This window comes from Dromiciops gliroides, chromosome 4 (assembly GCF_019393635.1).
Source record: "Dromiciops gliroides isolate mDroGli1 chromosome 4, mDroGli1.pri, whole genome shotgun sequence".
Classification (NCBI taxonomy): domain Eukaryota; kingdom Metazoa; phylum Chordata; class Mammalia; order Microbiotheria; family Microbiotheriidae; genus Dromiciops; species Dromiciops gliroides.
In genome coordinates, this window is record NC_057864.1 from 49,695,911 (window position 1) to 49,984,268 (window position 288,358).

The window sequence follows — 288,358 nt, forward strand, 5'->3', positions numbered from 1 at the left end:
GCAGCCCCTCAGAATGTATCATTTCATTGGAAAATAGAACATTTGTGGGTAATGGCAAGATCATCTCGGTGTGGAGTTAAAGTGGGGTTGAAGAGTAGATAATGGGAAACAAATAAATTGAGGAACTGGGAAATTAGCATTTTGAAGGCTAGTGCCCATCCTCCCATAACTACTTTGTATTAATTTTATATATGGTCTTTCTCTTTCTAGATAGATAAGTAGATGTATAGGTAAGTAGATGAATAGATAGACAGATAGAGATATATAATAATTATATATGTATATGTATGTACATATATACTTATATATGTACACACACACGTGTATACGTGTGTGTGTGTGTGTGTTGAGTGTTATACCACTGTTGGAATGTAACTTCTTAGAAAAAGGAATTTTTTTTTTGTTTCTATCCTTATACATCACATAGTAATGGGCATGTAGTAGCTGCTTCACAAATGCTTTCAAAAATTGTTATTCTTCTAAAAAAAGATGTCAAAAATTTATTTTTTCTATGAGGTTGCTCAAGTACATAGTCTGTAAGGCCCCTTCTAATTCTAAAATTCTCCTTTTCCTGAATTTTCATTACACCAAACTTCTTTTCTTAAACTTTTACTCAAATGGTATCTTGCTTCATGGTAGAAATTCCTTCCAGATCCTCTGTGAAGACAGTACTTAGTCAAAGGCATTATGTCAACTCTGCCAACTCTTTCCCTAGAGCCCCAGGCTGTGAAACAAAGTTTTCTCTGGATAAATACAATTCATATTATAAATAGAAATTGCCACTTAAGCGTTGATGCTTGTAGAAACAAGATATATGTTTGGTCTGACCACAGCCCATGTGGTGTATGAGATAGAGCACTGGACATCAAGTTAGGAAGATCTTACTTCAGATCCCACTTTGGACACATATACTTTGTGACCTTAGGCCATTCACTTCATATCTATGAGGCTAAGTTTCCTAGTCTGTAAGATCGCAGGGTTGTATGCAATTGCCTCTAAAGTTTCTTCTAGTTTTGAAATATATGTTCCTATCAATGTGTAGGTATCATGGGAGAATAATTGATTTGCTTCAAACCTTGGATTGAACAAATATTCATTAAGCCCCTGCTATGGGCATAAAAAACAGTGCTAGATGCTAGGGACACAAAGACATTTGAATCTATATTCAGACCTCGAGCAGGTGATTTTCCATTGGTGTCCTGGTACTCAGTGATATTTCCATTATATAAGGCAAAAGTTCATTTCCAAAGAAACATTTACTGCCCATTCAGACAAATGCTAATGAAATGCAATAAGCCTCTCTTCAGAGGATCATTAACCTCTGGAGCCAAAGGAAATATTTTATTCTTAAATACACTGAGTATATACTTAATTGTAGACATAGTTACTTCAGACCTAAAGCTTCCAGATCTGATTGTAAATCCTCCAATCCATCTGTTTAGACCATTCCTGATAAAAAAAAATAATAGAGCCACAAGTATTTCTTAATAACCTTTTTGTTGTTTTTATTGATGTTCAGTTGTTTCTCTTTGTGACCCCATTTTGGAGGGTTTACTTGACAGAGATATTGGGGTGGTTTTCGATTTCCTTCTCTAGCTCATTTTACAGATGAGAAAACTGAGGCAAAAAGGATTAAGTGACTTTTCCAGGATCATACAGGTAGTGTCTGAGGCTGAATTTGAACTCATGAAGATGAGTCTTCCTGATTCCAAGCACAGTACTCTATCCATTGCACCACCTAGCTCCAATGAATCATTTCCTATTTTTTCAGGAGGACCTGAGTTCAAATCCAGCATCAGACACTTGACACTTACTAGCTGTGTGACCCTGGACAAGTCACTTAACCCTCAGTACCCTCCAAAAGAAAAGAAAAAAAGAATCATTTCCTGTTTCAAACATTTCTGCCATCTTTTTTTCTTTAAATAATATTGTGCCTTCCCATACAATGACCTCTGCAACCTTCTTTATAATAGAAAGCACAATTACACAGGAAAAACTAACACAAAAACTTGTTCTGATAGCATATGTGACATTGCACACCTGAAGTCTTCCACCTTTTGGCCAAAAGGATCTTTATGAGCACCATGATTTACCTTTGAGAACTAAGATCGTAGAATGTATTTAAATGTGATTCTCATGTATTTTAGTAATATTTTCCTTTGCATTGTGGTAGCTGATTGGCCCTGCTTTCATGAAACCTTTGCCACCTCTCCTGCCCTCAAAAAGGATGAAGCGTTCTACCTCTAGTGCTTACTATCTTTTTGACCTTGAGAAATGCTTTTAACATTATTGGGCTTCACACTTGTCATTTCCAAAATAAGGTGGTTAGACCAGATTGCTTCTGAGACCCTTTCCTCTAAAGCTTTGGTCCTAAAATCTGAATGATTTAACCTACTTCTGACTTAATTAGATCCAAACTAAGTTGAGTCTGGTTTTCAAACTGAAATTTGAAAACATAATTTGGTGGAATGTTCCCCCTTCTTTCCTTTGTAAGATATGTTTTGACCAGTATAAATGAAAAGAATAAAAACACAAAAGGAGAAAGAAAGCTAAAATAATTTGCAATGAATTCCCATGAGATTAGGCTTTCAAATTTCTATTGCCTTTCCTCATCCTAAATTTAACAATGCATTGAACCTAAACAACCTGTTTTTTCTTCTCTTTGCTATTGTTCATCCTAGCTAACATACAATTGGTGGGAATCATTACTTCCTAATGTAGCCTTGCAGTATGCTTGTGGCTATGTGGAATCTTTGCTTCCCTTTGAATACTTACCCTAATAGCTTTGTCTTTTTCAAAACATTAAATCACAATGCCAGGTCTATTGTGTCTGTGTGTTTTAAGGAAATGAATACAAGCTATTAGCTTCAGAAAGTGCGGTTATTTTGACATAATGACAAAATAAAGTAATTATTAGTCAACTAATAGGCTGATTTCCATGGTTCATTGTAGGATGAAAGACAGTAAAACGCCCAGCACTGTCTATGAGGGAAACTATGCATTCTGATGAATAGGATGAAAACATAATACGGCTTCTTGTTTTCCTCTCAGTCAGCAACATATTGTAGCATTCCAGTTCTGTAACCAACCTTAGTTTTGGTGAAATTTCTTGGGGAACTTCAGATAGAAAGAAGACATTTGAAGCAGTCTTCTGCTCCTGAAGATGTCTCTTTGGATCCCTTTCCTTTGGGGGGTGTTTTATTTTTATCTTTGTATCCCTGGCATCTAACTTAATCCTTGGCCCACAGTAGGTGCTTGAAGAATGGTTGAAGAATGTTGTTGTTGAAAGATTGGTTGTTTCCATGGTTTAAATGAGAGGAGGATTTCACACAATAAATATTGATTTAGCATCTTCTACTTCCCCTTGGACCCATGATCCCAATGAATGGGTTATATGCTTCATCTGAACAGATACTATCTCATAGAAAGAGTCAATTATCCTCATAAGAACCCTAAGATTTTGGTTTGTTTCTCATGAACCATTAAATCTTGAGGAATTGTTTCATTATTGGGCAATTTACGCTTTTAAGATCTGTTGTAACCTGGAGATACATACTCAACACAGACACACACACACACATACGCATACACCTCTCAAGAGGAAGCAAATTCCATTTTGGAGAGCTTCTTAAACACAGACTGGGTAATCACTTTTCAGGTATGTTGTTGTGAGGATTCTTTTCCAGGTGTCATGGGGTGCAGAGCACCCCAGAATTTCTCTGGGGCACACCGAGGAATCTTCTCCTTGAGAAACTAAACCAGAGGACAGATAACGCCTAGAGGAACCAAATCGGACTGAGCTAGCTTGGGATTCCTACCCTTCATTCTGGTCTCCCTTACCCTGGGGAGATAAGTTTGGGTGTGGCTGCGTCCTTTGTGTCCTGAAGAGGGATCTGTAGCCACCCCTCACCCAATTCCTCTAGTCACTACTAGTGGGGGATGGTCCTCCACTCCTCACCCAATTCCCCCAGCTACCACCAGTGGGGGATGGTCCACCTTCATTAAAGGAACTTTCCACAGGCAGATGGTCCACCCCCATCAGGCCTCTATAAAAGTACCTTCCAGTCTCCTGTTCGAGGAGATTTGGTACCTCTGAGCCATGTGCTTTATGCCAAATCTCCCCATGAAAAGTCCAAGGATATCTTTCATGGTTTCCCTCCCCCCACCCTTCCCTTCCCTTGCTCCTAAATAAACTATCACCTTATTCCAACTAAGTTTTGTGTGCAAGAGGGTGTAATTCTTTAAGAGGAATTCCTAAGAACCCCAACCCGTACCCCATTTTCCCACTATATCATCTGGCGCCCGAACGTTGTAGGGACGTGGAATTTTCCTCTTTCCTCTTAGCACACAAAACTGGGGGGTGGGAACCTCCCTTCTGGGTTTCCTTTCTCCCTCTCCCGCCTGACTCAACCTCCCGTTTGAGTCACAGAGAGGTAGAGAGAGGGTCAGCTTTTGCACGCGACACTGGAGGGCAGCCTGAGTCTCCCTCCCTCGCTGAAAGCTCAAACAGATGTCTGGACCACGCTTGGCACAGAACCTGGAGGTAAGACCCTACCTTCTGGGTTTCTCTTCTCCCTCTCCCACTGGACTCAACCTCCCGTTTGAGTCACAGAGAGGTAGAGACGGTCGGCGTCTGCAGGACAGCAGAGAGCAGCCTGGGACTCCTAGATGTCCGAACCATGCTAGGACCCTCAGACTACACGTTTCTGGGTAAGAACATTTATGCTTATGTGTCTATCCCTTACCAGCTCTCTGCTCTTGGTTCAGACTATTCTCCTTAGACAGTAGTTATGGGACAGAAAGGGAGTGTTCCGAAAAATTCGCCTCTGGGGTGCATTCTAAGAGATTGGACTAGACTGGAACTTAAAAACCTAAGAAAGAGATGTATGATACATTTTTGTAACAATTTATGGCCACATTATCCTCTAGGAAGTGAAGGAAATTGGCCTGTACACGGCACCCTTAATTATAATACCATCTTGCAATTGGACAAGTTTTGCAAGCGTGAAGGGAGATGGACAGAGATTCCATACATATCGGCTTTTATGAGTTTGAGCAAGAAGTCAAAGGGGAAGGATGAGGTCCCCTTGCCGGTGGAGAATCACCAAAAGCCCAAGCAATTCGCTAACCCTTCGGGCACCTACTCTGAGACCTCAGCCTCCCCTCCTCCTCAAACCCATTCCCTACCTGTTTCTCGTTCCACTCCTTCTCCGCCTGCTTCCATACCTATGGGTCAACCACAGTCATATCACTCTATGACTGAGACCTCTCCTTGCCCACCGGCTGATCTCAGAACCAATTCCCTGTGCCACACAGGGAGTGGATATCAGTCTCCTTCTATCCTGCTCTACCCCATTTACAATTGGGGGGAACTCCAATATGTTCCCATTTCTCCTGTTTTTTCCATTCAGCCGACCCCATCTGCTTTACCTAATCTGCAGTCACCTACGGCTATCTCCCTTTCCCCATCTCCACCCATGCTGCAGCCAAAGATTGTTTCCCCTCCCCCACCTACTCCACAGCCAAAGGCTGTCACCCCTCCCCCACTGGGCCCTGTGCCCAATCCTCTGTCTCCACCTGAGCTATCTCCCCAACCCAGGTCCTTACCAGCGTCTCCCACTACTTCCCTGCTTCCATTAAGGGAATTTCCCATTGGGAAGGGCACAACAGTAAGGCATGCCCCTTTTTCTATAAGCAGGTTATCTCAGATTAAAGAGAAATTGGGGAGCTACTCAGAGAACCCCACAAAGTTCATAGATGGCTTTAAGTCTGTGACACTGGAGTTTGACCTTTCCTGGACTGATTTGCAAATTATTCTTGCCAGCTGTTGTACCCCTGACGAGAAAAAACAGATTTGGGACCTGGCGGTACAAGTTGGGGATGAACACTCGCAGGTTGGAAATTGGGTTGGGGTCCCTGGATTTACAGCTGTCCCGGTCATAGAACCGAGATGGAACTATGATAACAGGGAAGACAGAGCTCGTAGAAATCACATGGTCACCTGCCTAGTTGAGGGAATGAGAAGGGGGGTTAAGAAACAAGTCAATTATGGAAAGGTGAGGGAGATAACACAGGGTTCTGATGAAAATCCTGCTGTCTTCATGAGCCGCTTAGCAGACTCTCTGAAGAAATATACTAACCTAGACCCCCAAAGAGAAGTAGGAATTACTGTCCTCAATATTCATTTTATCAGTCAGTCTGCTCCTGACATTAGGAGAGAGCTCCAGAAGTTAGACTGGGGTCCCCAGATCCCATCCTCACAACTCCTTGACATTGCTTTTAAGATTTTTAATAACAGGGACCTTGCAGTAGCCAAAGAGAGAGAAAAGATGGCTCGTGCCCGCTCCATAGACCAAGCTCATATAATAGCAGCAGCCATCACCACATCTGCTACCAGCAGAACTCCGGCTGGCCGAGATTCTGGCAGCTGCAGTAAACCGGGACACAGAAGTGGGGGACGCCCACGAAGGTGAGGTCAGCTCTCCTACCTCTTTGTCCCCAGGGCAGCACCCGAGAGATCGGTTTAGCAAAAATCCAGGGCTCTGCAGCTTGCTCTCCTGACCAGCATCGTGTCAGACCTATGGCCAAGCTGGACATAGGAGGCAAGCCTAGGAATGGTTTTGGGGCGACCTCTGTCTTACTCTCTGGTTCAGGTCCTAGCATGCAATCAAGGCACAAAGTAGGGATGGGATAAAAGGACCCTAAATGTAGACAGACACTGCCTATCACAGAATTAGGCTTGAACTCCCTCCTGTAAAGCAGGCCACACCCTGTCCTGCAAAAAGGTCCCACTTGACTCCTGATCTGATAAAGTCTCTTTTCCTTTTGGCTCTGGTCAGTTTTAATTTTTTGTTTAAGTCTGTTCCATCTAGGCTCAAGGATTCGTGACACTGTGCCTATGTGTTGCCTCTGGACTCTCTGGGCCCCTCACAACTCCCGCGCATTCCAGGCCTTCTCCACTTCTCTCCCCTCCCCCTCCCTTGCGCCGTGATTTCTTCGACCCCCGGTCAGCATGAAGCAGTTTCAGAAGAATCTTCGTCCCCTTTCCTTATATATAGAGAAGTGGGGAATGTCATGGGGTGCAGAGCACCCCAGAATTTCTCTGGGGCACACCGAGGAATCTTCTCCTTGAGAAACTAAACCAGAGGACAGATAACGCCTAGAGGAACCAAATCGGACTGAGCTAGCTTGGGATTCCTACCCTTCATTCTGGTCTCCCTTATCCTGGGGAGATAAATTTGGGTGTGGCTGCGTCCTTTGTGTCCTGAAGAGGGATCCGTAGCCACCCCTCACCCAATTCCTCTAGTCACTACTAGTGGGGGATGGTCCTCCACTCCTCACCCAATTCCCCCAGCTACCACCAGTGGGGGATGGTCCTCTCTCACTAAAGGAACTTTTCACGGGCAGATGGGCCACCCCCATCAGTCCCCTATAAAAGTACCTTCCGGTCTCCTGTTCGAGGGGATTTGGTACCTCTGAGCCATGTGCTTTATGTCAAATCTCCCCATGAAAAGTCTAACGATTCTTTCATGGTTTCCCTCCCCCCCCTTCCCTTCCCTTGCTCCTAAATAAACTATCACCTTGTTCTAACTAAGTTTTGTGTTCAAGAGGGTGTAATTCATTAAAGAGGAATTCCCAAGAACCCCAACCCCAAACCGTACCCCATTTTCCCACTATATCACAGGTATGGGTTAGACTAGAGGAAACCTAGACTCCTTCCTAGTCTGAGGGTATGTAAAGTAGTAAAGTGTTCAATACATACAAGGTCCTATTTCTAGCATAAGTAAAACTCAATGAGACTTCATATTCCTTTCAATGTTTTGAGACTATAGATTTTTATTGAACTAACGCAGTTAAGAATAACTGGAATCACTTTGTTGTTAATGTGACCAACACAGAACCAGAACTAGATATATTCCGGAACTTCTCTACAATAAGAATTATAGATAAGTATAGTGGGACCCAAGGAAACACAAAAGCCCCCCAACACCCAAGGAATTATTTTTGTTTGTTTTTTTATGAGGCAATTGGGGTTAAGTGACTTGACCATAGTCACACAGTTAGTGTTCAGTGTCTGAGGCTGGATTTGAACTCAGGTCCTCCTGACTCCAGGGCTGGTGCTCTATCCACTCTGCCACCTAGCTGCCCCTCCCCCCCCCCAGGAACTTTTAAACTTTCCCAAGGGAAAAACAGCTCTGCCTCCCACCTCAGGAATAAGGCATGGCAGAGCACCACTCTCATATGCTGATAAGCAACACCCAAGTCTGCAGGATGATATGCAATATATGGAAGGGTGCTATTGATCCTACTGATGCCCCATTATTAAAAAATCCCCCCCAGTAGTTTTGATATTTCCAGTTGCTTTGTAATTCCCTTCCCAGTTGTTTTGCTTTCTATCTTTCTATCTTTCTATCTTTCTTTCTTTCTTTCTTTCTTTCTTTCTTTCTTTCTTTCTTTCTTTCTTTCTTTCTTTCTTTCTTCTTATTTATTTTTTCAACATATAAAAAGGCTAGCTCTTCTCTTACTCAGGAAGATAGTCTCCACTCTCTAGTGATTCTGTCTCCTGGCCATATATTCTTTTCTCTACTAAATCTTTTCATTATTTTACAAGATTCATTATAAGCCTTGAATTATTTGGGTAAACTAGCACTCCCATGGCCCATCCAGGTCATAAATCCCTTCAACATAAATAGTACAGTCATTGCCATTGCAACCATCTTCATGGCCTAAGGCACCTGGAACCCTAAGGATGTGACAATTTGATGGAACAACAGCTGAGAAGACAAATATCTAATTCCTAACATGATTCCTTAGCACATCCTCTACAGCAAGACCCCATACACTGACAAGGCAGCCAAAACAGGGCCCATTGGCCCAGAATCAAGTAAGCATTTCCTTTAGAGCTCCTCAAGTGTATGGGAGCTTCTGTCAGTGTCCTACTACTATTGCTTAGGCAATAATCAACAGAATTTAACACCGTCCCCTCCGCCCCTCCCCCCCACACACCACCACTACTTCACTGGTATGATGAAAGGGGAAAGAATCAGCATGGCAGCTCACTTTGATGTAACAGGGCTCAGAGAGACAGACAGAGAGAACTAAGGAATTGAGGGAATTAAATCAGGACCCCAAAATGTGTCAGTTGATAAGGTGGAACAGAGAGAAGAGGAGTCTATAAAGACTGAATGAAAAGGGGGACTGATATGTAGATGGAGCTAATTCTGTTCTCCCTTGAATTCATTTGGGGCCGGGACTGAGACAGAAGAAAAGTAAATTGCACAATATAGGTGGATACTGGATAGCTTCAAGGTGTGGTCCTCAGGGAAATCACCACCAAGGAGTCAGAATATGAGTATTAGAGAATAAAAAGATACAAACAACAACAACGGCCACCACCATCATAAAAACCCTGAAATTACCAGAGATCTCAAGAGGAATAAAACTCAAAGATATGGAGCATAAACAGAGAAAACAAAGGGAAGATATTAATAACAGAAGGGAATATGGCTTCCTGGTCAGCTGAAAGAGTCCAGATATCTATGAATAAATGTTATAAGAAAAATAAAAATGAAAAAACAATGAATCAACACCTGATGAGGCAGAGGTATCTGTGGATTTCCAAGAGGACACAGAATTATAGCAAGTTGTTGCTGATTGGTTTAAAAGAAACAAAAAAGCAGAATTTATAGCTTGCACAAAAGAAATAATTGCCAGAATAGAAAAACAAACAAAACAAAACAAAACAAAAACTTTATAATAAATTTTTTGAAATGCAAATACGTGGAAAAGGCCTCCAATCTGGAAGAAGTAGAAAAAAATGTTAAAAGAAAATACGTTCTCCATACAAGCAAAACATTTTGATCTCAAAAACCATATGCAAAGAGATAATTTAAGGATTATAAGTGTCTCTGAATGGAAATAGTAAAAAACAAATAAACAAAAACCCACAATGTAAGAAATAATTAAAAAAAAAACCTGCCCAGAATTGAACACAGAAAACAAAGTGCTAATTGAAAAAATCCACAGATTGCATTCAGAAATAGAAAGAAAAAAGAAAACATGCTTTAAATTCCAAAATGCTTAGTGGTTACATTTGACAATTCAACTGATAAAAACACAAATTCTGCAAAGGACAAGGAGACCTACCTTTAAATATAAATGAAAAGAAAATTGAATAACAAAAAACTGTTCTGCAGTCACAAGAAGCTATAGGCAGGAATTAAATAATGTGTATGTATTCCTAATAGTAAAGGAGATAAAAATGAAACAGGTAGACCCTGCAAACCTGCCAATTCCGATACATGAAAGGTTAAAAAAAATTCCCTGCTCTCAAGGAACTCATCATCTAATGGGGGAGATAACAGACACGAAGAAACCTATGAACAAATAAGATGCCTACAAGATAAATTTGGAGTAATCTCAGAGGAAAGGCATGAGTATTAATGAGAACTGGGTAAGGTTTGTGCAGAAAGTTGGAAGCGGAGAGATAGAGATGAGGAAGAGAACTCTAGGTATTGACGATAAGTGAAAATTCCCAGAATCCAGAGATGAAGTGCTATGCACAAATAATATTAAGGAGACCAGTTTCACTGCAGACAGATTAAAATGAGGAAATGAAGGTGCAAAAAAATTGTAAATGTAGGAAGGATCCATAAAGGGATTGGAAAGCCAAATAATACATTTTTTTTTAATCCTGGAAGTAATGGGGAGCTAATGATAATTGAATAAATATGGAGGTGATTATGGTCAATATTTTATTTCAGGAAAATCAATTTACAGCTAAATAGAGTATGGCTTAGAATAGGAAGAAACGAGGCAGGGAGACCAACCAGAAGATTATTAGAATAGTATAGCACAAATCACAGAAATAATTACATCATTTCAAATGACCTGGCACATAGTTTCTTGGCCATTAAAAAGTTGTTATTGACTACTGACTGGTTTGTTGTTATGGTTAATTTTGAAATTTCCTAGTAGGTATACCCAGCTCATGATTTAGGATTGTAAAAAGGAAAAAGAAAATGAAAGATATTAGCTTAGAACAAATATCCCATAAGTAAATATTGTCTGGAAATGGATGGTGTTAATACTGTATTTAAATCTAACTTTTTGGGAAAAGATCCAATTTAATCTAGTTTCTTTTCTTCCCCAATTCCTCAGAAATGAGCCTTGATTCTTTCTTTTTATGTAGAGAAAAATTCTTAAAGATTTATGTGTGGGGAGGAGGGGATAGTGCTGCTAATGGAAATGGAAAATAATTAAAGTGTGAATTTATATGGGTAAGATATGAAAGAGATTCCTATTAGCAAAACAAAAATGTCCATTCTCATGTTTTGTGCATGGTTACCACCTTTAAGCCCTTTTACTTATTTATTCTTCTGTATCTCTATTATTTTATGATTAGCTATGATTTGTCCCAGTGAACTCAGTGATTTTAGTTTTTTAATTCATAAGATGTTCATAAATCACTGTCTCAATCCCCTCTTCTCTATCATGCCAGATGTGCAGAAAAATACACTTTAACAAATAGACTGGTTATAGGAATCCCCTAACTAGGCATTATGATCTGCTTTTCAATAAAGCAGGAATTTAGACTTTCCTATTGTGTGTATATTATTACCTAGTAGTAATTTAGAACTATTGAAAGTTGTGTTAAAACTTTCAAATCATTGGGCTTCCTTTTAAGAAGATCCTCTTTTTATGGATGAAAGGCTGAACATTCTCAACATTTCCCAAACCACATTTAAACAATAGCTATTTTTAAAAGATGTTTTAATTATCTTTGAATCGTTGATGTGTCTCCTCTTAATTTAACTTCATAAAATACACTTTATTGAAAGTTTAGTATTATAATCATGGTAGACATCAGAAATTTTATGCCCCTACTCATTTATTAGCAGGGCAATTTTCTCCTGATTATCCATTCCCTTTTCCCTAGATAAATTTGTAAAAGTACATTTTATTCTCTTGAATTCCTTTTGCCCATATTAACCCATTATAAATTTTTAGAAGTCTTCAGAATTTTACCTGCAAACTTTGGCTGCTGATTCTTAATTGCTTTCCTCTATAGATTTTCCTTCTACCAACTGACTTCCTATTACCTGCAAATATCAAGCCGTGCCTTGCAAAGTTATTTGATCTCCCAGTTCTTTTATTCTAAACTAGGAAATTGTAATGTCTTATGCCTTAATTAGCCAGCTGATTGTAGGTTACACCAGTCTTCTGTGCTAATAGAATTTCTTTCTTAACTTACTTCTCATTCTTAGTAACTTGATTTCTTCAAGTTCTTAAGTTAGGTGAAGGAATGTCACTAGTAGTGATGAGTAATTATGCAAGTGTGGTGAGTTATCCAAATAGGGGGTGAAATAAGCACTGTAATTCTATTATTTGCAAGAAGTTTTCCTCTTAAATTTACTGTGCATTAATTTTGCATTAGTTTTGGTAATATTGCTATACATTCATGCTGTCTTTCTGGATTGTTTGTAAGCTCCTTGAGAGCAAAACCTGTTAGTCTTTTTTATCATTAGTGTCTAGTACATTGTCTGAAATATAGTAGGAATTTAATAAATGGTTATAAATTACCTAATTATCAAAATTAAATTTTTCCTTTCCTAATTGTATGTCATTTCTCTAAGAAGTTCTATCTGATTTTTTTCCTGGTTACGTTCTGACTATATCGACTCCTTTTGCAGCCAGAATTTGTATGATTACAAAAACACACTATTATATTAGATATAATATTGGATGTAGTATAACCCATCTGCAACTTCTAATACTTGATATTTTGGCACATAGTCTCTGCTAAAATATTTGATTTGTTGATTGACTTCTATGATTCTCTGCTTCCAATCTGTTCCTCTATTCAGTTTAACTGACTATAGTTCATGGTAGATTTGATGTTGTTGTTTGTCCTTCATTTTCTAAGAGGAAAAACGACATTAAACAGGTGATGTCTTAACTTACAAGTGAATTAGATTTAGGTGAATCAGGGCTGTGCAAAGTTACCAGACTCACTCTCTCCTCCAGAGTGATCTAGATCCAATGTCAAGACATAGATTAGGATAAATGTATATGACCCAGGATGCAGTGGGTGATTTTGGTCTTTCCCAGATCTTAGTTTGTATGAGGTGACACCCATTCAGTAGTTAATGCTAGGTGAGAAAAAGTCAAAAAATTAACTCTTTTACCTACTCAAAAATCAATCTGGGAGAGTATGATCCTTAGGGTTTCTGGCCAGAATAGAAACAATTGCTATTAATACTCACTCTGAGCCAGCAAAACCCAAATGATGGCCAACAGAGTCTTTGGCTAGGACTTATTTTGACCAATCAGTAGCAGCCAGAGTGTTTTGAGTTTAAGGTATAGTCAAATAGCTCCTTTTGAATCAGAAGGTGCTTTATCAAAGCCTGGTTTAATAGAGCTTTATCTCTAGAAATGTATATTCCTTTGAGGAGAGCACCTACATGGAAGTGTTTGATTCCCCATTTGGAGGGAGAGATAGAGAGAAAGAAGGAAGGAAACAGGGATGAAGGAAAGGAGGGAGGAAGTCCAAAAAGGACTGACACAAACACAGGTGATATCTGTGAACTTTATTCCAACTTGAAAGCTACTAGCAGCGACAGTCTTTGTATGTGACTTCCATGTCCACAATAAGAAGCACACACTGGGGAATAGGAATATCCAGTCTCAGCCCAAAGGCCCAAATTTCCAAATGCCCTATTATCTATAGGACAAGTAAAGTGAGGCTAGTTTCTAAATTTCTTAATAAGGCATTGAGAATGAGGATATGTCTTGTGATAGTTCTCTGACATAAGAGAGTTCCTTTTGAGACTTCCTTTTTCACCTTTGTTTTCTAGGACTGGGCTCACAGTGCCCAAGTCCCCACTGGAGGTTCAATAGTCAGAGCGCACAAGGAAGATAGAAAGAACCCATCAATAATCTTCTGAAGGCAATCAGAAAATGGAAAGACCAAGAACTGTCAGAGTCAACATCTAGAGCTTCTCTGTCAAAGAAAAAAAATACTTCAGAAATTTAAAAAAATATATCGAATACCAAAGAACCACAGTCAGGATCAAATAAGACCTGGCAGTTTGTTCTATGAACAAGAAGAAATATTGGAATACAATAATTTCAAATTGCAAAGGTTTACAACCAAGAATAATTCAAAGATGAATATATGCTTACAGGGCGGAAAATCAACTTTTAATGGAATAGGGAATTTTCAATTATTTCTGATGAAAAGATGAAATCTCGAACGATCTTTAAAATACAATCACAAGTCAAGAGAAGCCTGGGAACAAACTTATTAAAGCAATTGGAAGGAACTGCATGCTTATATATTGTTAATATTCTAATTAAGGTAAAATTAATAATTTCTTCATAATTTTAGTGTCATTAAATGTTATAGAGGCAATTAAATAATAAGAAAAGAAGTCCTTGGTGTGAATTGATTCTGTTTTGAAAAGGAGAAAGTGAAAGGAAGATGATGTGGATAGCATGTGATCTTATTTCTGATAAATATGATTTATGAGAATTGGAATATACTAGCATGAAAGAAGAGATGGGAGGGGCAGCTAGGTGGGTCAGTGGATAGAGCACCAGCCCTGGAGCCAGGAGGACCTGAGTTCAAATCCAGACTCAGACACTTGACACTTACTAGCTGCTGTGTGACCCTAGGCAAGTCACTTAACCCAAACTGCCTCACCAAAAAACAAAAACAAAAACAAAAAACAAAACAAAAGAAGAGATGGGAAAAGTACAAATCAAATGAACTTCACTCATTTAAAATGGACAAACAAGAATTGAGATACACACATACATACTCTGGAGATTAAAAAAAAAAGAGGCCAAAGAGCGTTCTTGTCCTCATGAAGCTTACAATTTTATGGGAAAGCCAACATGCAAATTAATATATGCTAAGCATTGGACAGATGGGAAATAATTAACAAAGGAAGGTCACTAGAATTAAGAGGGGCTAGGAGAGATTTCCTGTAGAAGATAGTTTTTAGTTGGGACTTAAATTGAAAAAAAAGGAAGTAAGTAGATAGAGCTAAGGAAGAAGAGCCTTACAGGCATGGGCAATAGGTAGAGAAAATGCCTTTACGTAAAAGATAGAGTGTCTTGTTCATGATACAACCAGGAGGTCAAGTGTCAGTAGGTGCTATGATACATAGTGGGGAGTAAGATGTTAGAAGACTTAGAAGATAAAAAGGAACCATACTATGAAGGGTTTGGAATAGCAATTAGCCTTTGTGATGCTCCTTATTTCTAGTGCCTTCTTCCTGTTCGCCTCAATTTATCCTGTATCTTGTTTGTACATAGTTACATTCATGTTGTCTTTCCCCTTAGACTGTGAACTCCTTTAGAGCAGGGACTAAACAGTGATCAGCACAATGCTTGAGATGTAGTTGGCACTTAATACAATTTTATTGACTGACTAGACATAAGGCTCTTCACTTTCTTTCTTTTTTTTTTTTTTTTAACAGACTAGCCTGTTCTTTAAGTATAGATAGAAATCAACTGTACTTGGGAGAAATGCAAACATAGCACCTTCAATGCAAGGAACAATAATTTTCTCCTGTTCTCCATTCAGTTAATGATATCTCAGTCCTTACCTTTCCAACACTTCATAGGTATTTACATTTAATCAGCATAACATAAACAGAAGTATATCCTTTTATAACTCATTGAAGTCTATCTAACAACCATACTTAACTTCCTTTCATTTCTCTCACTTATCTCTTGTTTTCTGCTCATTTTTTTAAACTTCAGATTTAGCCTTTCTCCTTTGGCTTAAGTTATTCTCCTTTAGCTTTTCTCTACACGTTCTCCCAAATCTCTTCACCTCAAATCCAATATCTATCTTTTTTTTTATAAGCCTAAAGTCTATAAGATCATCTTCACAATATTCTTCCCTTTATTCAGTTCAAGTCATCTTCCTTGGTCTGCTTCTGACACATAGCCTCGTTCTCAGAAGCCAAAATTCAAATGTTTTCCAATATTATTTGTCAGGGGTAATACAAAGGTTCTGTTCCTAGTTGACTGTCATGTTTAAATAAATGAAGGGATATTTGGAGGAAGACTAGTTTTAAAGGGAAATGAGTTCCATTTTGGACATTTTGTATTCATGATTTTCTTGTGGGCCATCCAGGTGTAGATTTCCAAGAGAAAGTTGACAATGGGAGCCAGGAGTTTAGGAGAATGATGGGAGTCATATGTACAGTTGTGGTAGTAATCTATTAGCTATGATAATTATAATGATCATTTATATGGTCCAATTTTTAAATATTTCAAACTATTTCAATTTTCAAGGAGTCTAGGTGATCACCTCCAGTGATAATGTGGCAAAAAAGAGGGTTCCGGAGAGTGTATTATCAGAACCCCATGGGAAAATATCATAGAAAGGAGATTGAGGCGCTCATGTAGATAGAAGGAAAGGCAGGAAAGAGCAGAAACACAAAAGCCAGGATAGTATTCAAGAAAAGTAGGTAATGAATAATAGAAAAAGAGGATATAGCTTTTGAAAATTCAATTTCATTTTAAGCTCTAAATTCTTTTCCTTCCACTCCCCCTACCCTATGCATTAACAAGGCAAGAAAATCAAAACCCATGTATAGTTATGGAAAAGAAATTTCTGCATAAACTATAGTCAAGTAGAATCAAGAAAAAGAAAGAGAAGAAAATTCACTTCCTTCTGTACTCTGTGTCTATTCTTTCTCTAGCTAGAGATTTATTTGCGAGTTCGTATTTTATCATGAATTGTTTGAAAGTGGTTAGTCATTGTGTTGTTCAGTTGCTAAGTCTTTCAAAATTGATTATCTTTACATGTGTTGCTTTATTGTATAAATTATTTTCTGGTTCTACTCACTTTACTTTGCATATTTCATACAAGTATTCAGGTTTTTTTGTTCCCCCTGAAACCATAACCTTAATAATTTATTACAGCAAAGTAGTATTAAATTCATATGTCGCTTGGCTATTCTCCAATTGATGGGCATACCCTTCGTTCCAATTCTTTGCTTCCACAAAAAGAACTGAAATAAATATTTTGTACATAGTGGTTCTTTTCCTCTTTAATCTCTGTGGGATATAGGCCTAGTACTAGTATCTTCGGTTCAAAGGGAATACCTATTGTGGGGACCAATTTTTAATTGGGGAGTGCTAGCTAAGCAGCTCGCCGCAATATTGGGGCAAGGAAGGAGACTGGCAGCCTCCCTCAAAACAGAACAAGATTTATTTTAAGAAGAATGAACTGAAAAAAAAAACAACACAAACAAGATCAGTAGGATCAAGGGAAAAAAAATAAAATGGGGAAAGGGAAATTTTAATACCTGAAAAAATACCACCGCCCAGGAATCAGCTGAAAATATGCAGCAGAATGGCCACCACTTTCCAGCTTCCACCTAGCATGCCCAATTCTTCTCCCCCAAACCTAGAAACACCCCACACAGCCCCAGCCAATGGGATGGCTGCTCTGATAGTCACATGACTGCTCTCACTAGGCTTTCAATCACTATAATTTTGCCAGGCCCATGTATGCGTAGGGGAATGGTGATGATATGAGGTGCCAGAGCCCTGGCAATGGCTACAACCAGTGGGTGGATCACCGTGAGGTTTTCGGAGCCCCAGGCCAGAGCACTCCGAGGCATAAAATCCTCGCATAACAATTAATTCTTTACAATATTTAACAGCTTTTTAAAAGTCATAGTTCTAAATTACTTTCCAGAATTGTTAGATTAGTTCATAAAACCACCAACAGTGAAATGGTGTACCTATTTTCCCATATCTCCCTCAGTATTTATCAATTTTCCTTGTTTCTTTCTTTCTTTTCTTTTTTCTTTTCTTTTCTTTTCTTTTCTTTTCTTTTCTTTTCTTTTCTTTTCTTTTCTTTTCTTTTCTTTTCTTTTCTTTTCTTTTCTTTTCTTTTCTTTTCTTTTCTTTTCTTTTCTTTTCTTTTCTTTTCTTTTCCTTTCTTTCTTTCTTTCTTTCTTTCTTTCTTTCTTTCTTTCTTTCTTTCTTTCTTCTTTCTTTCTTTTCATCTTAACAAATCAGTTAGGTGTGGAGTGGTAACTCATAGTTATTTTTAAATTTTTATTTAATTTAATTTTATTTTTGCAGGGCAATGAGGTTTAAGTGACTTCCCCAGAGTCATGCAGCTAGTAAGTGTCAAATGTCTGAGGCCAAATTTGAACTCAAGTCCTCCTGAATCCAGGGTCAGTGCTTTATCCACTGTGCCACCTAACTGACCCCGAAATGAGGACTTTATCAAATAATATTGATTGTGGTAAATAAAAATAATCTTATAGAGAGTTTTATTCAAGTGGTAGGATAGGAAAACATATTTATTTAAAGATTGAGAAGTGAGGAAAAGGTGAGGAATTAGAGACGAAGATTTGATAGCTCTCTCAATGAAATGTGTAGTAGGATTATTTGAAATGTTTGGAATGTTTTTTTTTTATTTCTTTCTCAGTGACATTATTACTTAAAGGGGCTCTATAAAGTCTTACACATGGATTCCAAAAATCACTTTCAAGAGTTAGCTAGGTGGCACCAAACAGAATGCTGGGACTTGAGTCGGTAATACCTGAGTTCAAATCTAGCCTCTGATGCTGACTAGTTGTGTGACCTTGATCAAGGCAATTAACTTGTTTGCTTTACTTTCCTCAACAGTAAAATGGGAATAATGCTTTATCTGGGCTGTGGTCAGAACCATACTGATAATATTTGCAAAGTGCTTATCACAGTAGCTGTCACACAGTAGGGTCTTAATAAATGTCTGTTTCCCTCCTTTCTCTGCTGTTGTTTTTCTTTGATCCTCCAAGAGCCTTGATACTGTTGATCTCTATGTTGTTTGATTTTAGCTAATGCTTACATTTTAAGATTTGAATTGATAACTCCCTTCAAGTTCACTGGCTACTCCAGTTGTAGGCTGGAGAGTGTGTCTCCTGGTAATGAAGCAAATATGAGCCTCCCACAGTGGATCTAGTAGAGATAGTATAAATAGGGATAATACAGAGGGGTAACAGTCTATGTCAAATGCTTACAAGGGAAATCAAGTCCAGTAGTAGTGTGGATGAAGTAAAGATGCAATGTAAGAGTGTTTTGATCAGAGAAATGAGTTTTTGATGTCAGCTTATCAAACATATAGTAATTCTGAGGAATGCAGACTACTAAAATATGGATGGATGACTGAAGAAGATTAGAAATGATGAACACTGGAACTGAGAAATTCAAAGATCTATTTAGTGAGGGTTTTAGAGGGTCACTGACATTGATTTTGAAGTCTGTAAAGATGATGAGGTTGGGCAGGCTCTAGATGCTGAATGTGAGTCATGAATTCTAAGAAAACATGTTCAATTCTTTCTAAGTTCTTCTCATTTTAACTATGCTGAAGAATTCACAAAATAACTGACTACTAGAATTCAAAAGAACCTTAGAGTGATCTAATTAAGCCTTAGCTGAACAAAAATCCCCACTATAAAAGACCTGATGAGGGACCATTCAGCCCTAGCATGAAGACCTTAAGTAACAGAAAACTACAATGTTCCAAAAACCCAGTCTACTTTGGGATAGTGCTAACTCTTAGGATATGTTTTCATTGTAATAAGCTGCAATTTACCTCTTCACAACTTTCACCCACTGTCATTAGTTCATCTGGTGTCAAGTAGAGCAAATTTACTTCCTTTTCCAATTAACTGGACTTCATATGTTTGAAGAGAGCCTTCATGTCCTACCATAAGTTTTACCTTCTTACCTAAGTATTTCCATCTTCTGGCTAAAATATTGCCAGATAAATAATAGGAAAGATATGTGGTATAGTCTTTAGAGAGCCAAGCCTGAAGTCAAGATGATCTCAGTTCAAATTTGGCCTCAGACACTAATTATTTACGCAGACTCAGGCAAGTCACCTAACCCCTTTTGCCTCAGTTTCTTCATCTGTAAAATGATCCAAAGAGGGAAATGACAAACCATTCCAGTATCTTTGCCAAGAAAATTCCTAATTGTCTCACAAAAACATGATCAAAATGGCTGAGCAACTACAAATATATTTCCAGACAGCTTGGTTATACAATGGAGTGACTGTTGGATTTGTTATTAGAAAGATATTAGTTCAAATCTAGCTTCAAACACTTCCTAGCTGTGTCACCCTTCACATACTTTATACTCTTGACTTAACTGTTATGTATTTTAGTTTTTCTCCTCTGTGAAATAGGGATAATAATAGAATTTGCCTCACAGGGTGGAAAGGATCAAACAAGATATTTAGAAAATACTTTGCAAATACTAAAGCGCGATAAAAATGCAAGTTCATTATTTATTATTATTGTTATTTGTTAATACTGCTACTACTGTTGCTGTTATTGTTATTTTTTGTTTGTTTGTTTGTTGATTTGTTTTTGTTTTTGTTTTTTTAATAATAAAAGCCTAGCCAGTATGGGGCTAAAATTCTAGCTAGTCTATCTAAAATATCTAATGAGTGGTTGCCAATAAATTAGAAGCTTTAGCAAGAGTTTAGACTTTTAAGCATTTATTAAGGAGAATAAGAATTTGGTGAAAAGAGAGAAAAAGAGACCTAGATTCATCTATCTATCAAAGGGAGAGTGCATTTTAGCTCCACTCTCCATGAGAGTCCAGACAAAAAAGCAAGAACCACCCCTTCTTCATCCCACAAGCCTCCTTTGAAACTGGGAACATCCCTTCCACTTGCACACTCAGCTTCAAGCTAATTGGCTGGCAGCTTTGATAGATAGCATCCATGAGCAAACGTCACTTCCTGATGCCAAGGACCTGACCTTATGGCTTGCCCTCAGATGCCTTTTCCTCATGGTGGAGCTTTCCTACAGTAACTCTCCAGCAAGTGGTAACATTCCAATTGTTACAGTCTCAAAATCTATCACCACCTTCATTTCATATTTCTAGATATGCTTCAAACTGTCATTTTCCTTCCTAAATTATGGAACCCAGAACTAGACTTCATATTCCAGATGTTGTCAAACTGGGACATGACTGTAACAACAGGATGATTACTCCCTTATTCTGGATGTTATATTTCTCTTTATTGCAACAAAAGGATGAAACAACGTTTTTGATTTCCAAATGGCATTGTTGACTCATTGAGATTACAGTCCAGAAAAAACAAAACATTATTTTGATAGAAATTTTGACCAATCTATACCTTATATTAAATAACATTATAATTAATATAATGTAACTGATATAATTAATATAACATTGCATTGCATAATATAATGAATTAAATTACAATAAATTATAATAGGAGGATTCTTCAACATTTGCATATCACCTTACCTATGTGATCTCTGCTTTATCATCACAATGCTCTTGTGAGTTAGGTACTATTATTATCCTGAAATTACAGAAGAGGAAACTGAGACATTGAGGTTAAAAGATTTGTCCAAGGTCACACAGCTATTAAATGTCTGAATGAGGATTAAAATTTAAGTGTCCTGACATGAAGTACAGCATTCAATCCGATCAGCCATCCAGTTGCCTCCTGAACATGATTTTTTTAAAAATCCAAGTATAAGAATATACTGATACATTTTGAGGTTTATACAATGTGCCTTTCATTATGGGGAAGGAGAAGAATGAATAACAAAAAAAAAAAAAAAGAAGAGGCCATGGAATTGGAGTTAGAGTATCTTGGTTTCTATTTCCTCTATTGCTTGCTACCTTTATATCCTAGAGCAATTTAATTAAAAAACATCAATTACTTTTTGTTTGAAAAACTACTTTTTTATTTAAAAACAAACCCAAAGAAAAACTGTGAAAGGTCTAGGAAATACAAAGACTCAAGTGGAAATGTCCAAGTTCTACAGAAGCTTGAAATCTTTGAAGCCTTTTTTCCCCCTTCCTGGGTCTCATTACACCTGAGACTCTTTCCAGATCTAAATCAATAATCCTATTTGGGCATTGGTGGAACAGTGGATAGAGAGTAGGCTTGGAGTCAGAAAGACATATTCCTGAGTTCAAATCTGACCTCAGACACTTATTAGTTATGTGACTCTGGTCAAATCACTTAATCCTGTTTGCCTCTGTTTACTCATCTATAAAATGAGCTGGAGAAGGAAAAGGAAAACCACTCCAATATCTTTCCCAAAAAAAATACCAAAGGGGTCATGAAGAGTCGGGCATGACTGAACAAATGACTGTATTAAAATCAACTTAATCATCTAGCTTGTAAAAATTTTTCTTTGGAGTCTGGACTCTCTCATTCCACATTACTGTAATGATCTCTGTTTGCTTCATAGACAAATTTAAATAGTATACAATATATACTTTTATCCAAGCGACTTGTAAACATAATCTGCAACATAAAGCCAAGCACAGGGCCCTGGCATACCACCCTGGTGCTCTCCTTATAAGATGACATAAACCATTTATCTGTCTTGTTTAGTCCAATTACCATTCTTTTTTTTTTCAGATAAATCAGAAACAAAATAAGAGTTGAGTTTTTCAGCTTTATTTCTATAATTTGTTTTTTCAATCACATAAATACCAATAAAAAATATGTGATCATTCTCTTTTTCCCCAATATAGCATTTACAAAATAAGACAAACAAAAGGGTCATTTGCTGTGTTTGCCCTTCCTTGTAAGCCTCATTTCTTGCTGTTTATGCCCTAATGACCTTCTTATTGGACGATGTCTCACTTTGGGATTCATATTAGATCACCTACATTGTTTCTACCTTTTATACATGCATGCATTTCATTTCAATATACATTTTATTTCACCATGATCTCCTGAATTTCTTCTTCTTTTCCTAAAGAACTGATATTTTCACACTTTTATTTTCATTTATAAATTGTTCTGATGGGAAAAAAAGACACTGAGTTTTATTTATACCAGTGATTTACTTGTCAATGAATGTGGTTGCAAAATAAACTGGGTCTTATATTCTTAGTAGATCAAGCACCCTTGGAGCTTGGTTTCTCACAGCTAATATACAATTTGGAAGGAGTCAAAAACAGGAAACAAGATCTTAGGGATTGGGACATTGAGTTTCTCACTGCAGGGGTGGGGGGAGACAACAAGGTAAGAAGGAGAAGGATATTGTGGCATTCTTTCAGTTAGGTGACAGTGATGGGGGGGGGTGGTATTATTCCCATGGAACTGCTTAAAACAGGTGACTTACCTCGAGTTGAAATTTAACTTTACAAAATGATGAATAAAAGCAAAATGGGGTCACTAGTGCTAAATTCTAATGTAAAATTTCCCACTTTGATCCTAGGGTTCTCAACTCCCTGATCACTTATTTAAATGCTTTATCTATTGGGGATTTCTGGACAGAATGATAATCTACCTTAAGCAGCACCAAAGAGTAGAATGAGAGGCACAAAAATAGTACCAAGCAGAGTCATCATTTTATATAACTCTAAGAAGAAAAACCTTGTTAAATAGATTTCATAAGTAAATTAAGTTAGGCTACAGATGAAACTAGTTAGGGATCTCACCATGGACTAATTGGAGAGGGGAGATTTACAAGTCACCAAGGCAACCAAGAAAACTCAGCAAGCAAATTTCAGGAAACAAAAAAAGATAAACTCAGGGCCTAGGTTATCATTATTTACATTTCAATAGCAGTTAACAAAGAGCAAATATAAGGACCTTTCATTTATCCTTCATTTGGAAAGTAAGAATTTTCATATTTTGGAGATAGGTGACTCAAAGCCCTCAGAAAAATGCTGATGCTAGGGCACTTCCAAACTGTATTGCCTATTCACCTTTAAGGCAAGATTAAAATCTTTGAATCTAAGGCCTATTGTTACTAAAGTAGCTCAAAGATATAATTTCAGTGAATGGACATATAATGAAATAGAAGCTCTTTGAGCATTTCTGATTAAAAGACTAGAGCTGAATAGAAAATTTCACATTCAAACACAAGACTCAAGAGAAATATAAAAAAGGTAAATATGAGAGAGAAAACATATGACTCAGTAAGGTTAACTGTTCATATTTCTAGATTGGGAGGACGTTAATATAATTCTTAGTATAGGGAATTAGCAATTAGTATAAGCAATCATTAGATCCTCACAACAAATCCAGAGAGGCAGGTTCTTTTATAATCTTCATTTTATAGTTCAGAAAAGTGAGGTTTAGCCATTGCCCAGAGTAACACAGCAAATATCTGAGATTAGATTTGAACTCACATCCTCCTAACTCCAGGCATCCTGAATTCCAATAACTCTATTTACTATGCCAGCTAACTTCCTCAATATATATTATTCTAGTAACCATTATTTTATCTTAGATCTCTGAAATAGAATTGTAACTAAATTTAAATATAATTTATCAACTTGACAAGAAAAATTATGTGTGCATGTATATGTGTCTGTATACATATAAATTCTCTGCAATATGTAAGCTAACTGCAACCTTAGGGCATCCTTTCCATAGGAGGCTCAACCAATAGTAGAGGAAAAACATAAACAAATGTTTAAAATGATTAAATATGCCTATCAATAAATAAATCAACAAGTAACTTTTAAGTACCTATTGTTTGCCCCATATCATGCTCAGCACTGAGGATATGAGAACCCAAAATGTGTCATTCCATATTTTTAAGGAATGCTAGATAAAACATAAACAACCTCATTTTTTCATGCAGCAGAAAATTATTTCTTTAACTAATGACCTGTTTTAATACTCTCTGGCACCTGGTTTAAAACTTGTTTTTCTAGGATAGTCCAGTCTGGTAAAGGGAACATTCACCTCCCCGTATCTTTAAAGAAAAGGTTATCCATCTTAAAGTGATGTCATCATTGATTGCTTAAATGGTACTCTATGTAATAAACTCCTGTTAGAAACGCAGCTAACCACTCTTCATGTTGCACAGCTCCAATGTTAGCAGCTCTAGAGTTGGCAGCCCTAGTGTTGCTAGCAAGTTGCTGTTCAAAAATCCCAAGCAGGCAGCAGTTGGTGAGTGAAGGCTTTATTCATCTTTGGGAAGATGAGCAGTCTTTTGAATGTGCTGGAGAGTGCACTTAAGTGAGGTCCTTCACCTCTATTTATACCCCTCAACGGGGCCCCTCTGAACAATCACATTAAGGCCTTTTGTTACCCCTCATTTACATTTCAGTTGCTATTTATACAGAATAACAGTAACAGCCTAAGAACCCATCAGGTGATACTAGTTAATCAATAAGATTTTACAAACTATGATAGGAGGCCTTAACCTATTCTTGGTAAGAGTGTTGGATCCCCCTCAGAAAAATACCATGTAATGTGTACTGTGTGCCATGTAATATGTACCATTACTGTGTAATATATACTGTGTATCATGTACTGTGTAATATTATATCTTAGAATGGAGTGAAAAAGATAGTGGGGACAATTTGTGAGAGAAGTCAAGAGGGGATGACATCATTTTCTTTAAAGTTCAAGAATGGACTGGTAATATATTGGCAGAAGCAACCCTTTATGCTTTATAGTAGAAGTAGGGCATAAATCCTTAAATTAATTTAGGTTTTACAACCTAAATCAATTACTTCTTTTTTGTGTGGGGCAATGAGGGTTAAGTGACTTGCCCAGGGTCACACAGCTACTGTCAAGTGTCTGAGTCCGGATTTGAACTCAGGTCCTCCTGAATTCAGGGCCAGTGCTTTATCCACTGTGCCACCTAGCTGCCCCTACTTCTTGCCCCCATTGCTATTCTACCACATTCACCGGACTGTCTCTCTTCCTTTGAAGTCCCCACGATCCAAATTTATCAGTCAATCTGGATTCTGGTGGTTGTTTCAATCCCCAGAATATTCTCCTTTCCTCAAATGAGTTCAGCTCATGGTCTTTCTCTTTTTTCCAGTTTCCTCCTCTTATACTAAGGAACCCCACATACTTTTTGATTTTCCCTCAAATATCCTAATTTCCCAGCTCTTCCGCCTTCTCATTTCACATTATTTATTCATTGACTCAGTCTCACCTAAACAGAGTATTCCACTGCTTTCTTTACAAGTCTTGAGATCTGATCATCATATTCTGACTCCTTGCACCTTTTCAGTTAAGTACTTCTTCTTTTCACCAAAAACTAGAAACTACTCAACAAGAATTCCACCATTATCTTTTTCACTCTATTCTAAGATATATTACACGATACATGCTACATATTACTTGATACATGATAGATGGCACATGTTACATGGCACATGCTACATATATAGCACATATTATACAATACATGATACATGGCACATAGCATACATTACATGGTACACATTACATATTACGTGGTACATAACATATATTATACATTACACGATACATATCACACAGTACATGGCAAATAGCACATGGTACAAATTACATGGTACACAGTACATGATACACATTACATGTTATTTGATATGATCTTATTGTCAAAGCAAACTCTATGTACCTTTGATGTCATCCCCTCTTGACTTCTCTCACAAATTGTCCCCACTATCTTTTTCACTCCATTATAAGATATAATATTACACAGTACATGATACGTAGCACATGATATACAGTACATATTACAAGGTACAAGATACATGGTACATAGTACACAGCACATATTACATGGCACAAGATACACGGTACATAGCATATATTCACACGGTACAAATTACACAGTATATGACACATAGCACATATTACACATCATATGGTACATATTACATGGTCGAAGATATATAGCACATGCTACACATTGCTCGGTACACAGTACATGCTACACATTACACGTTACATGATATAATCTTATTGTCGGTGCAAACTCTTCTCTCACAAATTGTCCCCACTATCTTTTTCACTCTATTCTAAGATATAATATTACATGGTACATGATACAGGGTACACATCACATGGTACATAGCACAAATGACACATTACATGGTACACATTATATGGCACACGATATTTTCTTTTTATCAGAGCTCCCTCACTTCTTTTTGCCCTTATGAGATTATGTGTAAAGTTCTATAAATGGTAGCAGTACCTAATTCTCATTTCCATTTAATTAACAACTATTAAGCCCTTATTATATGCAAGATAATGTGTATTATGTTGAATTTATCAAATAAAAGGAAAAACAGCCCCTGATTTCCAGGAGCTTACTTTCCACTTGGAGGTTACAACACTCCACAGGTGAATAAATATAAAATAACTTTGAAGAAGGAGGAAAAAAATAACAAATCATGGTGGGGGGGGCAAGATGAGGAAAGCCTTCTGTTAGGATACACTACCTCAGCTAGGCCTTGATGATATTAAGCATTTATCCTTTTGCATATGAACAGTTTGGTTGCTGAGAAGGGCAGAAAAAGAACTCTTGCATTAAAAAACAAACAAAAACCACAGAAAAAAAAACAACTGATAAAATTTAAGTGTGAGGAAACATAGTTACTTGAATAAAATGGGAAGGAAATATAGACCACTAGGAGAACTGCTGCTTAGATGAAATGTACTGAGAGGACAAATCCATACTTGAAGGCAGAGAAATGACTGGAGCTTCTATACATTGTTTTTTCAGATCATTTTCATATGACTACATTTAGCTCTAGGAAAATTTTTACTGATGATATTGTAAAATAAACAATTATTTGGCAATTATGGGAAGATTAAATTCTTTTCCTTTTACAACTGACAGTAAATTTTGTGAATTTTACTTCATAAGGGAATTATGAGTCACTATTACAAGGGTCTGATTTGAAACACTGAAAGTAGTGAAAAACCAGCTGTGAAGAAACTGAGTTAAAAGCCATCAGGAACAATGTGAAAAAGCCATCTGGGGTGTCAGCTGACAGGATTTCAGCTGCTATGTTGGAAGCCTGCTGACTGGACAAGATACATCTCTTCATAGTATGGCTAAAGAAAAGTTGCAGTAAAGTTGCAGTAGTTGTAGAGAAGGTTATTGGAAGGGAGTTTCACTCTTGAATTTTGAATTATTGTTCTGTAGTATCATCTATACCTTGAGAGAGGTGAAACCTCTCTGTAGTGTCTTGCTGCTGTCTACTGTCTTCCCTGGTTTGAGAGAAAGAAAAAGAAGTGAAAGTCAAACTTTGAAATTGCTTTTCTTTAAGAAGAAACTTGAAGATGATTGAATAAAACAGAAGCTTGTTGAATCAGTAGATGACCAGGGTTGTATTCATTTGTAGAGTATACCAGAGGAGTTTTGATGTTAAGACACTCAGTATCACAACAGGTTAAACATGAAGTCTGATAAGGCTAGTGGAAATGCCCAGGTTCTTGCCCTTGGAAGAGTGGGTATGTAACATATGAATACATGAACATGATTATGTTCACAGTTAGAAAGAGAAAACTCTTATAATGGTAGGGAAGATTGAAACCTTTGTCCTACATGAGTAATGATTACTCTTTTCTGTGTGACTTCCAGAGTTGTCCTGAGCCCTCAACCATGAACAATGGGATACAGGGAAATGGGATCAACAAATGTGATTATGAGAAATAATATACTTATCAAATGCTTAGAAACAGGATCAGGGTCACCAGTTTCTCCACTTTCCCCATAACATATCAGCACTTAAGCCACCTGAGTAAGCATCTGTTATTTTTAAAAAAGGTCTTATTCCTTACTTCTTGATCTTTTAGCTTTCTTCTCTCTAGTCTCCTTGGAAGAATAGGAGGGTAACTGATGATGTACCACTATTGCTATCAGTCCACGGGGATGGGGGAAAGTGCCAGCTCTCCCTTCCCCCAACTTATCACTTTTCCATGAGATTTTCAAAATTCCCAATGCAGCAGAAGACTCTGTCCTCTATTTCTGAGTCTGTGTTAGCTTTCTCTCTTCCTAAGAGAAGAAAGTTGGGATGAATGCACCAGTCCAGAGATCAAGAGATGGGATTGTACCATACCTAGGCAACAAAGGAAACTAAGGACTCTAAAAGGAGGAGGTAAGGAGGGAGTGAAATCTTGGGTTATAGCTTGTTCAAGGTCATAATGGTGAAATGTTCCCTTGGGGTATTAGCTATAGAGTACGTCAGTCACTAAACATTTATTAAGTGTTGGCTACATACCAGGCATTGTGCTAAGCCCTGGGACTTAGAAATACACAAAGAGGTAAAAGACAGTCCCTGCTCTCAAAGAGCTAACAGTCCAATGGAACCAATTTGTTGGAATGTATTGAGACTGAAAGATAATAAGGGTACTAATATTAAAGAACATTGTATATGTAGTTGGGGAAAAAAAACACTATAGAGTTCTCAAAAGTAAGAAATGTATGCTTTAGCCTAGAAGGGATTAAGAGCAATCAAAGATTTCTGAGCAGGGGAGTGAAGTGATTGGAACTTTAATCTTATAGATATTTGGTAGCTATGTTGAGAATGGATTGGATAGGGAAAGACTGGAAAAGAAACACCTGACTAATAGGTGAATATTGCTGTAGACTATAGGAGAAGTGATAGAGTAGTGGCCATAAGTTCTTAGAGAGGGGCATATATGTGAGAGGACCTGTGGGTATTGCTTTGGAAGGTAGAGTTAGGCACCTGGAATTTGATCTCCCTCTTCCCTCAACTCTTTTCCACTTTCCTCCTTTGGTCTCTCCTTTTGGTTTCTCCTTTTAGTTTCTTCTTTCACCTGTTGAACCTGTCAAATAAGTTCTTTCAATTTCAGTAAATATAGAAAACATGATTTATTTTAAAGATCTGAGCAGCTTTAGATGTTGTCCAGATCAATAACAGTCTCATCAGAGGTGAAAGTTCACATACAAAGATATTGAGCTACAAGTTCAGAATGTCAATACAGTGTGTAATATTTAAAGCATGTTCAGGGAGGGAAGTTTATCTTTCAAAAAAACCCTGATATATTAAATCTTTGCAGACAGTTTTTAAACATGGAATGCTTAATTTTTCTTTAAGGAAATTCCTGAGAACTCAACCTATAAAAACTGAGAAACAGATCAATTAAGAAATAATTCAGGCAGGGGCAGCTAGGTGGCACAGTGAATAAAGCACCAGCTTTGGATTCAGGAGGACCTGAGTTCAAATCCGGACTCAGACACTTGACACTTACTAGCTGTGTGACTGTGGGCAAGTCACTTAACCCTCATTGCCCCACCAAAAAAAGAAAGAAAGAAATGATTCAAGCGTGCTAATTATCACATGTTGTCATTGCATTGGACAATATGCCAAGCACCATTTATTAGTCATCTACTATTTGTTAGGCATTTTGCTAAGCACTTGGACTACAAAGAAAGGCAAATACACTCCCTTTACTTGTTGTTGAGTCATTTCATATCTCACTCTTCATTATCCCATGTGGAATTTTCTTGGCAAAGAGACTGCAATGGTTCGTTTGCCATTTCCTTCTCCTGTTCATTTTACAGATGAGGAAGCTGAGGCGAACAGGGATAAGTGATTTGCCCAGGATCACACAGCTATTAAGTGTGTGAAGTCAGATTTGAACTCATCTTCCATACTCCAGGCCCAGTGCTCTATCCACTGTGCCACCTACAATCTAATGGGGGAGACAATTTACAGTGCAAGTAAATTGGCACAAATAAGTCATTTAGACAATAAATTTGGAAATAATCAACAGAGAGAAGGAACTAGACTTAAGATGGTTAGAGAAAAGCTCACTCTGAAAGTTGGGATTTACCTTGTGCAAGTCTACTCCACCCCATAGAGATGAATGTATGAGAAGACATATGGACTTCCAGGCCATGTAAATAAATCATGCAAAGCTATGGACAAGTCAGCCAGCCTACTCTTCAAACACTCCTTATCCCCTTAATCAACCATAACCCTCCAAGATAATATTTCCTGTTTCTTTCTGTCTCTGCTTTTCATCTGTATTCATTAATTATGGGTTCAGGGAACTCACTTAGCCAATACAGAGCTGCAAACTCCCATGTAAACTTTCTTAGATAGCTGGTTAGATATGGTTAGCTGGGCTGCTTCAGTCTCCCCACAGGAGGATTGTCAAAGAATGAGCTGGAATTTCATCACAAGTCCTTCTGACACCAAGATGGGCTGCCTCTCTCTATAGCCCTATGCTGCTTCTCCATGTTCTCTACCATATAAAATGTTAGAAAGCTGAAAGAGAAGAAGACGGAGAAGCAGGGAATCAGACAGTACCACAAAAACTTCTTGAGTCATTTCAGTCGCGTGCAACTCTTCATGATGCCTTTTACGGCTTTTCTTGGCAGAGATACTGGAGTAGTTTAACATTTCCTTCTCTAGCTCATTTTACAGATGAGGAAACTGAGGCAAACAGGATGAAGTGTCTTGCCCAGGGTCACAAAGCTAGTAAGTGTCTGAGGCTGGATATAAACTCATGAAAATGAGTCTTCCTGTTTCAAGTCTAGCGCTCTATCCACTGAGCCACCTAACTGTCATCTCCAAAATATAAAAGCACTAAAAACTAAGCTATCTCCTATAGGTAACCTGGACCCTGGGTATAGATGTTGCAGAGTAGAGAAATATACTTAGCATTTTAGGAACACTTAATCCTTTAGCAACTTAGATAACTAGCAACATACTGCATCCCATCAGTCTCTGTCCTCTCCTCTCAACACATATTCCAGATAGAGAAATTGTAAATTCTGGCTTCACAAAGAACCCACAATGGTACAGATACATTTCTGTTTATGCTTCAGGAGCATAACTTTTAACACTAGGTACAGACTATACAGGTAGGAGGGACAAATCATCTCACTCCCTTTGCCAAGGGCTGTGCTTTTTTTTTGGGGGGGGGCAATGAGGGTTAAGTGACTTGCCCAGGGTCACACAGCTAGTAAGTGTCAAGTGTCTGAGTTTGGATTTGACCTCAGGTCCTCCTAAATCCAGGGCTAGTGCTTTATACACTGCACCACCTAGCTGCCCCCTGTGCTTATATAGATTGAATAATATGTATTTGCTCATTCAACAAAGGAGCTACAAGTAAAAATAAAGCACAGTCGCTTTCCTCAAGAAGTTTAACATTTAGCAGCCCATATAAGATTAAACAAGAATAAATGTAATGAGGGGCAGCTAGGTGGTACAATGGATAAAAGACCAGCCCTGGATTCAGGAGTATCTGAGTACAAATCCGGCTTCAGACACTTGACACTTACTAGATGTGTGACCCTGGGCAAGTCACTTAATCCTCATTGCCCCACGCAAAACAAATAAATAAATAAATAAACAAACAAATAAATAAATAAATGTAATAAAATTGACATCTAAGAATAGAAGAAGAGGAGAAAATGCTGAAATACTCTATATTTTCTTTTGTTCTGGACTATAACAATAAGAATAATGTTATTGTGAGGAACTTTTGAAGTGGAAACTCCAATTTTCAATTTGTCTGCAGTTTACATTTTCTTCCCTACTGGATAAACTCTGAGACCTGTCTATTGCCATTAGGATAAAATATAAATTTCTCTGTTTGGGTTTCAAAGTCCCTCACACCCTGGCCCCAATCTCCCTCCCTAGTGTGGAAATTTATTTTGATTTGGGGACCCTACCTTTGGGCTGAGATTGGAAAGCCTTAAACCCTCAGGGTCTCTTCTGTGTGGGAGGGGCTGGTACCCTTCCTCTTCTGCTTCAGCTGAGCCAAAAAGCCCCGTGGGCTGTACAAGACTCCAGGTCAGACAGCTGGGGGGAAAAGCCCCCAGCTCCCTCTGACCTGAGCGGAGCTATCTGAAAGATCCAGGATAGCCTGTGCTGAAGCTCGGGATGCTCAAGCACACCCCTCTCCCCCACCAGCCGCTGCCCTGGCTGGCAGATTAGTTTGGTCTGTGGGGGCGCAGGAAGCCCCGAGATTTGAGTGGAAGAAGAAAAGGTATATATAGACCTGGGGGTTAGATTCAGGGGGGATCGGAAGGAGGGGGCTGAGAAGACAGGGGGAGGAGATGAGCAGTAACGCAGGACTAGGAGCAAAGAGGAAAGGCCGGCTGACAAGATTAAGAGAGGCAGACAAGAGTAGAGGGGTGGCAAACGTGGCAAAGGGCAGACTGACAGAGCAGACAGACAGACTGACCAGGAGGCAGCAGAGAGCACAGAATCGGTCAGCACAGGGTAGAGGTTGGAGAAAGTGAAGATTAAGAGGAGTTAAAAGAAAGTAGCTGAGCAGGGAAAGTGTGGCATGCCCTGGGGCGAGAGACGGCTTAGGCCCTTATTGTATTAAAAGGGTTCCAGGCTCAGCAAGTGAAATGAAGCACCTGAAAGCAGTCAGGTTGTACATTTTATTTCCCTGTATTCTTAATTTCAAATAGTATCTCATAAATAAACTCTGCTTTGATTATTTAGTTAATAGGCTTCTTAATATTTTGCTTATCAATTTGGGAGTGGAGCAGTGTGGTGGAACTTTATAAATGGCCCACATTAAATTAACAGCAGTCAGATAGCCAGTTAGTCAAAAGTCCCCAGATTAAGTACCCCAGTCTGCTTTAGCCCCCCAAATTAGGCTGGTTATCAAAAAACATTTCCACACTAGCATTATCATATATTTTTCATCTTCCCACAATCCATGATCCACCAATTAATTCTGGCCTTCTTGCTGTTCCTCAAATAATACCTTATCTTGTTATTTCTGAAACTTTGTATTACCTCTTGCCCATGTCTGTAAGGTATTCTGTCCCCTATGTCCTCCTCTTAGAATCTATTGTTTTGTAAAAAACTGCTAAAACACTACATTTCATGTGAAGCCTTTCCCAGTCTTCTAGTTGCAAATGCCATCTCCTCAAAAGCAAAAAAGTAAAAACAAAACAAAACAAAACAAAAAAACTAATTACCTTGCACAATTAGCACACATTTGACTGTGTGCTCCTTGAAAACAGGGACAATTTCTTTCCTTTCTTTATATCCCCAGCACTTACCGCAATGCCTGAAATAGAGTAGGTACTTAATAAGAGCCCACCTCTCTCTTTCCTTCCACATCTCCATCTTCAATATCAGAGGGCCTCTCATGAGAACATCTTGTCTGCAAATAAACATTTGTCCTTAGAGATGTATTGCTAGATTATTTTACTCTTTATACACATATAAGTAATTAATTAGGTGCAAATGGGAAGAACATCAGTGACAAATATCTGCCATTTCAATTCTGCTACTTGAACCACAGAGTGCTATATTGGCAGACGATGTGTTTCTCAGCTTTCAAATCAAATTATAAAGGATGGATTAATAGATCCCATTCCCCATTAGTTCACCAAGCTTGCCCATCACAAAGGCTTCAAAAGCTATCCTGGAACCCGAATTTGTTGCTTTTCAGTGCATTAGTTAGTGGTCATCATTAACCCTACTTGCAAGTCCAGAGTGTCAGTCAATTAATCCAAATTAGTAGACTTAACATGGGAAAAAAAAAAAAACCGCCAGCCTTCATTCACTATTATAATTAGCCTTTTATTACCACATTTACTTAGAGGAAAGTCCTACTTGAGTAATGGAGAATTAGGACGTTATTGAAATATAAGGATGTAATATGGGACATGGATGATAGACTATTCCAGCAAGACTGCAATGTGATTATCACCACTTGACTTTTTATGCGTCGCATGATTATTGTGATGTAGTGTTTGGCTGGATGATTAATTCAGTGACAGTCTTGGAGAAGGTTGGCGTTTCCCTAATAAAGTCTCCCTGTTGCTCACAGACAGAGATAAACAGCGTGCAATGGAATTTATTTAGCACTGTCATAATTAGGCTGGTTTGGAGAAGGTGATTGGGCACAGCAGCTCATCAGCACTGCAGTACTCTTTACAATGGCAGTCCAAACAGTTGATCTTTCAGCCCAGATAAGGGGAATACCCATTCCAATTCACTATGCCAGCAAACAGCTTTGGATGTACTGTTTGCCAAGTACACCTTGTGTCAGCAAGACGAAGTTTCCCAAAGGATAGAAATCATATGAAATTTGGTGTGTATGTGTTTCACTAAAAGAGAACTGTAGATATTTAATTGTAATGGAATATAATTGCAATCACAATATGTAAGCAGTGCTTGTTTACAGATTATACCCTATGGAATGACTAATAGGAATGCATTGAGGAAATATTTTTAAAAACAAAAAGAAACTCAAGCTTAAATAATTACCTACACAAATTAAAAATTGCCAAAGTCGATGGCATTTTTCTGGGTTAGTTGAAACAAAGAAATAAGATTTTCCTTCTCATAAATACTAAATGTATGGAAAAGCCAGCTCATAGCTAAAAAAACCATTTTATCATGATCAGTCATGGTGCCAGATTTTTTGTTTTGTTTTGTTTTTTGCAGGGCAATGAGGGTTAAGTGACTTGCCCAGAGTCACACAGCTAGTAAGTGTCAAGTGTCCAAGGATGGATTTGAACTCAGGTCCTCCTGACTCCAGGGTCAGTGCTTTATCCATTGCACCACCTAGGTGCCCATGGTGCCAGATTAAAAAATAAATAGATACTGGTGATAGGCTCTTAAGCAGCCTATAATGAGGAGTGTGGGCTATTTTGACTGGGAGATAAAAGTCAGTAGTTGTAAATCTGTGATTTCCAGGCATAATGCAATACTATATCATTAAGCTATACTATACTGTGCAGTGAACAATATAACAGGATAAATCAAGAAATGAATTGGTAAGAGAACCAAAAGTTTTAACAAACATTTTGAGAGTATTTTCCAATCAATTTTCATTAAAACAAATGGGAGTTCTAATGTACCCAAACAAAGGAAGTGAGGCAATACATGAAGAGGCCCCTATAAAATAAAAATTAATTCACAAGGAAATTTTGGATGAGTTTTGATTAAAAACTTTGATGTTACCTAATATACAGAGTAAGGAGGTAAAATGAGGCATGGGGTGACAGTGGTCTGAGTACTGGCCTTGGACTTGTAGAAGTCAGAGTAGCTGGATTGAACCATGCCTCTAACTTTCACCACTAATGACAATATGGGAAGGTGACAACCTCCCTCTTCAATTCAATTTCCTCTTGTATAGAATAAGAAGGTAAGATAAAATAGGTGTCTATGACTAGTTAAAGGGGGGCAAGGTAGGAAAAAGTAGCATTGAAGTGGCAATCAGAAAAGCTTAAAACAACAAAACCCAACACTCCCACCTATACCCACCTATACTCTCATCCTTCATTTTTATTTCCTTCACTTAATCCTCTTTAATATTCCTTCTGATCTCATTGGTCAGCTGACACCAATCTCTCCAAAATCAAGTGCCTTCAATTGACTAATCTAATGACCTTATTTTAGCCTTCATTCTTCTTGTCCTCTTTGTAACATCTGATATTATTGATCACTCTTTCTTCTTGAATACTCTCTCCTCTTTGAGTTTTTGTGACACTGGCTGTTTCTTCTTATATTCTACTCCTGAATCATCATCACCCATATCTTGTGGCCTTAACTGCTTCTCTTTTGAATTTCAGTTTAAAACCCTTCATTAAAAGGCCCCTTGAAAAACAAATTTTTCCTAGTCTTTATGAGATGAACTCCATCTTTTCATAGTAACCCATTATTTTGGTTTTTTTTGCCATGATCCATCTCACATTTATCGGTTCATAAAGTATTATTGCCCCGTGGGGGGAAATGATGAGAAATACTTGAAATCAAAATTTGTGCTTATTTATGTCTTTCTCACATTAAGAAAGGGAAAATTGGACTAAGATGTTTCATTTAGAAAGTCCATACAGACAACAATCACTTTCAACCATCAAATTATATAGCTGTTTAGTCTTTCTTCTAAATTTTCTGACATGGTCTCTATTTAAAATGTTGTCAGAGGTCGGCTGTGTTTTTCCTGATATTTCCTTACAGAAGAAGTTGATTTTCTGTGGGACTGAAAAGCTAGGGCAAAACTTTGCCTTCTTCTTTGGGAATATTTTGGGGGAAATGTTATCCACTTCATCACTCTGCATTTGAAATTTCAATCTCAGAATGAATTTGAATTTGAAGTATCATTTAGAAACTCTCTTGTTAAGGATAATTACATAGGAGGGATTTTGAAGGACAGATTATTATTCAAGAGGTGAAGAAAAATCCACACAGCAATAGAGTGGAGATAGCAAAATGATTCAGAATACCTCCATTTTCAAGACTATTATTAATGGGGGGAAAATGGATTCCTAAGTGATAGCATTGGATAATGGATTGAATTTCCATCTTCCAGTCTAAAATCACAGACCCAGGAGAAAGTATTCTAATGATGAGGGTAAAAGTGAGTCTGTTTTAGAATCCTTTGCTTCTTTTTCCTATTTCAGCCGGTTAAGATGTTCCTACTACCATCTTCCTCATTTTATTTTATACACTGAGCCCTCCTTTTTCCTCATACAAATCTTGGAAAAACTCACCTGATTTGCCTTTTAATGTATCTCTGTATTTAGCAGAGTATTTTACCTATGATATTTTTATGACCAATGAATGAGTCTGATACTTTCTTCATTGCCTTACTTATAATAAAATTCAAAGAGAAAAGAGAATCATGTATGATATTTCTGTATTTGCTAGTCTTTGACACTAGTACATGTAACACTAGCACTGTAACAACCACTTTTCCCATTTTAACCAGGCCTTATGAATAATTTCTATGGTATCTTTTTGGCTTGAGTGACTTCAAAGTAAGAGGTTGTGCATTTGTTTTTTTTTTTTTTCTTAAATTCAAAACTACTTTTGACGACAAGACCTGTAACTTGTATATGATCTAGGCCACATGCAACTTATCAAGGGCTGTCTATGGCCAACATCTTCCAAATGTATTAGTTATTTTCGGAGGGTGTCAGGTTTCTTGAGAAGTTGCATAAATGTCTCCAGGTTGTAAGGTTATCATTTCATACCCTGAAGCAATAATTTCCTATAGCACATACCTTAAAGAATTCAAGAAACTTCCCAAAGGACCTCATTTACTCTTCAAGAGTGACTTATACACTGAGAGAATCAGGCTCAATAATTATGAAAGTGATCAATCAATGAGGAAGTTGAGCATTTGTCCTAATGTTTCTATTCCATGGTTGTAAGAGCTCTCCTAGGAATACTACCTTCTACAAACAGGCAAACCATGTGTAACATGAAACATGTCCCAGGCTTTAACACTAATACCCAGTTTATTTTCTAGAGGAGAAACTTGGAAGGCAGAGAGAAAAATGAACAAGGTCAGAGTTAGAATAGACTAGAGCTTCTGAACTTTTGGCAACTAATCTTGCAAATTTACAAAAGCTAAATATGTACAAGTCAAATGAAATTCAGACATTGAGAGTCAGAAAAGAGTAAAATCTCTCTTTCTCTCTCTGTTATTTTCTTTCTGTCTTTCTTTCTTTGTCCCTCTTATATACTCTCTATCAACATATCTGATATACAATTCTTTTCTATATCCTTCCAAATATTTGCCACAGGGTTTTCATCCAACATGCTGAAGGTCTACCTCACCTCTGCCATTGTAAATATGGCAATGCCTATTCATTGGTTATTGTTCACTCTTACATTATGAACAGATTATTCTTCCATCTTATAGTTTCATCATAAATATACTTTTAAATTTATTGTGGCCTTGTCCTTACCGTAGTATACCTACTTATTTGTTAATAGACAAGTACCGCCTAACTATGATACCAATGTCTGTAAATATTTAGAGACAGTTTTAAAAGGCTATAATTCTGAGCACTTCCTGCTCTTGCTAGAAAATAGAATTTTAACATTCAGTGAAGAAAAGAAAAAGTTGGCTTCCCCTGGAAGGAAAAAAATGCAAAAATTCAAGCATGCTTGAATTTTGCTCATTCAGATTAACTGTGTGATCCATCTTCCTGTACCATCTTTTCAACACTAACATTGGGTATAATGACTTATTGCTTGCTTTAAAGAGAAGTGAATAGTACAGAAAATGTAATTTACTTCTTTCTTCTAGACTGAATTTATTGTTTACTAATTGGAATGTCATATACCATGAATTATGCGGCACCCCCCAAACTTAGTCAAATGAATTATTTGCAGTAGAAACTACATATATAAACAAACAAATAAATAATTTGTTCATTCCCAAATGATATTAATTACTAATTACCCAGTTAAGAATTTGCATTTCCTTGCAAAGCAATTTATTTTTTAAAAGTCATCAATGATAAGAAGAATCATTCTGTTTGAGATGTTTTCTAACTGCCACAATACAAATAAATGGAGATTTCAAAGTAATAGAATCTGAATGGATTCACATATAAAGGATTCTCTTTGGAACAGAATGCAATTTGCTATGTTGTTACATTTTAATTTTTTTTCCTCCTCTATTCTATTTGCCTTTGGAATAGTTGAATGTTTTATGGGTAAGAAAGCACCTTCTTTTCCAAAATAGCTTTATTACTGCACACAGCATGCATCTCTCTGTAATTTAAGAGGCATTGTAGAACCTCATTGGGCCAATAAATTGTTTTCATCATAAATTTCCCCAACAGAGTTTACAAAGCACTCCACTGTCATTCCATGGGTGCTCTAAGAGAGCAGTGTAAATCGAGACAGAGCAGGAAGCACTGAGAAATAGACACCCTATTAGTTTTCACTGAAAACAAGCAAATACTGGTTCTCATCAACACATCTTATATTTTTCAAGCAAAAAAGTGTTATTAATCTCTAGTCCTAAGTGTTGCTTTGCATTACACCAAAAACTAGCTACTATCCTTCTTAATTCTATACTCAGGCCTAAAACCAGATGATAGATACTATAGAAAAGTCAGAAACACTAGGAAAAACTGTTCACCAGCCTAAATTGCTTTCAAAATATATTTGAAACCAGGAAAGGCAAGGAAACCTGAATCTGTGAATTAAAATGTCTTCTTGAAAGTGAGGATCATCTAGTACATTTCTACAGGTTAAAGTCTAACTTTGAGTTCTCAGCTGGCACTTAATGAATCCTGCTGAAGCCTCCATATAGAAAAAATTGGCAAGTATTGAATATATGGGCATGAAATGTGCAATGTGGGTGTGGAGACTGTGGGTAGGTATAGACCCAGATAAATGTTCCAGTGAAATACACAAAAGGTTTCCAAAGCAACACTCTAGGGTCTAATAGAATAATCACTAGTTTTGTAAAGAGAACTATTTTGAGTTATGATTCCTTTAATAGTCATCTGTACTATTTAACACTTCTTATCCTGTTTTTTCATCTGTAAAAAGGGAAAGTAGAATTAGTTAAACTCAAGCCAATTTCCAGCTATCATTCACTGATGATGAGACCTTAAATACAGATGTTAAGTTAGCCAGGGAATTCTTGGTCCAATCCTGGAAATCAGTCATTAAATATTTATTAAGCACCTACTAGGTACCAGGATATGGAAGTTCCACTCCTTATTGACTTCCTTTTTTCCTCTTTCCTCAAAGGACATGTGCAACAAGGCCTCAGGTGAAAGGGAAGGCTGCTCCTCTTTACATTGGAGGCTTTCCACATTGTGGCACATGGGGTAGCAGGAGTTGAATTACCTATCACATAATCAGTATTTACTCAATGTAGTTTGGGCTGTACCTTACATGTAGCATGGGAGGTTTCATTGTGTGGCTCTAAAGGAGGCAAAATAGACATCACCAGCCTAGTCTTCAGCCACCTTTCTCTAAGGGACACTTTCTTGCCAAGAGGAGAAATAGGAGGTTGGGGCCAGAAGTTTGGGTACTCTACTCTTATAAGATAGAGGAGATAATGGGCTAGAATTTTATCTACTCACTGCTTTTAAACTTGTTATTCTAGGGATGTGGTTTTAAGATTTGAGCTAAACTCAGAGAACCCAAGCTTTATATCCAAGGTTTGACTCTCTTCCCACCAAATACCAGTTTCATAATACATATAACAATTAGCCAGGAAACTCATTTATCCAAGTTGACAGCAAAACAGAAACTAGAGGAGGCAGCTAGGTGGTGCAATGCATACAACACCAGCCCTGGATTCAGGAGGACCTGAGTTCAAATGGGACCTCAGATATTTAACACTTACTAGCTGTGTGACCCTGGGCAAGTCACTTAACCCTCATTGCCCTGCAAAAAACAAACAAATAAAGAAAACTAGAAACTGGAGAAAGCATAAATAGAGGCCAGACAATAAAAAATGAAGGAGCTACCCCCTTAGGAGTGAGATAATCAGTATAACAAGAAAGAGAAAGTCCCAAATATCAACCAAGGGGAAATCGGCTGCTCTTGAATGTGGGAAGAAGAGGATCCTTGATATGAGGGAGACTGCTTGCTTCTCTCATGTAATCTTCTTCCCAGTTTATTATTCTCCTTTCATCAATCTGAAGAGAGGTTGACATCATCCCACTTCTCTCTTAAAACTAAAAGCCAGAAGTGACTTTAGAATTGAAGATCCTGAGGAGACTCGAGGGATGTCTTAAAACAATCGACCTTTCCTTTTTATATATCATCTATCTATCTATTTATCTATCTATCTATTCATTCGTCATCTATCAATCTATAAATTTATTTATTTATTTACATTTTTTGGAGCTTTCCTTTCTCCTGCTTTCACTACCTCCACCCTGCCCACAAGCAGGTAAGTCATAGCTCTGCATGGGGGGGGGGGGGTTCATAGGATTTCAGAGTAAGATTATATTAATAATTATAAAATCAGATTTTTATATAGACAGCTTTAGATATCCTCAGGAACAGAATGTTCTGCAAGAATTATTTCTACTAGTTGGAAAGTAAAGGAACAGCTAAGTGGCATAAAGCCTTTTCTTTTTAAATTCTGTGATATCTAAGGGATAAAGATATTGATAGGAACTAGACCTTTGATATCATCTATATAGGGAACTCCAAGGTGAAAAAGCTCCCTCTACCAATGCAGGGCATTAAATTTTCAACTCCTATGTCTCAGGATATGACTGTTTATTCTATTCTTTGTTATCTATCTCTCACAATCAAAGTACATTCCTTATTTGGAAGCTTGCTTTTAAAGGCTTTCTAAGTTTCCTCTCATATTAATATTGACTTGTCATTTTCTGTGTGTTGTGTACTTTCTCTCCTTAGTTATCAATTTGCTACTTTTCCTTGCCTCTTATCCTCTTTCTCCCCTCTGAACATCAGCAGGAATCTTTTTATTCATTACAGAAATTCAATTTTAGGAGTTCCAACAAAATTCTTTCTTCTTTCTTTTCATAAGTATATTTCAAAATTAAGAAGAAAAGTACAGCAAATACTTTTGCCTTTCAGCTAGGAATAGCATGTTTCTAGCCTAGTTTCCTTGAAAATGTGAGAAAATAATGGGTTTGGGGGATCCCAGTGTAACAATTGTAATGACGCCACCTGCTGGAGATTTACTGTAGAAAAGCGCCATGAGGTGAAGGTCTCTGAGGGCAAGACCATGTGTCTTTTCTTTGGCATCAGGAAGTAACATTTGCTTGTGGGAGGAAGAAGGGGGAGCCTGGCACTCTGTTTTTCTCTCTTTCCTGAGGACTCCAGTGGATAAGGTAGCTAGAAATGCTCTCTCCCTTTAATAGATAGATGGATGTAGGCCTTTCTCTCTCTCTTTACCTAATTCTTATTCTCCTTAATAAATGCTTAAAAGTCTAACTCTTGCTAAAGCTTATAATTTATTCGTGACCACTCATTAGATATTTTAGACAATATAGCTAGAATTTTAGCCTTTACACCAGAGACACCCCCCCCCCCACACACACACATACACACATTTGAGGGCCTAACTGCCTGAACTTTTATGACCGGCCCAGAGTCAGTCAAGTTGGACCTTGGACTGTGAATAGAGATAATAGAGATTAAAATCACACCTACCTGAAAGCCTTTCCCCTCTGAGGGTTTGTCCTCTGAGACTCTGACCTCAGCATATACTGCCCATGGATCACCCTCAATTCCAGTAAACCAATAGATTTTAACGGTGCTAGCCTATTAGCTTGGAGGAGTACGTAAGGGCCGCCTCTCCTCCAGTCTGCATGGAGCTTTTGTTCTCTCACTCTCTTGGCATGGGACACTGAAGGAAGCAACCATGACCTACTCTCCTTTTCCTCTATCCCAGGTATATAGATAGGGCTTTTGAACTTTCACAGCCATGTGCTCTCTCTTTACTAGTATTTAATATGCTTTAATAAATGCTTAATGCCCCAAACTGGTGCTATAGCCTCTAATTTCTAAGTAACAATATATCAGAAATCCCAGCTAAATTTCCTAAAACTTTGGACAGAGATAGGCACCCCCACAAATTTCCAAACAACACAAAAACATAGGCACATTACTCATTCTTCATATACATTATGCACAATTGCCTTCTTATCATTCTTCACCTTTGGCTTCTGTCTCTTGTCTGGAATGCACTATTTCCTGAGCTCTTCCTCCTTGACTTTTCCTTGTTTTCTTTAAGGTTAAGCTTAATAGCTATTTTATATGAGAAATCTTTCTAAACTCTTCCATCTCATTCGGACAAAGTGTGTGTTCCTTAAGAACAGTCAATCAATAAATAGGCAGAAGGACTATTATTCTTGTCTTTGTGTCATCGATACCTAAAACAATGCCTAAAATATGAGATATTCAATGAATATTTGTTGATTGTTGTTGTTCATCCTTTCATGAAGAGGACCATGATTTTGGGGTGATGCCATGACTTGCAATGAATTAGATTTAAGTGAGAGAAGGCTGTGCAAAGTCACTGGCCTCACTCTTTCCTCCAGAGTCATCTGGGATCAGTGGCAAGATACACATCAGGGCGATTGGAGTTGGCTCCTGATTTTTGAGAAAATCAGGGTTAAATGACTTGCCCAGGGTTATATAGCTGATAGTGTTGTGCCTGAGATCAGATTTGAACTTGGGTCCTCCGGATTCCAGGACTAGTGCTCTATACACTGGGCCACCTAGTTGCCCCATTTGTTGACTGAGAAACAAAATGAAAGAACAAAACAATTATAGTCTTAATGATAACTGACTGCTTTTCCCAGGGTCAATCTTTCTACTTTGGAGACTAACTTTGGTCTTTGTATAATTTCTGCCATACCATTTTGTCTAATAATAACTGAAGAAAATAAAGATATTAATTTTATGTGGCAGAAGCTAATTCAAATCACTCTCACTTGCTAGCATTAATATGTGAGGAAATAATTTACAAAAAAAAGAAGAGAGATAAGTTTCTACCATAAGCAATCAAGTAAAACATCAGAGAGAGGGGAAAACAGATTACATTCAAGGTTTGAAAAAGTTGGTTGGATTGTTGTAATTTCAAAGAATACCTCATGAAATGATAGATTATATATACATTTTTTTTAATGCAGGAAAGACAGATAAAGAATAAAGAACATGTGAATGTTTTATTCTCAGAAATACAGAAATGAGGGGGATTTATTTGATGTATTGAGGACACAAAGAAAACCCATAAAAGTCAAAATCCCTTCCAGGCTAATTGACAGATTTGTTAATGTTCTCTCACCACATTCTGCACATTCTGGCTCCTTGTAAATAGCCAATTCTCCTCCCTAGTGTAATTTGTGGTCCATTAACTTTTAGTTGGTTAGAAGTAAAAAAATACTATAGGGTCAGGTAGGTTTATGCCAGTTTAAGAGTAACAATTATTAAAACAACAAGAAAAAGAAAGAAGAGTCCTTAAGGATTTACTTTTTATTGTTGGGTATAACTCTACAAATTAACTTTTTGTTGTTTTATTGGTGCCTCTTTTATATCTCAATTATTTTCTAATATACACCTCCCCCAATTCTACCTAAGGAGACTTTCCTTGTATCAAAGAAGAAAAATAGTTAATCAAAATGAAATAACCCACAAGCCACAGTTGACCATTTAGGCAAAACATATAAACCCATAGTTCACTACCCCAAAGAAAGGAGTAAATTCCATTTCCTTATCTATTTTCAGGGCTAAAATTGGTCGTGACAATCAAATAGCATTAAATTTAGTTGATAGCAAATCTTTCGTTTACACTGTAGATGTTATTGTGTATAATTTTCCTAATTCTGATTACCATATTCACCATTAGTATAGACAGTTTTCTATGTTTCCAGGAACCATTCACATGCATTGCTTATTAAAGCAAAAAAAAAATTCCATTACATTCATATAAGCCCAGGGTTCAACTTGGTGCATTTGCTGAAGATTCACTTCATTGGTGGAGAAAATAATTTATTGATATGATGATATCTGCATGAGGGTAGAATTATCTCTAGAGCTTTATGAAGAAGAGATTTTTCTTCCTGCTTTGAGAGAGGATACATTTGATTCCTGATGCTCTTTGGAGAGAAATTGAGAGAAAAAGGGCAGACGTCATGTAGACATGAAGAGACGTCCCTGATTCCCAGGTTGCCTTCCTAGAAAAAGAAAAAAAGGAAAGTTTCTTTTTGGGTAAAACTTGGGACATGCTCAGGTAAACTGAGAATTCTCTGGTAAACTGAGAAAACTCTCCCAGTAGGAGAGCTTCAATCTCGGTATTTCTTTGTATATTTTTATCTATAAAACGGTTTTGCTTTATGTTTGATATCTGTTTGTATAAGTGGACTTACTTGCTAAGCATTAGTTGTGAAAGTATTTCATAGAACTAGTATTTAGTGAGGAGAGTCTATATATATATGTATATATATGTGTATGTATGTATATATGTATATATGTTATATATGAATTGTATTCTTTCCATTTTAAAGGGATAGTGATCAAGAAATCAGCTTGCTCCTATGAATCAAGTCATTTGTTACTCAACTAGGAACATTCGGGGAGGGAGATATAGATAGAACTCTAATTCAGTACTTTTAAGGAAAGCAGAGTGATTAGCCTCATGGTCCCTTCTCTGGCTTCCCTCAGAGAGGAATCAAAGTGTCCTTAAAAAAAGAGTTAGGAGATATTACTGAAATATCTATCCATTTCTCCCCCTAAGTCACATTCTGACAAACCCAGGTGGAAATAGACAGAATAGACACACATACACAAATACACAATGTTGTAATTTCCTTAGCTATTCTCTAGTTAATGAGCACCTTTGCTTCCGGATCTGCTACCACAAAAAGAGATTCTGGCCATATTTTATCCTCGACCTCATTGGATGATATGCCTAGCAGTGGGAACATTGAGGAAACAATTAAACATCTTAGTCATTTTTTAAAAATGTAATTTCAAATCATCAAGAATGGTTGAACCATTTGAGGGCTCTACAGACAGTAAGCTAGAATAATAGCCTTGTATTTTGATAACACTTCCAATTCTGAATTACTGTCTTTTCCCATCTTACCCAAATTTTAATCACATGGTAAAACAGAGTAGCCTTGATTTTTATTTCTCTTATTTCTGATGATTTGGGGCAATATTTCCCATAGTTGTTAATATATTATAATTCTCCCTTTGAGAAATATCTGTTCATGTGTTTTAACGCAATAGCTTCTGGTGTTATACATTTGTGTTATTTCTCAGCAGCTAGTTGTCACAGTGGCTGGAGTGGTACGTCTAGAGTTTAGAGTCAGGAAGAACTGATTTCAAATGCAGACTTTGACATGTACTAGCTGTGTGACCTTGGGCAACTTAACTTATTTGCTTCAAGTTCTTCAACTATAAAATGGGGATAAGCACCTACTTCCCAGGATAGTTGGGAGGATCATATATATGGTAGTATTTGTAAAGAGCATTTGGCACATAGTAGCTGCTATATAAATTCTTATTCCCTTCCTTTCACAATATTCTCATATTGGAGATACATAATGGAAGTATTTATTACCTCCCTATTTGTTGGAAACTTGTCTTTCTCCTGAGTCATGAAGCTGATTTTTTTCACAATCCCTAACCATTTTTAAGGTCAATATAATATACCTGGAAAATATATCTAGGTAATCTTTGTTTTAATGTTTCCCCACCCTGTTTGTTGGCAGTATACATAGGGACTAATGCAGTCACATCCTTTTTTGGTCAGGAATATAGACAGAATTCAGAAGCTTAATGCAAGCATTGCCTCTCCTTTTTTCAGATAAAGGACTCCTACTGTGCCCATTAGCTTCTTTCCCTTCACTGTGGTAGTGATCTCCAGCAGCACACTTGTATTTCTTCTTCCAAGATTAAATCTTTGTTTCATCCTTTTTCATCCTATGCCTTCCCTCAGTTACCAGTACACTCCTCTCTCATAGTCTCCTACATACATTGAAAGAATTAAGAAATTATTAAAAAAATATTAACTTATTTTTGCTTATGTGCAAGCAGGGTGCTAGTGCATTTTCAGCTCTCTCCCCCTCTATTGCTTCCTTTCTTTACTCTTAAGTGACAACTGTATTATTCTCCTTTGTAATGAAATGTTAATTTATAAGTAAGCATGGAAGTCAGCTGATGGAATATTACTTTGTTTCTTCTACCTTTCCTTTCCCTGATTCTTTAAGATTCTTTTAATCTTTAGCTCCCTACATCCTTTATGTTATTTTATGATACCATTTTGTCTTTACTTTTTATCCATTGATAAATTTTACTGTTTCCAAAGAACAATAGCCTAGAAACAGGACAGAACTAATTTCATTGCTTAGTGTTGTTGTTGTTGTTGTTGTTTTCCTTTAACAATTAGACTAATAACCCAACCCCCAACTAAGATGAGTACAGTGGAGAGGGCAGCTCTGCCCTGCATGTGATCTGACAAACCAAATTGTGGATGGGTAGAAAGAGTCCAGAATCGGCCCTCCATGACTATGTTGTGAAGAGCCCAGTTGATGGAATATAGCCTTTAAAAGAGAGATATTCTTCATTCTTGCCTCTAGGGAGGATACGCAAGGTTCCAGATTATTTCAAAGACCAGCTCAAAACATATGGAGAGATAAAGAAAAACTTCCCTGGGTCAACATGTGTTAAGGGATTTTAAGGGGTACCCTGAACTTGTTTTTTTGAGTTGCCATATTTTCTAGAGCATGCAGGAGAATCTGAATGTGTCAAGAACAAAGCTTTTCCCAGAGCTGACATACTTTTTGTTGTAACACAACCTGGATTCCCTGTGGATCCTTGGGAGGCAAGCCAGATGCCATCCCATTTGTGCCAAGCAAGGATAATACTTGTTCAGCTGGGGTCCTTTCTAGATAAGCAGGACTTCCCATCGTCATAGTCTAGCCATCAGTTCCCAAGGGAAAAGACTTTTGCCATCACCTTGCTTCTCCCCATGGAACATGGTCTTGTCCTTTTCCCCACCTTTGTTGCATGGTTCCCCTTCCCACATCATGCCCCTTCCTGGTATCACCTCCTCCCTCTGTCCTGCTATTATAAAACTGTAAACTTCTATAAAATAAGGGAACCCATTGACTTCATGTTCATTGTTCATTTCTCATGTTCAGTGTTCATTTCTCATGTTCAGTGTTCATTTCTTTTGTAATAAATCTGATTTTCCCATAAGTCTCATGACATTGTGATTGCTGGTTGACACATGTTGGATTGGCCAGCAAGTAGCATCTTCCTGATGTTCAGATTATCCCCCAAAGGCTGCAGGCAATTTTCCCCTTGAATGAAATTGAGGACTCTTTTTGGAGTTGACATATTATCTCGTTCCAATATAAAGAATTCATTCACTTTTGTGAATTTCCTAGTATATCCTAACATTTAGACCTATTTCTGATTTCTATCTGCTTGGATGAGACTTGAGTTTACTCAATATTCACTTTTTGTAATGTTCTTTTGTATAACAAGCTTTTGGTGAGGAGTGAAGTCTATGATTCTAAGCTTGTTATAGCCTTTGCCTTTAAGGGATAGTGATCAGAGAAGTTAGTGGCTTTTTTAATTCAAATTTTTAAAAAAAACAACCAACCAACCAAACAAAGACAACTGTGCCCCTACACCAGCAATATTTGGGTGTGGGGAAGGGCACAGATAAATAAAATTCTAGTCCAGTTTCCCTCTAAGAAATCCATGAAGCTTTTTAAATGTGGTTCACTTCCAGGTTTGGCGAAATTTATATTTGGGATCTTTCCCTCCCCTCCCCAAGGGATATTGTGATATAGGTCATGAGGTGAGCAATAAAAGGGGCCAAGAGGCTAACCCCTTTGTGGTTATTTTTTTTTCTTTTTCCCCCTAGCACATATATCTTCCCCAAGAGTCTTCTTCATGTTCTATGATCCAATGATTATGGAATCCTTGCTGTTTCTTGAACAAGACTCATTTCCCAACTCTGGACATTTCCTTAGGCTGTCCCTCATCCCTGGAATTATTTTTTCTCTTCATTTTTGTCTCCTGTCTTCCCTGGCTTTCTTTAAGTCCCAGTAAAACTCCTAAATTCTACAAGAAGCCTTTCCCAATCTCCCCTAATGATAGTACCTTCCCTTTTACGCAATTATCTCCATTTTATTTTGTATTTAGCTTTTTTATACATAGTTGTTTGCATGTTATGAACTGTTTGAAAGCAAAGGCTTCCTTTTGCTTTTTTTGTATGCTCATTGTTTAGCAAAGTTCACACAACAGGGGAGGCGCTTAACTAATGTTCATTAACTGACTACTTTGTAGCTCACTTTCTCTTTGGGAGTTTATCCTTCAGCCTTTTTAATTGTCTATTGCATTCCTTGTTGCTATATTCCTTCCTCAATGTCTGGCCTCTTCCCCATTCCAGCACTAGGGCACACTTTCCTATTGTTCATACACTAAAACCTGGTATCCTCTGCACTCTTGAACTTGAGATTGGGAGGACCTGGTTTGTTTCCTGCTCAGAGTAAATTCTGTGGGAGAAACACTGCCCATAGCCAAGTTTTAGATCCACTCTTGTTATGGATGACATTTTCAATCTAGCTAGTTTTCTGCTGCTGCATTTTCTTCCTTTATCTTCCTCCCTCCACCATCTTCACACACACCCCCACATTACACAGACACAGACACACACCTACACACACTCACACAGAGGATTGAAGTCTCCTTTCCTTTCAGGACCTGGGCATGATCAACATTTGCTACCTCTTATGGGGTTACAGGTGGGTCTCAGACTGAATCACCACTGTGTTTCAGTCTTACATAGATTCAGAATGATTTACTACACATCTGGTGTATACTTCATTCTTTTTGAGGTTTTTGGATTGGAGAGTGAAGGTGTAAACAGCTCCTCTCCAATTTTGCTAATCATTTGACCCTGGATTAATGTGTTAGGTCAACTCTTCAAGCACAGAAAATGGCTGTTAGGAAATAATGATAATAAGTATGAAAAAAATCTTTAGCCACTTCATTACTGCGAGTCATAGGCATGCTGACCCATCTCTAGCTGTTTTTCTCCCCTAATAACTAAAGGTTTTGTGTATAAAGTGGGGCATTAATCTCAAATTCCCAAGGCTGAGATAGAAGACCCGACAAGAGATAACTAACGGGGTAAATGTGTTCTGTTGTTCAATCAATAAAATCAGATTGTATTTTTGCCTCAAAGTTAATAGAACTGTATTGAATAGATAGATATGATTACAGGTCTGATAATGTCCTCTCTACTTTGTTTTCACACCCACAGCTTAGCTGGTGAATGTGGATGGCTGATAGTTAAAAGATAAATCAAAGTCAAATTATGGAAAAAAGGGGCAATGAGAAGGCTAGAATTCAAGGCCTTTTTTTAAAGGTTTTTTTTTTTTTTTTTTTTTTTTTTTTACCTGTGGGAGATAGGATCAAATGCAGCCCAGCAGAGATTTAAAGGTCAAGATGGTGTTGGCTCAGTGGAAATCCTGCTGTGAAAAGTGTGATGAATTAGTGGTGAACAAAGAAATCGGGGTCTATTCTTATGGTTACATTTATCTGCTGGATTACCTTGATTGGCAGGAATGCATCAAAATTTAGAGGACAAAAGCTTTTGGGGAAGATTTCTTTTTTTTTTTTTCTTTTTCTTTTTCTTGTTCTTTCTCCCCCCCCCCACCCAATTTGTTGGCAAGAATGGGATACTTAAGAGCAAAGTTCACTTGTAGAATTTAGATATAGAGTCAATCCAGTTAACCATATTATTTGAGAAGACTACTGAATCCTAAAACCTCCACCATTTAATCTCTAGCAATTATTGAATTGATCCAGAGATTCGGGGAACATTTGCAATTCTAACAGGAAAAGTGGGGGGGGGGTAGAAAAAATCTAGGGCCATAAATTGTGGCGTCCTAAGTTGATTTCTGCTTGGTTCAAGAGACAAGATCAGAGAGGCAAGGCTGTATTCTGGGCTTAGAAGAAGACCTGAGTTTAAACTTCTGTCTCTGATGCTTAATAGCCAGATGACCCTGGTCCAACTAATTAAATTTTCTGGGCCTCAATTTTCTCATCTGAAAAATAGGGGCTAAATATTAGCTTCTTCCTTGGGTTGTTAAGGACATCATTATCTAAATGTGAGGCATTTTCCCTATTCCAATTTTTTATATGTAGCTTGACCTAGTTTTTATTTACTTTAAAAAAAAAATAATAGGGCAGCTAGATGGCGCAGTGGATACAGCACCATCCCTGGAGTTAGGAGGACCTGAGTTCAGATCCAGCCTCAGACACTTGACACTTACTACCTGTGTGACCCTGGGCAAGTCACTTAACCCCAATTGACTCACCCCCCCCCCAAAAAAATAAACATTTATTAAATGCCAAGTATGTGCTAGGTACAGTGCTATAAGCTAGTGTGAAGAATTGTGAGTTGAGGTTTCTATGACCCCATCTTTGCCTAAAATTAGAAACCCTGTGTGCTCTGACCTTGCTCTGGGAGTACCCATGTGCCTGCATGGGCCTGGCCAAATTATAATGAGGGCAGCCCCGCCATGACTGGAAGCCGGGTGAGGGCGGCATGTAACCTTTGGTGTCTGGAAGCTAAAGCAGGGCTGGCAGTTGTAGAGCTGCTTTTTAATTCTGTCATTCAAGGCTGTTGGCCAATTAGCTTGGGGCTGTTTCTGTCCTACCTGTTTCCTGGGAGCCCCAGGAGTTGCTTGCAAAGAGAAGGGAGGAGTTTTACCATTCTTGTGTTGGAGCTGGAAAGAGATAGGATGCAGTCGTGTGGTCTGCTGAGCCCTGGAAGGTGGTGTGATTCAGGTCGTATTGTTTTCCTTCCTCCATTCTTTTTTTTTTTTCTTTCCCTTAATTCTACTAATATTCCTTGTCTTTTTAAGTTTGTTCTTGTTAATAAAACCTGTTCTGTTTTTGAAATAGGCTGTTAATCTCCTTCCTTGTCCCAATATTACGGCAAGCCACCTAGCTAACACTCCCCAATTAAAATTTGACCCCTACACCAGGGAGACAAAAAGAGGCAAAAGACAGTCCCTTTCCTCAAGGAGTTCATGGCATAATTCAGGAAGACAACAAACAAATATGAACAAGTAAGACACATACAGAATAAATTGCTCAACAGCTGGACTTACTGGATAAAACCAGGAGTTGAAATCCTACTTCTGGTCATGTGATTCTGGAGAAGTAAATTCAAATTTCTAAACCTTAGTTCCTTACCTATTAACTGGGGATGTGAAAGTCTTTATTTTCTTCCTCATATGACTATTTTGAATACATAAAAACAAAAAACAACCACTTCATATATATACTTTTTTTTTGGTGGGGCAATGAGGGTTAAGTGACTTGCCCAAGGTCATGCAGCTAGTAAGTATCATGTGTCTGAGGCCAGATTTGAACTCAGGAACTCCTGAATTCAGGGCTGATAAATTTTATTTATTTCAATTTATATACTCAATTTGGGTATCCCCAAAGTCTTAGTGCAATTATTTCACTTTAATATATATTTTAATTGGGGCAGCTAGGTGGCACAGTGGATAGAGCACCGGCCCTGGAGTCAGGAGGACCAGTTTTCAAATCTGGCCTCAGACACTTAACACTTACTAGCTGTGTGACCCTAGGCAAGTCACTTAACCCCAATTGCCTCAACAAACAAACGAAAAATTTAAATATATATTTTAATCACTAAAGCTTTTGGAGCACCTGAAGAGACAACATGGCATAGTGGATCTAGTGCTAGGTTTAAGGTCAGGAAGCCCTGAGTTCAAAACCTGCCTCTGGTAAATATTAAAAGTATGGATATGAGCAAGTATCTGAGCCTCAGTTTTTTCATCTCTGAAATGTATATGATAATACTTGTACTAGATACTTCCTTTGCTTTAAAGAAAACAACAAAATAATTTTGAGTTCTTCTTATTTCAATTTGTGTACAAACCCAAATAGAGGCAGTGGGGCAACCTGACTAAAGTACCAGCTTTGGAACTAGGGACACCTTGGGTTCAAATTTTATCTCTGACTATAACTAGCTTCCAAATCTCTTTATCCTCTATTTCTTTCAAATCACAAAGCCTTATATCCATGTAAATTCATTGAGGGAAGGCACTGCTTTTTTTCTTTTTCTTTTGAATCTGTATCCTTAACACTAAATTCAGTACTTGACCTATAGTATATGCTTAATAAATATTGGTTGACTGATAAACATTAGCTTCAATATGCTTTGGTGGCAGTGATTCCCCAAGCTGAAAAGGCCAGTGATTCATCATGTATTTCCCTTAAGACAAGGGTTGAACATTAAAGAGAAGATTAAAGAGAATATGGTTGTAGAACTCTTCAGGGTTCCCCTCTCTCACTCAAAGTTTTTGTGTTGGTTCCTCAGGGGCCTACCTACTGTTCTGGGGTTGAAATGTTACTCTGTGGGTGTGCATTCTTAAAGCTGTAAGTCATGAGCTCCCACTGGTGTGTTTAGCCTTCAGAGTCAGCACGCACAATTAGCTCAAAGTAAAGGCATTTACTAAGACGTCAGATTAAGAACAGTAGCTATGACACATATTCCTCCAATATTGTGGACATTCCTCCACAAAATCATATGGATCAGTAGGACATTTGCATTCTTGAACCAAATAATAGGAAGCTCTTCTGAAGAAAAATCCATCAAGAAGAACCTCTTCACATTTCATAAAGGGATAATAAGGCAGAGACAGTTCAGTAACATCTAATCTCCCTTCTATGATTTCATCACCAGGTTTGAGGGTAGACTTAATTGAACAAGGGTGTGCTGCCCAATGCCACACATACAATATTGTTATTATTGTTGTTTGTTCTCAAAGTAATCATGATATCAGGAGGTGATATCATGACTTGCAGCGAAACGAATTTAAGTGAAGAAGGACCACACAAAGTCACTAGCCTCACTCTTTCCTCCAGAGTCATCTGGGTCAAGTGATAAGATCTACATTAGGACAACTGGAGATGTCCCAGGATGTTTGAGGCAATTAAGTTAAGTAACTTGCCCACCATAGTCACATAGCCGGCTAGTAAACATCTGAAGTCATATTTGAACTCAGGTCCTCCCACCTTCAGGGCTAGTACTCTATTCACTGGGCAACCTAGTTGCCCCAGCCATACAATATGAGATGAATCTCCAAAAAAAAAAAAAAAAAAAGAATTATTGTGATTTTGTTTGCCTAACCTACATTACTATTATTACATTGGTGTAAAAAAATTCATCAGTTTGCATACCAGCAACTATTAACTCATTTATAATTATGAAGACCTCCTTGGGTCACTGAAAGCTTAATTGATTTACCCAGCATTGCAAAGCTAGCATTCATTAGAGACATGACTTGAACTCAAGTCTTCTTGGCTCTATGATTAGTCTTCTGTCTATTAAGCCTTGGTGATTCTCAGTGTAAAAGATTACTTGGAAATTTGATATTATGCCATGAGTGGATTTGTGAAATCATGACACCTTTTAGTTTTCTTCAAATATTATGCCATTGCTCATCATGACATGAAATAGGCAAATGTTTGGCATTTGGTGGAATTATTCTGACACATTTCTGTTACAAAGGTTAAAAACAAAGGTACTACATGGCAATAGTTAACTTTCTAAAATCCTAACAGAGATGGTAACTCAAAATAGTTTATCACCTTATGAAAATAAACTTTTTATCTCTGAAGCATTTGTTAAAGTAAGTTACCAAATGTCCATATATTTCCCTCTTGAAGTTTGTTTTTGTTTTTTTAAGGATTAAAAGTAAAAGTTAGTGAATAAAAGTCAAAGTATGATAGCCACCATCTAAAACAGGGGTGATGGACTCAAGTATACACACACACATACATATACACACACATATATATATATATACACAATATATATACATATACAATACCCTTACACAGATATACACATACACATGTACACATACACATACATACACATATAAACAATGTGTATATGTACATACACACACAGAGATATAGATGGGGACAGAAGAAAATTCAGAAGGAAACGAAAATAAGCAGGGCTGGTTTAAAAGTGATATTTTGAATTTATTACACTATTGTGTGTGTACATACACACACACACACATATATATGTGTGTATATATGTATATGTGTGTGTGTGTGTGTGTGTGTGTGTGTGTGTGTGTGTGTGTGTGTGTGTATAGGACAGCTAGGAGGTACAGTAGATAGAATGCTGCCCCTTGGAATCAAGAGGATTTGAAATCAAATCTGCCCCAGCTGTGGCCCTGGGCAAGTCACTTAATCCTGTTTGCCTTAGTTTCCTATCTATAAAATGAAGTGTAAAAAGAAATGACAAACCACTCTAGTATCTCTGCCAAGAAAATCTTAAATGTGGTCACATAGAGTCAAATATGATTGAAATGATTAAAAAACATGTACATACATACATGCAAGCATGAAAACATAGATATAGAGATGATTATAGATAATAAAACAAACTATTTGGAATAGAATTTTTTGTTTCATTATGTATAATCCCTTTTCTTTTATATTTTGATTATGGAAATGTCTGTGATTATTATATTCAAATTTTTATTTTAAAGAATGTATAAACATACAAACAAAATTAAAGCAACCACTCTCATAATGCTAACCCTAAATCCCTCTTACAACTCAGTACATTTGGATAGCAATACTCACAAAAATATAAATTTCAGAAGACTTATGGTTATTTTCTCTACTCTTTCAAGTGTAACTCAACAATTGCATATGCACACTCTTATTTTTCTCATATTCCCTTTCTATTTTTAATTTGAAAATACATGACAAAAATGAAGAGCTGATGTAGGCTGGTCAAGATCCCTCAGGCAACTGTCTAGAAGTTGTGAGATTATCTTCTCAAAGAATCTTTGAAAGGATGATAGGAATAAGTAAAGAAATTTGAAAAATTGTTGAACATCTTTCCTGTTACTTCTAGGAATGCTCTGAATGGATTCTTCCATTCATGGATATTATGTTTTCACATTTGTTCCTTCTTTTTTTGGTCCTCATAACACTTGGAGTTTCTGGGGCATATAAGATTTGTTCTTGTTTTCCAATAAGACTTCCTTTTTGGTAACTCTAGCTCTCCTCATAACATTTCACCGTTTTTAAATTTTGAAGGATATTCTGAGGAATGTCATTCCCAGGGATATTAATTTTTTAATTCAATCCTGAGTCTACAACTTGCTTTGGACCAGGGGAGGGGAGAAAGGTCTTGACTAGGATCTCAGGGTCAGTCAAAGAACTAAAATCTCCTTATGGAGAAGTTATTCTGGTAAGGCTACAACTACCTTATTTATTGATTTTCTAAAGAAAAGTACATTAACTTTTCACATTCCATATTCAAGTTTATCTTTCTTATTCTGTAGAATCCTCATTCATGGTAATACTCTTTGCTATCTTTTTTATATTTTTATATATTTCATCTAATTTTCTATCTGATTACAAGTTTTCGTTTTAATTCTATCATTTTCTTTTTCAAACGACCAAGTCATTTATCAAATATTTCCCATTATTATTTATAAATCCTTCTGTCTTTCCATAGATGTATTGATTTATTTCTTGAGAGTTGTAATTTCTGGATGTGTCTATATATCACTCCAAAGAGCAATAAACTAATTAAGTTAATGTGTATATGTATTGTTGCAATGAAAATTAATTAGCATATACACCAGTTTAGGGTAAACATATATTAACTTATCAATATTATGTCAGTAAAGGATTGAACATGCCTCCCTAATTTCTCATGGTACCAGTCTGAATGGTAGTGGAGGCAGGGAGAGAGCTTCAGCATGCCAGTTAGCAAGAGCAGTAGAAAGGTCCAAAAGAAAGAGACAGAGACAGAGACAGAGAGACAGAGACAGAGAGGGACAGAGACAGAGTTCCCATTATTTTCCCAGGGTTTTTATACTCTTTTGATAGAAGCAAGCCATTATGCATCAATCAAAACTGATTGGTTAGCATCTTTCAATTCTACTGGTTGACACGGTTTGAAGGTGGTCTACATTAAAATGAACTCTACAGATGATATCAGGGAAAATTATGCTAAAGACCCTCACAAGTTGTTTAAAGCAAAGTCTATTATCTAGGTGTGGTTTGATCTCATCAGTCCTTCAGTGGTCTAGACAAAAAAACAATCTCTCACCTTTTCTTTTGTTCCTTTGGGTTTGTCCTAGATCAAGGAAAACTGGAGGGAGGAGAAAAGACTGCAAAACTAATTTCTGGATCCCCCAAGAAACCCATTATTAACAATTATTTGCTCACACAATTTGGAAAAGTTTGAGATGTAGAAAAGAATGGAGAAAGTGTCTAGTCTTCTATCATTTTGTTCATGTGACCAAGGAGTAAGTTACTACAATTATTATTCTTTCAATACACAGTTTACTTTCTTCCTACCAAGTTTTTCTATCAATTCTTGCCTGCATCCACACAATAAATCTCTGCTCCAATTACCTCATTAACATTTATTTTATAACAGGACCAAGATATGAAGACCCTTGCTCTATGGTCAATGAGTTAACAGCATTCTTAAATATATAGCTCCTACAGTAACTGCGGTATTAGGTCTGTATGACTGCTTTTATTATTTCTTCCTTGTCATAAGCTAGCTTCTTCCTGCTCCCTCATAGCTTGGTGCTTATTCATATCATTAATAAAATTTGACATTTAACACAGGATATCTTATTGGCTCATATATTACCCTGCCCCCTATACAAACATCTGCCATTCTAAAGTTATAGGAACAGGATAAAAATGTCAGTTCTAAGTCTCCATGTTAAAGTTCCTTCCATTTCTCACTTTTCATCTTCTGTGTTTTAAGATTCTCCATTCTGAAGTCTCTATTCTTTGTGTTTAAAGATTCTATAATATAAAGACACTTCCAGCTCTGAAATTCTGTGTTTTATATTCTAACAGTCAACTTTGTAAACTCTCATCTAGCTCTGACATTATGTGTCCTTGATATATTTTGTGCCTTTAGTTTTTTTTTTCTTTCTCTACTTTTTTATGAATTGTAGGATTTATATTAACTTACCTATTCTCACTGGGGCAGTTGTCCCAAACTATAATGAACAGCCTCATGAGGAAGGCAGTTCTTCATCATTGGAGTTATTCAAGTGCAGGTTAGGTAACTATTTGTTGGGTATACTGTACAATGAACCCAATTCAATTTGGGTTTCGAAGAGTTATTCTCTGAAGTACCTTTCAGAACTAATTTAGCCAATCTATTCTTTCCTCTTTTTTTTTTTTTTACCCATTCCTTAAGCAAACTTTTCTAAGAGGCAGCATGGTATAATAGATAAAGAGTTGGCCTTTCTGTCAGGAAGATCTTTGTTCATATCTTGCCCTTGACTCTTACTGGATGTCTGACCATGGGCAAGTCCATTAGTCTCTCAATGTCCTGGGCAACAATGTTAACATTATAAATTTCAGCTTAAATCTCTGTGCTGTTCTCTGTTGATAAAAGGAGATTCCTCACTGGGGGTTCCCCACTCCAGGAAAATCCAGTTATAGCCTTTGACTGGATCTAATGAGGAAATTGCAAATCAAATGGCAAGGCTCTTATTCAAACCTCTCTTTCTCCAGAAAATTTTGATGGCATACTTTCATTGATTGTATACAGAGTGTATCTATCTCACTTCAAGGAGTTAGGTACAGTGTCTAGCACATAAAATTGCCTCTATCTTGAGTTATTTTTTGAATATTATCTCCAACATCCTGTATTTGTGCTGAGTTAGTTCCCAGCATGGGAGAAGGGAATTGATTTCAGTTGCAGGTGTTGGCTCTGGTGTTGAGTGGGAAACTAATCTCTTAAATACTTGGCTTCATTAAGAAGCACAGGTTCACTGTTAGTGTGTGTGTTTATGAGAGAGATATTTTATGTGTGTAAATATGTTTTTATCAATTTTTCTCCTATGGTTCTAGAAATTTTTTATTAATACAAATGAATTTTTATGACCTCACTTTCTCTTGCAGACATCCTTCATTTAATCCACTTTGCTTTTCTTTTTTAATGTCTTGTCCCTAAATATTAAAATGTGCTGCATTTGTACTGAACTGGTGTTTTGCAATTCCTCTTCAGTGTGAGCCTGAGACCAGAAGTGAACTCAGGAAAGAAGACAACATGACTATTTATATGCAAGATGTTTTCCTATAGGTAGGGAATTTTTAATATTTTAATTCTCTTGTTATCTCTCCAAATAGATGATATATTTTATGTTAAAGACATCCCTTAAGTTCCATAATCTGAGTCCTAAAAATAATTTTTAAAAAATCAAATTTATTTCTTGTTTTGTTTTTAGCTTTAGGTTATATGTAGATTTTAATGACAAGGCTGGCAGCTGGCCAAAATAACAACAACACCACCACCAACAACAACCAAACTGACTTTAACAAAATTCAGTAGGAGGTAGAAATGACTGTATTTTTGTGTTTGTGCTCTGAATAATGGCTGGTGACAACACAGATGTTAAACACAAAATATTATAGGGATTAATTCATAATGCTCTAGTTTGCATCCAAGGTCATGAACAGTGCAAATAATAAGTTAGAGCCAGGCATTTTGTACTGGCAATTAAGGACCACCTAGGGTGAGGTGAAACTGAAGGTGGCTCCCACCCTAGGAGGTCTGCAGTCATTTCTGTGTACCTCCTTGGAATGCCTTCTTGCTAATATAAATTAAACAAAAGTGAATTTTCTCTCCTTTAGGGAACAAACAAGCAAATGCCTCAGATACTGCAGCCTAAGCATTTTCCCCCTTTAGAACTGCAACTGAATATCCACTAAATAGCAATTAGCACTTTAATAGTATTAATAACAACTGTGATTTGAACAATCTGAAGCTTTCTGCTCTTTATTGATGTCTCTTGTTGCAGTTTTGTCTAATGGCATGCCCAGGGTAGCAAAACATAACCAATTAGAGCATTTGCCAAACTACAAGCCACCAGGAGAATTATAATGCAGCTTGATCAAACTTTGAAATGGTGGACAAAATGGTAGTCTTTTGCAACTATCTGCAAACCAAGGATTGGAGGTCCAAGTGAAGTCACCTTCTTCCTTGTTCACCTGCTTTTCAACTGTCATATTTACCCCATCAGTATTAAATAACATGGATTCATGCCAAGTTTCTATGAAATCATTGAATTTTGACTATCTTTTGTTGTTTTTTATTAAATCTTTTATTATACACATTTCTAAAGTGCAATGTTTAGCATTTTAATAAAAAATAAATAAGAGCACTTAGGGAATTTAAAATGTACACTTGAAATCTTTTTCCCATAATGAATTACCTGCTATTGCTGTGTACTACTCTTTAAAGTGAATCCTCAATAATCAGTGCTGTTGTCTATTTATTCTTTGTTTAGAGGTTGTGTATTCTATTGTCCTGGGTGTTTGAGGCTTGGGGAGTGAGGAATATATTTAATTTCAGGCAAGTTATTATTCCTTTTGGCTTTCCTAGACATTTCTTTCATGCCTAGAAAATCCTTTCATCTCAATGGTATAACTTTGGTTCTATTTGCTACCATGGATCTTTGGTCTAGGAAACTAATGATAGAAAATTGTTTTGATTTGAGTCACAATTTGTTAAGTAGAGCCCTACTTAACTAGAATACCATATTGCATTTAAATTATTCTTCACTATGATTCAGGGTTCTTGGTGTCATTAATTCTTTTATTTATTTTTATTTTATTTATTTTTTTTTGTGGGGCAATGAGGGTAAAGTAACTTGCCCAGGGTCACATAGCTAGCAAGTGTCAAATGTCTGAGGCTGGATTTTGAACTCAGTTCCTCCTGAATCCAGGGCTGGTACTTCATCCACTGCACCACCTAGCTGCCCCTGGTGTCATTAATTCTTCTTCTTTTTTTTTTTTTTTGCAGGGCCACAGGGGTTAAGCGACTTGCCAAAGGTCACACAGCTAGTAAGTGTCAAGTGTCTGAGGCCGCATTTGAACTCAGGTCCCCCTGAATCCAGGGCCAGTGCTTTATCCACTGCTCCACCTAGCTGCCCCCTATGATAACTATTAAAAAAGAGTTCAGGCAGATTTCCATACCTGGAACCAGGTTGGCAGTTGATGTGGATGTGGGACAAACCCTTTCATCTGTTAAATTCTGTTACTCTGGAAAATGAGGTAAAAAGAGGAAAAAAGTAAGAATAAATCTTTGTATGTGAACCTGAGTATATGAGATAATAATCATAACTTTAACAGACAAACATATTTGGAAGAAAAATGGAGTAAATGGGAGAAAAAAATAATGCATCTTGATGTTGGACATTTTGGATTTGAGATGCCTATGAGCCATGTATCTGTGGCTGTCTAACAGGTATTTGACAACGTAGGACTAGATTTCATAATAGAGAATAAGCATGTATAGATCTTGTTCTTTCATCATTCTACTCCATTAGTAATCTCATGAACTCCACTGGACACAATATCATTTCTAGGCAGATGAAACTCATATGTATTGGGACTTGGAGAATATCTATATTTAAATGGTAGGGCATGGATGGTTATTCAAGAAAGGAGACAGAGAAGGGAATCCAATAGATAGATGGAGATCCAGGAAGGGGCAGTGTCATTAAAAACCAAGAAGGGGGTGGGCCAACTATGTGGTGCAGTGGATAAAGAACCAGCTCTGGATTCAGGAGTACCTGATTTCAAATCCAGCCCCAGACACTTGACACTTACTAACTGTGTGACCCTGAGCAAGTCACTTAACCCTCGTTGCCCCACAAAAAAAAAGCAAAACAAAACAAAACAGAAAAAACAATAAGAAAAAAACCAAAACATATGGGAATTGGATTAGTCAGCAGCATAAAAATATTAGAGAGGTCAAGCAGTATGAAAATAGAGTACAAGACATTAAGATTCATAATTATAGGTTTTAATTTTACAGTTATAATTGGGGAAATCATCAAGTACCTTCTAGAGTTAAAGCAGGCCATGGGCAATAAAGAGCTGAACCTAATTATTGTTCTGTTCCCAGTCACTGTAAGGAAAGGATATGATGGTGTTAGGAGTATGATAAACATTAAGAATGAGTTCAGGCAGATTTCCATCTCTGGTGCCAGCCAGGCAGTTGGTGTGTATGGGGACAAGGCAGGTGGAAAGCCAGTACTGTGATGAGCAATGATTGACCTCATGATGTGAAGGTTCTAAGAGTCAGCTTCAGCAATCCCTGAGTTGGCATCATCATAGATTATGATGTTGAAAGGCAAATCACAAAACACCTAGAAGTGAAAGGGGAGAGAGAAAATGGCTTCAATAAGTAGATTTCCCCCCTTATACTTGACTGTGAAAAGAAAGAAAGAAATAGGAAAATAATTTGAGGGGAGGGGTAAAAATAATAATTTTGGGGAAGAGTTATGGTTAGGTCCTCTCAGGCATAATTAAAGAGAAGTTGAAAATTAGAATGGCAATAAGCATGTGGGAAGGGACAATTTGACAGGAGGCAGATGAGTGAAGAATGAAGGACATGAATAAAAAGGTTGGCTTTAGAAAGAAAACATATCTTCTGATATAAGAGCAAAGAAGGTAGGGGTGTGATATTGATGTATTTAAAAACAGAGGTCAGGCTATATATATATATATATATATATATATATATATATATATAACTTCTGTTTTCTTACATAGGAATTTTGGTTTAGTTAGTAATAATAGCTCATATCTGCCTAATATGTCATAGTCAGTCAAACAATTTCCTTGAAACTATGTTAATAGGTGATATAACCATTAGTCTTTCTTTCAAAGATGACTAGCAGTGCTTTGTAGCCTGAGAAATTTGTGTTCACATTATAGAAGAGGCACTTAAATTGAAGTCTTCTCATTCTAATATCTTCAATTTTTCTACTATTTAACTTTGTCTCTAAGTAGTGGATGAGTGTTGCCAAATATCAGATGTATGGACTGGCATGGACACATTTTCAATTTTAAAAGCTTATTTATAATTGATATTTTACTTTGTTTCAGCATCCACCCAAAATCTATTTATTGAAATTAGATATGTGTTCATCTCTAGGTGTTTAATAGCATGCCATTTGAACTATAAGAAATAACTTCATATACCTCCTTCCTGACAAATAACATTTCTTATCACCCTACCCCTTCCACAAATAATGATTTGGCCATTGTTTCTTAGTATCTAGAAACTTAAAGTAGGGACAGTCATAACAGACTAATCATGATACAATCATTTGTCTCCCTTCATTCCTGGGCACATTGTCAAACCCTATCTTCTGTACTGCAGCCACATCTATAACTCTCTCCAATCTCAATCTCAGACTCTGAAAATAGAGCTGCATGAAGTTCTTATACATGAGCTTTCTCCTTATCTTGACTTGAACCAGGCCTCAAATCATTTTCCAGATACCATTTAAAAATCATACTTTGTAGATACTGCCTTCCACACTTGATATTTCAAATATTTCTGTGTATGTGTGTGAGTGTGAGTGTGTGTGTTTTACTTATTAGAATGTAAGGTCCTCGAGGGAAAGGATTGTCTTGCTTGCTATACTTTTTCCATCAATGCTTAGCCTCATGTCTTTCATACAATATTTAATAAAATTTCCTTCCCTTCCCTTCCCTTCCCTTCCCTTCCCTTCCCTTCCCTTCCCTTCCCTTCCCTTCCCTTCCCTTCCCTTCCCTTCCCTTCCCTTCCCTTCCCTTCCCTTCCCTCCCCTTCTCTCCCCTCCCCTCCCCTCCCCTCCCTTTCCTTCCTTCTCTCTCTCTCTGTCTCTCTCTCTCTGTCTCTCTCTCTCTCTCTCTCTCTTCCTTTCTTTCTTTCTGACTATTTTACTATGAAGTATTCAAAATTTTATATGCATTCCATCTAGCACTTCCTAGCTAGGGAGCTCATCAGCAATAACTTATTATTGTGAATTAGGTGGCACAGGAGAATGGGAAAATTCCCCAATACACAAGTACCCATCAAGAGGTCACTTAAAGTGTTTAGTCAATAGGAGCATATTAATAATCTCTTGTTTTCAGCACTTTCATTTTCAGATTCTGAAGTCAGAACTGCTTCACACATCATCAGATATGCAGGTCTGGGAGCTATCATATCTGGGACCCTCTTTGAAGAGTTACAGATTAAAATTATGTCAAAGGAGATACAAGGCAGCAAGAGAAATGGCTCACAATCATTTTGTTGGACTTAATTATCAATATTCAAATAATATATGAAAGTTATGGGGAAAGTCCAGAATAACAAAATAGCTATGAAAAAAATGTTAATGTAGTGATTGTAGAATAGGGAAGGTTGAGGAGCTAAGCAAATGAAATAAGTGTCCAGTTTGGAGAATAGATATAGAATTAAAGACAAGTCCTTTCCATTCCCATTCTCTAGCTAGCAATGGAGCTAGGAAGGAGCAATGCTGTAGTATAAAAACAATGATAACAATACAGACAATTTCCTAGCTGTTATATGGACATTGTATTATATATATTTAACTAGTTCTAACTGGTTTCAAATCTAAGCTGGCTGTGATGTGGAACAAGGTATATATTACTATATAAACTGTAATGACTTTATTATCTAGCAGTATAGAGTTGAAAAGTTTTGCATTCAGTTACGGATCCCCTGGGTTAAGTAGGCTATCATATTTTGACTAGTATAACACTAATTATCAAAATAATGTTTGGAATTAATAAAATATTCTAGACAGTGGGGAATATGATGACTAATAAAATTGCATTTGAAATAATGTTGAGATGTTAGGCTTTAAAAAATAAAACCCAACTACCATTAAATTTAATTTGTAATTACCTTAACTATCTTGAATATTAGTGCTGTCAATAGTACTGCATTAAAAATTTAAAGTATAATAAAAGAATCTTAAGTATATATAAACTATCCACCAATGCAGGTGAAAACTCATATTTGACTTAGCAGATAAGTCCCAGGGGAGGGGCTTGAAGTAGATAGATCTTATCTGACTTGCAAATGTTTAAACATCAATTGAATGATATTTGAATCCATGTCTTCTTGTATCTATCACTCTTTCAAGAAGAACAAGGAGAACAAGAAGAAGAAGAAAAAAATGAGAAGAGTAGGAGGAGGAAGAAGAAGGTGGGAGAGGAAGAGGGGAACAAGAAGAACAAGAAAGGAAGGGAGAGGAGTAGGAAGAAGAGAGAAATAATAATATGACTAAGAAGAAGAGAAATAAAAGAAAGAATAAGAAAAAGAAGAGATGGAAAAAAGGAGTGACATTCATATGTTTCTCTATGCCTTACACAATTGATAGGACTTGGCCTATTTAAATTTTAGGAGGCAAAAAAGAGAATATAGAGGTAAAGCTCTTTGTAAATTAAGTCCATTGCTGCTATTGAATGAAAGGCACAGATTACATGATCACTGAATTCCTATCTAGAATTTTCTGCTTTTAAAATCTCATGACTTGATGATTTTTATGTAACAAATTTAATGAATTTTACTCTCAATTTTTCTTTTGTTCTTCTTATGATAATATGAATTATCTAATGTATTTAGCTGGCTTGTGCCACTGACTGACACCAAAATTTATTTGAGTTTTCTTTTCATTGTAGTAATCAACCAACAATTCCTTTACTAGGGCTTTAACTTAAGACATAATTTTTTTTTAAATAGCTATCTGATTAAGAACAAAAGTCATGATCACTTTAACACTCCACCTCCAAATCAAAAGAACCTACAAATTCAATGACATTCTAAATAATACTGTTAGAGGAGAAATTCAGTATAGCAGAGAGGGAGATGACTTCAGAACCAAGATGATATGAGTTCAAGTGTCACCTCTGAGATAAGAGCTTTGTGAATCTAGGAAATTCATGTAGTAGTAGTAGTAGTAGTAGTAGTAGTAGTAGTAGTAGTAGTAGTAGTAGTAGTAGTAGTAGTAGTTGTAAAGAATTAATTGTTATTTGAGGTTTTTATGCCTCTGCCTGCACTGGCCTGGGGCTCTGCAAACCTCATGGTGCTCCACAAAACTCATGGTGCTCCACCCACTGATTGTAGCCATTGCCATGGCGCTAGCACTTCACATCATCACCACTCACCAATGCCTACATGAGCCTGGCAAAATTATAATTATTGGAAGCCTAGTGAGGGCAGTCATATGACTGTCAGACCAGCCATCCCATTGGCTGGGGCTGTGTGGGTTTTTTCTGGGATTGGGGGCAGGGAATTCAGCATTCTAGCTGGATGCTCTAAAGACAGAAGGTCTACTGCCTATTCTCAGCTGATTCCTGGGAGGTGGTATCTTTTGAGGTTGTATAATTTCCCTTTCGCCATTTTATTTCCTTTCTCTTGATCCTACTGATCCTGTTTGTGTGTGTGTGTTTTTTTTTTTTAAGTTCGTTCTTGTTAAAGTAAATCCTGTTCAGTTTTGAGGGAGGCTGCTGGTCTCCTTCTTTGCCCCAATATTTCCATGAGCTGCTTAGCTAACACTCCTCAATTTAAAATTGGTCCCCACATAGTAGAAGCAGCAGCAGTTGTAGTAGTAGTAGCAGCAGCAACTCACATTTATATTGTGACTTGAGGTTTGCAAAGTGCCTTACAAATATTAATAAATGCAAATCCTCAAAACACCCCTGAGGAAGAGGTGCTATTACAGTTCCAGTTTTATAAATGAAGAAACTTAGGGTGTAAGAGATTTTAAGAAACTAAATCTGATGCTTTATCCACTAAACCAGATGCTCTGGGAAGCTATGTAAAACTACAAACTATAGAAAAGGTTCTAGCCTATTATTCTTATCCCTATATATGCAATAGTATGATGGCACAAACTGATACAGATGAAGAATACAAGACAATGTAAAAAAAATTTAAACCACTGAAAAGTGATACTAACAGAATCAGCAGAGTATATTACAATTCAATTAAGCAGAGAAAACCAAAAGAAAGATGAAAGAGTTCCAGACAGTTTTGGAAAAGGTATCACACAATTATTCATCTAAAGCTAAGAAAAAGCCTTATTCTAGCCCCATTCCCATCTTTTATTTTTTTATTTTGAAATGTTATTTATATGTATTTTAACCCTTTTTAAAAATGAGTTCCAATTTTCTCTCACCCTGTAAAATCATATAAAATATAATTGTATATGAGCCATGTTACAAAAGAAAAAGCCAAGAAAATAGAGAGAAAACGATACTTCAGTTTGTACTCACTGTTTATCAATTCTCTCTCTAAACGTAAATAGCATTTTTGGTCACGAATCCAGAATTATCTTGAATGATTTATTTTTTATCAGAGTTGATGTCTTTCTCAGTTGATCATCCTTACAATATTTATGTTAATGATCTTTTGGTGGTGCTTACTTCACATTGCATCAGTTCATATAGGTCTTTCCAGGGTTTCTGAAGCCATTGCCCCTTGTCATTTCTTATATTATGATAGTATTCCATCACAATCATATACCACAACTTGTTCAGCCATTCCTTAATTGATGGGCATTCCTTCAATTTATAATTATTTGCCAACAAAAGATACATATATACCAAATTATATATTATATAATTATAATATACACAATATATAACAATATAAAATGTGATCTATCTCTCTTCACACTGTATATTATTATATGTATAATATTACTATATTATTTTAATATATATAATAATATAATATACAAAGTGTGATATGTGTATATATGTATGTCTCTATGTCTCTATATGTGTGTCTATGTATGTGTTCCTTTTCTTTTAATCTCTTTTGGATACAGACCTAGTTGTGGTATTACTGGGTCAAAGAGGATGTATAGTTTTATCGCCTTTTGGGCATATTACCAAATAATTTTCTAGGACTATTGCACCAGTTCTCAAATCCAACAGTTCATTAGTATACTTTTTTTTCTCACATCCCCTCTATCAATGATCTTTTTTGACTGGTGTCAGATGGTACTTCAGAATTGTTTTAATTTTCATTCCTGTAATCAATAGTGATTCAGAGTATTTTTCATATTTGACTAAAAATAGCTTTGATTTGTTCTTTTGAAAACTGCTGTTCATATTCTTTGACCATTTATCAACTGAGGAATGGCTCTTCCTTTTATAAATTTGACTCAGTTCCCTATATATTTGAGAAATGAGGTTGTTATTTGAGAAACTGGTTCATCCATTTATTCATTCATTTACTCATTCATCTATCTATTTATTTATTTGTTCATTCATTCATTCATTCTTTGTTTTTACTGCCACTTCATTGCCTATGATATCCTTTAACAAAATGTAGTTTCCCTTATTGTATTTTAATTGGATCTTTTTTTTTTTTTTTTTTGGTGAGGCAATTAGGGTTAAGCGACTTGCCCATGGTCACACAGCTAGCAAGTGTCAAGTGTCTGAAGCTGGATTTGAATTCAGGTACACCTGACTCCAGGGCCGGTACTCTATCCACTGCGCCACCTAGCTGCCCCTAATTGGATCTATTTTTTTATGTTTGTCTAAGATTAAGATTTCTACCTGTGCCTTTTTTTTTTTTAACTTCAGGTGAAGCATAGTAGTTTCTGCTCCAGACTCTTATTTTAATTCCACATATGTCTTTCTATTTCAATTATATTATGTAAGCAATATATTGTTGGATTTTGGTTTCTAGTTAATTCTGCTATCTGCTTTCCTTTTATGGGTGAATTTATTCCATGCACATTCACAGTTATGATTATTAACTATGCATTTCTTTCCACTCTATTTTCTTCTGTTTATCCTTCTCTCTTTTTACTCCGTTGCTCTTCCTTCTGACTACTGCCTTCCATAATCTGCTGTCCTGTTAATCAACTCTCACCTCATTTTCTTATCCCCTTCCCCTCCTACTTACCTGTGGGATAAGATAGATTTCTAAGGGGCAGCTAGGTGGTGCAGTGGATAGAGCACTGGCCCTGGAGTCAGGAGTACCTGAGTTCAAATCCGATCTCAGACACTTAACACTTACTAGTTGTGTGACCCTGGGCAAGTCACTTAACCCCAATTGCCTCACTAAAACATATATATATATATATATATATATATATATATATATATATTTCTATACAAAACTGAGAGTATTTATATATTATTCCCTCTTGAACCAATTGTAATGAAAATTAGGTTCCAGTGTTTTCCACCAACCCATTGTTTTCCCATCCACAGTAAAGTTTCTTCCTTCAGTATATCTTTTATGTAAGAAAATTTATTTGATTCTACCTCTCCCTTTTTCTTATCCTATTAAATTCCTTTTTCTTGAGGGGAAGCTATGTGGGACAGTGGATAAAGCACAGGCCCTGGATTCAGGAGGACTTGAGTTCAAATCCAACCTCAGACATTTGACACTTACTAGTTGTGTGACCCTGGGCAAGTCACTTAACCCTCATTGCCCCATAAAAACAACAAAAAAAACCAAAACCCAAAAACCAAAAACCTCTTTCTCACCACTTCAAACAAAAAGAAACACAATCATCCTACCATAATTATTTCACACCCATGACTTATGTCCAAGTAGACTCCTTCTAACTCTCCTAATCATTATATATTTCTTAGTAGTTGTATGTATCACCTTCCTATAAAGGAATGAAAACAATTTAACTTTATTGAGTCTCTTATGATTTCTCTTTCTGTTTGCTTCTCTCAAGCCTTGTGTTTGAATGTCAAATTTTCAATCCAGCTCTGTCTTTTGTGGCAGGAATGCTTAAAAAATCATCTATTTCATTAAATATCCTTTTCTTCCCCAAATTGATTATACTCAGTTTTGCTTCATAGATAATTATTTTATTGTAATCTTAGTTCTTTTATCTTCTGGAATATTATATTTCAAGCCCTCCACTTCATTAATGTGGAAGCTGTTAAATCCTGTGTGATTCTGGTAGTAGCTCCATGAGATTTGAATTGTTTCTTTACAGTGACTTATATTTTTTTCATGGTATGGAGCTATGGAATTTGACTATAATACTCATGGGATGTTTCATTTTCTTGATCTCTTTCAGGAGGTGATTAATGGATTATTTTTATTTATATGTTAACTTCAGGATCTGAAGCTATTTGAGTACTTTTCCCTTATTATTTCTTTTAAAAAAGATATTTAGACATTTTTGACCATGGCATTCATAAAGTCCAATATTTCTTTTTTTAAAATTTATTTATTTATTTAGAATTTCCCCCAGGATACATGTAAAAACAAATATTCACATCAATTTTTTAAACTTTGTGTTCCAAATTCTCTTCCTCTCTCCCTGTCCACCCTCCCTAAGAACTCAAGCAATTAAATATAAGCTATATATGCGCAGTCATGCAAAACATCTCTACAATAGTCGGATTGTGAAAGAAAACAGGCAAAATCACTTTGGAAAGAGGGACTAACAAAAAATACTTTAATCTGTATTAATGTACCATCAGTTCTTTCTCTATAGATGGATTGAATTTTTCATGTGTCCTTTTGATAGCATCCTGTTCATCATTTCCTTCACAGTTACTATTGCTAACTGTATTAACCACCATCTTATTCCCTCCCCTTGATATTTACTCTTATTTTCTATCTTCTTTCACCCTATCCCTCCTTAAAAGTGTTTTCCGTCTTACTGCCCCATCCCCTAATCTGCCCTCCCCTCCTTCACCTCTCCCTGCTTATGCCCTTCCCCTTCCACTTTCCCACAGGGCAAGATATATTAATATATACACTTCAGTGTGTATATTATTTCGTTTTGAGCCAATTATAATGAAAGTAAGGCTCACTCACTCCTCTGCTCCTTCCCCATCTTTCCCTCCACTCCATAAGCTTTTTCTGTTTTTTATTTTTTTTTATGTGAGCTACTTTACCCCATTCCACTTCTCCCTTTCCCTTTCTCCCAGTACATTCCTCTCACCTCTTAATTTTATTTATATATTTTCTCTTAATTTTATTTTAAAGATGCCATCATGGGTCAGCTAGGTGACACATTGGAAAAAACACCAGCCTTTGACCCAGGAGGCCCCAAGCCCAAATCCAGTCCCAGACATAAGCCACCCCACCCTGACTGTCCCGCACACACACACACACACACAAATAAATGCTTTACAGGTATCATACCTTCATATTTAATTCACACCTGTGCCCTCTGTCTAAGTATAATTCTTTCAGCTGTCCTAATACTGAGAAAGTTCTTATGACTAAGAAGCAATAGACCTCATGATTTAATTTTCCTGTTTACCTTTTTCTGCTTCTCTAAGGTCACATATTTGAAAGTCACATTTTCTAATCAGTTCAGATCTTTGCATCAAAAATGCCTGAAAGTCCTCTTTTTCATTGAAGTCCCATTTTTCCCCTGAAAGGTTATAAAAAATTTTGCTGGGTAGGTGATTCTTGCTTGTAATCTCAATTCCTTTGCCCTGCAGAATATCATGGTCCATGAATTCAGATCCTTTAATGTAAAAGCTGCTGGATCTTGTGTTATCTTAACTGTGGCTCCACAGTACTTGAACTGTTTCTTTCTGGCTGTTTGAAATATTTTCTCCTTGACCTGGGTGCTCTGGAATTTGGCTATAATATTCCTGGAAGTTTTCATTTTGTGATCTCTTTTAGAAGGTTATTGATGGATTCTTCCAATTTCTATTTTACCTTCTGTTTCTAGAATATCAGGGCAATTTTCCCTGACAATTTCTTGTACGATGATCTCTAATCTCTTGTTTTGATCATGGTTTTCAGGTAGTCCAATAATTTTAAAATTATCTCTCCTGGATCTGTTTTCCAGGTCAGCTGTTTTTCCAGGGGGATATTTCACGTTGTCCTCTATTTTATTCATTTGGATTTGTTTTCTTTTGTCTTGATTTCTCATAACCTTCCATTTGCTCAATTCTAATTCTTAAGCAATTATTTTCTTCAGAGAACTTTTGTACCTCCTTTTTGATTTGGTCAATTTAGCTTTTCAAGCTGTTGACTTTTTTTCATGACCTTCTTGCATCATTCTCATTTCTCTTTCCATTTTTTCTTCTATTAATTTTCCCTCCACCTCTCTTTACTTTATCTTTATCCTTTTTGAGCCCTTCTAAGGCCTGAGACCAATTCTTAGGTTTTTTGTTTGTTTGTTTTTAGAAGCTTTGGATTTAGGAGCTTTGACTTTATTATCTTCTTCTGAGGGTGTATTTTGATCTACCTTGTCACCAAAGAAACTTTTTGATGGTCCACATCTTTTTCTACCTGCTCATTATCCTAGCCTATTTCTTGGTTCTTAACTCCTTCTTAAAGTGGGACCCTGCTTACAGGATGCACTATCCCAAGCTTCAGGGGGTCCCAGGTGCTATTATTTAAGGATACACATGTTCTCAGCTCACTTGGCTTGTGTTCTTGTCTGTAAGTAACCATGTGTCTGCTTGCTTTTTAAACTGGAAGAAGAAATCTGATTCAGTGGTTGCACTGTGCCCCTCCCCTACTGGGCTGCTGCCACTCAAGTCTGCTTCCTGGTTCCAAACATGGGAAACACTACAGCACTTAGGCTCAGCTCTACAAGTGACCTCTGGTATCTCTCCCCAATTAACAGCTGGACCCCCTCACGTGTCTGTGAGATGAGTTCCAGAAGAGCCAATGAAGCTGGTGATTCCAAGGCTCTGGAGGCATGACCTGCTTGAGGCTGGACCTGTGTGGTACAGCTGTGCTCCCCTCTCACCCTGGTACAACAGAAATTCCCTGCCACCATTTCAAGGTGTCTTTGGCTAGAAAATGTATTCACTCTGTTCTTTTGTGTGTTCTGCTGCTCCAGAAATTGTCTTATGGCACAATTTGGAGGTATGAGGAAGAATCATGTGGGGAGTGCTTGGAAATTATTGCCTTACATGTAGCTGCCTTCTGGTTTTGTGTTTTGATCATACTTGTCACCATAGTAGCTTTGTATGATCAGGTTCCATTTTTTTTGCTCTTTTTCTAGTCTCATTCATTTATCCATCCATCCTTCCATCTATGTATCTATCTATCTATGTATCTATGTGTCTATGTATCTATCTATGTATCTATGTATCTATGTATCTATGTATCTATCTATCTATCTATTTCTTTAATTTACTTTTTGATAAAGTTGGACTCTGTTCAGTTGTGGTGGTGAGACACTGTCCTGAGTTTCAGGTTTGCTTACTGCTGAAAGTTTTCAGTACTTTTAACATGGTGTGATCTAGAAAGAAGTATGTTTACTTTTCTCTTAGTCTGTGCTCTGTTATCTACCCAGTAATGGCCTCTGTTACCTTATAGCTACAAGTCCTAGTGTTCCTTATGGTCTTGGCACTGTGACTAGGTCTTCTGCTCCCCTGCAGCTGCAAGTGTTAGCTCTCCTTTCTGTCCTGAAACTGTGACCATGATGCCTATTTCCTTACGATTGACCATAAACACTCCTCTCCACCTTGGAAATGTGATCCAGTACTGTGTATCTGCAATAAGTTTTCCAAGAAACAATGAAGTGTACACCCAATGCCATCAACGAGTTCCTTGTAATCTCTTTCTGCCCCTGCCCCACCATTATCATGTTTGAGCCAAGAGCTCCAGAAGCTGCTGTTGCTGCTCTTACAGCCACCTCCAAAAATTACTGCTAGTGCTGTAGATGTATTTGATCCAAGTTGATATCTTCCCCAGTGTGACAGACCTCTCCTGTTGACCTTTTATATTGTCTAAGGCTAAACTTTTCAGGGGCTATTTGGCACCAACATTTAATTTGAGAAATTATTTTAAAGTGCTTTGGAAGGGAATGTTGGGAGAATTAGACTGGGTTGCTATAACTACTTTTCCATCTTTGCCCTGCCTGTTCCCCATCTTTTAATGTGAGAAATTAAATGATTCGTTCAAAGACAAATAAATAGCAAGCATCAGAAACAGAAATTTGATTTCTAGATCCCTTAACACAAAGAAAATTTTTCTTTCAACTATTTCATGTGTGCCCATTATATTAACATCTTGTTCATGCATTTTGTTCTATTTTCTTAAGCTTATATGTAAGATTTTATTTCTTAATTTTATGTCAAATATAATTCCTTTGCAGAGGTTTGGCAAGTTTATGACAAAATAAATGTCCTCAGGAATGTTATTCCACTATATAAAGCACTAAAATGTTACCTGGAAAATACCAATCCCAAGACTAAAAATATCCAGTAAATAAAATGTTTAACATTGAGTAATAAAAATGTGTTTTACATGATTTGTGAAATTATTTATGTAAGGGAGGATTCATGTTTGTCTTTAAAGAGTCAGTAAGGGGAAAGGATGTCTAAATTTAAACTAGTCTAGGCAATGTATGTGACCTCAACTTGAAACCTGGAATAAATTGATGCTCAGTTGCTAGCAAACATAAAGTTTCTATTTTATTTTTGTTATTCACTAAAAATAGTTCAATTCTCTGGCTTTCTGAAATTAGGAGTTTTAAAATTTGAATCCAAGTTCTTTGACTAAGAACATTGCTAACCTCATTATAAATCAGTTTCTTTATCTACCAAACAAAACCTTTCACATAGGGATGTCAAGTGGATTAATTATTTATTATTCATGAAGGGCTTTGAAATATATTGAACTCTGGATTACATTTTATTTTTTGAGAGCAATTTTTAAATGTTATTTATGAAACGAAGGTAAATAATCACTGCCTTGTTAAGTGATTGAAGAGTAAGCATTTAATAGGATGGAATCTTCTTCCCTATTCTTTTTTTTGGGGGGGGGCTGGGGTAATGAGGGTTAATTGACTTTCCAGGGTCACACAGCTAGTAAGTATCAAGTGTTTGAGGCTGGATTTTAACTCAGGTCCTCCTTAATCCAGGGCTAATGCTTTATCCACTGTACCACCTAGCTGCCCTTCCCTATTCTTTTGAACTTTGCATTATTTTTAATAATCTCATATTACCTCAGGAGTTTCAAAATGAAGGAATCCAACAAAGAATTAAAATAAAAAAATCCTCCAATACTACAGATTCCCAAGCCATATTATTATTATTATTAGTAGTAGTAGTAGTAGCACATTTATACATTTATTTATTTATTCATATATTCATTTATCTTTTTATTTAATTTTTGCAGGGTGGTGAGCGATGAGGGTTAACTGACTTGCCCAGGGTTATACAGCTAGGAAGCGTCAAGTGTCTTAGGCTGTATTTGAATTCAGGTCCTACTGAATCCAGAGTCACTGCTTTGTCCATTGAACCACCTAGCTGCCCCCCCCCCCACCCCATATTATTTCTCAAGTAAAAGAAGAAGATACCTGGTTTGTACAGAGATAAGGATTAGCTGACAATCTCATTAGTTACTTTACCAGTATGATTGCTAAAAGACAAAGTTCTTTACATTTAAAAGAGACTTTTAAACCAAAGTTCTCTCATGGTGATTAAACAGTAGACTTTTTAGAAGCAGGCAGATCACAGAAATAGATATCAAAAGCCAAGGCTGATGTCAAATAAATGCCCAGGTCTCGCTGATTTTTACTATATTTAGATTCAGGCTTTATCTTCTCTGGAAAGTACTGGACTGACTATGAGTTTCAAAACAATGAATTTTTATATCATATGCATATAAGTGAATATAGTCTAGTACTGCCAAAGTATTATGTCAGTGAAAAAAATTAAAAAGTGGGCGTCCATTTTCTTTTGTATTTGAAGAATGAATATTCTTACATTTTTATTTTATTTTATTTTATTTTTGTACATTGAACCTGGTGCATTTTTGCAATCTGACTTCATTAAGGAAGCTAGTGTTTTTAATGATGACAAGTTTTCTACTAAAAAGAGGCCCATATTTTTTTTTTAAGATAAATGGTTGGTTAATGATACTTCAAATGTGAACATTATAGGAAACTACAGTATTCCAATATTTTGACATTGTGGATCACCTAGCGTACAATGGAGATGTACATAGTGGAAGTATATGTAATAGAACCCATTACCAGTGAAAAATAGCTTAGACACAGAGGCATAAAGGAAATTTTCAGTGAGATAAATAACTGAAAAGGGAGCTAGACCAGTCATGTAGCAAACACAAGAGATAACTGCCAGAAAATCTGCATCTTTATTACTATCTGTGCAATATCTAGAGCAGAAATTCTTATTTTTTGTGTCCTAAACCTCTTTGTCAGTCTGGTAAAGTTAATGTCCCCTGACCAAGGATGATATTTTAAAATGTACATTATAAAATATACAGTATTAAAAAAGAAAACAATTATATTAACATACAATCATATTGACATTTAATATACTTAAATATATTAAAATATTTTTCTCATCTCCTATATTTCTACATATGTGAATTTGAATATTACATGTTTCTCTTCATCTATCTCTTTCTCTCTGTATCTCTCCATATATATATATATGCATATAAGTATCCATTTCCATATTGATGTCTATATCTATTTCTATGTAATAAATCAATACATGTATTTCTATACACAGAGATATTTATGAAGCTTAAATTAAGAAGACCTAGTTTAGGGAGAAAAAACCCCACCCACACCTACATGTCCTCATATCCAATATGGGAGAATTTATGATGGTGTTTAGCTAACAGACATATAGGATGATAGAATGAGTATGGGCTATATCCTTTACCATTTGTGGGATGATTCACATCTATTAGATCAGAGATTGATAAAAATAATTTCAATTCTTAGTATGAAATATTATGTTAATGTAACTATGCTAGATTCTAATGCTATATAGATTTTTTTTAAATGTGAAAATCAGTCCTTGCCCTCAAGAGGCTTTAACATTCTTCTTTGTTTTTGAAAAGTGATTGTTTTTTTAATATTTTGTTTTTCCTAATTACATGTAAAAACATTTTAAACTTTTATTTTAAAGAAAAACAAATACCATTTTTTTTTGCCTTCCCTTCTTTCCCTCTCCTTCCATTGAGAAAGCAAGCAATTTGATATAGGTTATGCATTCAGCCATGCAAAACATATTTTCATATTAGTCATGTTGTGAAAGAAAACAGACAAAAATTAAAACAACTCATGAAAAAATGAGCTATAAAAATTGCTTTGATCTAAATTCAGACTCCATGAATTCTTTCTCAGGAGATGGATACCATTTTTCATTATAAGTCCTTCAGAATTGTCTGGGATCATTGTATTGCTGAGAATAACTGAGCCATTCACTATTGATCTTATATAAATATTGCTATTTTTTGTACACTCTTTTGGTTCTTTTTCCTTCACTTTTCATCAATTTATGTAAATTTTCCCCGTTTTTATCTGAAAGCATCTTGTTTATCATTTCTTTTACCACAACAGTATTCCATCACAACCATATACCACAACTTGCTCGACCATTCCCCAATTGATGGGGATCCTTTCAATTTCCAATTCTTTGCCTCCTCAAAAAGAGGTGCTATAAGTATTTTTTGTGCAAATAGATCCTTTTCATTTTTTTTTAATTTCTTTGTGATAATGAGTTATGGCTGGGTCAAAGGAATTCACAGTTTTATAGACTTAGGCATAGTTCCAAATTACTCTTCAAAATGATTAAATCAGTTTTTATCTGCCCCAATGGTGTATTAGTGTCCCAATTTTCCTAAATCCCCTCCAATATTTGTCATTTTGCTTTTCCATTATATTAGTTGATCTGATAGGTGTGAGGTAGTACCTCAGAGTTGTTTTAATTTATTTTTCTAATCGATAATAATTTAAAGAAATTTTTTTCATGTAACTATAGATAGCTTGATTTCTTTTTCTGTGCAATTCTTTTGACCATTAATGACCTGGGTAATGACGTGTATCCTTATATATTTAACTCATTTCTCTATATATCAGACAAAGAAGACCTTTATCAGAGATTTGATGTGATTTTTCTCCAGTTTTGATTACTGTGTATTTTACTCCATCACATTTTCCATCTTTATCCTTATCTCTCTCTCCTTTTACTCTGTCCCTGTTCAAAAGTGTTTTTCTTCTGACCACCACTTCCTTCAATCCACCCTCCCTTCTATCAGCCTCTTTCTCTTGATTTTCCCCTCCCAGTCCTATTTTCATGTAAGATAAGATAAATTTCTATAAACAAATGAGTCTGTATGTTATTCCCTCTTTGAGCCAATTCTGATCGGAGTAAATTTCAAAGACTGCCCGTTAACCATCCTTCTTTTTTTTTTTTTTTTTTGAGATATTTTATTTTTTCCGTTACATGTAAAGATAGTTCTCAACTTTTGTTTATACATGCTTTACAATTTCAGATTTTTCTCCCTCCCTCCCTCCCTCCCCTCCCTCCCCCCTCCCCTAGACAGCAGGTAATCTGATATAGGTTATATCTATATATATCTATACATATACATATAGATATATATATATACACACACATATATATACACATAATAACATTAATCCTATTTCTGCATTAATCCTGTTACAAGAGAAAGAATCAGAGCAGTGATGCAAAACCTCAAAATAGAAAAAAAAAACAACAGCACCCAAAACAAAAGAAATAATATGGTTCAGTCAGCATCTATACTCCACAGTTCTTTCTTTCTTTTTTTTTTCTTGGATTTGGAGATCCTCTTCTATCATGAGTTCCCTGGAACTCTTCTGTACCATTGCATTGGTGAGAAGAATATAGTCCATCACAGTAGGTCAACACTCAATGTTGATGATACTGTGTACAATGTTCTTCTGGTTCTGCTCATCTCACTCATCATCAGCTCACATAAGACCCTCCAGGTTTCTCTGAACTCTTCCTGCTCATCATTTCTTACAGCACAATAGTATTCCATTGTATTCATATACCACAACTTGTCCAGCCATTCCCCAATTGATGGGCACCCCCTCAACTTCCAATTCCTTGCTACCACGTAAAGAGCAGCTATAAATATTTTTGTACATGTGGGTCCCTTTCCCCCTTCCATGATTTCTTTGGGCAAGAGACCTAAAAGTGGGATTGCTGGGTCAAAGGGTATGCACAGCTTTATCGCCCTTTGGGCATAATTCCAAATTGCTCTCCAGAATGGTTGGATCAGCTCACAGCTCCACCAACAATGCATTAGTGTTCCAATTTTCCCACAGCCTCTCCAACATTTATTATCTTCCTTTTTTGTCATTTTAGCCAATCTGATAGGTGTCAGGTGGTACCTCAGAGTTGTTTTAATTTGCATCTCTCTAATCATTAGAGATTTAGAGCATTTTTTCATATGGGAATAGATAGCTTTGGTTTCTTCATCAGAAAACTGCCTGTTCATATCCTTTGACCATTTCTCAATTGGGGAATGACTTGGATTCTTATAAATTTGATTTAATTCCCTATATATTTTAGAGATGAGGCCTTTATCAGAAGCACTGGCCTCAAAAATTGTTTCCCAGCTTTCTGCCTCCCTTCTAATTTTGGATGCATTGCTTCTGTTTGTACAAAAATTTTTTAATTTAATATAATCAAAATCATCCACTTTGCATTTTATAATATACTCTATCTCATGTTTGGTCAAAAACTGTTCTCCTTTCCAAAGATCTGATAGGTACACTATTCCTTTCTCTCCTAATTTACCTATGGTATCACCTCTTATGTCTAAATCATGTATCCATTTTGACCTTATTTTAGTATAAGGTGTAAGATGTTGGTCTAAGCCTAATTTCTGCCATACTATCTTCCAGTTTTCCCAGCAGTTTTTGTCAAATACTGAGTTCCTATCCCAGAAGCTGGAGTCTTTGGGTTTATCAAACACTACATTACTAGTGTCATTTACTACTGCATTTCCTGAGCCTAGCCTATTCCATTGATCTACCACTCTATTTTTTAGCCAGTACCAGATAGTTTTGATGACTGCCGCTTTATAGTAAAGCTCCAGGTTTGGTACCGCTAACCCACCTTCCTGTGAATTTTTTTTCATTATTTCCCTGGAGATTCTTGATTTTTTGTTTTTCCAGATGAATTTTGTTATTATTTTTTCTAGCTGTATAAAATAAATTTTAGGTAGCCTGATTGGTATGGCACTGAATAAGTAAATTAATTTAGGCAGTATTGTCATTTTTACTATATTAGCTCTGCCTATCCATGAGCAATTGATATCTTTCCAATTATTTAGATCTGATTTGATTTGTGTGAAGAGTGTTTGGTAGTTGTGTTCATAGAGTTCCTGGGTTTGTCTTGGCAAGTAGACTCCCAAGTATTTTATATTACCTACCGTTACTTTAAATGGAATTTCTCTTTCTATCTCTTGCTGCTGGACTTTGTTGGTCATGTATAGAAATGCTGATGATTTATGTGGATTTATTTTATATCCTGCTACTTTGCTAAAGTTGTTAATTGTTTCAAGTAATTTTTGACTTGATTCTCGAGGATTCCTTAAGTATACCATCATATCATCTGCAAAGAGTGATAGTTTTGTTTCCTCCTTGCCTATTCTAATTCCTTTAATTCCTTTCTCTTCTCTGATTGCTAAAGCTAACATTTCTAGGACAATATTAAATAATAGGGGTGATAATGGACATCCCTGTTTCACCCCTGATCTTATTGGGAAGGCCTCTAATTTATCTCCATTGCATATAATACTTGCTGATGGCTTTAGGTAGATACTGTTTATTATTCTAAGGAAAGCTCCCCCTATTCCTAAACTCTCTAGTGTTTTTATTAGGAATGGGTGCTGTACTTTGTCAAAAGCTTTCTCTGCATCTATTGAGATAATCATATGATTTTGGTTGGTTTTCTTATTGATGTGGTTGATTATGTTAATAGTTTTCCTAATGTTGAACCAGCCCTGCATTCCTGGTATAAATCCCACCTGGTCATAGTGTATTATCCTGGTGATCACTTGCTGTAATCTCCTTGCTAATATCTTATTTAAGATTTTAGCATCAATATTCATTAGGGAGATTGGTCTATAATTTTCTTTCTCTGTTTTTGCTTTGCCTGGTTTTGGTATCACCACCATATTTGTGTCATAAAACGAATTTGGTAGAACTCCTTCTTCACCTATTTTTCCAAATAATTTGTATAATATTGGAATTAATTGTTCTTTAAATGTTTGGTAAAATTCACCCGTAAACCCATCTGGCCCTGGGGATTTTTTCTTAGGGAGTTCATTAATAGCTTGTTCAATTTCTTTTTCTAATATGGGTTTATTTAAGGATTTTATTTCCTCTTCAGTTAACCTGGGCAGTTTGTATTTTTGTAAATATTCATCCATTTCATTTAGATTGTCAAATTTATTGGCATACAGTTGGGCAAAATATTTCCTAATTATTGCTTTAATTTCCACTTCATTGGTGGTAACATCACCCTTTTCATTTTTGATACTGGTAATTTGGTTTTCTTCTTTCTTTTTTTTAATCAAATTAACCAGTATTTTATCTATTTTATTGGTTTTTTCATAAAACCAGCTCTTAGTTTAACCATCCTTCTTAATGGTATTTTTATGTGTCATTCTATCTTAGTCAATCCCTCTTTTTCACCCTTTATTTTATTTTTAGATATCATTCCATCATAGTCAACACACCCCACTGACCTCTATATATGTCCATTCATTTCAACTGCCCTAATTAAACAACAACAACAACAACAACAACAACTTTTAAGGAGTTAGAAGTATCTTTGTATGTAGGATGAAAACAGCTTTAAAGGACATTTTTTATCATAAATATATTTTATTATATTTCAGTTACATGTAAAGATAGTTTTCCACATTTGCTTTATAATATTTTGAGCTCCAAAATTTTCTCCTTCCTTTCCTTCCTTTATAATGTCTCTTTTATGTTTACTTTTTTTAATGATTCTTTTAAATCTTGTATTTCAAAGTCAAATTTTCTATTCAGCTCTGGTATTTTCATCAGAAATGATTGAAAGCTCTCTATTTCATTAATTATCTCTTGGTTTATTTTCCTCACAAAAGAAAAAGAAAGAAAAAAAAATCAAAAAAAGTAGAAACAGTATAGTTCAATCTGATTTCAGATTCCACAGTTCTTTTTTCTTAACATGGAGAGCATTTTCCATCATGAGTCCTTTGGAATTGTTTTAGATCATTGTATTGCTGAGAGGAGCTAAGTCTGTTACAGTTGATCAACACACAAAGTTGTGGTTACTGTGTACAATGTTCTTCTGGTTCTGCTCATTTAACTCAGCATCAGTCTACTTAATTCTTTCCAGGTTTTTCTGAAGTCCGCCTGTTCAACATTTCTTATAGCACAGTTGTATTACATGTGCATTCATATACCACAAGTTCTTCAGACATTCCCTAATTGATGTACATTGTCTTTATTTTTAATTCTTTTCTACCACATAGAGAACTGCTGTCTGAGGCCAGATTTGAACTCAGGTCCTCCTGAATACAGGGCCGGTGCTCTATCCACAGCACCACCTAGCTGCCCCCATAAAACATTTTCTTTTTAATAATATTTTACTTTTCCCCTAATTGCATGTAAAGACCTCTTTTTAACATTCATTAAAAAATTATATTGAGTTTCAAATTTTATCCCTTCCTTTCCCCGATTCCCCATCAGACAGTAAACACTCTTGATATGTTATCTATCTAATGGGGGAAGATAACAAATAAAAGGAAATTGAAAAGGATGAGCGGGTGGGGCATGATGAAGGAATCTTAGTTTAACCCTGTTGAGAATCAAAGAGATGGTTGGGCTGCACATCCTCTTTATATGAAGGTTCAGGGAGTAGCCATCCAATCAGAGTGAAGTGCTACAGGGGCTAATGGTACTTCAGAAATTTTTTGAGAGATCTATCATATTTAACTTTTTCTAAATTTCTATGTATCTGCTTAACTTCTTTCTTTTTATTTTATGGTTAGATTTATCTAGTTCTGAAAGTATAAATTTGAGTTTCTTCCACTAGTATAGTTTTACTTTGTATTTCCTTTTGTACCTAATTTACCTTTTCCTTTAAGAATTAAAAAAAAAATTTTTGGCGTGGCAATTGGGGTTAAGTGACTTGCCTAGGGTCACACAGCTAGTAAGTGTTATGTGTCTGAGGTCAGATCTGAATTCAGGTCCTCCTGACTCCAGGGGCCGGTGCTCTATCCACTGTGCCACCTAGCTGAACTTCTATAAGAATTTGGATGCTATGCCTTCTGGTGCATATATGTTTAGAACTGATATTACATCATTGTCTTTGGTATCTTTTAGCACATGTGGTATTTCTGCTTATATCTTTTAATTAGGTCTATCTTTTATTCTAATTCTTTCCTGAGATAAGATTGCTATCATTGGTTTTCTTTTTTTTAAGCCTCAGGTGAAGTATAAAATATTCTGCTTCGCCTCCTTATTTTACTCTGTGTGTATCTCTGTTTCAAGTTTGTTTCCTGCAAACAACATATATTTGGATTCTGATTTTTAACTTATTCTGCTAGCCACTTCCATTTTAAAAGTGAGTTTACGCCATTCACATATACAGTTACGAATAATGTATACTTTGTTTTGCCCTATATTCCTGTTTGTCCTTCTATGTTTATCTTTTTACTCTCTTTCTTAAAAAATCTGCATTGTTTTGAGCATGGCCTCACTTGATTTTCTCTCCCTCCTATCATCCCTTCTTTCATTCAATTCCCTTCTGTAAGAAATTAATTGTGATTTGGGGTTTCCATCACCCCATCTTTGCTTCATTATGGTCAGACTGAAAAGATGTAATCTTGAAAAAGCCTAAGAGAAGATGGGTGTGTACTTGAAGAGATTATAGAAAAGAAAAACTAAGTATCCAAGTCTCCTCTAGCAGTTCCCCTATGCCCACATGGGCCTGGCCAAATTATAATGGAGACAGCCCAGAGAGTATGTTGAACCAATTGGAGACTCAGCATGACTAAGGACCTCCCCTTCCAGTGGGAGAGGCACAAAGTGGGGAGACAGGAGCTGTGTGAGAGAGCTTTGGAGTGAATAGGAGAAAGACTGCACAGCTGACTCTCATTGAAAAACTACGGACCCCAGGTAGTGGTGAGTGGAAGCAAGGCCAGCTGTTTGAGCTAGCTAAGCAGCAAGCAAGTTTGGGGTTTGAGTCAGTCTTTGCTAGAGCCAGCAAGCTTATTCATTTTCCCTTCCCCTATTCCCTTTCTCATTGTACCTGGCTTTACTAACTTCACCTGTGTTGTAAATTTTATTCCCTTTAATAAAACCTGTTTTGTTTGTAGAAAAGAGGCTGTTAATATCCTTTCTTATTAGTCTGGGAGAAGTAACTAAAAATGCAGTTTGGAAGGGAGGAAACTTTGGTCCTAGAGGTCTCTCATTATTTTCTAAACCCCAATATTACAGCGAGCCACCCAATTAAAATTTGTCCCTTATACTTCCTAGTTCTTTGGAGGGTAAGAAAGATACACACTCCCAACTGAGTGGGTATGTTATTCCCCTTTTGAGCCAATCCTGATGAGTGTATGGTTCCAGAGTTGCACACAACCACCATCTTCTCCTCCATTGTAAAAGCTTTCTTTCCCACATCTTTTATGTTAGATAATTTCTCCCACTCCACCCCTTCTTTCTGCCTTCTCCCACTGGATCCCTTTTTCTCAACCATTATTTTTTCAAATCATTCTATCATATTTAATTCACAATTAAGCCCTCTGTCAATGTAAACTCCTTTCAATTGCCCCAATAATATTAAAGCTAATACTGCTGCTGTATCTTTTACAATCACCTCTGAGGTACACCATTGGTTTGCCTCTGTGTGCCCTGCACACCAGACCAGCAGCCACCCTAGTATCATAGAACTTTCCTAATAATTTCTTTTTTTAAAAAATAAAAGTATTTTATTATTTTCCAGTTATATGTAGAAATAGTTTTCAAGATTTGTTTGTATAAGATTTCAAATTTCAAATTTTTCTCCCCCCTCCCCTTCCTCCCCGCTCCCCTAGACAGCAGGTAATCTGATATAGGTTAAATATACATAAATAACATTAAACATATTTCTGCATTATTCATGTTATATGAGAAGGATCATAGCACAAAGGAAAAACCTGAAATCAGAAAACCAACAGCATCAAAACCAAAAGAAATAGTATGATCCAGTCAGCATCCATATCCCACAGTTCCTTTTTTTCCCACTGGATTTGGAAAGCCTTTTCCATCATGAGTCCTGTGGAACATTCTTGTTCCATTGGATTGGTGAGAAGAATCTAATCTATCACAGTTGGTCCACACATAGTGTTCATGATACTGTGTATAATGTTCTTCTGGTTCTGCTCATCTCACTCATCATCAGTTCATTCAAGTCCCTCCATGTTTCTCTGAACTCCACCTGCTCATTGTTGCTTACAGCACAATAGAATTCTATTACATTCACATAACACAAATTGTTCAGCCATTCTCTAATTGATGGACATCCCCTCAATTTGCAATTCCTTGCCACCACAAAAAGAACAGCTAGAAATATCTTTGTACATGTGGGTCCTTTTCCCTTTTTTATGATCTCTTTGGGAAAATGACCCAAGAGTGGTATTACTGGGTCAAAAGGTATGCGCAGCTTTATAGCCTTTTGGGCATAATTCCAGATTGCTCTCCAGAATGGCTGGATCAGTTCACAGCTCCACCAACAATGCATTAGTGTTCCAATTTTCCCACAGCTTCTCCAACATTTATTATTTTCCTTTTTTGTCATTTTAGCCAATCTGATTGGTGTCAGGTGGTACCTTAGAGTTGTTTTAATTTGCATCTCTCAAATCAATAGTGATTTAGAACATTTTTTCATATGGGAACAGATGGCTTTGATTTCTTCATCAGAAAACTGCCTGTTTATATCCTTTGACCATTTCTCAATTAGGGAATGACTTGGATTTGTATAAATTTGATTTAGTTCCCTATATATTTTAGAAATGAGGCCTTTATCAGAGTTACTGGCCATAAAGATTGTTTCTCAGCTTTCTGAATCCCTTCTAATTTTGGATGTATTGCTTCTGTTTGTACAAGAACTTTTTAATTTAATGTAATCAAAGTCATCTATTTTGCATTTCATAATATTCTCTATATCTTGTTTGGTCATGAACTGCTCTCCTTTCCAAAGATTTGAAAGGTAGGCTATTCCTTTTTCTCCTAATTTACCTATGGTATCACCTCTTATGTCTAAATCATGTACCCATTTTGACCTTATTTTAGAATAAGTTGTCAAATGTTGGTCTATGCCTAATTTCTGCCATACTATCTTCCAGTTTTCCCAGCAATTTTTGTCAAGTACTGAATTCCTATCCCAGAAGCTGGGGTCTTTGGGTTTATCCAACTGTACATTGCTAATGTCATTTACTACTGTGTCTCCTGTGCCTAGCCTATTCCATTGGTCCTCCACTCTATTTCTTAGCCAGTACCAGATAGTTTTGATGACTGCTGCTTTCTAGTAGAGCTCCAGATTTGGTACAGCTAACCCACCTTCCTGTGCATTTGTTTTCATCATTTCCCTTGATATTCTTGACTTTTTGTTTTCCAGATGAATTTTGTTATTATTTTTTCTAGCTCTATAAAATAATTTTTAGGTAGTCTGATTGGTATGGCACTGAATAAGTACATTAATTTAGGTAGAATTGTCATTTTTATTATATTAGCTCGACCTATCCATGAGCAATTGATATCTTTCCAATTTTTTAGATCTGATTTGATTTGTTTGAAAAGTGTTTGGTAATTGTGTTCATAGAGTTCCTGGGTTTGTCTTGGCAAGTAGACTCCCAAGTATTTTATATTATCTACCATTACCTTAAATGGAATTTCTCTTTCTATCTCTTGCTGCTGGACTTTGTTGGTCATGTATAGAAATGCTGATGATTTATGTGGATTCATTTTATATCCTGCTACTTTGCTAAAGTTGTTAATTGTTTCAAGTAATTTTTGAGTTGATTCTCGAGGATTCCTTAAGTATACCATCATATCATCTGCAAAGAGTGATAGGTTTGTTCCCTCCTTGCCTATTCTAATTCCTTTAATTCCTTCCTCTTCTCTGATTGCTAAGGCTAACATTTCTAGTACAATATTAAGTAATAGAGGCGATAATGGACATCCCTGTTTCACGCCTGATCTTATTGGGAAGGCCTCTAACTTGTCTCCATTACATATAATGCTTTTTGATGGTTTTAGGTAGATATTGCTTATTATTTGAAGGAAAGCTCTACCTATTCCTAAACTCTCTCGTATTTTTATTAGGAATGGGTGCTGTATTTCGTCAAAAGCTTTCTCTGCATCTATTGAGATAATCATATGATTTTGGTTAGTTTTCTTATTGATATGGTTGATTATGTTGATAGTGTTCCTAATATTGAACCAGTCCTGAATTCCTGCTATAAATCATAGTGTATTATCTGGTCATAGTGTATTATCCTAGTGATCACTTGCTACAATCTCCTTGCTAACATCTTATTTAAGATTGTAGCATCAATATTCATTAGGGAAATTGGTCTATAATTTTCTCTGTTTTGGCTCTGCCTGGTTTTGGTATGACCATCATATTTGTCTCATAAAATGAATTTGGTAGAACTCCTTCACCTATTTTTCCAAATAATTTGTATAATATTGGAATTAATTGTTCTTTACATGTTTGGTAGAATTCACCTGTAATCCCATCTAGCCCTGAGGATTTTTTCTTAGGGAGTTCATTAATGGCTTGTTTAATTTCTTTTTCTAATATGGGCTTATTTAAGGAGTTTATTTCCTCTCCAGTTAACCTGGGCAGTCTGTATTTTTGTAAATATTCATACATTTCATTTAGATTGTTAAATTTATTGGAATACAATTGGGCAAAATAGTTGCTAATTATTGCTTTAATTTCTACTTCATTGGTGGTAAGATCACCCTTTTCATTTTTGATACTGGTAATTTGTTTTTCTTCTTTCTCTTTTTAATAAAATTAAGCAGTGGTTTATTCATTTTATTGTTTTTTTATAGAACCAGCTGTTCATTTTATTGATTATTTCTATAGATTTCTTGCTTTCAATTTTATTAATTTCTCCTTTAATTTTCAGGATTTCTAATTTAGTATTTAATTGGGGATTTCTAATTTGTTCTTTTTCTAGCTTTTTAAGTTGCATGCCCAATTCATTGATCTCCTCTCTCTCTTTTTTATTCATGTAAGCAGTTAGAGCTTTAAAATGTCCCCTAAGCACTGCTTTGACTGCATCGCATAAATTTTGATATGTTGTCTAATTATTGTCATTCTTTTGGATAAAGTTATTGATTGTTTCTATGATTTCTTGTTTGACCCACTCATTCTTTAGAATGAAATTATTTAATTTCCAATTGATTTTCCATCTACCTTTCCATGGCTCTTTATTACATGTAACTTTTATTGCATCATGATCTGAGAAGGATGCATTTACTATTTCTGCCTTTCTACATTTGACTATGATGTTTTTGTGCCCTAATACATAGTCAATTTTTGAAAATGTGCCATGTACTGCTGAGAAAATGGTATATTACTTTCTATCTCCATTCAGTTTTCTCCAGACATCTATCATGTCTAACTTTTCTAGTATTCTATTCACCTCTTTCACTTCTTTCTTATTTATTTTGTGGCTAGATTTATCTAATTCTGGGAGGGGAAGATTCAGATCCCCCACTACTATAGTGTTACTGTCTATATCCTCTTGTAACTCATTTAACTTCTCCTCTAAGAATTTGGATGCTATACCACTTGGTGAATACATGTTTAATATTGATATTACTTCATTATCTATAGTACCTTTTAGCAAGATGTAGTTTCCTACCTTATCTCTTTTAATTAGATCTATTTTTTCCTTTGCTTTGTCTGAGATAAGGATTGCTACCCCTGCTTTTTTTACTTTAGCTGATGCATAATATATTCCGCTCCAGCCTTTTACCTTTACTCTCTGTGTATCTCTCTGCTTCAAATGTGTTTCTTGTAAACAGCATTTTGTAGGATTCTGGTTTTTAATCCACTCTGCAATTCACTTCCTTTTGATGGGAGAGTTCATCCCATTCACATTCACAGTTAAAATTATTAACTGTTTATTTCCATCCATCTTCTTTTTCCCTTTGTACTCTTTTCCTCCCTTCTTTCCCCCTATTCCACTTGACCAGTGTTTTGCTTCTGACCAGTGCCTCCCTCAATCTGTCCTCCCTTTTATCAGCTGCCCTTCTTTTTCTTGCCCCTTTTACCCTCACTTGTGCCCTCCCTTCTATCAATATCACCCTTTTTCCACTTCTCCTTTTGTTTCCTTAAAGAGTAATCTAAGTTTCTTTATACAAATGGGAGTGTATTTTATTTCCTCCTTGATCCAAATCTGATGAGAGTAAGGTTGCAACAATGCCCACCCCTCCCTTCTTTCCCTCTGTTGTAATGGGTCCTTTTTGTGCCTCTTCCTTTGATATATTTAACCCCATTCCACCTCTCCGTTCATTTCCTCCTCCTAGTCTTCTTTTATTTTGTTCCTTAAGTTTCTTTATATCATCATGTCAAAGTTGATTTAATAACAATACCTTTACAGAAATACAGATCCCAAGAGTTAAAAGTATTATCCTCCCTCATCTGGACTTAAGCAGTTTAACATCATTGAACAACCCTTTTCTCCCCCTTGTTTACCTCTTTATATTTCTCTAGAGTCTTGTATTTGGAGATCATATTTTATGTTTATTTCTGGTCTTTTTGTCAGGAAGTCTTGCAAATCTCCTAGTTCATTGAATGTCCATCTTTTCCTCTGAAAGAGAATGATTAGTTTTGCTGGGTAGTTGATCCTGGGTTGTAATCCAAGGTACTTTGCCTTCCTGTATATCATATTCCAAGGCCTGCGATCCTTTAATGTTGAAGCTGCCAGGTCCTGTGCAATCCTGACTGTGGCTCCATGGTATTTAAATGGTTACTTTCTGGCTGCTTGGAGTAGTATTTTCTCCTTCTCCTGATAATTCTGGAGTTTGCCTATTATATTCCTTGAAGTGTTCCTTTTGGGATCTCTTTCAGGAGGTGTTCGGTGGATTCTTTCAATGATGATTTTATCCTCTGATTCTACAATTTCAAGGCAGTTCTCCATAATAATTTCCTGGAATATGCTGTCTAGACTCTTTTCTTGATCATGGCTTTCAGGTAGTCCATTAATTCTCAGATTATCTCTCCTGGCCCTATTTTCCAGGTCAGTTGTTTTTCGGATGAGGTATTTCACATTTTCTTCTATTTTTTCAGTCTTTTGATTCTGTTCATCAGATTCTTGTTGTCTCATGGAGTTATCTGCTTCCATTTGCTCAATTTCAATTTTCAAGGCCTTATTTTCCACAGTAAGCTTTTGCAATTCTTTTTCTGTTTGGCTAATTTTTTCTCTCGTTTGGCCAATATTATTTTTTAAGGAATTGTTTTCCTCAGTCATTTTTTGTGCTTCTTTTTGCAGTGTAACTCTCATTTCTCTTATTTCTTTTTCCATTTTTTCTTCTACCTCTCTTATTTGATTTTTAGAAGCCTTTTTGAGCTCTTCAAAGATGGCTTTTTGGTCTTGAGACAAGATAATCTTCCCTCTTGAGTCTTCACTTGTGGGTGTTTTGACTAACTCATCTGTGTTTGAATTTTGGTCTTCCTTTTCACCATAGAAGTTGTCAATGGTAAGGTTCCTTTTTTTTGTTTCTTGCTCATGTTGTAGGCTATTTTTAAACTTATCAAGTTGAAGTCTGTTCCTGGGGCACAGGGTTCACAGTTGCAAGCTTCTTACTGCTCTCAGCTGTCCCACTCTCAGGTCTATCAAGTTACAACAGTGTTGAGCTGCCACTGAGTGGAGCTTTGCTGAGGTGATCTGCCAGCTGAGATGAGTGGTGCTAATCCACACTGAGCTGAGCTTTGCTGAGGTGATCTGCCAGCTGAGATTAGTGGTGCTAAGCCACACTGAGCCAAGCTTTACTGAGGTGAGCCACCCTCCCCTTTTACCCCTGGTGAGACAGACCTTTGTTGAAGTCTTCTAAATTTTCTTGGCATAGCAGGATTTTGTCTCTCTTTTTGTAGTTTCTGTAGTTCCAGAAAATGTTTAGAGGCTTGGTTTAATGTTGTTTTTGAGGGAAATACAGGAAAGCTCAGGAACATTCCAAGCTTCTTTCTACCATCTTGGCTCTGCCCCTGGAAGTCCCTAATGATTTCTTTTTTTTTTTTTTTTGGTGAGGCAATTGGGGTTAAGTGACTTGCCCAGGGTCACACAGCTAGTAAATATTAAGTGTCTGAGGCCGGATTTGAACTCAGGTACTCCTGAATCCAGGGCCGGTGCTCTATCCACTGTGCCATCTAGCTGCCCCCCTAATGATTTCTTAAGTTGCGTTGGGTTGGAAAATTATTTCACCCCAACTTTTTTTCTTTTGTTTCCATTTTCCCAGAATTTGATTTGAGTCATTATTTTAAAGTTGCTTGGAAAGAAAATTTGATTAGGTTAGGTTAATTCCTTTCTCTGTTCTCCCATCTAGCCTCCACCCCCATATATATTCCCATATGTTACGTCTATAAATATTATACCCAACCCCAACTGCCTGATGTGAGTAATCTGAAAGGTAACACATGAATGATACACATTTTTATTCAACAACTTTGATGAAGCTTAACTGAGAAGCTCATATCAATGTTTTTTGTTTTTTTTTTTGGGGGGGGGTTTAGAAAATATTCTCCAACACAATAACATACCACCGGTTGAGAGAAGGGAAACATGCAATAATCAAACATAGAGAGGGAATGCCAATAGAGACTATTTATACATATAGAAGACACATAACTGGGGAAGCCAAATAGTCAGGATGAATCATGCTCCTAAGATATGGACCCACCTAGATTATGTCTCTGTTTTCCCCTGGCCCTGCTTCTTTTTTCTGCAGAAATGCCAGCATGATCTATTTTCTGTTTTCTCCACTGAGACAATCTCTATTGTTGTCTATTGCATGTTAGGAGCAGCTTTGGGTCTGGGGGGGAAATATTTTAGGTCTTTTATGATTCCATACACTAACCAGTGACACATAGTCACCTAGCTTTAAATTATATTTGTCATGTTTGTTTTTTAACTTGTTTTCCTTATTTGCTGTTAATAATCACTGTTTTTATTCTAATCTGATTTATAATCATTGGATTGTTTTTTAAAATTTCTATCAAATAGAAGCATTTTAATTTCTCCTCCTAGCTGATTACCTTGGTCCTTCAAATTTTTCCAGAATTTATACTTGGCAAAACCACAAAGGAGCTGGGTAGAGCTTTCATGAAGAGATTATTTTCAAACCCCATTATGGTACTGGCCAGTGTTTAGCATCTAAAGATATTAGCCAAAGAGATTCTGATAGAACTATGCATTTGTCTCACTCATCCCCAACAGCCAAGTGTTGTACTATCTTCTCCAAAAAGAAATGAGGAAGATGTTCAACTTTTTCAGTCACTGGACAAAGCTCACTTTTTCCTCATCAATTTAAGAACAGTTTAAAGAAACTATAAGACATACTCTTTCCAAAGCACACTTCCATACTACTCTAGTCTTGAAATTAATGATTTCATTGTCCTTTGGGGAGCTATTATTTCCCTGAAGTATTTACTCCTGCCTATAGCTGCCTGCTTTCTTGAATATTTGACATGAAAATCATGACATAAATTCTAGGTTGGCGTAAAAAAAACATTAAATTCCTCATTAATATTAAACTTTGGGGGGATTGTAGTTGAAACAAAGAAATTCATGTATCTATGAATTTCAATTGACAGTATTTTAAAGAATTTTCAGTAAAATGAGTCATAGGGGAAATTATCCCCATTTATGTGAAAGTAAAGGGCAAAGATGTATCAGAAGAAGGAAACGGTGGTACTTCAAAATAGGCAATAAATTGGCATTCTGGCAAAATTGATGAGATAGATGGAAAACAAAGTGATTATGATCAACTTCCATTATTGTCACAAATGAGCAACAAAGGGATTGTGCTAAAGGAACATTACTATTGTCAGTCAGGGAAAACTGAAGATAGACGGGTATTTTAAATAAGCTACACCTTTCATTATAGTGCAGGAAAATATAATATGAATTAATAGCTTCCTCAGTTATAATGGACTTTGATTTATTTCATAAAAAAAAATGAATAGGAAAGAGACAAAAAGTTAGGTTCTTGCCTCTGTCTTCTTCACAATGTACTCATTCAGCACTCCTACTGTTCAGAGAACATCTCTAAAGTGTGGACTATATAAAACATATTCACAGGGAGCTAAAGAAAAAATAGAATAACTTCCTCTTTTTTCTGCTTGCAGTATAAAAATAGAGTAGATTTTCATTCTCTCTACAATTAACTCACAAATCCCTTTGAAGTCCAGCATTGCTATTTATTTATTTTTATTCTGTGTCCATTCTTTAGATATCTCCTAATCGTTTGAAATCGGGGAAAGTTTTAATTGGGAAGGAAATCATTTGAGTATAGAAAGGACATGGGACATTATACTTGTGAAACAACTGACTTTCAGCCTTGTAAGGAAAGTCCATCTGGTATTTTATGCAATTATCTAAAGAAGGGAGAGAAAGAGAAAGAAAAATTAATCTCCAATGACAAGCACCATGCAGGACAAACATATTTGTGTGTGTGTGTGTATACACACACTAACTAAATAACCAACTACAGTTTGTGTCTATATGTGTGTATAAATATACATATATTTGTATACTATACACATACATGTATATGTATTTGCATGTATGTGTGTTAAGTATAGATATAGGTCATATAGATCATATAGGTATAGGTACAGGTACAGGTACAGGTACAAATAAAGACACAGTTGCAGATACAGTTTCAGAGATAGATACTGATATTGATAGACAGATATCAATATTGATTGATATCGATATAGACATAGATATAGATAAATATACATATATAGATATAGATAGATTTACATGCACATATACACATATGCACCTGCATACCACACATGGCACAGTGGATAGAATGCTGGGCCCAGAGTCAGGAAGACTCATCTTTTCAAGTTCAAATACCATTTCAGATATTTCCTAGCAATGTGAGACAAGGTAAGTCACTCTACTTTGCTTCAGTATCCTCATCTGTAAAGTGGGCTGGAGAAGGCAATGGAAAACCACTCCAGTATTTTTGCCAAGAAAATCCCAAATGGGTAAAGAAGAGTCAGACACTATTGAAAACAACTAAACAACAAATACACATATAAACCTATAGATATATGCATATATATTTATATTTATGTATGTATATATGTATAAATGTGGGTATATATTTGTCCTTTACTTTTTCTTTTCTTTTCTTTTTTTTTTAGGATGAGGCAATTGGGGTTAAGTGACTTGCCCAGGGTCACACAGCTAGTAAGTGTTAAGTGTCTGAGGCTGGATTTGAATTCAGGTCCTCCTGACTCCAGGGCCTGTGCTCTATCCACTGCGCCACCTAGCTGCCCCTGTCCTTTACTTTCAAAGAGGATCAATTTCATCATGATATTCAGGTCAGTCAAAACTGTTTTTGGCTATGTCTGATCAAAGTTTTGAAGGCTCTGCCACAGGTCAGGTAGTAGTTTATTAGAATATGTGGGATGGAGATGTTTCAGGATATTCACAGTTTACGTTTTCTTTGTGCTACTGCAATTCTTCTTTGCTCATACCTTTTCAGTAGTCCTGTGCCAGTAACTCCCATGCCTCACAATCTTCAGCAAACTGTATGCATATATTCATGTATGCATGTATGTATGTTTTATATACATATATATGTGTGTGTATAAACACATGAACATGCATATATGGGTAAGTATATATCCATGTTCTTTGTGTATCTGTGTGTTTACACAGATACATGTGTATGTATATATATATGCATACATATGCATGTGTATGTATACACACACAAATGCAAATAGGTACACAATGCATGTGCATATGGTTGTATGTATTTGTACATATGTGTATACATGTGTGTGTATATATTTGCATATATGCATAAATATACTAATACTTTGTAAAATAGAAAAATTGATCGGATCAACCCTTATTCCTTTGGGTACACAATGTGTTTTGAGAGGTTGGGAGGATTCAATTTGTAGCTGGAGACTAAGCCCAGCAAACCCATTGTGAAGGAAGTCATTGACTAGCTCCCTTTGTTTGGATGAGAAAGTTCTTTATATCCTGGACTGCCCCTTCTGTCTATCCAGTCTTCTTATTCTTCCTCTATGTGATCTAAGATCTAGTGACCCCAGTCTGTGCTTTTTCTCTAAGACACTCTCTCCTAACTGTGCATTTTCACTGCCTGTCCCCTAGGCTTAGAATTATTTCCCTCCTCACTTGTCCTTTTTGGCATTCCTAGTTTCCTGAGAGTCTCAGCTAAAATCTAACTATTTTCAAGATGTCATTCCTGAACCCTCTTCCATCTAATATTATTTCAAAATCACCATGAATATAACTTCTTTGTACACAGCCCCTTGAATTCTGTCTTCTTGTTTATATTGTAAGTTCTTATATGGCTAGGACATCTTTTGTACATACTTGCCTTTTGATGCTGAATAAGTCCTAGCCTCTTACTGCGTGAGGCAACTCTTCAAAACTATAAGCTGAAGAGAAAGTGCTTACCTACATTAGTATATAAATGTTCTCACTTAGTAGGTTCCCTAATAGCAATAAAATCAAATTCCTCTCCATTGCCTAATGATGGAGCCACTGGAATGCAGAGTTGTAATATGGTTTACATATTAGAACTTAAAAATGGATTCTCTATACCTTATTTAGGGAAGGGGTGAAATAGATCCTAGACCAGGACCAAGGTACCAGGTAAAAGAACCAAGAATGAGCAATAAAGAAATGAACTATAGGTGGGCAAATTACCCAGATGTTTGGACATTTAATCCATTTATCTGTCACTTATTTCTGAGAATTTATGAAGCTTTTGGCTTCAGACCTCTGTGCTTTCAGTGTATAGAAATTGGAGGGTTAATCTTCTAGAAAGTGTTCATCGATGCCTTAGACTGACATTTGCCAGACAGTGTTCTGTGGAACCCTGGTGTACCATTCATTCACTGCGAATGAGGGATCTGTGAGGAAAAATGTCCATACTAGTAGAAGTTTTTTTTTTCCCCTCAAAAAAGGTTAAATATAAAATTATGTAGTCAGGTATGTACTCCAAACCCTTTAATTCTTAACTATCCATTGCTTTTGATTGTTTAGTCATCCTTCAAATAAACTAGCTTCAAAACTTCTGCCTCATCCTTGACTTTCCATTCTCTCCTACACCTTGCATATACTATGTTACTAAGCCTTTTGCATTCACCTTTCCTATCATATTGCTTATCTTCCTTTTTCTTTTCTCAAAATTCCCTTAATGTGGTTCAAGCCTTGATCATCAGTTGTCTGTATTATTGTAATTTTCTCTTCACGGATCTCTTTGCCTGAATTCCCTTTCTTGTCTAATCATTCTTCCAATTGGATGGCAATTTGAAATTACAAAATCTATGTTTAACTATATCAACTTCCTCCTCAAGAAGCTTCAATGTCCTCTTCTTACCTGTAGCATCTACCCTGCAGTAATAGAACGGCTATTAAATTCTGGCTACACGTGACTTTTGAACATTTTATATGTTAATCCCTTTCAAATGTTCTATGGTCCAGTCAAACTTCAGTTCCTCAACCATAATATTTGCTTTCTAACCCTTGTGCCATTGCATAGGCTGGCCCCTAAACTTGGAAAATTCTCCTTTTTCTTGACTTCTAAAAATCCCTAGTTTTCTTCAAAGCTCAGCCTAAATGTCACCTCTAACAAGAGACCATAGAATATAGAGAGTTAGCCTTTAGAGTCATGAGTACTTGGAATTAAGGCCTGCTTCTGACACATACTAGCTATGTGATCCAAAGCAAGTTACATAAGGTCTCAGTGCCCCCAGGAAATGCTCTAAGACTATAATTTGCAAAGAAGATGTTTTGATTTACAGTAACCATTGCACAGCCTATATCCTCCAATTGTACCCCCAGCTTGTCAAGAGAAGATAGCATCTATATCGAATTCTTTTCATGGATGCTATAAATCACGGTAAATTGGCTTTCTCATTCCCTCCATATGAATAACATATTTTTCCCCAGTAACATAATATAACAATACAACATAATGTAATATCACCTGTATTCACATCTGTGTAACACACATGCCTAAGAATGACCATATATACCAACCCCCATAGGTTTGTAAGTTCAGAAATGTGAGCACTCTATCCAAGGAAATAAATCCCCAATCCACCCATTCATACCTACCCATTCTATGAGATTCTCATCATATCTTCTCATTTTTTTTTTTGCTCAAATAACTCCACCATATAAGCTAAGAATTTGCCTTGTCTTCTATTGACATTGTTTAGATAGTCAAGGCACATTCACATGGTAAATTGGCTTTCTCATTCCCTCCATATGAATAACATATTTTTCCCCAGTAACATAATATAACAATACAACGTAATGTAATATCAACATAACATAGTATAACAAACAGGAAATCACATGGCATCATGTGATGGGATATTCTATGCTATGCTTTGAAGAGCATGACATAATATAAACTGATATGGCACAATATGGTATGGTATGATATATAATATATGTATATACTCACATACTGTAACGATTGGAATGACGCCACCTGCTGGATACTTACTGTAGAAGAGTTCTGCCCATGAAGGGAAGGTCTTTGAGGGCAAGACCAGGAGTCAGGAAGTGACGCGGGCTGGTGGGAGGAGGAAGGAAGAGACTGGCGCTCAGTCTGGCGCTTTTTTCCTCTGGACTCTGGCGGAGAAGGGAGCTAAAAATGTGCTCTCCCTTTAATAGATAGGAATCTAGGCCTTTCTCTCTCTCTTTATCAAATTCTTATTCTCCTTAATAAATGCTTAAAAGTCTAACTCTTGCTAAAGTTTATAATTTATTGGCGACCACTCATTAGATATTTTAGACAGACTAGCTAGAATTTTAGCCCTTAACAATACACACATATACATATATGTGTATGCATATACATATGTATATATACATATACACACATATATGTGTGTGTGCATGTATTGCTTATACTACTTTTTCATACTTCCTTACTTCTTGTGCAGTATGGACATTTCCTTTCCACTGACCCACCCCACTCCATATACCTCTCCATTGCCCATTGGGTGAGCCTCAATGTCAATTCATCAGAGACTTTTCTAAATATTAGAACATTATTAAAAATTAGTGGCATTAAAAAGATGGGTTATTGTTTGAAATGAAAGAAAAAATGAAGTTAGTATAAGAATTTTCTATTTTTGTCAAGGAAATCATACCAGTTGTTTTCCCTTTCTTTCCTTCCTTCTTTCTTTTCTTCTTTTCTTATTTTTTTCTTTCCTTCTTTTCCTCCTCCTCCTCCTCCTCCTCTTCCTCTTCTTCTTCTTCCTTTTTCTCTTCTCCAAGATACTATAAAATATATGCCACATATACATACCAAAATCGATAATTTGGCAATTTAATGGCATAACTTACTTTCAGCAGTAGACATTGTACATCAAGTTGGTTTTTCCTTTGTATATAATCAGAATAAAGTTGATTGATTATTAATATAATTTTGAAGTTTCTGCATATGTACATACATGAATATATGAGTGTGTATGTTACCTTCATTTCATTCCTTGATCTGCTGGACATTTGCTGTTTCTTTTTACCTATGGATTAATGAATCAATCAGAAAGCATTTATTAGGCATCTACTACTTGCCAAACACTACTCTAGGCATTAAGGCTATGAAGACAGAAAAATATATGAATCCCAGGCCTAAAGGAGTGTGAAATCTGTTGGAAGAGAGAACATAAATATATGCAAGTATATTAATAATATATACAAAGCAAATGCAAGGTTAATTTTACAGTGAAGAAACAAGCACTTGGGGGAGTCATTAATAAAGTTTTCAGGCAGCTTTTAAGCTGTAATGTAACAGAAAACAAGGGTTTGTAATACTTAGAGGTGAATAGGAGAGCAAGTTCATTCTTGACAAAGGGGATGCCCAATGCAAAAGCATAGAAATAGGAGAGAGAGAGAGAGAGAGAGAGAGAGAGAGAGAGAGAGAGAGAGAGAGAGAGAGAGATGTGTTTTGTGTGATCAATATCAAGATGACAGATGGTTAGTCAGGTTTCTATCAGGTTTTTTTTGGAGAAAAAGAGACAAGAAATGGGAATAAAATGCTTTATATTCAATTCATCAAATATTTATTAGACACCTATTATGTTCAAAGTACATCAATTAAATGAAAAACTCTTATATTTTACTCTAGTGGTGGTATCTTCTTCATTTTCTTTGTTTTAGCAGTACCTGTCCTATTTGATGCTGATATTTTTTCTTTGTTCCTCCATCAAATAAGTAATTTGTACATAGATAAAGTGATTAACTAGTCCATGTGGTTCTCTGGATGGACCTTTGCTCTAGTTAGTAATTATAGACTCATAAGTTTAGAGTTAAAAAGTATTTTAGAGATGATTTAACAGAAAAAACCTTTTTTTTCAAATGAGAAAACTGAGATTGAGAGAGATTAACTTAAAGCAATTACTATCTAAAATAGGATTTGAATGTAGCTTTTTCTGACTCCAATTTCAGTGATATCTCCACTATATCCATTGACTATCCTTGCCTTTTCAGGTGGGAGAGTAGAGGTTGATTGCCTAGTGACGAACCACTAGAGAAGGAAATGGCAAAACACTCCAGTATCTTTGCTAAGAAAATCCCATGGACATTATGATACAAAGAGTAATAAAGAGTAGATATGATTGAATGACTGTACAACAACAATTCATTAAGGAAAAATAAGGCTGAAATCAGCGTGTTGGATCTCTTTTCAGTCTTCATTAGAGGTTTAGAAATCAGTAAATGTTGGTCTGAAAGTTCACTTTCAATGCAGAAATCTGTATTTATATTACTTTTAGCCCTTCCTTATTTTGTCTCAAATATTTTTCTTGCAGAAACACACCAAGGCACTCCAAAATCACTGCCTGAAATGCATTTGTTTATGATCAGTGTAAACAAATGGGTAGATGAAGAGTATATGGGGAAGTCTGGAAAGGGAAATCTCAATATTTTCACTCAATGCTTTTGGATATACCGTGTTGTTGCGATCTTTAGTGCAGTGATGGACTGAGATTATGCCCTTTCCTTTTCTTGTAATCTTTGACTCAAGAATGAATCCAGATAATTAATGCTTGGTATAGTCTGGGAAATGCTATCAGCTTTTATCAGACTTATTAAAGAATGTTTTTTTTTTAACATACTATACATTTTACTGGCTGTCTACTGAAACTCCCACAGGTTAGTGAGGTCATGTAAACATAAGAGGATGTAAATACTCTGTGTGAATCAGAGAGGAGAAAACCCAAGAGGTCAAAGTAGTAGAGTTTACAGTTTTCACAAACTAGGGTGTGATGGAGTCAAATTCTGACTTCTCATTTTACTGCTTTTGGCCCTGGCTGGAATAAACAATGGAACAGAGGAGAGTAATTTTGGGGGGAGGCAGAGTATATCTCATGTGCTTCCCACAAAGATAAACATGAGGGCACCCAAAATTAGTAATCATTGGGGTAATTCAAAGAGAGTTGAAAATATGGTTTGATTCCTTTGGGAAAACTAATACCTCATTTATAATCTGGACACACTTTTGCTAAAGAGACATCTGGTGTCAAGAAAGTAGTTCTATCTATATCTATATACCTATATCTAGGTATATATCTAAATATCTATGTATATATCTATATATACATATATACATACATGCACATATAATATGTATCCACACACATATGTGCATATATATCCACACATACATGAATGCATATATACATACAGAAACAATCACACGTATATAATCATATATATAATTATATATACACTATATTATTATACTATATGTATACTGTTATATTACTATATATATATGCACTAATATTATATGTGCTATTATGTATACTATTCATATAACTATATCTATCTACCTATCTACCTATTTACACATTCACATAAGTCTTCGAAGATCACAAAGTACCTCTATGGAGTTTAGATGAGTGTTAATGTAACATGCTACCCATCTCCTGATAGAAGAGCCTTGGATTCAAGGTGCCAAATGAGACATACATTTTCAGATATGGTATGTAAGTATGGTTATTTTTATTATGTTTATTTGTCACCAATTATTTATTTTTTAAAGGTAGATGTTTAAATAAGTGAAAATAAATCCTTGTCATATAAAAAAATTAATGTACTTCCCTGATAACAGCACTCTAAGAGTTACAGTGCTTAAAATATTAGTACACAGTTAACACATATGTATATTTGAACCACCTCCAGATTTTTTTAACCAAGAGAAACTTAGTAATTTACTTAAGTTGACATAGCTTCTAACTGAAAGAACCAAGGTTTTTATCCAGATCTTCTGAATACTTCTGTGCTCTCAGATATGTTTTGTGGTGGGTCATTGAGGAATGTTAGAAATTTGAGATTTTTTCACTTCATTTTTTTTTCTAATTTTTATTTTTGAACATCAGCAAATTGAAAAATTTCAAAAGAAAACAACGACTATATGTAATCATGATAAATAAGGTAATAGATTTTAAAAATATACATTTAATATAACAAGTTAATAAGGTAAACATTTTGCTCATGCTCCCTCCTGAGTTCCTTTTTGTATTCTTTTGTGTACTTTTGTTTTATTGATGCCCTTTTGTTTGTTTTCCTTCCTTCCTTCCTTCCTTCCTCCCTCCCTTCCTTCCTTCCTTCCTTCCTTCCATTCTCTAGCACAGTGCCACAAAGTTTCAAGTCCAAAGCATACCTTTGGATTGGATTTTAGTCACCCATGCTTCTCAGGGCTGCTAGGAAAAGATGCAGCATCTGGCTTGGAATCCTGCCTCTAAGTTTGCCATGGCTTGATTCAGAGTCTGGGGAATTCTACCTTCTGTACCTAGAACTAAAGAAGGACAAATGAAAGAACAATATATCAAGCCCATTTTCCAGGGCCATAAGATGAAAGAGATAGAGGAAAAAGTCATCAGTTTTCCCCTCACTCAGTTCAGTTCATAGTTCCTGTGCTATGGATGAACTTGAACCCTCAATATTTCTATACAAAAATATAGGAAATAGCTTAAGAATTTATCAGTATAGTGGTTTTAAAGATGCAGTGTTTTGACTACAAACCCAATGGAAAGCAGCTATTCCCATGTAGAATGTCCTCTTCCAGAAACAGGTCCTTGTCATTTATCATGTGGTTGGCTTCATTTTCAGTCATCTGTGCATGCTTCAAGACCATATTTAAGTTGATAAATTACTGTACTTGGAATCAGGAAGACCAGTTCAAATTTTGATTCATATACTTACTTGGCATATTGCCTTAAGTAAGGTACTTAACCTGTCTGCCTCAGTTTCCTCATCTGTAAAATGAAGATAATATTAGTGCCTACCTCTCAGGTTTGCTGTGAGGATCAAGTGAGATAGCTTACTATTTCAACGTTCCAAGCCTTAAGATATAAGTAAAACTGCATATCACTATCTTATTCATAGGAAATTTAGTTGTGCTGCATGAAATTCAGTAAACAGATTACATCAGAAGGCTCACCAATGGATATATATATATATATATTTATATTCACCCAGTCTTGTCCTCATCCTCGCATTTTCCCTTTCCCCACATCATCATCATCATCCTTCCCTATTGGTTTTCTATTTACTTAACAGGATAAGTATCTCTTTGCCCAATTTTAATTATTGCTCCCATGATTGGCTATTATAAGCATAAATATGGTTTAAAAATGGGCATTTGGTGCATTTACTGACAACTTATTCTCAGTGTTGTTGGGACGCTAGGTGATGTAGTGGATAGAACACTTTGCCTGAAACCATGAAAACATGGATTTATATGTGACCTCAGACATGTACTAGCTATGTGATCCTGGTCAAGTCACTTAACCCTCTTTTCCTCAGTTTCCTCATCTGTAAAATGTGCTAGAGAAGGAAAAGGCAAACCACTGCAGTGTCTTTGCCAAGAAAACCTCCAATGGGGTCGAACAGAGTCAAACACATCTCAAATGACTGAACAATAACCACAACAAGAAGAACAACAAAAACAAACTCTCACTATTTAATTAGAGCATCTAATGTAGTCTTGTTGCAAACATTTTTGTTAAAGTTTAAAAGGACATTTTGGGTAATCTAAGTCATAATGGTCTAAAATATCCATCAAGTGTGTTTCTTGACTTCATAGCTAAGAATTCCTTTTAATTTTTAGAAAAATACCATATAAGGCCATATTACCTTTCAATAATTTCCTAAAACCCATGGGAAGTAGCTGTGAATGATGGTTCTCTGTTAGGTGCTCTAGAAATGAATGGGTGCTTTCTTTTATTCATTTCTAAAGCAAATATTTCTTGAGAGTGTGCTACATACAAGGCATTGTGTATCATGCAATAGGTATATATAAAAGCATTTGACATAGATTCTGGCCTCAGGAACTTAAAATTTATTACATGATTAATTACTCCAGTAACTGAAATTGATGTGGTATTTGAAGGTTTGTAAAATGGTTTACATAGTTTTGATAATATAATTTGAGAATTGTAAGGGAATTTAAATTCATCTATTCTAAACTGTTAATTAAACAAATGAGGAAACTGAAGGCCAAAGGGTTAAAGAAATTTGTCCAGAGTCATGGAATGGTACAACTGTAGCTAAAAGGGAAGTTTGAGGCTATCCAATCATACCCATCTCATTTTACATAAGAATAAACTCCAGTCCAGAGAATTGTAGTTGTCCAATGTCACAAACATAGGAAGTAAGAGAGACCAGATTTGAACTCCTTTCCATGTACATCGAATCCAGCACTATTTCTGCTTCTCACTGTCTCTCTCTAGACATAGACACAAATATCAATAATACAGGTTATAATTTTTAAATCTATTAACAGATGGTTGAAGTGTTATATTAACTCAGAGAAAATCCCTTCAAATATGGGGAAACAGTGAATTCTTCATGGGAAAAATAGAAATCTGGGACTTGAAGAATGGGTAGGGATGGGTATCTTCTTAATGTTCTTAAATGTAAATGTATTGAGGGCAGAGATTGTTTGACTATTGTCTTTGTATTCTCCATACCTAGTTTAGTTCTTAGGTTGTAATACATGTCAATCAATTGATTAAGTGAATGTAGGTCCTTGATCCAGTTAACCTTTTGAGCTCCTTTAATACATATCAATCCATATTTGTCTTTACTCATTTCCCTTCCAAGTACTGCAACTTAGTGACTAAATAATAATGAAAATTGCATCCATCTTTGAAAAATAAAGTAAGAATAGAACTTTTCTGAGCCTCCTTCCTTTTTCCTCCATCTTTGCCTCCTCCATCATTCCCTAAGGAAATATTTCAGGAGTAAAACCAGCATTCAGAACTTCTCTCCTGGCAAGAAAAAACTATTTGTCACAGGCATGTAGGTGAGTTGCTGTTTGCAAGAGGGTAGCATGTCTATAGCTATGTAAGTCATACCCTACCTTAAAGCCATCTAAAACCCCTTCATAATCAAGTGACACTTTGATATACTAAAATTCCAGTTGTAGACATTTCTAGGTCAGATCCCCAAAGACAGGTGAAATCAAAACAAAAGTCATGGTTAGAATTCAGTCTAAACATCTAATATCAAAAGAAAATTGCTTAATCATAGGATCATAGAAAGTAGAAAAACCTTAGATTAAAAAAAAGTATTTTGAAAGTCTGTTGCAATGTATGGACCCTTTCCCAGAATTATTGTTGCCTGTATTCATAATTAATTGAAGAAATGCTAAATTTCATTTAGAGATTAATGGAAATAAAGATGGACCTTTTAAAAATCAAATTTACAAACACCCTACATTCCCTTCCCTTCCCCACTGGTAATCTAGCTTGTTTTCAGTTCCTTGTTGCTACCAAAATATGATATTAGAATTATTAGTGTATATGGAATCTTTTCTTTAAGTTTTACAGTACAATCATGTTAAACATATTTCCACATTAGTTGTGAGAGAAGAATCAGAACAAAAGGGAAAAACCACAAGCAAGAATAAACAAACAAAAAAACAACAACCAAGTGAAAATAGTATGCTTTGATCTGCATTCAGATGCCATAGTTCCTTCTTTGGATGTGGATGGAATCTTTCTTTACATCTTTGACTTCCTTGGGCTACATGTCAAACAATAGGATATCTGAGTATAAAGAAATAGAAGTTTTAGTCATAGGAAGTTTTATGTTGTTGGGTTTTTTGTTTGTTTGGGGTTTTTTGCTCAAAACAATTGACAGTTGAAAGTTGCTTACAACTGGCAGACATACATAGGTGGCTATCTATAAACCTGGAAACAATACCCAATCAAGGTAAGCCTTTTTAATAGAGAAATGGTTTCAGGTACTCTGCAGGTTAAGATTTTTGAACTAGAGCAATCCAGTTTCTCTAAGCTGGCAAACATCCTGCCATTTTCCCTTCCATGTATCTGGCAAAGATACTACTACACCAGACATTGTTGTACTGAGGTCTGGTCCCAGAGCTTCCAGGATGAAACTGGTAGGTGAATTCAATGTGAAGGAGTCAGACAGAAGCACAGGGGGAGATTATCTTTTTTTATATTTTTAAAAATGTAAAACATTCTTATTAAATGAAGGGGTGAAAGAATACAGAACTTGAGTAAGATTTAACAGCAGAGAGCATTGATGATGGTATAGTGTTTTTTTCTTCTTTTCTTTTCTGTTTTTTTTTTTAACATGTGATAGTTTCTACTCATGTCTTTGTAAAATTAGTCCCTCTGAAAAAACCTGAATAGATGCCCTGAAAGGTTAAAAGAAATATCTGTGACATAATTTTGCAGTTATTATTACTATGAATTTTAGGAAGCTTTCTTGGGGAAATCATTCTGTCATTGAAATATGTCCTCTTTATTGCTTCCCGACAGTAGAAAAAATACTTCAAAGTGGTGTTTAATTTTTCAATGTAAAATGGTTGACTTTGCAAAGAGATTGTAGCTCAGGTCAATGATAGGAATTCTGTAATTTAACATCTGTTTCAAGACTATAACCTCACTGGGGCATAGTGAGACTGAGTCCCAGAACCAGCTGGAAGGCCACCCCATCTCAGGTAACTTTTTATGCACCATGTAATTATTTTCAGTTCTTCATTTATATAATGTTTGTGTGGGTGGTCCGTTAGGCTTTCACAAATGGTTTACAAAGATTGAGAATATGATGATACTCATTTATAGAAAAAAAAAGTTACAGACTTAACCTGCCAACTTATATTCCATACTATAGGACATGGAAGGCAAACTAATCAAGGATGAAAGTTTTATTGATGTATCCCCATAATTTGTGACTATATTTCCTTGGACTTGAAGGAATAAATAAGTGGGAGTTGGCAGCAAATAGGTGAGAATAAGATAGAGAGGCTAGGATTCTCCCCATGAGCAAGGAAGTATTAACTTCATGTTAAATTATCCCCCTTTTGAATTTTCCCAATCCACCCTTCATCTCCTCAACCTTGGATTTTAATTTTGCAAACTCTGTATACACATTCACACATGTGCACATGGTTACTTCAGGCCAGCACTCAATTCCCTTACCTGTTTGGACAAGTAAAGCACACTACAGTCACATGCCAGAGGCCACAGTTACACAAAAGTCAGAGGTCAATAAAGATCACTTCCCTTTCTTATGAGCCTTTTCATCTTCCCCTCCTCCTGTAGCAATAAGACCAGCCAAAAGTGAAAGGAAGAAATGTCAAGGGGCTCTGCTGTCAGGCTCTCAAAGAAACTCCCCCCCAAACCAATCCACTAGCCCTTCACCTTTTGTTTCCTTGCCGGAGGAAAAAAAATGGTCTTTTCTTACTCATTTTTCCTACTACAAGTCAGTCTTCTCTCCTTTGCAAATAATTAGGCATGACTTGCCTTATCTTCTTTTATGAGATATCCCTCCCCCTTCAAAATACAAAAAAAAAAAAGAAGGAAAAAAAGAAAAAAATAGGGAAAAAGAGTCAATTTCCTATGATTTTTTTTTTAACAAGAAAGTCAATCAAAGGAACTATAATGTCATACGGTTCAACATATTTGACATCTGTTCTGTAATAAAATGTACTTCATACATATAACACTTCTGGCTCATTCATATGCTTTGCAAAGCATCCCCAACCTTCTCTTTGGGGACTTTTCTGAGTATCTTATCTATATGATTATTAGGCTACTGGTATTTCAGTGGTCATTACTTTCTCATGCACATGACCACTTGCATGCTTAACAATGATGACTGCAGACCGCATTACCATAATCAAATCCCTAACAAGTCCTTCATCAACTTGCCAGCAATAATAATGAGAAGAGGACAGTGGGGAGCTGATAGCTTATACTACCCCCACACCTCCAACCAAAGCTTTGGAGTTTGATATTTGTCTTTATTGCTTCCAATCCCTTCCTTAACATGTTCAATGTCATGGGTGCATTGTTTCCTAAAAATGATATGTACACTCTGCTCTCATTGTGGTACAACATGCTCTTCAGTATCCCCTGCACCTAAGACCCCTCCCCCCTTCTGAATGGAAAAGTCATAAAGTGGACAATGGAGAGCTCTTCCCAGATTCTTCAATGAAGTAGGGCACGCTGTGGTGCCATATCATTCTCCCCCACTAGGCTGCAGTGTTCAAGATTTTCATTATGCCATTGAACTGGGCAACCTTCCCTCCTCTTCTTTAACCAATTTTCAACTTCCTTTTATGTGTTGTCTTTCCCTGCTAGATTATGAGCTACTAGAGTTCAGGGGCTATGATTTGCTTTTCCTTGTATCTCTAGTGCTAAACAGTATGTCTGCCACATATGAGATGCTTATAAAGTGTTCTTTCCACTGACAGTTTATATCTTGCTTTTGCCATTTTCTACCTTTGTGAGGATTTCTATGGGATTGATTCTACTTTTCTAAAGGCAAATAAATGTTTGAGGCCCAAGTCAAACCCAACTTCTCTGACTCCAGCTCCAGAGCTATCCAGCTCTAAAGGAGTCCTTAGTCTAATTTACCATATAAGGAAGTAAAGAAGTGATAAGTCAAAGATTTGAGATTCTAATTAATTAATTTATTTATTTGGGAAGGCAGCAGGGCATATCCTGCTTTGCCTCCATTATTTATGAGTCATATAACCATAGATAAGTCATTTGAGTTCATTTCCACACACATTTACATTTCTTACTTATAATTTTATTTGAATAACATATTTCATAGAAGTATTATGAGCATCAAGTAAGATACAGGATGATAATTTAGGAAAAGACAAAACAAAACAAAATATTAGCACTGAATTCAAACAACCTGAGTTCAAATCCTATCTCCTGAGCTTCCATTTCTGTATCTCTAAAAAGAGAAGACTAGATGACCTCTAACATCTCTTACTGTTCTTGATCTCTGATTTTAAAATATGGGTCAAAACAATGTAACAATGACATGATGAATACATATAAGTGTATGTGTGTGCCTGTCTCCAGTTGATCTGCACCTGTGTTTTTATTCATGTATACAACTACAAGAATGGAAATTACCTCTGTGCGTTGACAAATTATTTTCTATAACAGTTTTAGAAGGCTCTCTTGGGTATCGAGAGGATAAAAGTTAATACACCACAAAGCTAGTTTCAGGACAAGAACTTGAAATCTGATTTTCTAACTCTTAGGCCAGAGCTCTATTCACTCTTAAATTCTGTTTTTCATTGTAATAATCCCATTCAAATAAAGGAAAGTGGTTTGGTTCAAATTAAGTGGAATTTAATGTTATAGAAAAGTTATAGGAATGACTTTTATGCTATTTGCATTTGACTTGCCACCCTGTACAATATGGGTACTAAATCAATGTTCAATGAACTGAATTCAATTACTAGACTGCAAACACCATGAGGTCAAAGATTCTGATTGATCCTTTTGTTGTATCACTTCCAGGAACACCCATGAAGCACATTAGTGAATTAGTAAATGTTTACTGACTGCATGATATATTTAAGAAAGAATTGGAAATAAAAGTTTCGAGAAGAGATTCAAGAAGAGATTCCTTTGACTGTCAGGCCATATTTAATCATCTTTTCCCATTGTTTTATCATAAGCAACTGTTAAAGTAGTGAATAAGATTTATTTTTTATGGTTGTGTATGTGTTAAAGGCAGACAGATTGACCTAGAGAAAGAAAAAATACAGAGAGAGAGAGAGAGAAAGAGAGAGAGGTGAAAGTGGAGTTATAGTAAATAACAATAGATAGAATTTTGGTTCATGTTCAGTGATAAGCAAGCTAGAGTGTAGCCTCATGAAAATTCATTTTACATGTGACTAAACTGAGGAACTAAACGTTATCCCAAAACACACCCAGTTAGAATTAGATTTAGCACCTACTTGTACTGATATCTATATGGCATGCTATCCTATGATAAAAATGAAAATTCAATCCCAAGACTTTGGGTAAAATTAGAAAAGAACAGGAGTTAATTATTAGATAAATCAGGTTGGTTGCACACATGAAAAGGCAATTCAAGGACATCAAACATTGAGAATAAATTATTTTTACCTTATTTTATGAGCTAGCAGGATACTTCAGGAAATCCATTTATCCTTGCCTGGTGATCTTTATTTTTTTCTTCTTTTTTTCCCCCTTTTTTTTTTCCAAAGAACATTGATGAGTTACCTATTTGGTATTAAGGAATGTTGTCAGAATAGTTACACTGCCTTTTTAGAGTCCTTTTTGAAATCTCCAAACTTTTTTCAATACTAACTCAGACTTCAAAGTAATCTTGAAAGTTCTTTATCCTTTCATGCAAAATGACTTATTCTCCATGCATGTCATTTCATTTCCTACCTTCATATCTTGGTATAAGTGGCCTCTCATTTCTGGAACACACTCTCTTGTCACCTCTGTCCTATAGCATATTCAACTTCAATAAGGCACTCCTTAACTACTACTTCCCATTGGTGAGGCCTTTTTCTTTTTGAAATCACTTTTAAGGGGGGCAGCTAGGTGGTGCAGTGGATAAAACACAAGCCTTGGATTCAGGAGCACCTGAATCCAAATCTGGGCTCAGACACTTGACACTTACTAGCTGTGTGATCCTGGGCAAGTCACTTAACCATCATGGCCTTGGAAAAAAAAAAAGAAATCACTTTTTTTTTTTAATTTTTAAATTTTTTATCCATTATTTTTTTTTGGTGAGGCAATTGGGGTTAAGCGACTTGCCCAGAGTCACGCAGCTAGTAAGTGTTAAGTGTCTGAGGCCGGATTTGAACCCAGGTACTCCTGACTCCAGGGTCGGTGCTCTATCCAGTGCGCCATCTAGCCGCCCCCAAGAAATCACTTTTAAGGGGGTGTTACTTTGTATTAGTGACAATTCAGTTCAATTCTATTTATTCAACAGGTATTTTATGTGTCTAACATGTATCTGAAGCATACTGGTCATGTCATTGTGACAGATTCACTAATCTGTCAAAGTTTTAGGCAATTTGCTAAGATAATAAGTTGCAAAATTGATGCTGAACTATATTGATAGAGGTAGATATTTATATGTATGGGCACACATGTATGGATACATGTATGAATGTATAAATACATATATGTAAAAGCTGAGACCTGATGGGATTTAGGTTTTCATAATGTAATATTTTGTTTTTACTTCCATATGTACATGTTGCCTCACCCTAAAAGTCAGTTGTACAAGGTGCATTTAAATGATTGCTCTTCCAGGCACTACTGATTTAAGTACTAGAGTTTTAAAGAACAAAAACAGTAGCTGTCTTATAGAAGGTCATGTTTTAGAGTTTCTCAAAGGTAGGATCCATTTCTATGTTCATCTTTTTATCTGTGGTACGTAGTGTTGTGCATAAGCACAGGGTATATAATAAATGTTTGTGAAATTCAATTCACTTGTTGAATTATCACAATGAGAATTGGGAAAAAACAACTCTTTTGGGGGGAAATCCAATTGTACCATTTTTGAATGTTTTAATCTCCTTTAAAGTCCTAGTTTGAGGGTATTTTAAAAAATAATGACCATATATTTTTCTATTCCAATCTCTATCCCTCCCTTGCTCCCTCCTTTCCCCCTCCCTGAGGTGGCAAATAATCTGATATGGGTTATACATATATGATCATGGAAAACATTGGCATATTTGTCACTTAATGGAAGAATGTGAAAAATAGTATGACCCAATCTGTTCCATCAAAATCAGTTCCTTCCCTGGAGGTGAATAGTATGTTTCATCAATATTACTTTGGGATTGACTTGGATCATTGCATTGCTGATAATAGTTAAGTCATTCACAGTTCGTCATCAAACAATATTGCTGTCTCTGTGTAGAGTATTCTCTTGGTTCTGCTCACTTCCCAATACATCATTTCATACATGTCTTTACAAGCTTTTTTGAAGCCCTTAATTTTTTCAAATAATTTATATAGTATTGGGTTTAATTGTTCTTTAAAAGTTTGGTAGATATTTACTTGTGAATCCATCTGGTCCTAGAGATTTTTCAACTCATTCAACTTCTTCAAAAACCCAGATGCTATACCACTTGGCATATACATATTAAGTACTGATACGACTTCATTGTCCATGGTACCCCTTAGCAAAATAGGGATTCCCTCACCATCTCCCTCAACCAGATCTATTTTTGCCTCTGTTCTGTTTGAAATCATAATTGCTACTCCTGTTTTCCTTGCTTCAACTCTCTACATTCACCCCGTGTGTAACACTCTGCCTCAAATGTGTTCACATTTTTACTTATAATGTCTCTCTATTGCTATTTTTCATCTGCTCATCCTTCCCACTATGAACCCCCACCCTCTCCTTTCCCACAACCACCTTCCCCAATATCCCCTCCCCCTTGTTAGTCCCCCATACCCCCTCCATTATCACCATCCCTATCTGAACTTCTGTATAGGGTAAGATAGATTTCTATATCAAACTGAGTGTATTTGTTCCCTGCTTGTACCAACTTTGATGAGAGTAAGGTTTGATCTTTGTCCATGTCCCCTATCTTCCCTTCCATTATGATAATTCAATTATTTATTTATTTAATTGTTTGTTTATGCTTCTTTCTCTTTTTTTGGGAGGGGGGTGGACAATGAGGGTTATGTGACTTTCCAAAGGTCACAAAGCTAGTAAGTGTTAAGTGTCTGAGGTCGGATGTGAACTCAGGTCCCCCTAAATCCAGGGCCAGTGCTTTATCCAATGTGCCACCTAGGTGCCCCTGTTTATGCTTCTTTGTGTATATGTGTGTTCACTCCATTCAGTTTCTCCCATTCTACTTCTTCCTTGCAATTTCTTTTTAGCCCTTTATTTTATTTTCTATGGCATTATATCATCAATGTCACCTTATTATCACACCCTGTTTACATAAACTCTTTCTAATCATTCTTATATTTTTTAGACATACAAATAATATCATACCTTAAATATTACCTTATGACCACAAGCTCCTTACAAATACTCCTAATTGTATTAAAATTAATTTTATAATAGTTATCGAGAATTAGATATATTTTTCCATACAGAACTAGAAATAGTGTAACATTAAATTTCTTACAGTTTTTCTTTCTTTCTTTTGAACAATTTTATGTTTCCCTTGAATCCTGTATTTGAAAGTCAGACTTCCCATTCAATTTTGGCCTTTTAATAAAATGCATAGAAAATTATAAATAAAAATGTTTAATTTCGAAAGGTGGGGAAGGGGTGTGCTGGGAAGGGTACAGGAATTATATATGTATTTATACACACATACACACATATTTTGTGCATTTATAAATTACTTAGGTATTATTTATATAGTGAGTATATTTAAACAAATATGTTACATAAATTATTTATATAAATTGATATGTATTTGTTACTTATAAACCAGTTATTTAAGGAATTAAAATACTAAGTTAAATGTATTAGGATATATCTAGGTATATCTAAATGTGATAATGTAGAAAATGTATCTTATATATGTCATATATCTGTTTTATATATATTTATTTTTGATATATGTATAAAATATAATTATATATCACAAATAAAATTAAAATTAAATATGCATAACCTCAAAGAGACATTCTGAAATAATATTTCTAGTAAGGTTTATGATAATCTATAAAATTGGCTACCACAAGCAGGTTTTATCATTTATGGTTGTGCCTTCATAAATGATTCTTCCTCACAGCAGAATTTTGACAGAGAGAATAAAAATTATTTTGGAAATCTAAAATCATTGACTCATTAGACATAACACCATGCATAGTTTATGATTAAAATACTTCATAGGGGAAAGAAAAGAATATAAATTTAACTTGGGAATACGGTTCTAAATTGACTTAACATAAAATTGAAAGTTTCTTTGCCTCTGATTGCTCTTCAAAGTTTCTTTATTGCAGATTTGGCAAAAATAATTCTCTGAGTATTCAATAAAGCCCACCAACGTATGTCCCAGCATTGGTGGTGGGGTGGGGGGAGCACTAGATTCCTTGTTTAAAATGATTTGGTTCCATGTCTCTCTTTCCTTTACATATTCCATATTGGTTTTCTTCCTTTTGAGTCAAAATAGATTAAAATCAGATGCATTTTGTTTAGTATAACAGTCTTCTTTAGCCTCAAGCTTTATGTTGGCTCATTTCAGTGGTCTTTTCATCCAGTCATTTTCAACTTGACAAGTGGACCTACTAGTGGAAGGTTTGTGTGTTCTGACATTTTTTAGACATTTGTGTTGAGAAACTGTTTATCTCCATATGTGGCAAGATATTGTTAAGTCTATAGGATTAGAAAGGGCAGAAGAGTATCTGTGAGGCAGATAGGATTTCTAAGGGGAAGTCCATTGACTGTGGCTGAACTAGAAATTCAAATTATCATGTAGTCAGCTAGAGCACAGACTTTTTTTTTAATGTCAGGTATAAGAAAAGGCTTTAAACTCTCCCCTTCCCTAACACTTCTCATGCAGGTGTTTTTGACTTGGAAACTAAAATGAGGCCAAATTCATTACTCAATAGAGTTATACACCATCTTTTCAATGTGGATTTGAAAATTGAGGTGGAGATCAAATAAGTAGACATTTTTGTCAGATTCCCATATAAATGCATTGAATCAGTGAATAAACATTTGTTAAGTACCCATTACATGCTAGATATTATGCTAAGCAAACAAAGAAAGACAAAAGACCTTTGAAGAGTTCACATTCTAATGGAGGAGATAGCATGCAAACAACTATCTGCTAACAGGCTATATACAGGATAAATTGGACATATTCAACAGAGCGAATGCACTAGAATTAAAAAGTAATGGAAGGGGGCGGCTAGGTGGCGCAGTGGATAAAGCACCGGCCCTGGATTCAGGAGTTCCTGAGTTCAAATCCAGCCTTAGACACTTGAAACTTACTGGCTGTGTGACCCTGGGCAAGTCACTTAACCCCCATTGCCCCACAAAACAAACAAAAAAAAGTAATGGAAAAGGCTTCCTATAGAAACTGGGATATTAGTTGGGGCTTGAAGTAAACCAGGGAAGTCAAGAGTTAGAGATGAAGTTGGAGAATATTCCCTATATCATTTATAGTGAATGAAAATTATCAGAATTCAGACACAGAGTGTTTTGTTTGGCAAATGGCAAAGAAGCCAGAACTGTTGTATCCTAGAGCACTTGGCAGAGTTTAAGGTATTAAATGATTGGGAGTGTGTGTGTGTGTGTGTGTGTGTGTGTGTGTGTGTGTGTGTGTGTGTGTGTATGAGAGAGAGAAGAAGAAGAAGAAGGAGGAGGAGGAGGAGGAGGAGGAGGAAGAGGAAGGACTTTGAATGCCAAAAACAGGATTTTATATTTGATCCTAGAGGTGATAGGGATAGGTCCACTGTAGGATATTCATTAGAGCATTGTGGTGGTGAGATCTGCATTTAGGAAAATCAAAGCACTTTGATGCTTGAGTAGAGGATAGGTTAGATTGGGAAGGGACTTGTGGCAGATTGACCAACCAGATAGCTATTGCAAAACTCCAGGTGTGAGGAATGAGGCCCTGCACCAAGATGGTAGTACTAGTGGAGAAAAGCGGGGCTTTATTTGAGAATTTACAAAGTTAAAATCACAAGGTGAGAGGTCAAAGATGATACCTAAATTGGAATCATGGCGGACTAGGAGAATAATGATACCCTTTGTAGTAATAGGAAAGTTAGAAATGTGGAGAAGATTTGCAGGGGGGTGGGGAGTGATATGTTTAGTGTGGACATATTGAGTTTAAGATATGTACAGGACATCCATTTTGAGATGTCTAAACAGTGTTTAGAGTTGCAAGACTAGAGGTCAGCAGAGAGGTCAGCAGCCAAGTATTTATTTTAATCCCAGAATTTAATTATTCTCTTTTAAATAATATTAGTTGGTGCTATTGTTGTTTCCATCAGAATTTGTTAAACTGGACAGAGAGTAAAAGAGTTGGTAGCTTTTAGAATTTTTTTTAAACACCTTAAGGAATACAAGAGATGAATATGTTCAATGATTTTCATGTATTGTGATATTATTGTGAACTTGCTAGTATTAATGTTAGCTTGAAAAACAACTGTACCCTGCTCTTAGTCTAAGTTATGAAACTTGATTTGTAGGGTAGACCCTGTTGAGACTGTAATTATGAATTGATCTCAGAATTCAGGTAAAGTAATTTATGCTGCTGAGTCTGTAATCCACATGACAAGGGAAGATGCCAGCAGCTTCTTGTAGCAAGTGCCATCAGAAACTCCAAATACTATAGGCAGCTCTAGATTTCTATCTATCTATCTATCTATCTATCTATCTATCTATCTATCTATCTATCTATCTATCTATCTATCTATCTATCTATCTGTCATCTTCCTATCTGTCTATAATCTATCTGCCTATCTACCTATCTGCCATCTCTCTCTCTACCTATCATCAATCTACCTCTTTCTTTCTCTCTCTCATCTATCTACTTATCATCCATCTATCATCTCTATCTGTCTATCTACCTATCTATCATCTATCTATCTACAAATAGATTTCTAGGCCTTTTGAAGTAATGACAGAATTCTCAATTAATTTTCTTCATTTTATTATTTCCCTTTTAAATTAGAAAATTTACCATGTGTTAGACTCCACACCTGTCTCTGATACCCTTGGATATATGAATTCATATAGCTTTTATATCAACTCTCTAGGATATTTAACTGTGATATAGAGCTGAAAACATCTTTTTCCCCATTATACTTGCAACAGATCCTCTAATAATTTTCAGATACATCTCATACAGGTCAATTTTGTTGCTATTACAATCATGTCCTTTTTTTAATTGAAAATTCGCTTGACGCACAAATATTTTATAATGGATATTAATCTATCACCAAGCATCCTTTTGTCCATCGTTCTAACATTGCAGAGATGCAGTGGTGGAAAAAGAAATGAAACAAACAAAAAACATTATACTACTTATATTTGTTTTGCTTTGACTTTGTGAATGCCTGTACAATATTTGGGGGATGTATTAGAACATTTTGTTAAATAGAGCAGTCCTAATATCGGCCATAAAGTATAGGTAATTTACTTGAATGAAAGATCACTAATCCAAAGATTTTTTTTTAAATTTCACATCCAAATCAAAAGGATAGAGATGATTGAAAAAGTATATATGCAGATAAAATTCTAATGAATAAATATAGTGCATTTTATTACTTTCAATTCAGTTACCATCATATCAGGAGGTTAAGAAATGAACCAGTACTCCAGCCAGGAAAGATGACTATAACCTCTCCTCCCCAAACAACCAAACAAAAAAGAAATAAAATAATAACAATGATGATACTCAGGAGCTATTGCTCAATTTCAATATATTTTAAGCCAGGTGAATCAGTATCATGTGTGTGTGTGTGTGTGTGTGTGTGTATATATATATATATATATATATATATATAATATTTAGGTGATTATGATAGGTGGTACTTCCATACCTGACTAGACTGGGGAAGAAGAACAGTTTATTAGAGAACTGCTGATAAGAGAGGATTATGGGTGCAGCTAGGTAGCAGAGTGGACAGAGCACCGGCCCTGAATTCAGGAGGACCTGAGTTCGATTCCAGCCTCAGACATATGACACTTAACTAGCTGTGTGACCCTGGGGAAGTCACTTAATCCCAATTGCCTCACCCCCCCCCAAAAAAAAGAGGATTATGCAAGGGGTGAAGCATTACCTTTTTCAAGATCCCAAATTCTAGTTACCAATGTTATTATTTTTGCCAATTGGTGGCCATAATTTTTCTTTTATATTTTATTAAACACTGCCCAAATATGCAAACAATATATGATGTTCTTTATCTAGGAATGAGAATACATATAGACAATTAGCTGTACCCAGAATTTAAAAGGAATCGAGAGCAACCAAGAATACCTTTGCAAAATTGTGCTGAGATTTTAATGACCATAAACTTCTCCTTGAAATGAAATTCTAGATAAATTTTTAACATCAATATTTCACTGTTAAATTTATAGGACTAGAAGACATGAGACAATACAGTCTCCAAAAATTTCAAATTTCAGGTCACCTAAAGTTTAATGTAGAGACATATGGTGGGTGTGAGTAGGCTGTACATATAACAAATGAAGATATTAGAACAAGTATTTAAAAAATGCTGTTAGAAGTGAGCGTGGATATTTCTAAATTGAAACCCCAAAGGCAGAGATTGGGTGCCATATTGGACAACAAACATTTAGAAATATAGTTATCTCTCCCTTCGTGAAAGCTTTAATTTAGAAATTTCCTTGAAATATAGGATTACCTTTCTTGCAATTAACACATGATTGCTGATCTTTAGAAGAAAAAGAGGACATTCTTACGTATGACACCACACCAGTAAGGAGAGACACAAATAGTAACAAAACAAAATCCAATAGTATTTTTGAAATGATGCATAGGTAATGTTGGTTCCATAAGTGATAGTAATGATTGCAAATTGTATATCCCTCCTACCTTGTGTTTTCTTACGGTGTAGATAAAGATATCCTGTCAACAATGCTGTATAAAGCTTTTGTTTAAAGAAATGGGCTATTGAAATCTATACAAATTATGTTGCAAGTGCTGAAAATCATCATCTTTCCTTTCATTTATGAGATGTTTCCCCCCCGCCTCTCTCTTTGGTAAAAATGGACTTATCAATGTTTTTTTGTTAACTATAGCTTCTTTATAGATATGACTTTATTGTTGTCATATTAATGATGATTGCAACAGTGATAATAGCTACCATTTGTATAGTACTTACTATGTGTCAGGCACATTACGAAGTGCCAGAATTATTATCTCATTTGATCCTCACAAGAACTTGAAGATGTGTGTGTTGGGCGGGGGGTGTGCTATTATTTTGCATTTTATAGTTGAGAAATCTGAAGCAAACAAAGGCTGTGACTTTTTTAGAGTCACACAGCTAGTATAAATCTGAGGTAAAATTTGAATTCAGTTCTTCCTGACCAGCTCAGATACTCTATCTACTTCACAACCTAAGGGAATAAGAGAAAGATGGTATAGTAAATACATTGCCATCTTTGGAGTTAGATTGAAATTCAAGCTGAGTTAAAATCCTACTTTTGTACTACCTGGGTGACCCTGGGTAAATTATATAACCTATCAGGGTCACTAGAACCCTTTCTAAAATTAACATAAATGTGTCTAAGTCAACAATTTTCTCAAAAGACATGACAGTAGTTTCACATATTAAAAAAAATAGCAAGTTTGAAACAAATATACTAGTCTCAACCATTTTTTTTGCATTTTCTAAGTCTTTATGTCTGAATCAGGAAAAAACAGTTTTGCTGTACAATAATGGTTATATTATTTTATTTAAGTAAGCAAAATGTTATATTGTTAACTAGTTATATCTGGAATAAAAGAGACTAACATTTGGGTGTAGTATTTTTTTAAAGCCATTTTGAGGGCTAGTTAAACTAGGTAAGGACACTTTTGTTCACGGTTTCTTTTATTTTTTTGGGGGGGAGTACATGATGGGGTAGGGAATAAAAGGTTAAATGTATTCTTTCAACTTCTATTTGGTACTCAATTTCTTTTAAATTAGTGCCTGAAGAATATAACTAATTGTTACCTCTAGCCATAATATCTGCTTTAGGCTCAGAATCTGTAAATTGATTTTTAAAAGAGTCATTTAATAATCTGTGGGCAATTTAGAGACTACCTGAAATATTGAGAGTCATTAAGCAAAGAGTTGTTTTCTAACCAATTGGACATCCATTATTCTGATGAATAGCAACAAGTTTACCTGTTGATCAATGCAAAGATAATCAATTTTTATTGACTGGTATATTGTATTGCTGTGCAAAGAATTATCTTCTTGTTGTTTTCGCTTTTGACTGCTTAAATTGATTACTATTGTGGGAAAAAACCATCATGCTTTAATTACCAAGAGAAGAATGGTTTCGTTTTATTAATTTGAGAATTAATGAGAAGTCAGAGCAAAATTGGAAAATATGAGAACATTCAATTGATCAAAACACCTTTGTTAGCACTTCTATGTATACTTTTTATATATATGAGAAAAAATAGAACAAAAAATGTGTCATTTAAATAATAGAAAAAAATTCATACCTGTCTTTAGATTCATCTTTTACTTCTGATACAGTTGAGTGCTATATGAATGCATTACCAACTAGAACTATTTTATTAAAGGCATTCCTCAAAATAGTGGATACTTTCTATAAGGGTTAAAATTCTAGCTATACTGTCTAAAATATCTGATAAGTGTCCGCCAATAAATTATAAGCTTTAGCAAGAGTTAGACTTTTAAGCATTTATTAAGGAACATAAGAATTTGGTAAAGAGAGAGAGAAAGGCCTAGATTCATCTGTCTATTAAAGGGAGAGCAGATTTCTAGCTCCCTTCTCCACCGGAGTCCATAGCAAAGAGTGAGAGTCAGAGCATCAGGCTCCCCCTTCCTTCTCCCACAAGCCAACATCACTTCCTGATGCCAAAGAAAGCTGCATGGTCCTGCCTTCAGAGGCCCTTTCCTCATGGCGGAGCTTTTCTACAGTAAGTCTCCAGCAGGTGGCGTCATTCCAATTGTTACATTTCTTGGAAATAGCTATTGTTTTGGTTAATAATGCATAGTGCAAAAAAAAATAAAATAAAAATAATGCATAGTGCAGTGGTTAGTGAGTTTGCCTAGAAATCATGCAGACCATAATTAGATCTGTCTCTAACACATACTAGATTTTTTTCCCCTTCCATGAGTTACTTATTCTCTCAGGTTTCTAGGCATATCTCTAAGGCTATGAATTTCATAGAAATATGATCTACATTGATAGATGGAGTTTCTTCATGGAGGGGTGTGTGTGTGTGTGTAAGCATCCTTAAGTGGATGAAATCATATCCACTCCAAACTTGAAAATGGTTTCATTGAATGCTCCTCCTCTTCTTCCTTCTCCTCTCCATCATCATCACTGCCGTCATCATCATTGTTGTCATTATCATTTTAATCATCTTTTTCTTGTTCTTCTTCCTCCTCCTCCTCTACCTTTTTTCTCTTGTTATCATTTATTTTCCTAATTTCCCCTCTTCTTCTTCAGAAAGTCATCCAAATTAACAGAGAATAAACCATGAAAAGTCAGCAAAATTCACCAGTATGAGACTTAATACTATTTTAAAAAATAGCAAAGAATTTAACCTATGTACCTGTTTCTAACTTCTATCTATTTTATATATACTTATGTGTTTTTACATATTATCTCTCCAAATAGATTATAAACTCTCCAAGGACAGGGATTGCTCCATTCTGTCAGTCTTTCTAGATCGAACATATTGCCTGGCTGGTCACAGAGTAGCAGTTTAATAATTCTTGTGAGTTGATAGGTTGTTATTAAAACTTTGAACAGGGGATGGATGCATGTACAAAAGTAATATACAAATGGATAGAGAAATTTATAGGAAGAAAACATATTTTTTTAGAAGTGTGAGAAAAAAGGACACATGACATCAGCTCTGTGAATGTATCTTACTATTTTCAATCTCTCCCCTACTGTCTCTGTCTATCAGATATTTATAAAATGGACAAGATAAACCCTGCTGTAGATAGTGGCATAACAACCCATTAAACCAGAGTTGCTCCAGTGCTGGTAACTGATTCTTTGAAATTGATGTGGCTCATACAGTATCTCAGGCTTCAAAGGGAAAGTCATTTCAAAAACAAACAGGTTTTTTGCTATTCTGAATAGAAGAAAAGAAATGTGAACAAAAAGGCCGATTTCTTTTTGATTACTAGCTTCTGCCCAAGCCACTGTCAGTTTCAAAGAGATAGTTAACAGAGATAATCAGCCAAAGTTTAAGAGGTTGGTGTGCAACTACTTCATATTGGCTGTTCTTTTAATATTGAAGGCTTTCTGTATCTCTAATAGAGTTTAAATATTTATTTTTAATTAAATGAAAAGAAGAAAAGGGACAATACATTAAAGAAAAATACATGAGGACCTTAAAATGAGACCAATTGATGAAATTACATTTTTTGACACAATAAAGCTATCTCTAGAGCATTTCAGTAGATTCGTATTTCTACCATTTGGGTGCCAAAGTGCTTGGCCACTCTGCTCCTATCTCACGAGACATCTATAGAAGGCATTTCTATTTAATATGCACATAGTCTGGTGTATATTATTATTTATCAAATTGTAAGTGATCTACATAGATTACCTATAGTCTGTGGATACATTAAATTGCTATGTGCCATCTTACATATTTTTCTCTTATTTCCTATGGCTAAGAACAAATGTTGAGGCATAAAATCCTAAATATAATTGTGATGAACTCTTTTTAGCCTTGATGTTATAACTTCTCATTTAGAATCATAAACTATTATAGCATCAAGGAAACTTAGGGATCAATTGGTCCAACCACATCATTTTACAGTTGAGGAAGCTGAAACCCCCAGAGGTGAAATGATTTCCTTAATACTATCCAGCCCTTTAGCAGCAGAGATGAGCAGAGGAGCCTAGTTTCCTCATTCCTGGATGAGTGTTCTTGCCACTAAAGTATGTTGCTTTGGCTGTTGTATGATGACTATGAAAGTTTTATAAAAAGTCATACTCCTAAGGGTTTTTATTTGATAAAGATGATGAAACATGCTTTCAGATTTCGTTTGAGTTTCATTTCTGAAAAATCTAATTGCTTATTGTTTATTTTTTCCTCTTCTGAAACCCTCAATGTTTTATTTTTGTTGATTACAACAAAAAATAAAGTTCTGTTTTCCATTTCAAAGATATTACTAACTTTAAACTTAAAAAAGCACAAATAAAGCAAGAGCGATGAGCATTTTTGTAGCAGGATTGTGCCTCACTCTTCATTGAACTGAAATTATTTTCATAATAATTGCTTTTTACATTCATTGCTTGAGCTTATTGATGGGTTATTATAGAGTTACTCAAGGCCTCCATCATTGATTTTACATAAGCATTGCATTTGAAAAGTGTGATTGAGATATTTGTCATTGAACTAAGATATGAAACTTTGAACTAAACTTTGAAATGTGGAAAAAGACCTTTAAAAACATGTGCTGAAACATGAATGTTCTATGTGTTGATCTCTACATTTGAACATTCCAGAAGAGGTCCCTGTAATTTGTATGGTCCTGTACTGTTAAACAATGTTTTCAATTTCTTCAGTAAATTGTCTGATGGCAGTCTCCTTCCCTGGATCTCTATACAGGTTTTGTCCACTAACTGTGATTCTACCTCAGTTCTCTGTTTTGTGTCATTTTGTTCCCTACATTCTGTTGAATGGTGATTTCATCAGCTTTCATGAATTCATGAGAATGAATCCACACATCTTTTTCTTCAGTCCTAACTTCCCTTCTGACTTCCTGCCTCATATTTCTAATTTCTATAGGATATCTTAGACAGGATATCTATCAGATACCTCAAACTCAATAGGTTCAAAACTGAATTCATCATCATATCTCCCAACCCCATCTTCTTCTCAATTTCCTTATTGCTATCAAACGTATTACCATCCTTCTAGTCATTGAGGTTTGGAATCTAGGCATTATCCTCACCTCGTTTTTTCCCCTGACTCCCACACCCAAATTTGATCAGGCACCAAGTCATATAGATTCTACCTCCAAAACATCTCTTGTCTCTGGCCCCTTCTCTATTCTGACAATGCCACCACCCTGGCATGGGAACTCATCATCTCAGACCTGGCTTATTGCAATAGCCTGCTGGTTTTCCTCCCTACTTTGTGTCCTGTGATTCTAGATAATCCTTTTCTCAGCTTTAAAATTAATTTTCTTGGCACAGCTAAATGGGGAAGTAGATAGAGCACTGGCCCTGGATTCAGGAGGACCTGAGTTCAAATCCAGCCTCAGACATTTAACACTCACTAGCTGTGTGACCCTGGGCAAGTCGCTTAACCCCAATTGCCTCACCAAAAATTAAAAAAAATTAATCTTCTTAAAATTATGTTCTAACCATGTGATACCCCTAATCATGAAACTTCAGTGTCTCTCTATAACTTCCAGGATCAAGTATGCTTGGCTCTGTTTGACTTCTGCAGTCTTCCATAATATGGCACCCTTCTAACTTTCATTAGACTTTAGTTCTTTCCACAGCTAAGTGGCAACTTGGATAGAGTTCTGGGCTTGAAGTCAGGAAGAACTGAGTTCAAATCTAGCCCCAGATTCTTACTAGTTGTATGCCCAGGGACAAGTTCTTTAATCTCTGACTCAGTTTCTTCATTTCCTAAATGAGAGTTGTAGTAACACCTACCTTGCAGAGTTGTGAGGATTAAATGAAATAATATTGGCAAAACAAGTGCTTAGCAAAGAGCCTGGCACATAAAATGGACTATATTTATTATTATTATTATTATTACATACTTTATAGTCTAGTGACATTTCTAGGAAATCTTCAGAAATTGAATTCTACTTGACTACTCTCTTATGTCTGGGATTCTTTCACTCAACTTCTCTGCCTTCCTCCAGGTCTCAGGTAAAACCTAACTCTCTGTAAGAAGCCATTTCCAATGCTAGTGCATTCTCTCTATGAGTATCTTATTTATCCTGTATATATCTTGTTTGCACATAGTTGTTTCCATGCTTTATTAACCAGTAGCTTATAAACTTCTTAACATGAGGGATCAATTTTGTCTTTCTTTGCATCCTCAGTACTTAGTATAGTTCTTGACACAGTAGTGACTTAATACATGTTTATTTGTTTGACATTTACTTGGCCCATGTTTCATCTTCTCTACCACAAATTCTATGGTACAGTATTCTTTAATCTGAAGGATCCTTTAATCTCTACTGCAGCAACAAATACCTCCTGGATATGGCAAAAGGATGTGGATTCCAGAGGAGTAATGTTTCTCATTGTGTCTACAGTGGTAAGACTGGATGGCCAGAATGAGGAAACTAGTAAAATAAAGCAATATTAAAGTTATTGTCCCTCAATAAAAGATAAGAAAGTGCTTCAATACTTAATACCACATATATTTTGTTTAGAAAGTATATTAATAACTTGTTTTTAATTTTGTTACCTTCATTTACAAAAGTATATCTTCTTTTTCTTTATATATAGCAGACAAGAAAGAGAAAGAGACAGAGAGCAAAAGTGACACAGGCACAGAGAATAGGGGGACAGAGAGAGAAGAGAGCTAAAACAAAACTAACCAACACATCAATTGAGTTTGACATTATATTCAATATTTTGTCATTTTAGTTCTAACTTCATCCAAGAAGAGAAAGGGGTATATTGTCTTATCTCCTTTTTTGAGCCCAAACTTGTTCTTTATCATTACATAGTTTTCAAATTAGTTTGTGATTATTTCCATTTCCTTTATTGTAGTGAATGTATATTGTTTTCCTAGTTATGCCTACTTCACTTTTCATCAATCCAAATAAGTCTACCCATAATACTATGCCAATGGCCATACCATGCTGAACTGGCCTCAACAGGAAAAGGGGAAGGAGCATGTGCTTTAACTACAATAACTTATACTTAATAGCATTAAAAGGTTGTTTTACAATTAACAGTTCTGGGAGACTCAGTTCCATTTGTCTTCAAAGGGAAAAGTTCCAGTATGAGGAAAGGTGTGTGGATGAACTAGGAGTCCCCCAATGATATCTTTGATTTGAAGTAGAGTTTTTGTAAGCTGACTTTTTTTTTTCTTCATACCTTTAATGTGTAGGAAACTTAGATGAAAGAGCTTTAGTCATCTGGACAAATTAAGTTTAAGGGAAGTTTCATGACATTGTTATGGGAAGAGAGGTCAAACTTATGCAAGCCTACCATAGTTCCCTAAAGGGGAAAAAAAACAAACACAAAACAAAATTTCTAATTTCCAGTTAAATATCCTATTCTTCCTACCAACCATCTCAATTCATTTTCTGAACATCATTGCTTTTTCGTGTCAATATTAGTACACACTGACTTATTCTGAGGTACTTATGCATTCATGAGTCACTTTGTAAGAAAATTTGTTGTACATAGATATTAAATAAAATCAGGCCCAAAGAAGTTTTATAACATTTCCATATCACAGGGTCTTGAATTTTCAAAAGATATAACTTAAAATGTATGACTTAACAATTGCCTCAAGTAAGGAGTAACTTAGGAATCTGAGATGGGCACAAATGCAAATGAGTCTATGTATAACTTGGCTTATTCTTGCATTTACTTTAATGATTACTTGTGGAAATCATATGAGAATATTTAAATAAATGCATGGAGTGCAGTTGGGTTCCACATCATCCATTCTAATGAATATGTATTGATTCAAAGGTTTGAACAATTGTGTTTCCCTCCCCTTCCCCCTTCATTTTTCATTTTAAAAGCAAGGACATTCTATTTGAAAATAACATTAACAGAATGTCATGATTGAGTATTTAAATGCACAAAAGTCAGAGAAATCATTTTCCCACTTGTCTAGTACTGTAGCTTGGCAATATAGTATACAGGTAAAGGAATTAAACTGCTATGACATGGCTAAAATAATAGGATTCTGCAATATTCCTGAAGAAAGCAGTTCCACTTTTTTTTTTGTAACTTCAGATGACCTTTTTAGGTTTTCTTCATTTTGCTTTTTAATAGAGAATAAAAGAAGTAATTTCAAATAATCACAAGGTACTGGCTAAAATGGACAATGTTGCTAAACCAATGAAAATTCTTCAGTTCTCCCAGTCAATTCTGTTAAGCTTTGCCCAAGGCATGTAGGAATATGGATAGATAGAAAGGGAAACAAGTATCCACATGGGTGATTAGAACTGTAATCTGATGCCCTACTTGGTCCCCCAGAATGCAGAATTTATTCTCAATATCTAGTATTGACTGCCAGCTATTTTCACATGAATACTAAATATCTCTAACCTGAGCTGTAATTACTAAAAAGATATACAATGAACAAAGAGGCAAAAAAAAAAAAGAACAAAATAAAAGAAAAAGAAGAAAGTACTTGATATCTTTCTGGTCAATATCTCCTTGAAATATTAATCACTCCTCAAATTCAGACTGGCAATGGTAACACAAAACTCCAAAGTAAGCTTCTAGTCAATAGCATAACCAGGAATTTGTTTATTACAAAGTATTGGGTAGAGAAACAGGAAGCAGATTAATACATTAATTAATTGTTTGATTAGTTCAAAAAGCATTTCTTAAGTATCTACTGTGTGTTCAAGCATCAGACTAGGCCACAGGGATACAGATATAAACTTGGGACTCGGCTGTCAAGCAGTTTACAGTACATAGTTTGGGAAAATAGTACAATTATACTTTTATATGAAGTTCCAAATTTTAGCAACAAATATTTTCTAAATCTTCCCTAATAATTCCTAATTTAGGAAGACCCGAGTTCACATACAATTTCAGACACTAACTAGCTGTGATATCCTTAAAAAGTGACTTAATGTCTGTTTTCCTCAATTTCTTCAATTTTAAAGTGGGGATAATAACAACACCTAACTCACAGAGTTGTTATGTGGATCAAATAACATGATATTCTTTAAATGCTTAGCATAGTGCCAGGCACATAGAAGGTTTTTAAAGACAAGGGAAAGATAATATTGCATTAAGGATATTTGCCCCCTTGTCACCATTAGCTGCCTACCTCCTGCCATACTTATCAATGTCCATGTTCAATTTTGCCAATAGAACATAAGTTTTATAAGATCAGGGCCAGATATCTTTTTCTTTGTAAGCTCAGCTTCTGCCACAGTGACTTACATTTAGTACGTATCTCTTATTTATTTATTTTTAAATAATAAACATTTTTATTTAATGTTTTGAGTTCAAATTCCATCACAACCATATATCACAGCTTGTTTAGTCATTCCCTAAATGATGGGTGTTCCCTTGATTTCCAATTCTTAGCCACCACAAAAAAGAGCATAAATATTCTTGTACAAATAGGTCTTTTTCTCTTTTGGGGGATGTCTTTGGGATATAAACCTAGCTGTGGTATTGGTGGATAAAAAGGCATGTACAATTTTATTGCTCTCTGCAGAATGGTTGGTTCAATTCACAACTCCGCCAAGAGTGGATTAGTGATTCAGTTTTCCCTCATCCCCTCCAACATTCAATATGTTTCTTTTTTGTTACATTTACCACTCTGATAAGTGAGAGGTGATACCTCAGAGTTGTTTAAATTTGCATTTCTCTGATCAGTAGTGATCTAGAGCATTTTTTTTCATGAGTATAAGTAGTTTTGATATCTTTGTATGAAAACAAACTGCCTGTTCATATTTTTTGACCATTTATCAATTGAGGAATGACTTGTATTTTATAAATTTGACTCAGTTCTCTCTATATTTGAGAGATGAGGCTTTTATCTGAGATAATTGTTTGAACAATTATTTCCCAGTTTTCTGCTTCCATTATAATCTCGTTTACATTAGTTTTGTTTGTGCAAAAAATAATTTTATTTAATCAAAATTATCTATTTTATATGTTGTGTTACTCTATATATCTTCTTTGGTCCTGAATTCTTCTTCTGTCCAGAAACTTGACAGATAAACTATTCTATCCTCTCTTAATTTGCTTATGGTATCACCCTCTATGTGTAAAACATATACTCATTTTGACCTTATTTTAGTATACATTATATAAGGATATAAGATGTTGGTTTAAGTAGGTATATTGGTTTTATGTAGGTATCTTTTAAGTGTTTATTTAATTGAATTAAAACCTTTCAGTTAACAGTTAAATGTACTATCTCTTTAATCTATAGATGGAACCAAAAGCTGTCCACTTCAACCTAAGAAAAGATGTCATTTCAACTGTAAAGGAAAAAAAATGTAAGTGAACTCTGTATTTGTTCATCTTGTAACTTACAAACTTTATCTTCCTAACAGCCATGGTTTTTATATGATTCAGACAGTCTGTAATGTTGTCTCTGCCTGGTAAATATGCATTACCAAGATAATAAATAAAATCAAAGGGTAATATTGATATTATGGGTAGGAAGTTGACTAATTCACCATTACATCATTTTCTTCCATGACTTTGCAACGTATCCTATATAACTGATTTGGAACAATAGTATGGCACCACTTAATGGAATTTCACCCTCAGCTGTGCATCTCTGGAAGTGTAATGTTTTGGAAATTATGTTGCACTTACCACAAATACCAGGCAGCATCATCTCATATTTACTGACTCATTCTTAGAACACTGTGCCGCAGTATTTCACTAAAAACAAATGTAATGCCTTACTTTTGAAAATCTCAACACTGACACAGAATCATGAAATTGAAACTGGTTATTTCTGTTTGGATGGCAGGAAAACATGATTCTTGTTTTTATTGGTTAAAATGTGTAAAGTAAGTTTCTGAGTTTCCTCTCATTTTTGGAGTAGAGAGAGGCCAAGCCCCAGGCATCATAGACATGGTTCATGCTGATAATTTGTTCTTTGACATCCAAGGATGATTATAATATGGCACTGCATTAATCATGACCAATTTTTTTATGATTCCATCATGTACTTTTGCCTTCTCTTTATGGTCATGAGGAAGCCCATTGTCTTTATCTCATAGTAGTACATTGGGAAGGTTGCTAGGTAACACAGTGGATAGAGTACCAGGCCTGGACTGAGAAAGATTCATCTTCATGAGTTTAAATCTAGTCACAGAAACTTACCAGCTATGTGACTCTGGGCAGGTCAGTTAACTAAGTTTGCCTCTATGTCCTCATTTGTAAAATGAGCTAGAAAAAGAAATGGCAAACAACTCCAGTATCTTTACCAAAAACACTTCCAATGGCATTACAAAGAATCAGACTTCCCTGAAACAACTGAACAAAATAACAGTAAATTGTAAATGACATGCAAAATGCAGGCAACTAAAACTTTATATCTTTTTGGTGTCAGGCCTTTTAAATATTAGCTTCGTAAAGAGAAAATTTAGGGCAGGCTAAAGGTTTGAAGGGGATTCATGTGTACAACTATTTGAGGGACCCTGACATTGAAGGCATATTCTAATTTTCCATTTTTTGTAGCTCAAAGATCAAAAAAGGGATCCATTCATGGAAGTTCCAAAAATAGAAATTAAGGCTTTAAAAAAAGAATTTTCCCCCTTAAAATGCAATGGGTTCTTTTGAAAATCATTGGTTCTCCATTATTAGAAAAAGTTGGATAATGATTTGGGGTTCATGTTGTAGAGGATTTTTTTTCCAGATGGAACATAGGCTAAATGTTCAGTGAAAGCCCTTCTAACTTAGACATTCTATAGTTCAAATAATGTGGTTTATTGAGTGCCACAATTATTTTTTGCCTTTTGCGTTTTGAATCTCTTTGGTGTTATTCTGAAAGAGGAAAGAATTATTAGACACTTGTGAAATGTCATTATCTCTTCAAATTGTTTGATCTCCTTGGGTCTTATTTTCCTCAAATATAAAGTAACTTTGAGATCTTTGAAGTTCCTTCCATCTCTAAATCTATGCTATTCCTTTAACTATGTTTTGTAAAGCATGCATTTGTGTGTGTGTGTGTGTGTGTGTGTGTGTAGGGGGTAGAGAAGATGTGCCTCTACTGAGTTTGTTACACATCTAATTTATTACTTTGGCCCCCTGGACTCAGGTTTGCTAATCTAACTGCAGGGAATTTCCCCACTCATTCAGATGGACTTTCAAAAGCATTTTCTCTTTGAAATTGAGGTCGAGTCTTAATAATAACATGTTAATGTTCTGGTGGTTTTCGAGAGGGAGTTACATGGCCATGTTTTTGTAATGAACAGTTCTGACAGTTTCTTAGGCTAAATCTACCACAAAATACAGTCTCTCCACAGCATGGAGTCCTTGAATTGATAGCTCTGAGTATTCATACTTTCAGAAAAAATGTCAATAAAATGTGTTTTTAAAACTCAGTCTGCACACAGAGGGCCCTGAGCCCACTGTATTTTATGACCTACACTTATCTTCTGCAACAAGCAAGTTGACTTAGTTCAACTAGATCTTCTTACTAGTCAGTACAGTTGAGGGAATGGGAAATTTGATAACATATGGTGCCATTTCCATTATGCCTCATGAGTAAGTGCTATCTTAGATGAAAAACTTTCAAACTCATTATCCACAGTGCAAGTTACAAGCTGCTGGTAAATATTTATTAAAAAATAAATACACAATATATTATAGATGATGTTAATTTGTGGTTTTCTAAATCAGTATGTGACCCACAGGGATCAGTTTCTTTTTATGCCTGACACCACGGTTTCAGAACATGAGGAATACACTTGCTCTTGTAGCCTCACAAATTAATCTCTTTTCCAAATTTCACTAAGGTTCTGGAAAATTTTCACACATGGTTGCCCTTACCATGCCAGCACCTTGGGAAACATGGCTTCTACCTATGCCAATGCTTCCTACTGTTCTAGAGTGTGGGAGGAATTTCCTGACTTCCCACCCTTTGTCTCTCAGTACACCAAAATTTTCATAGAATAGTTGAGTGAGATTCTTCAGATTACTCCATGTTACTTCTGGAAATATACTGAGAAAGAAAGCATCAAGAACCAGCCCATTAGTTTTTCTTTGAGTCAAGAGAATCCTGGATTTAAATCCTGCCTCTGACCTTGGAGTTGAGTAGGGGTGGACATTTTTTCATTATTTTTATTTTATAATCCCAGCATGTAGAATGGTAACTTGCACATAATCTATGTTTAAGAAATGCTTGTTATTTGATTGATAAACTCATAGAGTTAAAGCTCTGTTACCTTAGACAAATTATTTAACTTCTTTGAATTTCTTCACACATAAAATATGGAGGGGAAGGATCATAGTACTTGCTATAATCAGTATAGGCTATGATATGCTAAGATTTTTGTCCATGTCAGTCAATGCATATAGATAAAACTAAGGGTAGTTTAGGAGCTTGTGTTGTATATTTGTAAAAGGTAAGAGTGAAGAAAGGTAGAAAGCATTTCCTAATCTGAAGCACCATCCTATTGTCTCTGTGGTACATTAAGAAACCCATGGGATTGAGAGGGAGAAGACCTGAGTCCTCCTTAGCCTTAGCTCTACTCTGTGATATGACAACTAGTCATGTGACCTAGAATCATGCTACGTCTAATCCTCTTTGTCCCCATTTGTGAAAATGAAGGGACTGCTTGGGTCATGGGATGTTTTATACCTGTTAAGAACCAGTAGGCCCCAAATCGGTTTAGGGCTTTAAAAATAAAACAGTACAAAACAATGTCAGGATGCCACTGCATTTCATCTCTTACCAACCTCTGACAAGATACCCTCATTTGACTTTTCCATGTGACTCTGAAATGAGTAGATGGAGAACCTGTTAATGTTGCTTCCCAGACAGAGAAACACGGATTGAGAAAGGATAACAAGATAAAATCCTCGTTCCTGGGAAATATCTGATGGAGAAAAATGATGATAGGCTGTGCTTGACCAGCCTGAATAATGTGGAATGAAAAATCACACTGTCACATGTTTTCTATATGAATCAGCATTTTAAGTTGATCTTTGCTTGTCATTCTGCCTGACTTTCTGGCTGCTATGTCCCAAGATTACATGTTGAGAAGGACTTAAAATTCCACAACTGAGAGTTAATTAGTGTGTTGGCAAAGCTGTCAGCCAAGCCTTGCTTTTTATACAGTTGTAAAATAAATGAGGGTACATTTCAGAGATATATGAATACATTCCTGTGTCACACACATCCTTGTAAAAATATCTTTTATCTCACACTTTTGAGAAACTAATAAAAGTTGTTGCCATAATTTGCCATGTCAATTTTGTAAATGTGGATAAAATGTGAACTTATACAAGGATTTATAGCTTGCTGATTGTACATCAACATTTACACCTATAGGCCTCCATATATGCATATATAGATGATAAAATATCTACTCATAACATAAACTATATACTATGATTACCCTGCCTCTAAAGTCTATGATTGCAGATTTCAGAATACATATTGGCAGTGAGGCTGAAACCTGGAGAAAAGTGAATAGAACATATGGGAGTGGAAATATTAACAGCCGTGGTTTTCTCCTGTTCAGTGACTGTGCCAAGTTCCAGCTTGCAATGACTAACACATCACTCTGCTTAGTGAATAGCAAAGACATTGAAAATCCACTCAAGTCTCAAACAGTGACTTCTTATTGAATAGATCATTGTTCCTCAAAAGGACCAGAAGGAATTTTGAATGACTGTTGTAGGTTTGTGTTGTTGAGTGAGGAATCAATGTTCCTCTAATAGGTTTGAATTTTAATTTCTGATAGAAACACCATATCTCTATTTTCTCCACCTAAAAGAATGGGTTAATCACTGAGTATTTATGAAACACTATATGCCAATCATCATTGTGTTAATCCCTAAGGATACAAGTATAAAACTAAGAGACATCCTAGTCTCAGAAAGTTTACATTTTAATATAGGAGGATAAAACATAGTGAATGTGGCCTGGTGTGGTGAGTGAAGCTTTTTTTCCCCCACTACCTTTCTACCTAAACATAACAAAGCTATCCATCAAGGCTTTATTCAAATACCCACTCTTCCAACACCTTTGTCATTTAATTGTAAGTCTTGAATCAAAACCTGTATTACCATTTCTTGGGGCAGTTGGGAATGGATTATCATTCATAACCTCCTGACTCAGACAATTTGAGTTTGTGATCCTTCAATACCCCAAAAGTCTATCAATTCTTCCAAGATCAATCCAGTCTTTAGTAAACTCTCCCTTCTATTGTCACAAATATTTTATTGCTATGCCATCCATTTAGAAATTAAATATGCACAATGTACCATATGGCACTGACAAATTGGAATATGTCCTAAGGAGGGCAATCTGAATGGTGAATGGACTCAAAAACATCATCTATGAAAATGAGGATAAACTGAAACAAGTGGGGATATTTAGCATGGAAAAGAGAGGATTTAGGGAAGATGATCCTGTTCTTCACATAACTGAAGGGTTGGTGAGTAGAAGAATTTTCTTCTTTCTGCTCAACCCTGAAGTTCACAGATAGGAAGAGATGAGGGAGAAGTTACAATGAATCTGTGTCATAGAATGTAGGGAATCACTTTCAAATAGAGCTTTGAAAAAATGCACCAAGATACTTTTAGAGTTTTTGTATTACCATTGATTAGAAGACTTAAAAGCACAGTAGATGACTCCTTCTTGTGGATGTCACAAAGAATACTTGGGGTCAGTGATAGGTTAGACTACATAGGTTCCATGATCCTTGTCTACTCTAATCTTCCATGTTTCTGTTATATGGACAACTCAAGTATCAATTACTAACTACAATATGTCAAAATCTCAAAAGGGTTATTATCATTTTGGGTAGATATTGTATGGAGGACTTGAGGAGAGATATGAGCAAGCGATACAGAGGATGAAAAGGCATGCTTGGGCTGTTTTCTATATCTCTAGCATGAACCATCATTATGTGATAAGTACTAAAAATATAAGTAATAATTTAAAATAAATATCTTTCATCTCTACCATTTGTTCTTTCTTTTCTCCCCTTTCTCCCTTATTGCTTCTTTCTTGTTTCTTCTCTAACCTCTCTCTTCCCTTTTTTCTATCATATACCTTCTCTCTTTCCTCTCTCTTATATCCTATAATGGATATATATATATATATATATATATATATATATATATATATATATATATCTCCTATAATGGATTTATATATATATAAACCAGAAGAATGAAATGAGAATATGGAGAATATGATTGATCTTGGTTATTGATCTCTGGATAATAGGAAATAAATAAATCTCTTTATTCATCTATAAAATGTGCATGGCAATATACTACTTATTACACAGTATTATTTTAAAGAGAAAAAAATCAATATTAAAAATCTTAAAACACTATATAAATTGGATTTGTCAAGTAGATGTAAAATCATATTTTCATTTTTACAAACCCTTCAAAGGTTTTATCTTAGGCCTAAATTCAACCCATCAAAAGACCAGGCTGATTAAGTTGTAAAAGCTCATCATCATGATTGCTACTGAGATGAATTCTTGGGCTATAACATTTCTAAAAGACTATTAATAAAATCATGGAGCAGCCAAGCAATACCCAGATGACAACAATTGTATCCACCAAATCCTCAAAAATTGCTGCCATTTGGAGATCAAATCAGCACAGTGTTTGCTTCACAATCTATGAACCCACCTACTTTTCTTACAATATAACTCATATAAGTCCACTTTGTACAAAATAATTGCATGAGGGGCTTTTTCATATGTCTTTTTTATATTAGGTTATATTTGATAGAGAGCACTTTCTTTTATCTACCAAGTAATTACTGTCCAAAAAAGTGAAATAAAGTTAGCGAGGTATGAATTTTCCTAAGCAGACCTGCTTTTGTGAACTCCACTTCCTTTTGGCCTTTAATACCATGTTCTCAAATTTACCCAGGGATCAAAATCAAGCTTATTATCCCATAATTTGCAGCATCAAATTCTTTCATTTATCTTAAATGTGGGATGTTTCTGTTCTTCCATTCTCTGTATGAAAGCTATTTCCCATTATCTTTCAAAAATAAATGGCTGTGTCTCAGTCATTGCACCTGCCAGTTCTTTCAGTTTTAAATGCATGGGTTAAGTACCTAAACTGAATTCAGTGTAGGTACTTGACCCATGCCTTTACTTTGCTTCAGTATCAACCACACATTAGCCATATTTCTTGTGTCCTTTCCTAGACAAAGATTATTCTCCCTAGCAAGTAAAACAAGGAAAATAAAAGACGGACAGCTCTAATGTCTTCTTTGAATCTCCTCTTTCAAATAACATCAAAAGCAACTTTTTGTTATACTTAGCTTTCCTTTATATATTCAACTGAAGGATAAACTATTTGGGATTATTCAACTATTATTTAAGCAAAACAAGAAATTAGCATTTGTGTTATTTTTGGGAGAGAGAGAGAAAGAAAGACAGAGAGAGACGGAGAGAGACAGAGACAGAGACAGACAGAAACAGAGAGAGACAGAGAGAAGCCTAGAAGATTCCAATACTTTTTTTTTTTTTTTTTTTTTTTTTTTTTTAGTGAGGCAATTGGGGTTAAGTGACTTGCCCGGGGTCACAAGATTCCAATACATTTTAATTCATTATGTCACTATTTCCTGTCTCTACACTAGGATTGTGATCTATTTAACAGACAATAGCTGCTTAATAAATTATTTCTCTGTCCCCTTGCCTCTTTTTCTTGTCTTTATGTCCAGGTAGAATGTAGTATACAGAAGAAGTAAAATTGTTTCAGTTCTCAATTCATCAACAAAATGATCTCTACTAATATGTCTCTCTCTCCATCCACCCACCTCCAACTCTCATGAGTACCAATTTCTTCATACACTATACTAATTCTTCTTCTTCATTTTTTCTAAAATTATTTTATCAAAACTTGTAGTGTCATCACATTGTTGTGAACTTCTTCCCATCAAGCCCCAATAATTTAAGTGAGGTCAAATTTACTATCTACATGAACATTTTTGAGTATCTTTTTGCTAATTTCCTAAATTCTAAAAGGACTTCTCTATGGACTTTTGAGACCATGCGTTTCATTACTATCACTTATCATATTTTTGTCTTTGTAAACTGACAAGGACCTCAAATACCATTCCTCACACTTTAAAATTATTTGCTATCTTAGTAAGCTTGTTGGGCATTTACTGGCAGATTTCTTTCTTCCCCTCCCTTTTTAGGTTTAAAAACCTTCAAATTTGGTTGGATCATATTATACATACATCAGCAACAATAAAAACTATGAACAACTAAAGTAAATTGATGTTGTCTATGGGTCATCTAATTGGAGAATACTTCTTTTCATGTAAAAGGATTGGAGGCGGCCTAATCGCACATGACATCTTGGATTTTTATGTCTCCCTTAACATCCCTTTCAATCCAAACTGTATCCAAATGTTATTGATAATATGTCCATAGGCTCATTTGTACTTGTCCCTTTTTCTCCATTCTGACATCCACCAGTCTTGTATAGGCCCTTCATTGTAATAATCTCCTAATTGTTCTTTCAGCCACTAGTACGGGGGGAAAATCCATGAAAGGCTTCTGATTAAATGACTCCTATGCTCTGTAAGTTCCACTCACACTCTTTCCTCTATGGCAAAATTATATTTCTTAGTTTGGGAATAAAGGCTTTCCATAATCTGGTTTTTACTGAGTTTTTAATTGTTTATTTCACATTACATTTTTGTTTTTGGTGAGGAAATTGAGGTCAAGTGACTTGCTGAGGGTCACACAGCTAGTAAGTGTCAAGTGTGTGAGGCTGGATTTGAACTCAGGTCTTTCTGAATCCAGGACAGGTGCTCTATCCACTGGGCCACCTAGCTGCCCCCACATTACATTATTTTACAAAATCTATTTTCTAACCAGAAATATCTATTAGCCAACACTCAAAATTGTCACCTATTGACTCTATGCATTCAGTCAATCTGTTCTCCATACATACCTCCAAAGTATTTCCTCCTCATCTCTATCTGAAAGGTATCTTCTCTTTCTTCAGTGCCCAATTCAGGTGATCCCTTCCCTGTGAAGCCTTCACTAATTACCTCAGCAATGAGTCAGCCACAATTTATTATTTATTATTAGGTTTTTTGTGGTTTTTTTTTTACAAATTATAATTGGATCATTCATATGCATGTTATATTAACTCAATGAAATATTTGATGGTAGCAGGAAGGCTCTTTCTATTTGAAGTATACATAGTCAATGTTGAATTGGTTTGAATATGGAATTTTATTTTTGTCTTGAAGAAAGGAAGCAAAATCAGGAGTCCATGATTAGGTAAAGGGGAGATGGTTCCTGAAGGAGAGACACACAGAAAAATAAAAATAAAAAGCTCATTAAAATATTGCTGATGAAGGCCTAATGTTTATTGCTTTTGAATTGGCAGAGAGAATGGAGAGGAAGAAGCAGATGACCAGACTGAGGAGGTGCAATCCAAACTATTTGACAATTGATTTGAAAGGGAGGTATAAGGAAAGAGTGAGAGGTAAATCTGAGATTTCAAGCCTGAATGACTAGAAGAACAATGCCATCAACAGAAATAGGAAGTTTGAAGTAAGTGTTACATTTGTTTGGAGAAGATGAGTTCAGTTTGATGACAAGATACTGGTAGAAAACATCCAAAAATTAATTAAAGATGGCAAGTTAGACCACAGAGAATATAGTGGGATTAGATAGGATCAACACAAAATTATAGGGGAACTCAGAGGACATTCAATTCAATCAGTACATACAGAGGAACATTGTCAACACTTTCTCCATCATAAATTGATCTTGCCTTTAGGGGTGTGTTGTTTAAAATTCTAAATGTGGGTTCTAATCTGTCCCCCCCCAATTTTGGGGGGAAACTGGCTAAAATCACTGATAAATTCACCAAGAATTTAGGTTTAAGGGTTTATTAAAAGATATAAGATAGTAAAAAGAGAAAGATTGAGAACAGATTTCTCATAGCATGGAAATCCTTGTCTTCCTAAACTCCCCTGTGAAGTCCTGCCACCACACCAATCTCTCTAGCTAAAAGAGGAGGAATTCTCTCACCAGCTTCCACTTCCTGCTTCCTGTTCCCCTCCCAGAAATAGGAGGCTCTTCTAACTGAATGGCTAGCATCATTCAAATTCTTTGGTTCACTGGACCCGAAGGTGGTCTTGATGTAAAGTTCAAATTTTTTACCTTTTGAGAACAATACCTTATTAAGTACCCTCTTAAGTACCAGCCAGATATGCTTACAATCTAGTTAACTGGAAGTAAGCCAGTCTCAGTCAGTCTCTCTCACCCAATTCAATCAGTTTTGATCAATCTCCACGTGGGCCCCTGAGTATCCTCATCTACCACATTCTATTATCTTGACACATTTCCCCCTTTGTTTCTTCAAGGAACAAGGTGTTCCTTGAGTAAACACACCCTATGATAACAAACCATATGTAAATAACAATATAAGAAAAGAAGAAAGAGGAAATTTTGTCCAGAGGGGCAGGCCTTCGTGAACTGGCACCTTGACACTACCTGCAGAGTGAGGGCCTCTGCAGAGAATACATATTAAAATTAGTGTATATAATAGCAGAAGGGAAAACGAAAAACAACAAAACAAAACTGTTCATTCAAAGTCTTTGAGGTCTTGTCTTCTTGGAGTGGTGATATGGGAAAACTGGACTCTGGTATGGACTCTGGTTTTCTGCACCCACTTCTTCAGCTGTTGAATTGCTGGATTTTTACTAATCTTTAGCATAGCATTGTAAATGATTAAATTAAACAGTGAGAGTTCTGCAAAGTATAACTCATACTCAAACTCTCTCTCTCTCTCTCTCTCTCTCTCTCTCTCTCTATATATATATATATATATATATATATATATATATATACACACACACACCATATTACCTTCTCTCCTTTAAATAATACAGAGTTGAGGCAGTAATGCAATATATAATGCTTCTTACCACCATGTGTCTGGATCAAGGCAAGATTTAATAATGTGTCCATGACACCTGAAAATGTTATGGAAAGGTTACCATACCACATTTCATGTTTTGGAGACATCCAGCAATTGTGCTAGGGCATAGGGATATGGATTCTGACTATGTCATCAGACTCAGTGAAAGAAAAAGAAAACAAGTTAAGTTAAACTACGTGCATGTGTTGGAGCTTCCATGACACCAGCCTCTTTTAGGAGGGAGAGAGGAAAAAAACAGGACAGGACTATGTCCAGCAATTGTGGTCTACATAGTCACCATCATAAGCAAACCATGGACTTACGTGTACCCGTCTCCCTCCTGTTGTACATATATTCTCTCCAGGGCCTGCTTCAAGCTCATTGTAAGGGCAATTAGTCTCTGAAATGATAAGTTTCCATGATTCATAAATCTTATATTAATTTCACCCAAGACTATATGATGGTAAAAATGTGTGTTATGCTGCAGAACTGAGGATATATTTATAATATATACAATAATTCCAAACCATACCCAGAGTATACATAGTCGCAATGACATATAAATGATAAATGAATGTAAATGGATGATAATATTAGACATTATTACATAAACTTCTTTGAGCAAGTAAATATGTCATCTTATACATGAATTCTCTATCTAGCATGACAATAACAGATACTTAAAGTGATAATCAATTTATCAAAAAGAAATAAAACTTGAATCAGCAAGACTTAATATTCAATACGTTCATTGATAAATCAAGCAATAGGTTTCAATAAACCCTTTAGAAAAAACATAATCCCATAAGCAAACTCATTAAACCCATGATTCTCTCAAAAAAATTGTGATAGCATCTGAGGCCCAATGGCCCCTCAGCATATACTTAAAATATCTTTGAAAATTCCCTTATCTTACAAAATTGAGTTAAAAAGAAAGCAAAAGAAACAAAAGTCAAAAGCAAAACAAAACCAAAACCAAAATCAAACCAAAAAAAGCAAAAGGTTTGCTAAGCACCCTTTTGTGCTCATGAGGAAACTTAAGTATGTGGTGAATTCCAGGCCTTTTCAATGCCTTTCATAAAAAAAAAGAGATGGTTTTAAGGAGCAAGGGTTAAGTAGGGGGAAGGGAAGGGGTGGGGGAGGTTGAGGTAGGTCAGAAAGCAAGACCATGTGTTTTAGTTGTTTACCTGTAGAAGGAAAAGCTTGTTAGAGGTATTATTATATTGCTAGAGTTTGGGGTTCACCACATTGTTTTAACTGGTTCCCCAATTCTCTGCATGCCAAAGTGGCAGGGAATTCCGAATTATCATTGATTTTTCTAATGCTGTCATATTGTTCTTTATGGTAGAAAATATGGGGATCTTTGCATTGGCTTTGTCTGTACCACGAATTTGCCATAGGGGTTTATTCAACTGATGAATGATTACATTCAGCTGGTTATGTTTTGCAAAAGCTACTACCATATCATTGTCTACAAATATCTCTTTTTTTTTTAATTCAGCAACATAATTTTCAAAGGGACTGTTGTTCTCTCTAAAAGGTTCAAAGTCTTTTCTATGATTAAGCATATAATCAGTAGTTTCTTGTCTGTGTTTGAGATGCTTTCTAGAATGACCTTCTAACTGGTCTGCAAGTGCTCTTAAAAGACAATTTCCACCTCCTGATACCTTATGGAGTATGAGTACCAGAGCTTGTAATTGAGTCATAGGATTTTCAAATGGGAACTGCCTATTGCCTCTGGGCTCTGTTAGGGTTGTTTGTTCTTTAACAGCTGCTATTGTTAGGGTTTTTTGCTCTTTATCATCTCCTTGAGCATTATTTGAAATTTCTTTACCTATAAATGGTGCAGACTTTACATGGGAACAATGAATCAAAGATTCTTTTTCTCTAATTTTAATAGCTGTAGGATTTGTCAGTAATACCTGTAAAGGTCCTTCCCAAGCAGGCTAGGTCCCACTGGATCTCTGAAAGTTATTAATATATACATTGTCTCCAGGACTTAAATCATGCAAGGAAAAATCTAAAGGACCAGCGAGATGTGCTTACAATCTAGTTAACTGGAAGTAAGCTAGTCTCAGTTAGTCGTTATCACCCAATTCAATCAGTTTTGATCAATCTCCAGGTGGGCCCCTGAGTATTGTCATCTACCACATTCTATTATCTTGACACAGTGGAAAATCTCATAGATGGAGGATCTCCCTACTCCACTTTGACTGCTGACCTCCCTAGTTTCCTTTAAGTCCAAACTAAAATTTCACTTTCTATAGAAGCCTTAATTAATTAATTCTACTGCTTTCCTTCTCTTAATTATTTCTTGTTTATCATAGACATACATACATAAACGCACATATACATATATGTGTATATACATGCACACACATATGAATATATACACATTCTTTACATACATATATGTGTATGCACACATATATGTATATGTTTATTGTGTATGTATATTGTTTGAATGTTGTCTTCTCCAATAGATTGTAAACCCCTTGAGGGCAGGGATTCTCTTTTACCTCCTTTTGTATCCCCTGCACATAGCATAATGCCTGGTATATAGTAGGTACTTAAAATGTTTGTCGAATTGAATTATGGAGTTATTGAATTTCATATGATGTTGTTCTGATTAGAGCAACTTATTAATGTCAAATGTTTCCAAAAGTTCAAGGAAAATGTGGAGTTCTGAAAAGTTAGTGGGTAGAAAATTAAGGAATCATTATTAACCTTTGAGAGAGCAGTTTTATTAAAATGATGGGCCTAGAAGACATATTGCAAGTAGTAGGATAATGAATGGGTGATGAGGAAATAATGAAAAATACAAATATTTTCTTTTTGTGATTAGGAAGGAAGGAAATTATAGGATAATAACTTTATAGCTAGAAGAGCCTCTTAATTAACTTCTAATTCAATTTCATTATTTTAGAAATCTGGGTATGAGGGATGTATAGGGTAATGAAAATCACCAAAACTTCCCCATCCAGAAGATTCAAAGAGACTTGAGATATATCTGTTGGAACTCTTGAAAGTCAGAAGATACTGAAAGATTGAAGATGAGAGAAAAAAAAAAGAATGTTTACTCTCCCAAGAGAATTGAAGGGGATGTAATCAAAGACATAAGTGAGAAGATAGACTTGGAAAAGAGAAAAGCTACCTCATTTTCTCAGATGTTCATGCTGTATTCCCCATTATAATGTAATGTCTTTGAGCATGTCTGCTGTTTGTTTGTTTGTTTGTTTGTTTGTGTATTCTCAGTGACTGGCATATTGTAAGTACTTAAGAATGCTTTTTTGATTTCTTAATTGATCAGTCACTTCTAGAGGGTTAGAACAAAAGCTACCTTAGGCAACAGAGAGCCAAGAATACTTGAAGGTCTTTGGGAGAGTATATACAAAACACTAGAAACTGGTAGCTTAAGATGTTCTCCACATCTTTTAGGTATGCATCAATTAGAATGAAACAGCATGTATTTAAACAATCATATGTTCAGTTTTTCCCCAAGAGCTAAACTCCAACAAAGCAATAATTTCAGTTTTCTAAACCAGGGCTTTTAAAACTTTTTCCACTCATGACCCCTTCATATCTGAGAAATTTTTACTAAATCCCAGGTATATAGGTATATAAAATAGGTATACAAATCAAACATTTACTGCCAAATTTTTTTGTGATCCCCACATTTTGTTACAGGACACCTTAGGGGATCAAGACCCACAGCTTAAGAAGCTTTGATCATATTTTCACAGAGAAATGGTGATAACAAGTAAAGGGAACTAGAGAATTTAATGTAAAGTGTCAAATTTAACCTCATAGGTATAAATGAAACAGTGGCATGAATGTGATACTAGAATATGTATCTGGTTGGAATATGATGCCAGAAAAGTAAGGGGTTAACAGAATAAATAAGCATAGTATATCAATAAATAGACAAATGCATATAGGAATAAGAAAAGAGAAGCAAGGGATAGCTATTATGGTGAAGAGCACAGAATCAGAAGTGGTATAGTATTCAGAATATATTAGAAGAGGAATGTCAAACTTTGGTTGTTGGTTGCAAGCAGCCCCAAAACACCCTACGCCAGGACCAGATCACAACATAATTGGAAATTGTTTGCAAAATAAATACAAATCCCAAAGCAGTAGAATTTGTGGTTTTCTATGTCACTGTGGCTAGCAGAGGTCCATTTCTATTCCATGAGTCTGACACCACTTTATTAGAGACCACTTTGATGATTTAAAAGATGAGAGACATGATTTCTGAATAATTTAATCATTTTATTAATAGACCAGCAGATTATTAATAAAAGGATGGTCAATGAATCTCTCTCTCAGACCAAAGACCCCTAATGGCCATGGGGTTACAGTTTATATACCCTCCTAACTGTAGGAGGTCTATTACAAAGCAATCAAATCTAATTGGTTGACATGATTAGAGGTGTATTATATTAAATGAATTCTGAGGATATGTAACTTAGATCTCTCAAATCTTCATAAAAAAGAAGACATTAGAGAATAAATGCAGACCCCATCCAAGGTGATTGGGGTACAATGGTTTCCACCTAGTTCTGGTGTGGTACAAGCTAAATCTCATCACTATAGTCCTTCAGTAATCTAGATAAACAGAACTGTTTCTACTTAAGACTCCTCAACCCAGATGAATTCCACTTTCAAGGAGAACTGTCCTTTCAGTGGGGAAAAAGAAAGGACTAACAAGGATGGAGATAATCACTGGTTCCCTCCCCCCTCCCAATGTCACCAAGATATCAGTTATAATTATTTCTCATACCACTTTACCAGAAAGATAAAACTGATGAGGCATTCAGCAAATAGCTGACAAGCATGGCACAGAGACATGATAAGATCATATTTTTGTGTGTGTGTGTCTCTGTGTGTGTATGTGTGTGTGTGGTGGGCAATGAGGGTTAAGTGACTTGCCCAGGGTCACACAGCTAGTAAGTATCTAGTGTCTGAGGCTGAATTTGAACTCAGGTCCTTCTGAATCCAGGGCCAGTGCTTTATCCAATGTACCACCTAGCTGCCCCTGATCACATGATTTCAAAGATATTTTGGAGAAATGAAGTGAATTAAATAAGGAGATATGAGAATGTTACAGCAGACAGAAGACAGTGTTACCAGCCTGGTAAAAACAAACAAACAAACAAAAACACTTTGAGTTCACCCCAATGAGGGCCACTTGAAAGAAGTGGAGTTGCTCAGCCTGAATATGGGACAGCCTAGGCCATGTAAGCAGTATTCAATTATTTGAATGGTTGCTGTATGGAAAAATCAATATCCCCCCACACCCCATGTTTAAACCTAGAGAGAAGATATAAGAACATTGGGAGAAAACTACAGAAGTAAATTTATTCTTGATGGAATAAAGCATTTTCCAACAATTGAACCTAACAAAAAATGGAATAGGCTGCTGTGAGAAGAAATAAGTTTCCCATGACTAGAGATCTGCAAACAGAGGCTGGGTGATTACTTGTCAGTTATAATGTTAAATGAATCCTCAGGTATGGAGCAAGTCAGCTTATGTTTCAGCTTCTACAGGAAGTCATTGCTAAATGCTTTAGTTGCAGTCTCTTTCTTCTCGAATTATCATGTTTCAATGTTGTATCCTCACTCATATAGAATGTAAACTCAGAAAGAGACTATTTCTGGTCTTCCGTTATTAACCCAAACTCCCAGAAGAGTGCCTTGCCTACAAGAGGAAATTATTGTTTTACTAGATATATACCAACTTCTTAGGCCATAAACCACAGTAAGGTCAAAATGGGTACATGATTTAGACATAAAGGGTGAAACCATAGGCAAATTAGAAGAGCAAGGAATAGGTTGCCTGTCAGATTTATGGAGAGGGGAAGCATTTATGACCAAAAGTGAGATAGAGAACATTATGAAATGCAAAATGGATTATTTTCATTATATCGGATTAAAAAAGTTTTTGCAAAAAGAAAACCAATGCAACCAAGATTTGAGGGAAACAGAAAGCTGGGAAATGATTTTTACTGCTAGTGTTTCTGATAAAGGCCTCATATCTAAAATATATAGAGAACTGAATCAAATTTATAATGATACAAGTCATTCCCCAATTGAGAAATGGTCAAAGGATATGAATATACAGTTTTCAAATTGAGGAAATAAAACTACTCTGATGTTCTACCACACACATATCATATTAACTAATATGACAAAAAAGGAAAACAATAAATGTTGGAGAAGATGTGGGAAAATTGGAACACTGATGCATTATTAGTGGAGTTGTGAACTGATGCAACCTTTCTGGAGAGCAATTTGGAAATATGCCCAAAGGGCTAAAAACATGTGCATATCCTTTGACCCATCAATACCACTACTAAGTCTATATCCCAAAGAGATCATAAAAAAGGGAAAAGGTTCCACATGTACTGTTGTACATAGTAACAGCAACACTGTGTGATGATCTACTGTGATAGACTTAGCTCGTCTCAGCAATACAATGATCCAAGACAATTCCAAAAGATTCATGATGGAAAATGCTCTTCATATCCAGAAAAAGGACTATGGAGTTTGAACATATATTGAAGCATACTATTTTAACTTTTGTTTTTGTTGTGTTTTCTTCTTTCTTGTGATTTTTCTCTTTATTTTGATTCTTCTCTCACAATATGACTGATGTGGAAATATGTTTAACATGATTTTTATGTATAATCTATATCAAATTGCTATCTTTTGGAGAGGAAAGGAAGGGAAGGAGGGAGATAAATTCGGAACTCAAAATCTTAAATTGATGCTGAAAACTATCTTTAGATATAATTGGAAAAATAAAATAAATACTATTAAAAATGATTGAGTTTCTTGGTTATGTGGCCTTTGAGGTCCATTCTGACTCAGAGATTCTGTTATACAATTATCAGACATTTCCACAATCAAATGTCTAGATAGATATCCCCCTTTTTTAAATCCCTATATCCTCGGTGTGTGGTATGTCAAGCCAAAGAAATTGTTATCACTGTAGTGACCTCATGTGGTATTCAGATGTCATAGGAACTTGGAGTAGAAGAGCTCCACAGTTTTGATTCTTTAACCTTCCTGTGGTTATCATGTCTGATCCCATAATCCCTTGAACTACTTTGCAATTGGTTGAAGCAAACACACTTTTCTCCTACTACTTCTATTCACATTTTCATCATTATCTTTTCCTCTTCAGTCCCGCCTCAGACACTATCCTCCTCTCTACTGCATGATCATTAATATTGAAAACATCCTGGGTAACGCTAGTGATTGGAGTGGAAGGGAAGACTGTGGGATATATAATGATGTCATTGAGAGGGGGTAGCCAACAGTGATAATGACATGGATAGAAAAATATAATTGTATGGAATGAACTTAAAAGGAGAAGTTAATTATCAAGGCAGCAGGAGAGCCTTAAAGAGATTCTGTGTCACTCCTCCTATTGGCTCTGCAAGTGAGGGATTTGAGAAAAGGAACTGTCAGCATTAGATAGGTTGGTGAATATCTATGGAATATATATATATATATATATACACACATACATATATATATATATACATACATATATATACATATATATGTATGTATATATATGTATATATACATACACATATATATATGTATATATATATATATGTATATATATATATATGTATATATATATATATATGGAATATCTAGCCTTTGTTCAGTTGTAGCATGGGAAGGAGTTGTAAGAGGTTAAAAACACACACACACACACACACAACAACAACAACAAAACCACAACCTCTGTTTCACAGAGTTTAATTGACATTAAAGGAGGGTACCCAGGCAACATTGTGAATATGACAGACAGAGGATGATGACTGGGCAGGAGGAGAATTGAGCTGGAGAGGAAAGAATATACAGACAAAGTTGGCATGGAAATGGAATTTTATTCTGGAAAGACAGTGTAGAGTAAACCAATTTCAAATTTTAGTTAGGATGTTGGTATTATGTGTTCTCTGCTGATGTGTCTCACAAGAGAAGCCTAGTTAGATATCCAGAAAAAGCAAAATTTCTTGCTTTGTATGAAAAACTCCTATTGATAAATATGTGATATTCATCTTCCAATTAGTTACCAAAGTGATTTTCCCTTAAGTGTAGGTCTTGATCATGTCACACCACTTTCTGCTCTACTCGGTAAGCTCTAGTACCTTCCTCTTGCCTCCAAGAGAAAATACAAAATGTTCTATTTGGCATTTAAAGCCCTTTATAACTTATTTCACTCCTACCTTTCAAGTCTTCTTGTATCTTCCTCCCCAACACCTACTGTTTGATCTATTGACACTAGTCTCCTGGCCATCCCATGAGCAAAACACTCTTATCTCTTGGCTCCAGGCATCCTCTCTGGGTAAATTCTATGGCTACAATGCTATCCATCCTCCATTCTAATTACTGTTCTCCATGGCTTCCGTTAAATCCCAAGTAAAATCCCACTTTTGATAGGAAGCCTTCCCCAACCTTTCTTAATTTCAGTGTCTCCCTTTAGTGAATTTAGAGAATCCATCCTAAATCTTCAGATGGACTATGTACCCAACTTATGTTAGCACATTCTGAGCTCATAAGGGTCTGATCACCCAAAGTTGGACACAGTACTTTGACTTTAACATAATGATGTCATTTTAGTCCTCTTCAAGAATGTAAAACAGCAAACCAATCTTGCATAGTTTGCTTTATTTATGTTTTTTTTTTGTCTTCCCTCTTAGATGTTAAGATTCTTGAGGGTAGGAACTGTTTTTACCTCTTTTTGTATCCCTAGCACTTAGCATTGTTCTTGGCTTATAGTAGGTTCTTAATAAATGTTTATTGATTGATATGGATCAGTGATAAGGATATGGACATTCTTTGTAAAGGTACAAATCTTAACATATCCATAATTTCTGTCTCTTGTCTCTGTGAGTTTCTTGTAGATGTCCCTCATAATGTCCTGCACTCACAGGGAGTCCACCAGCATACTGGGAGCTTATCAACTCCTCCCAGTTTACTAGGAGCCTTTCTCTAGAGGTCTTGATATAAAATAATAATTAATCATTATGATGATAATAACAACAATAAAAAGTTGAATTTTTCAATTCCTCCATCATCTACTTATTATCACTTCCATTGTAATTAAACAAACCACAATTCTACTTTTAATTGTACTTTTAAAAAATTACACATAAGGGGTCTATTAGAGGCAGCATAATTCAGTGGCTAGATCATTGGGTAGTGTAGGAAGTCATCAAGCCCCAGATTCAAATGCTGATTCCAATGTAAAGAGGTTAGATGATTCTTAGTAAATACTTATTTAAGTTTTTAGTGACTGACTGACCATGAACAATCTAGTTATCTTCCTAGTGCAACAAATGACTCTGCAGAGTACTTGGTAGTCTGCCTTGATAGACACAGATGAAATTGCAAGTCTGGACAAAACAAAACAAAACAAAACAAAACAAAACCATTATTCATATAACAATGGTGATTAGATGAGAACTACTTTGTCAAATGGAATTGAATTTCACTATTCAAAACACCTCTGGGGCCTAAAAAGAGAAGAGCAAGGAACCAAAAATTAGTGAGTTTTAGCCAAACTCAGTACATATATGAGGAATACTATTTAGTTTATATTCCAAGGGAATCTGGAAAAATCAGAATCACCAGCAATTTAACATCTGCAGGATATTAGCCAGCACATCTCCATTTCTACTAGAGTGATCTTTATTAGCACAACATGAGGTGATAGTTGTTCTTATGGAAAATCCATGTAATAATGTTAATGGATAAAAATGTGTGAATTAATTCGAATGTTATCTAATTTTGAGTTTGACTCTAAAATATTTCTAGTAGGACTTTTGAAGTGCAGTATATTTTAATAAGATCAAGTTTCTTCATGGCTCTAGAAAGCATGTGTTCATTCTGATGGGAAGAGGGGAGGGAATCAAATGTTTAATAGCTTTGATTTTATGTCTTCTTTTTATAAACAATCAGATGATGAAAACTCAAAAAAGAATGAAATCTGATGATTTTTGAATCTAAAAAAAGTGCTGCTTGTAGTCCAAGGTGACAGCATCTATCTTGATGTTTCATTTCAGAGGTGTGCTCTAGCACTGTGTTGAGCAGGGAAAGGAATCTATGTAAGACCCCTTATGTTCAAAGGGAAAAACATAAAAAGTACCCTTGGCAACAAGCTTTGCTTCTTGGTAAAGAATGTTTCTTTCTTTCTTTCTTTCTTCTTCTTCTTCTGACAATTGATAGATGATTATTAAGGCATCATGCAATAACCTGGCATATTTTATATAGATTTTTTTTCCTTTTTATCCATTGTTCTTTATTGAATTTTAAATTCTTTTGAAAGCAAAGGCTCAAGGAGGGATATTCATATTTAAGCAAGACTGAATTTGGTGTGACCTTGAATTTTACACTTTATCAAGTGACATGGTAATGAAATATTATGGACATCAGGATAGAATGTTGGCTAATAAATTCTTTTCATGTGACCTAAAATTACAATTTATTAACTTAAACAGGAATTTTCATATACATTTAAATTTATTTTCTAGTTAAGTAATTGTTACCATACATTCCAATCCCTCCTGTACCAGGAAAAAATCTTTTATTTATCATAACTTCTCATAATTCAGGAAAGCATTTTACTATGAACAGCAAACTCTTGGTGAAACTACGGAGCCTAAACAAAGACAAGAGGCAGGAATTTGGAATGTATAGGTCTGGACCCAGTCAAAATGGAACATACAATCTCAGCTGTCATTGTCAAATGAATACTGCTTGGTTCTCCTCTGCTCAACAGGAGCATCTAGATACCAGGAAATCAGAAACATCATTTCATTACTCATTCTTTATGAACCTGATCTCAATGAACTTGACTGATCTGTTTTCCCCCTGAATTAATTCGCCAAGTGGCATCTAAATATGATTATAAACTGTAAAGTGTGGAATGGATTAGTATTTTTAAAGCAATAGTTGTTATTATTATTTTTTTTTTGGTAGGGGTACGGGCCTCTTCAGCAGTCTGGTGAAGTCTATGGATTCCTGCTTAAAATAATGTTGTTTTTAAATTAAAAAAAAACACTAAAAAGAAAGTCAATTATATTAAAATAACATATAGTAATCAGATATATACTTATGTAGGTATATAATATGCATGTGTATGTACCTTTGCACCCACATGCATATTCAAGCACTACAGGTTAAGAACCCTTATTAAGGTAACAATTTCACTAAAACAATGCAAAACATAATGCCCTCCTTGCCTAAAGATATGGTTTCAGTGAGTTTTTGTGGCAGGAGGGAAAAGGGAGGTAAGGGAATAAGTCAGAAAAACAAACAAAATCAAAGAAGATTAGCCACCCATCCCATGTCAAAATATCTCTAAATTAAGCCAGACTGGCTCTTGGATGATAAGCATAAGTCACTGCTAGTCACAATGTGAAACATCTCTAGCTTAGTAGGACCTTCTGAAAAGTGAACTTCTGACAAAACCTTTAGGAACCTCCGATGAATGACTAAAGGTAGCATCCTTAATCCAACATGCAGATGACACAGATCTGGTAGGGAGAGATAACGCACTGAATAAGATTCTGAAACCCAAAAGATATTTGGACTTTAATAAGATAATACTAATAAGACATAATGTAGTTTAGGGTGACACTAATAATATATAATTTGAAAATAAGGATAAAAGTAAAGTTTTAAATCTGGGTTCTCATCACTTATTTCAATAGTGCAAGAGCACAGAAGCATAGCTAGAAGACAGGTCATTGGGGTTAAGAAAGAATTGTCATTTTACCAAACTGTGAGCTCAATGGGAAAAGTGTTGTGTATAAGGCACAGTGCCTGGAATCAGGAAGATCTGAGTTCAAATCTGAGCAGATATGTTACCAGTTGAGTCTCTCTGAGTATGCCAGTTTATTTGTTTGGTTCAGTTTCTTCAACTGACAAAGGAGAATAACCATTCGAGGTGGTTGTGAGGATAAAATGAAATAATATTAGTAGAGTTCTTAGCACAGTGACAGACACAAGGTAAGAACCTAATATTTCTTTCCTCCATCCATGGAATTCATATTCTAGGGAACTGGGCCTGTCTACTTTTGTTCTAAGATAGGAAAGAGCCATGATTGAGCACCTATTTACTCTGCTATATTGGTTGGCAGTTGGAGAATATTGAGGGTATGAGTGAATGTTCTCAGATTGTAAAAGGAATCAATTTGAATTCTGTTGCTTCTGCTTGCCATTATCTGCAATTACCTCCTCAGCCATGTTTCAAGTTACTTTCTCCCACAATGTCGGATTGTTGGACCAATTGTTAGGAAGACATGATTCCAAATTCAGCATCGGCCATTTGCAAACTTAAAAATGCTATGTAAGGGGCAGCTAGGTGACACAGTAGATAGAGCACTGTCTCTGGATTCAGGAATACCTGAGTTCAAATCCAGCCTCAGTCACTTGACACTTACTAGCTGTGTGACTCTGGGCAAGTCACTTAGCCCCAATTGCCTCACAAGAAACAAAACAAACAAACAAACAAATCTATGAAAAATGCTATATATGTGTTATCAACAACAAAAATAACAACAGTAATGATGATGATAGCAATTATTATTATTAAAAATTTCTCTCCAATTTGGACTGTTTTCTCCTGAAGTCATTATTTATCAGTTGCGTGTCTTTCCTCAAACTATTATTATTCTCCCATGTATACACACTTGACATGTCCTCATTCCTCTTTTTCCACCTACCAGAATTCTTATCCTCCTTCAAGGTTTATTCCTGGTGTCACATTCCTTGATCCTTTCAGCTCTGAGTCCTTTCTACATCCTTTTATTTAATTGTTGGACATGGATACCAACAAGAACAACATAAATTATTTGGAAGGGGGAAGTGTTTCAGGTTTTCCCCTTTTTCAGTGCCTCGGACATAGCTCTGCTTATAGTAGGAGATTAACAAATGGTTATTACACTGAATTGAAAGATCTTATTATGAGGTGAAGGGGACAGAACACCAAGTAGTAATGGGAACTGACAGGAACACACTGACTCCATCTTGGGACTCAATTCTGGAGCCAGCTCAGGCCCCTTTCCTATTCAATTATAGGTTGAGTTCAATTTCTCCCTTGTGAGAAAACCATTCGATTGTGGAAATTGTGAGAAAACCATGTTGCATTGTTTGAACCTAGCCTTGCATGGCTGGGAAACTAGACCATTTCTATTTGCTGCTGAGAGACCCTTAAATAAAGACCTAGGTTATGCTGACCAGAAACCCAGTCAGATCCAAAGATTGATAAAAGTAGTTTTCTCAACAATAATACATCTCAAGAAACCTATATGCCTTATCAGAAAAATGTGCACATACTGGTTAATCAGTTATTGTTTCCTTTTTCCTTTGATTGAATACAATCACTTGGGTGGCATAGGACACCTCTTTTTCTGATTCCAGGAAATTATACCTATTTGCTTTTCCCCTCCCAACTTCAAAAGTCCATAATCTTTCTTCTAATTAAAAATCAAATCACCTAATTTTGTATCCTGGTTAATTCTTTTATTTTTGTTAATTAGTCTTATTTGATTGCTTTTAATGCATAAAAATCTCTCTCCCCCTGCATTTGGGGTCCAGTGCCAAGGCTAAGGAAGGTCTCTGGTCCCCATCTGTTATGCAATTGGCATACATTGCTTAATAAATTGATATGCTCAGAGGCTTTAATCTTTGTTTCCTCAGTCATTTCATCTTTTACCTATCATAGAGGGTGATTACAATAATTATTATAAGAGGGCATTATCAAAGGATGAGGGACTTGACATTGACCTTGTTAGAAATCTGTGGAAAATAAAAATAATGAGTGCAGAATAATGACTCAAGAGTCTTTCCTACAAGTAAAGTTCGTGGACTTTATGACATTTATTTTGATTTCCCAAGAGGTTTCTTTGTTTTGCTTTCACAATTGTGTTCATGTTGGACAAGGGTGATCAATATCTGTGTTTCAAAGAATTAAGATGTTCACGTCTTCTTGTTTTAATTCAGATGCCCTTTCTAGCACAATATGAAGACTTCTTTGTCCATCCCTAGCTCTTATGCTACCCTGCCCTTGAATCCCTGAGAGTTTCAGATGGATTCATGTTCTTGATCAAAGGTTTATTCTTTCCTGTGGCACCTATCATATTCTGCCTTGCATTATAGCCATGAATGTCATTATTACACACAACCCAACTGGATTGTGAAGCACACAGTAATAATAGTTCTCTTTAATAAAGCTCTTTGAAGTTTCCAAAATGCTTTCCTAACTAGAAGCTTACAATATTGATAGTAAAAACATTATTCTCAGCGTAGTGAGGTAGAAATAATAATTGATAATGATGAGTTAACAAAACTAACTATTATTTATAGAGGGCTTTAAGATTTGCAAAGCACTTTACAGATATTTCATTTTTACCTCACAATAATCTCATAAGACTGGTGCTATTATTGTAGAAGAGGAAACTGGCAATCTGAGGTTAGATGACTTGCTCAGAGAGACATAGCTACTTAAGTGTCTGAAGAGGGTTTTGAATTCTGATCTTCCAGATGACAGGTTCAGGACTCTATTTACTGTAATATCAACATTAATGGAATTAAAACCAAGACACTGACTTGTTGTGAATCTACAGACAGGCACTTAAATTCTCTGAGGCTATTTCTTCACTTATAAATTAGGAATAATGGAAATATTTACAATTACTCTCATATAGCCATTTTGGGAGGGAAATAACACTTTGTAAATCACAGCTTTCCAAATGAGGAACCTGAGACTTGATGGGATAAATTAATTTGTCTGTTGTTACAGAAAAACAAACAGAAAACAAATGAGTAGGCTGGGAAGGTACAAGAAACTTGTTAAATTATGACCACTCCACTCAGTGGTTGAGATGGGGGTGGGGGGGAGTAGCCAGGGATTTTGAAGGGAGAAAGAGTTAGCATGAAGTAGATACCTGCAAACCAAGTAATAGGACAGAGGCAATGTGACTTTGAAGTCCAAAAATGTCAATAAGAAGCATCTAGACTATTTAGAATGAACTGTATTACAGAAAATGTACTTGTTGAGTGATGGTTACACAAGGGGTATCTGAAAGTAGCTATGGGAACCCAGTATTTTTCCAAATCCTCCTTCTATTTCTATATGACAAGGGGTGTGGGAGAAGGAATAAACAGCCTAGGAGAGGAAGCTAAATGAAGAAATGACGATTTCTGGGGAGAGGCAGGTTTCAGTGAGAATTGGAAGAGCGAAGGGTTTGAGAGGAAGCAATATAGGCTGAGGACCACTAGGTGGTACAGTGGATAGAGTTCTAGGCCTGAAGTCAGAGAGACTCATCTTTCTGAGTTCAAATTTGGTCTTAAACACTTACAAACTATTACCCTGGGCAATTCATTTAACCCTCTTGGCTCCAGTTTCTTCATTTGCAAATTGAGCTGGGGAAGGAAATAACAAACCACTCCAGTATCTTGTCCAAAAAAACCTCAAGTAGGGTCATGAATAATCAAACATGCCTGAAATCTAAGATGGAGAAAATGCTCTGAACAACAGTGGGAGGGATCATTAGATTGTAGTCCTGGAACTAAGAAAAGAGAGGTCATCAAGTGCACCGGCTTCCAGGAGTTTATGCCCAAATAAAGAGGAAAACATTGTGCAAAGGTGAGGTAGCTCCTTCAACTATACACTTCTCAAATATACAGCTGAATATGTTGAGCATGTGCATCCAGCATTATTTGGATCCCCCAACTGGCTTATGCTTTGGGTATTTTTAACAGTAGTGGGAATCTGGACAGAAGAGCAATTTGGCAGACATGAAAATCTATATCATGGCAGTCTGTGTGTAGATGAGAGATTGACCTGGTTGAGTCATCAGTACAGTGTTAAGTTAAGAAACAGAGGAAATAGATGACTGTTGGATGTTTGTATCTGGGGCACAGTTCCAATAAATCTACTAAAATCCAATTCTGATTAATACTCAGAGCAATAAGATTGGTAAAGTGCTTCTTCATCATGGCAAAAATTGCTAAAGAATTCTGCTAATTGAATAGGGCAACATAATCAGTTAAATTGAAAATAATAAGACAATCTTTCAGATATTACTTGTACATTAATATCTAGCCATTAGTGTTCACCAAAGCTTCATTGGTTTTCTTTGAGCAATATTTCATGTGATTTATAATCCTCTTTTTCCCCCTGGTTCACTTGCATATTGATTATCATCTGTACTATATGTTGAAACTTTAGGTAAATAATCAAAGATTTATCAATTCAAATTCATTTACATTTTCAGTAGAAACCTTAGCAATCCTTGTCTATCTTTCTTGAGTAATGTAGCAGTTCAGTTGCAATTTTTGAGGTCGAAAGATGTCAACATCTAAATCAGTTAGATTTTCTATGAGGGATTTATGAGGTTTTCTAAGTTGCATCCATTTTGAACTTTAAAACAGAAGCTCTCAACTGTACCTTTTGTATGTCCACATTTAAAATGCCATCAATAACTTTTGGATCAGATTTTCAGAATTAAAAAAAATATGATGTTTGATACAAATTGTGGGTGTTTTAAAATTTCATTTAAGCAAAAAAAAAGAAAATCTTTTTTCCCTTTTCACATTAGGGTGTCAAACAAAATTCTACTTTCCACCCCAGCCAAAATACTCTCTTTGGAGTAAACTTACTGATAGTAATTTTGTATTTCTTATAGTCCTTTGTAAACTAGTAGACAAAGAAAGAAAAAAATATTGTGCTACTACATCGCCACATTCAAGGGAAATAGAAAAGACCTGATTGGAATTTCTGAAATGATGGGCAGTTTGGTCTCCCTTCCCACCACCCTTCTTTGTATTTAATGATTGTATCTCATATATACTGTAATTTTATTATGTTTAAATGCATCCTTCATATATTTATCTAATATATGAGTGGTCACCCTAGATAGAATGTAAGCTCATTGAGGTCAGAGATGATTTAATTTTTCGTCTTTACTAGCATACTTTCTGGCACATAGTGTGCTTAATACTTTTCTTGATTAGTTGATTGATGTCTCAAGAGGGCACTGCTCTATAAACCCAGTATAAGTTTAAAACAGGAAAGGAAATTGAGGTCTTTGCTTATTTCTCTAAATTGTTCCCTTTGTTTCTATTATTCCCCTACCAAATTAGACAACAGAGGGAAATTATCTGATGGTTTTACTTATTGTGGTAACGTGGGATGCATTGAAGGATATTATATATTAATATTATATGATAGCGAGTCCATCTTAGAGGCACTTGAGTATAACAGTAGATAGAACACTGGGCTCTGAGTCTGAGAGACTTGAGTTCAAAACCAGATTCAGACACTTTCTAGCTGTGTGACGCTGGGCAAGTCACTTAACACTGTTTGCTTCAGTTTCCTCATCTGTGAAATGAGCTGGAAAAGGAGATGGCAAATGGTTTCAGTAGCTTTTCCAAGAAAATCCTAAATGGGGTCAGAAAGAGTCCTACATGACTGAAAATGACTGAATGAAATTGGCATAAGAATAACACCTACCTCCCAGGGTTGTTATAAGGATCAAAAGAGATATTTGTAAAATGATTAGCATACTGCCTGGTACATGAGAAGTGTTTACAAAATGCTATTCCTCCCTCCACTATTCTTCCTGGAAGTACTGCAGAAGAAAGGCAAGCACAGAGACAAAGTTGGCTGCTGGCAATTCTTCGAGTTGATAGGACCCAGAACATAGGTCAGAGACATAAAAAAAGAGATATAAAAGAAATAGAATACATAGGCATATGTCTTTAGGAAGCTTGAAAATGAGTTCTGGAGAATCACATGCACAGGAGAATAAAGTAAATAAGCATTTTTACTACAGAAAAGCAACAAACAAAAACAGGCACCTATTAAGATGCGTCATTCATAGTGAAATTCTCAAGGAAGATGATTATAATCTTACAGATAAATGAGCCTTTCAGGCAGTGTTTGAACAAAGGACAATCTTAATATTTTTTTAAGAAGCAATGTGAACTGAGCCAATGGGATAAATGGACTTTGCGAAGAAAATAATGAATCATAGACCATCTTAAGAGATGACAGGAGAGTCTTTTCTCAGTTATTAGTCTTTCTAGCGATCTGATGGGTATTTTTTTCCTACCATGCGAGTGGACAACAGCAACAAAAATGAAACAACCAAATACCTATTGAAGTTTTGAGTGACAGTAACATGAGAGACATCTGGAGATTTTACTCTTGGTATTTTCTTTTTCCTTTAAAAACTTCCCAAGTTGTGGGTAGATAGAAGTCACTGTGAGAACAATCATTCCCCATAGCTATAAATAAATCATTCAGTTTTTCATATTTCAACAAACTTGAGGACTGGGATCCTCATTCCTTGCCCCAGTGCAGTTTAAATGCTTATTATATTTTACATTGATTTAGGGAAAACTGGTCTTGAGCTATTTACACAACTGAAAAGCACATAAGTCGCACTGCTGGACTCACCGAGGCCTATTCATCAACAGAAATCAAGCGAGAGTTTGGTCATCTCAATGAGAAGTAGAGGGTTCTTTTAAATTATTTTTCTCCTTTTAAAGTAAGTAATGGTCTCAGTCAGAAGGAATTCTCCTTCCAGACATCCATCATTCCTCGAATCCATTTAGACAAGAGTCCAGCAGGACACTTGAAGACTCTGTCAATCTGGTCTCAAATGCATCCTGTTTGTAGGGATTTACTTTCTTGTCAGGACCAATCAATGGTTTTCAAAACAAAAACTCAGCAGCTGTGGAACTGAAGAAAAGAAAAAAAAAGAGACAAGAAAAGGGGGCATTTTGTAGTCTCGAGTACATTTCAATATGTCTAAATTGTAAGTGACAGATGAGGAATTTAAGCTGCCTGGCGTAACTCTATAAATGAGGTGTGGGAGAGGTGTTCATTAATTCCAGTCTCTCTCCACACAGAGCAATGCTTCTTCCTGATGCCTTTGGGAGACTTTCATTAAAAGATCGGCAACATGTCACGCTTCTCAGGCAGAGTTTTTCACACTCACTCCTCATGTGTTTATGTAGAGGTGATATATGGATTTCACTAGGAAAACATCTTGAAAGAATATTTGAGCTGAAAGCATATTCATAACATGAATTAAACACGAGTCCTTTTTGATCCTTTCCTTGAGAGAAGTGCATTTACATTTTCAAATGTGATCATTTATTAAAGTGCAATAGTTAGGGAGAGACAGTGTAGAGAAGATAGAGCCAGTCATCCAGCCCGCCTCCTTCTTAGTGACCAGGTTTCGGGCAGCCAGTGCAGACTTACAAATTAATGTTAAGGATCATTTTTTTTTCTTGTTTCTCAGTACCACGAATACTTTAATTCCTTGTAAATGTTATAATTATTGGGAACATGTTTTTTCGAGGGTCCCAAGGGCTTGTGTTCCAGTAAATGAAAAATCAGTGTTTAAAAAAAAATCTAGATGAATGCCATTGGCTGGTTTATTGGAGGGTTCTGTGAAGACTCTCCTGTGATCCAGATGTTCAGTGTAGCTCTTCCTATCTTTCTTGTTTTACTCTTTTCTATAAACTCTTTGATGATTCTGTCAGTTAAGCTTACCCTGGACAAAGCTGTATTCTCTTATTGGCACTGAATTAAAATATGTTAGTTATCTATATAGTTAAATAAAATGTTAAACAATTAAGTAGATGATGAAATGATTAGGAATTTAGAAAAGAGATACTTGGCCTTGGAGTCAGGATGATCTAAATTCAAATATTCCCTCTGAAATACACTTTTCGTATTACTCTAGGCAAGAGACAATTTTTCAGTTCTACAGGCAATTAAGACTATAGTAGAGTGGTATACAATGTGGTAGAGCACAGAGCTCCTTAAACTTTTTCCACTCACAACCCCTTTTTCCCCAAGAAGTTTTTTTTTTCATGACCTTGGATGTATAGGTATTTAAAATAGGTACACATAACATTTTATTGTTGCCACATTTTTTGCAACCAACACACCCATTTACTTGAGCCCCTTTGGGGTTTAAACCCACAGTTTAAGAAGCTAGGGTATATGGGACAGCTAAGTGTGCAGTGGATAAAGCACCAGCCCTGGATTCAGGAGGACCTGAGTTCAAAATTGGCCTCAAACACTTGACACTCAGTAGCTGTGTGACCCTGGGCAAGTCTTTTAACCCTCACTGCCCGGAAAAAAAAAAAATGAAACAAAAACCAAAACTAGAAGCTAGTGTATAGTAAGGAGTTCCCAAGTTGAGGCACATGTACCCCTAGGCATGATCAGAAGCTTATCATGGGACTCTAGAATTTATTTCCTAGTCCCACTGCATAAAAATAGAAGGTGAGTACAGCCCGGAAATATTACTGAAAGCCAAGAAGTATAGGGATTGAAAAAGGGTGAGGGACTGTTATGTGTTTGATAGAAGAATAGTCTTGAGTTCAAGAACTGTTTTTTAATACTGCCTCTTCTAGTTATTAGTAGTGTCACCTTTCTGGGCTTCACTTTTCTAATCTGAATGAGAGACTTGAACTGAATTATCTCTGAGATCCCTTCTAGTTTTCAATTTCTACTTCTCTAATCTTGTAAGTTATAGTTGAACTAATCAGTCTGTCAGTGAACAAATATTTATTAAGTGACTACTAAATGATAGTTACTGTGCTAAGTGCTAAATATTCAAAGAAAAGTCAAAAATAGTCCCTGCCCCCAAGGACCTTACAATCTAAAGAAAGAGGACAGTAGGGGGCAGCTAGGTGGTGCAGTGGTTAAAGCGCTGGCCCTGGATTCAGGAGTACCTGAGTTCAAATCCAGCCTCAGACACTTAACACTTACTAGCTGTGTGACCCTGGGCAAGTCACTTAACCCCCATTGCCCTGCCAAAAAAAAAAAAAAAGAGGACAGTACATAAAAAAAAGAACTTGAAAAGGGGGAAGGGTGGTAGAACTGCAGGGGCATGATGAAGTCCAGAGAAGTACATCCAGGTGGGAAAGGTGAGATGGCTGGCCTGTGTGCCCTCCTTAAATTGAGGGTGTGGGTGTGGCTACTAACTGTCTGTCTTGCATCTCTTCCAAAAAGGAGGGACAGAGAGGACGCAGGGGGAGGGGGTCATGAGAAAGTGTAAGTTTCAGGGCTGATGTGATCTTGAAGGATGATGAGAATACAGAGAACAGGAAATCCAGGTGGGAAACCTGAATTATTAGAGCCTGTTTCTACAGAGAATTCCTTCCATCAAATAAAGCACAGATTCTGACCAAAACAATAACCACAAAATGGTACGTGGACAAAGGGGAAATGAAAGTGGATGTTCTACTGCTGCTATGTGAGCATATGTTTCTACTGTAGGAAGTTTATGAAGTATACCCTTTAAAAATAGTCTGATGAAATGGTTTCTTGTTGTTACCATAGGCCTCTTCTCTCTATGAAACAATCAGATACACATAAGAAAATTGTATTTTCTATCCAATTTATATACTAGAACACTAAGTGACAATGAGGCTGCCATGACTTACCTTGGTGACTTTTACAAGATAGATATGAGTTTTAGTCGTGTGATTTATATTTAATAATTTAACACATTAATAATATTTTAGATTTGGATTGTTGAACATAAGCATGGAGATTATTTAAATGAATATTTAATTTTTATTCACCTTGCCAGGAGACAGAACATGTTTTTAATTGCCTGATGTAAGAAATGGAAAAAAAGGATCAGTTAAAAAAGTAATTAAAATATTTTTTAAAAGTTTATGCACAAAACATTCCTTTTTGGGTAGTAAAAATTGATAATAATTGGGCACCTGACTTTACAGAAGAAAAAAATTACAAGTGTTGAACATGATATTTATTATAATAATAGCTATATCTATAAGCAGTAAAGGTCATGACTGTACCTTTTATTTGAGCCCCAATATTTTTCACCATGTCATTGTTTGTTTATGTGGAGGGATAACTGAATGTTTGAGAAATGACGGGGAGGGTGTAGATACACCGTGAATGTATCAAGTAATTTCTGTCAGTTAAGTGTCACTCCTCACTCCTCCTTCCTTCCTATATTGAAATGGATCATTTGGGTATTCTGGTATAGCACATGTTCTGGGACTACTCTCATAACCTGGACTCCTACTGCCAGGCTTGTTCCCCAGAAGGTGGCTATCATATCACCCTTCAGGACGGCCTTGAGGAGTTGGAGCATCTTCTTTAAAACTAATGATTCAGGGGGCAGATAGGTGGTGCAGTGGATAAAGCACCAGCCCTGGATTCAGGAGGACCTGAGTTCAAATCCAGGATCAGACACTTGACACTTACCAGCTCTGTGACCCTGGGCAAATCACTTAACCCTCATTGCCCTGCAAAAACAAAAACAAAAACAACAACAAACAACTAATGATTGAGGAGCCCCTACCAATGTGCTTCCAACAACAATATGACTAGCTAGTCATATTTACTTATTTTAGAAAGGAGCATTTATTGAGTTGCATAAGAAAAAAACTTTATGAAAACTTCCTCCTAAAAAATTATGACACACTGTCCTACCAGTATATAAGGAATCTGAATTAAAGTGGGTTCAAGTTCATGTAGCAAAAGAGCATTCCATAGCTTCTGGTTTGTAGAGATTGTTTCTCCCTTTTGGGGTGCCAACAAACTCCCCTTAGGTTTGTCAAAATTAATTAATTAATTGATTGATCAACTAATTAATTAATCAGTGAATCCATTTATTTATTTATTCACTTATTCATTCATCCATTAATTTATTTAGTCATTTACCTGTTTATTCATCCTCTCCCTTATTTATTTGTTCATACATAAGTCTTAATCTATTTATTTACCTATGCATTCACTCTTTTATTCATTCCCTCATTCATTTATTTATCTATTTATTTGTCCATTTATTTATTTATTCAACCACCTATTTATTTAATTGTTTGTTTGTTTGTTTTTGCAGGGAAATGAGGGTTAAGTGACTTGCCCAAGGTTACACAGCTAGTAAGTGTTAAGTGTCTGAGGCAGAATTTGAACTCAGGTCCTCCTGAATCCAGGGCCAATACTTTATCCACTGTACTACCTAGCTGCCCCTGGAACAATTTATTTGTCAATATCCTTTCCTCAATCAATTCAGTTTGTTTGCTCCTGATAAAGGTATTATTACATATCATGACTTTTAAGAGGATATTTCTAGGAAGTTGGTAGAGTCCAAAGCCTCCAATGGTCTCAAGTTCAGAAGGTCCTTCTGCATTTAAAGGAAGAAATTGAGACAAATAACATGTCTGAGAGGCTTCTCTGATTTGCTTTCCCTCTCTGCCCCAGAAAGAAAGAAAGAAAGAAAGAAAGAAAGAAAGAAAGAAAGAAAGAAAGAAAGAAAGAAAGAAAGAAAGGAAGGAAGGAAGGAAGGAAGGAAGGAAGGAAGGAAGGAAGGAAGGAAGGAAGGAAGGAAGGAAGGAAGGAAGGAAGGAAGATTCCTTTCTCTAGGACTTGACTAGAATGGCTTTCTTTTATGTTGGTAGAATCCCTGGATCACTGAGGTGGCTTGCTATTTTATATAAAATTTAAAGGGCAGGACCAAGTGTCAACCAATCTGAATATATTGCTGTATGCAGCCATTGCTACAGTTCATGAATTGAATTCTAAATCAGACTTGACATTTCAAGGAGTTCTAAATTGATCAAGGATGTTTTGGATATAGTCTAAAGATTTTGGTTGATTGATTAAACAGATCTACTTATTCTTTGTTCACACTTAGTTTATATCTCTGGTGTGTTCATTCCAGTGAGATGTTTTCTTACCCAAAAGATATCAGGATAAGTGGGGTAGTGTGATTGATATTTTTGGCAAGCAACCCCCACCTTCACTGATAAAATGCTAACCTTAGATGAAGCTTTCTTTGTTCAAATGCCCTACCCTACCAAATTGTTAATGCTTTCTACTGACTCAAATAAATTCCCTTTTGTATTCTTATGTATTTTATGTTATATTTCCTTAAGAGGATGTAAGGTTCTAGAGAACAAGGGCTGTTTCAATTTTGTTTGGGCATTCCCATTTTTTAAGACATAGGAGGAATTTAATAAACACATGTTAAATTGAATTGAACAAAATAAAATGGAACTTAGAGGATGTCTTCCCCCTTTCAGTTGTGTCAGCGGTTGTTTAATTGAATACTCTCTGTTGATGAAGGAATTCCTATTTTGAGTTTTTCATTTTTTTCTTGTCTCCCCAGTACTTAAATCACTGCCCAGCACACTGTAGATATTTAAGAAATTTATGTGAATAGTAAAGCATGAATCCAAAAGAATGAAGATAAAATATGCCATTCACCTCTTATGAGGAAGGTGATGAACTTAAAATGCAGGAGGCACATTTTGTGATACAAACAATGTAGAAAATCTCTTTCCCCTCTACCCCTCCTCTTCTCCCTTCCTTCTTTCTATTTTCTTTTTCTTGTTGTTTGTTTGTTTATTTATTTATTTTTGCAGGGCAATGGGGGTTAAGTGACTTGCCCAGGGTCACACAGCTAGTATGTGTCAAGTGTCTGAAGCCGGATTTGAACTCAGGTACTCCTGAATCCAGGGCTGGTGCTTATCCACTGCACCACCTAGCTGTCCTTCCTTCCTTCCTTCCTTCCTTCCTTCCTTCCTTCCTTCCTTCCTTCCTTCCTTCCTTCCTTCCTTCCTTCCTTCCTTCCTTCCTTCCTTCCTTCCTTCTTTCTTCCTTCCTTCCTTCTTTCCTTCCTTCATCCTCCCCTCTCTTTCTTCCCCTCTCTCTTTCTTCATTTATCTATATATTGTTCCACTTATTTTTTGTTTGTATAGTTTACTCAATAGGAAAAGGTGGAAGGGACATTATAAAAGAAAAAAAAGTGTTTGTGGTTGAATTCAGTTTAATGAATTCAGAACTGTACATATGACAGCCTCCCTAAAATTTTGTACTAGTGTTTCCTGGAGTGACACATTCACATGCAGTAATACATTTCTTAGTGGGATTGAAGATGGAAGAGGTCGACTTCTTTTTTTTTTTTTTGTTTTGTTTTTGTTTTTGTTTTTTTAATTAATAAAGTATTTTTTTCCCGTTACAAGTAAAGATAGTTCTCAACTTTTGTTTATACAAGCTTTACAATTTCAGATTTTTCTCCCTCCCTCCCCTCCCTCCCCCCTCCCCTATACAGCAGGTAATCTGATATAGGTTTTATATATATATATATATATATATATTATATATATATATTATATATATATACACTTAATATATATATATATATACACATAATAACATTAATCCTATTTCTGCATTAGTCATGTTATAAGAGAAAAAAATCAGAGCAATGATGAAAAACCTCAAAATAGAAAAAAAAAACAACAGCACCCAAAACCAAAAGAAATAGTATGGTTCACTCAGCATCTATACTCCACAGTTCTTTTTTTTCTTGGATTTGGAGATCCTCTTCTATCACTAGTTCCCTGGAACTCTTCTGTACCATTGCATTGGTGAGAAGAATATAGTCCATCACAGTAGATCAACACTCAATGTTGATGATACTGTGTACAATGTTCTTCTGCTTCTGCTCATCTCACTCATCATCAACCCACACAAGACCCTCCAGGTTTCTGTGAACTCCTCTTGCTCATCATTTCTTACAGCACAATAGTATTCCATTGTATTCATATACCACAACTTGTCCAGCCATACCCCAATTGATGGGCACCCCTCAAATTCCAATTCCTTGCCACCACATAAAGAGCAGCTATAAATATTTTTATACACGTGGGTCCCTTTCCCCTTTCCATGATCTCTTTGGGAAAAAGACCCAAAAGTGGTATTGCTGGGTCAAAGGGTATGTACAGCTTTATAGCCCTTTGGGCATAATTCCAAATTGCTCTCCAGAATGGTTGGATCAGTTCACAGCTCCACCAACAATGCATTAGTGTTCCAATTTTCCCACAGCTTCTCCAGCATTTATTATTTTCCTTTTTTGTCATTTTAGCCAATCTGATAGGTGTCAGGTGGTACTTCAGAGTTGTTTTAATTTGCAGCTCTCTAATCATTAGAGATTTAGAGCATTTTTTCATATGGGAAGAGGTCGACTTCTAAAAGGCCAGTATCACTTAGCAAGAGAAAATGATAAGAGTCCAATGAATCCTAATGCCCTTTAGGTAATTTATACTTGAAATGTTATCTTTTGTTGGCTTTCTATTGATTTTTATTAACTTTGTTAAATGCATTTATCTGCTTTGTATTTTAAATGTGTTTCAATGAAATGGCTTTCTTCCCATTTATGCTGAATTATGCTTTAAATAGTGTCACAAGACTTATAGAATTTTCAGAGTAATGGGAAAGTTGGAGACAAAGGGAAATTTCTTGTCTTTGGTTGTCCAAAATTTTCATTACTCATTTTTAAAAAGTGGCAAATATGCTGAGCACCTCTCTCATCTTCCATTCTCTTCTTCCTTTTTCCTTTAATTTTAGTATTCTTTTCTCCTTATTTAGGTATAAAGTGGTGGGTGTAATCATAATCAACTTGATGACTGTCAAACAGATATTAACCAGCCTGATGATTATTATAAGGGGTGAAAAATCCCCCTCTTGTCATAAACATATCAGACCTTTGACATCACTTCCTATACTAGCAGCAAGACACAGGTAGCATGTAGGTGGGAACTAACCTTTTGTAATAGACTGGAATGTAAGGATCTGAGAAATGCTCAGCAATGGAAATTGTCTTAGGTAAATCTACTGGAATTAGTGGGAGGAAATGACTCTGGGAATTTAATCCATGTGTTTCCCTTAATAGATAAATTTACTTCCTATCCTATTCCTTCTATCTTATCCAATTCAAGCTACAGGAAAACTGAAATTCAGGAAAATGAAGCTTAAGCACACTGGAATGTGTGATGGCTTTAGCCTACACAATGTTGCATTTGTTTTACATATGAATGAACAATAGAAACAGTATAGCATGGTGGAGATATGTCCAAATGATGTCAGGAAGTCCTGAATTCAAATAACAGCTAGAATTTATATTGTACATTCACATTTGCAAAGTACTTTTCAAATATTTCATTATAACTCACAACTCTGGAAGCCTGGTGCTATTAAGATCTCCATTATATAGATGAAGAAACTGAGGTAGATGGAAGTTAAATGACTGATCCAGGGTCTTACAGCTAGTAAGAATATGAGAACAGATATGAACTTAAGTCTTTCTAACTCCATTAGTTCAGTGCTCCATCCACTGAGCCACCTAGATGCCTAAAGCTTCAGACACTATCTGTTAGACTCTGGGGAAATTATTTATCTGGATATCAAGCAGCTCTAAGTCATAGATGGGTTACTAGCTACATTGGTATAAGGAGTTCTCACACTTGAACCACTTCAGGTTCTCCCCATATTGATGGTAGAACATGTCTGTGAATGAATAGAGTATTTAAATATACAGAATGGGTATGACCACGACTAATATAACAACAATAAATAAGGATCCTTAGGTGGAATGGATTTGTCAGGAGAAATATTCACATTTACTTTCAAACAGCAAGTTTTGCCAACCTTTTCGCAAATCTTGATTTTTATTTTTCCAGATATGGACTCAGAGAAGAAAAAATAAAGGGAAATTCACTGTCCATATCGATGTCTTATTCATCAGTAAACATGTTGAGTTCTCCATTTTGACTCCAAAGTCAAAGCCTTTGGAAGCTCTTCTTTTGTCATGTTATGTTTCTTTTCTTATGATGTTTGAAGCACTTACTTCCTAGAATATGCCCTGCTCCTACTAAGGTATAATAGATTGGTTCTCAATTCCAAGGGGCCTGATGTTCCTAAAAAAATGAAGAGTGGATATTTTCATGATAAAAGATAGATGTTAAATGTGTTGTGGTGCTAGGAATATATGTTTTTGAAGCTAGGCTTCTGGTTGACATATCCATCAAATAAGATTTTGCAAAATATGAGTCTGGGAGCAGGAGCACCTGTATCCTGATCTGAGAACTGACACTAGCTTCCTCTGCAGTAATGGATATGTCATGTGAGCTCTGTCTGCCTTCATTGTCTTATCAGTGATACCAGAACAAGACTATACTCCTTACTGACCTCGGAGGAGATAAAATACCAAGCATTTCCATTTAAGAAAAATACATTTAAAAGGTCTGGCAAAATTGACCAACTTTTCCTCCCCCTGCCCAATCCTAGGGAAATGTCTTAGATATATTTACTTTGTTTCTAACTGCACTGAACCCCAGAAGGAAAGGAATGCTATCAGCATGCTATATTTTTTAAATGCTCTTTTTGAGTGCTTTTTAGTTCCTGAGACATAGACTTAGGAATGCATCTTAATCCTACACTGTCATACTATTGCAGACATTTTGATATTTTATTTCTACAACATAAATTGCTGATCTCATTCTCAACCTATTTCCTAAAATAGGAAGATAGCAATGTATGTGTGGTGAAGGATGGGATATGGTATGGATCAAAATCCATTTAAATGCAAAGCAATTAAATGATTTTAACAAAGGTAATAAAACCAATAAGAAAGACACCAGAAGACAACACTTCAACACATTAATTACATGAGGGGTCTCAAAATTCATTAGGCCATAGCACTTTCTCTTGTTAAGAGGTATTGGCACTTTAGAAATGTATCTGATCCAATATCTTAAACCATAACTTCTCTTAGGGATTATGAGAGTTCAGACCATTTCTCTTGTGGCATTCCCTCTTTTATATTTTAAAGACAAAGTGAATTAATCTTCCCATACAAAGTAAAGATAAAATTTCAAAGAACACAAGTTTAGTCTATGTGTAAAACAAAGAAAACAATTCTAGAGTTAGAAATTTTGTGAGCTTAACTGAGTGCTTGCCTAAAAACTAACAATTAACTCTTGTAGCATAACACTAGTAAACTTAGTCACATAGACATATATATATATATATATATATATATATACATATATATTTTCTTTCTTTCTTTCTTTTTCTTGTGGGGCAATGAGGGTTACGTGACTTGCCCAGGGTCACACAGCTAGTAAGTGCCAAGTGTCTGAGGCTGGATTAACCTCAGGTCCTCCTGGACTCAGGGACAGTGCTTTATCCACTGTGCCACCTAGCTGCCCCTATATATAATATTTTATTAGAGTTAGCCAATGATCATAAATTGCTTTCACTAATATATATATATATATATATATATATATACACACACACATATATATGTATATGTGTATATATATGTGTGTGTGTGTGTGTGTGTGTGTGTGTGTATGTATATATATTACCTGATGGTCAGCCATTTTTGGTCCTTAAAAAACAGACAAAATCCATATTAACTGATGCCAATGACAAGAACCATCAATACCACAATATGCAAGTAACTCAAGTTCTGCTTCACTTTTAAGGAAACTTAGAGATAGATGGTTGGCCCAATGTATGGCACATGGTGAGTGTTTAATATTTTTTCATTCTTTCATAATCTGCATTGTAGCTTACTTCATATATCTAATGGAATTACTGTTCAGGAAAAGCATATAAAATATATTATTACAAAAATCTTTACTGAGAAAGGCAACTACAACTCCAGCTTTTGTTTCTTTGATATCATAATATGAAGAGAGATTAAATAAACCCCCCAAAATCCTTTTTATGGAAGATATATAGGCAAAAATGATCATATATTTATATCTGGAAGGGTACTTAGACATTTTCTAATCCAATTCCCTCCTTGTTCAGTTTAGATTGGTTCACATACTCGCACAGTTAGCAAGTTGGTAAAATAGGAATTTTAACAGAAATGAGATTTGAATCAAATATGGCAATCTTTCTAGCTCAATAAATACCAGTGGCTCTCTATCACCTCCATGAAATCTTTATAGCAGTGATACTGGTCTACCTTGCATTCCTTGAACAAGATCTCCGGACTCCAGTAATTTTAACTGGCTAACACCCATGCCTGAAATGCTCTCTTTTTCATCCCCACTCCCTTCCACTACCTCCCAAAATAATACTTTGTATAGGAAGCCTTTCCCAATCCCTTTTGATTCTAGTACCTATTTTCTGTTGATTATGTCCAATTTATGCTGCCTATAGTTTACTGAACATTGTCTTCCCTATTAGATTTTGAGCAACTCAAGAACAAGAACTATTTTAAACCTTTCTTTGAATCCCCAGTGCTTAGCTCAGTGCTGGAGTCTTAGTAGGTGGTTAAAAATGTTTATTGACCTACTTTGGTCATGGAAAAGGGCTGCATAGGTTAGTAAGCATGGATAGATTGCAATCTACATCCTTGAAGGACGGGGGGGGGGGCATGTCAGTGAGATTGGAGATCCATCAAAAATTCAAAGACCTTCTTGACCATAACTTAAAAAAAAATCCTAGGATTTAGTAAATAATGACACAAATTGACTTGACTCTAACCAGTTAAGATAGCATTTCAAATAATAGAACTGGGATCTTTCCACAAAGGGGCATTTAGATTTTTCTAGATCTTTGAAACTTCTCTAAGGTTGCCATTGTTACTTGAGCATAGGAATTTTTCAGTAGTTTTATCTGCATTCCCAACACTCAGGACATTGCTGAGCCCACAGTAGAAACTTAATAAATGCTTATTGATTGTTTTGTAGAGTACAATCTTTTACATACGAGTATTTGCTTGTGAGCAAAATTATGCTTGTATGTAGTAATCAGCATGGTGTCTTCATTCTAAATGTCATTAGCTAGATCTTGCTTGAGCTATATGTGTCCCATATAAGACAGAAGTGGTTGAATTTTACTCCCCAGAAATGATCCTTTATACTCCAAAAAGGATTTTCACAGTCACTAGATAATTAAGAGACTGTTCTCAGAGTGGAAGGTGATGTCTATTTAATGGCAAAGAGTAAAAACTACCCAGCAGTGGAGGGTCAGAAACTTTTAGTTCTCTCAGCTTTGTCACTGACTTACTGTGTAACCCTAGGCAAGGCACTTAACCTCTCATTTGGTTCAACTGTGGGGATAATAATACTTACCACACAGGGCTATTGTATGCACTATTAAGTAATTGATTGTAAAGCTCTGGGAGCACTGTGGAGTCTTCTATAAATGTTGATCCACATTCTCTGCTGAATGTCTCCTATTGGATTATGATAGGAATTTGGTCCATGTAAGGAGGGAGCATGAAGAAAATTGGACTGTGGGTGATGTTATTGGGTAGAATAACATTTTAAAAAATAATAAACTATCATATGACCTGGATTCAGGGTTAACAATTCAAATCATTTTGCCTGAGCTTAGTCATGAGGATTTTAGTAATCAAAATTTAGGGTTAAATACTAGGCTTAAAAGTAAGTTTCACATGTTAGACAAAAAACTAACACCAAAGACAGGAAGACCTGAGTTCAAATCCCACTTTTAATACATATTGACGGCATTCTAGGCAGCTCTTTAAGAAAATAGGTTGTAGGGAAGTTTGCCACTCTGCATTGGTAGATATTTTACCATGGGACTAATTATATGATTGAAATCATAGCTCTACTGCATATTCCTATACTAACTTGTGAATTGGATACAACTAGGCCAAAATAGGTGGGAAAACTAGGTGGTGGAGTGGAGAGCAGACCTGGATTCTGAGTTCAATTCTAGGCCCTGGCACTTACTATTTTTGTGAACCTGAACAAGTCACTAACCCTGTTTGACTCATTTTTCTCATTTGTAAAATGAGCTGTAGAAGAAAATGACAAGGCACTCTAGTATCCTTTCAAAGAAAATGCCAAAGGGGGTCACAAAGAATTGAAAAACTGAAGAATAGATGGCTTGAATTCAAAGAATCTCAGCATTGGAAGCAATGCTCACTGTCCATCCCATTCCTGGATGAGAATCTCCTCTATTAAAACACACCTGAAAAATTCTTTCCAGAATTTCCTTGAATGTGTGCGGTGAAAGAAAATAATGATCATAGTAAGTTATATTTCCAAGACATTAGATGTATATGTGTGTGACTAGTGTGCACATGTGTTGATATACATATTTACATATATGTGTGTGTTTGTATATGTATATATAAATATATGTATTGTATATAGGATATATGCATGTATTTTAATTTGTTGCTTATAATCATATTATGAGAGATGGGTGCCAGTGTAATCCCCATTATATATATAAAAACACTGGGACTTATAAAATTTAATGTGTCTGTTCCACCTCATTTTTTCACTGCCTTGGAAGTCTGTTATACTTTGGATGACATCAAATTGCAATAAATAACAGTATTAATTTCATCCCATAAAGTTTTTTTTAGATATCAATGATATGTACTTGCAAAAAACTGAAATAAATTCACTACTCAGGAGGAGGAAAGTTGGGATCCAAGACACTGGAGTGAAAGAAAGTGATTTTCTTTTGGATTTCATTTCCACAACTTGGTCTCTGTAGCAAGAAAGTAAATCTGTGGCCCTTACTTGTCAGGCACTTGACAATGCTATACATATTCCAAGAGGAGAGAAACCCTCAAAGCCCATGTCAACATCTAGACCTGGTTTCTTTCTCTGGGTATCCAGGGACATTAAAAAGTCTAGGTTTGTAGATTCTTTCACCTGTTTGAGCCTGCTTTTCATATTAACTTGCAGTGCTACAGCTGTAACCATAGCTCCCATAGACTAGTTTACACATATATGATACTGATCTTAAAGGCAATCAACAAGTATTAGTCAGTAGTTATGTCTACGTAGAATGCTTCAAGAGCTCAAGAAAAACAATTCAAAATTCATAACATACTGATCCTGGAAGCATCTTAGCTTGGGATATCTGCTCTTTAAATGTACTTTCTGTCTGTCTCTTGTCTCATTCTGTCTATCTCTTTCTATCTGTTTTTCTGTTTCTGTCTCTGATACTCTGTCTCTGTATGTATGTATGTATGTATGTATATGTGTGTGTGTGTGTGTGTGTGTATACACACACACACACACATATCCAGTGGTGGTATGTTGATGATGGTTATTAACTGGCTCTTCAGTAAAAAAATATTCATGATTTATTAAAAAATAAATTCAATCTACATTATTAACATTTTCTCTATTGTTTTAAACATATAGTCAATCAGCAAAGCAATAAATTGACCCACAATTATAGTATTTTCTGATTTTTTAAGGAGTAAATGCTCACACTGAAAATTTAATAATCAGTTTTCTTAAGCTAGCTTGAATTGGATTAGCAAATTCTTCCTTTTCTGTCTATATGTATATGTATGCATGTATATGTTTGTATTTATGTACACACATACATCTATTCATGATTCTGAAAGGATGTCTGAATAACATCCGATTCATGTTTGAGAAACACTTTTTGGAAATAAGAAGGTATCTTGTGCTTTGATCCACCTTCATTCTTAACAATTTCATCTATTTCCTTCGATAAGGTTAAATAGGTTTCCTCCATACTCAAAGCCTTTATAAAACTAAATCCTCCAAAATCCTGATTTTCAAGCCCTTTCTGTACACACATACACCAGCAATGCTCATAGAAATGCCAGCTATAAACTCTCACCTGCATATGAGAAATTGTAAAGACAAAAGCCATGGCCTAGACTTAAATTTAGACCCAGTGAAGTTGAAAAGTCCTCAGAAATAATCTAATGCCACTCATTTTACAGCTGATGATACTGAGGTACATATAGGTTTAAAGCAGGGTCATAGAAAGACATGGTGACTAATGATGATGATGGTGGTGGTGAAGATAAAGATGATAATGAAAATGATCGTGATAAGAGGCAAAGGAATTAGACCTGTAATTTCTTTGATATAGGAATGCTTAGATGAGGAAACTCTCTCTCCCAATGTAGATTGTCCGCTTCTCTGAAACTCAGGGTCATAGTTTTGTTCAGAAATCGAGAAAGTTACTCTTTGCTCAGAGTCACTCAGCAAGTTTGTTCAGACTATGATCTGAACCCAGGTCTTCCTGGTTTTTGTAGCAAGCTTTGCTATGCAACACTGCCTCTTTATTAATTATAATAGTGGAGGTAAAATGGAATAAGAGGAGCATGAAAGCAAGAATTATTTAATTTTTACCTTTGTACTCCCAGGTATTATTGCAGTATCTAAAACATTCAAGGAGCATAATAAATGCTTGTTGATTACTTCATTGCTTGGGAAAAGAAATAAATATTCATTATCATATATGTATAATATATGCATATACATAAGCAAATATACATATATACACCAAATTTATAGAAAATAAATAAGCATAGGTCAATTTATTTTTGGTGGTGGTAAGGGTTCATGGAGAAAATGGTGATGAAGTAGGAGATCAAAAAGACCATAGAAGAGAAAATATTTGTGCTGAGATTTGAAGGAAACTGGATTCTAAGAGTAAGATGTCAGAAAGAAGTGCATTTCAGGGATAGGAACACAGGATGAGGAAATAGAGACTTGAGGTGGAGTAACATGGGGAAAGAATGGCTAGAATGAAGATTATGGCAAAAGGAATAATATATAATAACCCTGGAAAAGTAAGGTGGAGTCCAATTGTGATGGACTTTAAATGTCTGATAGAGTGTTTACATTTCATTCTGAAGGAATTAGGAACCCATCAGAACCTTATACTGGGGGAATGATATGGCTAAAGAATACATATAGTTATATAAACATATAATACATGCATATAAATGCATATACATATATAAGAATGGATATACACATATGTGTATGCATGTGTATATAAACATTCATAATCAGATATATATTCAATAAATATTTATTCAGTACCTACTATGTGCTAGGCACTGTGATGTACACATACACACATGCACACATACATACATTTTACTAGACCCAATCTAATTTCGTAGATTTCATATCCTGGGGACTTGTAGGTTCCTTAGGCAAAATGTAGCCCAACTCTGCTATAGATGATAAGTTGAAGTCCAAAGAGCTAATTTGGCTAGTCTAAAGTTATTTTGACTCTTACAGTTTTCTTTAGATTTATAGTAGGGGGTAAAATCTTGAGAGAATGGTGTTTCTCTTGACAGGAGGCAGGAAGATTCTTTTTCTCAGTACACCTGGGACGAAGAGTGATATGTTTCTGAGATATAAATCACTCTGTCCTTTGTGGACAAGAAAAAGAGAAACCTGGCTAATTTACACCAGCAATTCCCACCATCATCAACAGAAATCCCAGCATGAGATTTTTTTCCAGCTATGGGGAAGAGTATCACAAGGATGAAGTCAAAATTTTGGAATTTAAGGAGTCTGGTTTGGGGGGGGGGTGTTCTCCCTATCACAAGCTCATTAGATGAATTTTCCTAGATCATTTCATCTCTTCCTGTGCCTTGGTTTCCACATTCATAAGACAAAGATATCAATGATAAACTACCTCAAAGGGATGTTTTTCAGCCTTAGTTAATGTTTGTAAAACCTCCTTGGAGAGCCAGGGATGAATAATGAAATACAAGCGCAAAGTGTTATTATCATACTCGTCTTTCTCATTAGTCTCAGAGAGGCTTCATGCCAACTGTTAGCATTTCAGCTGCCAGAATGAGGGGGCTTCTATTTTCATTTTGCCTGAGAAGAAAGAGAGTTCCTGGAACATCTGGGGTTTGATTGGGCATCATTCCAATAATGTTTCCATCATCCTGGGTCTGTGAAGTCCAATGGCCAGTAACACAGAGGAATTCAAAGGCAATTCTAGCCCTGCTGCTGTTTCCATTGAGATTTCAGCTCACATTTTCAATGTGCCGCACAGGACATTATCACTCTCACTACTGATTTTGCCAAATTGTATGACAGCTGCCATAGCTCATGCTTGTGTAGCATTTCATGGTTTTGATGTAGTGGTTTACTCACACCTATGCTGTGAGGAAGTCATGCAAATATGAGTACCCCCATTTTATAGATGACTGAAGTTAGGTTCATAGCCACTTAGGAATTTTTTAAAGATAAAAATTAATAATAATTATAATAATGTCAACATGTGTGTGTTCATGTATACATATAGGTACACACATAAATATGGTTAAATGTGTAGACATGCCTCTTTATTTATCCATCCATCTACCCATCCATTTATCCATCCACCCATTTATGTATCTATCAGTATTCCATCTATCTACCTTTCCATAAGCACATACATATCCAAATAAGCTACTTCAATACACTGAAAAATTAAGGGACTTGTCCAGGGTCACACAGATGATATGTGTCAGAGACAGGATTTGAACTTAGAAATTCCAGAACTTTATGCAAACTCTTTATGCATCATATAGTTAACACCAACAAAACCACTGATAGCAATGCACATCCACTTAGAACTCTAAGGTGAGCAAAGCTCCTATCAAATATTATCACATTTCTTTACATACTCACCTCACAGGCCTGTTATAAGAAAAGTGCCTTGTAACCTTAAAGCATAGACTATGCCAAAATTTTGAATGCTTTTGTGGTGTTTTGTTAAAGCTGTATATTTAATTCTCATCAATCTATTTTTTAATAAGACACTCAAGACTCTGGGTATAGGAAATATGAACCAGAGTCAGACGAAAGAGGCAATGTTTTACAAGGGATAAAATATTGATTTTAGTGCCTCAAAAAACTTAACTTCAAACTCTGCTTCTGCTACTTATTATATACAGCCTATAGGACATGCTGGGTCTCAGTTATCTATTCTATGAGGTGAGAGGATTGGGTGATATCACTTCTTAATTCCTTTTCAACCTTAAGTTTATGATCCTATGATTGACTGCAATTTATCTTCATAAGGGAAACTCATAGCCAAGAGCTGAAAATATATAATTTAATATTTGCTTGGTAAGGAACCTACACACACAGACATGCACACATGCATGTATGCCCATGTATGTATATATGTATACACATACACATATACATACATATACACATATATAGAATACACAAATATATATATATATATATATATATATATATATGCATGCATATGTGGATATATATGAAATATATCCTGCTAACTAGCTACTTTTTTGTTTTTCTTTACCCTATCTGTAAGATATTGGCTTAGACTAGATATAGCTACTAGGCACTCAAGAAATAGAGGCTGATGGTTTTGAAGTTATTTTTTTTAAAGGCTTTTAGAAATCTAATCTGCATTCTTTGGCCACAATATCTAGTTGTATCTCACAAGAGAGGGATTCCAGTTACGATTCCCACTGGCTGACCGAGCATAGAAAGGAGGGAAGTAGCAGGATTACTCATTCTTGAGGGAGGTAAAAGTCATCATTTCTGTAAGAAGTTAGCAGACAGACTAGGGAGGTCAGTCAGCCTGGAAAAGTTAGCGGAACTGTTGGGAAGATAAAAGATAGGTCTTGTTGGGTATTTCTTTTTGGTATGCTGGGAGAGTGGGACAGAATAAAAAGTTTACAATCCCCTTTCCCCATAACTGCCAAAATTTAAGCTTTTTCTCCAGGTTCTTCAGAATAATTTAGGTTTATGTTTGACTCAGCTCCCTCTTTTCTGAATTTGCCATTTCTTTTTCCTTTGAATCTTCTGAATTCTTTAAAATCTCCCCTGGGATATAATTTAGGTTCAGCACCCTGTTTAGTTCTCATGTTGGTCAATATGCTTTCTTATTTTCCTTCCACCTTTAAAATTTTGGAATTTTTGTGACAAAAATAGATACATATAAAACCAAAATAATGGTAGGAAAAAGGTAAGTGGGGACTTTTATGTTTTACACCTGATCAAATGACCCCTACATTTTTTCTTATACTTTTTAGTGCCTAAATCCCTCTCTGTTCCTAGTGCCCTCACAATATATCTTGATTGCCCAGTATTATCACCATGGTGCCAATTAGCCTTGCACTCCCCTTACATTGAACCCTGCTCTGCATCTGTCCCTTTGTAATTTATTAACTCCAATTTATCCTGTATTCATCTCATTTGTATATAGTTGTTTAGAAGCTGTTCTCCCAATTAAACCTTGAGTTCTTTGCAAAGAAGGATTTATTTCTCTCTTGTATCCCTAACATTTAGCGCAGTGCTTGGCACAGAGTAGTTACTTAATAAAAGATCACTGACTTGACTTATAAGTAAAATGTTCCCCTCTTGCGTGCTGTACTTGGAAATTGGGTCCTGGAAGGCAACTTGGCACAGTGGATAGAAAGCTGACCTCAAAACCAGAAAGACCTAGGTTCAAGTCTCACCAGGGACACATATATACTGTGTGATTCTGGACAATGTTTTTAAGGTCTCATTAGCCCTAGTGTATTTCTCTAACATGATAAGTTACAGAAAAGGTATAGATGTACATTGATGTAAGGATGTATCTCATATTTATAAAAACAAAAGAAAATGAACATATAAATAGAAATCACATGAGGATCATGTATTCACTCTCTATGACAAAATGTTTACATTTTAATGTCTTTTTCCTCCAGGGATATAATGCCTTAGCTCTGAAATCTGCAAAGTTTTGATAAAATATTATAGAAGATTTTGGAGTAGGGGGGCAACTGATCTTTAAGAGCCTAAATGATCACTTTTAATAACAGTTATTTAGTTCATATATGAAACCAACCCTGGTCAAATGTTTGTGTTTGTGTGTGTGTGTGTGTGTGTGTGTGTGTGTGTGTATGTTTCCAACAAATAAGATAAATGCATACTTAAAGAAATCAAATTTTGGTTTGATTGGCAGATTCATGATTTGTCTTGTATCTCCATACCCTGCTACATGAAAAGGGATTGAATAAGATGGTGCCAACTATAAGATTCTAGGATTCCATGAGTTAAGACCATATCTAAATAATTGCAAACCTAATCAGAGCAGGAGTTGAAGGTCATTATTATACTGCATAGAGGGGTATATAGGTGGGTCACAGTAAACTAGTTCAATCATGTTTGATTGTCCTGCTTCCATTCACTTACTTCCAGTAGACCCTGTCTGAAAAAGCAGGTATATTGCTATTCTCAAAAGACAGGGGAGGGGAATAGGAGGGGGAAACACTCAAGCCCTTCAAGTTTGATTTTTCAGTTCTATGTCTTATTTCTTTCTGTACCTGAAAGGGATTTCTGAAAATATTCTACATTTGAAACATGAATCCATTGATTCCCATACATCATGTTATCTGCAAACAAAGACACCTAAGGGAAGAATGGGGTTTGATAGTCTCAACCCTCTATGCATTTTTATATTAGAAGAACAGCAGAGAATTTCAAGGTGAGCCTTAAATAGACACCAGCTTGTCCAAAAAGCTTTGCATTTTATACTGAAATTAACTCCAGTAGTGAATTTAGAAAGGAGGAGGTGAAAGATCTTAATGAATTTCTAAATGTGTCTTTGAAATGTTATTTGATTTCTTTTTCTTAAAGAACTGAGCACACTGCCAATGTCATTTTTATTCTACTCCTTATATGTGTTGGACTCTAAGACTGTCTGCTACCACAGGCAAATGAATTTGGGAGTGCATTTGACTCTTAAATCCCTGCTCATTTGAGACAGAAAACGTTCTAGAGGTTAAGTAGAGATGAGAAAGCCATAATTTTGCCTAATGCTCAGGCAACCAGATGTTTGAAAAGGCATTGATGTCAATGGAGAATAAAGCTATTTGTGTGGCTTTGTGTGATTTAGATAAAAGGAAGCTTTTCCTACCTGAATTCCAATAATTTCCTCAATTTTTCAATTCTCTACAGTTGTGATTGCCTGTCTTTGACTCCCCATTGCTCTCTGTTACCCCTCTACCCTACATCCCATGAAGCGTTCCATCCTGATGTTTTGTGCACAGCAGTCTTTGGATCTTCTCTTTCTTACCAAGTGTATCATCAAGTCTCCATGGGGTACAGTGGGAAGAGGGCTGACTTATATCAGGTGAATCTGGATTTAGATTTTGCCTCTGATATTTGCTAGCTGTGTGACTGCACAAATCACTGAGCCTCAAGATCCATGTCTACTTTCACATGGTTTCTGTGACATTCAAATTAGCATGCTAAATAAATAGGAGGTATTATTATTAGACCACTTAAGGGCAAAATCTGATTTCCATTATAATTGAAAGGTGTTGGTCCTGCCAACAACAGGTAGAGAGAAGGTCATCTTTTCCTTATCAATACTTACAATGGCTCATTTTACTCTTTCCCACACATGCATGGTATGATGTCTTTTTTTTTTTTTTTTGCAGGGCAATGAGGGTTAATGACTTGCCCAGGGTCACACAGCTAGTAAGTGTCAAGTGTCTGAGGCCAGATTTGAAATCAAGGAGGGACCTGCTTTTGAATCCTCCCTCTGATACAATATCCCTATTTGCTTGAACAAGGTACTCAATGTTTCTAAGACGCAGTGTCCTCATTTGTAAAATAGTAACAAGAGTATTTGACCTCTCTACCACTCAATAAAAGTCCAAGCCCAACAGTCTTCTATAAAAAGTCCACTGATAATATCAGATAATGGTCCCTCCTTCTACTCTCCTAGTAGTGGTAGCTTTCAGCCTTCAAAACTCAAAAGAGTACAAACTCTAAAGTCAGAGTACCTTGGTTCAAATCCTGCCTTTGATACTACCTGTTAAATCTCTGTTCAGTTAATAAACCTCTCTGAGTCTCAATTTTGTCACATTTAAATTAAAGAGATGAGCCTAAATGTTCTCTGACATTCCTTTTGGATCTAGATCTATGATTCTGTCATCTGAAATTTTCCATGAAAGCTTTCCATTTTATTTATGGGATCTATTCTGGATTTAAATTTTCCTCGAGCTCTTTCCCTTTATCTGTTCATCTCCTCCTCCCTCCTACCCATAGGCATACTCACATTTTACCACAAATTGCTTTTATCTTGTGGTATTCCAATTAAAGGGTCGTGGTCTTGGAAAACCAAAGAGATTTGAGTGAGCTTTAGTACTCCTGCATTTATCTTTCTGGGTAAATTAAGGCATGAAAAGAAAGATTGAAGGGAACAGGTAGATGTGAAAATATCACAATAAACAGGTAAACATTCCTTTTGAAGACTTTGGCTTTTTAGTAAAAAAAAAATGTCTCTCTAAGAACAAACTCCTTGAAAACTACAATAATTCCTGAACATTTAGATAACAAGAACAACAGGCAGGCATCCTTTGCTGCTTTTTGAGAAGAAAATCAAAGTATTGCTGAGGGTCCTCTACTTCCTGCTGATTTTGTTTTTCTAAAAATGCATATTGATTTCTTCCACCTCAGAGGTTCATAAATGTGATTAAAAATGAATGGCATGGCTGATTTAAATTAAATGTCAGGTGGATGATGGGTTTCATAATACTGAAAAAAAATATCCTCACTTGATTTTGATATTAGAAACATGTAAAACATAGAATACCAAAGGTCTACTCTAGCAGGTGCTAAATGAATGCATGAGCAATGAAACTTTTGAATTAAGATGAAAAGGAAACAGGTATGTGGTGTCTTATGGCAGACCATGAAGCAGGGCATGCTAAATAAGAGCAAGTTTATAATCATCAATCAAATCAGACACCTCACTTCTAACTTTATTCCTTCCTACCTTTTCTTATATTTATGATAATTATTTGAGATCTGGATTTTAGAGTAAGGAGACTTCAATTCTAATCCAAATCTGTCACTTACTAACTTGGATAAGTAATTTCAACTCTCCACCTGAGTTTCCTCATAAATATAATTAGGGAACAAGACTATGTGACCTCCAAGGTCCCTTCCAACTCTAAAACCAAAGATGTAAAATGGCACTGCATGACATCTTTGGTTTTGAGCAGGAAGGGAAGATCATTTATTTGACTCGACCTTTTTATAGGGGAGGAAAATGAAGTAAAGAGAGGGCTGAAATGATTTGCCTCAGGTCAGACAGGTAGAGAACTGCAGATCTGAGATTTGAATGATAGTCCCCAGCTTTCAATCCCAACATTCTTTCCCTGAACATATCCTCTTGTTTGTCTTTATAGTCTGCCAAGGTCCCTTGTGAAGGAAAGTCAACATATCAAATCACCAAAGTCCTGGGAAACAGTGAAATTCCTTTTGCTTCCCTCAAATCTGCTTAAAAGACTTTTAAAAGAGCAAAATGTGCCTTGTCTGTATGGAGGTGGGTCCCTGGCCAATCCCTCTAGATTTTCAAATCAAACCTTTTCATCTTTCATCAGGCCACCCTAACCCCAGGTCACTGTCCATTTTCAGATCTTCTATTCCCAAATGTCCCATTATTCTCAGAGCTCACCCCTCACATCCTTAAAAGTCTTCAATTGCCCAAAAGCCTGCAATCCTGGATGTGCAGAAACCACTACTTGAATAACTTGTCTAGTTTATCATGGATAGACAATTGATATTATTTTTTCTCTTTGAGTAGTCAGCCCCCACCCACATGCTGATACTTAGAATATCAAAGACCATTTTCCTCCCCACCCCTACCACCCATCTTGGGGTTCCCACTGTAGGCTGCAATGCTCTATCACCTCCATTTTTATGGATTTATGAGTTTTTCTTTCCCCTGTAAATTGCCTCCTGAATTTTCAATTGCTGTCTTTCTTTCTCTCTCTCTCTCTCTCTCTCTCTCTTTCTTTCTTTCTTTCTTTCTTTCTTCCTTCCTTCCTTCCTTCCTTCCTTCCTTCCTTCCTTCCTTCCTTCCTTCCTTCCTTCCTTCCTTCCTTCCTTCCTTCCTTCCTCCCTTTCCCTTCCTTTTGTTTCCTTTCCTTACCTTTCCCTTCCTTTCATTTCCTTCGTTTCGTTTCGTTTATTTTTTCTTTTCTTTTCTAGGGGCTTCATGAAAGTTACAGACTCTACATGGTTCTGCACAATAATATTAACAATGTATATATTGGTTGAACACTTGGAAAAATCATATGTTATATCATTTTGTTCTCACAACAAGCTTGTGAGGTATATGGTATTAAAAATGACTTTTTACAGGTGAGAGAACTAAATCTGAAAGAGTTTAAGTGACTTGCCCAGAATCTTTAAAGTTATCAAGTGTCTGAGGCAGGCTTTCATGCAAATTTTACTGATTCCAAGGCTAGCATACAATCTACTGTACCACTTAACTGTCTGGACAAAGAATGTGGTATTGAATGGTGGCCTCAATACCTAGCATTGTGATGTAATGGAAGGAAATCTACATTTGGAGACAGGATTTGAATTCAAATTCTCACTCTGCATCATCCTGGGCAAGTCATTTGAACTTTCTAGGCCTCAGTTTTGTAGTATTTAAAATGAATGGAGTAGACTAAATGACCTCTAAGGTCCATTCCAGCTATATAGTCTATGAACCTAAGAATGCTAGGCCTGGAATCAAGTGTATATGGGTTCCAATCTTTCATTTGATACTGAATACTGCTAAAACTATGTATGAATGACTTACCCTCTCTGAGTGTCAGTTCCTCATATGAAATATTGGAATGCTGTACCTGTTGAATTTTTATAGGGTTGTTGAAGGCTCATTTGAGCCAATAATAATTGTGTGTACTTATTTACTTCCCAATTTTAAATGTTTATTTTATCATATTATTGGGAATTTTTTTTAAATGTTTTGAACACTTTTGTAAACTACTTTCTCACCATCTTTTTTTCTAAACTCTTTTTAATATAGCTTCCAAATCAAGCAATCAATTGAAACTGCCCATAGTTATCAGTGATCTCTGAGTTGCCAAAACTAGCATTCAGTTTTTTTGGGTTTTTTTGTGAGGCAATTGGGGTTAAGTGACTTGCCCAGGGTCACACAGCTAGTAAGTGTATAAAGTGTTTGAGGCCAAATTTGAACTCAGGTCCTCCTGAATCCAGGGCCAGTGCTCTATCAACTGTGCCACCTAGCTGACCCCTCATTCTTCATTCCTAATGATTTTAATCTTTCTGTAGCCTTGAACACTTCATGAGCATGTCCCCCTTGAAAACTCTCTCTTTCCTCAAATAGCATGACAGTACTGCCTCATGGCTCTCTTCCTATTGGGCAAACCACTCTTTCTCAATCTTCTATAAGCTCCTACGTGCCTCACCAGTCTGTAAACTCCTGATTGGCTTGAGCTTCCAATCTGTAAGGGGGAGTGTGTTAAAAGATCCCCCCAGGTTTGTTAAGCCCTATGTGAGCCAATCTATAAGGGCCTGCCCCTCCCCAACTGCTTCTACCAGACTAACAAGAAATGAGATTAAAAAGCCTCCTTTCAAGAAAAGCAAAAAAACCCCAGGGTATATTGGTAAGAATATACTTAGAAATAAGGATAAAGAAAAGTAGGACGTAAGACTTGTCTTTGTTTAACTTTCTTGCCTGCGTCTGTGAAATCTGCCTGCCATGTGAAATCTCCTTCCTCATCTCCCATATCTTGCTTGCTTCTCCAACTTCTCTATGTCTTGTCATCCCCTCCCCTCCCCCACCACCATGCTCTACCCCTGGTTGGGAATAAAAACCATTCTCCCACAGGAAACTCGGGTTGACTGCCCACACACCCCAAACTAATTCACTGGCACCCTTAGAGGCCACACCCAAGGCTGGCTAGGGCACAGAGCCCCTGTGCAGGGCATGCCTGGAGCTCTGAGGTTTCCATGCATACCCCCCTGCTGAGCAGAGGGACCCGGGGCCTGCATGGGTTTTCTGTGCATATCCCAGTGGGGTGCCCGAGGCTTGCATGCCCAGGGGGAGGTGGAGGGAGCCATAAGGGGCATGCCCAAGGCTTGCAGGGTGCACCTGAGGCTTTCTAATTTTAGCCAAAAATGGGGTCCTGAATCACAATCAATTCTTTTCTGGTGTTTAACCCTTGCCACATTGATTTACTGGAGGTATTCCTCAAATCTTTGTCCTAGATCTTGTCTCTTTCTATATTATTTCTTAGTGATCTTATCAGCTCCCATATGTTCAGTTATAGTTAGATAGAAAGCTAGGTAGCTAGTTAGACAGATAGATCAGAATCATATAGTAAAGAGGAAATACAAAGAGTCCAAAAAGTTTTAGTGCAGTTTTAAGCTTAATAACGTCGAAAGCATAAATGTTGAAGTTACAAAAACATTGTGGTTTTCATTCTTTAAAAATTCTTAAATAATTAATTTATTTGGTGAATTGGAATAATAAATATTGATTCAATTTTAACAAGAAAATACACCCTGTAATTATACTTTGTGTATAGGAAAGTTTTTGCATGGCATCTTTTGAGATATATGTGTCACTAGAGTAGCTTCTCTTACAGTCAAGGTTATCACCATCATCCCAGTAATTCAGATTCACCATCTTGTTGTCATCCTCTGATACCTCTATACCTAACCCTCATATCAAGTTCATTGACAAATCTTTTTGTATAAATTTCTACCTTCACAACATCTGTCAGATACATCTCCTTCTCTCCACTTATTTAGCCAGAACACCAATCCAGCCCCTTCATTGCCTCTCATCTGCACTTTTCCAAAAGCCTTATAATTAGTCTCTATGCCTCAAGTATCTCTTCACTCTCATATGTTTCCCCAGTATTGCTATCAAGTGATTTTCCAAGGGGTAGGACAGACCATGGTCAAACCCCTAATCAAAAAGTACTATACCTATTACCTGGGAATCAAAATAGAATCTTCTCCTTGACCATTAAACTTTATATAACGTGACCTTCTACCTTTCTAGTCTTCTTATACGTTATTACCATCATCAATCAAATCTGCAATCTATAATATGGTATTTGCAAATGTTCCCCTCTTTTTTTGTAAATATGTTTATCAAAAATAATACTTCTAGAGGCAGCTAGGTGCACAGTGGATAGAGCACGCGGCCCTTGAGTCAGGAGTACCTGAGTTCAAATCCGGCCTTAGACACTTAACACTTACTAGCTGTGTGACCCTGGGAAAGTCACTTAACCCCCATTGCCCTGCAAAAAAAAAAAAAAAAAAAAAGATTAGAGAATACATAATTGATAGTAGTAAATCCAGTCCTGGTTTGTAGTTATACCCCCCCTCCTCTATTTGTGGGGTATTTGAAGTTGTCCCTAATCATCATGTAACTTTTCTCTTGAATTACTAATAAAGTCACAAAGCTGCCTTCCTTCAGTGTCTCTAATTTATTCTTAGCTTTTCATGTAGACCTTACTTCCAGCCACCATAGTCTCTGAGATATAGTGAGGATATTGGTTCAAATACTCTGGTCATTTGGACAATCACATGATCAGTTTCTGGTCAAGGAGGAACAAGGTAGAGAGAGAAGGAAACCAAGGTGTGGACTAATAATACTGTTTGTTGTTGCTTTGTTGTTGAGTCATTTCAGTCACGTTTGACTCCTCATGACCCCATTTGGGCATTTCTTGTTGCAGTTACTGGAGTGGGTTGCCATTGCTTTCTTGAGCCCATTTAGAAGATGAGAAACTGAGGCAGATAGGGTTAAATACTTGCCCAGTATCAGAGATAATAAGCATCTAAGGTCATATTTGAACTCGTGAAGATGAGTCTTTCTGATTCCAAGCCCAGTGTTCTATCCACTGCACCACTTAGTTGCCCAAATAATAAGAGCCAACACATCTACATACATTAATATGTGTGTATATATTTTTTTTCTTAAAATTATTGTATTTTTATGTATGTTTATCTCATTGTACCTCAAACAACTTTTGTGGCTAGGGAGGTATTATTATCTCTATTTTATAGATGAGGAAACAAACACATAAAAGCTAAGTGACGTGGTCAGGGTCACATGCCTAGTAAATGTCTAAGGCAAGTTTTGCAGTCATGTATTTCTGACTCCAAGTCGAATGTTCTATGTTCATATAACACTTATGTAAATAATGGGTAATTATATGATTCATTTTGTTTTGTATATCTGTCGTTTTTGTCTATTTTTGCCCCCTTAGTGAACATGCCCTGTAGTGGTATTACTGGGGACAAAGTCTATTGTGCATACTAAGTGTCTTTTAAATATGTATATATGTATATATATAACAAGATTTCCAGAATTTTTGGACCATTTTATAGCACAAATAACAAAATATTAATACATCTATCTGCACATAGCTCCTTTCAACATAACCTTTTTTTCATGTTTGCCAATATGGAGCTGAAACCTCAAAGTTGTCTTAATGTGAGTTTTCTTATAAATGATTTAAATTTTTTTCCTAATTTTATTTATTTGTTTAGAATTTTTCCCATGTTACATGTAAAAACAAATTTTCACATCAATTTATTTTCTTTTCCTTTTTTTTTTTGGCAGGACAATGAGGGTTAAGTGACTTGCCCAAGGCCACACAGCTAGTATGTGTCAAGTGTCTGAGGTCAGATTTGAACTCAGGTCTCCTGAATCCAGGGTCAGTGCTTTATCCACTGCTCCATCTAGTTGCCCCCCTTCACATAATTTTTAAAAAACTTTTTGTTCCATATTCTCTTCCTCCCTCCCACCCCTCCTTAAGAACTCAAGCAATTTAAAATAAGTTATGCATGTGCAGTCGTACAAAACATTTCCTCATTAAAACTAACAAAAAAATTATACTTCAATTTGTATTCAGCTACCATCAGTTCTTTCTCTGTAGATATATTCAATTTTTTCATAAGTCCTTCTGGTAGCATCCTGCTCATCCTTTCTTACAGCATGATAGTGTTCCATCCTAATCTCATCACAAAATTTTTTCAGCCATTACCCAATTGATGGGCAATACCCCAATTTTGAATTCAACTTTTTTAAAAAAATCTTTTAGGATACCAACCTAGTAGTAGTACTGCTAAGTCAAAGAGTATGCATGGTTTTATAGTTCTTTGGCCATAGTTTCAAATTGCTCTACAGAATGATTGAATCACATTACGATTTTACCAAGAGTGTTTAATGTTTCATTTCCACCAAATCCTGCACAACAATTGTTGTTTTCCTCTCCTATACTATTATTCAATCCAATAGGTGTGAGGTATAAAATAAATTTTAATTTGCTGGTTAAGAGTTTACAATTCCTCTTACAAAAATCCTGTCCATATTATTTGACTATTTATTTACAGTGAAGCAATATTTGTCTTTTTATATTTATTGAAACCCTATATATTTAAAACATTAAAATTTTACCAGATGCCATTGCTACAAAGATTTTTTTCAAATTTACTTTTTACCTTTTTCTTCTAGTTGTATTTTTGTACAAGATCTGTTTAATTTTATATAAATCAGAATTATCTTTTTTTAATCCTTTGTAGTCAACTCTATTCCCTGTCTAGTTATATATTCTTTCCGTATTTATGGTGATACAAGTTACCTCTTCCTTTTCTCCATAATTTCATTTTACTAAATTGTTATTTTATATTTATAGTTAGGTATCATATCAATTTTGGAAGTCATTGTAGCATTTTATATATATGGTATTGTCTAAGTCTAATTTCTCCCCAATTGCTTTCCAGTTTTCCCAGTAGCTTTTAAAGAATAGGATAGCTAGTTTCCACAGTAGATAGTGTTGAACATGGAGTCAAGAAGACTCAAGTTCAAATTCTGCCTTAGATACTTACTGCATGAACCTAGATAAATTACTGAAAGCACAATGCTTAGTTACTCCATTCCTTCATTTGCAAAAATAGAAAGAGTATCTACTTTGTTGTGTGGTGAAGAAAAATGAGATAATAATTGCACAATCCTTTGCAAACATTAAAACACTATATATATGCTAGTTAATATTATCCCAATAGTTGGTGTTTCATGGATTTGTCAAATAGGCCATTATGTACAATTCCAGGTGGGTCTTAATTACCTACTCTACCATGCTGATTTCCCTTTAAAGAAATTTCAGTGTGTTGATGATTATTTTATAATAAATCTAAGATATGATAATACTTAAGCTATTCATTTCTATTTTTTCAATATTTGCATAGAAAGTTTTTATTTTATATTAATTTTGTTATTATTTTCCCATGTCCTATAAAGCAGTTCCAGGATGGATTATTTGATATGACACATTAAATCTATAAAATTAGATTGGCATCATCATCTTTTTATAGTGCTGCGGCCCAGCCATGAACAATAAGTATGTATCCAATTTCTTGCTTTCTTTCATTTTTCTCTTATGTTATTTTGTTCCCATAATTTCTTAGGGTATCTTGCCAAATTAAATCCCATATATTTTACACATTTTGAATGAATTTAATTAAAATCTATTTCTGCTTGGTTTTGTTAAAAACTTGCATAAATACCCAGGTCACTCTTTGACTTATGCAACATTGCTGGGAATGGATATCTAGGAAAACATATTCTCTGCTCCCTTTTTCTTCCCTTCCATCCTAAAGGACTGGGAAGTTATATGGCACAGAAGATAGAGTGCTAATCTTGGAGCTAATAAAACTGGAATTCAAATCCTACCTCAGACTCTTAAAAACTGTGTAACACTGGACAAGTCAACCTGTCAGTCTCAGTTTCCTCATCTATAAAATGAAGATAAAAAAACTACATTCCACAGTTGTTGTGAGGATTAAATGGGATAATATTTGTAAAGCACTTTTCAAACTGTGTATCATAAAAGTTTCGCTATTGCTGTGATGATTGATGATTGATGGTGGTGGTGGTGAGTGGTCAGTATTAGGGCCTTGACCCTGCTCCAGTCCTAGGTGTGTGAAGGGAGATAAGGGTCAAGATATACCTGATAAGACATTGAATAGTCTTCCTCTCATAGTTCTAGTTATAGACAAGATGATGAGACTCCCCAACAATGGCTTAGATTGGGATTTAGGATGGGATATTTATTTACAGTGTCTTTGAGTATATGGGGGGAGGGCTGTAGATTGCACCAACAATATTCAGTTTAGCTAAAGTGTCCTCTTTGTCAGTCTTAGATATAATTTTACATTTTATGCCATTGTTCCTCAGGTGATTCTAAAAGCAGGTATTTTCTGCAGGAATCTTTTACCTCATACTTTTTGCTGGAAGTACCTATCTTTTCACACTTAAAGCAAAGACCAGAGAAGCTGTATCACTTTTAATACAGAAAAAAAGTGGTAGGCACTAGCCTAGACCTGATTCTCACTCCAATATTCAAACCTGTACAAGTTATTTTATTATTTCAATTAAATTGGAAACATTTTAATTCCAATTCAACAGTATGCTTAATACAACTTTCATCTCCCTACTAACTTTATCACCAAGGTGTATCTATATCTATATCTATCTCTGTATGAATTCACATATATACATACATATTCATATATACACACATACATATACACACATATGCATATATGAATACATACACATATACATATAGATACATATGATGATGATGAGTGATCAGAGCTAGGGGCTTGATCATGCTATAGTGCTATGTGTGGATGTGTGTTTATCTCCAAATTTATCATATTGAAATTCATTTATTTTAAACCTTATGATTTATTTTTCTTTCTATCCCTAGGAATGCTCATGAAAAAGCAAGGTAAGTAGGTTTAAAGCCTGAGCAACAGACCACATAGCTAGACTGTTTCATGCTGTGAAATGTCTGTTGTGACACGGCAGTTGGTGTTAGTCATCACTGAGCTCTCTGGGGTTTCCGGCAGGATTTTGAAAAGCCAGAATTGCAGAAAGAACTGTCCTTGTGGACTCACCATAAACTGACTGCACCCAGTGTGTTTCATTTGGTATCTAAATGACTCTAAAGTCTGTACTAATGATGTGGAAATTATCTCATGGAAAACAAATAGAAATTTAAAACATTTCAGATCTGTGGTTTCAGATAACTAGACACATAGATGTGTTTATATACACTCAGATTTTTGGTGTTTTGAGACAGTGTCCTTATTCCTTTAAAATCTTGTGGGCACTTAAAGCATCTGGGATACACAAACTTTTTCTCTTCTCTTCAATCACTGGCCTATTCCACTTTTTCTCTATGCATATCAGCACTGTCCCATATCTACATATATTATTTTCATCCATCTCTTGAGCTTTATTCCCAAGTGCCTGTTTGACATCATTTGGATAGGCATCCCAAAATTCAACATATTTAGAAAAAAAAACTAATTGTGTTACTTTTCTATCAAATCCACTCCATCTCTGTATTCCTCTTTTCTATTGAGAGCACAATAATGTCTCCACTTACCAATATTCTGAATCTCAGGGTCATTATTTCCTTTTCTTCCACCACATCCCAGCCTGAACTCTGAACACAGAGTTGACAAATTTTATTGATCCTACCTTCATAGCATCTCTTGAATTTATTACTTGTTTTTATTCACATGGCCAACACCCTGATCCAGACTATCATTTTATCTCTCCTGCATTACTGCAATGTTTCTTGAACGAATAATGAATAAATAGCATAATAATGGTAACCTTGCCTTTGTCCCTCCTTTCCAGAATCCATCCTCCATGCAATTGCAAAACCAAAATGCTAAACTATAGGAATGATCAAATCACTCTTCTGTTCATTAAGACTCAGTGCTGGGGCAGCTAGGTGGTGCAGTGGATAGAGTATCAGCCCTGGATTCAGGAATACCTGAGTTCAAATCTGGCCTCAGACCCTTGACACTTACTATTTGTGTGACCCTGGGCAAGTCACTTAACCCCAATTGCCTCACCCCCCCCCCCAAAAAAAGAGTCAGTGCTTTGCCATTCTCTCTTGGAAATACTACAGACTCATATTTTGGTATCTATTGCCCTTTATGGTAAGGGTCCAACTGAATTTTCTGAACTATTTTAATATTGCTCCCCCTAATAAACACTACATTCAAGGCAAATTATATAGCTTACTGTTCCTTATGAATGAAATTCCATCTCTTATGTCTATTCCTTTTGCATAGACTGTGCCCCATGTCTGCAATGCTCTCCTGATTCAATGCTACTTCTTATGCTTCTTCCCTCCTTTCAAGGTTCAATTATTTACCTCATATACATATAAGCCTATGCATATACGAAATATTTAAATATTCATATTTAAAATAATTAATGTCTATTATTTAAATATATTTATATTAAATACATATTTGTGTATAGAGAGACAAAAACAAATATATATGTTAGATAAGGCTTAGATATATACTTGTTAGATGATTCTATGCATGTGTATATATATACACACATTACATATACACATATATATGTTTATGCATATAGAGAAACATAAATATATGAACACCACTTATCTAGCTACCTATCTCTACATGGATACATATATGTGTATGCCTGTATATACATAAATACACATTTATTCTTTTCAAAGAGATCTCATTTCAGAGGTATGTTACAGATTTGGAATAATATTTTAACTGAAAATGTACTCCATTTTAGATAGTGTTGACTCTATGGCAGAGATCATACCTAAAGGTATTAACAATTAGAATTCACATTTGTATAGTGTTTAATATTTTATAAATATTTTAATAGAACTCAGTGAGTTAGATGAAGTCTTGATTTTTCCATTTCACACAGGAAGAAACCAGGGCCTAGGGGACTTGCCCAAGGTCACACAGTTAGTGAGCGAGACTAAACTTGTGATCTTTTAATAGCAAAAACAGATCTTATTCCACCAAATCACATTGTTTCCCAGTGTATGTATTACCTGCTAATGCTCTATTTAGTTCAAACTCAGATTCCATGGCTACCCCATCAGACAGCAGTCGCCATTAGCCATTTCTGTGGACAACATTAATGACTCTATTCTATTACATTTTTAGAAGTTCATATAAAAACAGCCTCATTTATAGTCTCAAGTTTGTGGCATTTCTATTTGTGCAACAGATAAGAAAAGGTACCTGGGAAAATAACAATGATACAAAAAAGGAGTCCTTGCCTTTGTGACGAAAAAAATCTAATGTGTGTGTCCTTACCTGCCCCCCACCCCATGCCCCCAGTGTGTGTGTGGGGAAACTAGCTAGGATTTACTCATGAATTAGAAACTTCAGCAACAGTGTTTGGGCCTTAAGCATTTATTAAAGTATATTAGAAGTTAGTAAAGATAGAACACGTGGAATTCAGAAAGATGGACAAAGGCTCTCTACCCTAGGGTTCAGAATGGACCCCTTCTTCTCCTTCTCTCAGCCACCAACACAAGGTTCCAGAAGGAAAGAAGCCAGAGCAAGGGAGCCGGCCTCCCTTCCTAATTCCTGCCTCCCACCCTGGAAGGCGAAGTCTTTCAAGCTAATTGGTTGAGGATGGTCTCCTGTTGATGTAGTCATCCACAGCCTCTGAGACCAAGCCCCAACTCAGGGCAGGACAGGTGTGCTCTTGATTTAATCCAAATTAAGTAGATTCTCAGTCAGTCTCTGTCAGACTTAGCCAGTTCAATCAATTCCAAATCAATCTTCATGTGGGGCCCCTGGGCGTCTACCAAATCCCATTATTTTCTACACCTTATTTTTAATTTTAAAAAATTATTGTCTAAGTATTCCCTTTTAAATGAAATGAATACAATTAATTAGATATACATATGGGTCCAGTGATATTCTTTTTTATTTTTAAAGTTCAATAATGATTTTGTTTGTTTCAAATAAAGTGTTGTTGCCCATAAAGTTGATTCATAGCTCAAGGAACCATGGAGAATTAGAGACATTAGTTAGAAAATGAATCAGGCAATAGTTTTCTACCAAAATTTCATACAGATATCTATTACAAACATTTAATGAACTTAACAGAAAAATAAATTCCTAAAGCCTACACTAAGGTGATCATATACATATGTGTGTATATATATATATATGTGTGTGTGTGTGTGTGTGTGTGTGTGTGTGTGTGTGTATTACTTATTATTTTTAACAACTTTTTGGTAAACATTATATTACTCTCCAGAAAGATATGGTCTATATGGTTCCTAGGCTTTCTGGGAACTATCCTCCAAAGATATGCTGTATAGTATAGGAGAGAGCATAATGTGGCTAAAGTCAAGAAGAAATGGATTCTAGGGGCAGTTAGGTAGCATAGTGGATAGAGCACCAGCCCTGGAATCAGTAGTACCTGAGTTCAAATCTGGCCTGATACACTTGATGCTTACTAGCTATGTGACCCTGGGCAAGTCACTTAACCCCAATTGCCTCACCAAAAAAGAAAAATAAATGGATTCTAATGCTATCTTCAGCACCAGATATGGGCTCATGGGCAAGGCTCTCAAATTCCTTAGCCTCAGTTTCCTTGGCTAGTAGATGCGGAAGAAAAATGTTACATAACTCAAATGTTTATGCAAAATATTATGTAAGCATCAGCTATAATTACATTAATCATAAAGCATGATGAAAAACACAGACCCAAAAAGCCTGTTGGCTTTTTCTACAAATTCCTACATTTACTTTTCCTTTTAGAAGGGAAAAAATACTTGTGGTATGAATATAAGAAATGTTACAACAACTAAAGGAGTGATATAATACTAAAGTGAAAACATGTAAGCCAGAAAACATGGCTAAAATGGAAAGTGTTATCTTTAAATTAACCTTTTTTTGATGCATTATTTTACTAATTTAATTAATTAAATTTAACTTATTTAACTTCTTCATAAGAATTTGGCCATGTATGAGAAAACAATTTACAATGCAAATTTCAGGCCTTTTGGTCCTGAGCACATTTAATGCATTCATTGCTTTTAGGAGGTATAGATTAATAAAAAAGACAATAGATTTGGAAGCTACCTTCGTTAAATCATGAAACAAGGCATGGATCCTTTGTTCTTTTATGCTAATAGGTAGTACTGTCTTGATGGTGAAATCAGGGAGGACTAACAAGAAAATCTTGTAAAAGTCTTCTGGACATAAAATTAAAAAAAAATCAATGTGTATTAAAATTTTTATTAAATCAATGTATTTCTTTTCCATCTAACTTTGTGTTCCAACTAACGCATTGTTGGTGGAGCTATGAACTGATCCAACCATTATGGAGAACAATTTGGAACTATGCCTAAAGGGCTATAAAGCTATGCATACCCTTTGACCCAGTAAAACTACTGTTAGGTCTTTTCCCAAAGAGATCATAAAAAAAGGAAAAGGACCCACATGTACAAAAATATTTATAGCTGCTCTTTTTGTGACAAGGAATTGGAAATTGAGGGGATGCCCATCAAATGGGGAATAGCTGAACAAGTTGTGGTATGTGAAAGTAATGGAAAACTATTGTGCTGTAAGAAACAATGAGCAGGCAGATTTCAGAGAAACGTGTATGATGTTTAAAATCTAAATGTGTGGCCACCTTAAATTAGAAGCTTTAGCACCAGTCTTTGGGCATTAAGCATTTATTAAAGCATAATAGGTATTAGTAAAAAGAGAACACATGGAATTCAGAAAGTTAAGAAAAGGCCTATCTAGCCTAGAGTTCCAGCCTGGTCTGGTTCTTCCTCAAGTCCTCTGCCACCAGCCTGGTTCAACCACAAACTGCCCCACAAACTGAGTGTGGAAGCTTCTCATAGGTCCGGAGCATAGGTGGCCCTTACACACTGCTTCAAGCTGATTGGTTAGTGTCACCCAAATCCATTGGTTCACTCGACTTGAAGGTGGTCTCCTGTTGAGTTCAAAGTCCTTGGCTTCTGAGAACAATAGCTTCTTAAGGGCCTGCCACATGTGATTACACTCTAATTAAATTTAGATAAGCTAATCAGCAAAGTAAATCACTCTCACTTAATTCAATCAGTTTAGATGAATCTCCAGGTGGGGCCTTTGAGTACGTCCCAAATCCCATTATTTTCTCAGACCTGGAAGGACTTAGATGAATTGATGCTGAGTGAGATGAGCAGAAGCAGGAGAACATTGTACACAGTATCAACAACATTGTGTATTGATCAGCTGTGATAGACTTGACTCTTCTCAGCAGTGCAATGGTTCAAGGTGGTTCCAGGAGACTCATGATGGAAAATGCTCTCCAAATTCAGAAAAATAAAATTAAAACAAAACAAAACAAAACTGTGGAATCCAGGTGCAGATTGAACCATGCTATCTCTATTTTCTTGTTGTGCTTTTTTGAGGGTTTTTTTTTTCTTTTTCTGCTCTGATTCTTCTTGCACACCATAACTAATGCAGAGTTAAGTTTAATGTGATTGTACATATTTAACCTACATTGGATTGCTTGCTATATTGGGGAGGTGGGAGGGAGGGGAGCGACATAAAAAAAGTTGATACTAGAAATCTCATAAAAACAAATGTTGCAAAATATATCTACATGTAACTGGAAAATAATAAAATACTTTTATAGGAAAAAACAAACAACTTTGTGTTCCAAATTTTCTTTCTCCCTCCTTCTTCAATCCTCCCTAAGAAATCAAACAACTCAATATAGCTCATAAATGTGCAGTCATGCAAAACATGTTCACATTAGTCAGGTTGTGAAAGAAGACAGATAAAATAACTTTAAAAAGATGAACTAACAGATAAAATTATACTTTAATGTGTATTCATATACCATCAGTTCTTTCTTTGTTGATGGTTTGCATTTTTATATGTTCTTTTGATAGCATCTTGTTCATCATTTCTTTCACAGTTATTATTGCTACTATTTCCTCCATCCTATTCCCTCCCCTTGATATTCACTCTATTTTCTATCTTCTTTCACCTTATCCCTCCTCAAAAGTGTTTTACTTTTTACTGCCCCCTCCTCCAATCTGCCTTCCCTTCCTTCACCTTTTCCCCCTTATCCCCTATCCCTCCCACTTTCCCTAAGGGCAAAACATATCACTATACCCACTTGACTGTGTATATTATTTCCTCTTTGAGACAATTCTGATGAGACCAAGGCTCACTCACTCCCCTGCTCCTTCCCCATCTTCCCGTCCACACCATAGCTAGGCAGAATAATATAGAGGAGGTGTTTCTTTTATGTGAGCTACTTTTTCTCAGTCTACCTCATTCTTTTCCTTTCTTCCAGAGCATTACTCTTACCCCTTAACTTTATTTTAAAGATGTCATCATGGGTCAGCTAGGTGACACAGTGGACAAGGTACCAGCCCTGGATGCCGGAGGCCCCAACCCCAAATCTGGCCCCAGATTTAAGCTACCCAACCCTGCCTGCCCCACAAGAAACAAGGATAAACAAAAAATAAATACTTTACAAATATCTCTTCATATTCAATGCACACCTGTGCCTTCTGTGTACATTTATTCCTTTCAGCTGCCCTAATAATGAGAAAGTTCTTATTAGTTAGAAGTATTATCTTCCCATGTGAGAATATGAACAGTTTAATATTTTAATATTTCTCATGATTTCTTTTTCCTGTTTACCTTTTAATGGTTCTCTAAGGTCATGTATTTGAAATTCAAATTTTCTATTCAGTTCAGGTCTTTTCCTCATGAAAGCCTGAAAGTCCTCTTTTTTTGAATTCTCATTTTTTCCCCTGAAAGATTAAACACAGTTTTTCTGGGTAGGTGAATTTTGGTTGTAGTTCCAGTTCCTTTGCCCTCTGAAACATCAGATTCCACACCCTCCAATTCTTTAATTTAGAAGCTGCTAGATCTTGTGTTTTCTTGACTGTAGCTCCAAAGTTTTAAAAGTTTTGTCTAGCTGCTTACAATATTTTCTCCTTGACCTGGGATCTCTGGAATTTGGCTATAATATTCCTGGAAGTTTTCCTTTGGGGATCTTGTTCTGGAGGTGATAAGTGGATTTGTTCAGTTTCTATTTTACCTTCTGCTTCTAGAATATCAGGGCAATTTTCCCTGATGTTTTCTTGGAAGATGATGTCTAAGCTCTTTTTTATTGTGGTTTACAGGTAGTTCAAGGATTTTTTTGGGGGGGGGGCACAATGAGGGTTAAGTGACTCACCCAGGGTCATACAGCTAATAAGTGTCAAGTGTCTGAGGCCAGATTTGAATTCAAGTCCTCCTGAATACAAGGCTGGTGCTTTATCCACTGTACCACCTTGCTGCCCCTAAATGATTTTAAAAATTTCACTCCTGGATCTCTTTTCCAGATCATCTGTTTTTCTAAGGAGATATTTCATATTGTCTTATTTTTTTTATTCATTTGGATTTGATTTATTGTGTCTTGATTTCTCATAAAGTCATTAGTTTCTGTTTGCTCTATTGTAATTCTTAAGTAATTATTTTCTCCAGAGCGTTCATGTACCTCCTCTTCCATTTAGCTAATTTGGCTTTTAAAGCTGTTGACTTTTTTTCATGACTCTCCTGTATTGCTCTCATTTTTTTCCATTTTTTCCTCTACCTCTCTAACTTTTCTTTCTACCTCTCTTACATTATCTTCCAAGTCCTTTTTGAGCACTTCCATGGCCTGAGACCAATTCATCTTTGTCTTGGAAGCTTTGGATCTAGGAGCTTTGACTTTGTTATTACCTTCTTCTGAGGTATTTTGATCTCCCTCGCCACCAAAGAAGCTTTTGATGCTCTTCTGATTTCTCTGCCTGTTCATCTTGACCACCTGTTTCTTGGCTTTTAACTCCTTAACATGTAGTGCTGCTTTCAGGATGCACTGTCCCAAGCTACAGGGGTCCCAGGTTTTAAGTTTTAGGTGCTTTCTCAGCCTAACTGACCTGTAAGTAACCATAATCGACTTTCTCTTTAACCTAGAAGCAGAAGTCTGATTGAAATCTGATTCTCTATGGTTAGAAGCTTGGTGTGCCCGGCCACTTTTGGTCAAGTATGCTTAGAGGTTCAGAATGTGGGTTCTCTGCATGAACTCCAGCAGAGTCGATGGCTATTTCCCTCTGGCCAACTGCTGGACCCCCTCTCCAGTCTGTAAACTAAATTTCTGAAGAAGCCACTGAAGCTGAAGACCCAGCGGCTCTGGAGACACAGCCTGCCTGGGTTTGGATCTGTGCCCCGTGCTGATCTCCTCTCTCACCCTGTATAGCAGATGATCTCAGCCACCTCTTTAAGCAGTCTTTGATTGGAAAATAGTTTCAGTCTTTTATTTTGTGGCTTATGCTGTTGAGGTAGTTGTCTTATGACTTCATTTTTGGAGATATGTGGACAGATTTGTTGGGAGGGCAGGGAGTCACAGCCTTTTCACCAACATTTTGGCCCCACCCTGCTTTCAATCTTCTTCTACTAAAAGGAGAAGAAGAATAAAAAAAAGAACTATGGTGTGGAGAATACATCGAGCTTTCTTTAGTAATGCTTCCATTGGTAGCCTCCACCAATATTAACTACATGAATTATTGGGATAAATCTGTATCTTACTTGGTTATAGGTGCCAAGTGTTCAAAGGCAGACTAAGTGGCACATTTATGAGACAAATTGCCAGAGCTCTGTGGTATAGGAGATAAGATATTTGGGGCACAGGGGATAAAGAACTGGACCTGAAAGCAGGAAAACTTTATTTCAAATCTATCCACAGACACTTACCAGCCATGGGATTGCAGGCAAGTCACTTTACATTTCAACCTTGATTTTCTCAACTGTAAAATGGGAATAATAATAGCTCCTACATCCCAGGGCTATTGTGAGGATCAAATGAGATCGTATTAAAAAAGTACTTTGCAATCTTCAAAGTGCTATTTAAATATGAGCTAAAATTCAAAACTGGACTTATTGTCAGAAAAAAAAAAAAACTTTTGCACTACAACCTCAGGTATTCAATAGTTGTCTGACCCTATACAAATAACTTAAACTCTCTATATCCTTTTCTTATCTGTAAAATGACTAAGTTGTACTCGATGGCCTTAGTAAACTCCAGTGGCTTATTGTCTCCAGGAGGAAATGCAAATTGCTGTTTGTCATTTAAAGCCCTTCATAACATGCCCCCTCATACTTTTCCTGAATTCTTATAACTTACTCCCCAACATGTAGTTTTGGATCCAGTGACTAGTGTCCTGACTCTTCCAGAAATAAAACATGCCATATCTTACCTCTGGAAATTTTTTCTGGCTCTTGCCCCATTCCTAGAATACTCTCCCTTCTCCCCTCTGATTATTGACTTTCCTGGCTTTCTTTAAGTCCCGATTAAAATCACAACTTTTAAAATAATAATTTGTCAATATCTTCTAGTCCCAATGCCATCCCTCTGTTCTTAATTTCTTTTTTTTTATCACGTGCAGGGCTTGTTTGTACATAATTGTTCACTTATTGTCTCCCTCATTAGATTGTTAATTCTATGATACCAGATACTTTATTCTTTTTCTTTTCTTTTCTTATTTCCTTTTCCTTTTCCTTTTCCTTTCCTTTCCTTTCCTTTCCTTTCCTTTCCTTTCCTTTCCTTTCCTTTCCTTTCCTTTCCTTTCCTTTCCTTTCCTTTCCTTTCCTTTCCTTTCCTTTCCTTTCCTTTCCTTTCCTTTCCTTTCCTTTCCTTTCCTTTCCTTTCCTTTCCTTTCCTTTCCTTTCCTTTCCTTTCCTTTCCTTTCCTTTTTTTGTCTTTTTGTGTCCCCAGTACATACCACAGTGCTATATAGGGTACTTATTAAAGAATGATTGATTGCTTCATTAATCAGAACACCTTTTTCTCCCCCTCCCTATCTAGACTCCAAGATGCATTGCCCAAGGAATGACTCCTTTCCTCTAACAAAAAGTCTGGGTTTCAGAAACAGCATTTTCCTAGGAACTCTTCCTTTAGGCAACTCTGGAAAGAACATATCTATATTTTCCCCTTCTAGGAACTTCAATATTCTATTAATGCCCCTGCTATTGCTTTCTCTTGGGCTGCCATTTCAGAGAAATATCAGAGAATGGGCTATTAGTTCCTGGAGTTCAGAAACCGTCCTTTGATTCTCCAGAGGCTATACAGTGGTTCCAAGCTCATAAAAGGAAGATTGTGTTAGAAAACCGCAAATTCATATTATCTATATTGCACTCTATTTTAATTTACTTGTTAAACATTACCCATTTAATTACATTTAAATCTGTTTCTGGCTACACTTGGGAGCTACTAAGGACTGTGAGTTTGACAACTTTGGCCTAGAACACATCTAATCTCCTAAGAATTTCTGTGCTGGGAATGTATACACTGTTTCCTGAAGGAAGAATCCCACTTATAATACCCCTGCACACTCTGCACCTCTCCAGAAAAGAAAGAAAGAAAAATAGAAAAGATAATGGAATGGAGGCAAGATGGTGGAGAAAATGCAAAGACTCACCTGGGCTTTCTCAATTCCCTTCCGAATAACTTTAAATATTACCTCAAAACAAATTCTGAATCAGAAGAACTCACCAAAAATAAACAAACAAACAAAAAAAAACAAAACAAAAGTGAAATAATTTTCTAGTCAATGACAACTGAGAGTGTTATCAGGAAAGGTCTGTCACACCAGGGTAAGAGTGGACCACATGTTGTCACATCAGACTACATCCCGGCAAACCAGGAGCAGGCCATGTGGGTGATTGAATCATCAGCAGCAATTGCTTTTGAATCTCTCAATCCACAGATGGTAAGGGGGTCAGATAACTGGTCAGAAGGAAATTATAGGAGACCCTTTGCTGGCATTGACCATTGGACTCTGTTGCACTCTTAATAATTTAATCTGGGTCATAGTCCCACAGTAGGAAGAATAACACACCAGAATTTATTGCAGTAGGAGAATAGGGACCCTGATCACAATTCTAGGGCAGAAAAAATTGCTTGTGGTTACTCACAGATCATAGCACAGTCCAGGAGAGTAGTGAACATACCTCTTCTTAGATCATAACACCTTGTAAGAACTGAAACTTTATAGATCACCAGACTAACTCTAATACCAGCTGTATAAAAAGCCTGAAGCTTGGGACAGTGCTCCCTTTGTCTTAGGAGCATATTCCAACTCTAATATAATGTTTCAAGTCAAAAATAGGCTGGGGAAATGAGCAAAGAAATAAGGAAGATCCTGATCATAGTAAGTTTCTATGGTGGCAGGGAAGATTAAAACACAAACTCAGAAGATAACTAAGTCAAAACAATTACATTCAAAGCATCAGAGGAAAAAGTATGTGAATTGGTCTCAGGCCATGGAAAAGCTCAAAAAAGATTTAAAAAATCAAATAAGAGAGGTAAATGAAAAATTGGGAAAACAAATAAGATTCAAGAAAATTATGAAAAAGAGAAAAACATGGTTTAACAAAGGCACAAGAATACTGTAGTAAATAAAACCTTGAAAACAGAATAGCCCAAATGGTAAAAAGAGGCATAAAAATCCAATGAAGAGAATACCTAAAGAAGCAGAATTATCCAAATAAAAAAAGATATTAAAAATTCACTGAAGAAAACAATTTCTTAAAAAACAGAACTGACCAAAAGAAAAAGGAGGTACAAAAACTCAATGAAGAAAGTAATTACTTAAAAATTACAATAGGCTGAGTGGAAGTTAATAACTCAATAAGCCATCAAGAAGCAATAAAACAAAATCAAAAGAATGAAAAAAATATGAAAGTATAAAGTATCTCATAAGGAAAACAACTGATCTGGAAAGTAGTAGATCCAGGACAGATAATTTAAGAAATATTGGGCTACCTGATAGCCATGATTTAAAAAAAATAGCCTAGATGTCATTTTTTTTTAGGAAATTATCAAGGAAAACTGCCATGATATTCTAGAATCAGAAGATAAAATAGAAATTGAAAGAATCTGTTAATCATCTCCTTCAAGAAATCCGTGAATAAAAACTCCCAGAAGTGTCATAGCTAAATTCCAAAGCTCCCAAGTTGAGGAGAAAATATTGCAAGAAGTGAGAAAGAAACCTTCTAAATATCATGGAACTATTTTCAGGATAACAGAAGATTTAGAAGCTTTCATATTAAAGGATCAGAGGACTTGGGATAGGATATACTGGGAGGCAAAGGAAGTAGGATTACAAAGATTAATAATTTACTCAGCAAAACTGAGTATAATCTATCAAGGGAAAATCTACATTCAATAAAATTGAGGACTTTCAAACAGTCCTGATGAAAATATCAGAGCTGAATAAAAAAACAAACAAATAAACAAATGACTTTCAAATAAAAGACTAAAGAAAAGCATAAAAAATGTAAACAGGAAAGAGAAATCATAAGGGACTCAACAAGGTTAAATGGTTAGCCTTTATGGGAAAATGAGGTATGTAACTCCTAAGAACTCCCTTATTATTAAAATAATTAGAAGGAATACACATAGACAGAAGGCATGTATGGGCGTTGAATATGATGGTATAATAGAAAAAAATTAAAGTAATGGGTAAGAAGGAAAAATACACTGGGAGAAGGGGAAAGAGAGAGGTAGAATGGGGTAAATTATTTCACACAAAAGAGATTTAAAAGAGCTTTTACAGCAGAGGTGAAGATGAGGGATGTTTTTTTGATGAAATACTGCTATACTACAAGAAATAAGAGCAAGATGCTTTCAGAAAAACCTCAAATGACTTGCATGAATTGATACAAGGTAAAATGAAGTTAAGGTAATACTGTACATAAAAACAACAATATTGTATGATGATCAACAGCAAATGACTTAACTATTCTCAGCAATACAGTGTTCCAAAATAATTCTGAAGGATTTATGATGAAAAATGCACTTCCTCCCCAGAGAGAGAAATGATGGAGTCTGAATACAGATTGAAGCATATATATATATATATATATATATATATATATATAAATATTTGGTGAGGCAATTGGGGTTAAGTGACTTGTCCAGGGTCACACAGCTAGTAAGTGTTAAGTGTCTGAGTCCAGATTTGAACTCAGGTCCTCCTGATTCCAGGGCCAGTGCTCTATTCACTGCGCCACCTAGCTGCCCCGAAGCATATTTTTTTTTATTTTATTTTTCTTGTTTTAAGGGTGTGTGGGTATTTGTGTTTTCTTTCAAAACATAACTAATATGGAAATATTTTTATGACAAGACATGCATAACCAATATCAAATTGCATGCCTTCTCAATGATATGAAGGAGAAAATTTGGAAATAAAAATTTTTGAAAAAAGAATGTAAAAATGTTTTTTTTCCCCATATAACTGGGGTAAATAAAATACTAAATAAATAATTTTTAAAAAGAAGTCTGCATGTTTGTTTTGGTGAGGCAATTGGGGTTAAGTGACTTGCCTAGGGTCACACAGCTAGTTAAGTGTTAAGTGTCTGAGTCCAGATTTGAACTCAGGTCCTCCTGAATCCAGGGCTGGTGCTCTATCCACTGCGCCACCTAGCTGCCCCTGCATGTTTGTTTTAATTGGCAAATACAGAGGTGGATTCTTCAAAAATGGCATAACCCAAAATAGTGGAAAACAACCAAACCATTATAATATTAACCCTGATCTACTGAAAGCTCTCTTCCAGGAGGAACCAATGGACTTGTTTCCTTTCATTAAAATATGCAGTCTTCAATCCCAAATCATACACCCATATGTATGATTCTGAATGAATTCAGTAAATGGATTTAAAATTTTCCTGAATAACTGTTTCCCTAGAATTTTTCAATTTAATTTTAAAATGTCTTATTCCTTATATTTTCTCTATTTTTACATATTATTTTAGTATATTTTGCCCAAATTAAATATAAGGCTCATTACTATATCTTATTACAATACTGAAAGGGTGCTTCTTTCTTTATCTTTAATCAAATACATGTTTAAAAATGGTCCTTTTAACTCTACATCCATTGATCTTCTGATTCTATTTTAAGAAATTTTATGTATGGCTATAAATTTGTGTTTTCTTTTGTACTACTTTGAGTCTTATATACAATTAAGATAAATTGTTACCAGTTTTTGCTATTTAAATGTTGTTTTCAGAGCCAATTTTGCTTAGAGCATGTTATCATTTATCTAAAAATATAATTGTTGAATATGTAACTGTTTTATTAACAATATGCATGCAATTTTATATGTCACTATTTTTTAAGAGTAAGTGTTCTTGGAATTTGACAATATTTAGCCAATTTGCACTAAGCATTAATAGATTTTATATATCATCCTATTTTTTCCATTTAAAACTCTCATAAAATTTTAAGACTTGGAAAAGACTTTAAAGGTCATTTAGTCCATCCCTTCTTTTTCTGTAAATGTCTATATCTAGATCTTGATATTTAGAGACTTAGTTTTCTATTCAGGCCCTTGCTGGAAATACAATGGATATTCATGGGCTCAATCTCATGACTGATGACCTGGGAGATGTAATCTATTCTTTTTCTGACCTGGAGCAGTTTACTCCTCTGTGGTGAAAATGATAGCACCCAATTCCTGGTTTAAGTTGCAACATTAATGCCAAATGTAATGCAGACAGCCAATTGGCTTAGCCCACTCCATCTTAGAACTCCTGAGCTCAAAAAATGTAGCATTCTGAGCCTCCCCTGTAATAGGGATTCTAGTTATGTATCACCACACCTGACATACCTTTAACTTTCTAGATCCTTTCTGTCAATTTCTTTTCAAACTCTTCCATTGAAGGGGAATTCATGTTTTATGAGCCAGTTTTTGCCTTTTAGGACAGCTTTATGTCACCATTAGATTTATTTTTTCTTAAACTAGTAACATTCTCCTGATAAATGTAACCCACCGATACTAATTTGGAGGTATACATAAATATTAACCCATTAATTTTTCTCTTTTCCATGCTAAATAACCCTTGGTTATCTTTGTTATTGTAAGGGTGGAATTCTTTCAATTACATTGTGTATGGAAGAGTTTCTTTACCTTTCTCTATTCTTATTGTACATCTACTTGCTTCTACCATTTTCTTAATTTCTGACCTAAAATGTGCTATCAGAATACTAACTCAGTAACTGAAGTGCAGTCAAATCAGTCTAGAATTAATTGATCATTTCGACATATCTAGACATTATATTTCTATTAATGTGGATTGAAATTTCATTATTCTTTTGGCAAAGAAATTACACTATTATAATCAAAGAATCAGAATGATAGAAGTAAAAGGAACGACAGCAAAGAGCTTGCCTACAATGTCACATCAGAAAATTTCGACTGAATGAAGTGCTTTGCCTTTGTCACACAGTGAGTTAGGGAAAGAATATGGGCTACAACTTAGGCTGAAGTCCAGTGCTTTGTCTGGTACTACACTGCCTTACAGTTCAGTTTCAAAACTAAAATTAGATGCAACCAAAATTATTTTTAGTACATTATTTTTCCTTGTAAGGCTTGACTGGGACTAGAAAGTGCAAAACATATTAAAATGAAAAATATTATCTGTAGGGATTTGAAAAATGGAGAGAGGGACAGAAAGATAGAAAGAGAGAGAATGAGCCAAAGACAGAGTCATAGAGAGACCGACAGAGGCAGAGAGACATACAGAGACAGAGAGAGACAGAGAGAGAGAAAGAGATAGAGAGGACAAAGGGAAAATTTTATGGTGAATTGAAAATCAAGATGAGTAGGTAGATGGTAATGGAGTTCCTAAAATCTCTGGCTAAATTCATGTCACCTAACCCTGATCAAGTACATCCTATCAAGATCAAATAACTTTTAGATGCAATTGATGAAACATTTTCTTTGATTACTGCAAGATCATGTTACCAAGAAGAGATACCACAGGTACAAAGATAAATTTTATCACTGTTTATTTCTCTTCTAATTGAGAAGAAAGTTGAGTCTGTAGATGATGTGTCAATGAATTCATTGTTTCAGTGTGTGAATGGCATCATCACAAAGAGATCATGTTAAATGAAACATTTTGTTTTCTTGATAGTGTTACTAAACTGATTTATCAGGGAAATGACTGAGATAGTTCACGTTGGATTTTAGCAAAACATCTAACAGTGCTTCACATTCTATTTTGGTACATCTTGTTCTCCTTCTCTTCTTTTTTCTCCGCCTCTTCCTCCCCCTCCTTCTGCTCTTCTTTTTCATCATTGTAATGGTAATGGTCACATAGTTATTAAATGTCAGAACCAGGATTCAATGTCTACTGTGAGAGCTACGTGTGTTGAAGAAGAGACAGCTTGATATAATGGAAAGAAAAAAGAAAAACAACCAAACTCCTAACTATATTTTAAATCCTTATTTATAAAGTTACTGCTGATCTTTTGTCAATTATAATCCTTCTTGACTCATCTGTAACTCAGAGCCTACAGGCCTGCCAACTTTCTGTGCTCTTAATTGGTTTCATCCAGGGCAATGTGATGGATGTTCCTTTAGACTGAGATCTGCTCGTTTTTGCTAGTTTTGGTACAAGCAACAGGCTTGTATATTTTCCCCATTAGGAGTCTCAGTAGACTGCTTCAGGATTTGGTCACTTTGAAAAAATGAAAAATGGATTCAGAGGTATAAAACTGCAGGATCACCTTTGGCATGGGATTCTTGTGCTGTTTATTCCTCTTCAGAATTCTGACTGGGCTGGAAACTGAGACATTTGTGACACAGTTTAGAATCTTGCAGCTGTTGCTTGCTTCAAAACTTGTTCCTCGTTGGGTACGTAGACTGTGGAATTTAATAACTCCTCCCCCAGGAACTCAACTTCGAGGCATAGGTCTCCTCCTCTATCCACAGATCTGTGAACTGGAACTTTTAGTGAATGGCAGACATGTAAGTAAACTGGCAACTATTCATTCACCCTACTAATGCTTAGGCCCTCTTGCTAGATGTGGGTCATCTTCTTGCCTTGTAGCACAGCCTCTAACTGAACTGGAATGTTCGCCACTCTGTCTATCTCTTTATGCAGTTATATTCTGAAATAATGACTCACTGTGATTTTATTTTTCTTGGCTATCCCAAACAGGATTCAGCTTAGTGAGTTTTCTGGATCTGTTTTGAAGAGTTGTTATGAAGTGTATCGGGGATGTGAAGGAAGAGTGTCATTTTCCTGAAACTCTGGCATCTTGGCTCCTGAATCCCTTGCATGACATGGTTAATCAGATCGTTGAACAAAGCTATTGTTTGGCTTAAATTTGACTTTTATAAAAAAAAATTGAAATATAATTGAAAAATCATTTTTGAACAGTTAAGTTTGAAAAATTTTAGTAAGAGCTCTAGAGGTGATAAACAGCCTACGTGAGCAAAGGTTTCAAAGCAATTATAAACAAAATCTGGAAACAAAGCATATCTAGTAGTTTGGTGTTCTTAAGAGACAGTTTCATGTTACAAAGTAAGAGTCAATAAGTGTGAATATAATTTGCTGTCAGCTAGCTATTTTAATATCAAGGGAAAGAAGTTCCCATGGAATGAAAGCTGAATCAATTAGGGAATTCTTATAGTAGATATGTTTTGAGTTGGGTCTTTAAAAATACAATCAACTTGGATTGATAGGAGGGAAAGATTACTGATATCAATACTTTCGAGATATACATGAACTTGAAATAGTAAAGACTTAGAGAACTGCCTAGCAGTTTTTAAGGAGCCTGTTAACACAAGACAATGAGATGTATGGGAATAATGAAGTTTGGATGCTTGGCTTTCTTTAAGGCCCAACTCCTAATTTATTTCCCTTTTGAAGTCTTACCAGATTTCTTTAGTTTTTGGTTCTGAGTGGTGCATAGTTAGAAAATATCATCATTACCACCACCACCACCACCACCATCACCATCATCATCTCTCCAGAAAAATGTATGCATGACATACTTTTAAGTTTAATTTGCATTATTAAATTTTTCTCCATTACTTAAGCGTAAAAAATCAAATCAACAAAACCAAGACCTCATTTATAGCATTTGCCAATTTCCAAAATGTAAATACTCAACACTGAACATTTAATTGACTCTTGTGAGTTATTTTAAGCTGACTTCAATAAAAATCTGTTCACTTTCCACGAAAATAATAATGTATGTCCATATTGTATTACACTTTGTGCTTCCTTAGAAGAATGTTGGCTCCTTCAGGGTGTGGAGTCTATTTTGTATTTGTATACCCAGAGCTAAGCATATAATGTACATTTAAATGCTCATTTGACTGGATTTGGTATTGGAGGGCTATAGAAGGAAGCTGTTCCCAAAGCCTGAAAATACATTCATAACATTTATATATATAATATATATACATATATTATATATATAAAACATCTTTGGACAAATAGATGGATGACAGATATTTGATAGATAGATAGACAAATAGACGATAGATAGATACACAGATAGATGGATGGATGGAAAGAACACCCCTATGCATATGCATATTTTATATATATATATATTTATTTATATGCATATGTATATATTTGTATGTATGCATGCCTGTATATCTTTATTTTCTAGTTCTACCTACATAGGCATATAGTTGATAATTCTATAGTTCTAAGTTTACGTGTAATGTCTAAATCTATGTTTTGTATCTACCTACTTATGTGATAAGCAGGTACTAGATGGCATAGCAGAGAAAGCCTCTCACATGTTTTTAATCTCTCAAATTTACCACCTTTATGAAGTTGAACAAGTTGTTTTAACATCTCTCAGCTTCATTTCCTCATTTGTTAAAATGGGCAGTTGAATTGAGTGATAATAATAGTTCCTTTAAGGGTTATATGGAAACAAAAGAGAAAATATGTTTAAAATGATCTCCAAACTTTTAAGTGCTATGTAAATTCTAATTATCCTCCTCCTCCTCCTCCTATTCTTTCTGTTTCAATATCTCTTTTTCTGTCCTTCCCTCCCTCCCTCTGTTTTCTCTGTCTCTGTCTCTCTCTTTTGCTTTGTCTCTCCTACCTATCGTATTGCAACCTGAAATGGAATGGACGATGGGTTTGGAGTCCAAGAACATGGGATTTGTAACAATGGCTCTACCTAACTGACAAAGGGAAGTCACTTGACCTTTCAGTCTTCAGTTTTCTCATCTATAAAATGAGAGGTTGGAATAGATGATTCTCTAAGTCCCTATCATAGGTACATCCTATGATTTTATGAAATCTATTCTATAAGAATTTTAAATGACTTTGAACATATCTTCACATCCTTGAAAAGTAAGCAAAGATAAGGATTTTTAGTTCCCTTGATAAATGAGAAACTAGGACAAGGTATTTTTATTTTAAATGTTCTCTATATCGCCTCCCCTACACCACTTTTTTTTTAAACTTAAGGATTGAAATAAATAAAGTTCAGAAAAGTGACATTCAAGCAATTTAATTAATTGACATGGAATAATAAAATTATAATTGCAACTCATTCCCAAGCCACTTTTCTTGCTCAATATTATTGTATTTAGTCACACTTTTGGAGTGTTACTTTGTAAAAGATTGTTTACCTTCCTAACATTTAAACTGTTTAAATATAATATATTCCTTTTATATAATCACCACCTTTATTTTGAGTTATTTTGTTTTTCAAATGAAAGAGTAACAAATCTAGGTCTGAATTGCTTTTCTCATTTTCATTCAAATTGGCAATTTGTGCCTCCACATTACAGCAGGATTTTTTGTTTGTTGTTTGTTTTCTGCACAAGGGGTTCTAGGGGATCATAGGAATGGGGAAAATATTTTATCCTAGTTCTACAGTTTATAAGCCTCTATCATTGGGCTTTGTCAATTTATTTTTTAGTTGATATCAATGTTAGTAGGACACAAGATATCCCCACAAAAGTACATGATAGGCTCATTCACCAGGACATATAGAGTCAGAGAAAAGATGTGCTCAAACCAACAGCACATTTAGGAATGAAATTACTCATGGCTTGGGGAAGTCATTTTTGTTCAAAGTTCTTTTCCTACCATTTCATGGGATATTCATGAAATTTCCCCTAAGTATACTGTAACTTTCACATTGGACCTCTTAAATAGTTTTGAAGATACCATACCTGAATTAGTCCTCAGTTTCTGAGTCAGCTGTTCTGGAGTTCTTCTGAGACCACGAAATACAATTTATTTTATCTTTTAAAAATCAAAAGTTATACCTTCTGCCAAGGGGATTCTCCTTTCCTCCCTGCTTTAAGGTAATTCCTTCCCAGAAGCTTGCCTGGAAGTCTTTTACCATTAAGCTTGAAGACATTCTAAGCTCTATTTTTAAACTAGATCTTATAGGATGTGCCTTTCTTTCTTCCTTAGCCATTCTCAACAAATGTGACATGTCCTTGGTTGTTTGGTTCAGTAGAGATAGCCAGACCTTGTTCACAATTAGCTTCAAATGATTCATTTGAAATATATTCTCTCTTGATAAAGGCATTTAAATGAAGTACATTGGTGTAACTTATTGATCATGGAAACAATACCCTCCCTACTCTTAGAAAGACAAAAAGGTGCATGTCCCTATTCACAGATTAGCGCATGACATTATATAGGCTAAGATAGCTGGCCTTGGATTTGACCCTAGAATTAGCTTTGCTCCTATACAGTTGGCTGCTGTTTCAGTCATGATGGCCAAAGAAAAGCTATAGAAATGAGTAATTGCCTTTCAACTGTGAGTACCATGAAGAAGTACAATTAAAAGGAGATTAAAAGGAGAGGGTAAAGTATTGTGAAAACTGGGAAGGTGAGAAAAAGCCTGGTTAGGAAAAGCTCCCATGGAGATAATTAGGTAATAAGATTGTTATAGATGAACGAAAAAGTCTATGAAGTAATGGACAAGATGTTCTAAATGAAGTCAATCCAGGCCTTAGTATTACACAGATAAAAATGGGGTAGTATATAGACCACGGGCTCAACATTGGGATGCTTGAATTAAATTCCTGCCACATATGTCTCCTAACCATATAACCTTGGTAAATAATTAACATTTCTCTATCTCAGTATTTCATCTGTGAAATGAGAAGGTTAGACTAGATGGACTCTAACTTCCCTTCCAGCTTTAAATCTCTGAACCTATAATTCCCAAAAGATTTAACCTATTAAATGGAGTTTGTTTAAAAAAGCTTTTACAAAGGGATATATACTTCAAAGACGGAGTAAGAACAAACAAACAGGCATCCCTGCTAACACTGCTGGGACATGCTCTTTCCCTCATCAACTTGATCCCTGTGAAGGAGTCTCAAAATAGTCGATGTAGCATGATCATATATAATAGTCTCACAAGTACAGGCAAATATCACAATTGTCCTCAATCATCAAGTTATGCAGATTCAACATAATAAGAAACATTCATAAAGGTACCTTAGATTTCTTCTTGCCTCAGTAAGCAAGTGCCTGAATTCAGGCCCGAAATAGCTTTCCTCACTTCAAAAACAAAGAAACAACCAAACCAAACAACAAAAAAAAAAGCAAAGAAAATCTGGTTCCTACCTTAAAAGCAAAATTAGCCCTTACTGAGCATCTTCACATATCCTTACTGGTGCCTTTTTTACTAGGGTTATTGGTTTCGGAAGTCACAAATTGTGCTTCGTCCATTTTTAGGTGAGGTCAGTGACAAGTATAGATTTCATTTCACCATTTAATATCTGCCAGCCATTACAAAGGGATATTTACTTCAATGATAGGATAAGAACAGGCAAAAATACTTTTTTTTCCTAATAGCTCCAGGATATCCTCTCTACTAAAATACCTCAAAGTCTGGGGAAATAGTTTCAAAACTTAGCTCAATTCTTATATCTTATTGGTCCAAACAATTTGAATTCATTGCCACCCTCAGCAACACCCACTTCTCCAAGGGCATATAATTTGTGAGTCTATGACCATGAAGGTTCTTTGATACTTGATTGTGCCAATGACCTCTTTTAGTAATAAAATGTTAGCATTATTAATACAATTTTAAATTATTCAGGAATTATGTCTCTTAAACTTTTTAAACATCACAGAATGGGTATTTATACCAATACACTTCATGATAAATGCATTTTTCTTAGAATATTATTTAAATAATCTTTTTGTCTTTCATTCTCATGGGGAGAAAATAAGTGTATGTAATTTTATAAATTTAAAGAATAATCACATTTACATAATGAACACAATGTTATTTATACATACATTTTATATTTATTATTTTGTTTTATGTACATAATTATATGCATAATATATAATATGCATATAATATAATTATGTATATAATATGTGCATGTGTATCTATGTGAGTGAGTGTATGTGTGAGTGCATATCTATGTGCGTGTGTACACACACACACACACCACACACACACACATAACAGTGGCACAATTGAGCACCAGGCCTCAGAACTAACTAGTTGTGTGACCCTGGGCAAGCCACTTAACCCTCTTTGCCTCAGGTTCCTCATGTGTAAAATGAGCTGGAGAAGGAAATGGCAAACCAACTCCATTATCTTTGCTGAGAAAACCCCAAATGGGATCATGAAGAATCAGACATGACTGAAATGATTGAAAAATAACAATAACACTTATATACATTTATGCATCAATAACTTTGTACAATTTGCCCTTATTTTAGTCTCATGCTTACTTTATTCCCTGTCTTTAAGATGAAGCTCAGGTACCATTTGTTTAATGGAAAGCTTTTATTGATTCCCTCATCTATTAATGCCCTCCTTCTAAAAGTACACAAACACACACTCATATTTCATGTACATATGTGAACATAATTTAAAATTAAATAAAGTATCAATACATCAGCTTGTTGTTCATATGCCAATTGAGTCCACATATAGATTTATGCATATATTTTACGTGCTCATTTTCCCCCGATGAGAATGGAAGCATATTGTGAATAGGGTTTGTTTCATTCTTTAGATTTGTATCTGCATCATTTGGTAAAGTATCTGGCATATAACAAGCATTTAATAAATAGTTGTTGGTTTTATTTGTGGAAACAAGTTTATGTCTGTTGAAAAGATTACTGTTAAATTTGAATTCTCAAATTCTAAAGGTAAAGAAGTCATTGTGTATCTATTTGCATGTTGTTTTGTCATAGAAACATAGTTCATGATTCTGTGAATCATCTAGTCCTCTAGTCAGATCATGTAGTCCACTCTATTTTACAGTTGGAGAAACTAAGTGTCAGAAAGCATAAGTGATTTGGCCATTGTCACATAGGTGGTCAGAAAAGGTGAAAGATTTGAGCCTGGCTCCTCTGCTTCTAAAACCCAAGATTTTTGCATTATATTATGCTAGACATTTTTTAGAAAATGCCTTTCCTTTTAAATTTTCATTCAGTGCCTATCTCTCTCCCTTGGAAAATTGCCTGAATGTTTAGTGTGCTTCAGCCAATAAATTGTACTATTTATTGGTAAATTATTCTAATTCAATGGATGTGGACAGGGTCAGTTTTATCCCAAATTCCTCTTTAGGGAGATCATTTAAAAAGTCCTAGGAGATAGCTTGTTAGAATTTCAGACACAATGGCAAATGGTTGGGCAAGATCATTTTATCCCAAGGGAGTCATTTAGAGTTTCTAAAACCAAATCAGATCCATTCCTGCTTATCTGTATGTGTAAGGCTAGATCTATTATTGCATTTAAAGATACTCTAATAATATTCTTGTTATTGTTAGACCTACTTTTATTTCGGTGCTAATATTCTTGCATGTCTTTTAAAATCGTAGTTCTGTAAATGAATAATATGCAGACATATCTGGTCCTATGCACCTGTTTTAGGAGTATTTAACATTGAGTGCTAATGTACTTATTATCATCATTTTGTTGCTAGGAAATTCAAATGCCATGCTACCAAGAAGTCTGTATTTCTAGGTAATCAGATACCCTATGTTCAGTGATACCACATTGTTCCTGTCTGCTTCTGGTAATCAACTTCTTCAAAGTTATCCAATTTCCCAGCTCAAAAATAACTTTGTGGACCAGAACTAAAAGGATTATGAAAGCTAAACACCCAGTACAGTAAGTGGTAGGAGCCAGCATAGTCAACAACAAAGGGGAGAACAAAAAAATCTACATGCATTAGAGAATAGTATAAGATGATATTGAATTAAGGTAAGGCACTTAACCAGCACAACCAAGAGATGGGCTACTCTAATCATCCTCTGCTTGAATAACCTTTTTTCTACAAAGCACCAATTGTCAGGCAGGTAGCATCAACAAAAGATATGCTGTCACTTAATAGCCTAATTATTCAGTATAGATTCTTAATACATACAAAATATGTGTATACTATGCTGTCAGTTTCACAGTAAGTAAAGGATTTGGCCATGACAAACCATCAGTCTAGAGATAAGAAGACATAGCTATCTTAAATATCATAGGAGTCACATGGAACATGGAGTATACTTGTCCAGCTTGACTTGAAATATACAGAAACTGCCAAAAAGCAAACTTTGATTCAATATAAGCAAAATTTTAAAAATAAATGTTTTTCAAAAACATAATGGCTGGCACCTTGGAGAAAGATTCTCTCTCTCTCTCTCTGTTTCTATCTCTTTGTCTCTCTGTCTCTGTCTCTATCTGCTTCTCTGTCCCTCTCCCCGCCTCTCTCCCCAGCCCTGCCTCGATTAAATAAAAATCATATCACCATCTTTTGGAAAGAATCACCACCTTTTTGAATCATACATGTTAGATCAAATTATCATAGGGCTAGAGCTGAAAGGATACTTAAAGGTCATCAACCCCAAACTCACATTTTAAAGATGATTAAACTGAAACCACTATAAGAGAAGAGGTTTTCAAAGGTCATAGAGTAAGGATGAGAGCTGGGATCAAAATGGTTCCTCTGATTCCATATGTAACTGTCTTCTGAAAGGGAATTTCAAATTGAATAGGGGTGGGACTACATTTCCTCTGAGGAAGTGAGTTCTAATCACAGTCATGATAGTTATTATGTTGCCTTGAAAGTTATTTAACCTTTCTCAGTCTCATTTCCCCAACTATAAAATGAAGATAAATGGCCTCAAAGTACTCTATATACTTTATAGCTGTGATGCTATTATCATATGAATCTCTTTTGCATAATACAATGTAGAAGAAAAACTCTTACATAATTTGAATTTTGAAGACTTTTTTTGTAATTTACATTTGAAAATGAATGTGTCAGATATTCTAAGAGATAACAATATATGGAACTAAGAAAAGAACATAGTGAAAGATATGGAAGTAGTCACTATGCCTTCATCTTATCCTCTAGTAAGTCTTCCTAATTCCTATTCCATAGTGGAGCTATAAAGGATTGTAATACATATTGGAAGATTGGTTGAGTTGTTTGTTCTCTCAGCTTGTACTGTGGCTGTCTCAGACATTTTAGGACATTGAGGAATATAATTATAATAGCCTACTCAGTGGTGCACTGCTCCCAATAGCTCCCCTTCTGACCCATTCCTCTTAAACAAGACAAAAACGGTCCTCTAAATCAGAAGTCTCACCATGTTACTCCCCTTTAAAAAATATAACTTCACAGGTTCCCTATGGCCTTTATGATAAAATATGAACACCTCAACTTGGCATTTGGAGTCCTTCCTGATCTGCTTTTAGCCAGGAAGTATTTCCAGAATTATTTCCCATTTCTTCCCTTCAATCAGTCTTTGCTGTGGTCAACATGACCTGCCAGTTTTTTTTTCCCAGTCTCAGCATTTCATTTTCCATCTCTGTATCTCTACATAGCCTGCACTCCCTGCATGGAAAATATGTCCTCCTGTATTAGAATCTTAACTTCCTTCAAGGCTCAACACAGATACAGGTGTCAACTCCTTCCAGATACTTTTATTGATCTAGTCAGGTCTTAGCATTCACTCTCTCTTCAACTAACTTCCATGTACTTATCTCTGTACCTGTTTGTAGTAACCCTTAGTGGTATAGAAAGCTCTAAGAAAATACTAAAATGTAGAAGAAGAGAAAAATGACAGAGGGCAAAAACCAAAAGAAACATTGGTCAGAGAAGTTAATTAGTGATGGTAATGTTCAAGATGACAACTTTTAACTAAATAAAACCAAGCTGTCCACTTTTCAATGTTCCTTAGTGGTTCTCATTAGATAGGTCAACTTGTTCTGCTTGTTTTGTCATATACATACATATATATCAACAAATAGTAGCTAATTGCTGAGGCTATTTGCTTCACTTCATGCTTTTCTTCCAAATATTTCAAGAGTTTATGTCTAAGACTGGTATAAAAAGTTTAAAATTCATTATCTTATTTCTAGTAGAAAGATTTCACAAGTACTTCAGTACATCTATTTGGCAAAATGAGGTGTTTTATATTCACGCACATATACATGGTCAGAGGGAGATTGGGAGGGAGAGCTTAGAACTTCTATGTAGTTTTGTTAAAAAAATAAGTCACATGTATACATTATTTGTATGTGTTTGTATTCAAGAGTGTGTGTGTTTGTTTTATTCAAGAGTAGAGGTTATTTTTCTCATAGGAATTCTGACTCAAAGAAGAATGGGAGATGGTAGCTATGTTCAAATGTTTGATGAATTATCATAAAGAATGATTACGAGTAATGTACAAAAGAAGAAAGGGGGGAAATTTAAGTTTGGTAGAAGGGAAAAATTACTAACAGTTATAGCTATACAAAAGGTTTATTGGCTGCTTTCAGAAGCAATTGGTTTCTCTTTAATGGAAAACTTTAAACACAGACACAGTATAAGAAAGGATACTTTTCAAGTATTAGAATAGATGTCAACTAAGGCTCCCATCCTATCATATGATTTTATGTTTCAGAGAGAAGCAAAGCCATGGAAATAATAGCTGATCAATAGGTTAGAGTAAAGCAGGTTTGTTTTATGATATATTAAAGGAATTAATAAATGATATCTCACTTATGCCTCATTATTAATACTCCATGTGTAAAAATTTTTTGTTCCTTACCATAATCCTGTAACATGTTTGACAATATCACTAGCCATATTTTAAACAGAAAGATGAAGATAGAGCCAAAAAGTCACCTACTCAATTAAATATTCCCCATCTATCAAACAGTGATAAATTCAGGATTCAATGCTTAGTTGATTGCTTTTATGATAATCCCCTTTCTTTCAAGAACTACCCCTTCTGCTCTCACCCAGAAAGTGAACATGTCTCTCTTCTATATAGTATAAACTATTTCTTTCCTCCTTTATGGTAGAGGTAGATGCATTATGTATTTATTGTGAGATGGCAGCTGGTGAGAGCTCTTTTTGGGTTTAGGCAAAGGAAAATGGGATTGGGAGATATGGTTCCTTACTGGAAGTAGAAAGGGGAGACTGCAAAAGGCTCCCATTTCAAGGATCTGTAATTGGGAGAACAAAGAATTACCTGAAAAATCAAATGGCCTCAAGAGTGGAAGATGAAGGATTTAGTAACTTAAAAAAAATACATGAAAATCTTCTCATTAAGATACAAAGTCTATCTCCACCTTGCCCGAACAATCAAATAACTTTTCAAACTCAGTAAAAAAAAACACATTAAAATAATTTTCTTGTTTGACTCTTTTGTTTTATTTTCTTCGTTCCCCCCCCTTTTTGTCTTTTGTTCGCCCCACCTGAGCTAATCAAGCATTTGACTTAAATGATGATTAGATTCAATCAAAAGATTACTACTATCCTCAGATGGGTACCAACAGAATGGACAGGTATCACTTTTTCTCAGATTATTCAGAATTTCAGCATTAATTCAGTTTCTTCAAAGATGCCTTATGGATACAAGGTGGAAGAGGGAGTTTGGGAGCAAGAGCTTAGAACTTCTATGTAGTTTTGTTTAAAACAAACCAGGGTGCTCAGGAACTAGGTTTATAGATGTTTGGGGGTTTTCTTTTTGTTTGCTTTGTTTTTAAACAGTGATTATGTCTCACTCAGGATAAAATTAATGAATGGTTTCTTTATCTATCCATTCAAAACTTTGCCAGTCTTCTCTATGCAAGACAGAATGATATAGTGGATGGAGCCTTAAACATGGACAATTCAGGAATACTTTGGTTTCAATCCTATCCTTACTAACTTCAGGCTTTCACCTCACCTCAATAACTGTTGGTTTCATAACCTATAAAATGAAGACAGTAATAGATAAAATGAGATAGTAGGTGTAAAGTGTTTTCCCAACCAACAAAATACTATAAATATTTGAATTATTGTTTTTATTCTCACTTGTTGATTTATTATTCTACACCTTCAGTGTCAAGAGGGAATGTGTAGTAGAAAGAACATTCTCATCATCTCTACTGATTTCAATAGCCATTGGCAAGACTATTATTTTCAGTGAAAAATACCCTTTAAAACAGCATGATCTGTTAATGACTTCTACCTGTCCAAGGGGAATACCTAGAATGAGTAAATTTGTAGTTCCTGACATTATTGGAGTTTAAGCTTGGTGTAGTGGAATGTGTAAATGATCCAACATCAGAAAAGATCTGTTTAAATTCTAATGAAAACACTTAAGAACTGGATAGTCATGTACAACACATTCAATTTCTCTCAGTTCTATCAGCTATATAATAAGGAATATCTGTAATAATTATAGTTGTCCAGTCATTTTAGTCAAATCTGATTCTTTGTGACCCCATTTGGCATGTTTTTTTTTTTTTTGACAAAGATACTGGAATGCTTTGCCATTTCCTTCTCTACTGCATTTTAAAGATGAAGAAACTAAGGCAATCAGAGTTAAGTTACTTTCCCAGAGACACATGGCTAGTATTTGAGCTGTATTTAAACTCAGTTATTCCTGACTCCAGGCTTAGCACTATGCCCCTTGTGCCACCAAGCTATTCCTAATATCTGTGGTACCTACCTCTTAAGAGTGCTGTGAAGAACCAATGAGATTATGTATATAAAACACTATGTATTGAGCATCTATGTTTGCAAAGTGGATAGAGTGTTGGACCTGGAATGAGGAAGACCTAAATTTAAATCCAGACTTAGACACATACTATGTGACCTTGGGCAAGTCATTTAAATTATCTGCCTCAGTATCCTCATCTGTAAAATGGAGATAATAACAGCTCCTACTTCCCAGGGTTGATTTGAGGATCAAATGAGATAATAATACTAAAGCACTCAGCACAATGTCACATTGGAAAAATATACACTTACATTTTTTTTGTTCAATATTTCATTATTTTCCAGTTACATATAAGGATAGTTTTCAACATTTGTTTTCATAAGATTTTTAGTTTCAAATTTTTCTCCCACCCTCTCTTCCCTCCCTCCTCCCCAGAACAGAAAGCTATCTTATATAGGTTAAATATGTGCAATCACATTAAAGATGTTTCTGCAATAGTCATATTGTGACAGAAGAGTCAGAGCACAAGGCAAATACCTGAAAAAAAAAAAAACAACACAATAAAAACAGCCCAAAAGTATAAACAGTATGGTTCAATCTGCATTCCTAAACCATGGTTCTTTTTTCTGGATGTTGAGAACATTTTCTATTATGAAGTTCTTTGGACCATTGCATTGCTAAAAAGAGCCCTCTGTCACCATTGTTCATCACACAATGCTGCTGTTACTATATACCATGTTCTCCTGGTTCTGCTCCTCTCAGTCAGCATCAGTTCATGTAAGTCCTTCCAGATCTTTCCAAACTCCCCCTGCCCGTCATTACTTTTCACATTAACTTTTTTAAAACTTTGTGTTCTGTAATTATTGGAATGACGCCACCTACTGGAGACTTGCTGTGGAGAGCTCCACCATGAGGAAAATGCCTCAGAGGCATTGTGGCTTTTCCTTGGCGTCAGGAAATGACGTTTGCTCATGGGTGCTGTCTATCAAGTCTACCAGCCAATCAACTGGAGGAGCCTCCTATGGTCTGGGAGGAGACAGGAAGGAGGAAAGGGAGCCTGCGCAGAGAGTGCTGGCCTTTTTTGGCTTCCGGACTTGATGGTGGTGGCGGCAGAGGACTTCACAGGAAATTTGAGGAGAGATAGGAATGCCAGGCTGTTAGAATTCTGTTCTCAATCTTTTTCTTTCTATTTTCCAATAAACCCTTAAAACCTAAACTCGTTTTATCAGTGATTTTTAGTCAGTTTTCCCCAAACTGGGGGAACACATTAGAATCCACATTTAGAATCTTAGATTACACAGTTCTAAATTTTCTTCTTCCTTCCCTCTTCATCCCTCCCTATGAAAACCAGCAATTCAATATAAGTCGTACATGTGTAATTATGCAAAACATTTTCTCATTAGTCAGGTTGTGAAAGAATATATACAAAATACCTTTAGAAAGAGGAGTTAACAAATAAAATTATACTTCAATCTGTATTCAGATACCATCATTTCTATCTCTGTTGATGGTTTTTATTTTTCATATGTCTTTCTGATAGCACCCTGCTCATCATTTCTTTCCCAGTTACTATTGTTAACTGTACTACCATCCATCTTAATCCCTCCCCTTGATATTTACTCTATTTATCTTCCTTCACCCAGCAAAACACATGTGATTTTAAACTTATATAAATGGTACAAATTGTTCATATGTAATTTATTCATAATTTAAATTTTTCCTCTATTTTCCACTTATTTGTTTTTCCTCTCTTCAACACCCCCCTCCCAGTTATCTGAATTCCTAATATTTCAGTCTCTGGTCCTTTTTTAGGGAGATGTGTTATGGTAAACAGTCATGGGGTACTTGTGGGAATGTATACATGAATACACATACACACATATACAAAATTTAATAAGACATGGCATTTACATGTGTCCTTTTTAATAAAATGTCTTCCAAAAAATGAAAGCATAATGTTTCACACATGCAAGGTATGCAATTAAAGTTATTGAATGAAATATTGAATTAACTGAGTTTTATATCTATGCATATTTCAAAAATGTGAAAACAACTCTTTAACTATAGTTATACTATAATCAAAGAACTTGTTTATTCTCCAATTATCAATAAATATAATTTCACCCTCAAATATCATATTTAATTCTAGAATAAATTTACATTGAATGTCAAAAAAAGTAGCAGGAACAGTGTCAATTTGAATTGATAGAAAGTGTTTCATCACCTGGGACTTCTCTATGCCAGCGAAATCACAGACCCTATTTTCTATCTTTCCCTATGTAAAGAAATGGTCCTGGAAAACTATATTAAAGAGTATTAAGATGAGATTACATAGAAAAAGAACAATTATAATTTCTCAACAGATAGTCTCATACTTCTAAAGCCATCAGGACGTAGGGGATAGATGGAAGATGAACTGAGGAAGGTCAAAAGTGACGCAGGAAAAAAAAAGAAGAAAAAAAGATGCTATTCCAATACTAAAAATCAGAGCTTAACATATTGCCCTAGGGGTTAATACAAGGGACTTACATGTAGCAAATTCTTGCTAGCTTAACTTGACTTATTTGGTGCCTATTACTTTCGTGTGTTTTTTTTGTTTGTTTGTTTTGGTTTGGTTTTTAGTGAGGCAATTGGGGTTAAGTGACGTGCCCAGGGTCACACAGCTAGTAAGTGTTAAGTGTCTGAGGTCGGATTTGAACTCAGGTACTCCTGAATCCAGGGACAGTGCTCTGTCCATTGTGCCACCTAGCTGCCCCAGTGCCTATTACTTTCAAAGTGTTGTGACAGTATTATTTTAGGACAAACTCACAGTGATCAATCAATGCAACATGGTACAATAGTAAAATTTGATTGGAGTCAGAGGATGTAAATTCAAATTCTACCCCTACCATTAAGTGAGTCACCTTGGATGAAACACTAAACCTCTCTAGGATTCAGGTTCTTTGTGGACAAAATAAGTGGGGTTTGCTTGGATGGCATTTAAGGTCCCTTTCAGCTATAAGTATATGATTTTATAGTCCATAACATTATAATCAGTTACATAATAAATTTGTTAGACAAATAGTAGAAGAATCTAATGTGTTAGATCATTCCCAAGTGATGGAAGAATCCTTGGACATGGTGATATTAGATTTGAACATTTGAGATAGGTAAATATTCAACAGTGAAAAGGAGGAAGACAGGCATTCCAAGTTTAGGGAAAAGAGTAAAATAATGAAAAGCACCATTTGTTTTGAGAGACATTTGCCTAATTGTGAAGGACTTTGAAAGCCAATAGCAAAGTAAATAAAATGTTTAATAAAATTTATTCATAAAATAGCACTGAGGATGATTTGAATAAAGAGAAAGAATATAAATGGGAAGAAATCTTATAAACTGGCTATAGTAATCCAGTATGATGGCGGGGTGGTGGTGGTGATGGTGAGTATGTCAGCAATAGTGTTAAAAAGAATGAGGCAGTTTTAACAGAGTTAACTAAGATATGATCTATAATGCTTGGTAATTTACCATCTTAGAACTTTAAGGGACATTAGAGATCACCTAGTCTACCTCATTGTACAGATAAGGAAATGAACTTGAAGGGGTAAAGTGATTTCATAAATGGTAGAGCTGTGTCTACTACAGTCTAATCATAACTCCAGTTGTTGTACTTCCACACTCAGTACTGTTTCTACAGTATCACACTGATGAGATATGAGGAGAGAGGTAGAGGAAAGAGATAAAAATAATCCAAAGCTCAGGAACAAGGGAGAAAAGGTGAATGAGAATCTCACAGAGAGAGTGAATTCCAAATTACAATAAGGAAAGTGACAAATGAGGAGACTCATTTGAGGGGTTATTTAAGGATTCTGTGTGATATCAAGGCAAAGAAGTTAAGTTGGCAATTGAAGATACCAGTCTAATTCAGTGTTGATTCCTGTTTCACAGTTCAGGAAATTGAGGCTGAGGGAGGTTAAGTGGCTTCCTCAGGGTCACATAGCTAGGAAGCATCTGAGGTAAGATTTGAAATGATATCTTTTCCTGTTCCATGCCCAGAACTTTATCCACTGTTATACATTTCGGAATGTTGGCCAGCGAAGATGACCTTTGTCTTGAAAGTTATAGGAATGGTGAGCAAGTTCACATGGGCATAAATTGGACTTACCCTTTTTAAAACAATGGCAGACTTGATGTGATTTAAGAATTAGAATACTAGAAAAAAAGGGAACAGGGAGGGTGATATCTCTACCTCTCCCTCTATCTAAACCTACACCTACACCTATCTCTATCTATATATATCTATATTTTATAGTTCTATCTATACCAACACATACATATATATAAATATATGCATATATGTGATACATATACTAAGGTGTTTGGTGTGCATATACATAAACATTTATACCTAGATAAACATATGCTAGAATATCTATTGGAAGAATCCTCTGAGATAGCCAAAGGTGAATTGAATCACTGAAAAATGGTGTTTGTGTTTTGCTAATTCCTTCACTCAGTAAAGTGTAATTTACATTAGTTTTTAGAAGGCTATCAGGAACACTGGGGCATCATTAACCTTGTTCACCCCATAAGCTAGTGTATATTAGAAGTGGGATGAGATTCCCAGTCTTCTTGTCTCCTTGGCCAGCTCTAGTGTATCATTGGTATCCTGAAACATGGTTTCCAGAGAAAAGAAGTAGATAGTTACTATGCTCATTCCTAGTTAGACTAGATGTGACCAAGTAGGATTCAGAGATGGAAGGGCCCTTGAAAACATGACTTTATCAACCCCTGAATTTACATATTAGGAAACTGAGCACAAGGGAATGATTTATGCAAGGCCACAGATATAGTAAACAGAGCTGTGTTTAGAACACAAGTTTTCTGACATCAAATTTCTCCCACCCCACCCCAGTATATCATGTTTGCAATGTTATGTTGAGTTCTTCAGGTATCCTTTAACAAAGACATTGGCAAAGTGGAATGGGCATCTCTATGATTAGAGGCAGCTAAGTGATACAGTGGTTAGGGCACTGTGTCTGAAGTCAGGATTGAGTTTGAACCTGGTCTTGAATAATTATTATTTGTGTGACCCCGAGGAAGCCACTTGACCTATGTTCACTACAGTTCCCTTGACTGAAAAATGTTGATAATAAAAAAACCTAACTCCCAGGGTTCTTCTAAAGATGAAAAGAATTATCACAGCACCTGAAACACATCAGATTTTTAATAAATACTCCCTTCCTTGAGTGACCAATAATGAGATAGTAAGAAACTTGTCACAGAAACTTAGGGGTAGTAACTGAGTATATTGAGCCTGAGGAGGTAACCAGGAAAGAGTGGTAATAGTGATGGTAATGAAAGCTTTCTTAAAGAAATGCCAAGATATGGAAGAACAATTACAATTATTCACTTTCCTTCCAGAAGATAGATCTAAGACTTATGGATAGAAGTTGCACAGTGATAGATTTTGGCTCAAAGTAAGTAAAAAAAAAAAAGCCTTCCTCACAATTAGAGATGTCTGATGAGATGGTGAGTAACCTATTACGGGACTTCTTTAAGTAGAGACTAGATAGACCTTTTAGGGTGATAATGAATAGCTTTAAAAAGGTAATAACTGAAGTCATTCTTGAGTCTGAGATCCCTCAATATTCATTTGGAAACTAGAGGTATTATGTTATGTCTCTTATAAAACGACGAGAAATGTAAGACATGGCCTCTCACTTGAAGGCATTTCCAACCTTGGTGGACTCAGTACTGAAAATGAGGGATAGTTGATAATAGCCTTATGTTCCATTGCTATTTGTGTATTTCCATAAACTACAAAGATCCCTAACACATTGGGTAGAATCCTTATGAAAGATTTATGGGAGGCCTCAAGTCAAGGCAAGTCAACACGCATTTACTAAGCACATATTAGCCAGTCTCTGTGGTAATCCCTGGGCATTAAAAGAAAGGCAAAGGGGCAGCAAGGTGGCACAGTGGATAGAGCACCAGCCCTGGATTTGGGAGGACCTGAGTTCAAATCTGGCTTCAGACACTTGGCACTAGCTGAACCTGCACAAGTCAATTAACCCCAATTGCCTCATCAAAAAAAAAAAAAAAGTAAAAATAGTCAGTGGCTCAATGAGCTCACAACATAAAGGAATAAACAACAGGCAAACAACTATGTATGGGCAAGTGAAAAGTCATATACAAGGTAAACGAGGTAATTTGGAAAGCAGTAACAATTGGGGTGAAGGGTTGATTGAGGAACTGGGAAAGACATCTTAGAGAAAGGTGGATTTGAGTGGTCTTGAGCTCTCTCTGTTTTTTTGAATCTACTTCTAGAGATAAATGATGTTGACCTCCCTACTCTGTATTTGTGATCCTGGTGCAGCCACAGGTGCTCCTACCTCTTATCTTGTGAAATCCAAAGTTTCCAAGGCATTACTACATGCTACTGCTGCTATGGCTACCATCTGAGATGCCCGTATAGCAAGTCAATGACTAAAAGGATTCAGTATAAGCATTTTAATTCCCTTTTAACAAAGACTTACCATGAGTAGCGAATGTGGAGAGGAGGAAGAAAAGAAGGTCAAGGTAACCCTGGAAGCATTAAAATACAATTTGCTTAGAAAGAAATGGTAGTGGTTTTTACTTTGTTATCACCTCCCCTGCTATGCATTGATCTTTTTCCATGGAAGAAGAGGAGAGAATTTGCTAACTTTTGTCACAGATAAGAAAATCATTTTCTCTTCTCATTGAAAAGTAAACTGCAAGTTACTTTTCTTCTGTCATTTTCTTTCTCTCTCTCTCTCTCTCTCTCTCTCTCTCTCTCTCTTTCTTTCTCTCTCTCTCTTTCTCTCATTCTCTCTCATTAAATCCAGATATTTCTTCCTGGTACATTTTGATGGTGAATTTCATTTTTATTTAGTAGGCATTTCTAGTTATAACTACATACTCTTAAGCAAATTCAGTGTGAACCATTCTTTACAATGAAGTAAAATAACACAGCAAATTCACACTGGCAATTCAATCAACATACTGCTAATTTTATTTTGCATCAGTTCATAGGAATCTTCTCATATTTATATTTCTTACTGCACCATTATATCTTATTTCATTCATGTAGATAATTTCCCAGGCATACCTACTTTTTACTTTTCAGATGATGTTCAAGAACAAGTGGAAATACCATCTTGACCTGGGCCTTTTGCTAATACTCAAAGGCAACAAATTTATGCAACCTTTAGCTTAATTTAGTTCTGTTACATGGATAAAGCTATCTCTACATGCTGCTTTAGCAGTGGCTAGAGTCTAAAATTCTTGGATAGTGAGACAATGATTAAAAGGATTCAAGGTAAACTTTCAAATTAAACTTTGACAAAGATTGATCTGAGAAAGGAAGTAAGGAAATAGAGGAGGGGGAGAAAGGATATTTACTACTATCAACAAACTGCATTTCATTGTAGTTCAAAGGGAATAAAGTTTGCTCATTCATGATGACTTAGAAACAAATACCTATGGAATATAAATGAGCATTTTATTCCAGAGACAAGATGTCAAATATTTCTGTTGAGTATTTTTGTGCACTCATCTATTCACATTTTTAGGAGTGGGGAGACAATGTATGTTAGTGGACTATAAAAATAGAACCAAGTAAGTTATAATGGATCTTAGATATATTTCTGAAAATATAATTTTTGTAAGGATATTACTGTGGTAAACGAAGTTGATAATAATTTTGCAAAGCATCAGCCAATAACAGGATATATATATATATATATATATATATATATATACCAACAACAACAAATATATTTTTATTAAGCAATATATAGATAGAGGTGACATGCTTTGATGAACAAGCACTGACGCTGGAATCAGAAGACTTGTGTTTAAATCCTGATAACTGAAACTGTATATTCTGAACATCAAAACCTTGTTGAAGGTTGAATTTCATTATCCTGATATATTAAATGGAAATTATACAATTTGTAGTATAATCAATCAGTGATCTATTGTCTGGTAAATATTTCATGACCCTTCAAGAGTGATGGCAAAGTGATTTTCTTTGATCAAACTTAGCTAGATATTTCAATGAACCTACAATTTCACCTATGAGAGAACTTAATTTGACCAAGCAAATTTCAACCATGACAAACCTTCTTAAAACCAGGGATTCACTTTTATTTCTCTTTAGAAAGGAATCTCCTATATCCCATTTGATGTAGTTCATAGTGATAAGGTATAATTTGTGAAGGTTACAACTAGTCCATGATCAAGTCATTAGGTATGCTTCTCTGTTTTAATCAAGGACAAAATAGTGTGATTGACCCAGGAAATGGGTTAGGAAAACCTCTTAGTGCTTAAATGACTGGGGCTTGTATGAGTTTTAAAGGTAATTCTTTGACCCAATAGTACAAGGGGGGAACATAAGTTAAGAGTATTCTGTGGTATGTTGAACTGGTTAACCAGAGTAAAAAGACTAGGATGTGAGACAAGAGTAGAAAGAACAGGGAGGGTTAGAGTAATTGTATGTGATAGGATAAAGCATGAGTATTGGATGATTGAAGTAGGAGAGATTCTCAGATAGGAAGTAATATTTAAAGAGAGGAATTTCATAGTCCTAAAATACGACTGTGGAACAATTGTGAATGATGCTTAATTTGAGAATTTAGCTACTGCTAGATATAGTAGACTTTTGATTGAAGATAAAGATGATCAGAAATTAAAAGAAATTCTGCAGGGGCAGCTAGATGGCACAGTGGGTAAAGCACTGGCCTTGGATTCAGGAGAATCTGAGTTCAAATCTGTCCTCAAACACTTGACCCTTACTAGCTGTGTGACCCTGGACAAATTACTTAACCCTTATTGCCCAGAAAAAAAGCAATTCTACAAGGTAGAAGAAATTAATATACCAGAGTGTAGCAAGGGGAAGAGTGGGATTTTCTCCCCTCTTCCCCTGTGCCCTCCATCATCCTTGAAATCAGATTTACTAAACCAGCAGATTAATATAGATAGCAAGAAGTAGAGCATACATGCTTACATACACACACACACACACACACACACACACACACACAAACACATACCCCACTCACAAAGAATCCTTTTCAAGAGAGTACAAAATCCTTCCAGAAAACAAGTATGTCCCTATCAACAGGAAAGCTCATTTTTTTCTTTTAAAGTATATGTGGATCTGTGACAGACAAATCAAGAAATATTAAACTATTCTACAAAGCATAGGCTATTGAAAAGAAAAATGAAACTTCATGATACAGCAAATGACAATTCATTTAAGAGAAGTCTCATCACAACCACTTACCTTTGAATGAAGGTCCTAAAAATGGATCACATCACATTAAGGATGATGTCCAAAATCCATTTCCTTGCAGATTTGTACATAATGTACTTTGGTGAATGTAACAGAAGATAACCACCATGCTTATACATCTCCTTGTAAAATAGGATTAAAGTACTCTATTGGCAAGAAGCAGTTTCTAGCATGCCATTCTTATTATGGGTACATCCCTGGTGTCTGTTTTCTGATTAAATGTTGCTCACTGTATAAAAAATTCACTGTCATGAATTGAAATCAGTCTGTCTTTCCATTTGCAGAGGTCTAAGAAGACACCTAGAGGGGTTTCAGCTGGGCTTTCAGAGTAAATACTGGATGTATCTTTTGAATCTGAAATTTTAGTTTCATCATGAATACTCTCAAGCTAGATGTTTTTAAAGTTAAAGGTAAGGGGGCAGCTAGGTGGCACAGTGGATAAAGCACTGGCCTTGGATTCAGGAGGACCTGAGTTCAAATCCAGTCTCAGACACTTGACACTTGCTAGCTGTGTGACCCTGGGGAAGTCACTTGACCCTCATTGCCCTGCAAACAAAAACAAAAGCAATAAAGTTAAAGGTAAAACATGTTTTTTAAACATTTTATTTGGAACTTTCCTATTGACAGATACTATCATAGTCCGGATTATTATTATTATTATTATTATTTTGTTCAGCAGTTGGATACTATGGTTCTGTCCCATATCATCAAGGATTTATATATGAACTGAACTACTCTTTCCATTCAAGATAGATCAGGGGACTCCTTAATCACCAGGTGAAGCTAATGATTTGAATTTGATCTCCCTTACTATCACAAATATCAAATAAGTTTATGAAGGGAATTCCTTTCTCAAAACATTTAAATTTGTGCCAGTGCAACTCGACTAAAGTATTCAAAAGGCAGGTTATAAGTGCCTATTCTGCGTCAAGCACTGCCAATATGCAATGAAGCACAAAACATTCCCTGCCCCCAAGAAGCTCAAAATCTAATTATTTTTATTGTTAGGGTTGCTACCTGAATTAGTTGTTTTGTTGGTCTTACTAAGTAGCAACAAAATCTATGCACCATAATTATTTACCTTTTGTTTTTAATCTGTCTTGCCTATAGCTTTCTTAATTTCTATTGTTTTAATTTAGGTTTATATTTGGGGACTTTGGTGTATTTCCTGGTGATGATAATTCAAATTTATTTAGCATTTTGACATGTATAAATCACTTTACATGTATGATCTCATTTTCTCCCCATAACAACAAATGTGAAATGCATGCAAATATACACATACATACACGTGCATATGCATATACATATACATATATGCATACACATATACATATAAATATACATATGCTTTACACTGAACTATTTATGGACTTGTGTGAAAGTGTTATATCTTTTGAGGTGAATTTTTGTAGTGATACTTTTTAATATAACAACTAGATTAGGCAGTAAATGTGGAATCAAGAAGACCCTAGTTCAAATTCAACCTCGGATACTTCCTAGCTCTACAACTATGGGCTATTCATTTAACCTATGTTTGCCTCAGTTTCCTTAATACCACCTGCCTCACAGGGTTGTTGCAAAGATCAAAGAAGTTAACATTTGTAAATCACTTAGCACAGTCCCTGACACATAGTTACAACTATATAAATGCTTATTCCCTTTCCCCCCTTCATATTTCAAAAAGCATGTTGAGTCGCTTAATGCTATTAAATGATAATCAGAAGGGAAAGTATATTTGGTGGAGGCTCATTAGCAATAATATTTCTTTAAAAATCTCTAATCTCTGAGGACTACTCTTTAAACACTAAGGGAAGACATAGGCAGTTTTGCTCTGGAGATCTAATTTATCCATATAGATTTGCCAATCTATTAGATAGATTTGGCATCAGGATTACATTGTATCAGAAACTGTGCTAAGCATTGGGAATATGAATACACAAAAAGGAAGACAGTCCCTACTCTCAATAAGATTATATTCTAATTAAGCAAAGCAATGCATTAAAGGAAGCAGAATGGCAGAGGTAGGGGGTAGTGAGGAGAAGGAAGAAGTTGGTATTATAGCCTGGTGAAAAATGAACAGATGGTTGACCTGAGTGCCTTCCTTGAATAGATATTCTGGGAGGAATCATACAAATTAGAGAGAAGGATCCCAGATACAGAGAGTATTCCCAAGGTTTGAATTTCAGGCCTGAAATGTTCTCCCAGAATGAAGAGTCTTTCAGAACTCATTGAGAAGTTTGGAATACAGCCCTTCTATACTACCTTCTTCTATCTCCTCTTTAGCAGAAGAATTTGTATGCTGCCTAACTGAGAGAAAAGATAATATTTAATGTGTTCCCTCTTCTCCCTTACCTTATACCTCAAAACCCCTTTTATCATCCCCAATTCTTTCCTTATTTGATCTAATCTTTGATTAAGTGGCTCTTCTTTCTAAGGCTCACTCATTCATTTGCACATTTGATACTATCTCCTGTCCCCTTAGTTATCCTGAACTGTTATTTTTTAATCATCTTAAATGACTCCTACCTATAAGATCACTTCCTTTCAGTTCTCTTTGTAATCCTCCATCTATTTACCAAGTGTGGGCTTTGATCAGATTTTGAGTGCAGTTATCGACTCTATGAAAATGACTCTCAAAACTATATCTCTAGATTTATCTCCTCTTCTAACATCCAATTCTATATTATTAATTGTTTGGTTAGGCACGTCTATTTTGAAGTTCTGCATCTCCAACTCAAATTGATGAAGTCAGAACTCATATTTTCCAAAAATCTGTCCCCATTCTTGCTGATGAAACCACCATGCTTCTAGTGACTCACGTTTGCAAGCATAGAATCGCACTTCCCTTTTTTTCTCCCTCAAATCCCACAGCCAGTCATTTTCTGCTATCTTCACATCTCTCATATCTGCTTCTTTTTCTCTATTCACACAACATTTACACAAGTTCAGGTCCTTATCAACTCTTCCTAGTCGTTGCAATTTCCCCCCCTTTTTTATTACACTATTCGTTTGTTTGCTTCCAATCACTTGCTTCTCCAACTAATCCTCCCCGCAACTTCCAAATTTATATTCTTCAAACATTGATCAACCCCTTGCTTGAAAACTGGCAATGTCTCCTTATTATATTTACAATGAAATATACTTTTTTTTAATATTGACATCTAAAGACCTCCACAATCTTATTCCCACTGATTTTTCTAATTCATCCATCATAAATTCTCCTTTTCAGCCAAAGTGGTCTCTCTCTGTATAAGACATTCCATATCCTGAATCCTCTTCTTTATGAAAATAGTCCATCAAAATGGAAATGTACTTTTTCCTTTTTTCTCCAAAATAAAATTCTAGCTTCCATCAGAGCACAACTATTTTCTATTTCATGATGGGCATTAACCCCCAATTCTTAGCTGTCTTATTTTCAAAATAAATTTTTGCTAATTTTTTGGGGGGTTCAATGAGGGTTAAGTGACTTGCCCAGGGTCACACAGCTAGTAAGTGTCAAATGTCTGAGTTTGGATTTGAATTCAGGTCCTCCTGAATCCAGGGCCTCTGCTTTATTCACTGCACCACCTAGCTTCCCCTTTTGTTACTTTTTACATACCATGTATTTACTTGTGCAAAAGTATTCTATTCATCCAATAGAATGTAGATTCCTTAAAGGCAGTGGTTGTTTTAGGTGGTGGTGGTGGTGGTGATGGTATGTGTGTGTGTGTGTGTGTGTGTGTGTGTGTGTGTGTGTGTGTGTGTGTGTGTGTGTGTGTGACAGGATGTACCGGAAAATATTTAACTACCAACTTTCTGGGGGGGGGGGGGTGAGAGGGACAGTTGTACACTGGACACATTTTCAAGTTTAATATGTATCATTAACCTTTATTCCATTACTTTCTTAAATTAGCCATTGAACAAAACATAAATTAAGTACAGTTTGGCAAGGAAGTGTTCACACTGATAATTTAATAATCTGCTATTTGAGTTAGTTTGGGATTGCTTCAGACCATCCTGTTTATATCTCCATTGTTTGGATTGTGGAACCCAAGTGAGGAGCTTTATCAATATTTTTTGGCTTGAATTTTCAAGAATGTCTATACCTATAAATCTGGCTTTATTACTAATGCATGTGAAAATATTCTGTAAATTCAAATCACTTCTATTCAAATAATCATTCTTTTTAACATGTTATATATGTAAAGGCCTATCCTAGATGCTGAAGGATACAGAGACTAATTAAAAACAACAGCCTTTGCCCCCCAAAAATGCTACAGTAAATTGGAGAGATATGGTGAGGGTTAACAGATAGGATAACTGTGAGATGGGAAAGAGTTCTCCTGTTAACTCAAGATAAGATTCCCTTAGACCCTCACAGGTGTCACAAGAACCCAAAGATTTCTAAAATGCAGAGTTTATGAGAGAGGACATTTCAGCATGGTGAAACACTAATTTAACCTATCAGAGGTAGACAAATGCTATTAGAAATAGCAATCTTTTACTACTTTGACTAGAACATGTATGTGAAGAAAAGTGATAGGAAAAAGAGGAGAACAATAAAAAGTACTATAAAAAAGCAGTTATTTTTTTCTTGTTGTTTTTGTTGCTTTTGTTGTTGTTTTTCATGGTAATGAAGGTTAAGTTACCTGCCCAGTGTCACACAGCTAGTAAGTGTCAAGTGTCCGAGTCCAGATCTGAACTCAGGTCCTCCGGAATCCAGGGCCAGTACTCTATCCACTGCACCATCTAGCTGCCTCCAAAGTAGTTTTATTATAATTTCATTTGATAACACTTGGGGGTCAAGAATTTGATGACTTTTTATTTTGACAAGAACATTACCCACAAAATTCCTAACTTCCAAATGAAATACAGTTTGGTATGCTTTTGTAATTAATTGTTTCACATAGCCTTTAAGCATGGTATACATGTACACCCTGGCTCTACAATATTCACTTAATCTATTTTGGCCTCTGTTCTCATGAGTAAAATGAAAGAGTTGAACTAAATGTCTTCTAAAGTCTCTTCCAGCTCCCAAGCTATGTTCTTATGATCTATGATCCATTATTTTAGGAATATTCTGTATTCATCCTCAGAGCAGGAGCATCCTTGAAATTGTTGCTATAATGTATGAAGTAGCAATCTGTAGTATTATCATTTGACCACCAGAATGATTTAAATCCTGAGCTTTGCTGAATTTGTGTAGATTAAGCATAAACATTGGTGCTTCACCAACTGCTACTCTGCCTTTTGAGTATATTTATATTTCAGCTGACATTTCCTTCAAAGAATCATAAAGTGGAAAAAGCGTTATTTTATGGATTAAGTGTAGTATGGCTTGAAGCAGAAGATAATTCTTGCCAAATAAAAATGGGAATATTTCATGAGACCATGTATCTAAATGGGTGGTGGAAATGAGGAGTATACAGGGCAAATAAAGGGACCCAAGATTAAATATACTTAAATTTCTTTTTGTGGCTCACATACTGTTAAAGTAGCATGGACATAGATCTGGTTTCACTCTAAAATTGAAAGATTTTGTATTAATTCACAACAAAATATTTTCCCAATTTAGAATTAAAATGAATAAGTAGAAGTTGGGGTAGTGAAAAGTAAAGTAAAAATTGTAGAATTTTTTGTTTTTTTTTTTCATAGATTATTTTAATTTCTATTTTTAAAAGCATTGTACATATAAACACAATAAAATATATTATTAAGCAAATTGAGAAGTCAATGCGATTTAATTTGATCTACCAACATTTATTAAGGCCCTACCATATGGGCAAAACACCGAGCAAAGTTTTGAGAAAGTAAAGCTCTGTAAATAACTCAGCCGCTTTACTGAAGTAGCTTACCCAATAGGGTGGCAGTGTGGAAGAATTGAAATAACATGGTCTCTGGTGTCAGAACATTTGGCTTTAATTTCCACTTTTGCTGCTTACTCAAAAGTGCAAGTCACTTAATATGTGTGGGCCTTGACTTTTTTTTTTTTCTCAAATGTGAGAATTGTATTTCGGGCCCATTGACATCCCTTCTAGCTCTAGATCAATGAATCTGTGATCTTGGATCTCATCCGTTTTGGTTGTTTCCTTCAATAATGTTATTTACAACCCATCAATGTCCAACCATGTAATGGAACTATCAACTCTGTCTTTCTACTAATAAGTTATAGAAGGGCTGACCCAACATTCTAATGGCCTTCACCATCTCATTATAGCATAGAAGTCTTATTATGACTTCATAACTGATTTCCTGTCTCACTCTTCTAAGAAACCAAACCTCTTCTTTTCTCTTCAACCATCCCACAACTCATTTTTCCTGCACATTCTCCTCTGAGAACCTTGCTGTTTATTTTACTGAGAAAATGACACCATTCAGAATAAGTTCCCTCTCTGCTTATCATCATCTAAAAACCTCTTTACAAGAGCTCCCATTCTCTCTTCTTTTCCTGAATATTATTGTAATAAGGTATTCCTCCTTCTCAAGCAAAATACTTTTATTTTACTTCTCATATTTTCCATCACATTGCTCCCAGTCTTCCTTCTTAACTTCCATCTCTGATGGTCTTTTTCAGTCATCATCCTTCTTGACCACTAATATATTAATATAGTTGACACTGTTGACCATTATCTTTTCTGGTATACATTCTTTTTTCTTCATTTTGTTTTTGTTTGTTTGTTTGCTTGTGTTTTTTTTTCAACAATAGTATATCCTAGTTATTCTTGTGCTTAGTTTTTCTTCTTTTGATCATTCTTCCTTAACCATTTTTTTCTAGCTCATCACACAGATCACACCTTCTAACTGCAGGGGGACCTCAAGCCCCCATCCTGCATCATCGTCTCTCCACTATTTCATTTGGTTTCAATATGTTAATGTATCATAGAACTATATATCCAGCCCTATTTTCTTCCCTGAATTTCAGTCCCACATCAACAGAAGCCTATTGGACATCTCAAACTGTATGTCCCAGAGACATATACATCTCAATACATCCACAACAGATAAACAGAAAGCATTTATTATCTATTTATTCTGCACCAGGCACTGTGCTAAGAATAAGAGAATTAAAGAAAGGCAAAAATAGTCCCCTCTTTCAAAGATCTCACATCATAATAGAGGAAGCAATATGAAAATAATTAGGCATACATAAGATATATAAAGAGCAGATGGAAATTGGGGGAAAAGGAACAAACATCTGGGAGATTGGGAAAGACTTGCAATGGGTGGCTTTTGGGATGGGTTTTGAATTAAGCAAGGGAATTTAGAGGCTGTGGTAAAGTCAAGACATTCTAGGGAATAGGGGAAAGCAAGTACAGCAGCAGAGTGACAGGATATGGAGTGACAGCTTTGCAAATTGAGGGCAACAAATGAGTGTGTTGAGAGACTAGAGGAAGTGAGACCAATTCCAAGATTATTTCAATGGTTCAAGTGAAAAGTGATGATGGCCTCAACTTGGGTTGTACCTGTGTTAATGGAGAGAATGTGTATATATGTAAGAGATGTTATGAAAGTAGAAAGGATAAGATATGGTAATCGATTGGAAGTATGGATGAGTAAGAATGAAATGATACCAAGGTTAGGAGCCTAGCTGACTGACAAGGGGGTGGGAGGATGGTGGTGACCTCTACAGAACTGAATCATTTTCCCAAAACCCATCTCTCATCCACACTTCTCTATTTCTGTCAGAGGAAAAAACATTCTTACATTCTGTCAAGTTTGTAATATCAACATTATCTTCAACTTTGAGTCAACCTCACTCAGCATATCCAATCAGTGGCCAAATCTTGGTGCCACTCTCTCAGTATCTTTTAGATCAAAGCTTTGCCCTCTACAAAAAGGCTTCTTATCCTTTTCATTTCATGGATCGCTTTCATTGTCTGAAGAAGTCTATAAAGCCCTTCCCAGCATCTTTAAAAAATCACTTACATTTAGATTAGAAAATTATGAATTAAGAGGGCAGCTAAATGGTGTAGTGGATAAAGCCCTGGCCCTGGATTTAGGAGGACCTGAGTTCAAATCCGACCTCAGACAATTGACACTTACTAGCTGTGTGACCCTGGGCAAGTTGCTTAACCCTCATTGTTCTACAAAAAAAAATAGGAATTAGAAAATTAACAAATCATATTAAAATACAATTATCCTTTAAAAAAATTCATGCACCAGGAGATGAGACCCATGGATCTACTCATATAGCCACCATCTTAGTTTGAAATCTCATCAATTCTTTCAGACTACTGAAATTATCTTCTTTGAATTTTATTTTTCATTTATAAAATAAAACAAGCATTTCCATAGCATTGTAGAAAAAAGATGATTCAACATAAAACTGCAAATTTACTAGGCACAGTTTGCTATTCCTTTCAAATATATAATAATATTATCATGTAAATTTATTCCGTGCCCCCATTTCAGAGATGACTACCATTAGAAACAAATAGCTATGTGTATATATGCATATGTGCATACATGTGTGTGTATGTATGCATGTAGATATATGTGTATGTACTTGTGTGCATATACATATATAGAGTGTATGCATGCATATATTTGTGTGTGTGAAATTATTCTATACATATTTCTTTGTATCAGGTCTTCCTTTGCATACAAATAGTGTCTTTCTTCATATATACTTTATAGGTAATTTGAGTATTTTTAATAGTCAAAATAGTATATTTGCTTAAAGTCATTCTTAAAACAATACTGCTCTTCCTGTATACAATATGTTCTTGGTTCTGCTTATTTCACTCTCCATTATTTTGTTCATCTTTCCATGTGTTTTTTTCTAAAACAATTGAGCTTATCATTTCTTGTATCACAGTAGTGGTCCATAACAAACATATACCACAACTTCTTTAGCCATTACCCAATTGATGGACATCCATGCAATTTCCAGTGTATTACCACCACAAACATTTTGGAAGATATGGATTCTTTACCTTTTTCACTAATTATTTTTGGAAATAGATTTAGTAGTGGTATTTTGGGGTTCAAATGGTATAGTTAGTTTAATAACTCATTGGGCATAATTCCAGATTGATCTCCAAAATGATTGGATCATTTTACAATTCCACCAGCAATGAATGATTGTCCCAATTTTTCCACATCCTCCAAAATTTGTCAGATTCCCTTCCATCATTTTAATAGATATTCCTTCCTCATATTGCACTCCATTTTAGTTCATCTTCCTAAAAAACGTCAAAGTAAGTTTCCCATTCTCAATAATCTCCAGGGGCTTCTTATTACCCATAGGGTCACATATAAACATTTTGATTTAACTTTTAAAGACCTTCATAATTTGGCTCAAAACTGGCTTTCTATCACCCTTAAGCTTCAGTCCTTTCCTGCACTCTTTCTCTAGGCAAATGGCCTCCTCTTTATTACTCATACATGCTATTCCTGGACTCTCTTCATAAACACTAGCTATATCTCCATTCCTAGAACAAATACCCTCCTCACCTCTTCTTCATAGCAATCCGAGATACACTTTAAGCAATGTATTCTTCCTATTTTTTCCTTGATCCAACCCATAATTATTACTACCCTCATTTGATACCTACCTTGCAATGAATATGTATCTATTATGTATGTATTTAGAGATGTACATATTTTCTTCTTTGATAGAATGTGAACTCACTATAAGTAGGGATTTTTTTTTCTCTCCTTTTTATGTGTTTATTTCCCTAGTGCCTGACACTATATGATGGCTTCTCCTGTAATTCTAAGAATAACAATGAAGCACTCAAAATATCCATATATTTCCCTTGGACCTTGACATATGTTAAGTCCACTTTTCTTTTTCCATACAAAATTGAAGTGATGACATCAGGAGAGAAAACCACGATCTGTAAAGCTTAATAAAATAGTATTGCTCTGTTCCAAAACTTTTAGTGAAGTTCTAAGCTTTAATAGCCTAGAACTCTAATAACTATTAAAGCTTGGAATTGAACTATGACTTTTGGAACATCTTGGATGAGCACAAATATTCTCAATTATGGAACTCTGTATTATACTCAATGAGGCCAAAATTTTCACATGCATACTATTTAACTATTTGTATATTTGAAATTTTTTTTCATCCTCAATGACAGTAAAACCATTATATTTTGCCCTCGAGTGACTTTACACACACAGTGTAAAAGAAAGTAGAAATTCTCACTAGAGGTGCAACAATTTCTCAGGGATTCATTAAGGTAAAGAAAAAGAATGAAAAAGTTATACACATACACACATATATGTATACACACACATATATAAATATGTCTATAAATGCATATATATGCATATGTGTGGATGTATATGTGTGTATATATATATATATATATATACTTTAAAATCAATCACTGCTTTAATAGAAGATTTTAAAATTCAAGGAGCTATGGTTTTATTAGGTGTGGTAGTCACTACATGAATACAGAGCAGAGCAGCTCAATGACTTAGCATATGATCTTTGAGAATGTCTGTGGCCACCCAGATTTATTACACAATGAGCAACAAGGTGATGCACTTATGAACTTTGGTACATTAATCCAAAGAAAACAAAATCAGTCACCATTCCCAAATCTAAAGTATAGAGCTCATGATACTTTGCCTCAGTGCCTTTGAAAGTCCAGAGTCAACTCCCTGCCATGGTAGTTGATCAAAGAAGAACTTTAATGAAAGCACATATCTCAAAGAGGGAAAAAATTTCCAGAGAATAGAAAATATTGATGTTTTGACTACAAATAAATGATGTAGAATTAACCAATGGAAGTCAGAAATTTTCACAGCAGGCAAACACTGAGTTTAAAATTGAATCATATTTAGGAAATCACATGACACTTTTTAGTGATCCCAAACCAATTTTTACAGAAATACTTCTTTGTTTGTTTGCTGTTTGTTTGTTTTTTTACAGGGCAATGAGGGTTAAGTGACTTGCTCAGGGTCACACAGCTAGTAAGTATCAAGTGTCTGAGGCCACATTTGAATTCAGGTCCTTCTGAATCCAGGACCGTTGTTTTATCCACTGCGCCACCTAGCTGCCCTTAGGGTTAAGGTACAGAAACACTTCTTAACATTTCTTTTATTCCTTCTCACGCTTTATCATAGTTATAGAAATCCAAATTATTGATGAGCCAAAGAACAATGAAATGTCATGTTATATCTTGAGATATTACCAAGAGTAACTGAAATTCAAGGAAAGGCATAAAAGATAGCATCAAAAACAAGTATGAGCATAAACATGAATCAGTTTTATATCAAGAGGACAGAAGAAAAAAAATCACGAGACTGAGTATTAAATCAATATCACCAAAATATGAAGACTGGAGGAAGACATCAAAAGCATAAGGAGGAATTATCAAAAGATATAGACCAAAAGTAAGCAAGAAGGTGCAGCTAGGTGGTGCAGTGGATAGAGCACCAGCCCTGGAGTCAGGAGGACCTGAGTTCAAATGCAGCCTCAGACACTTGACACTTACTAGCTGTGTGACCCTGGGCAAGTCACTTAATCCCAATTGCCTCAAAAAAAATTTTAAAAGAAAAAGAAAGTAAACAAGATGTAAAGTATGGGTTGGTTATCATCTTTACCAAAGGAGTAAGGAAACTATTTGGTGGGATTATGGATTATTGTTTATATATGCAAGGTGTCTCAATATGCTTATCTGTCTTAATTCTTATATTTATGAATGAGTGAAGAAAAGTGTTTATATCAATCATACAAAATTTTAATTTAAATTTCTTTGCTGTAAAAACTATGTCTGTATGTATCTACCTATCTACCTGTCTTATCATCTTTCTATATCATCTATCAAGTTGTCTATCTATTAACATACCTTCATATAATCTAATTTGCATACTTACCTATTATGTAATTATCCATTTCTCTATATACATACATGTGTATTATAAATATTTGTTTATTTATTCACACATGTGTGTGCTTATATATGCTTCAGTTACCCATATACCTCTGTTCATGATTTCCCCCTGTGGCAATTTAAATTTTCTTTAAGATTATATTCAAAACTGCTTGCCTTCTCTGAACACATAGGTATACCTATGCTTGCCTTCAATGCCTTCCTACAAACACACACAGAGTGGTCCAATAATATGGTAAGTAAAAAGAAATATTCCAGTTTGGGAAAATATACATATAGTGTGTATATGAACATAATATATATTATATAAAAATAAGTTAGATTATCAACCAATGCACACATATATACATTCAAAACATATCTATATATGCGTGCATGTCTGTTTTATTATATAGAAAATTTCTAAAACTAGAAGTTTTGGAGAAGGAAACAACTTTCATTGTTTAGAGGGAATTTTCTAACCTAGGAGTTCTCACAGTACCAGTCACTATTCTTCTCTCTATGTCTCTGTGTTTCTCTGTCTCTGTCTTTTTTTTTTCTCATCCTCCTGTTTCCTTCTCTATCTTTGACTTCTTGAGAACTCTGGGAATATATCACTTCAAATGTTTATTATTAGTAATATTTTTTCAATCAAATAGGATTAAATAAAAAATATTGTTTTAAGATTGGAGAAGACAATAGTCCTGGATATTCCATGCTTTCATGTTGTTTTATGCATTGTTGTGAAAAATGGTCTAATTGAGCACTGCTTATCAGTATAGTGCTTTCCCCTTGATGGATTCTAAATAAAAGTACAGATGAGACAGAGAAATGGGATCAGGTAAACAACCTAGGCTGATTATACTAGCAATTGATAAATATTCTTTCATTTTTTGTATTATCCAAAGTAATGATAATTATAATTAACTAGTTTCTCATCTTGATATACCTCCCTCCATATTTAACCAGATTGAATGTCTCCTTTTAAACTGAAAAGGAATTTTGCCCCCACAGCAGCTCAGTGCGAATGCACAGCCAGAAAATAAAATAATCCCCAAATAAAAAGTAATAATTAATGTCCTTTATCTATCTAATGTGACTGAGTCCCTAGTTAGTTAAAAAGAAGCTTAAATAAATGATCCAAATAAGTTCCCCAAATTGACAAAAGAAAACTACTATGTAAATAATATTTGAGTTGAGAATAATCTTCCCAGCACCAAATACTTCCCATATTCCTTTCCAGTAAATGTACAGTCTGTCTTCGTTTATAATATAATGATTTTGTTTATTTTTGGGGGAATAGCAAGAGAGAAAAACAATTAGTATCAATTTACCCATTAATGTACTAAGAGAAAAAAATATTTCTTTCCTTCAGAATGTCTCCTTTCAAGGAACTATATAATTCCTTTGTAAAATTTTGTCAATATATTTGCAGTTAGATTTTTTTTTCATCAGTAGAAAATGGTTATAGACAAGCAATAGAGTTGTAATGATTCCCTGAAGGGAAGTTCTAGACCAACCAGGTTATAGCTTCTTTATTTGCCAGATACTCACACAGACCCAAGTTGCCTAAGAGCAGTTGGACTTTCTTTACATCAGAGTCACTGATCTCTTCTAGTCTCCAAATATTATACTTTTAGGCAGTTCTTGTTTTTAAATCAAAAGACCTGGCTTTGGAGAGAGAGGAATTGAATTCAAATTCAGTCACTTTACTTCACTACCTGTTTGACATTGGGCAAGTAACTTCACTGCTCTGGGACCAAGTATCTCATCCATAATGAAAGGTTAGTATAATCTGGTCTCTGGTGCCCCTATAGCTCTAAATTTATGATATTATCATTATCTATGAATATTCATCAATAACCCACATCCCACATATCCCCTTCTGCCTAAGCAGTCCCTTATTTTTATATTTTTGTAGGGCAATGAGGGTTAAGTGACTTGCCCAGGGTCACAGAGCTAGTAATTGTCAAGTGTCTGAGGCCAGATTTGAACTCAGGTCCTCCTGAATCCAGGGTTGGTGCTTTATCCACTGTGCCACCTAGCTGCCCCTTCCCTCATTTTTTATTCAATGGTATTTCCTATCACTGATGTTTCCTTCTCCCAAATCCTTGCTGTGACATTGCTGTGGAAGGTTTTGATTCTCTTGCATGGCTCCTGCAGTCTCCATATATCTAGACCCTTTTATTATTTCCCTCTGTTTCCACAGGAGCAGAACAGCCATTGGGGCACTCACCCAACCACTGCTTACCAAATAAATGAGATAATATTAAAAAAGAAATGGCTTACCATAGTGGGCTCCCTTCCTCTTCAATAAATCCTTTGCAAATCTGTGATATAAATGATCATGAGGCTCACAAGAATCAGCCTACAGGTCTAGACTTTAAGGAATTGGACCTTAGGGTAGAAGGGTAAGAAAACTTAGAACACAGGTTTGAAGAGGAATCCTAGCATCATAAGTATATCATTAGTGTTGGTCTTAGTGGCCATCTAATTCATACGCTTCCATTTTACAGAGGAGGAAAGTGGGTCCCAAATAAGTAACACCAACATCATGCAGATGATATGACAAGGCATGTATTTGAAACCAGGACTACTGACTATAAATTCAGCATTCTTTTTGTTTCTGTATCAAGCTGTCCCTTCAAGGGGCCAAGGATCAGTCTCAGGCCTCACAGGGGCCCAGCCAGGTTTGAGCCCTGAAGGGGACATAATTCATAATCTGAATTACTATTAATATTATTCAACTGGTTTATTAGTTTTGACTCTATTCTTCAATGATTAAAGGAATTATGCTTATGAATGAATGAATAAATTGGAAAAATATTTAAGTAGTCATTATGTGCCAGATGCTATGTTATGATCTGGGGATATGACTACAAAAAGTGAAACAGTCTATGTCATAAAGAGTTTACATTCTATTAGAGAGAGAAAAATGTATATCAAGGAATACTGATTAAAGAAGGGCATTTTGCTCTGGGGAGTTCCAGGGATGACAATTGACCCACTTTTCCCAGAAAAAATGCTGATATTTATTTGGTTATAGAGCTCAGAATTAGAAAAAACAAGGGAAGATATGTGTTTGCATGGTGGCAAAGCTAAGGAGATGATAGTCTCTGTAGACAGTTATTTGGGATATGAAACACACTAATGGTTACCAATGAAGACAATGAAAGCGATGGATAGAATATTAGTTAAGGATTCAGAACAATATACTTTCACTTTCTGCTGCTGACTTCTAACATTTATTTTATCAGAAGTATACCATTTAAATTTTATGAGTCTCAGCTTTCTCACTCTTAAAATGGGGACACTAAAAACTGAAGTATCTCTCTTAGAATATTGTTTTGAGACTAAGCTCTGACAATGTATATGAAGCAATTTGCAATGTTAAAGTGTCATAGAAATCTTTCACATGTTATTTCTGCAGTGGCTGCTATTACCTCATTGGGAACATTTCACAATTCCTTGTTGAATTCATAGATGGCCTTCATGAGTTTCTATGGCTTAGGTAGGTTTCTATGCACTAGCCTGTGAACCTAACCACTATTTGGAAGATTGTTTCTGTGGTAGAATACAATCCAATTTTCAAGCAACAGACTTAAAAAGGAACTTTTGTAACATAATCTTATCTTGGTTGATGACTTCTTGCCCATTTGTTTCAAAACCACATGTTCTGGATTTTCAGAAATTTGCTGTTCATTCCTTTGTACTCTTTATGATTCTAGAGCAGGGGGTTTTAGTCTGGGGTCCATGGACCCCCTGCCGCCCAAAGCATCTGTGAAGAGGATTCATAAGATCCATGAACATGGATGGGGATAAACATATATCTTTATTTCACTAACCTTTGTTTCTTCAGTGGTTCCATATTTTATGTTTTTTGCATTTAAGAGAACAAGTTATAGACTTCACTAGATTGCTTAAGGAATCCAAGACACCCACACAAACAAAAAGTAGACCCCCTTTTCTAGGAAAAAATAATTTCTTAGTTGCATGGCCTATTAAATCTAAGGAGAGTTGCAAAATTCATCTGTAGAGGAAAGTGAAGGAAAGCATCAAGGGAAAGGAATTGAATCACAGAATTTGATTCCCTTTCTGCTTAAATCTGAATGGGTAGTAATCAACGGATTCCACACACTTAGCCTTGCTTCAGGAAAGATTATTCAAGCACAAACTGAGCAGTGGGCATTCTCTTTCTGAGAAACCATTTCTTCCTTTTTCTGCTTACTGCTGAGCCAAACTCCTCCACAGCATGGACTGCAATGGGAGTTCAACATCAGTGTCTAAAGGCTGATTCAGGCCCATAATGGGTATTTAAATAAGGAGAATAATGAATTACAAACCTGCGTACTTAAACGCGTGTTCCTCGTTTCTGACGAAAATGTTGTACAAAGGAAAGCCAATTTTCTTTTTATGAACTGAACTCATAATTAGGAACTTGAATTATAATAGTTATAGAAATGGTAGTTATAATATAGACATATTAGATTTGATTAGATTTGCACAAGGGAAATTTTCCTTTGTATTAACTGGGCATTTAATTTCAACTCTGCAGAAGGTAGACTTTGGAATTGCTGGCTGTTGAATGCTCTTCTACTTCTGGTACTCAACTCAGGCACAAGGCTCTTGCTAAAACATCAGGGCTAGGAGCTCAAGGTTTTTGGACACTAAAATTGTCATTTCCATTTTTCCCCCTCTGTTTCATTTTAAATCCATTTTTAATGGTGTGGTTACATTGTCCCTGCCATAAATCTGGAAGCAGCATTTGCATTTAGAATGCTGTAAAATACAATATTCCTTCGGGTATCCTTAGCCGGGTACCACGGCCCCATTCACATAAATCAAGATAAGAATACTAAAAGCAAAGCAATTTGATTAGGTCCTAAATTCAAAACATTACAAGACTGAGGTCTAACAGCCACCAGGAACTTAAGTCAGCCTGCTTCTATGGTATCGTCGAGTGTGGAAAATTAAAATGACAGGTTTAAGAGATAAAGACAATCTTGCTCTTATTTAGCTTTAGGGTTCCTGCCAGTTTATCTCTGTTACGAGGTGTAATGTAATATTACATACACATCTACTATAAACATCCAGACTTTTATAGGCATGTCAAAAGGATCCCACTTGATATGGAGCAAAATGAATTACAACCTTGTAAAAGTTCCCTAATTTGCTCACGAATGGGCATGCTCTTTCCCCACCCACTGCCAGCCCTGATCCCTGAGAGCTATAGGAGAACAGAGTAACAGCAATGAATTGTACCTTGAGATTTATCAAAGCAATAAAATACACTTTTCGAATGCGTGATAAAAATCTACCTTTGGCTTTATTAATAAACAATGTCATTAAAACATATGTGTTGCAAGCCTGTGGATCCTCGAAAGGTTTTCAGGTTCACATTTTATAATTTATATATTTAATTTGCCTCTGCAAAAATCTTATCTAAAATATCTTTCATTTTGAGGGGATTTTTGGAGGATGGAAGGGGATTGGGGAGGGAGAGATGTAATTTCTAATCCCTAGTGACGCCATGAGCCCCAAATTCCTTTATATCTCTTTGAATGATAAGAAATTACTTATGTCTAATGTATGTACTAGGAGCCTTACTTTTTAAATATATATTTGTCCTCCTTAAAGCCAACACAATCTTGTCACATCTTCTGTCAATGACACCAATTTGGGGATTTTCTTTTCTTTCTTTCTTTCTTTCTTTTTTTTTTCTTTATGAGTAGAAGATATGTGGCAAATAACAGCATTCCTTTCTTATCAAGTTTCACAGCTTTTATATAGCTAGTATTGCCCATTTAAACTCATATTCATTCTATACATACTTTCTTTCAGTGATATTTCTTCTTTGAATGCTCTCTTATAATTAGGAAGTAGGCCCCGAAGGGCCCAATTAGCCAACATGTGAATATAATTATAACTCTTGAATTTTCTCTCCCTTAGCATGTGTGGCTGTGCAGCATGTAGCATAACCTACTTGCAAAGGGAGATTCAGGCCAAAAATAAATAAATAAATAAGTTATGTGTTGAGCTTTAAAGTGGATTTATGGCAGATATTTGTAATGGTTACATAAAAGGTGCCATCTCCTTCCATCTACTTATATGGGGCACAATTGTTAACTTTTTGACCTACAGTTCCACAGGTCCTGAAAGACCAATCCCACCTTTCTGTTACTTTTGTGCCTAGCCTCAGAAGGCTATAGGGAAATAAAATTCTATAACCAAAGAAAGGCATATGTTGGTAAAAGACCAGGAAAGTCAACATGATTTCTGACAAGTCCTAGGCTAGGACTAAGAGGAAAGAGACACAGGGAGAAGAAGGATAGTTCTCTCTTAATTCACAAAACAGAGACACCATGGTTTTGGATTCAAGAGGAACACCTCAAGGGTTATTGTAACTTTCCTATTTCCTTCCATTTATCATTATTTTACATGTGGTTGATTCCCTTCCATATCCTGGTTGCTCTCCTCTGTACACTTTTCGGCAAATCAATGTCCTTTTGAAGCTATGATGCCCATAACTGAACACAGTACTTGAGATAATGTCTGTTAAGGATATATTGGGGGTTGATTAGCACCTATGTCTTCCTGGAAAATGTTTCTCTCAATACAGCCCAAGCATTAGCTTCTTTAGTTGTCACATCATATTGCTGCAGTTGTATTTCACTAAAATCCTAGGATTCTTTTCAGAAAACAAAAAGAAAAAACAAACTAACAAAAAAATTACTCTCTAGACATACATCCTACCCCCACCATTTTGTGCTTTTGGATTTGGTTTTATGTACTCTGGTAGAAGAGTCTACATTTATCTCTATCAAATTTTATCTTATAGATTCAGCCCTATGCTCTGGCATGTCAAAATCCTTTTGGTTTCTGAATCTATCCTCCAGAGAAATAAGTTTGGAGTTAAGAAACCTACATTCAAATCCTGCCCATGATACCTAGGTTATACCATGTATCTTTGTTACACTGGGTGACCAAGTTGACTTCTCTTAGTTTCAGGAAATTCTCTTGAGGATTGAGCCAAGTCAAAGCCAAGTGAAATCTACATTTGAATAGGAGTTCCCATATATAGAGTTCCCCTTCCAGAGGAATCACAGATCTCTATCTATCTCTCTATCTCTCTCTATCTATTAACTATCTATACATCTATCATCTATTTATCATCTATCTACTGAACAGCCTTTTAAAATGTACTGATACCTGTTTCATGTAAAATCAAGTGGTCTTGGCTTCACACATAGTGGTTTATCCACACACTTCAATGCATAATAATTCATTCAGTTACCTCTCTTGCTCCCACCATGGGACTTTTCCTGACTTTCCCTGTTGTCTAGGTCTCCCCCATTCCTATTACAATTTGCTCTGCCCTCTTACTTCAGCCATCTAGCCATCACAAATCTTTTTCTCTCAACATCAATAATTCTCTCCTCCATTTGTTCTTATCCTCTTTTGCCTGGAAAAAAAAAAGTCCAGGAAATAACTTTAAAAAGTTCTCTACAGATAGGTATTTCTTCTATGTACACACCAGAGGCTATGTACCTATAATGTATTTTCTGCTGATGTTTTTTGCCTCATCTCAGCGAAACTTAGCCTTTTTTGCTACCTGTTCTATTCATTGAATGGATTATAGAATTGATCATTGAAAATGATTATTAGGTGCTTGTTATCAGCCAGGTATTATACTAAGTTTTGAGGATAAAATATTAAAATGAGACAACTCTTGCTCTCAAGGTGCTCATGTTCTAATAAGAGAAGATAACACATGTTGGTGATTGGTAATCAGGAAAGAATGTATGCCTTTACCTGGGAAGTCACAAGGACTGTGACTAGAACAATTGAGTGTGAAATGACAGGCTTCTTTTGAGAAGCAATAGTGGTATTATTTCAATTATAGCTTCCACAGGATGGTAGCAGTGTCTAGTGCCCATATAAAAGCAGGATGGAAAATGTCCAGGGTGAAATGTCATGATGGTCATTTTTGCTGCCAATTAAAAATAGTGAGGGCTCTCCAATTAGGAGAGTCCAGTGCCAAGAAAAGAATTCTGAAATTCCTCAGGCATGTGGAGGAGCCTATCACCTACATTGGTCTTCTTCCATCACCCTCACTCAGCTTTATCTTCCATCTGTCATTTCCTCTACTATCCTTTACCATCAGTCTGTCAGTTAAAAAGCCTTGACTACTGACAGTTTGTTGTTGTTCTTCTTCAGTTGTTCAGTAGTGTCTGACACTTTGTTTTCTTGGCAAAGATCCTGGAGTGGTTTGCCATTTCTTTCTCCAATGAATTAAGACACAGAGGAAATGACTTACACAGGTCACACAGATAGTCCAGGTTCAATGGTCTATCTACTGAGATATGTAGTTGCCTCTATAGGTGCATTCAAATAAATCAGGTCACTTCTGACCCAATAAGGAGGTCTTACAGTATCTAATAATATTTATTTTTCCAGTTTGAGCAACAAAACCTGTAACTGAGTAAATTAATAAGAAATGATTTTCTTTTATACAACAGACTCAGCGGCGGTGGGGTGTCTTGCCTTATCACTTGACCTCAGTTAAAGATGCAAGAGATTTTTTTAAAGGAATTATGTGACCCAGATTTAGTGTGAATGTCTCACTCAAAATGAATGAGAAGGCCTCTAGTATGGAAGGAAACATTCTCTCAACAAAAGGATCACTCACCCAAGGAAATTATTAGGAAGTTTGTGAAGGAATAAAAAGATCTAGGATAGTGGTCAAGTGAAAGGGTAGTCCCTTAGGAATAACATAGAAGGAGTAGTAATAGATGGCTCCTCTTTAGTATTATACCCCCCCACACACACACACATACATACATACATATATAAATACATAAATACATGTGTGTTTTGGAAAGTGGTCTAAGATCATTAAGAAATTAAGTAACATGTAAAGAATCACACAACCAGTGTGTGTCAGAGATAGCACTGGAATCTAGATTGTTATTATTTAGTGGAAAGTTCTCTATCCACTCGGCAACACTGCCTTTCTTTGTGGTTTTATCATTTTGTTAATACAATCATTGATATGCCTCTGGAAAGGACCTCAGAAGACAGTTTGGGGAACCTTCTAGTTTTACAAATGGGGAAATTGTAATCAAGTGATATGAAGTGATTTTTCCATTCAGAAAGTGGCGACCTTAAGATGCACTCCCATATCTTCTGATAGCAGAGTCACCACTTTTCCGCTATACTTTGTCAATTTAAAAAGTTGGAGGGGATAGTAGAGAGTATTCTTCTCATTAAGTTGGGCTAGAGGTCCAGTAAGGTCCTATGTAATACTTATATTTTCTAAGTCTGTGAAATATTAATGAAATATTGACTATCAACCTAATACTATCCTCATCAATGGAAAATCCAAAAGATATATAAGACAAGACTCATGCCATCAACAAATTGACTGTCTTGCTGATAGAAACCAGATTTATGAATCCGAAATAGAGGACAACATAAAATAACACATTAATATTTGCTAATATGGATAATATTTATAATAATTGTTGTTGGGTATCAGAAGAAAGAGCAATCACTATGGGATATAGGCCTGAGTATGGCCAAGTATCACAATCAATTGTTGACATCATATGGACCTTCTATTCTGCCTAAAACTGGAAATATTTTCATCATTGTAAACACATGAATTTTTATATCACTTATGAGAAATCTATTCCTCATCCTCTCTTATTTCTACATTGTCAAGAATTATCATCTTTAGGCCAGTGCCATGAAAGCTGTTGTTATTTGTTCCTTGAGATCTCTCACAAGTTATCTCCATTCTCAGACAAGATAAATGACTGTTTAAAAACAAACAATTTTATTTCAGGTTCAGACAAAAAAAAAACAAAGTAAGAATGTGGCAAAGGCTTTTTTCTTCCTTGCGTGGTAAAATATTTCATTATTGTGTCTTCTTAGAACTTTTTTCTTCTATGAGTTGATTAATAGTTTAAAGATAAATTGTCAAATGTCTCCCCACACCCAGAAAGCCTAATCCAGATGTTCAGCTGCCATTAGTCATTAAATTAAAATTATTGATGCCTATTAACATATATAGATATTACTTAATAAAAATGAGTAAGATGACATATTTTATTTTATTACTTTATGCTTATATGAAATGAACCAGATAGGGAGGATTCTATGGCTTTGCTCCTGCTTTGCCTCTACTCCTCATGGGATAGTCAGGAGATCTTGAATTTATCAATGAGTTGGTATCTGACCTTGAACAAATCATTTATTCTTGCTGTATCTCAGTTTCCCTCACTGTAAAATGTAGCTCTTAATACATATGTTATTTGTTTCCCTGGTTTCTTATGAGGACCAAATGTATACATCAAAGCTCTATGAGAAATGGGAAGTTCCATACAAATGCCTGTTTGGAGGCAGTTATGTCCATTGTAAAGAGTGATAGATTTGGAGGCAGAAGACCTGCATTCAAATCCTGACCCTGCTATTTCCGACCTGTATGGCCATAGGTAAGTCACTTAATCACTTGAAGTTTCATTTTCCTCAACTATAATGTGATGAAGTATACCAAGATGCTTTCATGGGTCTCCTCTAGTTCTAAACTTATGATCTTATAAGCTGATTTCAAACACTTTCTCTTACCCTTTACTCCCTGTGTGGCTTTTCACAGATCATTTAGCCTCCCTAGGCTCAAATGAAAAAAAAAAGGAATCAGGCAGGTAGACTATTTCACCTGAAATATCACTAAAGCTATGGATTTGTGATTATAATTATTTGATAGATATTTGCAAAAAGCAGTAGACTCCTGCAAAATTTTTGAACAGAAGAGAGGGAGAACTAGAACCTTACAGATATATACTCATCAGTCACTCAATAAGTCTTTCTTATTCACTTATTATATACCAGGCATTATGCTACGTTCTGGTCATAGAAATAAAGACAGAAGTCAAGCCCTTGATCTCACAGAGCTTACAGTCTACTGAGAAATAAAATGAGAAAACAATTATGGGAATTGAACAAAGCCATGGAAGCCAGGGGGTGGAGATGATAAGGGAAAGAATTACAGACATAGGGAACAGTTAGTGAAAAGATCAGAATGTGGAGATGGAATATTTTATGTAAGAAAGAGCAAGGGGTCCAGTGTCAATGGAAGTCACAGTTCATAGAGGTGAGAAAGATGGAAGAATATATAAAGGTAGGAAGAAGCCTGATATTAAAGGGCTTTAGTGGCTAAATAGAGGATATTATATTTTATGCTTGATGTGACAAGGAGCCTTTGGAGTTTATTGAATGGGTGTGTATGTGTATGTGACTTAGTCATATCTGTACTTGATAGAAAATAATTTGATACCTAAATAGTTGATAGAATGGAGTAAAGAAAGATTGAAGGGAGGGAAACCAATCAACGGGCTATTTCAGTAGTCCAGGCCTCAGATGATAAGGACCTATACAAAGATTGTGGTGGCATCAGAAGTGATAGAAATATGAGATGTTATGCGAGAGATATTAAAAAGTTTAAATTTACAGGATGTGAGAAGAGATTGAAATATGTTGCTTCTACAGATAAAAAACAAACAAACAAAAAACCCAAAACAGCCAAATGAACAACAACAACAAAATAAAGCAAGCAATGTAAAAAAAAAAAACTCACAGAGAATGAAAGATTATAATGAATATTTTGGCCATAGTTAAATAATTGTAATAACTTGTTTGGAGAGTAAGCTATTATCTCTCCTGGAGAAGAAATTGAAACAACTCAAAGAATGTCTCTGCCCCTCCCTCCCCCATATTGTTAGGGTCAATGAAGTATTTTTAATGATATGTTTTCCTTGAATCAAGGATTAAAAGGAAGGGCTATGTAGGTAAGGGAGCTAGGGTGAAGAAAGTGAATGGAGCCTTGGCAAGATATCTGATAGTGAATGAGTTTTGCTCAGAGGTGAAAGGAAAGAAAAAGGGAAATGGTGCAAAATGAACTTAAAAACAGATTTGATGTTCATACAATAAAAGTAGCTTCATTCTCTAAGGAGGAAAGATGCTTCTTTCTAAGGGTGAAATAGTAAGCCTATAGTAGTTAACAGGGAAAAGATAGTTCAGTAAGGATCAAAGAAAGGAGACAAGCATAGACATGGTTGATTTGTTGCTCAGAGGGTACTGAGACATGTATCTGTCAACCTGATAAAAAAAATAATAGAAAGTCCTATTTTCTTCTCTCCTCTGCATGCATTTGACATAACAGGGAAGAGTCTAAGGCTAATAAAAATAAATGACAAATATACAATTCTAGTGATTCATATGGGCACAAATGATGCCATCAGAAGGAACAAAAATGTGTATTTTCAATATTGTGAAGTCTTAGATAAAACAAACAACAAACCCTAAGACAATGATTTGTGTTTCCATAACTCTTGGCCCAATGGAAACAGATGAAACAAGATAAGGTAACAGAGGAGGAATATAAGAGTGTCACATAGTCCTTTTACCAATGGCACAAAAGAAACATCATCTGAACTTTATCAACATAATTCTGGAAGAAAATATAGAAACTAATTATTGGTGTTTATTCCCTCTATTCTCTACCTTAATTAAATTATTTCCAAAATACTGCTCACTAAAATGGATTAAAGTGTCAAAATCATGATGTTTGCCCAATAAAATAGCTTTTCTATCTACTGGTGATGGATATGACCATCCTCTTTGGTAATGTGTCAGGATATGTGGCTACTAAGTTATTATGTTTTCATTTTCTATGAATTCTATTATTACAGCTCAATAATAATATGTTATTTATCTTCTGAATGTAAATGTTTTTCTATCAAAGATTTTCTTCTAAATCTAACAAATCAGGATTCTATGAAAGACCTGTATCAGAGTTAGTTGTGGCTAGCCCCTTCCATTTTCATTAAAAATGAAGGACCAGAGCAGATGGTCTTCAAAGATATTTTGAAGATTTAAGTTCTAGTACATGGGAGAATTCTGATGCAAACTGTTCCTTTAAAGTCTTTCAGTACATGCTGGGTTGTGGGAGGAAACTGGGGTGGCCTGTTAATCTTGCTTAGATCTTTCCATTAATCAAGTATTATAAAATTACCTTCATCGTGCATGGGGAAAGTGGTCTGACTGGGTGAAGCTTTCATTCTTCCCAACTTCCCCTCCCCTCCACTAAAATCATGTACAAATCATGATAAATAAAGGAAGTCTCCAGCTGCCATGGATTGGTTCAGTCTCAAATTACTGTATTAAATATTGAACATAACATTCTTTGAAGACATATGGAATACAAATGTTGAGTAGTTCCAAAGAGACCAGCTGGTCAATAGAATGGCATCCCATTTATTAAATGTACAAAGGAAAGGAGGTGTTAAGTTTTACAAACTGGAAATTACTATTTGAATGCTAGGCTTGGGTTTTGACTGAATGTAGTGTGAGCTAATATAAATGACCTGATGTGCTTTTGACATAGTCACTGCAATGCGGATACTGATGATTCAACCGACATCCTAGGCCTATGATCTATGTGATTATTTTTAATGTGGAAAGAAAAATTCCATTTACCAACTGACTATACCAATATTTTCTTGACTTACTACATAGAAACCCAAGCAGAGGGAAATTCAGAGTCAGGACCACTGGCACTGCATTTCCCTCTGCCTTTGTTGAGGGGAGAAGTTGTAAAAAGGTAGATTTTTCACTCAATGTAAAGAAAACCCAGTTAAGAATTGGATCCATGTAAAAATCAAGTGAGCTGCTTTGGAAGGCAGGCATCATCTTCCATAGGCTATAGAAGTTCATTTAGAGTTTATCAAATCATCATTTTAGATCCCCCTAACCTGGGGAAGTCAATTACCTCTTTGAGAAAAGAATATAATATAAAGCAGCATACAAAGAAATCAGGGTAAATCAAAAGCAAGCCTAGATCAGGGACAAGGATTTCTTAGGATTGCCAAAATCCAGGAGGCTGAGAAGGAAGTAAGAATCCATGATTTGGAAAAGAAGTATAAATTCAAGGAAGTCAGAAAAGAAGACCAAGAAGTTCATTATCAGTTGTTACTGTATTACTAAATTAGCCGTTCTCTAAAGCTGAGTCTTTGGTGGTGACAGCTTACTTTCTTTTCTTTTTTTCCTTTTTCTAATATAGCAGCAGTATGATCACTTGCCAGGACTCTTAGGTCCCTTCTTGACTATTTTATTTACCTCCTACTATATTAAAGCTATTAATGTTCTCTCTGTGTCTCTGTCTCTTTGTCTCTGTCTGTCTCTCTATCTCTCTCTCTATTCTTCCTTTCTTTCTTTTACTTGGTTCCTACAAGCAAATCATGATGTCATCTACAAACAAAGACCATCTTGTATCCTTTCTGGCATTTTTTCTTTGATCTCCTTTCTTTGCCTTACTACTATGATTAACATTTATTCAGCTATAGCAAATAATAATGGGGAAAGGAAGACATACTGATTTTATCCTTATATTTATTAGCAAATTTTTATAGGTTCTCCACTGCAGATAATATTGGATTTTGTTTTTTTATAAAACATAGAATATGGGAAATGTAAGGGACCTCTAATCCAACTACAATACTTGAAAACTAGTTGTATCTGCTGAATCATTGCTTTTCCAAGCTAAAAATACCTAATTCTTTCAACTGATCATCATGTGACGTCCTAGAATGGTTAAATTGCTTACCCCCCTCAAGAGTAAAATTTTTCATTTATTTCTACCAAATTTTATCTTAATGTACTTTTAATGTCTAATGTCATAAAAACATGGTTTCCTGATGAAGAATTAAAGAATATGTGTCAATCTTATTAACTCAGTTCCAAATTATGTAAAACAAGTCACTGTAGTAAAAAAGCACATATTATATATTATTAAATTTTATAGACAAAAAGGTTTAAAGTTTATCGGATGTTGATAAATTTAATTATTTTATTTCATTCAAATTAATTTGAGCACCATGATAGAATTTTGTCCAAGGAAAAAAAATGAGGCTAGTCTAACATAATCTGTTCTTGATTAAGTCATCCATGCTGACTCTTTATCATCATTGCTTCCATTTCCAGACATTTGTCAACTTTTTAATGGTGACTTCTATAATTTCCATAGGAATCAAAGTCATTCTCTGGATTATGGTTTTCCAATTGTCTCTCTCTCTATCTCTCTCTCTCTTTCTCTGCATTTTCCTTCTCCATATCCCATTTCCACGCTCTTTCAAATATCAGTTATTGGGGCTTGGAGATCACATCCAGCAATAATGTGGGCCAGGTGATTTCTCATCACATATTAATTAGATACCTTTTCTCTCCATTTTAAAAAAGTTTTTAGTACATAAAGTAGCTTCCATTTTGAGAGACAAAATGAGCATATATATTTAAATATCAATTCTATATAAGGTCAATTTGGAACAATTTGAGTTGGAGAGTAGAAATTGGGAGAATAAAGGAAAGATTCCTGTTTGAAATGCTACTTGAGTTGACTTTGAAGGGAGCTAGAGTTTCAAAAAATGTGGAGGCAAAGAGGGAGCACATGCCACATATGGCTGATAGTACATGAAAAAATATGTATTGAATATTTTATTATATGTAAAATTTTCACCCATACTCAGGAGCCCTAACTCTTATCATTCAGATGTGTGTATATATGTCTGGCTGTATGTGTATATGTGTATGCATATGCATATGCATATATGTGTATATATACATATGTATGTATGCATGCATGCATGTATTTTTTATCAAGAAAGAGACAGACTGAGACAAACAAAGACACAAAGAGACCTAGAGAGGTAGGAAAGAAAGGTAGCGGAGGAGGAAATGGAGGAAAGGAGAGGAGAGGAGAGGAGAGGAGAGGAGAGGAGAGGAGAGGAGAGGAGAGGAGAGGAGAGGAGAGGAGAGGAGAGGAGAGGAGAGGAGAGGAGAGGAGAGGAGAGGAGAGGAGAGGAAAGGAGTGGAGGAGAGGGGAAAGCAGAAGAGAAGAGAGATCAGTATGGCTTTTCATGATTACCACTGGTTATTTTCCAAATGCTTTCAAATCATCCCTCCAGTATTATGTCATAGAATTTTTTCCAGGAATAAAATTCAAGTTCATTGATCCATTATTGAAGGATTTACTTTTTTTCTTTTTTTTCATTTAAATTTGAACAATTTTCTCTTTTAGGTCTCTAGTTCTATATTGTTACTTTTTCTATTCTCGACTATTCAAAAATCATTGACATTACTGAAACAGACTCATAGCTCCAAGTTTTAAATGTTGTTTATCTCCCTCACCTTTTTCATATTCTTCTATCCAAGAAGCTTCTGACAGTATAAGATCTTATCCTTTTTAAAATTGATTTTCTTCCTTATTTATGTTTTTTTTAAATCAATCATTTTATTCTTTAAACAGACACTCAATTACTCTGATAGTTTGGAGGACTAAAAAAATCAGTCCCTTTCAACTTTTTTTTTTCTAGATGAGGGTCAGTAAGAGTTTTAGATACATGCAATACTTGCTTCCTGATAGATGGGGGCATTTAGGAATAATGTAATAATAATAGCACAATGCCTGGCACATAGAAGGTGCTTATTAAACACTCATTGATTAGTATTTCTTGAGTCATTTCAGTCATGCCCGACTCTTCATAACCCCATATGAAGATTTCTTGTCAAAGATAATAGATTGCTTTGCCATTTTCTTTGCTAGCTCATTTTACAGATGATGAAATGGAGTAAAATAAGGTTAAGTGACTTGCCCAAGTTCAAACAGGTAACAAATTTCTGAGGCCAGATTTGAACTCAGAAAGATGAGGCTTCATGGCCCTAGGCCCAACACTCTAGCTACTCTGTCACCTAGATGCTCATTCATTGATTATAACAGTTAATATTGACATAGTGTTTAAGAAATAATATTGCTTTAACTGTTTTTAAGTGCCATTATGTTATTTGATACTCAAAACAAACATATGAAGTATATGGCATTTATTTATTTTTTATATAATTTTATCTATTTCCCAAATTACATGTAAAAACAATTTTAACACTGATTTTTGAAATTTTGAGTTCCAAATTCTTTTCCTCCCTCCCTCCCCCAAAGAACACAAGCAATTCAATATAAGTTTTACATTGGTTATAAAAGAAAACAAACCAAAATAATTAAGAAAAAGAAACTAAAAAAATATGTTTCAATCTGTATTCAGACACCATCAGTTCTTTCTCTGGAGATGGATTTCATTTTTCATAAGTCCGTCAGAGTTGTCTTAAATCATTGTATTGCTGAAAATAGCTGTCATTCACAGCTGATCATCTTACAATATTGCTGTTACTTTGTGTACAGTTCATTCCACTTTGCATCAGCTCATGTAAGTCTCTGCAGGTTTTTGTGATAGCACCCTGCTCATCATTTCTTATAGTTCCATCATAATCTCATCCTGCAATTTGTTCAGCCATTCACCAATAAATTTCTTTCTTTTTTTTTTTTTTTTTGGCGGGACTATAGGGGGTTAAATGACTTGCCCAGGGTCACACAGCCAGCAAGTGTCAAGTGTCTGAGGCTGGATTTGATCTCAGGTACTCCTGAATCCAGGGCCGGTGCTCTATCCACTGCGCCACCTAGCTGCCCCCACCAATAAATTTCAATAAGGTATGCTCCTTAGTAGCCCATTACACTTTGAGATGGATATAATCTGAAAAAAATGCCCCCTATCCAGTTTAATTTTTTTTCTCTTTTCTACATCTATGGATTTCTTCTAGTTCTTCTCTGAGGTCAACTAGAGAAAGCCTAAACCCTTTTGGATATGTATACAGTCTCCTAAGTGATATAGTTGGTGATAGGTAGATAGATAGACAGAACAGACAGACAGAAAGATATGGAGAAAAATAGATATAGATATATATGTACATGTACATAGAGATAAATAGAGGCAGAAATCACCTATATATTGTTATATAAAGATATATATTGATCTACATATATAGATAGATATACACATACATATATACAGATACACAAACACACACACATACACACACACATACATACACACACACACACACACACACATATATATATATATATATATATATATATATATATATATCTGAGGCAAGAAGAACACAAGAGAAAGTGATAATTTAGTATTTAAGGAGCAAATTTGAGAGAATTTTAGTCAATTGGACTCAATTTTCCCAGTAAATCAAAAGCTTAAAACACATTTTGTGAGTGTTCATTTATGTGAGAGATTAGAAAAGGGGAGAGAAGATTTTTAAATAAATCACTTTGGGCAGTCAATTAGTAATTAGTAAATAAGAATAGAGTAGAAATATCTAATTGGAAGTCAAGAAGAGAGTAGGAATACCAACTAAAAAAGAGGGTCCAGTTAAAATAATTTTATTTCTACATAGATGAAGCATAATTGCTCCCCTTTAACGCCCATTCCAGTTCTTCTGCCATCACCTTACATTTATAATAGCATTTCTACTCATTGAAAGGTCTCATGAGTCACACTTAGGATTTACAAGACATCTTGGCCATTTGTAGATTCATACATAGATTAGCTGGTTGGGTAAATCTTGTATAACTTTTACAAAGTTCTAGTATTACACTGATATCATTAAGTTGTAGGAAACGAATAAATAATCCAGCATTCCAGGTCAAATAGATGATTTAGGGATATAGATATAAAAGCTATAAAACAATTTTGAATTTCAGGGGTGGAAGGTAAATTCTTGCAAATAAGCTGTTATATGTGTGTATATATGTGTGTGTGTCTGTGTGTAAACACACACATATATATTTGCTTTCATTTAGTATAATTTGTTCTAAAAGTATTGTGGTCATTAATTAGAGAAGGATCACTAAGCCCAGGGAGTTTCTGTCTACTCAATTGTGACCTGATTCACAGATTTAACACCCACTAATGATGACCTCAAATTACATCATATGTATAATTCTCTTTGCTTTGACTCACTGACAAGGATGTTCTAAAGGTCAAGGAGAGAATTTTGTTGGTAGCCTTCAAAATTATAATATTTACTAATTGTTTTGAGTGGTCATCACTATCTTTTATCACTCGAATCCTTAATTAGATAGACTATATACAATATTGTTACAGATTAACTCATAAATTTCATAAGTCTCAGGGTATATGGTGATATTTTATTTTTAGACTTTTTTGATTTTTCATTCACATTTTCTGAAATTTCCAAGAAACAAAATGATTGTGTGACTTGTATTATTGTCCAAGGTAGAAAAATCATTGGAACAAAACAAACTATCCTGACCACTTCTTTTCATCACAAATATGCTTGATGTGTGTCAAAATCATTCACAAAGCTTTTAAAGATAGATGAAAGTAAATATAAAGTCAGCACTTGTTGATGTCTTTCTTGCTCACTTTCTTCAGATGCAGGAGGTGTAAACGCACAAGTTAGGATTCCACACACACCCCTTTTCTTAGAGAATCTTTGCTGTTTTAAGGACTTAACTAAACTTGGAGTAACCTTCAAAACAGATTTCTTCATATGCCATGTGTCTGCTCAAATCCAGAATAAATATCATTCTGTTTTCTTTTTTTTTTTTAAGTGAGGCAATTGGGGTTAAGTGACTTGCCCATGGTCACACAGCTAGTAAGTGTTACGTGTCTGAGACCGGATTTGAACTCAGGTCCTCCTGACTCCAGGGCTGGTGCTCCATCCATTGCACCATCTAGCTGCCCCTTCTGTTTTCTTTTTAAGAAAGCATTTGACTCAGTAGAACATAATGAAGTCTTGAAGCCTCTATTCAAAATGTCTACCATGTTCATTTCAAAATGATTTGAGAACCTATGTTAATTACACCAAATAAACCATTCTTTTGTATGTCATAAATTGCATATGAGCATCAAGTAAAATGCTACGCACTCATACATACTATTTTTTTTTAGTGAGGCCATTGGGGTTAAGTGACTTGCCCAGGGTCACACAGCTTATATGTGTTAAGGGTCTGAGGCCGGATTTGAACTCAGGTATTCCTGAGTCCAGGGCTGGTGCTCTATCTGCTGCACCACCTAGCTGCCCCTACACTCATACATATTAATACAAATATGTATACATAAACATACATGTATATATACATGAATGTGTATATATGTGTGTATTCAATGTATTGGTCAATATATAGATACAGATTCTACAGAAATGCAGGTACATACACATATATGCTTGTATATTTGTGTATGTGTGTGTAACTTCACTTGAGGTACATATATCTAGATGGATATTTATAGACATCAATGGAGAGATAGAGAAATAGTTAAATAGAAAGACATAGATCTATCTCTAGATATAACAAGTTGGTCACCTGTGACCTGTAAACTGGTGATTTTTTTTTTAATTCTAAGAGACAGGAGTGTTATTTACCATTAATATTTATCTAAATATTTCTCTTTGCAGATAACATTGTACCAATTTCCTAAACTTCCAGGATACTGATAATCTAACTCAAGTTCAAGAAAAATAAAGTAGATAATAAAAAAGCATATATATTTCTCAGAAATTCAGCTGGGTAGATGCACCTCATATTACATTTACTCCGTCCTATTAGACCACCAATGGGTTTCAATTGTGTACCTACTGCAAATAGCCAATCTTTGGGAATTATAATTAACTCTGAGAAGCTGATGGACCTGGATAACATTTAAAAGATTCCTTATTGTTTTAAATGTTCTCAAACTTTTCATTGTGACAAAAGTCAGTATTTTTAAAATCAAGAAACACTTGGGCTCAATCCTAGTATGACACTTTTAACACCATGTATCAGAGAACACTGTGACCTCATGAGAATTCAATTTACCAAAAATTTCAAGGCATTGAAATTAGTCTTTCTGGTTATGAGGTAGCTTCACTTGTTACCAGTGAAAACATGCTTAGAATAAATTTTCATTTTTACAAGGGCAGTCATATAATTTACAAGATATTTAGATATATGTTTTAGCATTATTTCTTAATTTAATAACCTCAAAAGTAAAAAAGGACAAAAATATTTAGCAATTATATTAGAAACAACAAATAATAAATGTAAAATGTCTATGAAATAATGTAAGAGAGAAAAAAATCAAAGTTGTATATATATACATACACACACACATATATATAGCTATGGATTATATGATTCTATATAATTAATATATAATGTGCTATAAATTATATTTCTATATTACATAATTTAATTATTCTTTACTGATTATATAAATGCCGTGTATCATCTATATATTATATATTTATTTTACTTAAATGTATATATACATAGATATACACATAAGCATATACACATACACAAAAATATACATATACATATATTTACACATGGCACATATAGTTATCACTTCCACATCATGGAGATTAGGAGTGTAGTGCCTCTGCTATGTGGAAAATGCTGGTAACATATTTCAGCTCTCCCTTTGTACCAGAGAAGTCTGAATTATTATGATATTGGAGAATAAAATATGTTGATATACAATATTATATATATTATGCATTTCTGTGTTTCTAAGCTTTTTCTGTGTCATCTACTGTCCTTTGAGTATCATCTGTAGCTTCTACAAAATTGCCCCAAAATTCCCACTAAATTTCTTATACTGATCTGTCACATATGTAATTAACACTGGGTTTCAGCACTGAGATATTGAAGGGATTACTGTATTTATTTGTTTGTTCATTCATTTATTCATTCTTTATTTTTTTTTTATTTTACAAACATTTAATCCTGCAAATTTAGCCCAACAAGCACATTCAATCGCACAGGCTAGTTTATCAGGATTCAATTATGGGAACCTTAAGCTATCATTTCCTTCCCATCATGACAGTCACTCAGACTGAACCCAATACCCCAAGACCAGAAAACCAGGAAACTACTGTTTCTTCTTAGCCTTAAATAAATAGAGTACATATTGCTTGAAAGTAGACTGGAAAACATGGCAGTGTGGAGTTGGAGAAAGGTGATGTTTCTCTTCCTAAGGACAAAAGAACTGATGTACTCCATTCACACTGTTTAATAGAGACCAAGCTATGTCTCTACATCCCCTATTAGAGGATTCTGAGATTGCCTAGCTTCCAGAATCTGGAGAAGATAGAATATGTCCCTTCCCTGCTACCAGAAAAAGGAACTATGCTGGAAATCAGCTAGAAAATGTGGAAATAGAAGAAAAAGAATGAGAGAGAGAGAAAAAAATTCAATTAAAAAAACACCTGGGTATAATTCAAATTAGTAAAACATAAACAAACAAATAAATAAATAAGCCAATAGCAAGACTCACAAAGAATGTAAAATCAATGAGTAAAAGAAAAAAATAAGCAGAAAGCATCCTGAATATATCTTATATTTTGAAGGAAAATTAATGAAAATAACCCAATAGGAATTTAATTTTGTAGGCTTCATGGAGATCATTGAACAATAGTAAAAAAAAAATAAGTTTAAAAAGGAAGTATCACCTTTAAAAGAAGATCTTGGAATGGAATTTAGGTTGGCAATCATGACTTTTAATGAAGAATTAACAATCGCATAGCAAAGTAGATGCTGGAAACTCATAATGGAGAATCTCCTCAAATCATAGAAGCTCTGTAAAAGAAAATGACAAATCTGGAAATTAATACCTTAAATGGCAGAGCACATGTGCCAAAGGTAAAGCAAAAGACAATGCTTAAAAATGAATTCTATAGAAATGAAAGTAAATTAACTTAAATAATGGTAGAACAAATTTAAAAGAAAAGTGAGTGTTCTCTAAGGAAAAATATTTAAAATTTCAAATTGTTACTATTCAGTTTATAAACAATGCAGAAAAATACTGAGATATTTTAAAAGTAGACAATAAAGTGCTGATCAAGTGAATATGCAGATTATAAGTAAAGAAAAATGCCACATCTAAGCCTTCAAGGCAGATATTGGAAAATTGTTTAAAGTCAATATTCACAACAAACTTTGCAAGCAGGCAGGTGAAATGCCTTTAGTCATGAAGAAATCCCAGTTTGAATAACTAAGAATTATAATAGCTAATAATAGGTAATGTTTATATAGTGTTTACTATATGCCAGGCACTGTGCTAAGTGGTATGCAATTATTATTTCAGCTTATCCTTATAACAACCAAGGAAGATAGGCACTATTCTAATCCTCATTTTACAAGATGAAGAAACTAAGGCAGAGACAAAATAACTTTCTCAGGGTATAATAGCTACAAAATGTCTGAAGGCAGATTTGAACTCAAGTCTTCTGATTTGAAGCCTAGTGCTCTATCTGCTCTTGCACCCCCTAACACAAGATTATAAGGAATCAGATAACAGTTTGGAACAAATTATTCACAAAACGAAAAGAAGCTCAAACTGCAATTCAAAATGTGCCATGCTAAGCCTCATTACTAAAAAGAAATAAGGGTGATCAGCAAAACAGAGCTATTCAAAAGTTCCTTCCAAAAACATATAAACAAGTGAATGCTATTGCAAACAATCCAAACAAAGAAATTGGATAAGGTAGGTAAGTATAATTTCAAGGAAAAATAAGCTATGAAATCAGTTAACTAATTTCTTGACTATTTATGTTTGTTTGTTTTTTGGTGGGCCAATGAGGGTTAAGTGACTTGCCCAGGGTCACACAGCTAGTAATTGTCAAGTGTCTGAGGCCAGATTTGAACTCAGATACTCCTGAATCCAGGGCCGGTGCTTTATCCACTCTGCCACCTAGCTGCCCTTTATTGACTATTTTTGAAAAAAAAATATGTTAGATGGATAAAAGAAAGAACCAAGAGGAATCATAAAGTATCACCCTAGTCCCCCACCACCACTCAAATAACAATCTAGGTGACTAAGAATATAGGGAAACTTAAAGAAACAAGAAAAGAGAAGGAAGAACAGAATTAATATTCCATCGACTAAGATATGAGATTCACTTTAAAAAGTTATCAGAAGAAAAAACATGTATACATATATATGCAACATATATATGTACAATGTATTCATAATTAGCATACATATGAAAAAATTAATACATTGTATATGTATACACATGAATATGTGTGCATACATCTGCACATGTATTTGTACATATACAAATACATAAGTAGGCATTAAAATAAAAATCATGGTAATGAAGTGATCATGTGGTTACAAAAATGCATAAAGAAAATTAGCAAATGAATGGAACCGAAACACACTAAAAAGAAAAATCATAGAAATTACTGTAGTAGAAAATGACATAAGGGAGATTCCTGAGTTCCTAAACAAATTTAAAAAGGTGTTTTTACTGATTAGACTGATGAACATTATAAACTTTTAAAAATATATTATTTAAATGATGAGAACAACAAAATGACCAAATCGAAAAATAAAATAAAAAGAACTTATGAGAAGAAATACAATCATCAGACCCTACTAGGTGTATATGTATGGTAGTAAAAATAAGAATTTAAAGGAAATGTTTGAGGTATACAAATTATCAAAAGAAAATAAATGTCTTAAACCAATTTTAGAGTTATACAGAAACCACCAAAATAGGGGTGTGGAAAGGAGAACATGAAGAATTAATTCTTCACTGATTTAAATGTTTTTTTCATCTCATTTTTAGAGTGTTGACTATTATCAAATAAACTCTACTGTTGTCTTCACTGAAGATATTTGACAACATCACTTCTATTGATGAATTCTTCCTGGGGCCTATATTTTCTGAAGAGCCTTTTCTTCATGCTTCTTTTAGTCCAGTTACTGAAATTTTAGACTTTAAAATCATTAGTCCACATCTGATAACTTGAACTATTCCTGGCTTTTCAGATCCCTTTTATGTGTCATCTTGTTCCATTAGAATGTAAGCTCCTTAAGAACAAGAACTGTCTTTCTTACTTTCTTGTATTTGTATCATTACCATGTAGGATAGCGACTGGCAAATGCTATATTTTTAATAAATCCTCTCTTTGGGAGCCAAGATGCTAGAGAAAAGGCAGCAACTCAACTGAGTTTTCCCAAATTCTACCCTAAACAACTTTAAATAACACCTCAAATTGAATTCTGGAGCAGCAGAACCAATGAAAAATGAAGATGAAATAATTCTCTAGTCCAAAATAACTTAGGAAATCCATAGGAAAGTGTTTATCTCACTTGGGTTGTGGTTAGGTCTAGAGCACAATGTAGCAAAGGTCACACCACAGTAAGCCAGTAACAGGCCTGGGAGACAACTGCATCAGTACCTTTGGGAGCTTTCAGTTCTCAGTCTATAGCACCTACCAAACAAAACTGGGTATAATCATACACAAACAAAAAAAAAAAAGAAAGAAAGAAAAAGAAAAATTAAAATTAAAAAAGGGTATTTAAAGAAACAGAGAACTTTCAAGCATTCCTGATGAAGAGATCAGAGCTGAAGAGAAAATTTGATTTTCAAATGTAAGACTAAAGAGAAAGTTAAACCATTTATATCTTTACACAGGAAGAGGATGCCTGTAGTTCTTAAGAACTTTATCATTATTAAGGTAGTTAGAAGGAGTATATATAGACAGTATAAGAAGTATAAGTTGACTATGATGAGATAATATAAAAAATAAGGAGTGAGAAAAAGGATCACACTGGGAGAAGTGGCTAGGGAGAAGTAGATAGGGTAAATTATTTCACATGAAAAGAAATAAATACCTATTACTGTGGAGGGAAAGATGAGGCCAGGGAACATTGCTTGAATCTTGCTCTCATCAAAATTTGCTTAGAGGCAATGATATACACACTCTTTTGAATATAGAAATCTTTCTAATACTATAGGGGAGTAGGGAGGGTGGGATAAGAGGAGGCAGGGGAGATTGGCAGAAGGAAAGATAGATTGGAGGATTTGTTAATTAGATGCAAAACACTAGTGAGGAGGGGGTCAAGGTGAAAGGAGAGAGAGAGAGAAGAAATGGGAAAATAGACAAATAGGATGGAGGGAAATGCACAATAATCATAAGTGTGAATAGGATGTACTTTCCCATAAAATGAAATCTGATAGTAAAGTGGATTAACAACCAGGTTCCTAAGATTTACAAGAAAAAAATTGAAACAAAGAGTCACAGGGAATAAAGGTAAGGGGCTGGAGCAGAATCTTTTATGCTTTAACTGAATTAAAGCAGGGACAGCAATAATGATCTTGGACAAAGTAAAAGCAACAATAAATCTAATTGAAAGAAATAAGTAAGAAACTATATCTTTCTAAACTACATCATAGACAATGAAGAAATATCAATGGTAACATATGCAAAAAATAACATCAAAATATTAAAAGAGGAAGTTAAGTGAATTTGAACAGGAACTATACAGTAAAACTATACTGGGGGAGGGGATGAGAACATCAACTTTCACCATTTAGAATTAAACATATCTAAACAAAAACAAAAACAAACAAAGCAATAAAGAAGTTAAGAAAGTGAATTGAATTTCAATCAGGTTATATACGATAGACCTCTGGAGAAAATTAATGGGGATAGAAAAGAATATACTTTTTTTTTTCCCTTAGCAGTACAATTTTAGCATGTATTAGAGATAAGAACCTCAAAATAAATGCAGAACTGTTAAATTTCATCCTTTATTGATCATAGTGCAATAAAAATAACATTCAACAAAGGACCATTGGGGCGGCTAGTGGATAGAGCACCGGCCCTGGAGTCAGGAGTACCTGAGTTCAAATCCGGCCTCAGACACTTATCACTAGCTGTGTGACCCTGGGCAAGTCACTTAACCCCAATTGCCTCACTTAAAAAAAATAAGAAAAAAAAAAGGACCATAAAAAGATAGGCTGAAAATTAATTTAAAACTAAATTATCGGGACAGCTAGATGGCGCAGTGGATAGAGCACTGGCCCTGGAGTCAGGAGTACCTGAGTTCAAATCCGGCCTCAGACACTTAACACTTACTAGCTGTGTGACCCTGGGCAAGTCACTTAACCCCAATTGCCTCACTAAAAAACAAAACAAAACTAAATTATCTAATTTTAAAGAATGAGTATGGGTCAAACAACATATCATAGAAACAATCAACAATTTTATTATAGGGAATGACCATGAGATAACATGCCCAAATTTATAGGATGCAGCCAAAGCAGTACTTAGGGGAAAATTTATATTTTTACATGCTTACATGAATACAATAAAGAGCAGATCAATGAATTAGGCAGGCACCTAAAAAAAAAACCTAGAAAAATAAAATAAATTACATTTCCATTTAAACATCAGTTTTTAAATCCTAAAAATCAAAGGAGAGAGTAATAAAATAATGAAATTAAGCAAACCATTGAACTAATAAATAAAACTAGGAGCTGGTTTTATGAAAAAACATGAAAATTGATAAATCATTGGTTAAATCTCTTTTTTTAAAAAAGAAAGAAGAAAACCTGATTATCAGTGTCAAAAATGAAAAAGATATATTTACCATCAATAAATTTATATTAAAGCAATTATTAGGAGTCATTTTGTCCAATTATATGCCAATCTGACAATCTAAGCAAAATGAATGAATATTTACAGAAAACATAAATTGTCAGGATTAATAGAGGAGGAAATAGATTGCTTCAATAACACCATCTTAGAAAAAGAAATTGAACATATCATTAATAAACTCCCTAAGAAAAAATTCCAAGGACCAGATGGATTGAAAAGTGAATTCTATCAAACATTTAAAGACAAATTATTTCCAATAGTATATAATTTGGAAAATATGCATAGAAGGAATCCTATCAAATTCTTTCTGACACAAATATGGGTCTGATACTAAACTAGGAAGGATAAAAGCATGGAAAGAAAAATATAGATCAATTTCCCTAATGAATATTCATATATTAATTTTAAATAAAATACTACCAAGGAGATTATAATGTATCACAGGGATCATCCACTATGAGCAAGTGTGATTTATATAAGAAACTCAGGACTGATTCAAAACTAAGAAAATTATCATCATAATTGGTCACATCAATAATAAAACCTACAGAAATCATATGATAATCTCAAAAAATATAGAAAATTCTTGAAAGATACAACATCCATTTCTTTTAAACAATAGAAAGTATAAATAAATGGGGCTTTAAATAAAATGATAAGCAGCATCTCTCTAAACCAAGTGCAAGAATTATCTCTAATGGGGATGAGCTAGAAGCCTTCCCAATAAAATTAGGGTTGAAGAAAGGATATTAATTGTCATCACTAATATTCAATATTGTACTAAAAATGCTAGCTGGAGCAATAAAAGAAGAGAGAGAAATAGAAGAAATAAGAATAGACAATGAGGAAACAAAGCTATCATGCTTTCCAGACAATATGATGGACAACTAAGGGAATAAACTAAAGATAAAAAAAACAACAACAACAACAAAATAGTGGAAATAATTAAGAACTTCAGCAATGATACAGAATATAAAAGTAACCCATACAAATCATCAGCCTTTCTATAGTTAAAAACATAGGACAGCATGAAGACATACAAAAAGAAATGTTATTTAAAATAAGTGTAGACAACATAACTTACTTGATATTCTTGTTTGGTTTTTTTTTAGTGAGGTAATTGGGGTTAAGTGACTTGCCCAGGATCACGCAGCTAGTAAGTGTTACGTGTCTGAGGCCGGATTTGAACTCAGGTACTCCTGACTCCAGGGCTGGTGCTCTATCTACTGCACCACCTAGCTGCCCCATTACTTGATATTCTTACTTGCCACAACAAATCCAGAAAATATATGAACAAAAATATTTTTCACACATATAAAGACAGATCTAAAGTACTAGAGAATATTAATGGCTCATGGGTTGACAAAGACAAGATAACAGTAATAATTTCCTTAAATTATTTCCAGTATTTAGTGCCATACTAATCTAAATATCAAATAGTTATTTTAAAGAGCTAGAAAACAAAAACAACAAAATTCATCAGGAAGAACAGATTGTCAAAAACATCAAGAAAATAAAAGAAAATAATTGTGAAGAAAGGTTGTCAAGCAATACTATATTTCATACTTTATTACAAAGTGGTTATCCTTAAAACAGAGTGGCACTGGGTAAGAAATAGATCAGTGGATCAGTAGAAAAGATTAGGTATACAATACAAGGTAATAAATAACCAGGTCAGTCTAGGGTTTGGTAAATATAACGATCTAAACTTTTGGGACAAGAATTAACTTTTTTTTTTTTTTGTGGGGCAATGGGGGTTAAGTGACTTGCCCAAGGTCTCAAAGTGTCAAGAGGCTGGATTTGAACTCAGGTACTCCTGAATCCAGGGCTGGTGCTTTATCCACTGTGCCCTAGCCACCCCTAAGAATTAACTATTTAACAAAAATTACTTAGAAAGCTGCAAAGCAGTAGGTTAGGAGCTATTACATATTGACCAACATCTCATACCATATACTAAGGTCAAAATTAGTATATAATTTAGACATAAAGGGTGATATAAAAAGCAAATTAGATAGGGCATGGTAAAATTTACCTGTTAGAACTATGGATAAGAGAAAGGTTTTTGTTTTGTTTTGGCTAAATAAGAGATAGAGAGCATTAATAGGATTAATATTATCAATATTACTTTGATAATTTTGATTACATTAAATTTAAAAAGTTAACAAAAAAATTCCAAGATAACTAAGATTAGAAGGAAAATAGGAAACAGGAAAATTACAGCAAGTTTCCCTGATTAAAACCACATTTCTCAAACATATAGGGAACTAAGTCAAATTTTTAAGAATCTTTTTTGTCTGTTTTCTTTTGCAACATGTTTCCTATGGAAATATGTTTTGCATGACTGCACTTGTATAATCAGTATCAAATTGCTTGCCTTCTCAAGAAGTCGAGAGAGAAAAAAAGAAACAAAGAAATTTGGAATTCAAAATTTTCCATTCTCATTTTCTTATTTTCATTCTTTCTTTTCTTTCCTTCTTTCTTGCTTTCTTGTTTTCTTTCTTGTTTTCTTTCTTTCTTTCCTTCTTGTTTTCTTTCTTGTTTTCTTTCTTGTTTTCTTTCTTTCTTTCTTTCTTTCTTTCTTTCTTTCTTTCTTTCTTTCTTTCTTTCTTTCTTTCTTTCTTTCTTTCTTTCTTTCTTTCTTTCTTTCTTTCTTTCTTTCTTTCTTTCTTTCTTTCCTCCCTCCCCCTGCCTCTATCTCTTTCATTCATTTTCTTTTCTTTCTCATTTTGCTCAAATTCTTCTCCTCTTCCTTATTGACCTGTACTACTTTTCCATTTTATTTTGTTCTTTCTCTTCCTTCTACATCAGTTTAAGACCACCACAATTTCCACCTTCATAGTTCAGCTTTAATATAAAAGAGCTCATGATCTAAATCACACCATGGACAAATAAATGGGAATTATGTTAATGTGCTCAGTAAATTTTCAGTCATCTGCTATCAATGTGATATATTAGAGAACACAATGAAATAGGATTGAGGAAATGTGTGTTTTCCAGTTCTATCATTAACATGATATATATCCTTGGCCAAATTGGTATTCAGTAGAGTCCCCTGTTGTTTGTTAATTATTTCAGTCATGTCCTACTCTTAGTGAAGCCATTGGGGATTTTCTTAGCAAAGATACTGGAGTGGTTTGCAATTTTTTCCCCAACTTATTTTATAGACAAGGAAAGTGAGGCAAATAGGATTAAATGACTTGTCCAGAATCACACAGCTAGTAAATGTCTGAGGTTGAATTTGAACTTGGGTCTTCCTAACTCCAGGCCCTGTGTTGTTTCCTCTGTACCACCTAGCAATTCTGCTAATTGATACTACTAGGTCATGCTTTATTGGTCGCTGAATTTTTCTCAGCCTCTTTCTTCATCCATAAGATGAGGGGTTCGATCTTGGCTCATTCACTTAAAATTCTTTCAGTCTCCATTTTCTAATATTCAAAATAAGGGTTTTGATGTAGATTATGGATGATATCCCATCTAGCTTGAAATCTATGACAGTCTACAGGATACTTTTTTTTATTTTTGGTGAGGCAATTGGTGTTAAGTGACTTGCCCAGGGTCCCATAGCTAATAAGTGTTAAGGGTCTGAGGCCGTATTTGAACTCAGGTCCTCCTGACTCTAGGATGGGTGCTCTATCCACTGTGCCACCTAGCTGCCCCCAGGATTCTTTTGGATAAATACATTGGACTGGATAACTTTTGAGATCTCTCACATCTCCAAACCATTTTATGATTTTGTAAACACACTTCTTCATTGTATATCAATTACTTCATAAAATTAGATGATCTTCAAACTCCCTTCAATATTTTAATAGAATGATTATATAAACAATCTCATTTCATAGGTGAAAAAAAATGAGAACAAGGATAATGAAATGATTTTCAAAGTTCCAATCCTTGTCAGTTGCAGCACCATGACTGGAATTTGGGTCCTCTTCAAAAGAAATAAATTTCTTTCCAATATGCTCTACCCCCTTGCTCTATTTTAAATCTAACCTATGCCATTGATGTTTACAACCTTTCAAAAATCACTTAGGTTTTTTTTTTTCCTCTAGCTTAGTTTGCCTATCTATAAAGAGGTATGAGATTACATAATAAAAGACAGAAAATGAAAAGGTTTTCATGTGGTATCTCACTATGTAATAATTCAAATTTAATTATAATTTAAAAGTAAACATGCATTTTATTTAAAGGAGCAAGAGGAAATATCCTGAATTCTTCTGTGACCATATAAATTAGCATGAATCCACAACACCAAGGTCAGGGATCAAAGAATAGCTGACCCTATGGCGCTGGGTTTTTGCAAATTATTGGGAGCCATTAACGTGGATTAAATTTCTGAGAAACCAGATCTCATAGCACAGTTAGAAGCCAAGAAATAAAAAATTAATAATAAGGTAGTGTTAATTAATTGGTGAATAGCTAAATTAATTACAAGCTGCAAAGTTTCTTTTATTTTTTTACTTCATTTTTAATTAATTACTATGGGCTCATGCTTTGCAAGTCACTAAACTTTTTTCAACCCCTTTTTTTCTGTTATAAAAAGAGGGGGTTGGATTTGGGTCTGTCTCTGGTTCTCCATTTTCTAATGTTTGGAATAAGGGTTTGGGATTGGTTAATTACTGAGATCCTTTCTAGCTTGAAATCTATAACAATTTATTCTCTCCGCCTCCCTGCACTGAAACACACACATACATACACACTAAGAAAAATGCACATATGTATGGAAAATATAATATTTTTTCTTGTTCAACTATGCATGTGTGTGTATTTCATTCTCAATCTTGAATCCATTATCCCTCTATCAGGGAGCACGCTTACTCAATGGTCTTTGGACTCATAGTTGGTGATATCATTGATCAGAGTTCTTGTACTTTTTTTTGGGGGGGGGGGCAGGGTAATGATGCTTAAGTGACTTGGATTTGCCCAGGGTCACACAGGTAGTAGGTGTCAAGTGTGTGAGTCCAGATTTGAACTCACGTGCTCCTGAATCCTGGGCCGATGCTTTATCCACTTTGCTACCTAGCTTCCCCCCAAGAGTTCTTGTACTTTTAAAGTTGTTTGTCTTTATAATCCTGTTGTTAATTTTACTGTTTGTCTACTTCTCCTCATGTATGTCTACATGTTTATGGATTTTCTCATATTCCTCTTGAATCATCCCTTTTTTAATTCCTTACAAGAAAATAGCACTCTATTATATTCATATGACATTATTTGATCAACCATGCCCCAAATAATGAAAAAACCTTTCCTTTCCATGACAAAAAAAAAGCTATTATAAATATTTTGGCACATATAGGTCCTTTTATTATTTCTTTTATCTCTTTGGAACATAGACTTACTAGTTGTATAGCTAGGTAAAATAGTAAAATGCAAATTAATGATTTTGGGGGAACATAACTCCAAACTGCTTTCCAAAAATGGCTAGACCACTAAAAGCTTTTGCAGAAGTACATTAATGTCATTGTTTTCTTATAGCCCTTCCAATATTTGTCATTTTCCATTATTTTTGTCCCCATTGTCAATCTGATATGGGTGAGGTAGAAACTTAGAGTTGCTTAAATTTGAAAGGTTCTAATTGTTAATGTCATGAAGCAATTTTTCTCCCACAAAACTATTGATAGCTTTACTGTCTTCCTTTGATAATTGCCAAATCGTTATCCTCTGATCATTTATCAATTTGGAAGTGGCTCTTATTTCTCTAAATTTGATTTAATTATATATTTAGGAACTAAGTTTTCTTTATCAGGGACACAAGCTTTAGGGATTATTTTTCTCTTTGGTTAACTTTTTCCCTTCTAAATTTAGCTTCATTATAGTATGTGAATTTAAATGTTAAAAGGGACAGTTTCAGAAAAACCTGTAAAGCTTCATGTGACTTAATACAGTGAAATAAGCAGAACTATAATGATTCATATAATTAAATATTTTGCAGTGAAAAATAATTTTTAAAGACTTAAGAACTCTCATCAATGTAATGACCAATCACAACTCCAGGGCACCAAAAATAAAGCAAGCTACCTACTTCTTAACAGAGAGGTAATGGAATTTAGCTATAGAATTACATATCTATTTTCATATACAGAACATGTAAGTTTTTTTTTTCTTTCCTATTCTTATTGGTCCTTTTTTATTCTCTTTTTTATATGTGAATTAGAGAAAGAGGATAGTTATTTTTGTTCCTTCACCCCTAAAAAGAAAGAATCAAAAAATTATTAAAGCATTTAAAAGATAATGGATGGATGAGAACAGCAAAGAGAAGAAAACAGAGACAAATTGTTTAAATTTAAATTTTGTTTGTGGGATCTATTATAAGTTTATGCATATATACATATATATATCCATTTATACATGTATTTTAAAAATTATATTAATAACTGAGTCTCATTGTTTCACATACTTTTTTCTGCTCTATGTTCCATATGGAAGCTTCTTTAAAAATTTTTTTTTCTGGATTTTAAGCAAATAATGATGATAAAATAAGCTAGCTCCCTAACCTCATTGACATTGTGTAAGGGTTGGCAGCATGGAACAGTGGATTCAGAAGACCTGGATTCAAATAGTGCCTGTCTCTTAATGTCTTTTTGACATTGAACAAGTCAAACGTTCCCTTGGATTTTATTTCTTCATCTGAAAAATATGGAGGTTTGATTAGCATGTCCTCTAAGGTTCCCTTCAGTTCTTTGTTCTATGATCCCGAGATCCTAAGTTGCAACATCAGTTATCTGTTTGCTTTGAAATGGTAGAAGAAACCAGAAGTGTGGGTATGATTTTCCTGTTGTCCATTGTGCTAGGATGTTATAAGGGATTGTTTTTTTCTCATGCACAGGTGGTGTGGCACCATAAGTAGGGAGGAAGGGAGTGTCGCTCTACCATCATCATAATGAAAGTGCTGTGATGTTATAGAAATCAAACCAGTGACAAGCAATGTATCATCAGGAAGCTAAAAGGGGACACACTAGACATATTGAGGAAAGGCAATTTCGGGAAGTTAGATTTGTGTGTGTGTGTGTGTGTGTGAGAGAGAGAAAAAAAGGGGGGGACAGCCTCAAGACATTATAAAGTCCCTGACCCATTCAAAGAAATACATATAAACCTCAGGGAAACTTCATGAGAACTCCAGAAAAGGAGAAAAACATTTTCATTCAACCAGAAATTCTATTATGTCTTTACGACAAGGATTCTAAAACTGAGCCCACTCTCATCTAGACTTTACATGGGACAGTATGACCCAGACTTACTGAAGTTTATTTTGTAGCAATGTTCTGACTATAGTTTTCTCAGTAAAAAGGACTCTAAAAATAGGTAGATAGGTCTTCATGGCTAACTGATAACCAAAGGAGAAAAACTGATGAGGACTTATGGGTAATATTAATAGAAACCTACTCCCTCTGCTGACCAAAGCTCCACAGATCTTTTCCTAAAATCCTGAGAAAAGTAGTCAGCTGCTTTCTGGGACCCACATACTGGAGTAAATGGATTTTGCCTGGAAAGGGATTTATTTACAGATAAGAAAACTGAGGCTCAGATAGTTGAAGTGACTTGTCACAGGGCATATAAGTCACAAGTACTAGACTTGGGATTGGAATGTGGGTGGGCTTACTTCAAAGCCATCTTCTTCCCATTTTAATACATCTTTTTTTTTCTACCACTTGTCACATTCAGTCACCTTTTAAAACTGGTTGGTAAGAGAAGAAATGATAAAACTGTCCTTTTAGTTATTCTAGGAAGTTTCAGCCCTAGACAGCTTCTAGCCACACCTGACATTGCTCTCATGGGAAATATCTCTCTAAAAATCCTTCGACAGAGTCTAAGATGATTTGAATTCCCCTGGGTCTAACAAACCAATGAAAAAGAATATGCCCCCACTGTGCCTGAGTTATCTTCTGTCACTTCCCACATTTTTTGTTGTTCAGTAATTTTCAGTCATGTCTGACTTTGTGACCCCACCTAGAGTTTTCTTGGCAGGGATACTAGAGTGATTTGTCATTTCTTTTTCCAGCTCATCACAGAGAATAGAAAACTGAGGCAAATAGGGTTTAGTGACTTGCCCAGGGTCACATAGCTAAGAAGTTTTTGAGTAAAGATTTGAATTCAGGAAGCTGAATCGTCCTGATTTCAGACCGAGAACTCCATCAACTATACCACCTAACTCTGCCCATTATTGGCTCTCAATCGCATAGCAATGCTCTTTTTGTAATTTTGCCCACATTATTAGGCTAGTCTGAAAAGTCTAGTTCAAAAGCATTTGATCAATAAAAGGAGGACAATGATAGTTTGGTGGTCATAAAATATCTGCTCCAAATCTCTGTTTTGCCACGAATGACTTAGGAAATTAGATCGCTTAAGACTGTGTTTTCTGAGTCTAAGTAATCCTTTGGTGATCTTTAGTAGGAAAACCAGATGCCAACAAATTTGGAATCTAAGAAGTGAGAGTAAGGCAATCCTACAAATTCAATGAAATCCCCCAAAGTCCGGGTGCAGAAACAAAACCAAAATAGAATCTCAAGGATAATGGGGATAATAATACTACTAATGAGAGCAAAAGCATTTAGATCACACTTCTGGATTTGCAAAACACTTTATATCTCTGAGATTTAGGTATAATTATTATTCCCATTTTACAGATGAGGAATTTGAGGCACAGAGAAGTTGGGACTTGTTTAGGGTCACGTAGCTAGTAATTGTCAAAGACTGGATTTAAACTCCAGACTTTATGATTCCAGGTCCAGCATTCTGTCCACTGTACTACTAAGTTACGTTAGTTCACTGGTTAATCATGGTGCATGGCACTTGGAAGAAGCAAGTGCAAATTTTAACCACAATTAGAACTCAGAGCTGAGGAATATACCTGCTCTCTTATTGTCAGACACACTTTTTTTTCTTTTTTCTTTTTAATTTGACTTGTGATTTAGACTATAGATCTGTCTCTCTCTCCCCCTCCCTCCCTCTCTCGCACTGTGTGTGTGTATGTCTGTGTCTCTCTGTTTCTGTCTCCTTCTGTCTCTCTGTCTCTTTGCCTCTGTCTCTGTGTCTCTGTGAATGTGTCTATCTGTCTCTGTCTCTGTTTCTGTCTCCATCTCTCTGTCTTCTTTTTTTTTTTTTTAAGTGAGGCAATTGGGGTTAAGTGACTTGCCCAGGGTCACACAGCTAGTAAGTGTTAAGTGTCTGAGGCCGGATTTGAACTCAGGTACTCCTGACTTCAGGGCTGGTACTCTACCCACTACGCGATCTAGCTGCCCCATCTCTCTGTCTTCTGTCTCTCTGGCTCTGTCTTTCTGCCTTTCTCTCTCTCTGTCTCTCTATGTTTCTCTCTGTCTTTATCTCTCTGTGTCTCTTTCTCTGTCTCTCTGCCTCTCTCTGTGTGTCTCTGTGTCTCTCTGTGTCTCTCTGTCTCTGTCTCTCTGTCTTTGTTTCTCTCTGTCTCTCAGTCTCTGTGTCTCTCAGTCTCTCTGTCTCTCAGTCTCTCTGTCTGTCTGTCTGTCTCTGTGTGTATGTCTGTCTCTCTGTCTCTCTGCCTTGCCTGGTGCAGCAGAAAGATAAAGCAACTTGGGGGCAGCTAGGTGTCACAGTGGATAAAGCATCAGCCCTGGATTCAGGAGGACCTGAATTCAGCCTCAGACACTTGACACTCACTGTGTGACCCTAGGCAAGTCACTTAACCATCATTTCTCTGCAAAAAAAAAAATAAAAAATAAAGTGACTTGTTAAAAATTACACAGTTACTATGTGTGAGTCAGGACTTGAAGACAAGTCTTCCTCACTTTGGTGCCATCTAACCCATTAACCACACTATGTTGCTTCTTTAGGCATATGGTGCTGTGGAAAAAAAAAAAAAAACTAAAGGGAAAGTTTTGATTGATATCAGCGTTTCTGGGGAAAAGGTTTAATTTTTTTTTCTGTGAAACCAACACTTCTTTATTTTTTTAAAGAAATAACAACTTGGCTAAGCGTCACCTTTCTGCTGGTAATCATGGTTGATTTGCATTATTTTCATCAGATGTTCATAGTTATATAAATAGATAACAATAAGACAATTCAAGTACTCCAAGAAGTAGTAGGGCTTTTGCTAGAGAATGGATAAACTCCTGGGTATTCTGGGTGAACAGTTTATCCATCCTGCTGAGGGAAAGGATTCTGATTTTGTAAAACACTGTAGTATGTCTATGATTGCAGTTGTGTTTCAAGCCTTTAAAAGAAAAAAAAATCTGTTTCAAAACAAACACTAAAAGCATTGAGTAAGAATTGCCATTACAAAAGAAGGAAGTGAACCCCAGGGGATTTGGAGCTTGCTAAATTCTCCCCAGAGAAGACCCTGAATTCTGAACTCTGAAATAGTCTCATAATTTCAGAGAATTGGACTTCTAGGGAGTCAATGCACTGGCTAAGCCAGTCAAAGATCAGTGTTTATCTTCCTAAGTGAATTGTTGTTTCAAATACTCCCAGCTGTATTTGTTCCATATTTTAATTGGAAGTCAGCTTAAACTCCTATCAGATGCAGATGTAAATAAAATGTAGAACAAGAATGTGACAGAGACTCATAAGTCTGACAATTATTCTTTTGCATATTTTACATTACATCTGTAGAAAATATTGTAAAAAGATGAATTTGAATGAATTCTTTTTGTGGAATTAAAAGGAAGCAGGAATTCAACATAATGATATTTTTCTTGAGATTTACTCAGTTTCCCTGAAATGGCATATCATAGCCCTATGCATATATTCTCTGCCTTTTAAGTAGTAGAAGTATATAAAACAATGAGGCCATTCAACATGGATAGGCTCTTCATCAAGCTACTTTAACCATGCCAATATGAATTGCCAGTGTATCACAATATTGAAATGTGAATATGGTTTAATGAATATTCATATTTTATAAATATTCATCATTTGAATTTTAACCACTAATGATCTAGCAGATTCAAATAATGACATTGCAGATGCATAAGTGCATCCTGGGATGCATAAATTGTGGCCCATCATAAGTCTAAATTAAATATGTACTTGTGAATGGAAAAGTGCATGGTATCTTCTGGAAAACCTCATTTTTTTTTTCAGGATTGGGGCAGAAAGTACTCTAAACTAATCCAATTTGGGAACTAAAAAACACAGGTCAAAGTACCCACATGAAAGCATATACACATATGTATTTATAGATACATGTATACTTATACACATATACATGTGCATGATGCATGCATATGCATATATGTGCACCCATGTGTATATAAATACATGTGGGGAGAGAGAGATCGAGATCAATAGGTAGGTAGACATAGATAAATATAGATATAGATATGGCTGTCAGAAATGAGTTCTCTGTTTTTGGAAATTTTCAAGTAGAGGATGGAAGACCACTTATCAGTTATATATTATATTATTTATTTCACATTTAGGCTTCTTTCTTAGGTTTGTTTCAGGCTAGAATTCTCAGAAGTCTAAAATTTTGTGAAATGACAAAGAAGTTAGATGCTGCATTGACTAGAGCGTATGTCGTGAGGAATACCTCAATCTGAAATCTGGTCAGAAACCACCTGTGGAACCTGGAGCAAGTCACTTATTGTCTCTCAGTAACAACTTTCTCATCTATAGGTCTCATTAGTGTGTCTAATCTACTTCTACATCTACTTCAAATGATTGTTGTAAGGATGAAGTGAAATAAAATATGGAAACCATTTTGCAAACCTAAAAGTACTATATGAGTAGTAATGATTGTATTAGTAGTAGTAGTAGTAATAGATGGTATGATGCAGTGCCAGTCCTGGAGTCAGGAAGAGTTGAGTTCAAATCCAGCCTTAATCATGTTATTAGATGTGTGACCCTGGCTAAATCACTTAACCTCTGCCTAAATTCCCTCATGGATAGGGATAATAATAGAACCTTAGAGATTATTATTATCCTCAGGGATAATAATAGAACAAGTATAATAATAGAAAATTAATCCAGGGATTAGATAATTATATAATATATATATATATATATATATATATAAATGGATAATGAATCCTTAATTATACTCAGAGATAATAATAGAACCAACATCCCAGATGTAAGGATCAAATGTGATTATGTGTTAAAGTACTTAGCACAGTACCCAGCATAGTAAACACTCTAAAAATATTTATTATAATTATAATTATTTATTAGTAGTATCAAATTGCATCATAGTATCAGTGCATCATAGAAGATATCTATGAACTGATATGTAATGAAAGTGAATAAATAGTATCAGAAAGGCAATGTAACCAGTGACTATCACAGCCAAATGACTACAAGAAAGTCAAACTTGCAGTGATTGAAAGAAGAGTGAAGATCCCATAAAATAGAGAGTGAAATATAGCTCCTTTGCATAAAACAGTGAGATGACGAACCAGAACCCATGAGTATTACATTCATTGTAACTTATCTAATGTTTTTCTCTAATTGTTTTTATTTGGTACATCAGAAGATATATTGGGAGATCAAGAGAGAAGATTGGAGGCAGCTAGGTGGTACAGTGGATAAAGCATCAGCCCTGGAGTCAGGAAGACCTGACTTCAAGTCCAACCTTAAACACTTGACACTTATTAGATGTGTGACCCTGGACAAATCACTTAACCCTCATTGGCCCGAGAGAGAGAGAGAGAGAGAGAGAGAGAGAGAGAGAGAGAGAGAGAGAGAGAGAGAGAGAGAGAGAGAGAGAGAGGGGAAGAGGATTGAAATGATTGATTTCTAGAGCAAAGTATTAATAAAATGCTTTTAAAAATCAATGTTTTGGGGCAGCTAGGTGGTGCAGTGGATAGAGCACCAGCCCTGGAATGAGGAGTAAATGAGTTCAAATCCGGCCTCAGACACTTAACACTTACTAGCTGTGTGACCCTGGGCGAGTCACTTAACCCCAATTGCCTCACTAAAAAAAAAAATAATTAAATAAATTAATTAATTTTTAAAAATCACTGTTTTTCAGATTTTAAAATAAATTATAGGCCAAGAACTCAGACTTTCCCAAATGTGACATGACTTCAGGAGAGGAGCAGAATGTGAAGATGATTTCTGTTTTTCATATGCTATATAATTGAACATGAGTTTGTGTTATATATGTGTATGATATTTATACATATATGTATATAAATACGTGTATGATATATGTATGTGTGTATGTGAATTCTTTTATATGGTATACCATATACAAAGTATATATACTTTGTTCTCTGTTGTTTCCTGTATGTTTTATTTCTGTCTAAATTTTAAGTCTTTGTTTCTAAGAATAGAAATAGTTAAGAAACTGCGTGTAGAAGCAGTGCCAAGATTTATAAGCTACTCAAGAAAGGGCAAGGAGTGTTTCCTTTGCACTTGGCACAGTGTCTGATATGCAGCAGCTTGCCGCAAAAGTGTCTACATTGGGATGGATTTGATAGCATGTGAATGAAGATAGCTTAACCCAGATAAATGACATCTGAATAGTATTTCATTCCAGGTTCTTATTTTAGTCAGTAACGTCTATATTCTTTTTCCTCAAATTTCTTCAAAAAGCTACAAAGAAGTCCATTTGATCCATCTGAATATCATCTTCTCACCCTCCAATTGGTTCTTCTGATAACAAGGATAAGTATTGTGTTGACCCCAAGGCATGCCACAGGATGAAATGAAGCAAAAGGTCCTAAGAATGTGAAGTTGGGACAACCTGTGGCAGGCTCAGAATGTATAATGGAGGGCTGACCACCACAATGGTCACATCTTGAATTCATAGCAGTGAGCTCTGTCTAGCCTAAGGGGTTCCTCCAAGATGTTTATGACAAATAGGCCTTGTATGCTGCGTGTTACAGATTCGCTTGTCACTCCTCCAAATTTTTTTTTCACATCACTTTCACCTTTCCAAGCTTTATTTTCTCCCATCTGCACTTTTTGAAGTATACATTAAAAAATCATGGCATAGTAAATGCCTTTAATGCAATATTAAGTAAGGTTAAGTTTATGATTGTTAGATTTTAAAAAAATACTGAGATTTCAAATTTCTTAGAAGGGACAAAAAGCAGCAGGCAGCTGAAGGGTATTATCTCAAGGGGATTTAGTAATGCTGTGGCACTGAGAGCAGCTCTTGGCAGACATAGGTGAAGTGGATACATCTGGGTCCAATTCATTATATTGGAATCCTTCCTTTGTTATTACAGACTGGTTTCCCTTTCTCCTTTAAAAATGTCTTTCTAGGGACAGCTAGGTGGTGCAGTGGATAAAGCCCCGGCCCCAGATTCAGGAGGACCTCAGTTAAAATCCAACCTTAGATACTTGACACTTACTGGCTGTATGACCCTGGGCAAGTCACTTAACCCCCATTGCCCTGCCCTCCCCCCCAAAAAAAATAATAAAATATATCTTTCTGATAGCTGAGTGGAAGACACAATGACTATGAAAAATTCAAAGAAGTATGGGAATACTTATATGAGTTAAGGGATGTGAAGTAAGCAGAACCAGGAAAATAAATTTGAAAAATCATTATAATAAATTGGAAGGAAGTAAGGAAGGAGGAAGAAAGGAAGAAAAATGAAAGAGGGAGGAAAGAAGAAATATTGTATAATTACAGTAATCAAATTTGCCTCTGAAGAATAAATGAGAAAATACACATCACTACTCTATATCTATATGAATATATTCATTAGTTTTATTCAAATTGTTTCTCCCTATCTCTCTGTCTTTACCTCTGTCTCTCTTCTCAAATGGTTCTAAAGGACGGATTAGGAGGTAGAGCTAAGATGAGTCTAGAAAATATACTAGACTGAATCCTGATGGGGAAATTTGGAAAAAAAAAAGTCAAAGTTGTTTTTCTAGTTAGCATATGGAGACATATAGGGAGTTCTGCATAAACTGGGAACAGATTTGGGCTCTGAGCCAGTGACCCGGATGAGTACTCCAGTGCCAAGATAAAAGTTATTGAACAAAGCAAGAGGAAGCCATAAACCTGAATCCAGGCACCACTGAACCCATATAGGATCACTGTGAGAAGGATAGATGTCCATTGGCAGCTTTGTTGCCTACTGACCAATCCCATGTCACAGATCCCGGGCAGATTGTAAAGAGGACCTGTATAGGGGAGTCCGTTGCCAGAAAGGGAGTTCCTGGTCGGTTCATGGAGAAAGGAAAAAGTTTAAAAATCAGTGATACAGCTCAGACACCAGCCCCAAAGCAGGTCTCACTTTCAGTATCTAACCTAGCCAGAAGAAGAATAACCAGTGTGGAAATCATAAAACCAAGGTGAGCCTACAATTCTGCAACCATAAACCAAAAGAACTTTCCAATTGTCTCTTTTTTTTTTGTTCGGTTGGTTTTTTTGTGGGGCATTGAGGGTTAAGTGACTTGCCCAGGGTCACTAGTAAGTGTCAAGTGTCTGAGGCTAGATTTGAACTCAGGTCCTCCTGAATCCAGGGCCTGTGTGCCACCTAGCTGCCCCCATTGTCTCTTACAGGTGGCATCTAGAAGAAGTCTACTGCATAGCCCCAAAATGTGTTTAAGCTCAGACCAGGGTGGAAACCAATCAAACATTTTTCTTGATCAAATCATTTTGAGAGTCCTGAAAGGTTACAAGATCATACACAGCCTATCACTGAAATCCTTTTATAATAAAATACTTAGTAACCCAGGAAAGCAGAATTAGGACAAGTCAAGACTTTCCCAACAGAAATGCTGCAGATTTCAGGCCTAATATCAAGTGTGAATTCAGGAATTAAGGAAAGAAAAAAAAAACTCAACAAACTGAGCTATTGTAGTGACAGAGATGCTGAAAGACATCTGCAAACAAAGCCTCACAGGAAAATATAGCTTGTGAACAAACTTAAGTAGAATCACTAGGAGAGATTAAGCAAGATATTTGAGAGGGTTTTTGTTAATAATATGGTATTTTTCCCCAATAATATTTTTAAGAGCTAAAATAAGTAGATAAATAAATAAATTAGGTTTGTGTGTTTATGTGAAATGAGAACATTTGAGGGAAATATGAGAATTGGAACGCCAATTAATAGTTAGGCACAAGTGATACAGAATCTTGCCCAAGAAAGAAATTTCCTGAAAATTAGAATGGACCAAATGATTCAATAAGGAGATAAGATATAATAAAATATAGTTTAAATGAAAACAAAGTATCTCATTGAATAAACACTTTAATTGAAAAACAGATCAAGGAGGGGAAAACAATCATTGTACTATCTGAATGCCACAACTAAAATAGTTTAACCTAGAGAACATATTTCAAGAAATCTTAAACCTACTTTGATTGTTTAGAACCAGAAGATTAAGGGAAAATAGCAGAAACCTACCATTTATATCCTGAAAGAAACCCCAAATAAAAACTCCCAGGAATGTCATAGCCAAAATCCCAGAGCTTCTAAGTCAAAGAAAAACGAGTGCAAGCAACCAGAAAGAAAGAATTCAAGCACCAAGAAGCCACAGTCAGGAACACACATGATTTAATAGCTAACATGATAAAGGAAGAGAGAATTGGAAATATGATATTCTAGAAGTCAAAGGACATGAGCTTATAGTCAAGAATAATTTAACTGTCAAAACTAAGTATAATACTACAGGGGGAAATGGGTTTTTAATGAAATAGATGACTTACAGTTATTCCCTATGAAAAGACCAAGGTTGTATACAATTTTGATGTTCAAATACAAGAATGAAGAGAAATATAAGAAGGTAAATATGATGAAAAGTGATAAAGAACTAGAAAATAATAAAGAGTTCATATTCAATTAGAGGGAAACTATATATATTTATCCCATCTGATCCTCATCATCATGGAGTGCAATTAGACAAGACCTAGTATTGGTTGTATAATATTTTGACTATCTTAATATTGGAAAGAGAGAAGATTAGGAATACAAATGGGAAGGGAGAGATGGAAAAAAAGTTTTGGGAAATTATTTCGCAGATCATCTCACACAATCAGAGTCCACAAGAAAACATTTATGTAAACAAAAAGAAGTGGGGGGAACAGGTGACATTTAAACATCACTCTCATGTGAACTTGTCAAAAGAAGATATACTATGCAAACAAACATATACAGTTGAATAAAAAATATATTTCACTTCACAGAGAAAGAAGAGGGAAAGAGGAAAAAGTGGAAGGGAAAATTCTAGGGAGAGTATGTTCAGGAAAAAAAAATAGTCCTAAACAAAACAAAGGAGTGTAGACACAGAGGTATATTTAAAAATGAACATGATGTCAAAATGTTTAATAAAAAGAAATAAAATAATATAATGAGAGAGGAATTTAAACTATAATGTCCTGGAAAAGATTTATGACATTTTGACCCACACTCACCTTAGGAAGGCTTGGAAATGAAGAGAGAGACTAAACACTTATGAGGGGAGAAGACACACAAACTGATATCATGCTACTGGGAGTTTTTGGAAGGAGTAGGATTTTCATTGCTTTTTGAGATTGCCCGCCATGCTTGGAGGCTAATCACTATACTCTCAAATACTTTTCTAGTCAGAATTGCCACAATAGACTAAAGTTTTCCATAAAGACTATAGGGGGGGCGGCTAGGTGGCGCAGTGGATTAAAGCATCGGCCCTGGATTCAGGACTACCTGAGTTCAAATCCGGCCTCCGACACTTGACACTTACTAGCTGTGTGACCCTGGGCAAGTCACTTAACCCCCATTGCCCAGCAAAAAAAAAAAAAAAAAAAAAAAAAAAAAGACTATAGGGGTGGAATCAGGTGAAAGGAATCTTGTAAATACAATGGACACAGTGCTGAAGAAAAGAATTTTGGGTAAGAAGTCTGATTCAGCTGATTGGTTGAATTTCATTTGGTGTGATTTTATCTTAGGGGAAAACTTTTTTCTTTCCATCATCAATTCATTTTCTAAGTCCTACCTCCAGCAATGTCTTTTCCAATATCCCTTAATGCAAGTGTTTTCCGTCCTTTGATTATCTCCAAATGTGTATGTATGTATGTATGTGTGTATTGTGAGAAAATAATTATTAATGATGGTTTAGGGGTTTTTAAGGGGGGGACCTTTTTTCTCTTCACCCCACTAGAAATTTTAATTCAGGAACTTTAGCTAATCTCTTTCAGAGCCTGCCCAAAGGTACAATAGAGATAAGACTCTCTGCTTCTAGGTCAGTGAAGTAAGGAGATTGAAGCCACACCTATCTGAATGTGCCTTGCCCCTCAGGGGGTCTGTCCTGCACTAGACTCTGATGTTATCACAGTTCATTTGAATATGGACCAACCTCAGGTCATGTCAACCAATGGAACTGAAAGATGCTAGCCAATTAGCTTTGATCAGTGTGTAAGAGCCACCTGTATCAGAAGAGGAAAAAGACTCAGATCATGAGGTAAACACCATTCTGGGCTCCCACTCTAGTCTCAGAGAGCTGTACAGTTGGTGAGCATTATCTCCTTAGAATAGATTAGGTAACGGAGGGCTTGAGGCCATGTGTTCTCTTTCTTAGAAATGTGGCAATGGTGGGGCAGCTAGGTGGCGCAGAGAATAAAGCGCTGGCCCTGGATTCAGGAGGACCTGACTTCAAAACTGGCCTCAGATACTTGACACTTACTAGCTGTATGACCCTGGCCAAGTCACTTAACCCTCATTGTCCCACAACCCACCCCCCCCAAAAAAAAAAAAACAAAACAAAACAAAACAGAAATATAGCAATGGGAGTTTTCAGCTTGGGTTAAACGACATGCAGTTAACAATTTACTAACATTTAATATGATTTAATAAAAAATGCTTAATGCTGAAAACTGGGGCAATGGCCATTAATTTATAAATAGTAATATTTTAGCAAAACCCAGCCTGGCCCCCAATAATTTAAGCTAAAGCCAGCCTAGTTCCCACAGTATTTTAAATAACTCAGTATGTGTGTATATGTATATTTACATATATAAACACATGTATGCATTTATAAACACATACATACACACATGTATATACACACCTATATGTGCAAAATTGTTTTTTTTCAGTTGTATCCAACTCTTTGTGACCTCATTTAGGGTTTTCTTGGCAAAGAATATTAGAGGGATTTGCTATTTTCTTCCCCGATTCATTTTACAAATGAAGAAACTGAGGCAAACAGGATAAAGTTACTTGCCCAGGGTCTCACAGCTACTAAATGCCTGAGGCTAGATTTGAACTCAGGTCTTCATGCCTGCTGCCAACAACAACAACAGGAGCAGCAGCAGCAGCAACAATGCTACCCCTATATGCAAAATTCATGCAAACTATATCCAAAGTAAATTTCAGAGGTGATTCTAGTAGTTGATATATTAGGAAAAGCTTTATATATTAGGGGGCTTCTGAAGATAACTGTAAAGGAAACTGGGGATTCTCTGAGAAAGAGGAAAGGAAGCATATTATTCCATGAATGAAGAAGAGCCTATTCAACAGAAGGATGGGGCTTCAAATGGCTCATACTAAGAACACTCAAAAGGCCAGTTTAACTTGACAGTGGAATGTTTTAGAGAAAATAATCCATATTAAGACTAGAAAGATATATTATACCCTGTTTGTGAGGGACTAATGACACATACATTTTTTTTATTTGATCATGGAGATGACAAGGAGGCAGTGAAGAGTACAGAAGAGAGGAGTGGTCAGACCATGATTTAGGAATATCACTTGGGTAACTGTGGAGCAGAGAATGTGGAGAGGAAAGAGGCTAGACACAGGGAGACCAATTAGGAACATATTGCAATAATCTAGGGGGAAAGTGAAGAAGTATGGAACTATGATCATGGTCATAAATGACTAGAGAAAAGGGATTGGATTCAAGGCATGATTTGGAGATAGAATCAGCAAGACATGGAAAATGATTGGCCTTCTCAAAGTGGAAATATACTTTGACCTTGAAACCCCTTCTTCAAATTGGGTCCTCCCAGAGTGTCTATTTTAAAGAAAGCTTCAAGGCAAATGATGTCTTCATTCCTGTCCAGAACTTGTTCAAATCTAGCAACTTTCTCTACTGCAAATCCATGTAGGTACCTCCCAGCTCCCTATTCTAAAAATCCTTTGTTTACATGTTTTCATTCATTAGAAAGAAAGCACCTTGAGGGTAAGGACTGTCTTCCTGCTGCTTTTGTATCCCTAGTGTTTAGCCCATTGCCTGGACCATAATAAATGTCATGTCCAGAAGTAGAATAATTCAAGAGAGGAATTACTTTTGCGGAGAACAAAAGAGAGCAAGTGAATAATATTTTGGCATTGGATTATCTATTTAAATCTTGAAGAGGCTTTTCAGGTTATCTAGTGCAAACTTCCTCCTTTTTTATGAATGAGTAACTCTAGCCCAAGTTCTCACAGTCTATGGCAAAATTTGAACTGAGTCTTTATTACACCAAGTCCACAATTTTATCCACTATATCTGGCTGAGTTTGAAATGCCTGTCATGAATTCAACTAAAAATATCCAAAATAAAACTGATGTTGAAGGTTTGGAATTCAGAAGAGAGATTAGGGCTTGATATTTGGATGTAGTCGTGTAAGGGTCTAAAATTCTAGCTATACTGTCTAAAATATCTAATGAGTGGTCGCCAATAAATTAGAAGCTTTAGCAAGAGTATTTAAGTGTTTAAGTATTTATTAAAGAACATTAGGATCAAAGAGAAAGGTAAAAATCTAACTATTTCTAAGAAACCGCATCATCCAACCTGCCATGGCGAGGTCAGGAACAAAAAAGACCCAATGCTTCCTTCCTCCTCCCAGAAGACTCCTGTGAAACTGGGAATATCCCCCATCCACAGGCACACACAGCTCCAAGCTAATTGGCTGGTAGCTTTGATAGACAGTACCCATAAGCAAATGTCACTTCCTGACACCAAAAAAAAAGCTGCATGGCTTGCCCTCAGACGCCTTCTCCTCATGGCGGAGCTTTCCTACAGTAAGTTTCCAACAGGTAGTGTCACTCCAATCATTACAGTAGTTGTTTCCATGGAGGGGATTAATAAATCTATGAGAGTTAGGGCAATGGAGGACAGCTAGGTGGCAGAGTGGATAAAGCACCAGCCCTAGATTCAGGAGAACTTGAGTTCAAATCCGGCTTCAAACACTTGACACTTACTATCTTTGGGACCCTGGGCAGTCACATAAGCATCATTGTCCTGCAGAGAGAGAGAAAGAGAGAGAGAGAGTTAGTGAGATGATCGATTTTTGTAAAGAAAGGAGAGAAGAGGGTCTAGGATAGAATCATTGGGTAATCCTTCAACCAGGGCATGTGATATAGAAAATGATCTAGAAAAAAAAATAAAGTGTGAACAGATAAGTATAAAGAGAACCAAGAGACACTGTCATGAAAATCTAGAGAGGAGAGTGAATACAGGAAGATAGATTGTTCAGTATCAAATGTTGTAGCAACATCAAGAAAGAGTGAGAAAAGTGTATTCTACTCAGCAATTAGAAGATCTTTGGTAACTCTGAAGAGCTCCAGCCTCTGATGAGATCAAAAGGCAAATTGAATGAGTTTGAAAAGTAAATGAAGTAGAAGAAGTGGAGGCAAGAGAATAAACAGATTTTGCTACAATTTGGATGTAAAATGAAGGAGAGTTAGAAGATGATAACTTGAAAGAATGGTAGAGCCAAGTGAAAGGTTCATTGTGGTTGGTTGGTTTGATTTAAATTGTGTTTGTTTTAAAAGACTCAGCAGACCTGACACTGGTTACTTCCTGCAAGACATTAAGAAAGATACTTATGACAGACAAAATGCAAAATTGTTCCATTTATCAAGGAGCTTATGTTATTCTGGGGGAATATGCTTATTATTTTTGTTATTGTTTAATTATTTTCAGTCATGCCTGACTCTTTATGATCTCTTTTGGGGTATTCTTGGCAAAGAAACTGGAATTGTTTCCCATTTCCTTCTCTTGCTCATTTTCCAGATGAGGAAAATTATATGTCTGAGGCTAGATTTGAATGAAGGTCTTTTTTTTTTTTTGTTGGGCAATGAGGGTTAAGGGCCTTGCCCAAGGTCACACAGCTAGTAAGTGTTAAGTGTCTGAGGCTAGATTTGAACTCAGGTCCTCCTGACTCTAGGGCCAGTGTTTTATCCACTGTGCCACCTAGCTGCCCCCTAATGCAGGTCTTCTTGATTCCAAATATGGCACTTTATTTACTGTACCACCTAGCTGCCTCTATACTACACGATATAAAGAGTTAAATATTCACACTATTGTTGGAAATGGAAGAA